Source organism: Fringilla coelebs (genome assembly GCF_963513975.1).
Source record: "Fringilla coelebs genome assembly, chromosome: 5".
NCBI lineage: Eukaryota > Metazoa > Chordata > Aves > Passeriformes > Fringillidae > Fringilla > Fringilla coelebs.
In genome coordinates, this window is record NC_140033.1 from 8,315,905 (window position 1) to 8,598,053 (window position 282,149).

A 282,149-nucleotide genomic window follows, 5' to 3' on the forward strand; every position below is an offset into this window, starting at 1 on the left:
TTCCGGCTAAAGTAAGATATCATCATTTCATGAAAATCTAAACTTTTCAGCTGACAAAAGACAGAAAGACACAAAAGAGATATATTTTGATTGACAGTGCTGAAAAACATAATGTTGAATTGTACTAAATACCTGACAAACACTAGCTTTTTAAATTCTTTTCTTTTGAAAGGAGCTGCTTTTGTTTGCTTTAGCAGATGATCAATGTTCTAACTGCCTGGGAAAAAAAGTAATTTGGACTTTTTCTATACTTTGTATACTGTTTCCCTAAACCAAGGAAAAATCTCTTCTGCCGTGGCTCAGGTTACAATAGCAGGAGTGTAATCTCTTGATATACATTTCTTAGCATATGTTCATGTTGAATTCAACCCACACTGATGTAGTTTCACTTAGAGTCAGTAGCTGGTGAAAAGGATAAACCTACTGGAGAGCACTGCAGGTGTCCAAAAAGGCAAATATGGTTCCCTTAGGGAACTGAGCAGCAGTTTGAGAATTGCTGTGCCTGCTGGTGTAAATATGGAAACCATCAGAGAGTTAGGGATACATCAAAGGTCTGACAAAACTTTATTTGACTAAAGAGAAGTATAATCAAACCCTGACAATCTGCACTTATGTGGTTGTTGTTGGCCATTTAATGACATGTTAACAAAGCACAGCTGACTAAAACGTCACTAATTGGTCTAACATATATAGCCTGCTTCTCATACAGTATAATATAACATCTAAGGGTACATGTGTTTCATATCTATCTTCAGTAGCTGTGTGTGAAGGTTGCAGCACTGTAAAGCCCTAAGGTTTGTGAAGGTGTCACATAAGTGAACAAAGTATACACAAGATACAGGCCTTGTTATGCGAAATTTTCAAATAGAAATTACTTTTTACTCATTACACATACTCAAAATCGGTTGAAAAAGTTTCAGGTTTGACCCCTGTGATGTACACTGCCACAATTTGGCCATACAGGCTAGCTAGCCCTACAGGGGATTACAAGTAGAAGATAAAGTCTTTGGAAATTGGGAAAATGAGACAATAGTAGGCTCCAGAAAACAGAGACAAAAATGACTAAAAGGATTGTGCTATCCAATACAAAATACACTTGAGATTGCTCAAGCCTTTTCAAGATCAGATTTGCAGCCCTGTGGCTCAGGGAAGATCCAGCCAAATGCAGATTCTTCCCTGAGACTCCAGACTGCACTATGTGTTGAGCCAATCACAGCATTTTACAGGTAAGAAAATGAAGCTCAAAGTAATTCCCTGTCTTTCTGGTGCCGAGTCTGTCACACAGGAAAGATGGTAGGGCAGTGCTCTCATCTTCAGTTAGGTCTTTTTGTTTAAGCCCCCTAAGATATTGGAAACTACTCTCTTAATGAAACTCCACCACTGAGGGGAAAATCAACATGATTGTAGTAGTTGTTGGGGATTTGTGTTCGTCTCGACATCTGCTGCCTTAGAATAAATAAATTTGATAATTTATCAAATAGGACAGCCATGCCAAATCTGATCAAACATAACAAACCCAGTAAGTGTCTGACATCCTTTGCACCATTTTGCCAAATGGGTGAAATAATAGCCACATGTCCTATGAAAGGAATAGCTTTTTATTTTTAAGTTGGTTTTTTTTTCCCTTAAGGATGAAAAGCAATGGGGACACTCCTAAAAAGACTGAGTTTCTTGTCTTGCTTGTCCTTGCCACATATTTGTTAGAACAAACCTCCCCCCTTGGCTCCCTTCCCGTAAACTGGGTGGAGCAGGTGGGAGTGAAGGCGTGTTTGACATTTAATGTCACTGAGCAGGGCCCGTGGAGGAGCCTTCCACTAACTAGGGGAGAAAATGTGTTTTTTGGAGTTAGCTCACCCACTGTTACCATATGTAGAAGGGAAATGATGGGGTGCTGACTAACACTGTAGGGAAGCTTGGAAAATCCTCTGAAAACTGAAATAGGAGACTATCTTAGGCATTTCCTTCACCTCTGTCTTTTAGGTGCTTTCTCTTCCCATCTGCTCAGCCTACAATTGCTTCTGTGTTCTTTCTGCCTTCTACATTGCTTATTTTGGGCTTCTGCTGGAAACTGCCTTGAAACTAGAAAGGTGTTTGTTTTAAACTAGACAAAACATTGGAAATATAGGACTCTAGAGTGACAGGAAAAGACATAACTATTTCGATTCAGAGTTTTCCTATTTCCACTCTTTTCTTCCTTCCATTCTTTTCCATAAGTAAAAAATGCATTAAGAAACATTTAGAAATATTTTTTAGAAGTGTACAGTTTCATCCCTTTCTTCTCATAGAAACCAAAGAGAAATCACCACTGACATTAATGGAACAAATATAAAAATACTTATCTTATGCAAGGACGTTTTAAATTTCCACTTTTTGGCACAGAGAGAGAAAGAAAATAGAAATGGCCACAAACACATTATTTTTATTATGATTATAGTTGTAAGTTATAAATTATAATTGCTAGGCATACTTCTTCATTTCTATACTTCTAGTTGTCTTTTAGATAACCTGCCAGTGTGTTACCAGGACAACCCCTGAGGGAACAGATCTTCTGCAAAAGCAATGAAATTGAGAGATTATGTCTCACAGAAAGGGAGGAATGACAAAAGACAGAAGCCTTTCATAAAAAATCACAATAAAATGGACATTAGCATCCCCTTGGCCAGTTCTATGTCCCTTAACCTTATTTTTCCCCAACATGCTTTCTTCCCCTCCTCCCATGGCTACTTTGTAATAGCAGAACAACAACTCCTTTCTTCTTCAGGGTAAAAATGTCATTTATACTGTGTGAAGGAAACTGCTTCTCCTCACAGCTGATATTTCAGTGACTTTTTTAAATCTGTAAAGTATTGGTACCTAACGTTTACAGCGATGGTGTGCCATGGGCAATTTTATAACTCATTTACTATCCCTCTGAGTTAAATATATGAAGCTTTAAGATGTGTAATGAACAACATCCAAGATGCCAGTTTGTTTCAAATAACTGCATTTATTCTAATTGCATGCTGAACTACAAAGAAGAGTTTAGCAGTGCTCCCCACACTGTTGGCCAGGAAGTCTGTGAGGACCTCAGCACTCATCCTCTACAAAAGCAACATCTCCCTGTTCTGAGGCCATTTCACTTAGGTTGGATGGAGAGGATTTGTTCATTTCTTAAAGAGAACGATGCCAAAGCCCCCAGAGCTGGGTCCAGAGGCAGATTCAGCAGATCTGTGTTAGCTCAGCATTGCTGATTCCAGCCCTGCTTGGCTAGGATGGTAGAGTATCAGTGCTGCTGTCCCAGGCTGGTCTACACAGAGCCATACCATAGGCTGCAGAAGAATAGACTTTCTTGGGAGGATGTCCAGCATGCATCTCTTAATTCTTGGCAGATTTTGCCACTTTGGTCCAACCACAAACATCTAGGAATCATTATTTAAAAGCTCAATGAGATCTCATTACTTGCCTTTTGCTCTACTGTTTTGAACATAATGTTGGGATGTATTATTAATTAGCTGATCACATGGAAATAAGTACTTAGTTTATGCTCCTGGAATGTGCAGGGAAATTATCTTAACTGTTTGTCTAAGATTTGATTTCTTGTTTGTTTGCACAGCTTCTAGCACAACATTGTAACTACAACATTGATTGTGAAAGTAAATCTAACAGAAGACAAAAGCTGTGAATCCTTGGAAATAGAAGAACATATTAAATAATAGATCATTTTTTAGGTGAAAGTATTCACTTTATAAAGGTGAATTATTTTCTTCTTTATTTTTCACCTTTTGGAAAACTGCTTTGTCCATAAGCACACTGTGTCTTTCTCAAACATCTGGCAAATGCGTTTTAGGGATGGCCTAAAATTGTAGAACAGAGAAAATACAAATAGCATAATTATGGCTTTATTTTGGTCAGCTCATGAAATTGAAGGATTAGCTGTATGGGCCAGCTGTTAGTCAGGGAAGTGGCTCGAGGTCAGAAGGTTATTCTCTTGACTCCAGAGAACATCCCTGCACTAAAGAGAAGAAAGCTTCAGACAGTAGCAAATTGATGCTTTAGCTTAATCTCTTAAGAAATGAGATTTTATGGTATCACTTATGTATACCTACACATTTTGTCTTATCCTCTTCCTCACAATACCTTTTGAATCCACTTGTCATATCCAGTGCATTTTAACAGAGATCTGAAGTTCTCAGAGATCTGAAGTTCTCAAAGATATTTTGCCCCTTCATATGTTGAAGCAGCTGACTGAAGGGGGAGACAGCATTTCTTGTTTTCCCCTGAGTGAAAGACTTTATCGGGGGCTTAGATTCACCAGATAGGGTGAGACATAATGAAGATGCCTATTAAAGGGAGAATTTCTCTCAAAGCTCACCCTAGAGACCCCAGCTGTGAAGGATCCATCAATAAGAAAACAGGTTTATTTAGTTATAAATTTTACTGTAGAGGAGATGCAGTAGTACAGATAAGGAGTTTATGTGAAATATGCAGTGCTGTGTATACAGAGGTGGATGTCATTTGCTGTGATCTGGCTCATCCTGTCCTTTGAGCTGACAGAGGCAGCCCCAGAGCAAAAGTGTGCTAACCACCTTAATGAAGAGATTTCTTGGAGCTGATGTCTGCCTCCCAGCAAGGTCTTTATTATCTCAAACACACACAGAATAATATCCTCACGTTTGATCTACATGGGAAGAGAAGGTGAATGCTCAGAAAACAATTCCAACAGACACTGTGATCAAAGCCCTCCCCATTTCAGTTCAGTGCAGTGCTTTAGCCACAACTGCTTGGTGGCTTACACTGAGCAGAGGTTTTATCCTGCACTAGGAAAAGGCTGATGTTTAAATCGAGAGTGATGTGAAAATGGGCGTTTGGGTTTTTTTCCTCTGTTGAAAATTCTGGTGTCCAACAGGGGGAGAGTTTTAACTGAAGGTCTGCTTGGTGTCCCTTTTTACTTCTCTCTCTTCTGAAGTGTCCCCATAATGATCTCTTGTTTGTTACTTTGCTCACTCACCTTTCCCTTCCCCTGCTTTCTCCAATGCTCTGATCTTCTTGGAACTAACTTTCCTCAGAGGCAACTGCATTGAGCAGCTAACTTAGCTTATCTCCTCTTTTCTGTTTCTTCTGGAGACATTCCCATTTACCATCATGTTCTGCTTCTTCTGTCTGTGGCAGTGGCCTCTTGGGACATTCTCCTCAGGCAAGCCCTTTACATCTATTCCATACTGCTTTTGCAGGGATGGGTCTGCTCCAGGATCTGCAGGGACACATGGACAGGGCAAGACAGACTCAGCTGAGAACTGCATGGCTTCACATAGTCTGGTGATATGTGTGCTGGGAGCAGGGAGTGAGATCAGGAGGAGGCAGGAAAGTCCTCTTCCCTCTGGGAAGTGAGCTGAAGGAGCAGCAAGAGCCACCAGATTTGGCTTGAAACTAGAACTGAGAGTCCTGGATCACTTCCTGCCTCCCCAGCAGCCAAAATTTTACTCTGATCAATTTTCTCTATAAGAACACGTTTCTACCTGTCCCCCAAACACAGCTTTGATATGTAGTGCACACAAATTGTGTAATAGCATAAAACAATTTAAAAATATAATTTAACTAGAGCTGTCAAATTCAGAAACTTTGATCTTTGAACAAGGCATTCAAAGTCAGATGCCAGAAGTTAAGTGCCTAAAATAAATATGTGGCTAGCTCATTAGAAGTGCAGAGGACCTTTCACTGATGTTGAAATCTGAAAATTAAACACAAAACCCAACCAGAACCAATGCTTGTCACTCTGCCAGAAAAAGAAAATCAAAACAACCAATAACCCACCACCTAATTTAAACAGATCATCAGACTAAAACCTTAAAAAATATATTTACATTTATCACTGCAATCAGAAATAAGGAAGGTCATTAAAGTAGTAAAACAGCAAACTCAAGAAGTAGTGTGTAGGTTCACAGAAAAATGGCATTCATTTACACCAGGTGATCTTGTTATCCATGATTGTGAAGGAGATAACAGATTTTAAACTTTACCTTACTTACCAGGCATGCAGAAAAGTCCAGGTGTTAATGGAAGAAAATGTGGAAGTTTGTGAATTCTTTCATCTGCTTTCCAGACCCTTGAGGCAGTTTTTACTTAAAAAAACCCTCTCTAAATCCTCCTTTAGCTCAGGAAGGGGGGTTGCTTGAGACTGTCCCTGAGGGGCTGGTTCCATACTTATCTGAATGACAGATTCCTGGACAATGGGATACATGAATATCCACACTCTATTCAAGAGAATAAAAAGGTAGGAGAGCTGACTGAATCGAGCAGTGCCTTTTCCAGAGGATTATCTCAAAGTTTGCTATCAAAACTTTCTTTTCTTTTGAGGGTTTATTGATTGTTTTGCTGTTGCTTCTTTATTCATGGGATTAAGAAGATTGTCTGTCAATGTCCAAAAAGAATAGATTTGCAGAAACCTACCAAACCTAAAGGTGCCACACATCAGGAGAGGCTGAGTATCCTAAGCCCAGTCTGATATGTTTGGATCAGGATTCTTCAACTGAATTGAATAGGATTCCTGAAAGACAAATGTCTGTCCCTGTGTTTTCAAGGGGCACACAGAGAAAATAAAAATTCTTGACATGGCTTTCAAAAGACTAAAAGAACAGAAATAGAAGTAGGAAATCATGTCCTTGTGGGGTGAAATACACCTCACTGCATGTCAGCTAAGGGCTAGGCATCGAGTTTAAGCCAGCCATGCCAGTACTCTGTAGTTTATGAAGAGGCAGGCACCTACAAAGGATAATTCATCTTCTTGAAGGACAGATGTGTATGAAGGATGAGGAGGAAGTCTGTCTTTAATCAGAGACTACTGGGGGAGCCCAGATGATGAGCTGAGGCCAGATGCCTAACCTTTAGACAGCTGATGATAAAGGAGATGAATCTGTGACTTTATCAGAAGATGAGAGGTGATAGTACTGCTGCGTGACCTGACAAACAAACTGGTTTCTGAAGAATATGTGCTATCAATTTCTTTAAAATCAAGCTGTATTCTCTCCTGATAAGAAAAGCACATCAATATTTGATACCTAATTCACTGGACAGCCTTTGCATGAGTTTCTCCATTAGTTTTGGACAACTGCTTTTCTGACAGCAGAACTGGAACGTATCTAGCCAAAATTCCTTACAAAGAATGAGAGAAGAGAGGATGATGAAAAGAGAAAAGCTTGCAGTTAAAGTACATTACACTCAATAACTGCTGCTTTAAGGATGAGGGTGTTAAGCTGCTGCTCTGATGTGTCAACTTTTTAAAGTATAGCAGGAATGGAAATTAAAGAATCATAGGATATGCTGAGTTGGAAGGGACCCATCAGGATCATTGAGTCCAACTCCTGGCCCTGCATGGGACATCCCAGGAATCCCACAGTGTGCCTGAGAAAGTTGTCCAAACTCTTCTTGGATTCTGTCAGGCTGGTGCTGTGACCACTTCCCTGGGGGGCCTGTTTCAGTGCCCAACCACCCTCTGGGTGAAGAACCTTTACCTGATATCCAGCCTAAATCTCCCCTGATGCAGCTTCAGTCCATTCCCTCAGGTCCTGTCACTGGTGATGATAGTGAAGAGAATGAGGTTTAGCAGCACTCCATGCAGTCATGGGAATGGATAATTGGGATCAAGGCTCTTGTTGACCTCAGAACAGTATTAATGGCACTGAACAACATACCAGGCACTAGGGGGCTTTCTTCCATAACCCTCATACTGTTTCAAAGCTAGATCTAAGAAATGTAGAATCATAAACCAGTGACTTGGAGTGGAAGGGACCATAAAAACCATCTAACGCTGTAGGCAGGGACACATTTCACTATTTCACATGTTGGCCAAAACCCCACTTCCAGGGATGAGGCCATGACAGCTTCTTTGGACAACCTGTTCTAGTGCCTCATCACTCCCACAATAAAAAATTTCCATCCAATATTTAATCTAAACCTACACTCTTTCAGTTAGGAGCTGTTCCCCTTGTTTTGTCACTACAGACCCTTGCAAATAGTCTCTCCCCATCTTTCTTGCAGGCTGCCTTCAGGTACTAGAAGGCTGCAATTAGGTCACCTTCTCTTTACCAGGCTGAACAATCCCAATTGTTTTAGCTTTTCCTCATAGGAGATGTACTCCATCCCTCTACTCATCTTGGTGTCTCCCTCTGGGTTTGAGGTCAATGTTGTTCCTGTATTGGGCATTCCAGAGCTGGATGCTTAAGAAGAATGACACAGGCACCTTGAACTTCTTGTTCATGGAGTCTAAAGATTCTAATATGCAGGCCAGTCACACCCTAAACCACCCAAACTTTACACCTCAGTGCTTTTTCCCTATACAGAACATCATCTTGCAGCTGTGCAAGACTCAGCTGAAAGGCTTATTTCTCAAAAAGGATTTAACACACAGAGGCAAACCTCATTCCATCACCCAGGACAGCTGTGTTTGCCCTGATAACAGTGACACCTCCAGTTAGCTTGCATTAACAGAGAACCTCTGAGTCCTGAGCCATTCACATGAGGTATCCCAGATGTGTTTGCAACACTTTGGCAGCCACAGGGCTCCCTGACAATGACAGTACTGCTAGATAGCGTAAAAATACAGGAGCAAGTAGACCAGGTACTGTTCTTCACTTTACTCTCATCAAATCATTCTTGACCCCCTTCAGTTTGGCACATATTAGGGTTGTGGAGCCTTTCAGACTTTTCTCCTCAGAATTATTCCCTTCCCATCAGCTTTTTCAAATTTGTCTTTCACTTTCATGTTCAAAGCTAACTGGTTTGCTGGATAGGCAAACTTGCAGCCATGTTCAGTTTCCTGAGCTGGCATGGCAGACCCTTGTTCTCAGGAGAAGGTCCTGAGCTTTGGACCAGCAAGAAGCAGAAGGTGACTGCTTGCAGCCTTCAGTCAAGTATCAGATTTCTCTGGACAGAACTCTACGCTCCTGTTTCTATCAGATAGTTGTAAATGATCCACCTGCCACACAACGGCCTTTAATGCACTTCTTTCTCCCCAAATTTTCTATTGGAAAGCTGCTTTCTGCTGTACTAAGACATTTCTGAGTTCTGTTTCAGGGGATAGGGAACCACTTTGGCATTTAACTTGCAGACAATGAAGCCTTTCACAGGACCTACCTCTTTCCCTATAAATCTTGTCAGTAAAGGAGAGGAACTCACTTGTCAGTATCTAAGCCATCTACAGCTACTTATGGGTAAATCCGGGCAGGTGTGGTGCAGTTTTGGGTTTCCTCCTGTAGGCCTGCAGCCATGTTATTCTTTGCAGGAGACAGAAAGAAAATTTATAGCTATGTAATTATTGAATAAGCAGCAATGACTCGTGGGGAAGCCTGTATGTAAAGGAATCCCTGCAGAACGAGATTATTTCCTCTTGTTTTTATGCTAGTCTCCTGAATTGATAATCAAAGCAATTATATCTACAGAAACATCCCAGTTATTAATTTACTTGGGAGTGTTTTCATTTTCCTACCTTCAGAGGAGAACATCAAAACTGTATTAAATCTGTTGATTCTCATTCGTCTGCTTGACAAAGTAAATTCAGTTTCTACAGAATATTTCCCACCAAACTTAATTAGCCCCCTTGTAAATAACTAAAACAGCAACAATCAGTTGTCATAACTAACATATTTTACTCTCTTCTTTCTCCACCTGGGGCAGCAAAAGCTGTTTGGTTCAAAGAACCAGGGCTGACTTCATGAGGCAATAAATCTATTTATAACACTTTAATACATGATCAAAAATTCTGCAATTATATGAAGTAAAGCACTGATATAGTCTGTGTTTTGGGTTTATTCACTGTGCTGGTCACTTTGCTAATTTAAGCTTGTTCCAAAAAGTGTGACTGGCTAACTTCATTGCAGGAGTTCAGCTGTTAGCTCTACTCCTGCTGCTGGCATCCAAATGGAATCAGCTGCTACATGACTGTATGTGCCTACCTGGCCTTATTCATCCTGAAAATGCTTGTGCCACCTACCTGCACTGCACTGAAGGAGTCAGCCAGAGCCAGGACTTCACTGCGGCAGCTCTCTGCACAGAGGGGCAGTGAGTGTAGTCAAATACTTCTAATGGACCCTTTTGGCCTTTTCTTATAGATGCAGAACCCACAAAGGGAAAATGTTTGTTGGTTTGGGGTTTTTTCATGAATGTGTACTTCAGGAAATGTCTCTCAGAATATTTTTTTTTAACATTCTGTAACTTGGAAAAAAAAGGCTTTTGGAATAAATAACTTCTGGAATAGAATTTCAGCTAGTAAAACAGATGGTGAAAAATTAGCATTGTAATCACATTACACATTTCTGATATTTTCAGAACGCTTCCACTTTCACAATTTGCATTTGTTTACTGGTATTAAAACTTGGAGATTTGCTCTTTTCATCCTGATCTGTGAAAAGGGCTCCTTGATTTGTTTGCTTATCTTTTTTCAAAAGTCTAAATCTTGCGGTTTGAGAAAAACAGCTTCTCCCTCACCACCATAACACTCCCCATCGACTTTAAAAGCCTGTCAAACATCTTTCTGTAGATCTGATTTATTGAAGCCATGCCAAAGGTGGACGGCACAACTCTGTGCTTACTTGACCAATTCAAAGGGGGTGTTTATGGGCAGACACTGTGGCCTAGAGGACGTTATCTCTTTCCCACCCCCTGCCAGGATGGAATCTGACACTTCTCACTTCGTTGATGTTTTCTTCTCCCTTGCCCCTGGCTGTGGCTAAGTGAATGTTTATGGCAGATACTTTAAATCATTATCACCTCGCGGGCCTTTGAGCACAGCTACATAATCTGCTGCTGCATCAAGGAAACTCTTCTTTCAGTACAAAACAAGGCCAAATGTTTATCTGGTGAGATGATAGTCAAAGTGTCTCCTCTAATATTTAAAAACAAACAGCAATGTCCCTGCTCTGTCGCAATGAGCATCTGGTGGCTGAAGCCGAGCAGGATTTCTGACACTCTGCAGTGTGTGACAAAGGACTCCTTGGATGTTTGTTTTAAAACCATTAATAAATACTCAGGAAGCTTGGGGGATGGTAGAATATATGAATAAGCTCCCCAAAATCCGGTTTGTTTATGGCACTGCCTTAGCACTCAGAAGCCTGGTTTGCAGTGTGGTGACGCCGACACACCAAGGAGAGATTTGCTGTGTCCAGCAGTGACTGCAGCCGACAGCTGGGCAGGGCAGAAGGAGGTGCAGGGAGCACCAGGAAGGCCATGACCTCTCAGCCCGACTTGGGAAACCTAAGCTTGTTGTTGCTCCCCGGGGGAAGATAGGAGTTCGAGGGCTGTGATTAGTGATTATCAGCCAACCATATCCTGGGCTGCACTAAACGATGCCGTTCTCCCCCTCTGCTCTGTTCCTGTGAGATCTCACCTGCAACACCGTGTCCAGCGCTCGGGCCCCTACACAAGATGGGAATGGAACCGCTGGAGTGAGTCCAAGGGAGGTCACAAAGATGCTCTGGGGGCTGGAACGCCTCTCCTGGGAAAACAGGCTGAGAGAGCTGGGCTTGTTCAGCCTGGAGAAGGGAAGGAGCTTATAGCACTTTGCAGTGCCTAAAAGGGTTACAAGAGAGCTGGAAAAAGACTTTTTACAAGGGCACGTGGTGATAGGACAAAGGGTAATGACTTTAAACTGAAAGAGGGTAGGTTTAGATAGACATAATGCAGAAATTCATCACTGTAAGGGTGCTAAGACACTGGCACAGGTTGCTCAAAGTGACTGCCTCATCTCTGGAAGTGTTGAAAGCCATGCTGGATGGGGCTTTGAGCACCCTGGTCTAGTGGAAGGTGTTCCTGCCTGTGGCAGAGGGGTCAGAATGGCATGGTCTGTTAGATCCCTTCCAACCCAAATGATTCTGTGAGTGGTTTTATTAAAACAGCCTCTCCCTGAATCTCAGTGACCACAGTTTTGACCCTCCCAGCTCCCTGAGAAATAGTGTTTTTTCACAAACATACCCTGGTTCTTGCCTCCTTGATTGTGCCTTTCATCCTCTTAGTTCTCCACATCAAGGCAGCAACATTCAGTTTTTCAAGGGGTTGAGAGACCTTCAGCAGGCTCAGTCAACTCCCACAGCAAACCTCACAGCTCACTAAGGGTTTCTAGTAGTTTTCAAGTAGTTTGTTGGCAGAGGGGAGTTCAAAGGAAGCAATGGAACGATCCCTGTCAGTTGGCTGGTAATAATTACATAGCTCCTCTTACACACTGAGGCCAGGGGTATTTTCTGGGAAGCTTCTATTTGAAAAGGACTTTGAAAACAAAAGTCTCACCTATTGAAAGGGCTCAAGTGAGTGTTGAATATTTTCTGAATGGAAATTGGCTCAAAGTTCCAAGTCATAGGAATCTTAGATCACTTGCTACTAAGTGAATGAGAAAAACACTGTCAAATATTACTGTATAAAACCCTAAAATGAGAGTTTACTTTAGAATGCATGTGGAATTTTGTATTGGAATTGAAGTTCAATGATTTACTTAGTAAGGAGCTGGTGTTAGAGTAGGAGTTGATGTATAGGCTTAAATTCTGGTTGAAATGAAGTTCCTCAGGGCTTTGGCACAGACCAGAGCTTTTTGGAGCCTTTTTTAAAGGAAGTGGATGGAGAGAGAGGGGAGGAGTGGATGGGAGAGGGGACAGTGATTAGGAAAGAAATAAGCAGGTTTCATGAATATTCCAATTCTTCAAAGGGAAGCTTGCTGTCCAAAAACATTTAACATCAACAGAAATGTAATGGGTTTACATTTTTGGTTAACCATACAACACAGCTGTTACCTCACTTCATTGTTCAATATATTGCAGGTTTAGTGCATGAAATCACTCTGACATCCAAACTAATCCAAAACATGGTAGCAGAAATAAACAAAACTAAATGAAGAAGTCCTGGTTGTGGCTTTGAAAGATTTCTACTGTTGCACTGCACTGAAAATGTCCAGAGTTGTCAGCACAGCCAAGGCTGACTCTCAGCATGGGTGCCTAGGAAATGCTTTAAACAGCCCAAGGAGCTGCACTTACAGCTTGAGCCAGAGACACAGTAGTTGTTTTGTCCTTTCTATTTTATTACCCCTTTCACAGTAATTGCCTGACAAAGGCAGTAGTGGGGAGCAGCATACGAGCATTTTTGTTGACTTTGCCCCAGTGAGCATGAATTAAAGAAAAATCTCCCTGTGCATAGGAGCAGTTAAAATGTAGCACTGTTTCCTAGCTTGGAATATCAAGGACCAGACATGGACTATAATGACCTAATGAGATTTACATTTTCAACATTGAAAGAGAGCTTGAGTCTGGTCCTTTCCTTACTCTTTTGGCTTTGCATTTAATAACCATATTGAATATGTTACCTCTGCACTCATGTTTTCAGCAAAGTATTCCTGCTGTTGTAGTTACATCTCCAAAGATAACCCAGCAAGCTAAGCCTGAAAGGACATTTATTCACCCAGATCCAAAACTTTGTGAATTGGACCTCAGCAATCACATTTTCTCTCTTTCAGCTGACTGATTTATTCCTGGATAGATTTCATTCTCCTTGCTGTGCCTAAACTTCCTAAGCATTACTCTGCATTTTTATTTTTCATGCTTTAAAAATAAACTATTCTTTGCCTTATTGGAGTCTCTAACACAGCCTCACGCCAGTTTTCTTCTTCTTCCCTATTTTGACCTGTATTTTTTCCTTCTGTCTAGCCTTATCATTATTGATCCATTTTTGCTTTCTTCCACTGCCTCAAAATCTTATATAATCCATTTCTTTTTGTCTTGCTTTGCATACCTCTCTCTTTAATGACCTCAGGATATGAATGATTCCCTTAAAGTGGATCTCTCATGCTCTTCTACCTCAGCAATTCCAGACTGGATAGTCAGTATGGAGTTATTTGTCTAATATCCCCCTTTTGAAGTTCTAATGCCGGTTTGAACTTCAATGTGTCTAAGGATAGAAGTACTAATTCCTCCTTGTATCTCTTCTGCTCGCTTTTCTCCACAGTTGCTGGAAGTTTCACCTCTCCATGTTCACATTCTTGAAGTAATTTGAGTTTGTCTTCTCCTTCTCTCCCATGCTTTCAGTTTTCCAGTAATTTTTATCATCTTCTTGTCCAATATTGTCAAGCTTCTCTCTCTTCAAACTTTTGTTGTTCTGCTGTTCATCAGCCACCCACCTGTGATATTTCTTGCTTCAATTAAGGTAGGCTTCAGCTTTTCAGTTTTTTTATGGAGGTGTAGATACTGTGTTTGTCCATACCTTGCTCACAATGTCTCCTGGGGATCAAACCATTTTTTCACAATTAGTGTGTCAGTCACTGTCAGGTTCTTGTCCAATTTATTTTTTAATTCCATTGCCTGAAAAAAGAGGTTTAAAGAATGGCCTGATAGTAATTTTTTAAAGCTTTTCTTACCCCCATGCTTTTCCCTCTGGGTGTTAAAACTATATGAAAAAGGCTGATTCCACACTGAGGAGAGGTGATGTTACAACATGTTCTTTGATGTATAAGCCAGTGTTATGTGGGACTTGAAACATCCTGAATCAAATATTAAATCCCTGAAACAGAGTAAGAGATTTAGAACATTGTTTTTTACCACCAGCTCCAGTTGGAGAATTTTATTCCATAAATTCTTCAGTCTATGATTCCTTAATGTTGATATTTCCTGTGAAACCTGGTTTACTCTTCAAAATACTGCAGTGCTCAAATGGCAAGAAATTAGGATCTGGAAATCCAAACTATTAGATTAGAGAGTTATTTCTTTTCCTCAGTTCAATACTCCTCAGAGACAATTTTCTCTGTAAACTGTATTTTAGATTACCCTGACCATTGAATTAGAGGGAGGCACTTGCTCTAGAATTAATTAACACAAAAGGATTATGATTTTAACAACTTTTTTTTTCTAAATTTGGCCATATTTTTTAAGCCACCAGAGCACACTGTATATAGTGATTCATTTTTGAAACTCACACAGCTAATTCCATCTATTGAGACCAAGAAACAACCTGACTTTGGTGGCACTTTTTTTTGTAGCAACATAGCTTGATTTGTGTAAATCTAAAAGAACCAGAGGAAAAATATTGAATGGCATTATTGGCATTTTTATCCTGCTGTTGAAGATCTAGAAGAGATTTGTTTGTATGTTTGGTTTGGTTCACTTCCCTACTTAAGTAACATTATTTAACTGTAATAAGAGGGAAAGTGGGAGGAGGACAAATAAAGGAAAAAAAGAAATCCACATTTGTAGATTATGAACACAAAGATATTATGAATATAAATTCTGTTTCCAGCATGACAAAAACTATGAAACCCATTAAATAAGAAGAAGGATTTACAAAAATGTATTCTCATTGGAACTTGGACTCTATATGGTCAATAGTTGAGAACTTTAATTGCTTTAAGGAAGGAGTTCTGCTGTACTCAAACTCTTATTTGAAATATGAATTGTGAGCAGAAGGAAAGGGTTATCCTTTCAATTCTACCTTCTAGCTTGATGAGTATTTCTTTTCCACTGACTGTAGTCACAGCTACTTGTTAAAATAATACACAGTGCAATATAAAGGAACATCATCTCTGGGGATGCATCTCTAGGGAACACCGTTCATACTGTCTGAGATCATAACCCAAAATGAGCTGTTGATCTCATCAGTCCTCATTTGTTTGCAGTATAAAACCACCACATGGTTTGGCACAAAAAGAATTCCCCATGCAGGGAGGGCTGTGGCTTTTGAAGGGTGTAGCAGGTTTAGTATATAATTGAACACAAGGAATACACAAATGGCAGTGTTTAATCACTTAACTAATTTGCACTGAAAGAAATATGTTATTTGTGTTTTCTAATATCAGATACCTTCCTGACTTGATTATTTTTTCCTTCTCTTTAAATTCTGTGATCCTTTCCTACCAGTATTGTGAAAACAGTCTAGTCAGAGTATCTATGAGTTCATTGTCTAGATGCTTGCATCATTTAGTAATAAACACAGCTGACACTGTTTTAGCTGATCAGGTCAAATTAAACCTTCCTTTCTCAGCAAACAAATCTGACCTGAAAGACAATAACACCTTGGTCTATAGCGTGGCCTCTCATTATTTTCTGAAATTAATGTTAAATGAATAGGATGTTGAAAAAGGTTGTTTTGGCTTTTGTGCACATGAAATTTGATTCTGCCTGAACTGTTGCATGCTCATTAACTGTTCACTGTTGGAAGTCAACACACAATTACATCTTCTATGTCAGTGTTCAAATTTTGAGGAGGAAGTATTCAATTAGCATTGTCAAATGAAAATGTAGACGTTTGCTATAGAGAAGGAACCTTTTGTTGATTTAGAGTCAAGCTGTGTCAAAGGCACAGCAGGAAATTGCCATTAGCCAATCTGGACTTTCTCAACATGCAGCTCTACATCCCACAATCATCAGCTTCTGAAGGAGAGCAATTTAGGTAGCAAGTCAATCACATCTGTAACTTTGGCCAACCCATCTATGGCATGCATCCACAGATGGGATGAAGATTGCTTACACATTCCAGCTCCTGGACATACTGCTTGACTCTTTTCTTTATCAGATGTGCCAAACACCAATGGGAGGCTGTTGTTATTTTGGAGGCAAGAGATAACTGGCTTATCTTTAAAGTTAAACCAGCTGTTTCATTTTATACAGCCTATACTGCAAATATTCAAGGTTGCATTTGGTAATTGATATTTATTGCCATGTTCATGAGATGAAATTGTTGAAAATTTGGATTCATATTCAAATGGAAGACTGAGTCATATGGAATGTTTTTAAGCAAATTTAGATGTGCTGAGTATGAGTCTACAATTCATTTCCAAAACCAGTCAGTAATGGAGCCATATGTCATGTTTACCCCATCATTCCACCTCACAACTGAGGCTCTGTGCTGTGGTTGCATGCAACGATTGTGAAGTCATAAGCTCTGACTGACATTGTGCAGCCGCTGTACCATGGGGGATGAATGGACTTCCAAATGCCCTGCTCACTCAGCTGTGTGGCAATTTAGTTCACAAAACCTTTCTGAAAGAAAAACCGTACAGAACATAATGGAATGAAAATTTTAGAAGATGGTTACGAGGATAGATTGTGCCTTTGTTTATTAGAAACTGCAGTTATTTTAGTTTTAACTAAAAAATGATTAGCCTCAACATTGAAAGGTGCAATAAAGATTTATTTGGTTTCTCTCGGAGATTCAGGTTAGTTGCAAACTCAAGGATAAGAATTAAACAAATTAATTAGTAAAACACAGGATGATATAAAGTATCTTCCTATTCTAACTTTTTCTTTCATTTTCCTTTGTATGTATGTGGAATGATTCAGCTCAGATATAATTTCTATAACTTTTAAATTTAATTGAATTATTAGAGAAAATAGTACAAATAGTAAATACTTTATTTAAAAACATACCTTATCTGGAGAGGGAACTTTGCTGAAGATGAGTAGTTAAACAATAAATATCATGAAGTAAATGTTAACTTAAAACTGCACCCACTGTGTATTTATTGCCTAAAGAAGGCATATCAAGAGATAAAGCTAAATATTCCTTTAGGCTGTAGATAGAGAGTGCCATAAAAGATTGAGTATCCTCCTTGCAATCAAATGCCTTAGAGGGATTCAGCAAGGCTGCCAAATAAATTCCCTGATCTTTGCCTGACTTGCTATTTTTTTTTCTCATGAATTTGCCTTTACATTGCTTTGAATAACTGCTGAATCCAAAGCCAGGCTTATTTTTGGCAAGAAATTCCAGAAATTCTGAAAGGACTAATATATAGGGTGATAGAATCATAACTCAGCTGACAGATGGAACCAATTCTGATACACTGGTCTGTACTTGTCCGTTACAAAATCATCCCTGGCTCAAAAAAGTAATTCAAATCATGGAGTACTTTTCAATTGGCACATAAGACCATGTGTTCTTACCTTGAATAGCCATGAAAATTGAGTTTAAATGTTTGGAAGTCGCTGTTGAGTTATAAGTTAGGTTCAGCCTACTCCTGGTGATGCAGTTGCAAATCCATGATGACAGAATAACTGATGGTATGTCACACCACTGATGAGATAATGTCATTACTGATCAACATTTTAATAACACAGCAAACACCATGATTACTCCTCTACTGGTGACCTAATCTCCCACTTCTGAAAGAGTAATAAATATCTTGCCTTAGAGGATAAAACACAAAAATAAACCATTTTAAAGGAAGTTGAAGCCATAATTTCCAAGTTTTATGTTATGCAACTTTTTTTTATGGTATGAACAGTCATCAATTTTCCTAATTGGTAGAAATAAAACTATGTTTGCAGTACAGCAGAAAACTGGTTATTTGATTTTTATAACCTTAAAAGAAGATTTTACTTGATATTAAGTGATCAGAATCCTAATAGAGATGTATTAGTGTACTTTAAAAGACCCAAAATCAAAAAGTCTGTTCTGTGGGAAAATCCAGTATTTCAGGAGAAATCCTATTCTAAATCTCAACAAAACCCAAAAAGTCTGAAGTTTCTTCTGGAAAACAAAATTACTAAAAATTTTACCAAAGATTCTGGCATTGGAGGTTTAGCTGCTATCCTGACTCTGGAAGCCCCTGATGGTGCTGAAGGACTAAGCACTGGTAGCATGGGGAAGAAAGATTTCCCTGCATCTGGATAAGAAGCCCAGAAGATTTAAGACAGCCAGAGGGCTCCCCCACAATCACAGATCTGTGACAGACCTAGAACGTTTTCCACCTATCTGCACAGCAGGATAGGTGCAGAATATAAGGTCTTGTGAACCTGAGAAATGCCAGAGCAAGTAGTCTTAGGACCAGAAAAATATTCTACTGGTAAATTATCAGGCAAGTAGGAGACACATGTGATCAGGTTTTAGGTCATCTATTTTCCTCATCCAAGTCCCCTGTTGACCAAAGGGAAAAATAGATAGAGATAGATACATAGATTCATATTACATAAATGAAGATTCATAGAAATCTGTATGATCTCCTGAAAAGAAAAAGTCTCTGCAGGAATCCAAATGGAAAAGTTGTACTGCAAGTTCTCTTTTTCAGACCTTTTCTCTTCTTTTGTTTCCTTGATTCCTCCTAGCTGAGAACAAACCTTTAGAACTGAATTTATGAATTTTTAATTTTTCTCTCTGCTGATGAAAATAAATAACATTTGTTGACTTTAGTATCACATGGAAAGTATACAAAAGCAGACAGGACAAAAATAATTCAAAGGCTTCTTACTTGCTCAGGTGCTATTTAGTAGAGCTTGAGAATTAAAATGTGGCAGTGCTTTTCATGCTGATTTTTACAATGTGTTTGTGCAAAGGATGAGAAATGTTTTTCTAGCTATTTGCAGTAATGAGCTGGAGATTTCTACAACTGATAAAAGTTCACCTCTCTATCATGTGAGTAAGTAGTGCCATATTTTATTTTTTTCAATTTATTAAAAATATAATTTTATACTAATGTGCATTTAATTACTGTTTTTTTCTTTTCATCAGGGACAAGTATCCAAAGAGTACAATTATCACTACAACTGACTGAATGCTTTATCTGTATTGTTTGTGGATTAGGAAACTGAATTAACTTTTGGCTCTTTCTGATCCAGTTGGGATTTTCTTCTCCTGGAGAAAAGGAAACATTTTTTTCCTGCAAAACCCTGAACAAACAAAAATATTTTTCAGGTCACTTTAGAGCTTTGTCCAATTATTAAAATATGAAGAGATATTTATTAGAATATGGAGAAAATAAAATTTTTAGAACATGAAGAAAAGGTAATACATATAGGATAAGGAGCCAAAGTTAGAATGCCAGAGGAAAAGCTTTGGTAGAGATGGTAACAGATCTGTCATTCTTGGCTCAGCTGGCTGATTTCATTACTGAGAAATTAACGCCCTCCTGAAGTTTAGCCTGAAAATACATGTAAAAAAGAAAACCTAAATATACTGTGGTCTCACTGTGACTTTTGGCATTATGAATTCTATTACTGAATTACTTTTTAAAAAGAATTTATTTTATTTTTTATTAGGTCTTCACAATTTCAGACCATGTGACATTCCACTGAAACCAATGGAAAATATGTCACCAGCTGACTCTTTGTCTTTGTTATGCCCCAGTTAAAAATGCCTTTCTCTTCACTGACACAATGTCATGAGGCATGAAATGAGTTTCCTTCCCCAGATTCTCGGTGCAATCCACAAGAATGTAATTAGATTTTGGTCATGTAAGCTCAAAGATGAAAAATTCTGTGTTCAGAGGTTCATTGTTTTTAAGAGAGGTACAAGTCATGAAGTGTGTCCTTCAGCAGTTTAAAATTGTCAGGAAAATAGTAAAGAATACAAGTCAAACCTTCTAGTTGTACAAATGTCTCCATTTGTCCCATTATTAACCTGTTTGTATGATTCTGCTTGTAGGCTTGTTAAAATTGATTAAGGTGAAAACTGCTTCCAAAAGCTGCCTGAATCCAATCACTCCAAAATTGCTTAAGAAGAATTATCAGTCAGGAATAACACTTGTAATTTTTTTACTGGCATTATGCAAGATGGGTGCAAGATATTTTTGGGGGTGGGTCAGGAAGGGTGGAGTGACAGGGTGGGAATAAATAAGAAAGAATGAACTCTTCATGGAGCTTCCCTGTAAGGTTAAAATATAGAATATTTGTTATACTAGGCTATTAGCAAAGTTCACTGCATATTTTTACTGATCCCTTAGGAAGAGCTTATTACTATCACTCTTTAATAGAGATCCCAGTGATAGATGAAAAAAGTGATGGATAAAAAGATAAAATTTCTTTGCTTTTATGTGAACTTAGTGTTTTGTCACACTGGTTGTTGGAAATTATGGTTTAGATAATACAGGTTATAGTTCTGGTTCAGATTTTTGTAAGCAAGTAAACATGAGATTTGATGCATCAAAACCACTTCAGCTTAGATTCACAAAGGGCTGGGTGTGACCTTATAATGAAGAATAATTTCAACAGGATTCCGTTTCATAACTTATGTTACCCTCTCTTCCCTCCAAGGCTGAGTCCTTCCAACCTCTCATTGAGTCAGTGGATTTGCAGGTGCAGTAAAATTCTTAGGACTCAGACCATATTTAGTCTTATTTCAAATTAGGGGGCAGTAATTGTGGACCTGAAAAATCTTTTTGTACTAGTAAGATTCCATGACATTTCATATTTCCATAATAAACCTGAAGACAGCAGCAAGATTTCCTGCTGCTTCTGCTCATCCTCTCTGGTAGCAGCTGTACAGAACACAACACAGTTTTAAATTCTAACTCAGTTAGTGCTTTGCTGAAGAAAGCAGGAAGAAAGAGAAAGGACTTGGCTTCGCACTTGGGGCAAATGTGAATTTTCTTGTGGATTTCAGTGTCCAACCTGTAAGGGATTTTCTTCAGTAAATCCAAAGGACAGTTGCCTACAGAAACCCTGATCTGACTCAAGAGCTCTTCTGACACCACTGCCACATGCTGACAGTTCTCTGGCTGTGATTCATTTTACTCAAAGCTGCTTTCTCCAAATGCACATCTGACACCAGGCCTCGCTCCATTCAACCTTTGCTAAATCCATTAAAACTGTTAAATTCTGCTCACCGAAAGGCACTCTGGGAAGGACTCAGCTGTGGCTCGCGTGAGGGACGGTTGAGAGTCAGTTAATGTCGGTTTAGTGCCAGTTGGTAGAGAGGCAGTGATTGGTTGGGGAGATGTGAGGGCCATATGAACAGAGAGCTGATTGGATACAGTTGAACGTCGGTTTAGTGACGGTTGGAAGCAAGGCTGTGATTGGTTGGGGAGATGTGAGGGCCGTATAAACAGAGAGCTGACTGGATGCAGTTAGTACCAACTGGACTTGCTCAGTTGCCTCCTTAGTGCTGCCTCCTGTTTTCAAGACCTGAAAGAACAGCTCAGCAACATAAAAAACACCCAGATCATTTGCCTATGTGTGCTCTTACTGAACATTGCTTTCAATTTCAATCCTACTGCACACTACCAACCAGTAAAAATCAGCACTTGAGTTACAAAGTAGTGTTTTAGTGGCAACACTGAACAGCTGTATGTTCCAGCCTTCCCCTCCCTCAGCATGTCCCTCACACACACAGCATGCTTGCACTTGCTTCAAAACTCACAGCCAGCCCAGCAGTTTAACCACCTGCAATAATTCTGTCCCTGGGTGCAGCAGGAAGCCATGGGGGCCATGCTTCTCCCTGACTCCAAGCACTCCAGAGCCCACACAAGCTGTGTGGCCAGGCTCAATGGCACACGGGGATCGAGGCCTTTCCACTGAGAGCACGTGTCCTTGTGGAACGGGCTGATGAGCACTGGAGCTGGGGCAAGGCAGCGGGGAGGTCTCTGCACCTGGGGGCAGAGCAGAGGGGAACAAAGCGGGTGTGTGTGTTTGGGGGGAGTGGAGCAGGGAGGGTTTTCTCCTCCTTCCTCAAGCAGGGCCAAAGGGGCTGTGGTGGGCACAGTGCCTGCCCAGCAAAGGAGACAAAAGGCAGGGACCTCTGTGAGCACCGTTCTCTATCAGGGGAGCAGTGAGTTCTTTTGTTGGCAGTGATCTTCCTTTGGGAGGTTCCTGCCTGCTCTCCCCGCAGGAGAGCAGGCTTCCCTCTCTGACATGGGCAACAGCAGCTTTCTTTTCCATGCCTTGAAGGAGGGGGAACTTTTATAATGACAATGGGAAGACTGATTAATTAATATTTTAGCTGTTTCAACCATCATGACTTCTGGTTGAATTCAAGAGGCAAAATTATTAGCCCTGCTCTAAAGTGCTACAGAAGTGGAATATCAAGAAGTAACTGCTGAACATGATCACCATTTCAGTCACTTGGTCATTTTTTCAGGTAGCTGCACTGGATGAACAGTCTGTAAGAAATGCTGGGTTTAATAAAAAGGTGGATGCATTTCCAGCAACTTGACAAACTTTTCTCCTTTTATTATTTCTTCTCACATATATATGTAGATATTACTGAAGGGCAGCTATGTGGAAGTAGCTCAATTTTTTAGGACTGAATTGTTCCCCAGGAGCGTATAAAAGTGACTGTGTAAAGAAAACTTTTCCAAAGATTCTACAAAATTCAAGACTATTATGCTGTAATATTTCAGGCACTTCAGGACATTTTCAATTCAAGCTTGAGGCATTTCTATGGGCATGCTTGAGAGACAGCATAATTAATATATCCAACACCTCTGTTTGCAAAACGTTTTTATTTCAGATAGGGGTAGAGGAAGGACATCCTCTAAGATACAGAGGGTTAAATACAAAAAATGACACATTTCAGGCAATTTCAGAAACTTATTTGATTAATATTTCAAACATAGATATTAAAATATTATTGAACAGCAGACAAGGCACTACAGAAGGGTAGTTCAATTCAGTAAACTAATAGTACTGGGTAACTTTGCAAAACCGTCAACACTAAAGGGCCTCTAGAATGAATGCTAATAAATAAGTCTAATTAAAGCTACAGCTACAAGTACAACTAAATATATACCTACAGTTGCAACTAAAGCTACATCTACATCTAAATCTAAACCTACTAAACTACATTATTAGACTAAACTACAAATACCTTACTACATTGAACCCCAAAAAACTAGGTTGCTGTCTTCGAGGTTTCCAAGCAACCTGCCTTGGGTCCACTGTGTACCATTGAGATATGCAGGTGGAGCCAATTTCTGCCTCACAGACTCGGTCAGCAGCACCGTTGGAACTCAGAGGTGGAGGGTGAGGCCACTCCGAGATGTTTCTGCACAACGAATCCATCTGCTGTAGCATCTTCCTTCTGCAGGAGCAGGAAAGCAGCTTCAGGATTGCCAGTGACAATTGTGCCAGCTATGCAGATTTCAGGTGGCTGCCCTCGGGTGTGACCCCCCCAGCACAGCTCCGTGCAGGGAACTCCTCTCAGTGGCTGGAGAGCAGCACCCAGAGGCGAAATCGCAGCTGGCCATACGCTTGCATGGCCTCTCTGTGGGCAGCTGGATCTCGTGCTAGGTGCTCAAAGAGGTTGGGTGGCTCAACCCCTCGCACTGCTGGCGGCAAGCTGATCTCTGCAGGGAGCCTCTCATTGCCTAGCACAAAGTGCTCCAGGAGTTTCAGCTGCAGGCAGCGGTCCAGGTACGCCATGACGTCCCAGAGCCGCCGTGCAAATGCGCTCCTGTGCCACCGGGACAGCGGTGCTGTGGTCAGCACGTGCATGAGCACAGTCTTCCAGGTAGCGCTGGAAAATCCTGTGCCCCTCAGGATGCAGGTGAAGAGCTGCAGGCATTTCAGGTGCAAGCTCTCACACGGCAGCTGCCCGGCGATGTGCCGGAAGAATTTCGCCTCAGCCACGGCGTAGGTCTCGGGCCACGCTGTTCTCACGACGATGCTGGCCCTGGGGAGCTGGCTGCTCCCAGAGACACTGGAGCCGCCTATCTGGGCCTCTGTGGGCTGGCTGACCACAAAGATGTCAGAGTCCCCTTGGCGCACCCCAAACAGCATCTCCACCGTCACGCTCTGCCTGCCTTTGCTCAGCTGCAATCGGCAGGACCGGCTGCAGGGCTGAAGCACCAAGTGCCATGAGTGCCGCTGAGGCACTTGCAGCCATGAGCTTCTGACCAACTGGCAGAACCAGTGGGAGGTTTTTTCCACGTCCAGGTAGGAGCTGGTGCAGAGTGTCTCTAGGAGGCTGCGCTTCGGCTTCTGCCGCAGCTCCTTCCGCGAGTGGTGCAGGAAGCACAGCGGCTTCTCTCCCAGCTGCTCCTTCTCGCACGTGCACACCAGCTCCACACGGACGCTGAAGGTCCTTGCTGCCACCTGCCCTCCACTGTTCAGCTCGAGGTGGAAGGCGTGCCCTGGTGGGGGATTCAGTGGCACCAGCACACGGAACACCCCATCCCAGTCACGGGGACTCCAACCCTCAAAGGCACTGCCCACCCCGATGGCTTCTTCAGGCACTGGGTGGAAGCTATTGCTCACGCTGTCCACAAAGACACGCATGAAGCTCTCCATCAGCTCAGCTATCACTGAGCAACCTCTCTCCAGGTGCTCCACAGGCCACTCTATGCGGTCCACTAAAAGGATCCCTTCCTCATTCCCAACATCTTTGGTCTTTTCTTTGTCCTCCATTGCACCACTGCCGCTTTCTTCCTCCCCACCATCACGCTCTTCTTTATCAGTGGCAGCCTCGCTACCTTGCTTGTCTTCTTTTCTAGTCTCCTTCTTCTTTGCCTCTACATTCACATCACCATCTTCTCCTGTAACTTCCTTATTTTCTATCTCAGTTGCGGCAAAACCACTGTGGCCTGCTTCATTCCTACGATCACTGCAATCTTCCTGCCCAGTGCAATCCCTGCTTCTCTGTTTGTTGGCATCACTGCTTTCCTGCACCTCCACATCCGTGTCTTCTTCCTCTCTATCTCTGTTGACTTCACCCTCCATTACATAATCGTTGCTGGCCTCACGGCTCCCTCTCCTGCAGCTAAGCCACAGGCTCAAGAGGAGCACGACACCAGCAAGGACCCAAAATGGCCACTGCTGCAGGGCACCGAAGAGCATGGCTACCCAGCCCTTGTCCTGCTCATCCAGCTCCTGCAGCAGCCGAGCCATCTCGTGGTCCAGCATCTCCTGACGCTCCTTCATTCGCCGGTGCGTGGCCTCATCCAGCCCATCCCCAGCCGGCTGGAGGTACTGGATCAGGCTTTGCACGAGCACGAAGAGCAATGCTAGTAAAGCCATGGTCTGCACGAGGACACACAGAAGGGCTTCAGTGGGGCCGCAATGGAGACCCACAGTGGGCGGCAGAGGCCGCAGGTATGTGGCGGCAGGAAGGAGAGGGCCCCCGGCAGCTGGCCGGCGGCGAGGCCTGCACCGCTGCCCCGCGAGCACCGCGCCCTCAGCCAGGCGCTGCCGCGGGGGCCGGGCCCTCCGTGCGGGCGCAGAACGCACAGCCCGGTACCGGAGCTCCTGCCCCTGCCCTCCTCCAGCCCCTGCCCTCCTCCAGCCCTGTCTCCTCACTGCTGTGCCCTCACCGCTTGCCCAGGCTCTACTGGGGCAGCGGCACCCGCGGTGGCCTTTCATAGCTGCCCCCATTGTGACGCGGCCCCTGTGATGTCACAGAACCCAGAGCGCATCACAGGCCAGCCCCGCCCGCCCTCCCCAGCCCGCTCTGGGAACTCATCGTGGCCCTGGGCACCCAAAGCCCCAACACACACCAAGCCAGACCCATCCCTCGGGAACCTGGGTCCTGGGAACCTGGGAAGCTCTGGGCTTCCTTTAACGAAGCAGGCAGAAATGCTCTCAGTCAAAACTCTTGTCAAATATAAATTATGATGACATGACCCATGGATTTTTTTAGTATTTAGCTGTAAATTTTAATTATTATTTAAAGGGGAACTTTTGTGCTAATAATATTGATATTTTTTATTGTGATTGTGCATCTTCTCTCCCTTGCTCCTTTCCAGGCTGCAGTGTGCTCTTAGAAATACTTGTTAGGCCTCGGCCTTGACACACCACCTGGGATGAGCTCTTACTCTTTTGTGCAATCTCAAGCACAGCTATTTGTGACAATTACTTTGGGTGCAACATGTCATGTGAGCTAATATTTAATTACTGATTTAGTGAGAAATAAAGAAATCCACACTGCTTGAATGATTCACAGGAAGTTGTAACATCATCCAGTCTTATGGCCTACACTTACTTTACACAAGCACTGTCCTGCCTCACAGATCCTTTGTGAAAACGGAGATGTGTCAGGTGGTCTCTTCTGAATAAGGAACACTTCCAAAGATATGTTTATTGAGTGGCAAAAGATCACAGACAACCAACTTATGGTTTGCACAGTAGTGTAAAAATCCTCTGGGCCATACAAACTTCTTACCCCAGAGATGGCTCATCAATAGTGTGGCTGAAGATTGGGCAAGCCACTGTAATCAAAAAATACAAGGTTTAAAATGGAGAAAGAAAAGTCCTTGAAACACAGAACTTTGGAAGCTTAGCTCATTCCACTCTAATGTGTTCTCCCCCAACAACACATAAAGATGTGCCATCCTGACACTTGCTGCACCTGGCTACCCTAGCATGACAGCCCTTCTGAGGGAAACTCTTTTTCGTATGGGACGTAGACATGTCTGCATTTGGATGCCATCCTGGGTACAAACCTCCTCCCTCACTTCTTTCTCGTTGTAGATCCTTGCTATTGCATATGATGGAGCTGTTTTTTGGGAAGAGTTTATCTGATGCTGATCACAGCACAGCAGGAGATTTTTGCTCCCTTGGGCTTCTCAAATTCTTTTTGGATGATCTCTTTATCAGCTGAGGGATGACGGAGCACAGAATGTCTGAATAATTGCCTTTCTCTTCTCCGCCCATGACACAAGAGCTGGCTTCATTCAGAAAACACAGTTTTCTGAACCATCCTATATAATAACAAACATTGCCTTCTGAATTCTGCCATCTAAATGAGGTTGCTATTGAACAGCTTCATGTCCCAAGTGTTACCTGCCAGGGAGGGAAGAAGAGGAAGACAGGATCACAGCAGCCACAGGCATCATTCACAGGCATCACCAGGAAGAAACAGGAGAGAGCCATGAATTTCACAGGCTACTGTGTTTCAGTCACCATATTACCCTGCTCCTTTTAAATCTCTTCTGATGACAAGCTTCCAGTCTCATCACAGTGCTCACCTGAGGCACATGAGTAACTAAGATGAAGAATAGGGGGGAAAATTTCTTCTGGCCTTCAGTCACTTGAGCATCCAGCAGACCAGAGAAAACCTCTGCCCTACTCTAAGGGAGGTGGTTTAGGCTCACCTACAGCTAAAGCTATTCTGAAAGTCCACTTTATTAGACCCAGAGAGATAAAGAGCCTATGAATTTGCTGACCCTGGGAAAAAGGCAGCTTTAAATGAACTCTTCTACTCCTACTCTCTCTCCTTAGAACTTCAGGTTGAGATGCTTAGGACCAACTAAAGAAAAAATAATTTCATTCATGCCCTGGTCAACCATTTCTCAGTCTCTTGTCCCTCCCAATGCACCAGCCAGTCAAACTCAGAAAAAAACAAGATACCCATGGTAAACTTCCATTGGAAATACTGGCAAAATCCTCTTGGACTGCATTATTTGAAGGACCTGAGGTCAACTCACTGACTGTGATTGACTTTTACTGCTCCGCTCAGCCTACCACCTCAGCTCAGCAACCTCCCTGCTACCTGCAGCTGCATAAACCCATGACCTGCAATGAGAAAGGCATGAGTCTTAAGAAAGAAACAGACTTGGGGAATGAAGTGTGGAAATTAGCCCACACTCTGAGGAACAGGCAACACTAACAAACACTGTCAATAGCTTGTGTATAGAAGCTGCGTACCTTCAAAACCACCCCAGGGGTTTGGGACTTGTGCTGACTTGCACAAAGGAACCCACTCCACCCTGCAGCAGTGGGCTCCTTCTTTCCAGCCTGGATGGAGACATGCCCTGCATTTTGCAAGCATGTCCAGGTGTTCAGAATAGAACATGCTGATCATATTTAGCACCTTAAGGCATACAGCTCTTCCTTTCTCAAAGTATGCTTTGTGAAATTATAGGTAGTGCTATCCCTACCTTTTCAAACAAATTACCCTCATTATATTGCACTTGCCTTCAAAATACTGCTACTCCTTTGTTTCAGACTTTGCTTCCCTCAGAAGGATGCACAAATAGTTGAAGTAGTTGCAAGCACCCACACCTGCAATTTTCAACTAACTGCATCTCAGAAAGGGTTCTGACAACAAGACATTCTCTGACATGAACACGGCATGCTGAGGCAAGACAGATGACTTTGCTACATCTTCTAGCCCAGATCTCTGAGGCCAGAGTCCCAGTCCTTGAGATAAAATGAAAAAAAAATCAGGAAATGTATTTTTGCCAAATGAAAATGAATTAAATCTATTGTGGGCTCTCATTCCATTTAAGAGCAGAGTTGCATATACCTGAAAAACAGGTTTGGAAAGGAAAGGAAAGGCTCCCAGACACCACTTTATAAGGATGATAACAGGCACCACTGTTTTGGAGGTGCAGAGAACAGCCTAGTTAAGAAGGGTTTTCTTTCATTGTAGTCACACACCAGCTCCTTACTTGCTTTCTTCTGTCATATTCATTATGAATTTTTCCTTCTAGGAAAATGTAAATCATTGTTTTCTATTCATGTTTCTCATGAATTTGCAGTTACTTTGTAACCATTGTTACTCTAAAATTAGATTCCTTAACCATTGAAAAGATGAAGAACAGCATGGTCTTGGCTGCAGAGAGTGATGTCAAAAATAAAAAAGCATGGATTGTTTTTTACTATTCACATCTATTACTATTTTGACAAATAAATTTTATTGTGGTTTGACTTGATATTTGATCTGAATTGATATTGATTGATTTGAGTTGATATTACCTATAGATTTCATAGGTCAGCATATTAATTTTTTTTCTTTGGTTCTGCCAAGAAACCCACTCATTCTAATTCTTAATGACAACACCTTTAATCTTTTTTTATGTCTTGTAAGTTACAAGCAGAAAACAAATTGTCAGTGAAAAATGTTACTCACCTTACTATTCTCTATTTTCCCCCTTCCTCTCTTCCTCAGCACAACTGAAACAGTTTATTTAGTTCAGTAGTCCTGGAATCAGAGGTAAAAATTGTCTTAACAATTCTGATAGCCATCAGTTGTTCAGCAGATATTACAAGACTGTTTTATCTCCTAATTAAACAGGAAAGCACAAATTGCACTTGTGAATTTCTATTTTAGTTGTACATACACCTTTTGCTTCTAGAGAAGCAAGATGATGGTAAAAAAGATCTTCCATGGCAACCACTATGCAGTTTCCTGACCAACAGGTTTTGAAGTCTCTGATCTTGAAATCTGACTTCATTAAGGGTAAATACAAACAGCTACAGAGCTGCAGTGAGGCCAGTGAAGGTCTCCTTGAGTCTGTGCATTGTGATAGATGATGGTAATGGGAGAGCTAAAATAAAATGCTTGTAAATCCACAATATAAAATCAACGTATTAAAAGGAAAGCTCTGAAAGATTTAAGAGTCCATAGGAACAAAACCTGATGGCAAATTTGTTTCATCACTCTCAAAACCTATAGTAAAATTTAAAAAATTGTTCTCATGAGGTACTATGAAGGTGAAGGTTTAAATGTGTGAAGAGAAAGGAGGAAGTGTTAGGGATGGTATGAGTTTGCTGGATTAAGTGATTTGGCTCCTAATAAGCTGTGTTGGGTGATGAGGAAGGGACAAGGAAAAATGGGGAATTCCATTCTAGCCAATGAAATATTAAGGAGAAGCATTGCATGAAGAGTTCATTCTCTTGCAGCTTGATTCCTCCCTGCTGAATGTAAGGGCAATAAATACTCTGTAGTTTTCAGGAGAGAATGCACTAAAAATTTTTGTTCCAGGAACTGTTCCATTCTTTTATCAGTGATGATGTGTGCTGCATGTTAACAGTTGCCAGAAAGGGTAAAGTGATAAGAAAAGGTTAAATTTACCAATGAAAAAATTGCACGGTTAAGGCTTAAAGAAATTCAACTCTGAGACATTATTTTGAGCTAACGCCAGCATGTTTCCTTCTTCATAGTCTGAGAAGAGCCACCTTGTTGCTGTGATCACATAATTTCAGCTTTTGGTATAGAAACCTGCTCCTTTAGAAAGGATCTAAAAGAGCCTCTACTAAACCTGAATATGGTCAGCTTTTGCTCTGCTATTTCTGAACAGCTTGTTCTTATGAGGAAAGGTTTTTCTCTGAAAGGAGATCTACGGAACTTCTAGGCCATAATGGAGATGGGAATGAAACAAGACTGAAGTACAGTAGGGAAAAATAATTTATTTGCTGTATTCTTTATGCTCAGATCTTTCTGAACAAATATCTGTGTGTGCAGAAGCAGCCAAATCAACCCTTTGGTCTTGACTTCTTCCTTCCTCCTGACTTGGATAAAATGTACAACAATGAGCATGAGGGAGGCCAGGAAATAGCAGATATAATAGTGAGTTGCTGTCATGCTTCCTACCCCTTTCAAAAGTGTGGCAGAATAGTATCTGAGATACTATTATGAGACTGTTGGCTTGAGATCTACAACTTCGCTATCTTGCCCCTGTGACACTCACAGTTCTGAAGGATGAGTATCTGCATTGTCACAATGGCCCTTTCTCGGTGATTTTTCCTGCAGGGGAGTGTGACTCAGGCAGCCTAAACATTTTTCTCTGCATTTGCACCCATGAAACACAATGACAATCAAGCAGATGCAGCCTTTATGAGATTTGACCTGTGATTCATAAGATGTGATTCTCACTTTCCAGTCTGCCCCTCTTCCTGAAGGCTTCCTGCTCAGATTTGATTGATCACTGAATGCATTTTCCAGATATGCTTTTTTGGTTTTATTTCCCCTCTCCCTTCTCCTTCCTCATTTCTGAAATGAAGCAATGAAGGGGAAGAAATGAACTGTAAAAGAAGCACAAAAGCAGAGATTTGCTGAATGACTACAGCAAACTCAAGGCGCCTTCAGGTAAGAATGGAGTAATTGGACAACAAAATATCATATGATTTCAGGACATGATGTGACAAGCATTCATATGACCTTGAATTATGCACGTTCAAATACTTCTCTGTCTTCAACCACCATTTTCTGGGACCTCTTCCTGTATCATTTAGCTCAAAATGAAAGATGCTTTGTTCCTTTAGGCATACAGGGGTTTCTCAGATATCCTTTCAGCCTGTGTTTAGAAGGAGGGGAGGACACACATTTGCAGCCTGTCCTGGCAAGTGTGGCAGGTCTGTGACTGCCCTCATAGCTGCTCAGTTTCCTCTTCCTCTCATGTGGTTTTCATATCTCTGCATCCACTCTAGCTTTCCTCAGCTCACCAGTCTTCCTGAACACGTCCCATTGGCTCCTTGACTTCCAGTGCATTCCAGGAAATGGGTTTGGTTTTAGAGTTGCTGTAAGTGAGTTTTTATCTTCTTGCAAAAGTTTAGGCTAGCATAGTACTTCTCTGAAAATTCAGACAAGTGAGGGGATTGGGAATAAGGCCTAAAGAATACAAGACCAATGTGGTGCCTGAGATCTTTCCTGTATGTTGTATATTTCTTAACCAGGAGGCATAGAACCTCTTCCTTTTCCTCTTTCTGAGTCCTCTATTTAAGCTGAAACAAATCTCTCTGCAACACAGAGTTGCACACAGTGTGAGAGTCTCAAAACTCTTTGACTAATGAAGATGCAGGGGATGGGAATTCCTTTCTAATCACAACGTGAAATCCACAACAGCTTTAAAAAAAACATTCTTAGAGCTAGGCTGATTAGTACTGCTCTATTGTTCAGAAATGTCTGAGAAGCAGACTGTATCTAGATTATTTTAAAATGTGTTACTCTTTCTAACTGTATGGAATATCCAAAATGTGTTTTATATATGTGTAATTACAAATAACACCAAATATGAGATGCATCATTTGGGTGTCTCTATGCTGGGTTGGTCACATAGGACATTAATTTTCTTAATGTTTCTTTTTTGCTGAAGATTTTATTTTACATACTGTGATAGATGAGTAATGTGATGGTTGACTCTCACAATTAAAAGGCAAATATCATGTATATATGTTAAGAGAAGTTTTATAGACTTACAGTTATGTTTTACCCTGGTTGCTTTGTGGTCAGGAGGTGGCCTGGGTTTTGGGAGGGTTGGCTTGTTGCTATGGCAACACCTGCTCTCCAATCAAGATTTAAGGATGCAAACTCCACCACTGGACAGCAAAGAAAGAGTTGATGGACAGAACTTTGGGAGGGGCTAAAGGATTAGAGGGTGGAACATCCATTGTGTGGATGAGCACATGGTGGGAAAGATTCTCCGCTTCTGGAGCCATGTTTTCTCTATTCAGTCTTCTCTTGTATTTTTGATTAGGTCTTAATAAACCTTCCTAAATTTTTGGAAGTGAGTATCATTTCTCACATTACCTTTATAGAGCCTGAGAGTATTAGATATAATATTTATTCTTTTAAAAGTTAGATTTACAGAAATCCCTTGACATGCATACATCACGTCACATAAATCAATTTTGAATACACATCTTAAGACAAGTTTTGTCCAGATGTAGCTAATGTGGTGTAATTATGAAAATTCTTCTGTGTCTTCAGGAAGGAAAACCCCCCACCATTTATTCAAAGCTATGGAATTCTGTTCCTTTTTCTGAGCAGCATATGTCATTAGTAAGCTTAAAATATGCGTTGGAAGTGCCTACCTTAGGGCTATGTTGCTGTGTCCCTCTCCTGTCCCTGAACATTGAAAGTGAGCTGGAGTCCTTTTAAGGTTTATACAGAGGCAAAGTACAGTTGTAAAGACTTTAAAACAGTGAAATTTGCTGCCACTTGAGCAAGCTTCATCTCTTCTTTCAGTGGAAGAGAGAAGAAAGGTGAGTGCTGTCTTGATTAGAAGAACATGAAGAGGGAAGATCTGTGGAAAGTCAGTAGTGACTGTTGTCTCCTTTCCTGTCATTTAAATGCCTTTAAAAGAGGTTTGTTTTATCCAATGGAACACAGAGTGTTACAGTCCTGCTGAAAAACAGAGAAGACATCCAAGGAACAGCGCTCCTGCACCAACAGCCATGTATTGTGTCAACCTTTGACACAGGGAGGCTCCTCTCCCATCCTGAGAAGGGGGAAAAAGCACAACCTAGAATTTTTCATCACACAGAAAGAACAAGGTCTTTTCTTCCTTTGGGTATCTCTCCAAAAGTCTTCTGTTGTATCACCACTTCCTATTGCAGAATCATCATAGTGGGCTTGAGTTCAGTATGGAATTCAGTCTGCCTCACGTGCCAGCCATTGTACTAGCCTTTTTCTTTTCATTTTACTTATTTGTTTCATACTCATCTTTCTGTGGCTTTGACTCTGACATAAATATTTATAGGCTTTTGGATTTCTTTTCGCTGTAAGCGATTGTTTTTAATCAGTATAAGCTCCTGGGAAGTCACTGGTCCAGAAACCAAAATGTACTTTTTCCTATGTATGATAGCAGAAGAGGAACATAGGAATCTGTTCCCACTTCTCAACTAGGAGTCATTTCCTTTGCTCTCTGTACTAATGCTTCTCAGACTGAGGCCAAGAAAGCTGTGTAGATTTTATATCTGCACTTTTGACCCCCATAAGATAAGTGAATATGGACAAAGATGTTCTATGTTTTATCCTAGTGAACAAGGAATAAGAGAGGAAACTGGTGACAATTTTCAGAGTAGCTACACTTTAAAATCACAGAATCATTGAATGGTTGGGGCTGAAAGAGACATTTCAGATCATCTAGTTTCAATCCTCCTACGACACAAGGACACTTCCCTCTGGATCAGGTTGCTCAAAACCCCATCCAACCTAGCCTTGAACACTTCAGGGATGGGGCATTCACAGCTTCTCTGGGCAACCTGTGCCACTGCCAAACCACGCTCACAGAAAATACTTCCTTCTTTATATCTAAGTCTACCCTCTTTCAGTTTAAAGCCATCCTTCCCCTTGTCCTATCTCTACATGTCCTTGGAAAAAGTTCCTCTCCAGCTTTCTTGTAGACCCCCTTGATGCCCTGGAAGGCCACTAAAAGACCACTTTGAAGCCTTCTTTTCCCCAGTGTGAGCAATCCCCTCAGCCTTTCCTCACAGGAGAGGTGTTCCACCAGTCATCTTCATGTCTTCATGGCCTCTGGACTTCAGCTGAGGTTTTGTCCTGCCACTAAAAGACCACTTTGAAGCCTTCTTTTCTCCCAGGGTGAGCAATCCCCTCAGCCTTTCCTCATAGGAATGGTGTTCCACAAATCGTCTTTGTGGCCTCTGGACTCCAACAGAGGTTTTGCCCATCCTCTGCAGAACCCTGTCACTTTCATGCTGCTGGTTCACTGCTGAGCAGGAGAATGTAGCCTCTATATGCCATCAATTATCTTTTAAACCAAATGTTTCCAAGTCCCAGGTGCCACCTCGATGCTCTATACCCACACTGTGATTTAGCCCCAGGTGTGGCTGTCCCATCACTGATCTGCTGGTAGCAGCATTTTGTTATTACTTTGTCCATAGTACTGACCACAGACATTTGCAGACAGGGGTGTAAATATTGGATTCTCATTTTCACCCCAGAGTATCCTAGTGGAAGGTGGGAGGAGGGTATGTTATGGACAGTTGTTGCTCTTGGAAAAGAGGTGATAGTGTGGGAATGGAAAACCAGAGGTCATACACATGCTGCTGAGGCCTGTCACAGGGCCAGTACTCTGGGCTTTTCTGAAAAGGTCTTGTGGACAGTCTAGCACAGCAAATTAAACCTGGGATCCTTTCCCTAAAACTTTTCATCCATCAGATACATCAATTTCCAACACATTCTTCATTACCCTGTAATATTCCAAGAGAGATAGGATTCATATTGATCACAGCTGTTTCTTCAAGCTTCCAGAAGCCAAACATTCATCTCCAAAACAACACATCTGCCATGACATTATCATGGGATTTTCAGGGTATTTGTATTGATCTGACTGAGGATGAGAAGCCCTTTGCAGTGTTGTCTTCCTTCATGAAGGCCCTAAGTGTCAAGTGATGTTCTTGCAGCTTGGGTACAGAATAGCCACTGTGATGGCAGATCTTGAAAATCTCAGAGATCTAATCTAAAAGGCAGATTTGAATTTTGTCAAATGTATGAGTATCCCCACTGCACTGATTGAACCATTTAGGCTTTTGGAGAAATATCCCTTTGACAAGAGTGCACATTCTGTGTTGTCTAAAGCATTCCAGTGTGCATGGGTAAGGAGCTGTTTAAAGTCATCATTACTCATGTTTCTTGCTGCAGCTACCTCCATAGGTCATTTAATCTGTTAATTTAGAAAAGGAAAATAATGCTTCACGCACTGGTTTGTGGTGCTTTCTCCTCATCTCTCTGAGAAGTGTGATAATTTTGCTGTAAATAATGTGAATGGTACAGTACAGTAAGTGTTAATTTGTAAAACTGTGTAGCTCCACCTGACCTAGATCTCCAGAATCCCTCCCCATACATGTGCAAGTGCTCGTCATGCTAATGAGGAAAGCATGCTCCTTGGAGAGGAAATACACACATCATGCTTCACATCTTAAAGTACTCAAGATGTTTTTTTGACATGCCAGAGATAAGTAGCACGAGGCACAAATACATCCAATACTTGATGAGGTACCATACTACTTGATGAGATACCAAAATATACACAAATCCATTATCACTCAGCTGTCTTCCACTACACATGCTGAGACTATCAATAATCACACTTGGTTTGGATTTCTGCATAATATCCTGAGTTGAATTAAAATGCAAGTATAACCTGGCACTAAGACTTTTTTCCTGCATTACAGGAAAAGCAGAGTTAATTCAAAAATTTGTTGGATTCACCGAGGATTTTGAAGCGTGTATCTGCAAATACTTGCTGCAACTGGATTTTTTTTTAAGTTTTACACCTTTTTTTTTCTCAAATTTTCCAGCTTTAACTTAGGAAAGTACAGAGTAAGAAGGTAATAGTTTTCTTATATTTATGAAAGAATTGAAAAAAACTCCAGCATAAATTGAATATTACTTTTTTTTTTTCTTAAGGGGTCTGGGCTTGGTTAACTGCCTTTGAAAAACAAACCAACAGAAGCTTGATTCGACTCAAAGGTCATGCTAGATCAAGAATAATAGTTAAATAATTAAAATAAATGCAACCAGCCAAAAATCTTATAAGCCTTTTAATGAAGTCATAGAATTCAAAAGAAAATAAATTATTGACTGGCAGAGTGAGCGCTTGGAAACTTGCAGCTGGCAAAGAAAAGAAGCAAATGTGTTTTTTGCAGTATTTTAAATTCATGGATTACTCCAGTAGTTTAGAAATAGGGCCTGTAATAGGACCTGTAATCCTTAGCCAGTGCCTTGCTGGTTATGTTTTCCACATTGCCAGTGAATCAGAAAGCAAACACCTCAACAGCACTGCAAATTATTTTTGCAAGGTCTGACTCCTCATCTACCTGGGTGTAGAAAACTCTTATTCATGCCAGTGAACACAGATGTAAGAAGAATGCTGTATTTTACCTAATTTCTGTATTGAGTAAAACAGAACAAAATTTGGTGTTAAGTGGTATGAAATAATCACCATGAGAAAACATCTCCATCTGAATGTATATACTACATTCAAAAACTACTCATAATTACCAGGAAATTGACAGTATTTGGAAGACAAATGAATAATATTGCAAAACCCTTTCATGGGCTGAGAGCAAAAATAATAAACTGACCTAAGTACTATCCTGCTTTGGGTTGTAGGCATGACCACAGAGAATAAAAGTATGAAATAACACAGTCCATCCCAAGTCCTCCTTGACACGTCAGCAGGACTCAGGATCAGATCGTTACATGCCCCCTTGCACAAGTGTATTGCAATCCTGTTTTATTGTGTGAGCCTCTCTATCCTGCAGTACAGCTGCATCCAGCAGAGCACAGGATGGAGTTCCATGAGTGAGACTGCTGAGATTCCTTTCCATTTCTTACCCTTCAGTATAAAACTATGCCTCATTTAGTCCACACTATCTGAAGTTTCCACAGAGGAATCTTGTTTGTTCTTGTCCCTCTGATTCCTACTGTAACAGTATTTGTGCACATCTTCAACAAGGACAAGGTCCTCCTTAGCTCCCAGTTTGGGGCAAAAAAGGGAGAGAAAGAAGAGATTAAATCACTTTCTTTGTATGATAGAAGGAACAAACACCAAGGGCTCAAAAAATACCCAGCTCTCTCAGGTTGCATTCTAGTGCCCTAATTTGGTTAATCTCTCCTGCTCTTGGTGGTTTAAACCCCTGTTCCTGGTGTCTCTGCAATGAATGTAAGAGTACCAAGACTAGCAAACGTCCTTGCAGGACAGTGCTAAGTTTGGCACTCCCTGCTCGGCAAGGAGCTGCCTGTGAGCGCTGTGGAACTCAGTGGGTTCGTGTAGCAAAAACCCAACAGCAGGGCTAGAATCACTTGGGGATTCAATGGCACTGGGACAGACTCAGAGCAGTTATTTTGAATTGTGAAGTGGTAGAGGAAAGAAGAAATTCCACTTTGTAGCTCTATTTTCTGGGCAAATATTGAGCAGTAGTCTGGAGAAAGGACAGCAGTGAAATGATAGAACTGATTCTACGGTTCAGCAGTGAGACAGTGACAAATAGGTGAAAGTGTCTTGTGGTGCCAGGTACTGCCTTTCACAGCCAAAGAACTCTGCTTCCACTAGCCAGTCCTACATGAAGGGAAGCAGATATTTGGAAAAAGGAGGTTTGCCACTTCTGCTATTTGCTGATTTCTGGCACTGGGATAGAGCAGCTGTCCCAGCCTTTTCCCCTAATGCTGCTCCATCCTCACAGTGCTCTGATTGCTCCATTTCCAGTACAACTTTGATTCACAGGGGAGAATGGGGAGGCCTTTTCTTCTTCCAGGCAATGCAAATTTTCTACAGAGAAATATGTTAACTTTCCTGCAGCATTGTTATGAAGAATTTCTCTGCAATATCTGACATCCCCCAGTATTGCTACCATTTAGCCTTGACAGGCTTGAGAAGTGGGCTGATGTGAAATATGTGAAGTTTGCACTTGTTTGCCAGTAAGTCTCTGACCTGCCTATTACATTTCAAGTGTCTGCCATCCAAATCCTTCAGTCATGATGTGTCTGAGACTCAGTGGTAGCCTTCCTAATAATATAAAATGCCATCCCTTATTTTTGAAGACTGGTTTTTGTAGGGAAAAAAAATAATTTTGGGCTACTACTTGGACTGAGAAGAAACAAGCTATTCCAGATGGAAAAATTAAAACAGAGAGGCAAATGGAACTGAAAGAGGTCTCAGAGAAATCTTTGTGTAGCTTTAGGGATAGGGATTGCATTAAACTCTGGCTGTAACAAACATGCATTTCATTGCAGCTTTAACTCCAGCTGGGAGCCAGCTATGCATGTTGTAAAGTAACACAGGGTGAAAGGACAGTTGTATGGTAAAAAAAAGCATCAGGATGGACTAGGCACTGAAAGAAGGTGTTTGGTCTGTTTGTCTCTCCCTTTGAACATCTACTTCTAAAATTACTGTAGTACTTGCATCACCTCCAAACTTCTTGGAGGTGATGGATTGATAAGCTGATTTCATAGAGGGCTATTTTAGGTGGAATAAAAGGTGCTGAAACATTATTTAAGACACTGAAAAGAGTATTCCCTGTCTGCCTTTAGCATAATTCCTCATCATTTAGCTAAAAATGTTTCAGATGGTGACAAGTTTTAGCGAGTTTAATTGGAATAATCAAAAGTGTTTAAATGTACTGTTTTGACCGTGGATAGGCTTTTGAGTTTGATTTTTTAATGGTTATTAATTTATTTGATTTGCTTTACAGATATCCAAATTAAAAAAAAAAAAAATCTAAATATAACTTACGAAAGTCTTCCTGGGTTATTTGCATAACCCAGAGAAGACTGTCATCCTCCAAAGAGTCATTCTGAATCTTGAAATTAAATTTTCCTTTGAAACTGGCTTTCAAAAGAGTATTTGCTGACTATTCAGTGACTGCAGGATAATTAAATACTGGATGCAGCTCACCAGGTTTCAGTGCCTGATAGGTACATCTTCACCTGAGCTAGGAATTTAGGCTCACTGGGGAGCAATACTTCAGAGTATAAAACACATATCTCTCACAAAAGATGCATATTTGTCCAGGCAGCCATAAATAAAATTTATAGAGTGGCTACTAAGTAAATGTTTCCATTGAAGAAGTCTCAAGTTATATTCCTAATGCTTAAATACCTCTTTATTCTCTGTCTTCTACCTGTCCTTCTTTGAACAGACGTCCTGATTATCCTTGGCATTTAAATGATAATACCTTGATTTTCCACACAGCTTGAAATAAAGATTTATTATCCCCAAAACATAAGTATATGATTTGGTCTGTCTCTTACTCTGAAGTGACAAAACTTTTGTTGAACCAACTTCTCAGGTTCAGGATTTAATTTTTAGGAAGGAATGCCAAGCCCCCAAAAAGACCAGAACTTGGGGAAATCTGCCAAATTTAGAAGAGGAACACAAGGCTTGGCTCTTTTCATGCCAGATGCAAAGCTTATCCTCCACATTGTTGGCAGTTCTACTCTAGGCCTCTCTCTTTCCTCTATCTCCCACACTCCGTCTCTCCCTTCCCCCACCTCTGAAAAAATTTTTCCAGGTTTGGTTTCCCTTCCTTTGCCTTCAGAAAAGAAACACTGTTTACAATCTAAAATATGGGAAAAACCAGAAGATTTTTATTCTTCAGGTCAGTCTGCTTATAAGTACCCTTAGCATCAGCAGAGCAATAGAATAGTTTTGTTTAAGTGGCCAGAAGCCTCTGTTTAAGAAAGGAAAAATATGCACTGCGGCAAGCATTAAATGAAAAAACCCCAAACCCCCAGAAATACTTATGAAATGGAAATAAAGCTAGTGTTTCAAAACAACTTCAAAAAAAAAAAGTTTCATTTCATTTTCTGGCTTCATTCAGTTTTCTGTTTCTATGTGTTCCAGTTGTTTTTTTTTTAAAGAGATGTATTATTGAATTCTTTTTGCTGAAGATACTGCTTTGTGGTAAACAGAATTTGATCTCTCTTTTTCCAATCCTTTTGTCAGGCTAAAGAAAATGATTCTAATGCTTTCTGATTTTTGTTTAATAAGAAGTTCACTCATGTCTTCCAATTTTCTTTCTTTCAAAACATCAAATAATGAAAATTTCCTCCTCTGAATGTTGTTTTCATCTTCATTTTACTCCTTTTAAATATTACTCTCTCTGCTCTCATTAAAAGATTAGCACTATCTTGCCTTATGAACTGGGAGACTATCACAGGAAAAATGGCTCCTACACAGATGACTTTGCTGATCTAGGGTTATAAAAGTTTTTTTTGTGAGGCTAGCTGATAACAGAAAATGGACTCCAGTCCTGTTGTGAACATCCTGAAGTGGAAAAGCCCATCTTCATTTATCATGAAGGTTTTCTCCTTGTGCTTGGCCATTCTTCATCTTTAGTCTTGCTGCTCACTGCCTGTTCCATGGCCTTCTTATCACCTTTTCTCCTTCAGATTTCTTGATCTCCAGAAGGAAAGTCCTTCCAGAGCCTGCGTTAGAGTTAGGCAACTTAAATCAGTTGCTTGCTCACTGCAGGCCACTGCTATCCTCACAGGCACCTCAATACTAATGGTGGTACAGATTGCAAAACTGCTGCACTTAGAATCATAAGCCCAGAATTGTTAAGGTTGGAAAGGTTCTCTATGATCAAGTACAGCCCTTAACCCAGCCCCACCCTCTTCACCACTAAACAGTGTCCCCAAGTGCCACATCCACGTGCTTTATTTTAACATTTTCAGGGATGGCACTTCCACCACTGTCCTGGCAGCATATTCCAACACCTGATCACCCTCTCAGTGAGGATTTTTTTCCTAATATATAATCTAAAACCTTCCTGTGTGCCAGGCTCTCAAACCAGAGGAAAGTCCAGGCAATTTTCAGACAAATGACCTCTGCTCTGTTCCTTGCACTAGAGTGATAGATATGTTGTGTCATTGTCTGCACAACACACAGCATCTAGTTCAGGATGTTTCTGCTCTTTCTTATTCTCTTATGGGTGTTGATTGTGTGCCCAGTCTTGTATAATGCTTAAGAACATATTGTTCTCTTGCAGAAGGTCATTGCATACATATTGGATATACAATGCAATTCTAGACCTCAAAAGAGCTCTTTCAAAGTGATTTTCTTTCACTTGCTAGTAAAAAAGGTCAAAAAACCACTGCATTTTTCACTCTGAAGCAAATCAAAAGCAGAGTTGGATGCTCAGGAATTTGTTCTGCCAGAGATGATGTTATGCTTAGAGCACAGAGGTCATTAAATATACCAGTGTGCTCTTACAAGAATAAGGCACAAAGGCTTCAGCATTAGTGGCAGATACTAAGGGTGAGGCATACTTGAATCCCAACCCTGCCATGACTTTTTAGGCCCATCTAATAAATATCCAGGAACCTCAAGTTTTTTAATTAATTTCTCAATTCCTAACTATTGTCAACTACATTTTAGAAATTAATTTAAATGCCTTCTTTGTGAAACACTCTTTGTGAATAAGGGTAAGTGAAGATGGTGAAGAGCCTTGAGGGGAAGCCATACAAGGAGGTAATTTGGCTTGTTCAGCCTGGAGGATACTGAGGGGAGACCTCATGATGGTCTGTAACTTCTCATGAGGGGGAGCAGAGGGGCAGGCACTCACCTCTTTTCTCTGGTGACCACTGACAGGATCTGAGGGAATGGATGGAAGTTGTGTCATGGAGGTTTAGATTGGATATTAGGAAAAGGTTCTTCACCCAGAGGGTGGTTGGGCACTGGAACAGGCTCCCCAGGGCAGTGGTCACAGCACCAAGCCTGGCAGAGTTCAGGAAGTGTTTGGACAATGCTGTCAGGCACAGGTTGTGATTGGTGTGCAGGACCAAGAGTTGGACTTGATGATCCTTTTTGGGTCCTTTCTAACTTAGGATATTCTATGACTTCATGGTTCCTCAGGAATGTCTGCTTTCTCCATGACCTTTCAAGTGACTTTGCAGTGGCCTTCATATCCTGACACTGGCTTAATGAAGTCTTTTCTCACTATCCAACTGAATTTTTAAATCAGTCTACATTTTCCAATTGCAATTGTACTTCCACTTCAGCGTTTGAATCCAGCTCCAAGGCTTCCCTGACAAATAAATCCCAGAGTGGTTTAGCATCTGTACAAATGACATATTGCAGACACAGTACACTGAAGTATGTAGTAAAAATTCAGATTTTATATGGCAGTCTAAGATATTTGAGTGAAAGCACAAACTGTGCTATCCAAGAGCAGATGTTAATTAATAAGTCTTGTATCATAAGTGTTCTTTGCTCTTTATTGTGCTGTTTCAGGAGTGTGTTTCCAGACTACCTCAGTTATCTCCAAGACAGTTTGGATCTTCTATCATCTCATCGGTCTAAGAGGACAATCAAATTCTTACCTTTTGGAGAAGATATTTTGTCTGAGCAGTTCCATGTGTGCTGAAGCTTATCCATCTGGCATCTGTGAAGGGAGCTCAATGTGATAAATATTACTACAAATTAGCATAGTTTGAAACCTTGGCTCCAAAAGGATTTAATTAACTTTATTTACGGAATGGTCTTAGGATGTATTTTAAGACTACTCCCTGCAGAGAGATGAAGGTAAACACAGACTTTGACACTGCATGCTTGTGTTTGTATGTGGATGTCTGCTCTGAAAGTCTCTCATCCAAAATACAGGTTTTGTTTTCCTGTTCCAAATGGAATGTCCAACAACTTAGTCATTGGCAGTAAAACTTTTGGGTGCCTGAACTCTTCAAAATGAAATGTCAATAGCTGTTTTTTTAAACATATGACTCAGGGTAAAAGTGCTATTGCCAAGGTTTATCAGTCATTAAACTTTCACTCAGTGCAGATACAATCTGTGTGCCTGGGAGTTGAAACAAGAAAAAACACGCATTCCAAGGCATAAACAAAGATCTCATATGATTATAGTGCTGACCTATCTTTGGTTTAAATACCTTCCAGAACAGCTGTGGATCACTAGGCACATACTTATGGACAGGTATTTCATTGGTGGATTGATGGATGTTCTGCTTTTGGCAGCAGCAAATATGAGGTGCGGGATGAACAGCAGTAGAGGAGCAGCCAGTTTTGTGAGGAAGTGTGAAAGTAGCAGCAGAAGATTAGGAAGGGCAACTGGAACCACTTCTAGATGGCTAGACAGATGGAAATGAATTCAGAAACTTTGGAAAATAAATTAAATTACAACTCAACTATGTGCAAAAATTAAGAGACTGATAAGAAAAGACATTAGGAAAACCTTAAAAATAAATAAAACATGATTCAGCAACTGCTCAGCTTCGCTGTGCTAAATGAAATAAAACTCCAGATGGACCAACATCAAGATTTGTAAATGTGGTGAGGATACTTTAGATTGATACCTTGTAAGTGGCATTGTACACTAATAGACTGATCCACCTACAAAATATCACACATTCATAGTAATGATTTCTGAAAGACAGAAAGAATATTACTTCACAGAATGAGGCTGGGTCAGGTCCTCAGCTGATGCCAATTGCCATAGTTACTTTTATATCAGTGGAGTTATGCCAGTTAATTCTGAACTAAATCTTCAGCTGAAGATTTTACTTGTAAAAGTTTCAAATGTTTCATTTAATACCTTCTGTGCTGGAGAAATTCTCTCTTCCACATTTCCTCTGTACTTCTGACTTTTTTTAAAATTACTCAGCCTCTTTTTTTAGCGATTAAGGCCTTTTTCTGAATTAATTAAATTAGAACAAATATTTTCCAGGAAGACATACTAGGAATGTATCACTTGAATTCATTTGCAAGGCAGAGCAATCCTAGTGAAAATGATGTTTCAGCTATTCATTTTTGGAATCTAGAGTTACATTGGTATTTGTCTTTTATTTGTTGGAATTTGGAATTGACTTTCAACATAATTTTGTTTTTTAAAGGACTCTTAACTCAGTACATGTGTGATTTGGTGTCAATGTAATATTCTTATATATATGTATAAATATATATAAATATGTATATATATGCTCAGTTTTCTTTTAGGTTTATGTAGACAAAAGAGGTTATAGATAATTTTAATATATAGCATATAAGATAGATATATAAGATACAGATATATATGAGATAGAATACATCAGGAGATTAGGAATGATAGGGCAACCCCCAAAATATTGCCCAAGGTCTTAAGAAACATGCAGTTCCTAATTCTGAGATTTTCTGTATTATCTTTGAAAACTGCTCACTCTCTTTGTGTCAATTCCCCTTTATTTGTGGTTTAAGCCCAGCTGCCACCAAGTCCCACACAGCCACTCACTTCTTCCCCCCACCCCAACAGCATCAGAGAGAGAACTGGAAGGGTATAAAAGCCAGAAAACTCATGTGTTGAGATACAGGAGCTTAAATAAAGGACACAAAAGCTGCACATGCAAGAAAAGCAAGGAATTAAGTCCCCTCTTCCCATGGGCAGGCAGGTGTTCAGCCACCACCAGGGAGAGCAGGGCCCCATCCCACATAATGGTGAGGTGAGCTGGGAAGGCAAACACCATCACTGCAAATGTGTCCTTCCATTCTTCCTTCTTCCCCTCGCCTTATATGCTGCCCACCCTGTCCTATGGTCTGGAACATCCCTCTGGTCAGTGTGGGTCACCTGTCCCAGCTGGGTCTCCTCCCAGCCTCCCACACTGCCCCAGCCCCTTGCCAGTGTGGCTTACAAAAAGCAGAAAAGGCCTTGGCTCTAAGTCTGCTCAGCAATAACAGAAACATCTCTGTGTCATCAACCCTGTGTCCAAAGCAATCTGAAAATCTGAAACACAGCCCTGTACCAGCCACAGTGAAGAAAATTAACTCAACCCTAGCCAAAACTTGCACAAACTTCTGTTTAATGAGACATATTTTCTTTCCTTATCAATAGATAGCGAGGATAAAACTGCTGGTTCCTCATGTGCTGCCTTGACATGGTCGGGTGGAATCAGATTCATCCCAGCCAACCTTGTCTTCAGTTCTCAAATCTTAAGTCTACCTTCATCAAAAAAGGAGGAAACCTACTTTCAGAACATGCTTGCTCTTAACCATCTTATATTCCTCTCATATGCCAAGGTGAATCCATCCCTGAAATGGATTTGTTCTCTTCAGGTTGGAAGTAGCATAGATTTCTAATCTTGAAATTGCTGAAATTAGAGAAATTAATCTCACATTATTAATTGATGATTAATTACATGCACAGCCAAATAAACTGGCTTGAGAAGACTGAATTTTACAAATTGTGATATACCTAAACCTACTCACAAAATCACTGATGTTCATTGCTGCCTGGGGACTTCCCAACAATTCATAGCAGAAGTATCTGAAGGAGGAATTTTAGAGGGGAACAGATGATTGCAATATATTCAGGTCAGTCTTTAGGGAATATTTTGCAAAAGATCAATCATCAACTATTTCTTTATTATAACCTCCCAGATATTAGACAAGCCATGTGTCAGTGCTTCTGAATTTGAAAGGGGGGAAAATATTCATAGCTGGAATCAAATCTATGTATGTGTTGATAGGCATCAAGCAGATATAAAATTAAATTTAGCCTGGTTTATGCTGCTTACAGAGCCCTTAGAGATCTATGTAAAGGCTTAAATGATGTGTCACCCTTAAGATCTATAAAACTGCCTGTTCCATGGGCAACCCATTAAAGTGAACTCCTGTGCCTAGAGGGGTTCAGGATTCTTTTTTACTTTTTCAATGCTTTGGGTTCTGGGCAGGCCATAAACTCAAGACCTGTGCCTGGAAGGCAGAAGTGCTCTGTTTGACCTGGGATTGCTCTGTTTATGCCAAAGCAGAGGAACAACATACAAATAAGTTTGTCTTCTGTCAGTAGGACACATTTGCTTGACCACAACTTCCTTTACTATTTGTCGAGTTTATAATTTATATATATTTATTTTTATATAGTTTATGTATAAACCAAGATTACCTTTAGCAAACACCACAGCTGAACTGACTTTCCTGCTCCACACTGAAAATTAGACTCCTCTTTGGAGCTCTGTTTGTGTCACCCATGTTTTCTTCTTCAGTTTTCCCCTGCCTTCAGAGATATTTGGTCTCTGACACAGTTCTTCATTCAAGGCAATGGTCACTGACTGTGTCCTAAAATTGGAGAGGAAGTCATGTTAAGAATTTTGAAAATATGAGTATAAAATACACTTTATGAATAGTATAATGAATATTTTAAATTTCTTTTCTTTATACCATATGCCACAATCCTTAGTGAATTGTTAGGTTTTATTAACTTTCCATGGAATCTCTTAGGTGTTTTCACTAGCCAAATTCAGATTAAGTATCTGAAAAAAAATATATTAAATTTAATACACTGCAATATTTTAGAACATAACCTCTCTCTACACACACAAACTACATTATCACAGCTGTGTAATGCCCTTTTGACTGAAACTGACAACCTGTGCATTAACTTTACTCTTGCATACAGCTTCCACTTGGTTCTAACTCATTGCTGACTAATCAGCTCTCTGGCAGGGTCTAGTGCATAAAAAGCACCACAGCCACTTAAAGCTACTTTTGTTCTCCCATCACTGGTGTGAGGAGGTATAAAATACACAATTCAAGTCATTGTGCTTTATACCACTTCATAACCAGCCCTCATCTAGTTTTCCTTTCACTAATGGCAGTGAAAGGATTCTGACTAACTTGGGAAAAGTATGGCTTTAAATAATTATGGTTTCCTGAACACAGCTCAGATGGTAGATACACTCAGCCTTTGTATTTCCTGGGATATTGGTCTAACCAACAACAAAAAAAAAAGCACAAAAACTTCATTCACATATCTTTTTTTAGTAGTAGAAACGGACATTATGTAACTTTAGAAATTCGATAAAGACACAGCTTCAGAGATGGGTGAGTTAATGGAAGCATTCTGGTTTCCTCAAAAGAATGATGGCTCTTTGTAGCAACCATGGCTGAAGAGTCCCCCAGGGCTTGAAGTCCTCTTCTGTACTCCTGAAAGGATAATATTTAGAACAGAGACAATCAGCTACTCATCCCCTGCCCTGATTTATGCTGTACACTTTGGATAACACTCATGCAGTAGCAGAAATTGCCAAAGCTTTGCCTATCTTTTAAGCCCTGGGCAAGGATGGAAGGGGAATAAGAAGCTTGAATGAAACACTAAATATAATACACTCTGCTGCTGTGCATCGAGGTTATAGACACATTAATATGCTTCTCTGGAAATACAGTTGACCTCTAGGTGGAATAAGAGCTTTTTACCTACAGAATCTGTTCTATGTGGCTACTACAGGTGATTTACAGTGTGACATGAGGCTTTAAGGAAATGCCCAGGAATACACAGCTGGAAGAGGTGAGAATGGCAGAAGACAAGGAAGACTGGATGTATCACAGGTGAATAAGGAAATACTCAGCTTAAAAGAAATCTGTGAGGTTAGGACATGTGTTCACTAAGACACATATCTGGTAATGGTGACAAGGAGAGAATTTTTGCTTGATGGCATAGATCTCACTGGGATAAGAATGATGACTGGTAGGTGAGGTAACTCATTCACATAATGTTTAATAGTTTTGGCATAACTCAAAGAAAATATATTCCTCTTCTCTAGGCTTTTAGTAATTTATTAGGCTCTGGCCACCCAGTTTCACCACCAGACAAGTTCCCTGTAGGCAGCAGCGGGGGGTACTGGAGGGATTATTCTTTAGGCAGCAATAACACAAATTTTTTTCCAGATAGGTCAGTGATTCTCAAACTAATTTTCCTTTGCTTCTCAATGGGGGGGGCTTGGGATAGGACACAGCCATAATTATTTGGCTTTGTGGCTCCCAGGAACTATAGCCTCTGTTTTCTGCTTCTGCGTGTGCGGTCCATCTGTGCCCCTAATCAAAATTACTTCTAAGACAGATAGAAACTTTGTGACTCTTAACTGCCGCTGCGTCTTGTGGGAATCTGCCTGGCAATGTGCCTGATCTTCTTTTCCATTATCTTTGTCTCTAGTTTGAGAACTCTGATCCTAAGACAGGTTTTACTTATTCATATATGTATTTATATGTGTTTTTTAAAATTTAAATTTAAATTAATTGGTTTCCTGAAGCTTTCAACTTCCTTGAGGAGTTTGGAGTTGATCTGGTGAATCATTTAAACCTTTTTGCTTTGCTAGTGTCTTCTTTATTTCTCCCCTCTCCTTTTGTATTTTAAATTCTCATCTTCATGATATTACATTGACAGCTTGGGAGGGTGGGGGAGGAAAGGAATAACCCCTTTTTATTTTCTTATTCCCCTCTACTACTCTTGTTTTAACACTGAGAGAAACCATTGCAATGTTGTCATACTTTTCCACTGGCACAGATTCAATGTTCTGAAAAGCAACCTCATGCTCTGAATAGCATCTCTATTTGCCAGGAAATCACTTATTTACTCACGAATGGCTACACCCCTGGCTGAAACTGTCAGGTGTTCTAAACATATATGGAACTTCTTTGGGATATGGAGGCTTTGGCTTAGCTGGCATCTTAACTAAGGGGCAGTACATACAATCAAAGTGGAAAGGATCTTCCTGAATTAAATAGAAATCTTTACAAAAAAGTTTAAAACAAGAGGCTAAGGAAAAAGGGGAGAAACTCACCAAAGATAATTTCATCTTTACTCTGTCTTGAAAAACAATTCTCAGTAAGTTAAACCAGGCAGTTACAGGGAGCCCTGCCTATGACTGTTTTGGACTTAGTTATTTTCTTAATGAATCCTCCACTTAATCAGGTGTTACTTGTTCCACATAGTTAACAGTGTGGTGGGTTAATGTCATCCTAGGCAGATCTGGTACAGAGAGAAATTAAGTCCATCACCAAATGATCACATTTTAAGCATTTTTAGTAAGTGATCAAGTATTGTCAAGAAGTAGAAGCAACTAAAAAATGCTTCAGGATAAATATAGTAAAAAGCAAAAGGAAATGAATATGAATCTTTATTTATGACATGTGCAAGTGCTTTCAAGAACTTCTCTGACATCCTCCCTGACAAAAGTAATGCTCTTGTAGACATTGGCTTGCCTACTGCAGTGCCTGGCCAGAAAGCCTTCATATACAGAGAAGGGTGATAAGCAGGAATTCTGTAGAAGAGAAAATTCTCTGGAATTAATTACCTGATTGGCTGCAATAATTGGTATGGACCAAGCAGGCTGGTACAGGGTGAAGCTGGTTTTCTGTTGTCTTTGCCCTGGCAGAGATTAGAATTAACTGAAACAGAAGGTAATATTTGAATGCTCATGTCCATATTCTGAAATGAAGATAATATCACCTGGCTTCTTAAATTTCTTGATTCCAGCTGATTTTTTCTTTTTAAGGTAGAATGACCATCTTATGAAAAGGATATTCAATTAAAATTCATATGCTGAACAAACACATTCCCTGAAATTTAAGTACTAGCAAGTGCATTACAACTGAAGACCTGAGATAATTAAATAGTAATAGTAACAAAATAGCATATTGGTATTTTTAAATCTATTTATACTCTTAAAATTGTGAAAAATAAATTAATCTTTCATCCATTTAATGTGATCAGGCAAAGAAGAAATGCTCTGCTAGGCAAATGCCACAAAATCATATATCTTTAAATAACATAAAATTTATATGCTGACCTTTCAAGAAGAAACCACTGGAAGATATTGGAAATTATAAACTTCATTATGAATGCTGTAATACTGAGACACATTCATGTGCTTTGCTATAAAAGTACTCTTTTTGGATGACAATTTTAACCAGCCATAAAAATTACTAAGCCCAACTCCACCTTCTGTGTCTAACACTGCACAATTGTACTGTCAGTCATTACACACAATAGTAAAATTTTGATATTTTCAATGTGACTGAAAGTTCTTATATGACTAAATTAAGGTCATTAAAATACTGCCAACTTGAAATCTTCATGGACAAAAGGAGGAAATATCTAATACAGATGCACTTAACCCACTTTAACCCTCATTTTGCTTGTGAGAATAAATCTTTGGGCTTTATCACTGTAAAGAATAAATTTCTGTGTGTGTCATTGCTTTGAATAGGTTGGGTAAAAAAACCCACTCAAACCAATCCAGCACTCCCAACACTGACCATGCTTTAATCCCACTCACAAGCACAGGCAAGAGAGGGCCTTAAATTTTCAGAGCATGTCCCAGTGGAAACATTAAAGATCTTGCTAGTGAAAATGGGCTATCTAATACCACAATAAATATAAATCTGCCTGGAAAGATCATGATTATCCTGGAAGTCTAACAAATTGAGACACTTGCTTTTGGTTAGGAGAAAGCTTTCAGGTTCCTCAAGTGTTATCTGCCCAACATTCATTTCATCTCATGCAATACTTCTAGATTTATGTTAAACTGAGGTGTTCAAGCCTTTCTATATTTTATAATTTTTTTTTAGTTGAACAAAATTTTTTAGAGTTCCTGTGGGTGAGGGTGGATTAATTAAAATGCAAGCTTTGGTGGGATATGTAATTAGTAAGGATGTTTGATCAAAAAGAAGGAAATAAAAATAATAGTTAAACTGTTACAAGTCCTTCAGTATTATATTGCTGTTTTCAGGTCTAGAAAAATGACAATGAACCATGCTTAATATGGTTTCAAATTTGGCCAGTGTCTAACATGATGTATTACTTCAAATAAATGTTTTGAGTTAATCATATCTACAAGGAAGGCATTTGTAAAAGTCTTATGTTCATATAAATATACATCTCAGACCTTATAATTTCACTGTGCACAAACAAATAAATGATTGTTTCAGAGTAAAATATGGGAATTTTTATCCAAACCATTATTTTTTTTCCTATTAGAATAGACAATAAATTCTGAAATAATTTTCCATTTGTCAGAAGAAAATGGACTTGTAGGAAAGAAATGGTTTATTTCTTTGATGAAATAAAAGAAGACTGTATTTATTAGATGTTATTTGGGGATTTAAAACAATGGATCTGCTGAGGAAATCCAGGAAATACTGTTCTGGTTGTAAAACTACCAAATTTGTAATATTTGGCTGATCATTCTGAGACTTTTTGTTCAAACTCTGGATCTTACACTGGATTGATACACCAGTTACATTCATTAGTATTATCAATACAGTTCTTGGTAACTTCTAATGCTTTGATCTCTTCTGGATACAGCTTAAAGGCATAGTTTAATTTGTGTTGCCTTTATATGTGTTAAGGATTCAAATTATTCATGCAGAGTGTAAGTAAGTGCATGCTATAACTGACAAAATCTCAACATCAAAACCTTGTGGCTGGTCACCTGAGACTCTCTTTGCACACAGCAGAGCTAGTTAGCAGAGATATATTTCATCACATCTTGAAATAAATGTCAAAAATAGGTCAAGTGTATCACACCCTGGAAGTCCTTAATTCTGTCTATTGACATTTGCAAACTCAGCTCTTGATGTCTGCTGCAGAAATCCGAGCACAAGTGTTTATACTTTCATTGTCAGATATGATTAGGGACTTGAAAATAGCACAGAAGTGATTGGAGAAACATTCCTGAGGCCTCTACTCCAAATCTGTCCAGCTATTGAAGAGATGTATTTATTCCACAAAGAGAATTAAAAAAAAAAAAATATCAGTTTGGAGCTATGATAATTTTATTTTCTCTGACTTTGGCATTCCAGTGGCACTCACAGGGACACAGGTTTATGTGTACTGAATGCAAAACTCATGAGAAGGCAATGCAGCCTGGCATGACAGCTAATGAGCACCAAGTTCACATTTTGTCAGTAGCACAGGCTGGACTCAGCAATGAAAGAAATGTTACATGATAACAAGTATTCTGCCTGACATGAAAAGTCATGAAAGAAAGAAAGCAATAGAAGGGCTCAAAAAGGATAGAACTCCTTAAAATACTGAAAAAAAAAAACCAACCCTGATATTTAGAGCAGTTAAGCTGAAGACAAAGAGTTTTGATCAGGGAGGGTAAAGAAACTAATTGTTGCAGCAGAGTACACAATAGGATGAGAGAAGATAAAATCACAAGCAAAAGAGGGCCAAGTGGTTCTTTCTGTGTCTTTTGGAGTTGCTGATAGTTGATAGTTCTTGGATTCAAACCAAAAGTCTTGCTGTATTTGATACAAAGATAACCCCAATAGCTTGGAGGGAGTTTCATGAGTGTATCTTACTTCATGAAAACAGTATGTATTTTTAACTGATGACAAGTTCATTTCTGTAGAGTAGGAAAGAAAGGTGTGGAAAAAATGACTGATTTCCAAATATGATAAGAAAATAAGGTAGTGTTTCGTTTAGAAGGTGTGTCTGACAGCAGACTTTAATTTATATGCCCAAAAGCCTTGAAAAATCTGGGGTGGGGGAAATAAACCTCAACAAAAATAGAACAATCATAATTCTGAGGTATAATTTACCTGCATTAAGAAGGCAATACATATCATGCCTTGTTTTGAGCAAAGTCTCTGGATGTATAGAGATTAGATCCAGCAGCAATTAAACCATTGCCTCTGGAAAACTGCACATTTTCAGGTGTGTAACACAGTGTAAGGGGAAAATTGGATTTTTCCAACTACATGAGAAAGAAAAAGAAAGAAAAGAAAGAAAAGGAAAGAAAGAAAGAAAGAAAGAAAGAAAGAAAGAAAGAAAGAAAGAAAGAAAGAAAGAAAAGAAAGAAAGAAAGAAAGAAAGAAAGAAAGAAAGAAAGAAAGAAAGAAAGAAAGAAAGAAAGAAAGAAAGAAAGAAAGAAAGAAAGAAAGAAAGAAAGAAAGAAAGAGAGAGAAAGGAAGGAAGGAAGGAAGGAAGGAAGGAAGGAAGGAAGGAAGGAAGGAAGAAAGAAAGAAAGAAAGAAAGAAAGAAAGAAAGAAAGAAAGAAAGAGAAAGAAAGAAAGAAATAGAAGTACATGTATGTTGTTTATCCACTATTCAGAATCATAATATCAGTATGAAGAATACAAGACTGAATTATCATAGTTTAATTTATTACTGTCTGTCACTGTGTTTTGGGAATAATGGATATTTTTAGCCCACCACCAGTTGGGAGTTTATAAATTATTTGTGAGGTTTTTAAAACTGATTTGTGTCACCTCACATCTGAAACAGGATGAGCTCAAATATGTAAACATATGCACTTAAATATGAATGTGCAATAATATTGCTAAATCCTAATTAGGTTGTGTACTCAAGTCACTGAGCCATTGGATCTACACTCAGTCACTCAGGAGCATGCAGTACTCCTTTCGTGTCTGTGGAAAAAAATAACCTTGATTTCACCCAGAAACAAATCTGTAAACCATCTAGGACAACTTTCCCATTCCAAATCAACATGATTTTTGAAGATGACAACAAAGAAAATCTGCAGTCATTAAGGGCAGACAGGCCAGTTTCTGAGAAGTTATATTTTACTGCAGGAATGGATTTAATCAGGTCAAAATCACAGACTTCCAAAGTATCACATGGATCAGAAATTTACACTGTTCATTTCTGGGGTTTTTTGGTTGGTTTTGGGGTTTTTTCCTCCTTATTTACAAAATCTGATGTACAGGGATACAGGTCTCAAAGTTTCATTAAAACTAATTCTGGTGCACCTCTCTTCAAGAAAGATTGTCCCTGAAGAGAACAAAACCATAAAAGATCATGGAAAACTGATTAAATGCAGACTGTTCTGGAAAACGGAGGTTCAGGGTCCCTGGACTCCTCACTGTAATCCTAAAGGTTTAGCCCAGCTGAAGCCCTGGGACTTCAGTGAATCAGGAATTGCAGTCTACCAGATGAATCACTCTTCCAAGGGAGACATGGAAGCTGTGGCTTAACTGTTTTTTTACAGGGAAGGAGAGCTTAGGGAAAAATCCACTTAACCCTTTCTTGGAGTTAGCAGAATGGTCATTGAAATGGAAATGCTTCAAAACAACCTGAGTTCAATAAACCACTCCTGAATTAAAGCTGTTAATTAAATTTTCCAACAAGTTTTAAAGAAAAACATGAAATATTTCCGTTTCTGGGTCTTTCAAATCATAGTCACTGAAAGGAAAACACATTTATAAATTTCTTTCCAATGTAAATTAACCAGGTTTTGTGTACACACAAGGGTCCATTTAAAAAGAGAAATGAGAAGGAGTTTTGACTGCTCAACGGCCAACAGACTTATCTGCTCCCAGCAGAGTCTCCTTGGTGTTGAAACACTGCTCTTATGTCTAAATGGAAAGCAAAAAGTGATCTGTTTAAAGAAAATTCTGGTGTTGGTGTTGGGTTCTCATGAAAGGTGGGACTTTTTAAGGAAACATGCTAACTTCCTATATGCAATTACCAGCATGCTATGTTTTTTCCTTTAAATCTACAGTTAAACCTCAGCCTGCTTGGCTGCCTGTAGAAGAAGCACTAAAAGATGCAATCTGTTCCTTACAGTAACCTGCAGCAAATATTTCATAATTGAGAGCTGTGGAGGCGTTGAATCCATACCTGAAACATTAATATCCTTAAAGCACATAAACAACTTCAGTGTCAGACTCTTTTCCCATGAAGTTTCATTATGCTATTAAAATTCACACCTGAGGCTGCAGGGTAGGATTGTTAACAGCTGACTTGGAATGAAATATACACTAGATAGGGTTTATTGTATTAAACTGACTTGTCAGTAGTTTCACTTTGTATTCTTTCCATAGAGCTTGATGTATGAAATGGACATCTTAAATTAACACCGTAAATGAAACTTGATACTTTGTGTTTTAAACATAGATCTGTGTACAAATAATTGATGGTGTGGCTATATTTTTCGTGATGCAATGACATTTTGCATAGTTACCAGCCACTAATGAGGTTTTAAGAAACTGCATTTTTAAAAGTCAGGCTATGTGTGCTTATGGAACATATCTGGCAGCCTCAGAGAAAGCCTGTCACACTAAACAAGTTATTTTTCTGTGAGTTATCTGATAAGTGGCCTGTATCCGTGCAGAGCTCTAATGTAAATCTTTAAAAAATGTAAGAAAGCCTCAATATGATCACAATATGGTCCTGGGTGTTTTGTAAAGCCAACAACTCTTCCAGCCAACTTAATATTCCAGCCCTGGGAGGGACTCCTCCCTGTGTTTTGGGACCTCTACAAGTTGTTTCTGAATTCCAATATAATTACTAGCTTTATACCAGAAATCCCATGGAAGAGGCCTGATTGGAATGTATGCATTTTCAAAAACTGTATGATGCTTTAAAGGCTTCTTTTTGTAGCTCTGTTTAATGGAACTGACTCCAACCTCAGCCTTACAAGAACAGAAATAGTTTCCTTTCCAACATGTCAAAATATGGTCACTTGCTCAGTTTGAGAAAGGCTGTATTCATATTCCTTTCCATGCTGCTTCTCATGTCACATCCACAGGGCTATCCTTTTAACTTTCAAAGCATTCCTTAAAATTGTTCCCTGGGCTGCTTACAAATAAGCAAGCCAACATCAAGATAAGACCTTTTACCACTATTAGTGATCACCAGATAGACCAATATGATTTAATTTCCTTAAAAGCCCTTGGCTGCCTCAGCACAACAGTTTCACCTCCACATTTATTTTTCAGCCTTTGGTCATATGGGTTCAAGGTCCAGTAGGCCTCCTCCCTTCATTCAGTGTAGATGCTGTGGCATTTTATAAAAACAGACTTGGCGTGGCATTTAGATCAAGATTGACAGATTTACAAGAAAGACATTTTCATGTGCTGTATTTAATATCCTTTCTTATTTATTAACAATATGGTCAGCAGCATCAATAGAATTTGAGGCTGTATAATTAACTTTTAAAGAGACAAGATAAATTCAGATTTAGGCACCTAAAGCAATTTGGGATGCTTGGGAGTATCAAGTATAGAGACAGAGCTGACGGATCTGACACGCTGTCAGTGACCTTCTGAAGCAGCACTTCAGGTCATTCCAAATTACACTGGAGGTCTAAATTGCATCCTTAGTCTGAATTCCACATTTTGCATATAGAAGGTAACCTGGATTATGTAAATTTATTCTGACAGTAAGGAGAGCCAAAATATCTGTGTTAAAACAAAAAAAAAAGGGAAATTTGTATGAGTGTTGAGCTACCTGGAGCCCATTGAATATTATCTCTGTTCAGATGTATATCCAAAATTCTTCTTTTCTGTAGACATCTTCCTGGGGTTGTGCATTTGTTCATTTGGTCTTCCCCAGTCTGGCAAACCCTCTGTTTCTAAACCCATGCAATTCCTGTGATTAATGCCTGATGCCAAGACCAAGGGAAAGACACTTCTCAGAACTATTTCCCTCTAAAGCACTCAGTCTATGGTGTAGATAAAAAGAACCAGCTGGACAAATTGCTTCTATCTTTCCTTCCAGAAGAGAACACTTTCTGAAAGTCTAGCAAAGAAGACTTATTCTAATCTAGCTTGTGGTTAAACTGGTTCTGATCTAGTAATTGCTCTTTTAAAATATACTTTCTACAGGACTGTAGCCTAAATTTAGCATAGTGAATGTTTTTGTTCAAAGGCCACGCTAGTCAACAATTTCCAGTGCTGGAAAATATTATAAAAATTACTGGGAACAGCAGGCTGTCTGTTTTTTCCAAAAGCATTAGAAATTACCAGCTCTGAAATGAGACCCAGGCTCCCGGCTAGCCTGGAAATGGAATAAGAACCACCTATTTCTCCAGTACAGTTCTTGAATTAATTCTGGCTTCTGGTTGGAAACATAATTTTCGTTTCATTTTTACGTTCTTGAAAGTTTTTTTGATTAAAACTGGGTGGTGACATGACAGGAGAAAGCCAACTTGGTGCTGCTTGTTTCTTGAGAGCAAGAAAACCAGTTCCCTGATGGAGATCTCATGGAAAAGTTCTGTAAGTCTGAGGGGAGGGATGGGCTGAAGGAGAGAGGGAGATGGGAGAACAGGAAGAGATAAAGGGAGATTAGCAAAAGAGAAAGCTGAAAACAGAAAGTTGCGAAGTAGAAAATGAAAATTTTTCGGGTTGCTTCTTCCAGGATTTTGTTCTGAAAAGGAGGACTTGCGCCTGCTATGAAAGGAGAGGTTTGGGAAAGCAAGTAGAGGCAGAAATGGTTTCTGGCCTAACCTTTCACAACAGCTTGGCTGAGCTGAAGACAATTTTACGGTGGAGATGAAACAAGTTTGGAGACAGGCTTGAGCATGGAATAGAGGTGAACTCCAAAAGCCCCAGGTTTTTAAAGAAAAACAAGAGGTTGTGTAAGGCTTTAAAGAGCATCTGAATCAGAGACCTTGGCTATGCTGTTATGACTTGTGGATATTCAAAGTGCCTTTGCTGTGAGCTGATAATCAACGTTTTCCAAAAATGAAGGTGAAGATCTTTCAGTGAAAGATTATCAGGTTCATCTCTGTACAAATAGCAACTGTTATCTATCTCAGAGGTTTTAAGTAAATGTTACTATTTGCATAATTGCAGACAAACATATTTAATGAGTAGGAAACTTTGACATGTTCTGAAAAAGCTTCTTAAAAGAAAAGCAGCCCCAAACTTAAAACAAACAGCAGAAAAACCAATTAAAATCCTACAAGGGAAGCATTTAATTTTAGTTTATTCCATCCTTGATTAGTTTAAAGGAAAATATTTTATTGTAGAAACATGGTTTAAGAATAAATCTCTGTTCAAGTCAGCACTGGAGTAGTTACTTACTTTCCATTGGCACCTGTGGGACCGAAGCACATGATTCATATTAGACAGATGCTTAAGTGCTTCCCTGAATAGGACTGTGACACAGTGACCCAGCCCCAAAAGTGCATTAATGCATTATATGCAGTCTCTATAATATGCCAGTAAACCAGAAATAAAATGGCTGCTTGTGCCAAAAACATCTCATGATATGTAGCTTACAGAATGGTACATTGTAGGTTTACTACTGTAATTCATTTTTATCACTGCAGTTCAGCTGATTTCCTGACAGAATAGGTAAACAGGACAGAAGAATCAGCACTCCATGATTTCTCTGTACCTAGAGATTTATTCTCAAATAAGCTTAGGGACGTTCCTTCTGCATTCTGATAGACAGCAAGCAGATTGAAGAAAGGCCATGCTATTCCTGGGGCTCTCAAACAGTAGAGAAATAAAAGGATTCCTAAGACATGGATTGTAACTTTGTCAGCACTCAGCAGAAAATCCTCAGATGTAAGTGAAAAGCAGAAACACAGTGGAAGAATAAATTCATCAAACAACTCCCCAGTTCACTAATTTAGAAATACCCTCCCATATGACAGCTAGGATAATACACATTTTAATAGTGTTTCCTTATTTTTATAAATTTATTTTGTAGATATTCCCAGTTCTGTAATTAAGTATCCTACTCTTTTGCTTAGCTGGAATACAATTTGTCTTCCTATGAAATCCAGAGTTCAAAGTGATTAGATAAATCTGGGGGAGTACATAACACATGTTCAAGCAAAAAACCCAAATAAATCAGTGTTGCAAATAAGTTCATTGCAGGGTCTGTATTTTCAGAGGAATTAGGAGATTGAAAGCAATGGTATGCTGTTGATAAATTCCAATGCTTGGATCAAGGTCTGAAGGAAACAGGAATTGCTCCTAGTTGATAACAGGCAATTCATGACTCAAAATTACACCCTCCCAGGGAAGTAAAGCCTGAACTGCTCATTGCATTGAAAAGTGCTGCAGCTGGAGAACTGGGATGGAAAAAACCCAGACAATTGGAACTGGGGAAGTGACAATATGTAGGTGAAGACATCAGGAGATGAATTCAACAAGGTGAAGTCCACCTGTCATACAAGGGCTCTTGGTGCCTGAGTCCCAAGAATGGCAACATGTGCACTGAGGAACAAAAATGCCCCAACTGGGAATTTCAAAAGTTTAGTGTTGAAGGGGATTTAAACAACAAGATTTAAATTACTGTGTTTAAATTGATTACCATAGTTCCTGAATTGAACCTGAATTTTGGTACTATTGAATTGTATTACCATAATTTCTGAATTGAACCTGAATTTTGGTACAATGACTGAATTGTATTCTAACTGATGAAAAATATACATGACTGTTTCCCATGCTGCTGCCAAATAGTCACTGTTCACATTGCATTAATACTTGCTACTTTTTCTAAACAGACTACAACATGCATTTGGTCTGAACTGATTTTTTTTTCATTTTTTCATGGAAAATGATTCTATTTTATATATTGCTAAGATAAGCCTGCAGGCAAACTTTCTAAATCCTCTTATCTTCATTGAAATTGCCCCAAAGAAATGGAGGAAGTGAGCTTGATTCCCACCTCACTCAATCCAGCCCTAGAGACTTGGTTTGGTGGTGGTTACCTTCTCTCAGAGGACTTGCACAGAAAACAACTGCTTTGAATTCCTGATACAGATCTGAAATCATCACCCACCTCTCTCTTTTTTATCTTCAAAAGAATAAACAGAATTGCACACAACCATTTAAATGAGCTTAAAGTGCAATGTGTTAAAATATTTCCCACTAAAGTCTTATTGAGGAAAACCAGTTCTGTCATTCAAGCATGTCCAAATCCACAGTAAGCATTCATGTTCTGTTTTCACGAAAAAGTCTTGGTAGGAAATATTAAAAGAGAATACAAGAATTCTCTAAAAAAAAATCTTACAAGATCTCTAGTTTGATTGCAGCTGTATTTGAGTGCCTAAAGCACTGTGTTGCTTTGTGAATCAAAGGTTATTTTTATTTTTAGATATTCTTTCAGCCACTGATGGAATTTTTAAACAACAGGAACATTTTAATCCTTTGTTATCTTGTATAAATTGTTTAAAAAGCTCCTATTTATATTGAGGGCACACAGACCAAAATTTCACATATTGCAGGAGAAGTAGGTTGTGAATGTCCATGATGTCTAATTTTAAATGTAATTTAAGGGTTTCTAGTATAATGTGGGATTGAAGATGCTTTGCATAAAGAAAAAGGCAAATCACACCCATTGTCTCAGTGCATTTACTTGCAAATGCAGATGTGCCCAGAAAGGTCTCCAGACACAGTAATGCATCCTAAACACATTACCTGTGTCTGAAAGTAGGAGAAAATGAAGGAAGTTTGCTCCTTTCTTACTTCATTTGGTCTTGCTTTGTCTTCCTTCATAAGCCAAACTAAATATCAAGTGTATAAAAACCACTTGGACGTGGAAAAAACAACAAAATACCACAATGCATTTCTGACTAGGGTGCTTCTCCCAGAGCAGAACTCTTTTGGAATATGGTGTTGGCACTCGGAGCCTGTATCCAGGCAGGGACTGTGAGCTGGGTGATAAGGCACTTCCTCCAACCCAGATTTTTTCTCTTTCAATCTCCCAGATGTTATTTGTCCATTTCCCTGCATCATTGTGAGCCTTAATCACTTAGGACAATGCTCATAGAATCATCAGTGGAGAAAGGTTAAGGGTCTTAATGTGCCCCAAGCACTATGAAAGCCTCAGAGAAGAGGTTCAGTGACTGAACAATATTATCTTAAAGCATGAAGATGCTTTTTTTTCTCCTTAATATACACAACTAGATGTGCTTTTACTGAAATGAGCAGAAATGACTATAAAGGTCACTGATAATACTCTGTATTTATAGAGCCATTTAGAAATATTCCTATCTCTTCCCATCATTGTGGAGGAGTTTTACAATCCTTTCCCTTCATCAGGCTGGCCAATGACACAATTTCTTCTACAAAGTTTTTGGAACATGGGTAGAACTTGGAACAATAGTCAGGAATTTGGATGTACATGTTTAGGCTGTTACAAATTCTTCAGAATTACTAAAACCTTTATCTACTCAGGGACTTTAGTGGGACTTTCACAGTTCCATATGTATAAATTATCTGATTTATATATAAATTAACTGATTTAGATAAAAGATCTCTGAGATTGAGCCGCTTCAAGAATTTACTGTCCTCTGTCTAATTATCAAAGCAATCCTCACCTACCAAGCTTATATTTCAGGTTCTAGGTTTAGCAGCATTGGCATCTCACACTCTCTTTGTGTCCCTGTTTTAAAGCAGTGAAAATCAGATGCCCCACCACTGTTTTAGCAGATATTTTAATGGGTCATGGAACTTTTTTTCTGTGAAGTGCCAGTTTTGATACAACAACACACTCCCTAAATTAAATAGTTCCAGTAAAAGGATCAGTGCAGCCAGCTTGGCTTCAAATTGATGTAAGTTGGCCTAGCACAGGGAGTAAATCCTCAGGAGGATGGTGTTAAGATACCAGAGATACTCTGCCATTGACATCCCAAGTGCTTCCAGAAAGCAGTCATACATTTCTGTTTCACCATGGGCACATCTGAGGTGGAGAAGGGCTCAAGTCTGAGTCATGTGGTTGTGCAGGCCTGTGAAGCTTTTGTATCCATTGTGTATAAAAGGGATATTTCAGGCTCTGGGATGTCCATTTGGCACTTCTTCAAGAATGTGAAAAGCAGGCTTAAATGAAAAATTCAAAGTTCTGTAATAGCTGATTCTTCCACATATTAAGAGACAAAAAACTTCTTTACTGAAAGCAAAAAGTTTTGTCCAATAAAATAATTCTAAAATAAACAAAAGCTCTTCTTTTTTTTTCCCCCCACATGATGTGATCAAGTACATTTGTCATGGGTAATTTGTAAAGTGCATTCTTTTAACTCTGTGTTGGTCACAAGATTTGTACATTGCAAAGGCCCAATAAAAGCTCAGGAAAAGCTTGGAAAACAGATCCTTGCTCATTGTAACTAAAGCATGGAACAGACTGATATCTGAGCAGTGAGCTAACAAATGACCCATTACAGAGGTTATTTAAATGTTTGGAATAAAAATGGTAATGCCTCTTTAGGTCCTTCCAATGGCAACACAGGAGTTTGAATTCTCTGTTTAAAAACAAAATGCTACAATTTAATGAGAAGAGCCTGAACTATTAAACCCTACAAAGGTCACATTAATTGAAATCTATGTGTAAGCCATTTAACTGGAACTTGGTTTTTTTTAATCTGGAAGTTGATTTTTCCTCTTTTGTGGTTAGAATCTATCATTATCTAAATGTTTACACAGTAACATTGATACAGTTTCTCATTTTTGAGTGAATGTGTAACCTACTTTTTGTGTATCATGATGGCTATCACATTTCTGTATTTTTGTTTACCTTTAGCTCAGTATTTTTAAATATTAAACACTGGTAACATAGTCACTAGCAGTAGAAATTTCCTCCATGCACAATCCTGAGGGTCTGGATCTGCACCACAAATCCACCCACAGTAACATCAGTACTTTAATCTTCTATGCCTTATTTTTTTTTTTTAACAGTGTTTTTGGGGCATATCAAGCGTGAAGGGCTTTCTTTAGAGCTGAGACCCTGAATTCCAGGCTAGAGGTGAGAAGGTTTCCCTTGTTCACCTCACATACACAGTGGGATTTTACAGGTACTGTAGTCCTGACTCTCTGTGCAGTGACGGCCCAGAAGATGACTCAAGTCACCCATTATAATATCATCCATTGAGTACAGTCTGTTACACATAAAGGGGGTTGAATAATGCTGCAAGTGTCTTTAAAACATAAAATAAAGCATTTTTAATGATGGTTCTCTGAGTGTGGAGGCTCTGGAAAGCTTCAATTAATTTACTTTATGAAATATTTTCTGTTGACAGAGAAATGTGTAGGGCTAATGAATATTGACACCTGAAAGTCTTGGAGATCTAAGTATTGGAAACCTATAATCTTACTGTACATCCCTAGAGTCACCCAATGCCTTTTATCAGTCACTGGATAAGCAGTTCCACTGTCTAGGACTTGTTTTCCTTGAATAAAGATTGTTTCATATGGTTCTCAGAAATCTAGCACAGCAAGCCAAGCTAATAGCTTTGTGCTTCATTTGCCTGAAACAATTATTTTGGTCTTTTCACTTGGAGAATTTTTTTTTCACTCAGTGGTGATGATTAGAGTTTGGCTGACTTTTTTTCTGTCTGGTCACTCTAAAGTTTTGTTATCTGGTACATGGATAAAACTCCATACAAACCAATCTAAGGTAAACAAAACAAAACTTTAGAAAAGTGGGAACAAACAAATGGGAATTGGAGAAGTGTTCCATGGGATGTACAGCATCTGCAGGCTTGCAATGCTGAACATTTCAGATAAAGAGCTGAGAACTTCAGCCAGTTTATTTTCCTCTCATCTATAATTTGTGTTCATTTTCGTATCATGGATATTTAACCTATCTGCTGCAAAAACACATAGAAAATTATTTCTATAAAGCTGAAATTGTTGTGGTAAACGCCACTTTTACTGCAAGTAGAAAAAGTCAGAGCAGTTTTACAGTACCATAACTAGAAAGAGTTCTTCAGCAGAAAACTTTGCTTTGTAACTAGAATGTATAAGGGAATAAGTGATGGAGTTTCAGCAAAGCAAAGAATATTCATAGCAAACATCTGGCTGTACAGTAGGTTTATAGCTAATATAGAATAATTTAAACTTAAGTCACATTCCCTCTTGTAATTAGATAAAGTGATTCCAGACCATTCTGGCTTGTAGCCATTAAGACTACTAAATCCTGAGCAAAGGTTCATGTTTGTAGCTCTCTCTGTCCACTGATGGTGAACCTTTCAGGGAAAGTATTAAACCAGTATTCTTCATCACTTCAGAGACAAGCAGCACAGTATTCTCTTTCATTCCTTTCCAGTTCTCATTCTTCTCTTAGGCTAAATTCATAGCCCTGTGTATGAGGTCCACCACCTATCAATGATCACAATGTTTGCCCTTTCTTATGGGCAATCTGTCAGCTGTCATCTGCCACATTTTACCATCATTCATTTTTAATTAGGATGTTGAATGAATATCTTGATATTATCCTTTTACTTTACCACCTTAAAAATCATCGTATTACTTATATCCAGCTGAAAAACTAGAGAAAAAAATATATACCAGAACAAGAAGAAATTATTTTGAAAAATTACTTTGAATTTAAAAATTGGGAGGAAACAAAGACTGTTAATAGCTAGGCAGTTAGCAATTTGTAGGTCTTAGGTCTAAATCTGGACTCCTAAATTTAGGAGACTATGATGTAAATACCTTCAGGTGAGTGAGAGACTGAACTCTCTCATAAAGTCATTGGAGACGTAGCAGAGGATTTAGTTTGGTTTGATGCTCCTTGTGGCAGCTGCTTGGCCTCCCCCTGCCAACTAAGAAGGATGTGGCTCCCCTTTAAATCTTTTGTTGCATCTCCCAGTCCTGTGAAAATCTCAGACTCCCTACAGCATTTGAACTGGTGTCAGACAACTACATTTAGATAAATTAATTGAATACAGTAAAAGCTAGAGATTCCAGCTGGCCAAAAACCAGGTTGCCTAGTCTAATCTAATCTAATCTAATCTAATCTAATCTAATCCCATTTGAAATATTTCATAGACTCTCAGCCAGGCTCCAGTTGTCAGTGTCATACATCTCCCATTGTTCTGTGTCATCTGTGTGATAAGCAGCATGTTGTGTGTGCCAGGAGATGCACATTCATCATGCCCATGAGTCGTGCCATGGATGTCTGCTCTCAGAGGAAGATTGACTTTTCCACGTGCTGTCAATGGTATTCCATCAAAACCTCTGCTGATAATGATGAGATCTTAGACACCTACTGACTGTATAAAAGTGTGCAAATATGTCCCTGAATTTAGACGCATTCCATACAACCAAAATCTGCGCTACATTAAATTTTATTTATGCCACTCTTTTGATAGTTCTGAACAGCCCTGCAGAGGGGCAGGTTTTCAGGAGAACAGCTGGGAGTGTGTCCATGTGAGTCAGCAGAGGACAGTGGGAGCTGGTAGCACTCCACACTCACACCCTGGAGAGCAGCTGACCTGTGGTTTGGCCTTGTGCTCCACAGTCAAAAAACACCTCTGAAGGTGCTCAGTGCAGAAGTGCTGTATTTTGCTGCCTAAAGACTTGCTAGACAGCAGTTCCAAATGGAATGCTGTCCATGATGGGAGTCTGGACTTAGTCTGATGGAAGTAATAGCAGGTGTGGAGAGATCCCTTTGGAAACAGAACGGGCCAGCACGATTTTTGTGTTAATGCAACATGTGTTCTTAGTTTCATTTGCATGAAACCTTTTCTGTCCATGTGCTTTTATGCAACTGAAGAGAAAAGCTAACATATAAAAGAACACAATGCAACTTTTGGAAACCAGAGTGTGTTTTTGGGAGACAACTGTTCACATCGAGGCCCAGTTGGATTTTTTAATATGAAGGCAATTCAGTAAGACCAATGAACAGTCTTGTTTTTGTAACTGAACAAGATTTATCCCTTGCTGTCTCAATTTTACAGCTGCATGGGGTGCTTATAAGGGTCAGGATTCTGTTTTGTTTTTTTTTACCCTATTCCCCAAAATCTCAGCATTCAATCAGCAAGGTCACAGAATCCTTTGGGGGAAAATTACAAAAATTAGCCAAGAATTTGTTCTTGTTCCTCTATTTTTTTTTATATTTAGGAGCAGCTACAAGCTTTCTTTGAGCAGCATGAGCACAGTGCTTTTATTTTGTGACACTGAGAGGTTTTTGGAAATGCTTGATGTGATTTGAGTTTACTCTGTGCCTTTCTGTCTGCCTTGAAAGAGTGCTTGATATTTCCAATGTGTGTACTCCTGGTGTTTGAAAACTGAATGGCAATAAACACAAACAAGCAAAAAAATAACCCAAAAAACCCACAAGCCAACAGTAGAACACATTCAGAGAGAAGGAAAACAAAGCATGGAGGAACTTTGTTGGAATATAATGGCGAAGATGGGAACTGCATTTACAGCTCTGAGGAGAAACCTTGAATCTTGTTCAATTTGGATTTTTCTTGGGAATGTTTGGGAACATTTCTGTTTGAGTTAGCTTGTTGTAACCTGGAAGAAATCACAGCTTTAATAATGTTCATCTGTGAAAATCTGAACAAACTAATTATGTTTAGGCATGCCTGGGCTGAGGTGTTACCCTAATTTAAGGCAACATTTTGTGGCTTAGCAGTGCAATAGTCACAAACCATAAGGAAACACAGAAGAGACTATTAAGTCTCCTCCCTCCAGGAAGAGCTGTGTGTGGTCCTTCATCCTACAAGTACCCTCAGTAAAATGCAGAAATCACTGGAAAATAAAGATGATTAGTGGAGCAAGAGAACTCAGCACAGTGAATGGCAGCTCACATTTCTGGGTCAGCTGGATCTTAGATGTGTCCTTACTAAATTTCATGACTTGTCAAAGCCTTGGAAATTGTAAATTGTGAATGGAGCATTAATATAGAGTGTCTGGGAAGCAGCCAGTTGCCCATGCAGTTGCTTCCGAAGAAATTAAAGAAGACTTAAAATGTTTTCGGAAGTACTTTGGGCAAAGAATAACTTCTGATTGCATATGATGCTGATTTTTATTGCTGTGCCTTTCTAAGTCCACATTCAAAAATGGTGTATTTGTCTCCTTGATTGCAGGAACACCTAGACAGTTCACTATAATTTTACCAAGATACTCAGAGGGAGATAATTTGGTTTTAGTAGCGGTCCCAGAAACCTAACCTGGCCTATAAAACTGTCTAGCTGAAGGATTACACATATATAACTTTATTTACTCTTTTCAACTCTACCTGGCAGACATTTCACAACTGTACACCGTGTTTCAGTGGAAAGTAATCATTGTACTGCCAATGGCTTAGAAGAGGGTCTCCATCCTCAGCTGTAAATTCACCAATCTTCAGTGAGCCACACTGATTAATCCCAGATGAGTACGTGATTCTCCAAAGCCGTGGTCGCAGCGTTGCAGATCTGGGATGGAAAACTTGGGGTCACATTTCTGTTTAGAGTGGCACATTCACATCTCTGGCTGTCTTGTGCTTTGCATACCTTAAAATCAACAACTGACTGACCTAACCTGGAAGGAATAAAGCAAAACAAAACAAATACCCCCACAAAACACTCTTGTGAAATGAGGACGATTAGAAACTTGCCAGTATGGCCTTTATATCTGTCATATCTTGCTGACTGTTTTGCATTCCTATGCTATTGCAGCAATTTCTAAGTATGAAACTTCCTTTTCAGTGGTGTGTGTAGTGGGAAGTTATAAATTAGACCTATAGACAAATACAAATCTGAGGCAGAATGTTAGTGTGGGTTATTCACAGCAAAAGAAGGAGCTGTCTGTATCAGAGCTGTCAGTGACTCTGCTATCCCACCCAAAATGCTAGATAATGATTGTAGGAAAGAAATCTGTGCTGGCAACCAGCAGAAGTAGCATTAATAGGTCTTTTTTACTTCCATATTTTAAAAAAGTCTTTCAACACAAGCATGGTTTAGTGGGTATCTGGGGACTTACCTGAATGTGTGCATTTCACTCACATTGTGGTAAAAACATGTACATCTAAGCATGATCTTTTTTCAGCTTGTAGAAGGAAAGAAAGTGGCTTAGGAAGCAAAATTCTGCTTTAAGGAGTTAAACCTCTGATCAAATACTTTGTTCCCACTCTGTGTGACACTTTAAGCTGCCTTTTCAGTTTTCCTCTCATTTGAAAATTCTCTTGCTGGTGGGGAGATGGTGCTCTGGTGATTAAACACAGATTTTAGTGGCTTGCTTTATTAACAATGTCTCTGTTTCTGCCAAATGTTGTTGTTGCTTCAGGATTCTCTGGTGTGTACCAAGAGCTGGCACATCTTCCTGCATTTGTTCTGGCACTTTTCAGTCCCCACAGTGCAGCAGCACAGGCACTAGAGGAGTAATCCAGCAAAACGCCCCAGGGACAGAAATGCCAACCAAGCAAAGCCTGACTTGAGTAATACAGCCAGCATACTTGAACTGTCCTGGAAAATAGGAGCTGGAGCAATAGGATTGAATTTTACAAAAGATGCTATTAAAAAAAAAAAAAAAGAAGAAGAAGAAGAAGGAAAAAAAAGGTTTGAAATGAGCTCTGCTTTAAAGCCAATGTGAGCCTGAGCAGGGAGCAGGGCAGGAATCAAACTGGTCCACATTCTCCCTGAGAGCATGAAAATGATTGATGGCATCTTTCTCACAGGCATTGATTGCTTTCTGCTGGGTTCTGCTTAGTAGAGATGAGAGCTGCCTGCCATCCATTCCCACCCACCTGGTGATGGGGGAGGCAGATTTTGACCTTCCTTCACCACAAGCCTGAACACCTTCCAGAAGTGCAGGTGTCCCCACGAGGGGCACTGACCTGTGTCCTTCTGCAGGGGAGCAGGAGGGGTCTGTGCCCATCACAGGTGGGGCAGGAGCACACAGAGGCTCGGGGATACAACCTCAGGTGTGAAGCTGGAAATGGAACAGCTTCACAACCAAGAACCCAAATCTGCCCAAAACACTCCAGAACATCAGTGTGGGGAGACTCATGGAGCACCAGGCTGTGATTTGAAGCTTCTGTGGTTTTCCACATGGAACCTGAGGTCTGTGCTGGGATCTGCAGGGTAATGGGGAGATCTCCAGCCTGCAAGGTGCCTCAATCCAGAGATGTCCCTGTCAGAGAACACACACCTGGGTGCACTGAAAGCAGCTCTGTTAAGCCAGCTTGGCCTCATTCTCCTGGAGAGACCAAAAATGTTCCAGTTCTGCTCTCACCCTAATCCTGGGCTTGCAGAGAAATTGCAATGGGGTCAATTTTCCCTACCTGCAGTATGGCAATTATGGTTCTTGTTTAAAGTGCTCTGTGATCTGCAGCTAACTGTGAACTATTGATTTCTCTGTTCCCTGCTCAAAAGAGCTCTTGCTTCCATTTAAGAACAAAACTTTTTTTTTCTTAGAACAGTAATTTTTTTCTCTATCTCCAATAAAATTAATTTTAAAATATTATTATGTTAATTTTAATTTATTCAAACACGTGAATCATCTTATTAAAATTTTTACAACACTTTTCCAAAAGCTTTTAAGAGAAATATAAATTATCTGAAGAGTCACTTTTTAACACAGTATTTCTATAAAATGTAATTTATTTCTTTAGATAAGACAGGTAATATTTTCTTTCTGACATCCCACTGACATTTTGACACTCTTCTGCTTCCCTCTGTTCTTGGATAACAGAAAACAACACTTAAGAAATTACAGGGGATTTATTTACAGTGAGACATTCATCAGTGAGGTGGCAATAGCCACTCTGGTACTCATTGCAATCACATGAGTTTAAATAAATTCCCAAACAGCTGTGATGCCTCCTCTCTCCAGCTGTGCTGCCCATGACTATTTTAAAGGTCATTTACAATACTCACGTAACAGCAGACTTAAAATCACCATGCAATATAAAGTTCCCTGACTAAACCAGCAATTTTCCATTACAATTTAAAATTGTTATTAATGGCAGGGATTTGCATATTTTAAAATATCATTTTATGCTTAATTTGTCTTCTAATGACTCCGAACATGCAGTGCTTCAGTAATGACCCTTTGGACTGTGTTCTGCTTTCTTTCTGAATTAATCCTGACAGCTTTCTCACTGTAAGAAATCACTGATTTCATAGTAGTGTTGCACAGGTTTCAATCATAGCCTTGAATCTGCATTTAGTTGTCATGACTGCAGCTGAACTCCTCAAATGTTTAAGCCCTCCTGCTACCTCAACACCTTTTCAGAAAAGCCACCTCCCAGTGCCCACCAGGAATCAGCCATCAAAGCAAAGGCAGTTACCATGGTCTGGGGAATCACTGGAGCATCAATCAGGAAGCCTTTTTTCTCCTTTATTTACTTGTTACCTAGGAAGAAACCCCACTGTTTTTATGTTATTGATTCTTCCTTGATTGCTATCTCGATAAGTAGATTAAACATTAGCAGTCTGTAGGGTCAGGCCACTCCTGCTGCTCATAATTTCCAGTTCTATTACAAAGATACTGTCAGTTTGTCTCAAACTCCCTAGCACATGTGTTTCACTTTAAAACTGAAATCATCTCACACAGATGCAAATCGCCTTGTTGCCTCCCCAGGGATTGTGTGAATTGGCATCCCCCCTCCTAACCTCTCCAGCTTGTGTGTTCCCTGAGAGCAGCCACTTAAATTCCACCTTACACCTGCAATATTGTTCCCTTTAGCAATAACTGCTCTCACTCCACAGGGATATGTCAGAATAGAGCTGGTGGAAGCCAAAGGACTCTTCGAAAAAAGACTTATTATATCTGGAATTGAATAATAAAGGCTTCTCTGCAAGACTGCAGATTACCAAAAGTCCACTTAAACCAAAATCTCTTTAGCATTCAAATAATCATTTAGACAGGAACTCAGCCACCTAAAGAAACTCCTTTCCACTTCATCATCATTCTGGGAATAAAGCCCTGAGACTTTTCCAGCAGTCTACTGGTATAAGACTGGTGTAAGAGGAAAATCAGACTCAGAATTTTCAGTTTTTTCCAGCTATTAAGTGCCTTTCAGTGATTTCCTTTTTTGCCATTAATACTGAAGAATGTCACTTCCTCAACCTTTTTAATTCCCCCCTTTTCCATTTGGGTGATGAAAATAGAAGGTAAGACTCATGGCAGCATTACAGCAATGAAATCATATTTTCACTGCCTTCAGTTTCCCCTTCCTGAGCACCATCCTTCCTACCGAGTTTGTGTATATCTATTTTTTCTGAACATGGAACCTTTTTTTTTTTTTCCTATTTTTAAACAATAAATATTAAACCAGGTCTTTACTTTCAAAAGTACTCACTGAATAGATCTCTTACTCATTAAAGCTCTTTAGCAGTTTAACTGACTGCCAGTAAATTAAGGAAGGATGATTCAGGATTGGGTCAGACCTAAACTTACTACAGTTTAGTTGACTTATAGCCTGTTATTTTAAAGATTTTTTTTAAAATTGCATTTTTACATCATATCTTTGCTGTTGATGATATGCTGCTGGAGTAGCACAGGTTTTTGACTTCTGCTTCATTGACACACAAGAACCATTTTCCACCTCCTCAGGCCAATTATCTCATGCACTTTCCATTTCAAAACCTACCAAGTGAATTCATTTGCAAGGAAATAATCCTACATTAAAGGACGTCCCAGGAGTAAAGGCTACTTACTCTGTGTAAAGCAATGAAAAAATCACAGTCCTTAAATTATAATGTTGGCATTTCAGCTCTTTAGTTTCAGACTCCCAAGAGCTGTTCCCACCTTTTGAGGTGGAAATAGTAATTTCTATTAAGATGTGACAGCATCTTTCCATAGACAGTGTATCTCAGGGAAGTTTTGAGAAATTTGTGCCAAACCTCTTATTTGGTTCAGCTGGTATTGGGAGACTCTGATGGTCAGCTCTCATGGTTGCTTCTAATCCTCTGTGGTAGAGAGTTATATTATATATTTATTTCTTAATGCAAACCCACCTGATGGGTTTTGCAGTGTACACTACCCAGAGTTCTCGTGCCAATTTAAAATTCCCTGCTGCCATGTGAACAGAATAAACTGTAGCAATGGCATGCAGACAAATGCGTCCCTTTGTTTATGGCAATCGCATAAATCTGTGAGGATCGATACTGGTGCAAAGGTCTCTGATGATCCTGAAAGAGAGAATTTGGGCAGGATATCAATCTCTTATGATCCCCAAATAATGCCATGAGATCTTTAACTTCCACTTGAACAAGCACTAAAGGCAGAGAGATGGAAACTTGGATTAACTTCTTAGCCAAGTGACACCTCTCGCAATGTTTTTGACCCTTACTTTAAAGCTGTCACCGGTTGCCTTGATTTATGGAAACACTATCCTTTTAAATCCTCCTCCCTCTTATCTCTGCAGGCAGTTTCCTGATTTGCTTTTCTTTCTCTTAGATCATCCATATTATTCCTTGACAGAGGCTGTGTGGACAGCCACACTTTCGATGGTACTCGGAAAGAAAAATGATTCTCTGTTTTCCCGCTGAACAGAAAATATTACAGATGGTTTTAGTAGTTTCAATCAGAAGACTCCAAGACTTTTTGTTTCAGGTTACAGAAAGAAAAATAATAATTTTTTAAAAAATGCAGGAAAATATCACTGCAAAGTCGTTTTCATCTTACTCTAATTTCACAAGCTAAGTTTCCCAGGAAAATCTGAAGTGCACTATAGTAACAGGATACCTTTTCCATCATTCCAGAGAGCTTTCGTCAGTAATAAAGAACCTGTTGGGCTAACTCTGATTCACCAACAAAAATAAAAGCTGGCCCCAGCCCCAGAGATTCTGCCTATACACCAGTGCTGTACAGAGCAGGTCACAGCATGAGCACACAATATCTCTGCTATTGAACAGCTGCCATGATCCCTGTTTTGCCTTGTGCCTTTTAGTGCTATCCAGACAATACCTGGGTGCAGTTCAAGAGACTGCACATGCCTCTTTCCCATGGGCAGTTTAGCTTTTTTGGAGAGAAGCAAGAGCCAGTGTCTGAAGTCAGTCCACACCATATCATCAGTGAGGGGCACAGAATGGTCTTTGTCCATTTTTACAACTCAGTCACAGGAGAGAGTCTGCAGCTGAAACAAGGACAGTGGCAGCACAAGAAGACAGTAGAGTATCTGCCCAGGGAAAGGAAATTTTGTGAGGCATCACCTGGAGAAACATTGTCTGTGCTGGCATAGTCTCAAGTGTATTTAAAAGGAGCTTTTCTAGAATCTGTCAGTCAAGGTGAAATAAATAATGAAGTCTGGTTTAAATGCTAAGAATAGATAATAGAGTAGGATTGTAGGTTTTGCTTTTTAGGCAGAAAAGCACATTAGTTTAAAAAATTAAATGAAACCACCATTGGCCACACTGTTATTATCCCCTGCCCATACTGGTGGCTTTCACAATTTCCTTTGGAGAGAGGACAATCAAGCTAATTCTGCTCCCATCCAAAAAAGAGAGTGATGAGGTAGGACATGGATGAAGCAGAGCACATTTCTCCTGCTCCAGTGGTGGCTGATCTGCCTTGTGGAAGCCTGACCTTTCCCAGAGACTCATTCAAACACACCCCATAAAATGTTCAATACTCTCTAATATCTTCATTTTTCTGTCATGGGTTAGGAAAATAAAAAAAAAAAGCCTAAAATTTTGCAAAGATGACTACTGTTAAGTTAGTTACCATATCACAGCCCTAAAGTTGAGATTGATATGTCCTTTGGTATGTGAGAAACTGTAGAAATAGACTTATAAGAGTGTGAAAATATGGACAAGCAAGTTGTACTTGGTGTCCTTCTGAAAAGGCATCCACAAAGGGAATAAAACCAGAAAAAAAGAGTACAAAATAGTAAGTCAAATATGTCACTTGAATTTAGACAAGCAAGCTCAACAGAGTAATAACTTGAATGTCAAAACCATGAAAGAGAAGGATCAGATCTCCTCAATGTGAAAATAAATGTGAAATAAATCTACCTCCAGCAAAGTCACTTTCCTTGTGATATTAGTATTGCAATGTTCTTCTGCAAAGAGATCAAAAGAGATCAAAAGTGTCCCACCTTAATTAATTTATATGCAAAACAAACTGGGAACGTTTGTTGGGATCTCCCAGTCCCAGATCAAAAATTTCTAAGTGAACTCATACAGTTTTTCATATTTTTCTTTCTCTTTTTATTTCTCTTTTTCCTTCTTTTTTTTTAACATGGACCTAGATTATGTTTTTTTTTTTTTTTTTTTTTAAGTTACTCTGGTGAAGAAGTGAGCTGTAACGTGAATGCCAGAACTGTCTGCAGCACCACCTCCTGCTGCTCCAAACCAGCAATGTGGGTAAGATCACAAACAAACAGCACAATCCCAGTAGGCTCCAAATATCCTGAACTTCCACTCCATAAAGTTGGGCCTTAAAACAATACAATATGGCTTCCCCTAGAGATACTGTTTTCTGAGAAAAAAGAGTACACTGGATCTTTAATTTTTTTTTTTTTTTTTGCTTGTCTTGAGACTTTTGTAATGAGCAGGGAAAGTACAGCATGATTTCATTATGTCTTGACTATATACATTGTGAATATTGACATTTTTGTCAATTAAAATGCAAACATAGCTTGAAGATTCCACACAGCTTAATGCATGATCAGCACAGTTACTCAGATTGTGGGTATTTTAAGAACATGCCCAGATTGCATCTATCAGAAGCAGATAATATTATTCAATGTAATTATTGTGGCTTTCTTATGTGACTTAAAATGTGCAAAGTTGAAGTTCTCTTTTTCCCAAAGTCAATTACCACAAAGCTATGGGAGAAAAGCATTTTTTTCCACATGAAACCCAAGTTCTTAAGCTCTGTTCACACAGCTGGGCATGCAGAATCAGCAAAGCTCTTAAAAATTCCCCAGGGAATTAATGTGACTTAATGGCAGTGTAACAATGGGATAGGACTTGTCACAGTCTTCCCAGTGACTTCCAAATAAAATAAAATGAAAAAATAAATAAAATAAAAAACAAGCATTCAACCTTCTCTGACAGAGATAGTTGCAATGGTATTAACCAGCAAATTTGTTCAGACTGAGACTGTGACCCTCACTGTGTTTATTGCAATGAGACAACTGCCACAGTCACTGGAAGAGGAGTATGTGAAAATTTTTCATTGTTTCTGCACCAGTTTGTTCTGCTACAGTAGCAGAGGCAATTTAAAGGCCAATTCGTGGGAATTGCTGCAGCATATATGTTAAATGTGAACATTATGTTAATATCACAGGCCAGTCTGATTTAGCAGCTCTTTAAGGCGTAGTACAAGATGGTCCCTTGTCTCCTTTGAACTGAAGATATATCTTCTCTTACTGTGGGGATGGTTTTTAACTGATCACTGAGAGACATTTTGAGCATTTTACATAATTTTACAGTCCTTATAATCTTGATTCTTTTTTAATAGAGAAAAATTGGCTGCCCTTCTCATGTGAATCATTCTGGTGTTTGGAAAGGGAAAACAGCCAGTAAATGTTACATAAAAACAGGAGGGGAGTTGAGTTACAGACATAACCCCAAAGCATCCAAACCAGTAAAACATATCACGTGTTATTCTTGAACAGTGCAGCCCTTTCAGAGGTCCTGGATTGCTTCTCCAAGGTCCTGTTTAATCCATGATTGATAAGAAAATGACACCCCCTGTCCTGAAGGTGACCTGACTGGCATCAGTGGAGGAGTCTCCTTTCCTCCCACCAAGCCTGAGCAGTGAGAGGTCATCCTGTGCCTGGTGTCTCTTTCCTGCTGTCAGAGCATCAGCTTTGGGTTCCTGCTGCCTGTACCTCCAGTCCTGAGTGACACAGCCCAGGGTGTCATCTGTGCCACCCTTGTGTGCTGATGGACACAGCGAGTCTTTGTCTTCTCCCTCTTCCAGACTCTTCTGCAGTTGTCTCAAGCATGAGGCCCACAAAAGGGTTGATAGTAATTACTAAGTTTAGCAATTTGCAGGATTGTGAGGAGGCTGTGAAAAGAGTAGACCTGAAAACTTGTTTATTTTAGTTCCACAACTGAATAAAAAGGAGAGAGGGAGGAAAAGAAGGTAGTGTTTGACAACGTGCAAATCCGTTTGGGTCAGAAAATGTTAAAAATTGAAAACCTGTTCCTTTGTCCTGGAACCCAACCTAAAAGAGAGTCCTGAAAAAAGCTGCTCCTGGAAAACAGCCTCATGCCATTCTGGCTCAATATCCTGTCAAAGCTATCAAACCCTGGGCAGGATTCAAGGTATTTAGGACTTTACAGGATTTTAGAGTGAGGTGCAATGAAGTTGACTCTGCTGAGGACATTTGAACCTCCTTTGTCCCACCTAGAAGAATGCCACAAGTGCAGCATTATGGTTCAGCCCTTTCTCTTTCCATAGATTAAGATTCAAAAAATTGGAGCTATCACTTCCCAAGTGAACACCACAAAAAAAAAGTGTGTGGTATAACCAGTGCTGATATTTTTATATGGAATGATGCATATTTAAATCAAAGTTCTCAAAGGAGAGACTGGAGGAACCTCCAACGTTTCTGACGTAAGATTGTCACACTCACTTGAAATCCTGCTTTGTTTTATTGAACAATGATTCAGAGTGATGAGAGGATTGCTGTGAGAGGAGAGAGATTTAAATTACTTTTTGTTGTTAGAAACAAAATTGATCCCGCGTCTTCCAGATTCTGCATGAATTCTATTATTACTAAGTAAAAATGAAGACATTGTTTCTGTTTTTCTTTAAGGCAGGCTTAAGAAACTAGCCCTGTTCCTTCCAAATCATAAGATTTCCTGGGCTCAGAACTCAAGAGTGCTACTATTTCTACTATTTCACAAAAAAAAAAAAAAAAAAAAGGAAAAAAAAAAAGAAAAAAAAATCAAAATTACCCAGCTTTCAGAGTAAATCTTATTCTTAGATTTAATCTAACCTAACCTAATCCAAGCTTCTCAATTTTCTTGGGTTCACCACACACTTCAGGGTCTCATTACTATGTTCACACATCAGTACTTTGTCATTTATTTATTCTGAAAATTGTCTTCATCTTCTAATTCTGATTGTATCCATTGATGTATGGGCTTCCTGATACAGTGAGACAATAATTCCTGATGGACGGCACACAAGGGTTTCTAGGGAATACAAGAAGGGAGAAATCTGAGGAAGCCAAATCAGAGAGTGGCAAAGTATATATAGGGTAGAAGATATTGTTTTTACTGCCTGGTGACATCACAGTCAGACTGTGTTCTGCACTGCATCTGCTGTGATGTACTTTATCTGAAGAAATACAACTCCCATGGCACAGTGTTTCCCAAAGCCAAAATTGAATATACATGTAGAATTCACTTAGAGAGAAGCTGAACAAAACAAATGACCTACAATAAGTAGGTGTTCCTGGATTAAATACTTGAACTGCTCATTTTGGAGATCACTTCTCAAACTGACATAGATTCAGGTCATGTTTTCCAAAGAGTACCAGTCTTGACCTCTGTTGGCTGGGCCATAAAATTGTTGTGGGAGGCTATTGTGGAGCACGTTCCTTAGGTGAGTGTGTTTCAGTTTAGGTCATTGGACTCAGATAAAACCTCTCCTTTGGCAGTTTGTAAAGGTTTGGGCTCTTCAGAAAGTTCCTGCAAACCCAAAAAAAGACAAAAAAAAAAAAACCCAACCACAAACCCCACTCCCCCCAAACCAAAAACAAAAACAACAAAAAAACCCAAAACAACAACAACAAAAAACCACAAACAAACAAACAAAAAGCAAAAAAACCCACAAAAAACCCACCCCAACCTGGGGAAAGGCATTGGCCATGGATTAAGAATCTCTTTTCCAATAATTTCTTTTAGGAGGGGTAGAAAGGAAGGCTGGAGGCAGAGAGAGAGGGAAGCTTACTTGGGAGGAAGGGAGGCAACAGAGATAAATGATGATTTATGAATAATAATTTCTTTTGTTGTCATGACATTTTATTGCATCTGGCACCAAATGGCTTTGTCGTTATAGGAATTTATGTTCATGCATCATTCAAATGGAAAAAAAGGAATTAACAATTTGTTTCTAAAATAAAAAGAACATGCAGGAGCATCTGCAAGGAAAATGACCTCTTTCATTTAGCCCAGCTTTAATAATGTGTAAAAGCAGAAATTTACTGTCCAGCTGGTTTGGTCAAATTCTGTTTGGTTCCCCTTGGGCCTTATAGTTAGTCAAGCAGAGGAAGAATCTGCTAGCCATGTTCAAAACTGAAGAAACATGGATAAGGTTTTAAAAGGTTGTTGTGCTTTAAAAGGTGTTGATGCTGTGTCACTCAGGTTTTTGGTTCTGATTCTTTAATTAATTACAACAATTATCCACCCCTATCAGAATTCAGCCAAGGACTCCCTGAGACCTGAACCCTGGGCAGGCTGTGTTAGGTTAGATACACTGACTTGAAGAGCTCATCAGGTGAAACCAGTGTCTGTGGAGCCTGGGGGGAGACAACAGGACACCCCACCTCTGTCTGAACTGCATGTTGTGTTCACCTCCTTCCTGCCTCATCTCAGAGCTGCACCTATCCAGTGCCTCCACATATTTCCTCTGAAGCTCGTAGGTTGCTTTCAAAGCTGAGTGACAGCAACATTGGCACTCAAGGGAGCTGGAGCTGGGCTTAGCTAGACCAGAGTTCAGTGTCTGTGGGTGTTCTCCCAGCTGGACACTTGTGTGCCCATGGCAACTGGCTTCTTGTGATGTCCACTTTGTGGTGTTGTTCTTGGATGGCTGGAATAGAGACTGCTTTAACAGCTATTTGCTTCACTTGGCTGAGGATGGAATGGTTCCAGTTGTGTAAATAGCTCCTGGTGCTCTTCCAGCTTTTCTCCTCACTGCCCCATGGAGATGCATTTGCTTAAGCAGGGCATAGTAGGAGAAGAAGCTCTGCTGGATTCCTCCTCCCAAACCTTCCAGCACATCTCAGGCCTGACCTACAGCATCCCTGTCAGTACAGCCTGGGGCCTCTCCTTGAGCAAAAATAACCAGGTTTACCACATTAAGTCATGGTTTTGTCTTAACAGCAAATTAAGAGGGATAATTTAACCCATGTGACTCTTGGTAGGACTTGGGCCTCCAGAGACAGCCAGTGAATATCCCAATCAACTGCACATTTGTCGACCCTTATATGAATCCCCTGAGATAACAGTTGCACAAAAAGGAATATTATCTAATTAACACATGCAGTTGGAATTTGATCTTTCATTTTCCTTTGGAATGACCCAGCTGAAACTGCACTCACATCACTACAGGATTTATGAGCGTTACACAAAGAGCTTTTTCCCATGCACATGGTGAGTGTGAGTTTCATCCATCAATGCAAGCTTGCAGAAGCCCTGTGAATGAAGGGTTAGATGTGACTTTGAAATCCTATCTCAAGTGGATAATGGAAAAATGGAAAGTGCACAGAATATAATATACAATGTGTGGATATGAAATTTTTTTCCCAGGTATAGTTGTAATCTGTAGTTTATGAATGTTAAATTAAGGCTGGAAGATATAACAACTTGTATAACATAGTTTTCATTTGTTTGCTTGTTAACTAAACAGCATGGGAATTAAAAATCATCTTCTGATATTCTGTGTTGTAGGAATAACATCTGAAAGTTACTGCTGATTTTAGAGGCTTGCTTGCCTTCAAACACCCACAGCTGCAGAGAAGAAGAGTGAAAATTAGTACTTCTAATCCCCTGGCTCCTAGCGGGGAGGCCACATGCCTGGATGCCCTGGGAAAAATGATGGAGAAGGGAAGATGTCTGAATTCTGGTCTGATATAAGTTCCTGAAGTTACATTTGTTCCTGGAGTTATGTTCTTTATGTCTGCTGAAGGTATGACACACTGTTAAAAGTGTATTTAACAAAAAAATTGAAAGCATTCACTGCTGACTCACAATTGCTCTCCTTCTCCACAGGTACTGGAGTTGGTACAGAGTGTTGAACAATGCAACCAGACAAAAAGTCCATCAACCTTTCCTATCCAGGGACTAGTGTCTGAAACACTTGGGGAAAAAAAAAATCACACAGAGAAACAGTAAAAAAACAAAGTGGCTTTTGTCCTTTCACGGCCTTTTAGCTTTGCCAGGGTCTCATTCAGACCTTTGAAAGAAGTGGAAAATACTCAAAGCTTTAGAGTAGAGACCATCTTTCCTTTTTCTTTCTTTCTCAGCATTAACTTTCTTCTCAAGCCCTTCAGCATCCTTAAACTTTCTTCCTCCAGGAAGCAACATTGGGAACAGAGAAAGTCCAGACAGAAAACGTGTATTCCAGGGGCCATAGAGACAGGATAGGCTGTAGAAGAATAACAAATAGAAGACCATTCATGAAGAGCTGGGCTTTGGCATCCTCTGGCACATCCATAGAGGTGGAAATCATGCCAGTTCCTGGGTTCTGTTCAAAACAGGGTAAAAGAAAGGTCAGCAATATCCCCACTATCTTTAGAAGAGCTATCCTGGTGCAGAGGAAACTGCTAAAACCAAGATCACAAGAGAAGGAGGTTTTCAGTCCAGCTTGTGTCATATTAATGGAGACATAATTTTAAGGAGTGGTGAGCACTGACCTGGAAAATCAGTTTCTAACTGAGATATCTAAGAGGTAGAACCAAAAATGTTCAGTTAGTTTTTGCAGCTGAGCCTACAGAATGCAAATTCAATTGGTCAGAGAATTCCTAATGGTTTAAAAATATCTTGTCTTGTAGGCTAGATACTGATCAGGACACTTTACTTGAATAATTTCTGAAAAATAAAACCCTATAAAACATAATATATTTGCTGGTAAAGAGATATTAATTGCATTTGTACCTCGTTCTGTCCAGCTGGATTAAGTTCTTGCTGAGCACATCAGACAGCTTTTATTTGCTTCTTGTCATGCTAAGAAAGAAGGCATTTAATACTAGAAAATAGTTTTGAAATTATATAAATCCTTGCAGCCACAAAAGGACCCACTCAGACTGAAAATCCTTGCTTTTTAAAACAAACTCGCTCTGTTAACATATCTTCAGCCCAAATATTCAAAGTAATGTTTAACCCTTGTTGTCTTTTCTCCCCTCTCACATGATGCCCTTGTTCACTAATTGCAGTATACTTGATTTAGATCACAGCTCTTCCCTTTTTGCTCAATGCAATGTACATGAAAGCATGGTAAAGTCTCATTAAAGCAAATAAATGTAAACTTCAGGTGACTCTCTGAGTAACTTTGTATGGCAAGAGAACTGATGCATGTCTTTCACTGCAGTGTGATGAGTGATAATAAAAATCCCTGGAAAGTTAAATGGACAAGGCTGGGTCAGATATACCCTCAAAAATACCATCATTATGTAATCCTGAGAAGCTCAACAGGACACTTTGGATGCCAAAAATTTAATCATTTAAAATTGGGAGCAGAGCCTAGATTTAGCCAAGTCCAGGCTTTAGAATTTACACAGTACATGGCTTATGACAAGGTATTCGAAATACGGATTTTTATCTGTTCATATTTGCCATATACAGATGTAGACTTTACATTTTATTTTCATAATTAAGTTTTCATAATGAAAATATTTCAGGATCATATGAGTCACCTGGTTCAAATATCCTGTTAAAGAAATGTAACTCCTCAATTTAGAAAATATGTAATATTTTCGTGTCTAAAAAGCTCATTAGTGCTAGAAATTTTTTTAGACTATCCACAAATTGAATTACAGACTATATTTTGAAGAAAAAAAAATAATGAAATGTGATGGAAAAGGATTGGTTTAACTCATAAATACCAAATGAAAATAACAAGAGAGTGCTGCACCTGGAAACCACGTGTGTTAGAAAAGGATGCTCATTCCAACACTGGCCTCTGGTTTAGCCCTCTCTGCTCAGTTCTGCTCATCCTTGAGGTGTAACAGCTGTAAGCTCCATTGTTAACTCTAAATTCAGACATTACCAGCATTTATATCATCTGTGGGCAAATTCTATTACCAAATGAGTTGGTTGCTCCACTCTTAGAAAAATAATTGATTATCTGAGTCCTTGCATGAAGTGATTTCCCATTCTCTGTTAGCAGAGGTCCATGACAGCAGATTTCAAGTTGATTATCAGCCATCCACCAGTTTTTCTCCTTGAAGTCACAAGTTAGTTTTTCTGGCTGATACTAATCTGGGACATACCTTTTAAGTAGGAGCCAAGATAACAAAACAAATTTCATTTTTGAATATGAATTTAATGAACTATTTGAAAGAACCTCACTAAAACAAAGAAAGGAAAAATATCATAGGCACCTATATGCAAACTGAAAATTAACTACCCTGCCATCTTCTTGTTGGATTGGCCTAAATATTCCTGTATCACCAATTGCTTTTAACATGAATATTTGGATTCCATTTGAGTGGTGTTGCAATGTCACCTGCATAATTCTTTTTTCAGACAGTTTTCATTTAATGTGTGCTTTGCTCAGTCAAGGCCTAGAAACAAAGAATTCTTTAAAAACAAACAGGAACAAATTCCAAGGTTGAGAAGATATCCCTCAGGAGTTTCAAAGGAACATATATTGAGTAATATTATCAGGAATTCTGCAGGCAACATTAATTGTCACCATTCCCAAACACTTGAAAAATCAGTCATTGGCTTATATGAGACTCAAAATCTATAATATTTTTAAGCATGGTTTTCAGCTATCTTCTATTTTCTTTTTATTGCTGAAGTTGCTATGGTTTGAATTTCCAAGCTTTTCTCTGCCTCATCCTGTAGGGCTGATGTTTTATCTATGTTTAATGGAAACTGATCTTTTATGAGCATATAGCTTGGAGGTGAATTTTCAGAAATCTGTCACCTATTTCAAGTCCTAAAATAGTATGGTGAGTCTGGGAGTTACAGGGGCAGGTAAGAAACCACCTTATGGCATTTTGATTTGGAGATCCCTTGAGAGGTTCCCTTCCCAAAAGGCCCAAATGTGTTACTGTAAAAGCTAAGGTTTGTTCCATAAAAATCCTGCTCCAAAGAGAGAGCCATACCAGTTTGTCAGGGCCCAAGAATTCCTCTCTTGGGATCTTTTCATCACACCTGTGCAATTCTTCACTGTGGTGCAGGGAAGCTGATGGACAGCTCCACTGGCTGTCTCTCTGTGAGAGAAGAAATAAACCCCAGAATGTCTGAAATAAACCCCAGAGCACAGAACTGCAAGAGTGATGTTTACAAAGCTCATTATCTATGCAATGCATTGCATGTCTTTTGTTGGACTGTAAGAATTGGGAATCTAGAGTAACTGCATGATGCCTTCCTTACAGCAGTCTGTTTGCATTTATCCTCTCAACAGTTTCCAGGGAATTGGTGTTAGACTTTCCTGCGAGCTGGGAGACAGGACACACAGATAGATTACCTTGGACAAGTCTTCAAAAGAGTTGAACCTGGGCCATCCCCAGACCACACACTTCTCCCTAACCCAGACAGGTGGAATTCACTCTTTGCTTCCCTCCCACAAAAATAGATCTCCCTATGATTACACTTGGAGTTCCAACTGCACTGGTACTTCCTTCCCAAGGAAGACAGTGGGGTTGTAGCAGATTAATCTGCCTTTTATTTCCACCAGGCAAGTAGCTTGACTTTTTAACTGACCCGCTGTGATTTCTGAGCTGAGGAAAAACACAAAAGGTTTTTATTAAAACCAAAATACTTAGCTTTTTTTGAAACACCCTGCTTGGTATTTGCTTTCTACACACTAAACCTGTTTTTCTTTAATCCCTCCATAATGTTTTGATGAAACAGATCCTCAAGCTTTGCTATTCAGCCTTCAAAATTGGGCCTTCAAAAACAGATTTTTGATAATAGGAGTTTCTAGAACACATTTGACTATTAGTGTATTTAAGGGGGTGTGAGGAGCTGAGGGTCCTGACTGCTTTTTCTAAACCACATGGGGTTCTTTTGGCATTAGTGATGAAGCTGTTCCATGGCAGACAAACGAGGCTTATGGACAAAGCTACTTGATTTAAAAGTTCATGCACAGGTTAGGGAAACACCGGTGGTACGAGCAGGTTTTCTGCTCTCCTCTTTTCAACCCTTAAACACCTCTTTTCCCAGCAACAGCTAACTCCAGCTAAGGGGCTTATAGATGCCTGAAGAAAGCAAAATGTCTGTGCTTCTGCCTCTGCAGCAAGCCCTCATTTACTGCTTAATTCTTTTTACAGGCAGCAGGTATTAAAGGAGCTCCTTGCAGCTGCTGTTCTGGGAAGCACTGGCAGGGCTGTAATCCCCAGGCTGAACTGCTCCCAGGTATTTACTGACTCTGCCCAGCTGAGGAGCCTCCAAGTCACTGGAGCCAGACTAACTCTGGGCTCCTGGTGTTACAGCCAAATGTAAAAACAAATCAAAATATACATCCAGGATCTGAGTCTTAGGCTAAGGGGGAAAAACCCAGATCAAAAACCTCTACAGTAGGCACCCAGGAAGGTTCTGTTCAGCTCGAGTCCTTTTCAAAACATGCTTGTTTTCTTTAAATTTAATTCATCTTTTGAAATGTAGAATATAATTTCAAATTGGGATTAGAAACATATTTGCTTATGACTCAAATAGATAAATCTGTGTGGTTTTTTTTTCCCTCCAGTTTTTTGTCTAAATACAAACTACTTTTCAGCTTCTTTTTCCTAATTTGGTAACTCTGAAGTTTGGGGTTTTTAAAATTTTATTTATTTTTAAGCAATTTTAGAAATAAAGTATTTACTGAAAAGCATCACCCAGCACTGGAAAATCACTTTGGAAGGAAATATAATGAAAAATATTCTCAAAGAAAACACTGAAAATGAACCAACAAACATCCTACTGCAAGATGAACAGGAATATGATAAAAAATATGGACTTCATTAGACAGATAAATTCCTCATAACAGCCTAATCTAATAATCAGGCTGACTAAGGGCTTTGTGTCCTTTAGTGAAAAGAAGGTTGTAAAGAAATCCTGAAGTCCTGGTTCACTGAGTTCTCTCAGACACTTAAATTCTATATTACAGCCTCTGCTTTATTTTATTGTCATTATTATTATTTTTAATGCTAGGCTGCTTTAACTTCCTTATCCAGGGACGAGAGTTTTATGGATTGAGCAGAAAGTGCCCCAGCAGCTGAAGTTAAATTATTCACTTCTTATATTATAGAAAGAACAGGTCATTTGGAATGGAAAGCTTTTACAGTCTTTGTAACTGAGATGGGCAAGGTGGCTCTCAACACTTTCCATCCACAGGATAACTAAGATACTTGAATTTGTCTGTCTGGCTTGGGAATGAATAGAAGCAGTTCTAATAGGGGCATAAAGATGGTTGAGCTTTAGGCAATTCTGGAATGCAGTGCTACCACATTAATTTACTCAATTTTATGGAGTCAGATCATAACAGAGCATGATGCTGTATACAGAAAACACCCAGACACAGTGAGGTTGGGAAGCAGCTTGTACAGAAAACCTACCAGTGAAAGCTGTCCAAACACTACCATTATTTGTTCAGCCTCCTCTGCTTGTTCTTCAGCACAATGTGGTATCTTGAAGAAACCTCAATGGTCAGGCTTTCTGTGCTCTTGGGAGTGCTCTCACCTGGCCATGGCTCTGCAGAGGCAGCAAGGCTAAACCACAGGACAGCTCTGCCACAGGCAGTCCCAGTAAAGAACAAACCACAATTGTGTCTATGTCAGGGGGGCTGGAGCTAGATGAGCTTTAGGAAAAACCTTCCATCCCAAACCTGTCTAAGATTCTATTATTCTATAAATAGTACTTAGAAGTATTCAAATTACTTCCATAATATAGTGCTGCTTGGCATTTTCCCAGTTTAATCCCTCTTTCCAGTGTGTGAGTGTCAGAATGCATGCTCTGCACCAGATGAAGTCTGGCCATGACCTTGCACCCAGGCACTTTTCCCCATTCTCTGTGGATCCCCTGTGCCTTCACACAGCTCTGCAGCACCAGCAGCTCACAGTCATGCTGTGAGTTCCTACTCTGCAGTCTGCTTCTCTTCCTTGTGGCTTTCAAACCCTCATCACCCAACCCCTCCAGCAGAAAGTTTTATTACTGCCTAAATCAGTCCTCTCACATTTCATGGCATGGAATTTTCTCCCATTTCTGTCTCTCTAACAAAAGGCTTTCCAATTCTTTCTTTATGGCATCCCCATCTTTCACTACAGTGACGATGACTTCAAATGCTGTGTTGTCATGTTTTATTAGCTCACTTCTGGGTTTCTGTGCCAAAGTCATAATGAAAACATTACATTAAATTAGTCCAGGTCTGATCCTTGAGAAATCCCACTGCAATGTCCATGTGATCCAAGGCTTCTTGTTTAGGTACAGCTTGTCATTTTCCATCTAAACAATCCTTTAGCCAAGTTCCAGTCCTTGTATTAGTTGTCTCCAGCCCAAGAAATTTCCTGTGACCCAGTCCCAAATATTTTACTGAAGTCCAGATATTTACTGCATTTTTCCTCACGAGAAGTTGATGTGTTTTATCAAAGGGAGATTGAGTATCTTTAATAGAAACATGTGGGACAATCTGTGGTTTTATCATATTTTCATTTGACTTTTTTTTCTTTAATTTTTTTTTTTTTAATTTATTACTCCTTTTCTTCAAAATTTTCTTCAAGCCTTAAGTAATGCCAATAAAAGTATAATGGCCTTTTCTTCTCTTTCCCTTTTTAAATTTTTTTTAACAGCAGAGAATGACAGTATTCCCAGATAACTAGTTTGTTTTAAAAAGGAATAAATGCAACAAAATCTTTATGTGAAACCTTGGTGGAAAACAAACTCTTTCTGTGACTCAGATTCCATTAGCCTTGGTGTATATTTGTTACAGGGCATTCCTGAATTTCCAATCCCCATCTGGTATAAGTAAGACTAAAATGATATTATAAATTGACAAAAACCAAAAGACTATAATTAGTGAATTGGAAGATGAAGGATTCTTGTCATAAGAAACTGGAAATTCTGTCAGCTACATCACAAAGGAGGTTTTCAGATCACTGGCAGCAGTGATGCAAAAGATGGCATAAATTAGATGTGGGCATTGGTGAAAATGCAAGATGAGCAAGTTACATTGATTTGTGATATTTGAATTTTTGTTTACACTGACAGACCTCTGGTGATTTAACTGTGGAATTACTTCTGACCATCACCTCTGATGGATGCCCTAACCAAGACAGGCTGTACTCCTCTAATCAGATACTTCACCCTGCTTACAAATACATTGCTGAAAATGATACTTGTTCACATGCTTTTGGTATCAATGTAGAGACATTTTTTCCCCCTCAAAATATCCTAAGTTATTTTCTTAGAAAATTTCTGATTCGGTTCTTTGAGCCCACTCAAAACTTTGAGGAAGATAAAACAACAGACCAGGGAGTCACTTTCCAAGCCATCACAATAGTAACTTTGATTTATTCAGTTTGTTTTTCTCCTGATGGTGGCTCATCTCCTGATCTGCTCTAGGGGAGCAGAGCACATGTCCTCTTGCACTGGGGAATCAGGAGCTGCCACACACTCCTGGCCATTTTAACTCCTGCTAAGTTGTTTGGATCCCAGAGCCAGATGAGATGAATATCATCTTTCATTTCTGATTCTAAACATTACTGTTCATATGGAATGAGATTTGTTACAGAAGTCCATTTTAGTGGAAGACAGAAAGGATTGAAGGACATCACCCACCTTCCCTGACCTTGAAATGTGTGTTATGCCAGGTGTGAGGTCACCTGGGTGGAATACATAGATACTTGGTTTCATAGGAGCCATATACAAGAATTAAAAATGGAACAAAGCCAGTGCTGCAGTGAAAATGAAATAATTACATTAATCTGCTTTAGGGCAACTGGTGTTGGATTAGGGCTAATCAATTGGCCACGCAGAATACATAACAGCCACCATAATAGGACATCCCACAGAGGAAGCAGATGGGTTTTTGAAGAGTAACAAAGAGACTTAGACACCAGATAGATTGACTTTCTTTATCTCCTCACACTTTTTATAAGCACAGAGCAACTCTCTTGGCTGGCATACACTCACTTGGGTCAGCTGAGCTGAGTGGAACTAAAGAGATTTACAAGAGCTTACAGTCAATTCCTTACACCTCTTTTTCCCCTCACTCTGCTTGCACAACTTGCCTTTACTTGCAATTTCAATCTTTTTGGGCAGCCTTTACAACTTATAAGAGGAAATTCTATGCGGAAGTAATTTATTAAAAATAAATCATGCCACTATAAAAGTTTTATTTGTTGAACATTTCCTATGTCCCCTGCCCCTACACTTGGTGATCTGTGAATTTCTTCACATGTGGCTGTGTTGGGGAGGGGGCATTATTACTTTTCTATTTTCTCTTCACATCAAAATGTGTCATTTATTAAACATTTTCTCTGGATGCTTGCACATATGAATAGTTCTGCTCACTCTGTTATTATGTGGAAGCAAGAAATGTTGCAGAGAACCAGTCCTCTGTGAATAGTCAAAAATGCTTAAAAGTACATTATAGCCCCTAGACATTAGACTCAAACTTCTGAATGAGCCAGCTTGAAATCTAATGTGAGCTCCCATATTTCTGCATCTAACTTTGATATTTTTAGCTGATGTTCCTACAGTGATGGTTTGCACATTCAAATACTTTTCATAGCCCATGAAATTGTTTTGGTTTTTTATTGCTTTTTATCAAATCAAGCAGAGAGAAAGAAAAAGGATTTTAATCTTTTTTTATTTAATCTTTCCCAGAAGTCCTTTACTATTTCTTTGTATTCCAGTCCATTACTAGGAATAGTGAGAAAAGGTTAAAACAATTGAATGTGACTAAAGTCTTCATGGTAATGTAGATATTGGTATTTATAAAGCTGTCAAAAAAGTACTGACGTGCAAAATTTCAGTATTAATATAATAGCTTAAATAATTTTGTTATTTTTATAACAAAGTTTTTGTAATTTTTATAACTCAAGCACATTCTGGATATACATATCTACCAAACAAAAGGGAATCTCTAATATGCATTATGAGCAACAATATATAGTTGTATACATTTTCAGAAGAGGAAGGCATCTGATCCTCAAGTATTTAAGGCTAGTAAGAAAACTATTGGACAGTGAAGGGTTACTTCTGATGAGGACTGAATTCTTTGAACATAAAAGCTGCCATGGGCTTGTACAAAGTGGTTTGTTTTAATTGTTCTTAGCAAGTATGTCCTGGATTGCTAAACATGATTTTAATTTATAATGGTATTAACACAGCAGTTTGTTGCATTGTCACTTTTGGGAAGCATGAAATGAGACATGAGAGTTACCGGATTTGTTTGTGGGCACATGGGAAAGTTTCATCACTAAAATCATTCTCTTGGGACTAAACAGTTCATACTTGGATTTTTTAAATAAAACAGGACAGACACTAAACATTTCAGTAAAATTCTGTTTTGTATTGGAGCTTCTGTTGGAAGAAGAGCCTAGGGAGAGTGAATTTGAATTTAAGTTTTATGTTTGTTGTTTGTGTTGCTACAGAACATCCCAAGTGGGCATTGGGATCCCACTGACAAACCCATATCCTCATGGCAATCACAGAACATCCCAGGTGTGCATTGGGATCCCACTGACAAACCCATATCCTCACAGCAATCATTCTGCCTGCAAAGTACTTCTCCTTATTTCCCCACCTGTGGGAATAGACTGAAGAATAGGTCAGGGAGTTGCTCTAACTGCATCAGCAGTGTTGTGTGAAAGCACAAACCCACCTGCAGCCTTTCCTGCAGCAGAGGGATGCTCATCTCAGGTGGGTCTGACCCTGAGCTCCTGTGGCACTGTGGGGATGATGACAGTGTCCTCACCCTGGCCCTGGGTGTGGAACTGCTCCAGGATCACCTGGGCTGCCTTTCCCACCACCTTTGGGTGCATCTCATGCCACCAGTGGCTGTGGGAAGGGAGCAAAGCTTAAGGAAAGGCTGAGGGAGCTGGGCTTGTTCAGCCATCAGAAGAGATGACTGAGACACGACCTCATCAATGTCTGTAACTGAAGGGATGAAGAGGATGAAGTCAGCCTCTCCTCAGTGGTTCCAAACAACAGGACAAGATGCACCAGACAGAAACTGGAACATACAGAGTTCCACCTGAACATGACAAAGAACTTCTTTACTGTGATAGAGACTTCCTAATGCAAACCTGATTTTTATGATTTTTTTTTTCCCATTTATTTAATTTTTAATTCCTGTAGGCTTTTGACATCCACCACAGCACGCCACAGTCTACACCATGGTTCAACTCAGCACTGTGTGAGCAGATGTTTTCCTGTGACCTAACACTGTGTAATTTTTTTGACACTTAACTGTTTCTTGCATCAGAGGAAAAAGCAAACAGCTGTTTCCAATATAACCAGATCAGGAGTAGCAGAGATAAACTGCATGAAGTACAGATGTGATAAAGAACCTAAAGGACCACTACTATCACAAAAGTAGCCAACAAAGAACACGGGCTACCTCAACACTTTCCTTTGTATCAGCAACCTCTCCCAGAAATATTCTCTGTTCAAACTTTTCAGGATCCTTTATTCAAGACCTCCTCTTCAAATTGCTCTGTGAGAACTTTTACTTGTCAGGAAAAGTCTGTTGTTTAGCATCACCACTCTGAAATTGCATCAGAGTGGCCAAAAGAGCTGGAATATTGGATCTTCTGCACACTGAGAGGTTCTGTAAAACACATGGGATGATTCTGAAGTGTGTGGCAGAGAAAAGGCAGGTGGGTGTTTTGGCAGTGCCACCTGGATGGTGTCAGGGATAGGGCTTGGGTAGGGCTCACAGAGCCCCATGCCAGCTGGGTCAGCATGGCAGAGCACTCATTTCTGTGGATGTGCTCTCAGAATTGTTTCCAGATTGTCCAGCCTGGCAGAGTGATGCTGAGTAGCGTTCAGCCACAGCAAACATCTCCCTGCAATTTTCATTCCTGAGAGTTTCCTGTGCCTGACAACAGCCCTGCTGCTCCTCAGGTGGATGTGATGTGTCTCACAGGTTTCCTGTGGCAAATCTGCACATATGCTGCAGTATGCAAACAGCAGCACTGGCTTTCCCTGGAAATGTTCAATATGCATCTGTTAATAGCATCAGATTTTCTTCACACATTTTACAATCTGTTTATTATACACTCTTCAGGCTACTTTGGCAACAGTGGTGTTCTTGCTAGCAAAACACCCTGCCATTGTGAAACATGTAGAGATGCCAGTTTGCCATGAGAAAGGTTAAAAAATGTTTTAGTTTGGCATTCTAGCCAAGAGCTAAACTATTCTCTAAGCTGCTTGTTTCCCATTCCATGTTCTTTTTGAGTGCTGAGGAATCCACTGGTTTTTTCACTACGGCAGAAGCTCTCTCCTTCTGTAGCAGACAATTCAGTGGCAATTCTGTGTGATAAATAGAGAATATGACCACTTATGTGGTCTTATGTGCTGTCTGAACTGTTGGGATGCTTGTTTCATATCCTTACTTCATGTTCTGTACTTAAGGGTTTAGGATAATCAGGTAGTTATGTTTACAAGCTGGAAAACTTTGGATAAAATCTGGACAAAGCTAATTGTTTTGTCTTTCAGAATGAGATTCAGCTCATAGACTAAACCTAAATTTGGACATCTCTATGCATATCCCTACTTGGGAATTTATGTGCTGAGGTTGCCATTGTAGTGGCAGCATATGCAGATATGTATTAGAGCACCTCAGATAACACTTAAATTCCTACATTCAAGCTACTGTTTGAGTCCAGAGTACAAAAAAAAAAATCCTAGAAGAGAGGCCTATATTTAACTTTATGAAACTAATAAGCATGAAACTTGTCAGTTCAAATGAGGAAGATAAATGGTGTAAGATGTAAGGTTAGTAGGAAGCATGAAAAGCCCCCAGTTATAGCTTGTTTGCAGGATAGCAACAGAGTTTAAAGGAACATTCTAGGAAATAAGCATTGTTTCCCATTATTTTGACAGTTCCTTTAGCATCTGAAAATGCAAGTCTGCCAGCACAGTGGTGCACTGGGACATAGCAACTCTTGGAGCATTTTAAGAACATTAAATTAAAAAACATTAGGTTGAATAAGTAAAAACATGCCCTCCACCCTGTTTGAATGGTTTATTTTCTAGCACTGACAGACAACACTATTTATAGACTTGAAACTTCTTGAGTGGAAAAAGTGAACAAAGGTATGTTCCTTTCATAAGATGGTCCAGTTCCCTTTGCACATCAGAGTGTGTTCTCTGTCTGTGTGTGACACTGGAAAGGCAGTGGGTTTGGACACACATAATCCTCTCCATGAAGACTTTCAGGCTGTAGCAATCATCCTCACTGAATTAGATAACCCTCCCATGCTGCAGCATGACTTCTGCATTTCACAGCTTTATCTGCATTCTTCCTTTATCTGATGGAAGCAGAATTTTTTTACATAACAAAGCTGTTAATTAGTTCTTGAAAAGATTGATAGGGACTGATTTTGTAATAATTAGAGCTAATGCCATTACTCCTGAGGCTAAAGCTGTGCTGGAACAGAGATTGACAAGCTTTGTAGTTAAACAGAGATTCAAAGGCACTCCATAAACAAACCTGTTTTATGAAGGTTTAATAGACATATGCATGCAAAAGCTGTGTATACCAAGTGTGTTTTGCAAGAACTCATTATGTGAAGGAAAAACAAATTTTCAGATGATGTAATGGAATATAATACAGCAAAGTAGTTGTATTTCTTACAGGCATCTGAATTTCTAGACTAGAGTCTCTCTACATTTGCATGTCCAGTGCTAGAAATAAAGCAATTTAGCTTTTCTGTGGAACTCCTAAAATAAACACACTTCCAAGGTTAAAACTCTGCCTTCAAACCCCTAGGTAAAACTGTCATTTGCTTCACTGGGTTATTTGGATGATGAGCACATAACAGGAGGTATCAATAGGTAAGTCAGAAAGAGGAGTAGCTACCCATACCCTTTAAAACACAAAAATGGTTGTTTAGAACAAATTACTTTTGTCAAGAGTAAATGCAAGGCAGGCTTTTATTTAGCACTTTCTGAACCACTGCCTCTTCACTGGAGACAACAGGGACCTCAGAATCATGGAAGGGTTTGGGTTGGAACTGACCTTAAAGATCCTCTCATTCCAACCCCCTGCCATGGGCAGGGACACCTTTCACTAGACCAGGTTGCTCAAACCCTCATCCAACCTGGCCTCAGACACTTCCAGGATGGTGCATCCACAACTTCTCTGGGCAACCTGTCACCACCCTCTCAGGAGATCATTTAATATCTAGTCTATACCTACCTTCTTTCATCTTAAAGGCATTTCCCTTTATCCTGTCACCACAGACCTGCACTAAACTCTTCCTCCAGCCTCTTCTTCTCCAGATTCCTTCACAGCAGAGGTGCTCTCTCCTGACCATTTCCATGGCTCTGCTCTGGACCCACCCAACAGGACCAGGACTCTGTTGTACTGAGAGCCCCAGAGCTGGAAGCAGCACTCCAGGTGGGGTCTCACAAGAGCACCCTAAGAGAATTGTGAGTTAAATACAGAGAAATCATGACCTCAGTACACACTGGCTAGATTAAATTTGTATGACTTAAAAATAGATATGGAGAGTAATGACCATTGTCTGAGTTTTAATCTGACAAAAATGCATTCTTAAAATTTTATACCAGAAGAATATATGTAGGTAATCTGGGCCAAACTTCAGTGACTTAAGAGAAATAAGCATCACTGAAAGGTTTTACTGGTATGACACTTTAATTTATTTCTTTACTATGAGGGAAGGATATTTTTTTTAATATTGAAAAGTATCTGTGTCTTAAACCCATCTGCAAAGTGCACATTCTGCACATTCTAGATCCATTTGTAAACCTGCCTTACCTGAAAAAAAAATCTAGTGTTTTTTAAGTTCCTTTCTGATGATCTCTGCTTACTTGCTCACAGTCCCTGATATATCATCTACTTGAACATGGCTGAAAGAATGCTTTATGTCTGTAACATGTAATAAATACCATAAAACCAAATTTTTTTTTTTTGTGATACATACCTGCTACTCATACAGTTACTTAAAAACTGCAGAAAACCCCCAAAAGAGAGTAGTATGAGAAAAGGAGAACAGGGAGTGACTGCTGGCAAGTTGTCATGATACATGAGCTTTGTGGTACATGGGCATCTAATACTCTGCAGGATGAGTGTTCCAGCAACCAAAGGGTATGTTAATTATATTAACATATAATAAACAATGGAACTCATGAAATGTTGTGGACAATCAGATCAAAAGGCACAAGTGAACAATTCATGAAAGGAAGGGACTGTGGGAGATTTCCTCACATGAAGACACCACCTCAAATTTGAGTAAGCCATTTTAGCTTCAAATTAAGACTTTGGCAGGGTTTGTTTAAGTGTATTCCTGCATAAAAATCCCACTTGCCTGCACTTCTTTTGCTGTGATCACCCCTGTTGGAGACCAGACACTGATACAGAAGGGCTTGGGCTGTTCCAGGACTGTTTGTGCTGAGATCCTGTGAAGCAGGTTTTTTTTTTTTTTTTTTTTATTTGGAGGTGGTGTTCAATGTCTTAAACCAGAAGGTGCCTTCCTGTTCAGATACGGTAAGAAGGATGAAACTTAAGCAGGGAAAAATTCAAAAGCAGACTTCAAACCCTGACTCCCTGGTAGTTTGCATGGTGGTTTAAGCCAGCCTGTGAGTTCAGCAGGACCAAGCCTGGCTGTGGGTCCTTGGGGCAGACTGCACAGATGGGCACTGGGCACTGGTGCCAGTGCAGGAAGCTGGTCATTTAGGAAAGCTTCCTCCTCTTCTTCCCAAACTTGCTGGCATGTGCCAAATGGGCCTTCTGAAGTCCCATTTTTGCATCCCTGGAACAACTGGCTTGCCCTGACCACTGAACTGGAATAGCTTATGGATCCAGTGCTCCAGCATGAGCCAGCTCAAATCTGGGGTTTGAATCTTGGGGCTGTAACAGTGATTTCAGCTTGGAAGGCAAGAACAAAAGAAAGTGTCTTGAGATTGTGGAGCTATGGAGTACCCACGTGTAACATTTCTGAAGTTAAGCACATTTGTAAAGCTAGAAACTGATCTCTTGCTCAAAACATTGCATTCCTGTACAAGCAGTATTCCATTCTCCTTAAGCTTGAGTGCAGCTGCCCCAGGCTTGACCTAATCCAGCTCTCTGGAAAGTTTTCCCTGTGATAAATATGACTTAATTTCAGATGTTAATAATTTCTGTGCTATTTTTTACAAGTCTTATTTCTAACCACATATATGAACCATTCAGGCTTCAAGACTTTATACCAAAATTCTAAGATCAGGTCATTTCATCATTAAATGAATATAAGGAAGCACAGATTGAAAAACTGTGCCAGGAAAGTGCCTATGCTCCATGAAACAGGAAGAGTTTGCCTTAAATTGGTATTCACAGCTACAAAGAGATGGCAGGGATCTGCACTAGGGAACCCAAGCCACTGACATTCATCAAAATGCCACCAAACCCTGTAGGTAATTTAAGTGCCTAGATTAACAGATTAAGGTGTCAGAGACAAAATTGCAGCATCATGCTGCTCTTTCTGTTATTAATGGACAGAAAATAACTCCAGGCTGAGTCCAAGTGGCTGCATCAGGCTTCTGCTCTGCAATGCCATGCAGAGGAGATTCCTTTTTCTCAGCAGGGAATAAAAAGATGGACTTTAGTCTCCCACATGTTATCCTTTGTGATTATTCCACATAACTCCCCATGTGACATCTGAACTGAGAAACTCCAGAGAAGAAGGTTCCTGAACTGAATGTAAATCTTAGCCTGTCCTAACTCCACGTGAGGGTGGGATTTAAGCACCCCCCAGACATCTCCCAAATCTTGTTTACTGGGGAAAGATAACTGAGGGCCAGGCTGACTGTCATCTGTGGTGAACTGTTCAGGGTCTTTGTTTGAAACACTGCAGCGTCTCCTGTGCAGCAGGGTCAGCATGGGAGCAGTCCAAGAATTTGCAATTCTGCGTCAGGAAATGTCTCTTTTGAGGATGTCCAGGAGCAAGGTGCTGAACTCAGGCCTGCACCCTCCAGCATGACTTCATCCTCTTGCTTTGCCTGCCTCACCTGCATGGTCTGACCCAACAGACTTGCCTACAGCTTGTCTAACTCCATAACAGATCAAGAAGTGCAGTACTGCTGCCTGCCCACACACTCCATGTTTTCCAGGTTGCAGATTCCCTTCTTCTGAGATTAAAACTGATTTTGTATGAAATACAGCACTGTTCATTTGAGGAGCAAGTGGAATGTAATTTTCTGTACAACCTGTTCGTGTTTTTGTTGTAATTATCTATAAGGTTAATTAAATCATGGGGAGATGAACGTTAGAGGCTTTTCTTAAAGAAAATCTGTTATCTTTCTAAATCAAGTGGAAAGATTTCTTTTCAAAACTTCCTGCCAATTGGAAACATGGAAAAAGTTTTTCTAAAACTATTTGCAACAAAACCTAGCATCTTTTTAATAATTTTTTTCCCAGAACAGAGAAAGTCTCCTGAAATCCTGAAGCTACACTAAGAAATTAGAAGAAGCAAAACTAGCAGCCAACCCTCTCCTTTCCTTCACACTTTCTGGATGCCAGAGCTATTCCCACTACCCTCAAGCCTCTCCCAAACACTTTCTCATAGAAATACTCCAATCTTAACCTGTTACTCCATCCAGAGACAACTCAGCTCCTGCTGTTACCAAGTGCAAACCTGATGAGAAAAGAACTGAGCAACACCACAAACACTGCTTTTTCTGAAAATGAAAACATCTTACTTACCTATTCAACAAACAGAACAAACAAAATCAATCCAAGAAATCATTTTGCAAAGCATTGCACAGGGCAATTCATTCTCCTCCTTGACAGAAGAAAATGATGGAGATGATTTGCATATGAGAGCTGTTCATCATGTGTAGAAATGTTTATAAAAATGTTGTCAGCACCTTTTCATCTGAAAAGGCTGTTTTAGCAACAGTGATATATTTAAATACAATATTATGTTGCTTCCAGCAGGAGATTCTTTGATCTAAAGAAATGAACATTTCATTTATCAATGCATTAAAAAATGTCCTCTGTAAGCTGCTATGATTTTTCATCTTGCATGTTAGTTTTGGCACAGCATTTCACAGAATTTTGTAGCTAGCACATATGTAATCACATAAAAAGTAATAATAAAAATGCAAGGAATCTGGAAGCTGAATTCAGGGCTGCTCAAAGTTTTGTTCAGATCCAGCAACACCCTTTAACACATTTAGTGCACAGTCACCCTCATAACTGTACCTATATGCAGGTAGATATATAGCTATCCTTGTAATGACAGCCAAGCCTCCTACCATGGATTTTTCACCTTTCAGTTATTGCCTGAACCTTAAAAACTTCAATTGAATTCACTTATATCAGGTTTGAGTCATAAAAACAAACTTCCTGAAGAAGTTTGTTCCACAGGGCATCAACTCCTGTAATTATAGTGATTTAAACTCTATCTTTTATAGTTTTGTATATACAAAACTTCCTGCCTGATTTGCTCAGTTTCCCAAAGGCTGAAGAGCTTGCTTTGTCTTTTATCCCACAATTTTCCTATGGTTTATTTTAATTTAGTTTATATACTCAACAACTCATGCCCTAGAGTACAATCCCTTCACAGATTCCTTTTCTTATGGAGGAATTACATGTTTTTTATGTGCATACAGTTAAGATACTCAAAAATCATTTTTCTTACAGGCTTACATTGAGAAATAGTAGTCTTTTTCTCTTTCAAGGTAAAAAATAAACTTATCTTTTATTAGCAGTGAGCCAAGAACTTGTCCTGTTCTCATTGTGCTCACACATAATGAATATTTTCAATAATAATCTTAATGAACAAGTCAGGGAATTAGTTGGCTGCATAAGTGATTACGATCAGGTCACTTAAAGGGTAAGACAATCTTAAAATTAGTGAGGCACTGGGGAGGGCTATTTAGAACATTTCAAAATGAATATGTTGAGATATTCAAGAAACCTTTTTAACTCCATCTCTTGCTATAAAGAAAAGATCTCCCACTGGCTGAAAAATGACAAACCATCCATATATAATTTAATTTGTTTTGTATAATTTTACCCATTATTTTATTTGGAATGAAAGACACAAGTTTGCAAGGCTTCTCAGCAAGTCTCTACTTGAATTTCTGCGTTTTGGTAGTGCACAGCAGGATAAATATATGCAGTGTTTCTTTCTCCCTTGAAGTAATGGAGGCAGACAGTGGAATGGAAACATATCTATGAAAAGTGCTTGGTGCAATTCCTTTAGTCAGGCAGGTCAGCAGCTGATCATACCTGGTTGTGATGACCAAGACATGCAGGGTGTGTTTTATGTGTCCTTCCTTCTCACAGCTGCTTATCCAGTCAGGGCTATCAACCAGGACAGTGGTTTAAGTGTCATAAAATATTTTATAAAACTTCTATATGTTACATATAATTTCATTCTCATTAATGATGTCTTTCTATGTGACAATGTACAGCAGAAATATTGAGTCTTACACTCATGTGAGTGTTTGATAGTAGAAAAATAACATGACAAAAGGCAAAACTGAGATGATGGTGTGGGCTTGTCTGACAAACAGAAAAAAAAGCTAAGATGGGAACAAACTGGTATGGAACAAAAAAACATGCCTGTGAACACTTCAGAAATGCTTTTATAGGGAGAAGTAATATGTTGTAAATACTGCTGATATTACACAATTGACTGTCTCTGCTCATAGCTTCGTGAGGGTCCGTGTAGAATTCCAATTCAATAATGAGGATGAAAAGCCAAAGGCAAAAAAATCATCCTGGGGAAATTAATGTGTGTCAAGGTAAAAATGCTTTTGAAGTTCATGTTTTAATTTATTCTGAAAACAGACCCCAAATGAACCCCAGCCAAAACCCCTCTAACTGCAAAATGCTGAGACTTTTAAAGGATTTTTCTGTTTTCACTTGACATGTCAAGTGGGGTCTGCCCACACCTAGCACAAATTAACCACTCTGTATTGAAACCAACTTTCTGAGGTTATGGCTGCTATACATAGAAGACCAACATGTTTAATATACTTCAGCTCTAACCCACTCCTCCAATGGAACATGAGTACTTTATAATTTTATTTTAATAAATTATTTCACCACTTGTTCCTGTTTGAGAAAACAGGCTGCATTACTTGGCCTAAGTGGTGGGACATTGTGCAATTCACAACAGAGCTCATATTTTCAGTCCATATTTGCAGTGTTTCAGCACAGCTTCACCGAGGTCAGTGCTGCTGCATCAGCCAAGGATCTGCTATTGAACTGAGATGAAAATTTAGTGTGTAACACACAGAGACAGGAAAAAAAGCCCAATTCATAAAGAAAAAGCAGGAAGGAAGGCTTGAGTCCTTAGTCAAAAAACCTCCCATAACAAAAAAGTTTTACAGTTGTTGCTAATTTCAATGGCTCACAATTCACTCTTCACTAAGCCACACCAGTATTTGTTTTGGAGTATTTTGCTGTACCAGATATAGAAAATAACACAGCTTAAAAGTCATGGATAGGGCAAAGTGACATATTGAAACACAGACATAGAGAAATCAGTAGAAACTACCTGGGATATCAAAAATACAACAAAAAACCCCTCTCTGAGAAGTCTATTGTTCATGTCAGCAGAAGGACTTGAGATGAAAAAAGAGAGACAAATTACAAATATTTGCCTTTTTTTAAATAAAAAAGTATATTTGCTTTAATCAAATATGAGAATCTGAAGCACCTACTTAAAATCCCTCTTTCTGGTTCCAGAAATGAAAAAAGAGCACAATCATTCAAAGCAAAATGAAGTATTTTCCTTTCCTCATCCTTGCTCCTGCAAATGCCACTTTGTTTCGAGTATCGTAGGAAGGTGCAGGTACCTCTAAAGGACACATGCAAAATAATCTGCTAGAAGGGAAGATCTGCTTAGAAAAATAGATGCCTTTTTTGAATGTTGCTCTCCTTGAAAAATGGTAGAACTGAACCTTAAGTCTACTTTCACACATTATCTTTCAATATATTTATATAATGTTTTTATATATACACACACACACCTCTCATATACATCATGTTATGAAAAATGTAAGTGCCATTGTGGGATATCAGTTAAGAAAAAGAGGGGAGGTTTTTGTACTACAGTTTCCTTCACAAATTGGTGAGTTTATGTCTGCCAGAAGATTATCTGTTCTTTGGAGAACATATGTAATATGACAGTTGTAAATTCTATCACATTTTTCTTCTTGAGTGTTCATGGACAGGATGCTGCACTTTAAAGGAATTCTGTGAGACTAAAAATTTGAGGTCAGTGGGTCTGGATGTCTGTAACTGAGTAGATATTCCATATTTAATTAAGTGGCTGATCCTGAGAAAATAATCTGCTGTTTCTCCTAACCTGAAGATGTGACTACTCAAAACTTTAAGAGTCATTCCCCACAGTTGAGATTAGCAGTTGAAGAACCCATCCTGTGACTCATGGGATCTGAGATCCACAAGTCAAACCTCCCTTGTTTTGCAGGGGAGTAGTGAAATTTGGCTGGCTCTGGGAATTCTCCCTGGTGGTTTCTGTCTTGCCTTAATTGCTTGGCAGACTTGTAACCTGCCCATGTTCCCCCTGGACTGCACAGGAATAACAGTGACATTCTGGGGCTATGGTGTTGCCTGCTTAAAAAATGTAAAATCTTGAGGCTTTTGGTGAGTGATGGCCAGGTAGAGGTTTTGACACAGACAAATTTTTGCAGCAGTCTTGAGAGGGGCTGATGGTGATTGCAGGCAGAAATGCCCACCTTCATCTCTGTCCAGCTGCTCCTTCTTCTGCTAGTCCTTCTAAATGTGGCTGAGGTGGTTGTGCATCCCCAGCTTACCTCCTTTTCACACAGTTTGTTATCCCACATGTCCTCCTTCCTCACCTTCACTGCTATTTGTCACTTTTCCCATTGCAGTCCCTGCTGCAGCATAGATCTTTCAGAAATGGAGTTAAGGAAAAAAAAAACCCATGTCCCAGATTGAAAAGCTACAGATTGCTACAGATTGCATCTCTGTAATTGTTCTGGTTTTCTGGTGGTTTTTCCTGTGGATTAGGATGAAAATCTGGATATCCTGATTGTCTCCAGATGAAAGTAAAACATAAAATTCTGTTCCCAGAGTGATTTTCCTTTGTTATTTTTGTGTATGTTTGGTTTTGCATTGAAATATTACTATAATAACTTCTGCTGCTACTTTTCTTTTTGTGTGTAGGGTTTGCAAAACCTCTCATTGTTCTATCCCAGAAATAAGTCTGACGTGCATGAGCTGCTTCTCTTGATGCACAGGACTTGATTCTGATGGCCACATATGAAAGGAGCAGAACTAATGGGCATTGTCCACTACAAAAATACCATTATGATTCATGGTTTGCATTTTGCCTCGTCAGTGGTGTGGTATCACAAAACAAGGCTTAGATATTTTTCACTGAATTCCAAGCCAACAGTTTTGGACTATGAAGGATGTGTGCTTGCACAGGCATCCAAAGATATGCCATAAAGCCATGAGCACAGAACACATTTCTGCCACAAGCACCACAAAAACCGGGACTGAGTTGCTTCAGATCACTCCAAAAACCACCTAGATCCTTGCCAAGTCTGTTTGCCTTTATAGTTTAATTCTAGAGTCAATAAACACAAAGGAAAGGCCATCAAATGAACAGTATGCATGTAATTTACAATTAGAGCATGCAACTGGTATATCATAAAAATATGGATACAGTTATGTCTCTGGGCTGGATGGAAAGAACCACAAGTTTTGACAACTTGCACCTGCAATATAAATTTGCTGGGTTTTTAGAAAAGTAAAATACTGCATTACATGTACACAAAGTACATATTCCTTAGCTATGGTCCTCTTTTGAAACTGAGATCCCGAACAATGTTGCCAAAAGAAACAGCTTTTGTGCTTTCAGACAGCCAACATCTTATAAAACCAGGCAGATGAATGATGTTATGTGTAAGGGATGAATAAAAATATCAAAGACTGAAGTTCCAAACAGGCTTTGCTGGCCAAGAAAATGGTATTAAAATTCATTCCATAGAAAATAAAAGCAAACAACATCGTGACCAACCTGGGCACTTAGTTCTGGTCCAGAAGCTAAAGGCTTGTGAATATTCCTGAGGCAGATTGATCCCTCTTTTTGCAGTGAAACTTCCTAAGGTTTTAGAAAACTACTCTGGGCTTGTTCATTGATAATAGAGGTGTGAGCCTATGGCTTCTGAAAGTTTTTTGGTAAGTGGGTATCCTTATTGCTCTTTGATGTTGACAGTATTCAGAGTCATGCTCTTGTATTCTGGCTTTTGCATTTGGGATGAACCTTTTGCCATCAATGTCAGAATTTCATTCTGGATTTCATTCTGGCTGAAACCAGAAGAAGGATTTTGATAAGTGAGACTGACAGCCTTCACAATTTAAATGAGAGAATTGCATTAACCCCCCCCACCCAACTTATGCTTGAGTTATTACCACCAAATAATGAAACAGCATGAATGTAACTCCTCAGTGATCTCCTAAGTTATATATTATGTACAGTTTAAATAAAAAAATACCCTGATATATGTTAATGAAAGAATTGAACACAACATTAATCAACAAAGGTGCACACTGCTTTTTCATTTTCTCATGCCAGTAAAAGATGCAGGTGAATATTTCCTCTCAGTTCTTCAAAGCAATTGCCAGTTCAATCCGCGTTCAGTTATTTATATAAAAAATGAATATTGGTAAAACATGAATATGGTACCATAGCTAAACACTTCAGAAAGAGTTAGATCTGTTTATCAGATATTATACAAATGCACATTTGTAAAAAAAAAACCAAAACAAAACATTATTTTCCTAGGCTACCACAGATTTTAATCAGAAACTATCAACTGACCATCAAAGGTGATAAGAAGAATGGCACTATACAGACAAGCATCCCCTGTGGGTCAGTTATGGGTGAGAGTCACCTCACCTGACTTGACACATCTGCAGATTAAAGTTCAGACAATGAACTAGTCACCATGCTCTGCCTTTGGGGGCCTTCCCCAAAGGGGAAGTCATCTGACCTTTCTAGAGCAGATCCATGTATTCTTTGGAGGTGCCTGTTTCCCTTCTTGGACTAATTGGGAGTCTCAGGTGACTGGATCATAATTAATGTCTTACTTTTGGCTTGTACTTGCATGGTTGATCTTTCTGCATGACCAAGGCATATCCCAAAGAGAGGAACAGAAGGGGTCACAAGCTGAAAAGTAGGAAGTGAGGAAACAAAAGTGTTCTTTTACCAGTATTTTTTAAAAAGCCTTATTTAATGAGAATATTCCTACTTTATTTTATTTGTGGTCTTCTCTAGAAGATGGCTGCTGTAATGCAGAGGGATTCTGGCAGCAATCCTCAGTGTTACAAGATACATCTTGGAAGAGGTCTTGGATCAGGCTCTGTCCCTTGGTCACATAAGTTACAGCTCAGTTATATATTTGAGCTTTTTATGGCCTTGCAGATGCTTCTATTGTGACCAGTCACTTCATTTGTCTCCCTCATTCTATTTTATTGGTGTTTTATTATTTTCTATTGAAATAAATTTTTAATCATGGGGTGTTTTTTAATTTCTCAACCAAGAGCTTCACAAATAGAACAGTGTGACTCTTTGGTCCCTTATGACATCCAAAGATGGAATAGATGTAAGTACTCCCATGTAATTACTCCCAGGTAAACTCTAAAGTTATCAGGTATTTTTAGCCTGTTTAGACATAACCCAGAAATCCCTAACATACATCTGGATATGCTCTGCTTTTCAGTTTTGCCAACAATACATTTATGTCTGGTAAATAGTCTATTGGGTCTCATGTATTCAGAGACCTTCAAGTACCAAAATAATTTGCTGTTGAACCTTTGCCTTCCAAAAATCAGGATGATGAAACATACTGCTACAATGGGATTTGCTCTAGCACTACCTAAAATCACTTATCTTGATAATAATCATGGTTTTTAGCTATGGGAATGGCTTCTCCAGAGATTTATCTTCTTTCTAGTTACTTGGCTATTTCTCTTCCTCCCAGTTACTCAGCTCAGGACTGGCACTTTTTCTTATGTATCTGTTCTAGCTCAACCTGAGGCTGAAGGTTGAACTTGGGGATCGTTCACTGAAATTCCTGAGTCAAGTCAGAGATAAGTGATCAAATCACAGTTTTGGCCTTAAAGTACTTCTCTACATAAATGAAGTCTTCTCATCTAACTGACATTAATGTGTAGCTGCCAAGTAGCTGAGACTGAAATCACTAATAAATAAATGAATTTCCTTTTTTTTTTCTACTTACAATAAAATTATTTAACTAGGAAAAAATTAAGCTGATAATATTTTTCTGTGCTGAACAAAACTATTGAAAAGTACCCAATTTGTAGAAATTGCAGTCTTCCTTTTTAATCTAAAGCTGTAGTTTATTTAAGTTTGTCAGTGACCTGAAAGCACCTGGAGCTCAGCACTGACTTGGTAGATGCAGCATCTTTTCACATGTAAACACTCTTGGTGTAAATGTCTGTTTCCAAAAGCATTTTGTGAGTGCAGTAACTGCAGTGCAGCTTCTTTTCTATGGCCTCAGGTTCTGCTCTCACTGCAATCAATGTCCCAAGTCTTCATTTTCCAAAAGAAGAAAATTTGAAAGAGATAATGTTAAAATCCAGCAAACCAAACCAATTCCACATTGCAGTTCATGCAGTTTGCTAAGACAGAAGTTATCTCTCCAAACCAAAGTATCAAATGCTGGCTCTTCAATGCACTGGGAAACTTCCCATTTCGGGTCAAGTTACAGTCTTCTCAGCTGATAGAACCACAGAATATATCAGCATTTTATATAGATGCACATGGTTTCAATGATGCTAAACTTTTTAGATATTTTTTGGTTGTTGTTGTTATTTTATTTTTTTAAGCCCTAGCCCTGAAGACTGAATGGCAGCCAGGCATAGCCGCATCTAGAAATGCTGCTGATGTAAACTGAATAAAATCTAGTATAAAGCTGAATCCATGATTTATCCTGAAAGTAGAAATATACAAAATCAATTAACAATCTGTTAGTTTAGTTTGAATAAAATAACTTTCCGTCAGACTCTGACGGCAATTTCGTTCAACGAGGAGCACCAACATGTGGCAGCTCTGTTTCCAGGTTGTAATGCTGAGATGAATAGCACCTTTCATAACAGAGTCCTCAATAACCTCTGGACTTGATCCTGAAAACACTTTGTATGTAATTATGTTGGCTTCAGCTGCACTACTTCGGGGTGGGTTTCACTCATTTCACATTAGACATTTAGAAGCAGACATGGAGGCTCCCTCTGCAGTCAAGGGAGAGATATGGAAAACACTGAGGGACAGGTTGTGCTCCTTGTCTGGTATTTTTTTTAAATGATGGGGTAGCTCATCACAGAGGGAGACTGGCACCAACCTCTGTTGACTGCATAAGGAGCGGCTACAATTCAAAATCTCATTTTTATGCAATAAGCTTATCTGAAAACTTGAGTGCATTTGTTTTTGGTGAGGAACTCTGGGGTCCTTACAGCAGTCAGCTGAGCTACATATGGAGACACAGTGCAATATTTATCACTGCATTTAGTGCAAAGCACGTGTTGGCAATAACTGATGTCTCCTGTGGCAGGAAAGTGGCACCCTGCAGATGCTGCAGGACAATCAGACCTGGATGCTGTTGTGATGCAAATGGCAGTAGGGTGCAAGAAGAAACCAGTTCATCACATGGACCAGAACCACAGATGATGGGGTGATGCCTCATGTACTATAAATCTACATCTGGCCATGTGGGAAGAATGACTGCTGCTCCTGTAAAAAGTTCGACTGAATTGTACATAAATTAATAATAAAAGAAGAAAAAAATAGTAGTGGTGTTTTCCCAACAGCTCCCCACAAAATACTTTTCTAATTCAAAATGTAGCTTGCTGTGGATGGCTGAGATACTCAAAATACGATGATGCAGGGATTTTGCTGAGCTTTTGGGATTTGGCTTCCATTCACTGGGATTCAGATGTCTCACTAACCTCTTTTGGCTAGGCTAGGTTTCTTATAAAGAGAAATACAAACTTAAACCTTTGAAGTTCTCTTCTAGAGCTCTCAAAATCCACAATTTCTATAAATATATGCCTGCCTACATTAGAGGGGGTGATCTTAAAGTTAAGAGCTCCTTTCCTTCAAACCTGTTGAAGATATTTAATGAAAGGATTTAAACAAAATAGCAACATAGAACAGAGGAAGCATGTCAACAAACCTGCTATACCAACTTACTGTTTTCATCCTTCTGAAAGTGCTGAAAATTCCCATCTTCCAGACAAATTCCATATTGACTTGGCCAGTAGCATACTGTCCTCAGCTACTGACAGCAATCTGTTCTCACTGAGGAGGCTATAACAAATTTAATGTTTAAGAGTTTAAGGGAGGTGATCTTATAATACAATCAAAATAGTTATTTATTGAGGACAGCGAACATGAGCCCACATAATGTATGCTGTAAATCACTAAGGCATGTGGTTCCATTTAACACTATTTTGCTTGAAAAGTGATCACTCAGAGGTAAGGTTTGCCCTAAGTTGGGTAGGAAACAAAAATATTCAAGAATAAGTAATAAATAGGGTGTGTTTTGGACAAAGCTATCTTTTAGAGCCATTTAGAGGAAAGAACATTTCTATCTATAGAACCATTGCTTGGATATTTGTCTTCTGTTAACCACAAGTACATATTTTCACTGGAAAAATGCGACTTTCAGGCATTCACAAAGATTTGTTCCTGCTAAGGATAAACAGAACTAGATATCCTGTGTTCTGAGATAAGAAAATACATGGTACTATTTCATGTAATAGCACTCATGTTTTATTAAAATGAGGGTTTTTAAATTCCTATTTCTACAGCCACCACTGAGGGGAAGTGGAGTTCTCTGGACAGAGCTCAGAGCTGATTTTATTCTTACCCTCCCCTGCTTGGTGCTGAAGCCCATAAATCAGTACAGCAGTCATTGCCATTTAGGGAAACCAGGATAATGCCTTAAACCAACTAGTTCAACAGCTGATTTCAGTTGAAGTAGAAATATAGAAGTTTAATTTATACAAAGCAGGAAATGAGCTTAGTTAATTTTTTTTCATAGAACTATGGGCTCTCAGAAGCTGATTTACTTTTGTATCCTAGGCATAAGTGGAAATGCAACAAACTTTTTTCTTGACATACTATTTGTGATCTGTAGACAAAATTTTTATTCTTCTCACCATATTTGGACCAGATCCCACATGCACTACATGCCTGTCAAGGTCCTGGCCAGGACAGGGTTAATTTTTGCAGCAGCCAGGAAGGACATGGCCAGGACCCCGGGATTATTGATACCACCTCACAGCCATGCTCAGGGATAGGGTTGGGTGTTTTCCAGTTTGTTATTTTTTTTTCCAGAGTCATAAAATCAGCATTACTGTGCAGGTGTTGCATTATGATTACCAACACTGCAGTAAAGCAGATTCTTCTCTTCCCAAAGTGGTGGAACAGGAAGAGAGCAGAGTCCTTTGCCTTTCTTTGGAGACACCCAAGGGTCAGCCTAGCTGCATCAGCACAGGGAAATGGACAAACTCTGGCTATTCCCGTGGAGAAAGAGTGCAGAAAAAGAGCCTTTATGTCCTGATGGACTGCAAGGTGGAAATTCAATCCTTTACTAGCACTATTCTTTTTCTTACTCATCCTCTTTAAAACACTTGCCTTCTAGTAACTCTCTGATATGTGTGCATGTATATATATATGTATATATATATATAGTCTTCTCTATACAGTCTGTTAATCAATGTAGGTGCCTTTACTGGAAGTAGAAATACGACTTATTGTCTGTAAAAAATATTGATCCAGATTCTTGGACAGCATTTGATTTGAATTTGACTTTACTGCAAGTATGGAACTCAGTCTGCCAACTTGCTTGCAGAGTAATTGTAGGAATTTAGTGACCCAAGCCTCCCCAGGGAAGCAAATTTGGTGGCTGAGTCACAAACAGGCACTTGAGGCTGACTGGATGAGGTGATTTCTGTATTTCTGTGCCCAGCTGATTGCTCCCTCTTCATCCTTACAAGGGCTGCCCCACTTCTGGATCCTTCACTGCTCATCTGGCTTTCCAGCAGATGAAGGTAAATCAGTTCTGATCTTTAGTGGCTTTATCCACCATGTCTAACATTTTCTTGTTTTGCTGGAAGCAAATGCAGGGAGGGATGGCTGGAACAAACAGTGTAAATCCACACCTTATTCCTTGGGCTTGTGAAAAGAGGGAGGTTCCTTGGAAGATTTTCAGAGTTGGACATGAATGATAGGACCTTCTCATGAAGGACCTCAGAGTCACCAAATGCAGAGTAGTTCCACTTGAAGTGATTCACTAGGCACAACTGAGCCCAACATTTGGAAAATAATTCCTCTCCTTAAGAGACTTAAGCAACACCACTGCATTGCATCATGCTGCAGGCATTTCTGTCACTGCTTACAGAAGGAATAATAGTACTCAGCCTAAGGATAAACACTTACAGTGTGGCAGCAAGCTGCTGTCTCGTGTTTCTCCCACAGTCTTTACTAAAGGACTGTCTATTTTACCATGACAATTAATTTCACATGAAAATAGTTTTGCCTGAAATATGCCAGTTTGGCATTACAGTGTCTGGACATTATTCAGATTAATGATCAGGCACAAAATTAAGCAAATGGGAAGTAACAAAAATATCTGACCTCTCTTCCTCATTTTACTTATTTATGAAAGATCTGCTTGGTCATTTACTTAATTCATGCTTGGAATATTGCCTGATGAGAAAACAAAAATGCAGGTATCTGACATTCAACTTCTGCTCTTCCATGAGCCACTCAGCTTTACAGGTAAATTGAACAGTTGCTGTGGGCACCGTGTGGAATTTGGCCTTAGGGAAGCCCCAAACTAGCTACTAAAGGGAAAAAAAAAAAAAAAAAAAAGAAGAAAGAGAAAACCCCCTCACTTTTGAAATTCGAGTTTAAAGGAGATGTTGCTTCTTCCATCCAATAGTCAGTGTCCTTTCTGAACAAAAAATAATGGCATCATCCTCACCATCATTATAATCATCACATCTTCAAAACATGGGAAGGAACCTTTCTCTTCTTATGGAAACTTTGGACCATTTCTGTAAATTTGGCAGAAATTCCTATTTCAGGGGGCATTTCCAACACCCTGTCAAGAGCAAATGCAGTCCTGACTAAAAAGGTCACTCAGAGAGGCAGCATTAACACAGATGCTGAAAAAGGTAAAATTCCTTCCGAGTATCCCAGTAAAGCTGTACTTATCTGCTCTGGGAATTTCTGAACAGTGGTTTAAAACACAATGCCAAGGAATGCACGGAGTGATCATTTACAGTGATGCTGTGCAGATGGTGAATGCCTGCTCAGCCTGTGTCCATGGCATGACCTCGTGTAACCTCGTCTCAGAGGCACACAAAAGCGCGCTCGTTCCCTGCTGTCTGCAGAGAAATGTTATTTTATCGGCTTTCCTTTAGGCAATAGCCACAAGAGGGCAGATTTTTTCCTGCTTTCCTCCACTTCAGGAAGAGCTTCTATTTCACAAATTCGGTTTTATAACTCTTGAAAGACAAATTTTCTCCTATTTATTCCACATCAGCCCCCCCCCCCCCAGATGCTAAAATAAAACTATTTCCAAAACATTTATTTTTCCCCCTACATTTCACAGAGTCTGTAGACTTGTTCCACCAATGAGAAAAGGAAACATTCATGCTGATTTCTTTTCCACAGGAGTCGGAAACATCTCCAGAACATGAAAAAAGACAGAATTTTGCAGCATATTTTCTTTTTATCAGGACCCATGTTCTCAGAGTACCTCAAACCCCTATTCTATAGTTCTAACAAATGTTTGAAAAACACCAAAAAACCCACAAGGATTTTTCTTCCACCAACTTGCTCCTCTTTTTCTATTTCTTGAGCTTCTACTGTTGCAGAAGGGGGTTATCAGCAGAGTGCCTGTGATCTTCAGTGAGTGGGAACAAGGCAAAGTGCAAGAATTATTCTGCAGAAATTCAAAATACAAACGGGGCTCAAATCTGCATCACACTCATCCCAATTATATTTGCATTAAGCAGTGCCATGTGGGGATTAAAGCAATGCAAGGTTTTACCAGTGATGATAGGAATGTGGAAATTCAGTATAAAATCTCCTTTCTTTTTTTTTTTTTTGAAGGCCTTTAACAGCAGAAGTCAACAGTCAACCTATCTCCAAATTCCTCCCTTTGTCTTTTGGGAATATAAAACTCATTTGGTTAAGTACAGTCTGTATTTGCATGTGCAGAATTTATAAAAACCATGTCAGCTTGGTACTGTTGTAACAAACCGTTTAAAAAGCGTTGGTGAAAAAAGGTGTAAAGTTGACTTTTGGTGAACCTAAAAACCTCTCTCTTATTTAGCTCCTGTCCTGTACACCCAGACCACCCATCTGACTTGTGTGTGAATGGTAGGTGAGGATGAAGTTCTGCTGAGGTGAGTTACATGGTGGAAACTCCAATTTCTCTGGGCTTTCCTGGTTCTGCTGTTATTTCATGGGAGCAACAGTCGGGGTCTGTTCCACAACCGAGCCGCCAGCTGAAGCCTTTCAATCTGAGCCCTTCACTGAGGGAAACACAGCTCTTGAAAGAAGCCCAGTGTGTCTTGTCTGGAAGGGTCTGATACTGCCTGTGCCATGTGTGCAGTGGCTCTCAGCCTGCGGGCAGGAAGGCTCTTCCTCGGGCAGCCACAGAGGGAAATATGTTGGAGAGAATGGTTTGGTGTGGGAGTGGGCTGGTCCAGGAGAGAAATTCTCTTAGGAAGTGGTCTGCAGCATGCGAAAGCTGGAGAACCACCAATGTAGCACATTCCAGGGGCAAAACAAATAAATGCGAATGCAGATGTGTCCCTGGCAGCTACAGTTCTGCTCACAGGCAAACTCCTAAATGCGCACCAGCCCTGAGCTCCGGGCCACTTATCGTGAGTGTGGGGAGTTGGCTTTGTTTACTCATCAGTCTCCAAGCCAGTTCCGTCCCAGAGGGAATGTGTCATGGGCACACCGTGAGCGGACCTGAGGCTGCCCTAGCCACGTGGATGAGGAGCAGCAGCCGCTCACGGCGACCCCAGAGACAGCTCGGGATGCTCCTGCGCGACCTCGCAGGTGTGTGACCCGGCCCTGCCGGAGCGGGCTGTGGCCAAGGGAAGGCACAGGGGCTCGGGGGGACACACGGCTGCCGCGGGCGGCGTTGGGGGGCGCACCCCGACCCTGCTCGGGAGCCGCCGTCCGGCGGGCCGGGAGCGGGACCTGCGGCGAGCAGGGGGTGTGTGCCTGCGGCGGCTGACAGACACCCGGACACACAGGCGCACTCTCAGGCGGCAGCCCATTTGCTGGAGGGGTGTGCATGTGCGTGCGAGGGAGTGGAAAGGGGTGGCGGGATGGAGGGAGGGCGGCCGAGGGAAAGTCTGACACTCGGCGCAGAAGGAGCGAGACCCTCCGCTGCCGCCGCCGCCGCCGCCGCCGGGGAGGAGCCGCCGCTCTCGCAACGCCTCCGACACCCGGCCCCGGCCCCGGCCCCGCCGCGCTCCGGCCGCTCTCCGGCCCCGGCAGGTACCGGCCGGCCCCGCGGCTCCGCGGCCGCTGGGGCACTTTCTGCGCCGCGGGGAAGGGTGGAGGGCGGTGTGGGAAGGTGCGTGCGGTGCCCTCTGCCTGTCCCGGACGCTCCGCTCCGCTCTGCCCCGGGCGGCGCCGGGGCTGCCCCGGCAGGAGCGGAGCGGTGCCGGCACCTGGCGGCCCCCGGGCCACCTGCCTCGCTGTCAGCGGGGAGATGGGGCTGGCTTAGGAAAGGGCTAGGCTCTGCCGGGGTGGGCTTGGGGGTGAAGGGAGAGAAGGAAATAGTTTTGGGGAGCGGGGCGGTGAGGCTGTGAGATGGGAGAGGAGTTCGTGCGCTCAGCCCGGCACCCCTGCTCCTGCTCCTGCTCCGCAGAGGTGGCTCCGGCTCTGGGAAGGCAGCAGGGCATGTTCAGCCCATGCTCCTCAGCAAAACTGTTGCTTGCTGGAGCGGGGGGGCAGAATTTCTTCCTTTCCACACAGTCCTCCAGCATCGCCGTGAGCGCTGCTGCCGAGCGCGCCCATCCCTGGGAGCGCAGAGCACCTGGCTGGCCGGGATGCAGCCGAAAGGAGATCATTCGCCTGCTCACAGGGAACACCTCCGCTTCACTTTGTGTAGGAACTCCCAGGGTGGGAAAGCTCCTTGTTTTGCAGCGAATATTGCAAAATGAAAGCTGTTGCTTGTCGAAGGGAAACATTCCTGAGCGCGTTAGGTAATCGGTGACTGTGCTGCAGAAGCACAGAGCAGCCACCTATGTTTCCTCAAAAAGAGCTTCACTTTGATTTGGACTGGGGCAACTTGCCCAAGAATAATAGAGATAAATGGGACCAGAAGCTGAGAAAGCAGCAGTTCTCACTGTGTCTGTGTCTCTGGCAGAGGCCAGGAAGATGCAGGCAAGCTCTTGAAGAATTGTACCATGTCACTTTCTCTCTTTTATTTGCAAATGTGGGGACAAGTAAAGAGACTTGATTTTGGTGTTTTGGAGGTGTTTAATGCTAATGGCATTAAACCACCTCTATACAATTTTTCAAGTCCTCATTAGTATAACTGATGTGATTTTTCATCTTTGCCTTTTAATTAGTTTATTTAGGTTATTATGGGCTTGATCCAGAAAAGCACATCATCTCCTGCAAAGTGTAAGGGCCAAAGTCTTCTGTGAAAGTTGGGTTCCTAAATAGTCTTTTAAAGAGAAATTGGGGTATTTTAATCCAGAATTGTAAACCTATTGTCAAACAGAGATACCCTAATTCTGCAGGTGCCACACCTCTTTTTCTTAAGATTTCCAAGACAAGCCTTGCTCTGAGATGTCTCATAAATTGAAGCATTTTCGCCTTGATCAGGCTGAGCAGCTTGGCTTCACTTTTAGTTGAACTTTATTTTGGCTTGGACATCCAGACTAGCCTGAGATCCAGGAACTAAATTTGCTTTCCCGCTGCTTAGGACTGGGTTGATCCAGCAGGGATTCTCAGGGTGTGGGCAGCAGAACAGGCTCCCATTAGGTGCAGTGCTGAAGCATTGAGAGTTGTTCTCTCGACCAGGCAGAAGTGCTGTGATTCAAAGTCTCCTACAGTCAGTGTGTGGGCTCTGCCCGTGGAGTGCTTTAACCAGAAATGGAAATAGCAGCTTCACCAGTCTCTGCTGTGACTGAAAATACAAGAATGACTTCTATTACAAAAGCTGGTAGGTGCTTTCAGGACAGTAATCCCAAGAAGGGACAAGTGCCACTCAGTAGTACTGAGTAAGGTGACTGATAGGAGAAAGATATAATTTCAAGTTGTATTCCTGCCCTCAGCTTTGTCTTGGTGAGTAGCTACAGTCAGATCCTCAGAAGACTGATACCTCTTTTTGACCCCACTCCCAAGTGCTGGTCTCTGTCTTCTTCTTTCCCAGCTGCAGGCTGTGCCATCAGCCAACCTGCCAAAACACTGTAATTGCTCTGATCTTACTCTGCTTCCCAATGCTTTGGGGTTTCTCTTTGTTTTCTGACAGGTGATGTTTTCACTGCAGATACCACTGTGTTCATTTCGCAAATTGTGCTGCAGCCTGGACATTCTACTGGGATTTTGCAATTGAATTAAATGAAACAAGGCCCGGGGGGGGAAAAAGTTTTAATTAAGCTAGAGTGTTAAATGGAAATAGATGCTGTTCATTGGGAAAGAGCCCTTTAAATTGTTTGAGGATGCTGCATCTTAATTACTCAGAGATTAAATAATGATAATTAAGCAGCTAACCATGTAAACAGCAAGATATTGAAAAGCAAAGCAGAGGATGAAATGCTCCCAGCAGCACCTGTCCTTATTTTGATCCTAGCTCAGCCTCTTTTCCATGTCACAAAACAAGCAGAGGAGTGAATGTCCCACACAGTCAGGATCTTTACAGTTTAACTGGCAGAAAGCCATAAACATTGGAGTCACCCTGTGAGCCTGCTGTTAGCTCAGGGTGGCCAAAATAATGATGTCTTTCTGAATTCTTTTTCAGTTCCTGTTTTGCTTTACTCTCATTCTTTTTGCTGTTAAAAATCCAGCAGCTGTAATCTCAGATGTTGCTTCACTGTGTGCCACTGACGTCCCGGTCACCTGTGGATCCAGAGAGCCTGATTCATCAGCTGGGAATCAGCTGAATTCCCAGCACATGCCAGGATTTCTTTGGCTGAAACCCCTGGAGCTGGAATTGGCCAGTGAGCCACCTCTGTGCTCTCTGAGGTTTCCTCCATGAGGGAATCCTTTGGGGCTGGTTAAGCAGGCTTTCCCACCGCTCTCTTGGCAAGGCAGCCTGCGGGATTGCCGGAGCTGTGCTTGGCCCTTTGTCTCTTTAACCCCTGGAGAGAGCCAGAGGTGTGTGCTGAACGTCAGTGAATCAGATAGACGCAGGGAGCGTGCCCTGTGTTTGTTTTCCTTGCTTTCTGGATTCTCTCCAGCTGCAAACAAGCAGCAGAGAGGCTCACAGTGAAGCCATGTGCATGAGATGTGAAGTGTAGTGGCTGTGTTTAGGTGTGAAGGAAATTTTGCTCCGTGGGTGTGCTATTTTAAACTTTTTTATAGTCCTGCACCTCTGTCACACTTCTCAACAGTTTCCCCCTGCCCCCCAACATTTCTGTCTGGGTTTTATATATTTTATAAACTTAGCAATGGCAGTGAGTCATTATTTAAATAATCCCTGTATAAATCTTTAGCCCTTTTATCTTATTCTTTCTATCCCTGTATATTCAGAAAGGCCCCTCTCTGATATTGTTGGTCTTTTTCCACGTTCTGGAGACATGCTGCAAGAACATGCACGTGTTATCTGACAGTGGGTGATAGAAAAAAAGCAAAAAAGCAAAAAGCAAAAAAAAAAGCACAGCCCTTCTATTCCGCTCTCCCCAGCTTAGATGGATCCAACGTCACATGGAGGGGATCCAGGATGAGTCAGGAAACAGCGCTGTGGTCCAAAATTCCACTTTGCATTACAGCTGGGAGGCAGCGTTTAGCATCATGTGGATTTATTTTCTTTTGACGGGAACTGCAAAATAACTTATGGAAGTCACATAACCTAATGGGCAGAAGAGATAACAGTAAGCCAAGAAGAACCTGGATTCCCATCTGGGTTGAATCATTGACTCAATTGACTATCAGTGTCATGGGTGTGGTAGTGTAAGCCTGGGACATTATATTGGCCTTAACTAAGTCATTGCACTTCCCCACAACGTAACTGGAAAATGTGATTAATGTTCAGAGCTCTGTTGGTACCTGAGAGTTTCCCTAACAGTTTCCCCGGTCAGGCTCAGCACAGAACATTGTAGACATTTATTTTCAAACTTAATTTTTCAGGACAAATCCTAAATGGCTCAGAACATATGTGACTAAAGACAAATTCATGCTTTAGAGCTTATATGTGCATGGAGACCTGTAATTCTGCGCTGCATGAATTTCACACTGTGTCTATTACTCAGCTTTCAGTAACACTTATCCTTTTTTGTACATCTTTGCATATTTTTCTTCCTGTGCTACTATAAACAGAAGAGTTGTGTGAGCTTTGTCTTATAATGTGGTCAGTTTAAAAGCAAAATAAATAACCATAATTAAACTGTTTCCAATTTAGTTGGTCAGAGAATCAAGAGACTTGCAGGAAGCAGACATCACGCAGCAGAAGAGAGGCTGAAACCTCTGTAACATCTAAACATACTCCAGTGACGTGCTGGGTTGTTGCTGCTTTTTCTTACTTTTTTTCTCCAAGGGGGTGGGCAGAAGTTGCCAATTTTCCTGGAACATCCTCTTCCAAAATTCCTGAAGACGCTGCAGTACCAAGTCTGATCTCATCTTGTGTCAGCATAACTCATGCCTAAATGCACTGGGAACAGAAAGCCCAGGATTAACTAAAATTATACAAATCTAACTAAGGCTGTCATAAAATGAAAGACTTGGGCCTGTTCTCAGTCTGTCTGTACTTAGTGACTTCAAGAGACTTAAGCACATGTGTAAAGATAGGCTGCTGTGTAAAATGCTCTCTTGAAAGAGTTACTTTCTCAAATTCTAAGCCTAGAGTGAGACTGAGCCTTTTAAAAATTAAGTGCAGCCTTGAGGGCTGGTGTGGTCAAATAGTCCAGCTTAATCTTGGCTAGAATTTTAAGATTTTGAACAGCTAGATCTAATGGTATGTGCCTACCTAGCCTGTTGTATTCCCCTGGAATTTATCAATGACACACTCCATATAATTGTGGTTACTTTTTGTAAGTCTAATATCCTTTTTTGGTTTTGCAAGGGGCAGACTGCAAAGAGAGAGTATGTAAAAAATTCTCTCTGAAACAAAAGCAAAAAGTTGATTTTTTCCCCTACCATGATGAAGAATTAAAACAATGTCTGTTGCTCTCATGCTTAATGTCAGAATTTCTGCTAAAAAATAGAAAGAAGAAATAAGATGAATTTTTCATATGGAACTTATTCCCTGTAATTTTATAATGCATATATGTGAGGTTTTATGAAGGCTTATACTAAAAGGCTTTAGAACAGTGTAATAAAGGAAAAATGCTCATAACATCCTTGGGTATCCAGAGAGCTCCACTTTGAGAAAGGGCAATAAAATAAAGGGCAATGACAAGTAGTAATAGGCTGTTGCAAGTGCAGTTCCTTTTCTCCAAGATTTACAGTAAGAACCAGCTCTAACTGTGAAGTTTTCTGCCCTATCATAATCTGTAGCTTTGCAGAATGTGGCATTCTCATATCCATTCTCTCACTTTGTGAAGGAAAGGTTCCACCTGCCTATAAATTACCTTTAAAGAAATCCTTTACTTAATTTCATGTGTTACTTCCTTTTTTTGAGCAGGTGCTTGAAAACCTTTATTAAGAACATAAATAAATCTTCAAAGCTGGTACTATACTGTGTCCTAGTAATAGAGAGATCATTTGTTATATTTCTCTGAAGATCCATCATTTATTCAATAGAAATCAGAGAAGACACAGGAACAAATTTAGCACTTGTGTTTATTTAGTCATTGGTTACAAGCAGTGGGCCTTTTCTCATTCAGAGGAGCTTTTATTGATTTATTAGCTATGTTTCAATTGCATTGGGAGGGGTCTGTGAGACATCATAGAACCATAAAATGGTTTGGGTTGGAAGGGACCTTGAAGATCATCAATTTCCAAGCCCCCTTCCATGGGACTCCTTTGGGATCCACAGCAATGAGCTCTCACAGCAGACTGGTATGAGTAGGGTCAGTCTTTTACTTCTACCAATATTTAAAATAAAAACTAAATTGTAAAAGGGTATTTCAGTGCTGAGGTGGCCTGGCAGGGGAGTTTCCCAGGTGTGGCTCAGAGCAGTGGCTCTGAGCCTGTTCCTGAGCTCCTCTGCCTGTTTGTGAGCACCACAGGCGCTGAGCAGTCCCAGCTCTGTTGTGTGTGCACCCTGTGGTGCTGTGGGCAGGGGTGGCTACCTGTAAAGGCTGGAAACAGCAAAAGAGTTTTATCCTGATCCTTAAGGGTGAACTTGGCTGACTGAAGAGTCAGTTAATATCATAAATCTCTGTTATTAATCTGATTTTTTCTTAAAACTATTTTAATAGGCAAGGATGCTTTACATAACTGCAGTCTGAATCATTGTGGTCAGTTGATCTGATGTTTTGTACAATCTCTAATCTTGTCAGAAGTGAGGTTTTCTCAAACCTCATGAAATCCAAGGTGTTTATTTTAAGACTCAATTTATTATTTTGCAAATTGAACTCAAAGCTTTGAAGGCTTTAAGGAAGAGCTGAGTTGATGTGATTTTTGGAATGTCACCCCCACCTAACTGAGGAAAGAAAAGTAAGAGAATTGGTGCATCTAAGGAAGTTACTAACATTGTTCAGACCCAAAGGTGTTTTAGGTGCTCTTTCTAGAAAAAAATGGTGTATTTAGCTGTGCTCCTCTGTGCTGTCTGTCTTTTTAAGATGAATGTCCTGGGTAATACTGTTTGCAGTGTACAGGTTTGTTTGGAGTTACAATTCGGTGTTTAGAGTCCTCTAGTGACATCTACAAAAAGCAGATTTATTTCATCTCATAAAGCTGCCTCAGCTTGAAAAAAATGTAAAAAAGAAATATCTTCCCCAGTATAGCATCCCAACTACCTGTGCAACTTCCAGTGAAGTTAAGGGAGTTTTCACATGGAAAGATTTTCCATCCTTAGATAAAATGATTATAAGCTGCCTAGGCTGAAGATTGATTAAACTCACATGATAAAATTTTTGTGAAGGGGGAAATGGGCTGATTTTCTTTAGGTATCTGTCTACAAATTCATATGTCTGTGATTTGGTTTTTAGGTTGGTGAGGTTTTTTTTTTATTTTATTATTTCCCTGAGGAGTTTTACACGTCTAAGTACAGATAAATTGCTGTGCTGTCCTCTGGAGACTGAAGCTCCTGTGTCCTTTGCTTCCTGTGACTTTGCTACAGCTCATTACTTTCCTAAATGGCAACACGAGCACCATTATGGAACTCGTAACACAGACAGTTATCTCCTCAATGGTACTTAAAATCAAATCCTTCCTACTTGGTGAAAGATGAGTTACTGTGCTTTGGCTCCCTAAGTGATGCAATGATGGAAGGATTGGTTTTTTCCTCTATTTGTTGCTGTTGTATATTGACATGTAAGGATGAAGAATGAGTACTGAGGCACAATACACTACTGAAAGCTCCAGTGCCAATTTCTCTGGTTTTTCACAGCCTGACAGAAAAGCAGAAGGTGTGTGCAGCAAACAGTGCAGGGATTTAGTCCCAATCCAAACATCTGCTTTCAAAGCAAGACAAAAAAGCAGAATGCAGTTGTTGTCTTCCATTTAAAAGCCAAGGTGAGATTCTGTGTGGTTTATCCTTTTTTTTTCTGCTGTGCAGTCTCTGTGGTACTGCCAGCATGTCCTGTGGCACGAGGGCTTGGCTTTCCTAAGGGGAATTGACCATCCTTACCTTTTAGTGGCAGCAGTTCTCCAGGTGGTTTCAAGTCACAGGACAATCTGCTCCCTCTTCCAAACTCCCCTCTGAAATTTAATCTCCTTCCTACAGTTAAACTCTCTCTTGTGCTTTTGTAAAAGCTTCAGGCATCATTTTCCTGTATCCTGTCAATTCCCAGAAATGGCCCTGACATGATGAAAATCTCTCACTCCCCAGGGGTACTCTGCTCTAGCAGTCTGACATGTGGGGTGTTAAACTGTTAAAGGGAGAGAATTCAGACAGATTTCGGGTCTTGTGCCAGGTTTTCACGACAATGGTAGAAATTCCTTTGTGATAACATTGATATCACAGGCACAGCTGCTCTGCAGTTGGTCAGTGATGAAATATAGATAGCCATTTTCTTAGTGAAGACAGGCTTTACTTCTATTTTTATCCTAGGTTACCACCATTATTTATGGGTAATAAAATCTGTTCTAGTAAATGGTGTTAAAAAAAAAAAAAGAAAAGTACTTTCCATCCTTTCTGTGCTTTCCTTCCTTCCTTTCCCTACAAACAAGGTAAATGCCACTGAACTGGTGTGAGAAAAGCATTTTGGAATGTGTGTGGATTTGTTGTGGCTTATTTTCCATCCAGGAATTCAGCATGACACAATGGAAAGTGGGATTCGACATCTCCAAGATAAACTATTAGACAGTCTATAAAGTGCTGCACTCATCTTTAATAAGATAAATAGTGTGTAAGGCCAGAATAACTGGGACACAGTGGCTTTGATAACAAGCAGCATTGTTATCTTCAGTGCAAGCATCAGCAGAGATTACAGTGGTCTGTTGTGCTGGCCCTGGGGGAATCTCACAAGGCCTTGCAGTAGGCAGTGTACAATTTGTTTTCATTCTTTTCTCAGCAAAATACTGGTTTGATGCTTGGAAAGCATGACCCTGTTTAAATTGTGCTGATTCTCTTCATTCTGGTTGGAGGCACACAGGAGGAGAGGTGTGAGCCCAAGCAGTTAGAGAAGTTGAAAAGGTGCTGATGGAGGATGGATAAATTAGTGATTGACAGTGAGCAGACAATTTGTTCTGAAGAGCCACCAAGACTCTGTGGGCCTTGAGCTCAGGATTCAGGCTCCTCAGTTGGTGTTTCCAGTATTCTCTCCTAGAAGATCAGTAGCTTTTGTCCAACTTGTTTTACTAGATCTCCCTGATGGGATCTGGACTTAGCTGCCCTTACACTACCCTGTGGAAATGGCAGGTTATATTATGGCTTAGCCTGTGTGTGCCACTGCTCAGAGGGAAAACCCAGCTATGCTTGGAGGCTGCAGCAATTGCTCAGAGCTCTTTTTGGACATCTCAAATCAAAGATGTGACCTCAGTCCCACGGGTGACTCTTCATGTGTAGCAGTCATTTCCGCCTCCTGCTTTTCTGTTAGGCTGGGAGAAAGTTCCAAAATAGGCATTTGAGTTTTTGGCAGTGTTTGCTGCCTAAGCACTTACCCTTCATTCCCCTTCAGAGGTATGGTGCTGCATGGGATTCTCTGGTGTGTGCAGAACTCTGAAGTAATTTGTTCTTCTGGGGGTTTTGAAGACAGGTTGGAAACCCTGACACAGAACAAACATGTTTCCTGGTTTTGAAGCTGGCTGGTTGGGCAGAACTTTCTCATACTGGTGTGGGAGATTTCACTTTTATTGTTTCAGAAGATGGACAAGGCAGTCCTGTGCAAAGGATGTTGCAGAATCTTATTTTCTTGATATCCCCAGAAAGTGAATCTTATTTGGACAGTAAGAGCTAGTCCACAAACAAGCTACTTGATTCAATCTAGGGGTAACTGTGTAAGGCTTTGGGGGTCTAGTTAATACAGCAGATGATCAAATATCCCTCTAAATACCAGAAGTCTGAAAAACTTTTTTAATTATTTCAGTAGCTTTCTTGAAAGATGTGTGGTACTTTACCTGTGTGTTTCCCACAAGCTGCCCATACTCTGTGCTCAAGGTTTCTAAAAACAGAACGTTGTTAGACTTTGATAAGTCAAGGTTTATACAGGATTGTTTTGATTAGTTAGGGATCAAAGCAGCTATCCTAGAAGGGCACTTCTATAATACCAGAAACTGTGGTTTTTGTCTTGTTTGCTTGAATAGTATGGGGCTGACACCTCTGTCTGCAAAAACTGGCGTTTCTGTTTCACTTTAATGAGATAATTGCCAAAAAAATCTTTTCAGATGAAAGGAACTGAGTCTCTTTCATAAATTGACCCATATTGCAACCAAGGTGCAAGTTCTAGGCAAGTCAGAGGACATGCTCAGCATCCAGCAGTTCTCCCCAAGATTATTCTAGGAAGCACATATCACCCAGGGCTGGAGCCTGCTCTGGACTGATAAAGGTTGTCTACATGTGGGAGTCAGCTTCTGTTCAACTGGAATAACAGTGTGCACAGTGGTATCTTCCTCACACTGGCTCTGTCTGCCCCAAGGCTGTTGTTCAAATTAAGTAAGTTGCTTCCAAATTAAGTAAGTTGCTTCCTTCTAATGCACACTTCTGTGTGATGTGATTGCAGAGCAGCCAGTGTGCTGCTAATTCACATCTTACTGTGTCTGGACTCTCGTGTTGACGTGCCTCAAGTGTTTAAATTTTAAGGTCTTGGTCAATTACTTCTCTAAGTGCAAGAGACGTGGTGTCAGTGCACTGTGCTGTGATGCAGAGTGCTCAGAAGATGCATACCAGAGCAGAACTCTGAAGTGAATGCTATTTTTTCACTGATTTTAGTGCAAGATCCAACTCTGTGCTGGTGTTCCTGTGTTTAGTTGTATCACAGTAACACCTAAAAAATCCTGGAATTTTGGCCTCCCTGTGCTCTTACTGCTAAGTTAAGATCTAAGGATAGCTTAGAGAGATCAATAAAAGTGAGAAGGGAGGCTTGGAGTCAGGTTTGATTTATGAGGAAGAATAAAAGGCTTTGAGTGTGCATAGCTTGTTAGAGTTTGACAAAGAAGAAGACATGACTGTAAATACTTCAAAAGTTTTATTCAAAAAACAGCAGAGGATTTGCTTGATGTTAAGGACATTCCAAAGGTTAGGACAGCAGCTCAGGAGACCTGGGGTTAATTCCATGACATGTGTCCTTAAGGCAAGTCAATTCTGCTTACATCCCAGCAAATTCCTAAGGGCACCCAACTGCCTCTGCTTTGTCTACATCACTGAGTATTTGTCAGCTGATTGAAAAACACCTAATTTGGACAATTAACTTGGTAAATACCTTTGCAGGGCTAGAACTTGGCCTCTACCTGCCTCAGCTGTATGTGTAAAAGAGTCAAAGTTACCATTTATCATAGAAAAAGTGTGAGAATTACAGGTTTGGAAATTATGGATGTTCAGATCTTGTAACAATGCAAGTACAGTGAGTGGAAAAGCTAATTAAGATGGGATTTATTTCACTTGTCTGAAGTGTGAGATGGTCACCTAATCTCCCTCTGTTTTCTGTACAGGATGAGGTGCTCCCAGGGGTAAAGCAGTATCTGAGCCAGGGGATGAATTAACTTGGCAGTGCCTGTCTCTACCCTCCCTGGAGGGAGCCAAGACAATGCCTGAATTTTAGATGGCTGGAATTGCGCAAGATGAATGTTATCTTAAGAATATAAGGATCAAATAAAATCAACTCAGCTTGATTTTAAGGGGGAAAAAATGTCTTTACTGAATGTGTTTGCTGAAATGTTCTTTGAAAACAATTATATGAACCACCTCAAAGAACTTGTATTTTCTTCCTTTTATTTCTTGTAAAACATTCAGGAAATGCATTTATTAATATCTAACTCCATGATAGAGCTCCCATTTCTCTTATTTCCTTGAAGCAGTCCTTACACACACTAGCAACATCTCAAGAAATGATGGTTTGCTATGCATTAGTAAAAATGTTGTATTATGTACAGCCTACATGTCCTGTGTTACCTAACACTACACTTGGAAATCCAGACATTAATAACTAAATGGGAGCTGAGCTCTTTTGGCAACCTACTTCTGATGGCTCTTGCTTTCATACAACAGCCTAAGTGGTTGGAGATAACTGTGTTAGCTCTAGGTGCTTGCTGTCTCCTTGAAAAGGACTGATCCTCAGAAGAAATGTTGTTATGGACATTGTGAATTTAAAGCAAAAAAAATGTGGGAAAAATAAATTTATTCAGAGAAGAGTTACAAAAGTTTTGAGAGCTCCTATGGGCGCCACTGGAGGTACATGTGTAGAGCAGCTGTTGGATGCCAGGGATCCGAGGGAAAGTTAGGCAATACAGATTCATGAGGAAGGCCAGGATGACCTCCCTGAGGTCTCTGCTGACCCATGCAGTGGCACAAGCTGTCACTTGAAAGAAAGAGCAGCTTAATTAGTCTGTCCTGTTGTTGGTGGCACTCGATGTCAGAGTCCTTCCCCCTTGTACGATCGCATTCATTCTTACCCTGCAGTGACTTTGTGAGTAGTTTGCTCTCTTTGATTTGCACTCCTGAAAGAAGAGGGCTGCTGTCAGGCTTTGTCCCTCTTGTTTTGATACCTCCCACCTCCAGCCTCTCCAGAGTCACCTTCACAGAGCTGGATTCTGACTTCCCCCCAGCTGCTGGTCACTTCCCTGCTTGCCTGGCTCTGCAGGGCACGGGAGAGTCCCTTTGCTCTTCAGCCCTTGTCCTCTGGCTCATCTAGTGATGAAGAGACAGGGATGAGTGAGCCATCAGTCACTTCAGGGACAGGGACCTGGTGTCAGAGAGCCTGTGGATTTCCAGTGTGGTCCTGGACTAGACTTACACTTGGGAATGTCTAAATGTGCTCAGTTCGGAAGTGTTTGCAGGAATTTATGTTTATTGTTTTTACTTGACCTTGCAGACCCAACACTATTGCTTTGGAAATCAGAGCTGAACAGTCCTAAGAACTTAGAGGGACGTGCAGGGTTTGCACAGAGGACCTAAACACAATGGGGATTTAATCTGTGTGTAAAGCAGCCGTGACTCTGAGCAGGAGGTGAAATAAGTCCCCCCTAATTTAAGAAATGCATTTGGGCTACAAGGCTATGAGCTTAGAAACCCATCTTCAACTAAAGTGAGACTGAGTGAGTTAGGTGGGAGGTGCACCCATTGCTGGTTCCCCAGACAGCCTGGGCTGGAATTAAGACTGGTGTTCCTGGACACTGTAAGGACTCAGGCAATGTGTAAGGGAATAAAGACACAGGTTATGTGAACTGCCCTGGGATCAGCTGCCTTCTGGGCTCCCTTGACACCCCACAGCCATAATCCTCCTGTGGGTCACTCCAAACCTGTGATTTCACACCCCCCCCTTTGTGCCCTAATTTGGTGGGCAGTGAAAGATGTTTTCAAGTGCCCAGACCTTTAGACATGCAGAGGATGAGTCTGTATAGGAGAGTTTGTCCACGGGTCACAGCAGGCTGTAAAACACGAGTCCAAGCACAGAGAGAAAAGAAACAGCAGTGATAGGAGCTGTACATTGCCTGTATATTGCCAAGCAGCTGTTGTGCTCTGCCTGCCACTCTTGCTAACAACTGTCTCACTTTTTCCTCCCTCTGACTGGTTTCCCCATCTGGTCTCATTCAGGATGTATTTAGACTACAGGCTGCAAGGAGGAGAGGCCCTTGCATCCTACTTGATAGTATGTGCAGCATTATGGGGTCCTGCCCTGGCTGGGGCCTCCAGGCACTGTCCCAGTGTAAATAATACATAAAAATAGATCAGCAGTGTCACATCGATCAAGAAAACCATACAGAGACTTAGCAGTGATTTAGTATTGAATTGCTCTACTGTCTGCCATGGCATTCCTGCACTAACTTGCTGGAGTTTTCTGAATTAAATGACAGACCATACAAAGCCTTGTATCTATGGGCAGTGTGCAGGGAGCTGGGGGAAGCTGTAATTGCTAAGATGAGGAAGTGGGCCAAAGATGATCTACAAGTATGTGGAAGAACACATCTTTTGTGATGTTCAGTATTTTATCATTTTTATTTTGGAGGCTTTCCAAGATTTAGTAGCAAAAGAGCAACCAAAAATTTGGTTGAAGCAATCAGAGCAAATTTCAGCTGCAGCAGTAACTGCAATAGCCCGAGCCTTTGTAGAAATTTCTTCTCTTGTGACACAGCAACTGCTCATGTTGCACCAGGTGAGATTACATTAGGGAAAACAACTAAGTGATGCAGGAAGCTTTTGAGGTGATCAAATGCAGTACACAACAAAAATAGGTATTATCATGTGCTAAATTTAATCTGCACTCAGAGCTAGACTATTTGCTGTGTATAAAGAGCATGAGTTGAAACTGATGAACAAAATTAACAGTTGTTTTAGTGACCAAAGGTGTACCTCAGAAATGAGGAAGAACTATTTTTGTTCAGCTTGGAGTCATGAAGGTGCGGTGATTTGCTCTTGCACAGTTAGAGGTAATTAACAGTTCCTTGCAGTCAGTTTGATGGGATGGCAGAGGGGGTTTGGAAGGAGGAAATGGACAAGTCCATGGCCACTGAGGATATGTTTCTTGTGAGAGCAAAGCACTGGACCTGTAGCACCAATTCTCAGATGCTTTTCAAGAGCAATTGAAAGCATTTTCAAACTGTTATCCACTTAAATTTGAAAGATCATTTTGTGTAAGTCCTTTCCTATTTAAAGCATCCCTGGAGGTGCAAGTGCCAAGAACTGTGCAAGTGAGACTCCTAATTCTTTTTGTATCAGACAAACTGGTGGCTCCTGGTTTCAGTTTCTGCATACGAAATAAAGTCCTTCTGTTCTGCAGAAATCTTTATAAATCTGTGTAGGGAGTCTTTGGTTTCCACAGATCCAAATAAACCCATGAAAACGTTTCTGCCGTTGCTTTTAGGAAGAGTTAGGCAAACAGCAAGCAGGAAGAAGAGAGGTAAGAAATTGTGTCGTTTCCATTCATATCATTCACACTCACACATTGGGAAAAGAATTCCCAGCTCATGAGTGGGCTCAGAATTAGAAGAGAAATATCCCCAAAGTTTCTGGAGTAGGAAAAAGAAAAAAACTGCAGAAGCTCCCCTCTAAAAATTGCTAAAAAAAACCCAACAGCTGATTGGCAGAAGGGCTGTTCTTTGACATAAAATACTTCCTGAAATTCTTTCTTCCAAGATCCATACTGATTCTTTTTTTGTTTTAGTTTTTCTTTCACATGAATTAATTAAAAAAAAAATAGGCATTTCATCTGAATATGACAAGAGATTCTGGCAATAATTTTGCTAGTTTCTCAACTGATCAATTATTAATCCCTTCTTCTGAGCATGTGCTGGAAGAGAACAGGAGACTCATGACACACCTTTCTTTGTAACCCTGCCATCTTAAAAGGTTATTTCCCATTTCCACTCTCATTTCATCCTAAGCCTTCTGTGCTCAGTCCTGCAGATCCATTTCCAGCAGGCACAGCAGCACTGCATGCCAGGTGTTTATAAAGCCAGTGCTGACTGCAGCTGAGACAGTGTCCCTGAATGTGTCCTCTGGCAAGGGGAAGAGGTGGTGACATGTGGCATGAGGGCTGTGACAAGCGCTGGAGATCAGTAGTGTCCCCCTGTCACAGTCCTGTCTGCATGGCTTTTATCCCCTCTCTTTTGAGGTTGGTATCTCATGGGGGGTGAACTAAGCCCAGCTGTGAGGAAGTCAGTGAACTTCTGCTCTAAAACCAGCAGCACCGTGTAGGACAACACTTGTGTGCACTGTAGTGGATATCAGCTCTCTGCTGGTTCTTTCCAGTTTTGTCAAAGCTTTTCTGAAAATGGCTTCAGTGATTATAAAAAAACAGCTGACATTTTGGCCTAGCACTGCCTTTAAAAAAACTCAAAAAACAGTTACATTTCCAAAGAGATCACCTGTAATTTATCTGTCCACATGCTAATAAAACCTAGAACCCTCTTCCTTTTTTTATTTCTACCTGATGGCTGTGTTAGCCTCATTCTGATGTGTATTCACACTGTTGGAGTATTTTGCAAGGTTTTGCCACGTCTTGTATTTTCCACAGGAATTACACAATGAAAGGCAGTATTTTTTAGGTGCCAAAACTTGATGGGATGTTTTTCTGGCTGTGTCACTGGATGATGGCTTCAGTGGCACATTTCCCTGGTGAGTGTAGGGACTCTGAAGGCAGTCACAGGGGAGACAGATGACTTACATCTGTATTTTCAAGTTAAACAAGGTCAGAAGACTGTGCTGGCCTGCACTGGCCCGTGGTGTTTGTTAGTGTGTTCACTGGACTGGTTTTTGCTCTTGTCAGCTAGCGCATTTCCAAACTGCCTGACTGTAAGCTGGGGGGGATGCAGGGCTCCCAGGAGACAATATGGATGAGACCACTTGGTTTTGAAGGGAATGAGTGCTTAGCTGTATAGACAGAAGCTGTGCCAGGCTGCTTTGTCTCAGAGTCTGCAAATAGTGTCTGGCCCATTTTATTTATTGCTCCAAACTTAGACTTGGGGTCTGGAAGCTCAAGTCTGAGCAGCTCTAGGGGTGACTGTACCCTATTCCTGTAATTGGACAGACTTTTCCTCCACCCATCTTTTGTTTGTTTCATCTTCCTAGATGTAAGCTCATCAGGGAAGGTATTGATACTTGCTCTTAATTTGAAGAGTATTTAGTGCCATGTGGTCCTGACCTGCACAGATTTCAGTTCAAATAAAGGCAGTTGAATCTGCTCTTGCCTGTTTGCTTTCAGCTTGGAAAGTTTTCCCTGGCTATAATGTACTGCTAAAGAAGGAACAAAGGATAGCCTCTTAAGAACTGTAAAACCTGCCTCACTTTAGTCCTGGCTATTTAATTTTGTAGGCTTATGTCAGACCCTTAAGGTTAGAAATGTTTCTTTTCTTGTCTTGGCTTGAACAGCAAATGGAATGTTTCAAAGGAAAAAAAAAAAAAAAGAGTCCATACGAGGCAGGCCAGAGTGATGCAGCCTTGCCTGTTTTTCTTGATCTGAAACACTGTATTAGCTGGAGCACAAAATGGTCTGGCTACCTCAGTTTCCATCCCATTTTTGGATGGAAAGTTGCTCACCAAACAAGAGCAGAAGCAGTCATTTACTTCTGAAAGGGAAGGTTTTTGCTCATTTTCTTTGCAGCATAACATTTTCTTGGTTGGACTTTTCTTCATCTCTTCCTTCTCCATGAACGCCCCCAAAGCAGAAGAGTAAATAATTTTGGCTTACAATGAACAAGTCTCTGAGATGATAATGAGAAGTGGTGAATAAACTTTCCCTGTCTTACACGGGGCAGACTTGAACTCTGCTTAGGGGCCACATGCAGCAAGGTCAGGAGTGTGATGAAGTAGAAGTTTGGTAGGGGAATCTGCTGGAAAGATAGAATAACCCACTGAGTGATAAGTGCTGACAGACTGGCACCCTGGTGTTTGAAGTGCTTTTCCTTGCAGGAGAAGTATGTCTCTGATCCTGTTGTGTTATGGCCAGGCTCAGTCTGTTTTGAAAGCCTATCCTTTCTTCACATGGAGACTCAGAAAGATTCAGGCTGAATGTGTTTAACAGAACCCTGAATTTTGGGCCATGGTTAAAGCCTAGTTTTATAAATTCGATATGGTTTTCCCAAAAGGTATTTATAACAATAATCATAAGCATATGTAAGTACATTTACATTATTATTATATGTTCACAATAATGTTTTTCTAATACTTCACCATTAAGTAACTGTGTTTAGCGTACTAGTTCACAGAGAATAAAAGTATTAAGTTATGATTTCAAAGGAATGATAAAACAATAACACTGGGGAAGTTCAGTCATCTTAACAAATTGGGAGCATTATTCAATCTGTCCAGGCAGGCTCTTGCATGGTTCCTGTTCTTCTCTGTTTCTTTCCTGTGGGTTTAGCTTGAGATTGCTCCCAGTATGGCCACACAGGGAGACAAACTGAAATATGTGAGTGAGACCCAGGGTGGGAGGCAGAAGATTAAGTGAAGTGTTCTGGGACCTTCCAGGAGAAAGCTGCTCTGCTCTTTACCCAAACCTCAGTGACAGAAGTAGTATCACAAGGTAGTCGGGTGGTTTGACTAATATGAGCTTTAAAAAAAAAAGTAGTGATATGTTTTCAGTTCCTTGAATCAGTTTATTTCAGTTACATTTGCAAATGTATGTATATAAAAAGAACAGAATTACAAATTTTGTAAATGAAAAAGGTTGAAAGAAAGAAAAAGTGAGATTTTCCTTTTTTTTACTTTCAGTTTTTAATCTAGGAGTGGGGCACGTTCCCCATTCAATTTCCTGTATATCCAAGACATCAATATTCTCCCACTTTCCCAGAAGACTTCTGGTACCTAACATGGCAGCTCTGCTGTCTAGTCTGATTCTTGGACCATTTAGAACACTTGGATGCTTTGGAAGACAAGAGCAGGCAGGAGTGGAACCCTCAATAGTATACAGGACTAATCAAGCCTCTTTTAACTACTTGAGCAGAGAGGGAATATCTATTAGATAATTGAATACAACTGTTAATATTTTCAACAGTAATAATTATAAATCACTAGACATGTAGATCTATTAATGATCTGTGATTTGCAGCCATTCTCCCCTCCACTGGAAACAATGAGATATAATTTACAAGTGCTTTTATTATCAGCGTCCCAGAAGATCGCTGTCTGCACTTCCATCCCTTCACACTCTCTAGTGTGTATGCACTAGGCTGCACTTTTGGATCATGCAGTTGTGCAAATCAGAAAGGGTGTGTTCCTCAGGACTCCTCAGTTATTCCTGCAGAGGGTGGACACTGATGGAGAAAGACACCAAGGAAGAAGAAATATTGTCTTGTTATTTTTAGATGAGCTGAGCTAAACATTGCCTTTATTTTTTCTCTGCCTCTCAGTTTTACTGTAAGAGGCAGGATCACTTTGTTTTCCATTACATTCATTCCAGCTGTAATTTTTGCAGCTTGTCAGTTCTTGGCCATGTGATCTTCTCAATTCATTTATGATGCAATCCCTGTTGTGCAAACTGACATTTTTGTTCATTTCCTCTCAAGTGGGAATACCACTACAGGAAGGACATGATCACCTAGCATCACTGACATACTTTTCTGATGTACTAGCAGGAGGATAAAAACCTATTACACAATTATTGGAGGGATTCTTTACCTCCTACAGCAGAGGACCGTGCTCAGATAAGTCAGGGGTATTTGTCATTGTTCAGCAAAGGGCATTATGTAGTAATGAAGTAACTACATGTAGATTTGGAACTGGAGAAACAAAAGAAATTGTTCTAGTAATGTTTTTATTGACTTTGGAAGCATTTATTTAGTCTGGCTAGTAAAATACATAGACAAATGTCAGCATGGACCTACATTTTTCCCGCTGTATAGAATCTGAACCTTAAATAGAGCAATGAGAAGGTCCTGCACAGCTCAGTTGATAGTTTCACTTTGCAGTGGTTACTGTTCCCCTCTGTTGGTTAGGTGTGTAGCTTCAAGTCATCAGGCTGCCACCTTCTGTTTCTCAGGTACCTGAATTCAATGGAGGCGAGTCTGTGCCTTTGTGATACTATCAAATATTTTTACACTAAAGTGGCTAAAGACAAACTCTACTTTGATTCAAATTATCTGAATGAATGTGCTCTCTAATTGTTCTGTCAAAAGAATTTACAACTGGAGCTCAGACAAGAAATGGAGTGTTTGTGTACTAGTGACCACAAATGTCACCAGTATTAAAGGGTCATGATGGTCATGATCCTTTTCTACCTCTTTTAGTGCAGCTTCAGTGAAATCAGTGGACATGCACCAACACAGACCTTATTAATTCCTCTCTGCATTACTTTGATACAGCTCCATAGTACAGACTTCGTTATGAATATTTATTGTAAATCACATCTACTTTCATTAAAAATGCGAGGGTATTCACAAAGTTAATTCCTGGGAAAAGAAGAAGGAAAATGAGGGTGAGTAATTAGATAACTGCTGTTCACAACTGTAAGCTTTTCTAAAGTATTAAACATCATTGATGAGGCAAAATAATTGAATTTTCATTTTATCATGTTTGGAAATTGCATAATCTCAAGAGGCTTGAAAGCCTTCAAAGATACTGAACATGGGCAATATTATTACCACAGGTAATAGTATTCATACAAGTTTATATATATGATCTAAGTAGACATCTCTCTCTTGAAGAAGATAAATTATCATTTTTAATGTCATGTGTGGGTCTTCAGAATTTATTTATCTAAATTAGATTCAGTACAAAGCTTTCATGTTTACTTCTGCAACTCATTTGCTCATGAGAATCAATTTACCTGATGGACACCTCTGCTGTGATGCCACAGCTCTGTAGAGCCTTTCTAGAGATCCAGTTCATCTTTGTGAAAACAGTGAGGCTGTCAGCGTGCAGTTGTTTAAAATAAGCTCCACACTTCACCAGTGTGGTGGGTTAGATCATAGTTTACAGATGTACACAGGATTTTAGAAGGAATTCATAGGGATTCCTATGGGGCTTGACCTTGGTGACAGTGTTATTGACATAACTCATTTTCTTCTCTGTTGCACAACGGAAATATAAAATGCAGCCTTACTAAAGAGTCTTTAATGAGGCTAAATAGCCATTGTTGAGTTGTACAACTGTTATTACTACTTTCAATTTTTTAAAAAATTTAAATGTCATTTATTAACAAAATTCTTATTATAGTAATTTTCTGTGCAAAGAAATGAAACAACTACCAGCATGTGCAATTAAGAAATATTTCTAACGGGAGATTATGGAATAAATTTCCTACTTTTGCTTGATGAGGAGTGTGAAAAGGGGAAAAGTAATGTGGGGGAAATTCTGTTTTTCGTTCAGACACTTCTGCTTTCACAATTGATACAAAAATTATAAAAAGCTCTATACAAACTGGAAACTACAATGTGGTTTTGCATTGTGACTCTTTATATTTTCTCAGTATTACGCAGCACAAATTTAGGCATCATTTAAATAACAGATTGCTAGTTAGTGACACTGCTTTTGTTTTTCTATTCTTATAATTCTGAAGAATCACTGGCTATTATGGACATTATTTTGCAACAAACTTTTCAGGTCTCTAATTGATCACTTTTTTGCTGACTTCTTTTACACCAAAAAAAAGAGACATGGTCTTGCATTTAAAAAAAAAAAAAAGAAAAAAAAATACATAGCAGATTCTGTTGGCTTATTGTATTGAATGTGTTCCCAGAGATATGTCCAAGATTCTATGTTGTTGTTCAGTGATAGTTTATAATTAAACTTCTCGTTCCCTGGAGGGCCCTAGTTTTTGGCTTCTGAAGAGTGAAAATGCAACGTGATAGATGTGTGACTTTTTTTCACTTCAGATGAATGGAACAAATGTCCAGATTTGCCTAAATTACTGCCCACGTGTAGTCTTTAAAAATTAAAAAAACTCAAAACAAAACAAAAAACCTGGCAGCTTGTTTATTTGAAGGAATTCTGCCAGTATTTGAAAGCAACATAAATGCAAGAACAAATGGTTCTTTAATTATTTTAAAGCACTAGTGTTGTATTTATTGGCCTATTGTTTGTGCTAAATTCAGCTGTTTTCATGATGTTTAGTCTTCTTAATACAAAACATAAATATGCAGTTAATATCCTGAGGATTTTTAAAATAGATGTTGCCTTGTCAGATGTCTTTCAGAACTGCTTTGTATTGACAGTTGTGTCAGACTGTTTTTTGTTTGGGTATTGTTCCTTAGTCAGTTCACACAGGGTAATCACCTCAGCTATTTCCAACTCTAATAACCTATTTTACCAAGCCCAAAGTGTTCCTCCCTTCCCCTCCTTTTGCAGGTGCTTCTTGCAGGGATGCTCTGCCAAGTCCAGCCCAGCAGGGCAGAACAGGGCTGTCAGGTGGGGAAATCAAGATCCTCGGCTTGGCTGATGGGGTCACTTCTTTTTGGAGACACTTTAGCTCAGTACCTCAGTCATGCATGAGCTCCCAGCCTTGGCTGGGGCTGATGGAACGTCTGTCAGAAAGGCAGCACTGCCTTTTGGTCCCCCTCAGAAAGCTCTGCTTTTATTTTGAATGCTCTAATTTGTGGAATTAGTGCTAAAGCATTTTATAGGCAACATCCTGCCTGGAGCCACATGTTGGACAAGGCTGAGCTACAAGATACACTCTGGGTCAGGGTTAGTCTGACACAAAGGAAAGAAGAGAAGGGTTGTTGCAGAGTTTCGAAATCTTCTGTCCTCCAGCTTGGAAATGAGGCTGGGCCAGCTCCCAGTGAATGTACCCATCAGTTCATTATTGCTCCTAGAATAGGCTCCTCGAGTTCAGTTGACTTTTTTGGTTCTTCTTTTGCTTTTTGGTTTTTTTTTTCCCCCTCTGTCTTTGGGTACAGCAGGGAGTCATGACTTGCTACCTCACTTTCTAAATTCAACATCACTTTAGAATTAGATGCTTAACGTGAGCACAGAGGTTTTGGCTCTCCTGTCACCGAGTTTGAAAGTGTCCTTGGATAAGGCAGTCTGCCAGCTGCAGGTATGCCTATTCCCATTCAACTGTAGCTGTTTAGATAATGAATGATTTCAGTGTAATCTAAGTGTTCCACCAGTTTTGAGGAAGACCCATCCCAGTCTCTGTGGTATCCCCATCTTAGTCTTGCATCTTAGTCAGACACAGCTAACACAGACACAGTGATGGTTTGGGGCATCTCTTGCAGGAACATTTGCTCAGGAGCCATCACCCTTCCTTGGTGTCAGCTGCCCTTCATGTCCCTGTTCTCACCCCAGCCTTGCAGGGGCTCCCTGCAGCTTCCAGAGCAGCCCCTGTCCTTGCTGCCTGCCTCTCGCTGTCGGGGTGCTCCTGACGGATGACACATTTTTTCCTAGCCTGCTTTCTGGGATTTCTGGCCCTGCCTCCCGGCCCAGAGTTTGGCAGTTGCCCTTGCACAGCGTGCTGAACTCTCCATGACCAGCTCGAGGGGTTTCTCAGCTGAGGCACAAGAGTCTGCCTCCAATTAGCTGGGGAGCACAGCTCCAGACACATGTGCTGGGTTCAGCAAATGCTGTTTCTTTGCTGGGTGATGATGTTTTTCTAAGCTTATGCTTTATTCATAGCATGAGTGACATTTCTGCAAGAGGTGGTGATGTGTGTTTGGGTCTTAGTTCTGTTCTGGTCTTGGAAATACACTTCAAACAGCTATAGCAGTGCACATTAGATAACCTATGTATGAGTAAAATTACAGTGATAACCAGGGGCTTAGGAATTAAATTAAATTATTATAGGCACTAGGTTTTAAAAACAACAGGGGTTTACTGTGATGAAAGGAATAATTTTGATTTAAAGATGGAATAGATCTTGTTTTTAAATATATTTATATGTTAACAGATTGGTGATTGTCATTGTTGGATTACTCATGGGATTAAAATGCACACCCTTTAAAATGAAAGGTAGAAATACAGCTTTTTAAACATTTCATTTCAAGATCATTAGGTACATTATTGCCTCAGCTGCAAGACAGTTTCATATCTGCTCTGATCCTCTTTGATCTCTAACAGATAGGAAAAAACCTTCAGTAGTCTCACTTCATAATGTTTCTTTTTCAATATTCCCATGTCTTGGACTAAATTGCTTCTATTGAAGATCTGCAATGGCCCAAATGACCATATTTGAGCTCTGAATTTGTTGTATCTCTCTTCCTGTTTTTTCTTTTGGCCTGTTTTCAGATTAATAATGTGAGACTAGATAAGCTTCATGGAAAAAAAAAAAGTTTATTTCATCATGTTAACCCAATAATACTATCAGGCAGCATCAAACAAAAAAGCTGTGTGTTTCTCCAGAGCCCTGAGACGAATACCTCTTTTGAAACCTGGAGATTTATATTCCTGTGGGAATGTAAGTGATATGAAGGGCAGCAGATTTTGAGTGCAGCTGTAGTTATCATTAACAGAGGTAAGTATTTGAAGGAATTTTGATATTTCAGCCATGGTTTATTATCAAGGGTCTCTTGTGTGAAATATGGCAACCAGAACATAGATGACCATTGATTGCTACTTTTGGCTTCATTAAAAAAAAAAAAAAAAAAGAAAAGAAAAGGAAGAAAACTTCTTAAATGCATTATGTTTTTAATATTTAGGAAATAAGTAACCTGGAAATTCGTATTCAGTTGCTGTGAATGACAAGAGTTTCTTGTGGAACAAAGCACAGCTATGTATACTGTGTATGTATCTGAGTGTACATGGGTTACTTTTCTATGAATCATGCATCTTTTATATCTTTAGATTGTTATGAATAGAAGAACATTAAAACCACTTTAAAATTCCTTTATATTGACAGCTAGAGGATCAAATATATAGAAAGAAATATAGAAGTGTGGATACTTCTGAGATTCTAGAGTTCTCCTATTACCAAGCAGTAGAGTTTATAATCTCTGTATTTTAACTTTCCTTGTCCAGTAAAATGGACTAGAAAAATAAGATTTTTATGTAGTGTCTAGAAGTGTAGAAAATTAATAGTTTGAAGTACTGCCTTCAGCTTTCACAAATTTTGTGGAGAAGTGAAGACTAAGTACATTAAAGGAGGTGTTCAATAGCAGTGTGTGATTGACCAAAGCAGTTCCATTAGATTTTCTTCTTCCTCTTTTTTTAAAAATAATTTAAGCTGTGCTTTTGCCAAATACCAGTCTCAGAACTTTGCACCCTACACTCTGACAAGAGGCAGCAGTATAAAAGCGGTGGGAAGAGAGGCTTTAGCAATATATTTTCTCCTTTTGCTGTTCTCCCAAGGCAAAACTTGGAGTCTCTCTGAAGCCATTTGCCAGCATTTACTATTAATCTCCAGCCTATATATACATATTAAAATTCTTTTTGAATTGTATTCAGTGGGTCATGTAAATAAGTTTGCTGTCCAACCATTATTCATGTAAGACACAAAGCAACCAAATTGCATTGTGGTTTTCCTATTGCAAAATCTCTTCCTTTTTTTTTTTTTTTTTAATTTACTAATATTTTGTTTTTCTGAAGGCAGAGTGGATGCAGACGATGTACCTGCCAAAGTCAGAGAGTCTGCAGACAGTGGTTCCAGTTTTTAAGTTTCCAGGGCTTTGTGTATTCAGATTCAGGCATTCAAATTTGAATATGCAGATGTCTTACAGCCATTTAATCTTGCAAAGACAAAGGTTTTATTGGCATGGAAGAAAATACAGAAATGCACTCTATAAGGTCATGAAAGAATGTGAATGTATTACAGCAGCCTAACAAGTTATCCTACATCAGCTGAGGCATTGTAATTGTCTGTCTATGCACTTGAGCTTGCCCAGAGTGAGGTAAACATCAATGTGCTCCAGGGATTACTCATTAAATGAAGCATTATGGTTTAGTACTGAGAAATCTCTGCAGTCCTTCCATTATTTTCTACTTAAATGACAAATTTCTTCTGCATAAAAGTCTTAATTATGTGATTTGCTGTGTGTGTATGTTGGATGTTTTTCAATTGCTCATGCAGACTGTAGACAAACACATAATGTGCACACACACAACATTTTCCCTGCTATAATTTGGTATTTCTGGCACTTTGCAATAGTAGGGTCAAAGCCAAACTGTAGCTGCCTCTGGAAAATCTTAAAAGTAGCTGTAATTGAAAAAGGCGATGTAACTTTTCTGTTTTAAAACCTAGTGAGGACTTTTTTTCAGAAAGTATAATGCTTTTCATCATTGCTTCAACATTAGTTTTTGATAAAGTCATGAAACTTTTGAACGTGTGTATTTTTAGAAACAATGCTGAAACTCACTAGGCAGTAACAGAAATGCCTTTACATTATTGTGATCCACTGCAGACATAACTTAACTTGAAATTTGACTTTTGATAGATGTAGTAAAAAGAATGAAATTATTCTGAATTCTAAGTACGTAAATATAACTAATTTTATCCTCCAGAGTAATTACAGTTTGTAATATTGAATTGAAAAGTTTGTTGTAGTTGTAAAATGAAAAGGAAATTTTTTGATAGGGCTTACTGTTGTAGTTCTGTGAGTTGTAACCTTTTTGGATATTTCCTACCCCTCATGATTCACTTTGTTGCTAATGAAGTTATGTTCTGACAGGCCTTTAAATTAATGCCTATGCCTGTATGAAGCACAAGTATGGAGTACATAAAGTACAGTTGTTTTAAGTATTTATATTTGTCTACTGATGCACTAGAATCTAACAAACTCAAAGGAGGAATCCCTTTCATGAGCTGTAAATCTCAAAAGTTCTGACCTGTTGACTTCATGAGAGTAAAAATTCTCCAGTGGGAGTAAGATGTTCATCATGTCTTAGCATAAAGTCCAGGAGTCAGGGGAACGCCTGGCTGGAATAAACAAGCAGCTCATCCAGTCTGCCATTCTGGCACCAAGGGTGGGTAAGACCAAATGTTTCAGAGGAAGGCATAAATCTTCACAATTTTACTGTTCTGTATTGCAAGATGGTGTTTCTTACATCATTCACACCTTAAAACATGAAGATTAATAGAGCTTATAACTCTATTTCCTCATAGTCAGTTTATAGCATAAATCTTAAAGCACATTTCTTAAATGATTCAGTAATTTTGAAAGCAGAAGATTTTAAAGATACATTATCAACTGGTGCAGAAGTAAAACCCTTCACCTCCATGCTGCCTTTATTAGAGTAAAAGTTGTGAATATGAGAAAACTTGGCTGTTTCAGTTAACTAAAAGTGAATTTTACTGCCATGTGAGAGAGGCAACGTGCTTTGTCAAGGAGAGATGTGACAGATCTCCCCAGCTGCTGGGTGCTGGGATGCCTTTTCCATCCTACCTGCTTGCAGGTATTCACCAGTTCATGTGTAGGAACCCTTCTGCTACCAGCATTGAGCCACTGATGGCTGTGAAACTGAAGGGTTTGTCTTTCACTGATCTCAGCTCTGGTTTTGCCCCACCCATGTATTTGCCAGCCTTAGCAAATACCTACTCTGTTGAACTGAACTTTGTTCAAAGCTGGTCCTGGATTCTCACCAATGATTTAGTTGTGAAATATTATATCTCATCTTGTGCAGTGACCACAGAAAGATATTTTTCTTTGGCAGTGAACACTTGTTAGAGCTGATGACTGCTATCACCTTCTTAACTTTCTCTTGACCAATTTTCACTTAATTTCCCACTCAATTCGTGAGACAATGATACAAAATAAAATAAAGAGGTAACATGTGTAATGCAGCTAATGTTGAGACTGTTGTATGATCATCACAACTAAATCAAAATTTTCTTTTTTTTTATTGCCCAGTGGGATCTACTTTCTTGCTAATATGAAGGTGGTGTATGAGGAGAAATAAATACATTATCACATTGCACTGTTGGTATTGGAAGTGGTTCTTCACACATTGGATAGCAGACATATAAACTTGTTTGCCAGATGGTGTTGCACATGCAAGAATTTTACAGGGGCTCAGAGGGATACTGGACAAGTACTTGAAAGTGATATCTACTTGGGGGTTGCAAAATAGACAGGCCACAATAGGCTTAGAAAATCTCCAGAGCTGAAAATAGATGGCAAGGAGGGGGAGCACTAAGGGTGGGGAAATATCGAGTATAAATGTTCTATAATTATTCTTCTTGCTGTTGAAAAGAGACTACTAGACTGGATGAGCCTTCAGTCTTGCCATTACAAACATTTTTATATTCTAATTTAAGTAACAAGTTGTTGTGTGAGAGGATTTTTCTGGAACAGGAAATGAATGTTGAAGGTGGAGAAAACCCAAAACTGCTTAAATGTAGAAAATCAGTAGTATGTTTCATGATCTATATTGCCAAGGAAAGAAAATTGAGACGACTTTAATGCTGAAAGAAGATCAAATGTGACTACTTTCTCAGTTACTGACTTCATAGGTTTGCAGTCTTGCCTATTTAGCTTTTATATTTCACCTGACATGACCGTGAGGAATGGATCTTCATTGTTTTGTAGTGATTTCTACTGGTACTAGCAATTTCTACTGGTTCCAAGTACATATAGAAAGCATTTTCTGGTCTAGCTGCGTATCTCCTACATCCTGCATGCTTCTTTCTGCAGCAGAACTTAAGTTCCATAACTTGCACTACAGCACACATATTCTGTTAATAAAGGAAAAAAAACAGCTGTAGCACTGTGTCTGCTGAAGATATTCTTCTTTTTCAGAAAGTGGATCCTTATGTGGAACAATTAAAAGAGGCATGGTCAAGTTACAGTTCATGGGTCAGTTTAGTGACTCATGATAGTGAAATTTATTATGCATGTAAGGCATTTATTTTAATCTTGTTTTTTCATTTGTCTCATCCTTCGTTGGGGTTGGCCTTGCATGCTGAATTCTTATCTTTTTATTGTTTTGTGGTTTTTAATATTTACACAAGCACTTCTGAAAAACAAGAGTGTGACTGAGGTGCCTCTAAAGAAAAAGAGATGCCAGGGCTTGAGTGGACTTTTTAAATTCACTCACTCTGCATGTCCTGACTACCAGAGCTGGGTTATAACTTGTAAAACTCACTAGAAACAGCTGACTTTCCTATCATCCATAAAATTTAGATTTGCATCTGGCAGACTTTTTGTTGCCAAAAAAGTTTAGGGAAGAAGTTACAGTTGTCATTGTTAGTATTGTTTATTAGGATTAATGATTATGGTGGAAATTATAGTTGTCCTTACTTCCAAAATTTCTCTGCTTGATATTAAGAAGACCAAAACTCTGCTGCAGTGGTTTCTTTTGCATATTTTAATGTTTTGATAGATAATATCAGCTACACACTTTTATCAGCTGCCTGAAGTTACTGCTTGCTGATCATATGCATGACTACAAACCATGAGCTTATAGATACTCTGAAACCATTCAAGAATAAGTTCTGTGAGAAGGCATTTTTCCAGAAAGTCCATTAGTAAGAAAAACTGCTTTTTGCATCCTCTCAGTGTATTAGTGGCATGAGACAATAGCAACTTAACAATCATTTTCATGGAATAAATTATTAGTCATCTTTGTTCTTTTGAGGAGATATTTTCAGTGGTTGTTTTTTTTTTTTTTTTTTGGCATTAATGGCACTTCTGTCACCATCTGTCTTAGTCAATTACACATCTCCAGAATAACACCACTCGCAGTTTGCATGTATGTCTCTGTGTTTTTCTTGGGGTCCAGAGAAATGTGACTATTCTGCGTTTCCTAGAAAGGGAGTTGTGAGTCCTCAGCCTGCACTGCACATTACACAGAGAGAATCTGTAATGAGCTCTTTCTGTGCCTCAGGAGGAGCACAAAGCAGCTGGAGTGGGACTAAGGGTCCAGACAGCTGAGCTCAGTGGGGATGGAGGATGGTCAGCACTACAGAGAAAATGTTCGATAGCTTGTCAATTCATGACCCTGAGGTCTGAGAGGCTTCCATTCCCTCAGACAAATGCTGATCCCCATTAATATGAATGGTTGAACTTCATTTGACATCAGTCAGTCCAGGGTCTGAGTGCAAGTACATTATTCCCCGTGCCATTAATGCAAGTCACATCCCCCAGCTAGGCAGACAAGGGAAATAGAATTTTCAGTAGTCATTGTTGTTTTGCTTTGCAGTGGTGTGTGGAGGTGGTCAATTCCTCATGCTTGATTATCTTCAAGATATTTGTTGCATTTTATAAAGTTCATCTGCAAACTGTGCTTGCTTCTTAAAAGTGGTATGCTGTATCATGTAGCCCATTTGACTGGGTAGAAAGAAGCATGTCATGTTTAAGATAGTGACAGTGATAATTAGCTGTTAGTATCTAATTCCACTTCTTTTTTCACTCCAGTTCCTCCCAGAATATCTAGTGAGTACATTTAGCATCAGCTTCCCCGGCAGAAATAGGAGGGACACATTTCCTTTGCAATGACTCAATGATGTATGTACTAGTTACTGTATATTTCAAGTTGAATGTATGAAAGGTATTATATAAATTTTGAAAACTACCTTAGTAGTTTTTTATTCTTGCCTAGGCACAGGAATTTTGATTTTGTATTGTGATTTAAATAGACAATAACTAAAAATCAAGCCTTTAGTTGCTTAATTGCTTAATTGGTTGTCATATATCTCATTTTAGAGGTGGTTACCATTTAGTTTGCTAAAGGACCCAAAGACTCAGATTCCTTTTTAACAGCCAATATCTAGTTTTTCCTGATGGTTTATTCATAGCAGTTTGGTTTTTGCAATTCCTTGTGAGGAAATTGCCCTTCACAAGATCTGTCTATGTAAGGTTGTTGTATAATGCATGCTCATTTGCTTAGTTATATTTGTAAGCTCCAGCTGTGCCCATCACTTGCTAAATCTGTCATTGAAGGATTTTGTTTTAAATTCTGCCTGGCTTTGTTTTCAGATGTCTCTGAATTCCTTCCTGTGTTGAGTCACAGCTGTGAAAAGAGAAATCTCCCTCTTTAATTCAAGGGGTCAGTGGTTTAAAAGCACTAAAGCCTGGTGAGGAATGGCTTAAGGAGCGTAGTTAATCATGGTGATCCCAAGGCTTCATAAACTTACACAAGGCTCATCTGACAGGAAGAGTCCTGGATATCTTCAAGCCCTGGTTTCTTTGAGGAGTAGCTATTTTACCAGGGAGGGGAATCCTCTATGGAACAAGCACCTGTGGTGGGACTTTGCCACCTGCTCAGCTATGGCTATAGAAACACAACTTAATCTTCTCCACCACATTTCTTTTTCTAGCTAAGCCATCGTGGAGCCCAATTCCTTTCTAGTAATTTTTTCCCCCCCTACAACTTTGAGAAATATTTAATGTGGAACCACTTCTTGGTTCCAGTGGGAGATAATAGACGGGCAGGAAGGAGTTGCTGGTCTGGATAGAAAAGAAAGATCATCCTGGAAAGTGCAGATGGTCTTGTGTGCTGGGTGGAAAGAAGTCATTGGCGTGGTTTGGGTGTCAGTAGTTCATCCAGTGGCACTTTTCACACATCTTCTTCAAACTCCAGTGGGGCAATCCTGGAATAAATCCTCTTCTTGTCTCACCACTGCAGCCAAAGCCTTTATTTCACATACCGTGTTAATAATTTTGACGCTCAGTTCTGTGCTTAGTTTTCAAACCAGGACCTTGTGGGTGAACTGTAGCTGGAAGCTGTGAGATACTGAATTAAGTGATACAGCTAATGCAGTGCCTGCACCTATGCTGTGTGTGCTCCACTTGCCCTATGCCCATATTGCTATTCTTGATATAAGGGTTTATTATCTGCCTATGAATCAGTTCTTGAATTGCTTCAGCCTTTGGACAGTCTCATAAAAGTGACCTGTTTTCAGTCAGATTTTAATAGTAAAGTAGTTACTTCATAAGCAGCTCGGGTAGACATTGCCCTTATCAGAAGAGTCTTTGGGAAGATGATAAGATCACTAGAGAGTAGAAAAAGTCATTTGATGGCTTTCAGACATCCAAGTTTTAGTGGAAGGGTGTTGGACGTTAAGCAAGATCTTCAGTGTGTGATTCAGTTCAGTTATTCATTTGTCCATTAACTGCTAAAGAAAGTAGTAGAAAAATTAGGGTTGAAGGAGACCTGAGGGAGTCACATGGTTTAGTTTGTATTTCAAAAGACGGATAACTTCAGTTTTGGATTAGATTGCTTAGAGCTATGTCCAGTCAAGCTTCAAATGTCTGCAAAGATGGAGAATCCACCTTCTCTGAGTTCCTGTTCCAGTGTTGACAGTCCTTTTAGGGAATGAAACCTCAGAACTTCCTCAAGATGAGATTGCCTCATCATCTTAGGGGACAAATGACTACTGGGGAAAAGGAAATGAGAAACGGTGTTTTACAGCCTACCTTTTTAATACTGGTCTTCTGGTTATGGAAATGAAATGGTTAACCATCTAAAAATCTTTCCTTTTTTCAGTGAAATACTGATTCATCCTTGCACACTGTGTCCTCACTCTGTCCTCACCAGACAAATGAAAGTTATTGTGATTTTAAACTAAAGTGGAAGGAAGTATTTCTGTGTTGAATGGATTAGGTGATGCCTGAATTCTTGGTTTCTTTTTCAGTATGGCTGTTTCAGATTCTAGGAACTGTCATGATAACACCCTTCACAAAGCAGCTTAAAAATAGACCAGCAAAACAACTATTGCACCAAATATAAATTGATTTCTGCTGTGACACAAACAGTGTTTTTTGAGGGTGTGAATAGATAGCAGCATGTTGTAACCTTTGAAAATGGTAAAATTGATGATCAGAGGACACAGGACTGTTAAAGCTTTGATAACCTGCTGTCTGAACCCACACTGGCAGTGAGTTTTTCCTTACACAGCTCTGTGAAGTTCTTTATAGAAAATGAAACTGTGATTGCTTGCAATTTTCTGTAGTTTGCAGAGGCACTTAAATTTAACAAATAAAACACCGGAAGAAGTGATATGAGCCATGGAAGTCACTGCAGAAGTTACAAGTCTGTTGTCCCTGTGGAGAAGGTTGGCTGTGTGACTAGGGGGATGTGGGTACTGGTCCTGACTGCTCCGGTGACCTTATCCAAGGGATGTGATCTCCTTTGGTAGCATTAAAAAAAAATCCAGTTAACTCCTAATGACAAGGATAGAGAGTAGAAAACAGAGACGTTAAAGCTTTTAAACTGCTTGGATGCTGTGATGATGGGGACTTGAGGGAAACCCATCAAGAGGAACAGGTCCCCATGGAGGCAGTGACTTGTGCAAGTTCACAAGGGGGATTTTTTATAGAGGCTGTGCTGATTCTCTGTCACATAGAGTCCAAATTTAAATGAAATCAAATGTTTAAAAAAAACAGGAAGAAAGCAAATATGTTCAGCCTAACAATAAAATAACTGGGTTATTGGCCCAACAGAGATTACTGCTCTGCAGTGTACACATTCATATGTGTATCACTTTACACTTTGGCTGTACAAAATGTTGATCCAAAATTAGTTGGACAATGCATTAAAAAGAGCCCTTCTCCAATAGACTGCGAGCATATAGTCATGAATTATTAAATCAGTTTGTTGGAAGTGGAAATTAAAATCCTTCCGGCATGTCTTTCCCTGTAGTGCAGTTTATACATTAAATTCTGCAGACTGTGCTGTACAGAGTTCACTGACAGTGCATCAAATAATGAGGCCATACGTTGATGAAAGGAATTTTACGGAAATATGCCATTGGATATACTGCAAACAGATTTGATCAAAGCCCAGCTGCTTATGAAGTACACATTTTTTAACCATTGCTAAACTGTATTAGCCTGAATTCTTTTGAAAGTTATGATTTGACTTTTACACAGCTGGCAGTAAGCTAAATAGTACTGACAGTTAAGGAAATATCCTATCAGGATTTGTAAAATAGAAAGAATAAAAAAAATGTTTAATTATATTAAGATGCCAGCTACAAGATGCAGTTGCCTCTACTTAACATTTGTAGCATTCTGTTTTTATCTGAGAGTCTCACAGACTTTAGATACAGCTGTGAGTGCCTGCGAGCATTTACACAAAATTACAAACTGTTTGGCAATACATTAATGCTTACATCAGATAATATAGCTGCAAATTTTAGTACAATAAAGCATTGGCTGTGAAATGAAATTTACATTTTAAATATTTATGTAAATGTAAATCTTTGTTCCTTTATTTCTTTCTGCTTTGGGGAGGGTTTGTTTTGGGGTTGTTTTGGTTGAGTTTTTGATTTAGTAGTGTCTGCTGGGCTGTGATTGTGTGTGTGATCTGCAGGTTGTGTTCCTGCACACAGAGTTCACTGTCTGGTGGTACCTCAGATGTAGGGATGGCTGAAATGTGTAACATATTGATGTATGGTGTGCAGTTAATGGAGCCATACAGCGCTGGGAGCTGGCTGAGGTCTGGATTGCTTGGATCAAGGACACAAGAGCCCCACCTACTCCCATCTGTAGATGTATCCATGCAGACATCTGGCTGTTCCCTTCCAGAGTGTACACTGTTATCCACCTTGCTGCTGTATCATGCAGAGCCCTAAGTCTGGATTTGATACATCACAGATTTCACCAGAGTGCTACACTACCTTCCCATCAAGCTGGATTTTTCACAAATGTACAAAAGTCATGGTAGGGCGAGTTCAAGTAACTAATCTGTAGAATACCCCATTGCTACTAGTTACTGGTAATGCCCAAAAAAATCAGCCAGTTCAGACTTCTGGTCCCTGCTGGAGGACTGGTGCTTCACTCCTGCATATGTTGGAAGGTCTCCTATGAAAGGAAATAACAGAGAATGATTTTTCCATAGCAAAACACTGGCAGGAATTCCTGGAGGTGAAAATGAGACTGTAATCCTTCCTTTGCGTTGGCCAATGTAGGTTTATGTTTCTTCCAGCAGAAGAATGGTGGTTGCAGGGTCAGTGGTTTAGGTGGCTTGACAGTGCTGCCTGGGGTTAATTCAGGCTGCAGCAGGACAAATGCAATCTGCTAGAGTTCAAATGCTCAGGCAGGTCTCCCCAAAATGAGCATTTATTTTCTCTGATGGTCATCATGACATTTTTCTGGCTTTCCATTGTTTTCTCAAGAGCAGGCCAAGGCTGTTCCATAGGCAAAGCTTCCTGCAAGTGTTGTCTCCCTGTCTCCTTCACTCAGAGCTGAGCCAAACCACCCCAAGTGCGGCAGGTGGTGACAGACATTTCAGAGGAAAATTCTCTGTCTCTCTTTGAAAACCTTCAGACGTCACAGTGCTTGGCAGAAAGTGGTTTTCCATCTAGTCTACCTTTTCATTAATGTCTCTAGGAATTTTCATGCTACTGCCTTTTTCTTTTCTTGGATACCAGAGTTACAAAACTCATCTTAGAATCGCTTTTCATAGCGTTAGTGGTTTTTTTGGTCTGCTGGGGAAACATGCTGTACTTAAAATAATGTAACAGTGAGGTTTGGCTTAGGGCTCCTTTTGATTCTTATGTGTTGCTAAATCGTGCCTTACACTGCTTTCTTCTTTGGCTTGTGTTTGGGTTTTGCTGTTTAGTTTTTTTTTTCCTTTTTTTTTTTTTTTGGATGATCAGACTTGTAGGGCATTCTCATGTCTTTCTAAATAAAGAGCCTATGGCAAGCTGTTATTATGGACGTAATACCTGAAGTCATAGTTCCTTCCCCAAACAAAACAAGAGGAAACAAGAGGAAAAAGAACCCATAAGAAATGCATATGCATCTAACTTTAGAATGAAAGGCATGTTGATATTTCTGTGTGAAGATCCCAGCTTCACATCTGACTGGTGGGACATTTTATTTATGTGCCTACCTCATTTTAGAATTATCATTTTCAGATGACAAATTGCTTTCCATCCCATCCTTTTTCTTGAACAATAGATACTGTGTTTGAGAAACAGAATACAGAAGGTAAAAAGCTACGAGTCTGGTTTTTTTTAGAGGTTTTTTTTGGGTGGGTTTTTTGTTTGTTTGGTTGTTTTTTTTTTTTTTGAGGAGACACAATATACAAATAATTAGGGTCAGAGAATAGCATTTAATCTATCATCAGTCTTGGATTTATGTGTTACATGTCTGAAAGATATAATGCCGCAGATAAAATTTCTCAGAATCACTCTTTGTCCGTGTGCAGGGCTGTTTATCTGCCACCTTCTGAAAAAATTACTTCTGTGTCTGTGAAATCTTTCGGTGTAATCCTGACCTCACTGACGACCTGAAAAATATCCTGGTGTCTTTTGAGGATGAAGTGCTCATTTCCTATGTGTATAATTTTAGGTGCCCAGCAGTAAATTTCATGGTCAGATGAGCTCTTCAGAGCAATGTGAGACAGACCATTCCGCAAAGTTTCTACCATTTCTACCAGTGCTTAGCTCCAAACAGACTATGTGCCTGTTAGAAATGCTTCCACCAGTAGATTCCCTTCAGAAAAATGCTGAAAAGTATGAAAAAGTAGACAAAATAAGGGAATTCCTTGCTTCTTCTCTCTTTTCACTTCCTTAGTCACCATTTTTACTTGAGCTCAAGCTCATCTCAACAAAAAATCCAGTGTAATCCTCAAATGTATTTTCTGCTCTATTGAAGAGCTTTATTTATTATCAGATGGTTCTCTACAATAAGATTTTTTTGCTGACTTTGTTCCCTCAATTACATCCTCATTGTCTCTCAGACCCTTCATTTTTCTTTGCTCTATTTGGTTCTTCTCAAGTGGGAATCACAGCAGTGATTTTTCTTGCCAAGTTATTGGTGTTGAATGGATGGTGTGTAAATCCTGTGAGGAGCTCAGTAAAAGTTGAAGCCTTTATAGTTTTGCAAAGCTCATTTTAAGCTGGGTTATGCTTCTCAGTAGTCTGCTAATTGTTTGGGTATTTAACAATAGCAAAGATTGCTCTATGGCAAAACCTCATCTAAACCAGGTATGCTAAGCCAAGTGATTTTTACAACACAAAATGAAAAAAAATCACAGGCTCACATAATGTTTTTTGATTGTACCATTGTCTTTTTAGTCATTAATTTCTCCTGGTGTTGGGAAGTGATGTAATGCTGATCTGGGGTTTGTGTAAAAAGCAGTATTTTTCTGAATCCTGAAAGAGAACATTTTCTGGACTATACACAGCACAAAACCTACTTAATAAATATGAGAATAGTGATGAATAATACTGTTTAGCAGTTTTTGGATGGAGTTAGCTTTAACTGAGATTTCACAATGAAGAGAAAAGCATCTTCTGCCAAATAATAAACAGACCATCTAAGGGGTACAAGAACATAGTTTCATTGTGCTCTGGATAAATGTCATCTTTGTTATTGCAGAACTAAGTTAAGAATGTTAAGTCAGTCTAAAGATGTAATTTTATTTTTAGTCTATTTGATTTTCTAAGTTACTAATCTGAGCCATGTATACTTACAGTTTTCCCTCTTATTAACAAGGACAGTTCAATATCCACTTCATGATTATAGTACAATTTTGAACCACACAGCAGACAACCATAGTAATTTTTATTTTGGAATTTGTATGATCATTTCAAGGTGAGATATCTACATAATGCATTGGACACGCATATCTGCATACTGGTAGTTTAAATAACGTGCTTCAAATTTGTGTGCATATAGATTTTTTACTTATAATAGTAGAAAATAATCTATTGAAGTAAATATTTATCTCTTAATAAAGAGATTATAAAGAGATAATATACCTTTCAATAAATATGAATCATAGTGGAGTAATTTTTATTACTAATGAGCTACAAAAATAAACTTAATTATTATTATTATTAAGTTTATTCTTGTAGCTGATTAGTTTTAAATATTTTAAAGCAATATGTTTTTCTGAAAGGCCACTCATGCTATTTTGTTGATGTCTGGAAGGGACATCTTTTGTCTCTTCTGACTCCATAGACCAAAATAAAATAAAACCCCAAGATGTCAAACAAGTATAGATGAGGAGAAGAAAGAAAAACTCTTGCATCAGTGATAGAAAATTACATAGTGAAGCTGCATGGCCTAGGCAACTTACTCATTAGATTTATAATGAATTTATAAGCTCATAGTGACTAGGTTGCTCTAGATTTTCAGTTGTCATGATTTGCAACATTGGTATTAGATTCACTAAAACCTAGCCATAACTCTTTATTGGAATATAAAATTCTGAATTTTAAAATGGCCCTGGAAAACTAGTGCTGGAAACAGGTTTTAAATTATCCTCCAATCCCATAAAGGCTTTTCTAACAGAAATAACTGAGATTTTCATGAATACACTTTAAAAAGTGTGTGTTTGCAGATGGGTCACAGTCATTTCAGCTCTGGACTTCATGACGCCAGGAGAAGTGGGAAACTACACAGTATTTGTGAATGCAAGATTTTGCATTTAGATAGGTTTGAACTGAACGATCTGAAAAAGCTCCCATAAGCACAGAGCTCCTTACTGTCTGTGTGTTTGAGAAGGCTGAAGAGCTCTGTTTATTGCCACAAAGGGCCTGGAATAAATTATGTTGAGCAAATTGGCTCCAGGTTTTCTTGTTTCAGACAGTAGCTTCGGAGCAATCTGTTTTATGGGCTCCAGTAGATGTGACCGATTGCGGGGAGGTGACACCTCGTTTTGGGACGTGGCATGGCACATGTGCCAGTCAGGTCTGGCCCCTCTCTCTGGCAGGATGGCAGCACACTTGCAGCTCCACTTTCTGTCTTCTGGCACTTTAACCCACATCCCAATTTATGGGCCCCGCTGGGAGGTCCGAGCAGGATGGAGCCAGGCTGCTCAGCCCCTCTCAGCCTTGTGCCTCCCGCCCCTGCGTGGGGCAAAGAAAAGCTCCTTTATTCTGCTGGAAATGCCCCCATTTCAGCGAGGTGTATGCATGGCTTCCTTCCCTGCTAGGTCTTGCAGGTGATAATTAACACAGTGCAGTGCTATTTCCTAGCTGAAGCCAAGGTGGGGAAGCAGCTTTAGCCTCAGCATTTTTCTTTTCAGACTCTTTTTCCTCATTTATTTTGGATCTGTTCATGGTGAGGAAGTTTTAGAAGGTGTTGGTCCTTAGCTGAAGTATCAAAGAACTAAACAAACCAGTAATTTTTTCCTTCTCTGACCAAATTTGTCTTACTTTTGAGGGAAGGAAGGAATAGGGGAGTCAAATTTGCTTTTAGGTTTTATATTTTATTTCTGCTCATTCGACTGTTTTCTTCTGACCAGTGTGACTGTGGGTCTTTTCAGCACAGGACACTGATTGACATTGCATGTTTTACAGAGAGGAAGGATATTTCCTGAAGATTAATGGCAAGTTAGTTGGCCTGAAGTTCATTAACCTGAGCTAGACTGTTGGAAGGACTCTGTGTGGAAGCTGGAATTGTATTAGAGATCATCATAAACTAAAAATATATGTGACAATCTGGCCAGATTGCAATGAATCTAAAGACAGGACAGGGTTGGCTCAAGCTCACAGACCAGCTGCCTCCAGTGTAAACTAACCGCCTTGTGAAAGCAAATGGTTTTTCACTGACATTATTGAAATAAAAAGGAAAAGGGAAAAAAAAAAAACCAACCAAAAAACCCCAAAGGTTCCCATTAGCAAAAAATGCCTAAATGAAAAAGTGAGGTTGTGAGCTATGGCCAAAGGCCCGAGTTTGGTGCTGATTCTCAATCAATTCAGCAAATGACAGTGCATTGACACAACTGGCTTTTTAGTCAAATTTAGTCTTGATTCTTCACAGTAATTTGCCTCAAGAAAATTAGCCCCAAATCCTTTGGTGAATTCCCTGTTGGCTGAGGCCCAGACCTTCAGGCCATGACTTCTCAACATACTTGCAGTGAGACTGGCTCCCACTTAATTGCTTCTTTTTGAAGTATGGTTTGTCACTATCATCCTACTGAAGATGAACAGGACTGGTGTCTCATCTTCATGTATTCTTCCCCTTCCTCCCCTCCCCTTCTTTTCCCCTTCTTCCCCCTAAATAGATTTCTTAAAGGCAGTTTAACCCTACGATAGTCTAATCCACATCAGTCCTTCGTGGTCCACCCTCAAATGGACATGTTGGCACAGAAGTAAAGGCCTTCTCTTCGGATCTCATACTGTAATAAAGGGAAGGGAGAGATGAAACAGGCATTTCATGTTTGTCTGTTTTCTCTCCAAGTCATCCCATGAACATGCACTCCCTTGGCCAAGACCAGTGCATTCAGACACAATGTGAGTGTTGAAGAGGGGACTGAGAAGAAAGAAGCTCAGTGTTCTGCAATAGGAGCTACGCTTTGGGCATTTTACAAATTATTTCTCTTTTCCTATTTCACCATCGTGCTCTTGCACACTTCCTTGTCTTTTACTATTGACAGAAAGTCTGGAGGCTCAGAAAGCCCAAGTTTCATCTGAGAGAGATTTCCTCTGTCAGAGAGAACTGTTTCCATCCTTTCATGCCAGGAAGGATGAACTGCCTGCATCAGGAGGTGCTGAATTGGTTCTGGGTGCTGGTGTAGCTCAGAGTTGCCTGACCCAGTGCTGCAGGAGCTTGAATGCCAGACCAGGGGCTGCAAGCTGTGCTGCATCTCTCATGGGCTTGTAAGGAACCTCTCCTTTGATGTCTGTGCAAGTGCTGGCTGATGTGGGCACTAGGATTGCTCTTTTAATCAGGCAGTTCCAGTACCTTTCAGAAAAGAATTTTCATGGCAAGTCATGAGCCATTAATCTCTTGACTAACCATAACATTTCTTTACTCCTTGGTTTTACAGCATTACTCACACACTGATATTTGTCATTTCACCAGCTGTCTCCCTTGACCTCTAGCGTCATGCACTTGCAGAAGGAAGGATCTGGTCTTACAAGTATTTTCATACTCTGATGTCTGTGATTTATTAACCATCAAGTTTTGCCTTCAGAACTCAAGATGCCATTTAAAATAATTTCATGGGCAAGAGTGGAGTTATTGGGCAAAAGGGATCCTTGATAGCTGTGTACAAAGGACACCAGGATTGCTGTTGCTGTTTTCTTTTCAACTACTGTGCTGTGTGACCTTGAGGAAATAGGTTCACTGCAGCTTTATGGTTCTGTTTTTGCATAGGGAAAATAAGGACAGTGATAATTGCTTTCATTTGTAAAACACTTCAAGATTTATAGAATATGAATGGCACTTATTAAGTGAAAAGTGCTGCAAAGCTGGCTTAGTTGCACACTGTGCTAACAAAATCTCATATCAGCCTATTGACCCCAGCCTGAAACATTCATTAAAGTTTATAGGACATTTTGGTGGATGAGTTGCAGTTATTCTGCTGGAAATATCATACTGAAAGCACTTTTAAATACATCATCTGCATTAACTCTTTTTTTTTCTATTAAAACTAAACACAACGGCTTGTTCCATCCAGTTTTCTTAGTTTATTTATGAAAGTTTTGATGAGTATGTACTCATTGTTAACTCTGCTTGTACCCCCATGGCATCTGAGACATTACAGTTCATTCTAGGCATAGCATAAACATAAAATAGCTGTTGTACTGAGATAAAAAGAGTTATAAAACATTCAGATATCCAGTGGACTGGTATGAACCAACAAGTTGCGTGGTCACTTTTGAATGGCAAATTTTCTTTTTGTGGATACTGCATTAATTTATTTTGTGCTTGAACTTTAGCTGTGCTAGACACTGGTGTTTGAGAAGTTTGCATATTTTTCATTGTCAAAATGTGTAAATTTAGCATTAAAGAAACAAAACATTTTTACTTGCACTGGAGAAAAAAATACTTTTGTAGCTAAGAAATTAAATCACCTACTCTTTAAAGATAGGTCTGGCTTGCTTACAGAATTACTATTTATGCAGTAATGCACGTCTACAGATGTTTTCCTTTTTTTCTTCCAGATAAAACTTGGGTTGTTTGAAAAGTGGGGAGATACTTCACCATAGTGCAAAAGAAGATACAGAAGAAGAGAGCAGAATGAGAGCTTTGCAAGTGCCACATGCCTGCAGCCTGCTGTCTTTAGTGATGCTGTTCCTTCCAGTCACTGGAACGTCAAAACAAAATATCCCAAGACTGAAGCTTTCCTATAAAGGTAAACTTCTCAGTATTTTTTTCTGATTCTGCTGCTTTTGTTTTGATGTGATGTTGCCAGCACTTCATTTGTATTACTTACCAGGAAAGCAAAACACAGTCCCAGAAATACATAATAGAAGCCTTAAGGATGGATAAATTCTGCTTAGGGTATCAAATTCTGGGGGGTTTTGTCATGTAGGGGCACATGTTCCTGAAATATAATTGTCTTTTTAAACTATTATTTCTGTTTGCTCCAAGAGGATATTAACAGACTACATAAATTAGAGGGGAATGGTATTTGAAACACTCCGAGGCCCATTGGAGACATTTCCATGTGGCTGGTGGGTATATGTGAGACATGGAGGACATTGACACCTTCCTAGAGCATCAGAGAAAGTCAAGAGAGCTGCTTCAAGCGTTTCAAGGGAGCTGACATTTATTTATTGTAATTCTTTTTCTATCACTATGTTGGTATGTTAAACTCTGCATATGTGGTTTTCTTTGTCCTTGCCTCTTTGGATCACAAAAGCATGATTCTCTATGGAATTTCTTAGTCTTGTGTGTAGTTCTTGTTGAGAATGGTACCATCAGAGGAGTTCCAACACAGACATATTTATATATTAATGGACAATTTTTAAAAGAAGGTGGATTTCTCGTTCCTTTGAATACAGAGTGCACCTCCATAGGTACAGAGATGTGTCTTTAGCTAAAACAAATGGTTTCCAGTTAGTTATGTTTCAACTATGTCAGCACCCAGCCCTTATGGGAGCTATTTCTGCTCTGTTTTTCAAACTTATGTCTTCCTGTGCCTCGCAGAATTGCACTCAGGATGGTGTGATAGGGCAGGCTGTAAAGCCTTCATCAGGGCTTATGATATGTGTTTATCATGAGTTTAACACCCAGAGGAATTTATTGAGTAAGCAGAATGACATGCTATTTATTTACAAGCTTCTCTATTGCTAGATTTGCATGCCACTGTGCATGCTATTCCACTGTGTATAGATGTGTTTGGATGTGTTTGTGTGAGAGAGACGGAGGAAGCGAGATCAAGGGATCTTGACAACATTTTTATCAATTCAGGAAACAGTTTCACCCACTGAAGCAAATGAATACAGAAACTGAAAGACATGACATGAGTTATGAAAGTTAGCAGTAAAACCCTCCTAACATACAGCCAGCCTTCTCACAGCTAGGCCTTTTGAGATAATTCCCAAAAGCAGCATATACCATATGGCAGTGGCATTTATTGTGGATTTGACACTCACGATTAGTGAATTCCTCTCAACTTCAAAAGCAGATAGCCTTTGGCAAAATCTTGATGGATGCATTTGGCAGGTAAAGAGGGGGAGAAAGAAAAATTATTGAGGTCAACACAGGGAAAAAAGAAATGGCTGAAATCTTAGTTTAAAATAGTGGCAGAGACCTGCTGGGAGTGGTTGGGAAAATGCCTGAGCTCGTTTAAAAAGACAATGAGCAGATGATTGATATTTAGGCCCTGACCCAGACTTTTATTAGCAACTTTATAAACCTTTCAGTTTGGCTTGAGGGATACCGTTTCCTGTCCAAACTTATCCACCTATATCCCTGTAGGGGGGGAAAATCAACAACAGATACAGATGCAAAATAGCACATAAATCTTAATTTGGAGGGCTGTGATGGAACTGAAAAGCCAGAAGAAAGAGAATTATTAGAATTTATTGTGCCTTGTCTTACTTTTTTTATGGGAGGGTGGAAGGTGTGTATTTTTCCACATGGAACAAGAAAATATTCACTGCTGTTTTTTCACACTGATGCATTGTAAATGATAACAGTATGACTTATCATAATTAAACCATATTTTTGTTGTTGATAGCAGGATGTCAGATGTACTGAATATTTAATAAAGTTGTCAGAATTAAGTCTGCCTTCCTTCCCCCCAGTGTTTCAGACAAAATAATTCCATGGTTTCTGTGAGTAAGATGTAGGAGAAATGAACTGTCTTGCCAGTTCTCATAAAATTGTTAGTCATGTCATTGACAAGTTCTGGCATCTCTGTTCTTTGGAATTAAGACTTGAAATATCATGAGGAGGAGAATACAGGGTTCTTTCCCTTCTTTGTGGAAAACAGATGAAAAATGGCCACACCACAGAGTTCCAAAAACCTGCTCACATGCATGTCTTTGAAGGGAAGGTTTCATTCCCTTCAAGGTGCAGTGTGTTTATGGCATAGGTCCATCTTCCCAGAAGAGCTGAACATGTGCTGGGGTAGGAGAGCTGAAAGTAAGCAAGATTTTGTTCTGCAGTTACTGAATCACCCAGCTTCATCATTCAGTGGTGGATGGGGAAGAGGGAGGGGGTGGGGTAGTTAAAGATGTGTCTATAACTGCAGGAGTGCTTCAAGAAACCATAGCATGTCACAGCTCCTTTGTGTTCAGACAGCAATTAAAATTTTAGACCTTCTCTTAATGGCAGTTACAGGTTTTCATCTTCTGTGGGTTTTCATCTTAAGAAGTGGGAATCTGTGCTGGAAATGCTAAGATGCGAGTGATGTGGGGATCAATGCAATATCATATGATGGATTTCCTTTTTTTGTGTGCCCCAGTCTAAAAATGTGTTCTAAAAAATCATGCACGTATAAAACTAAAACTACACACAATTCAACTGAAATATGTTGTAATACAGAATCAAACTCATATATTCTCCACCTGTGTTAATATAATACACTATGATCTTTAATCACATATCTCATCCTTTATTCCCACATTTTCCCTGATGCATTAGTTGAAAAATTATCTTCTTCACTTAGACTTAACTGCTAGGTATTGGTTCATGTCATTACTATCCTAGAAATTGTCACTGCTCTTGTAATGTTTTTAGGATGCTCTCACTGCATAGACCTTACTTAATCTATGCATCTTAGATACTTCTACAAGTTTGAGGTGCTTTTATTATTATGTTATAGATTTAATATATGGAAGAGGTAACAAACTGTCTTCTAATAGAAGATTTCCATCTTTAGAAAACAAGGGGATGATTTTTGAGTAATATTCCTTATTTAATACTCTCGGTCTAGCACTGCTTTCAGTCTAAGAGAAACATTGTGTATTTATCACTCATTTTCATGCAGCTGGAGATAACCAGTGACCTTCATCCAAACTGTAGAACTCCTCAAGCACAGAAGTGACGTTCAACTTCCCTAAGCAGCACATCCTCGTTTTCTGCTGCCTCATTTAACATCCTCATTTCAACCTCTAGAGCAGATGCAGAAGGTTTTCATATACCAGTCTCATTCATTAATGTCATTTTCAGGGCAGCATCGCTTACTAAAGAATGGAAGGGTCTGTGTCCTAATTCATATATTTTTAATTCATACAGTGTAGACAGTCTTGTTTCTGCCTATCTTCTGAGTAATAATATTTTTTAATTAATTGAGAGGTACTTGCATACATATTTTCTGAGTCTTTCTCTAGGTTCTACTTTATAAGGAAGAGTAGAGCACAGCCAAACCAGAGGAAAAGAAAACAAAAATTAAACATTTTTCAGTTTGTGGCTATCCTAAAATTTCCTGGCAGAAATGCAGATTCCTAATTGCAAATTTAGCCCTATTGATTTGATTTACTTTGCTGCTTTTCATGGACACCTTAGTTAGTGTAGTCTTTGTTTTCAGTGAATGCATTTATTTTACAAAAGTGTGCACCCTGGTTTATTGGCTGAGGGGGATGCCCTGGCCCAGATGTTGCCACCAGTGACATCCACAAATGTATATCATTCCTGTGTGGGAATGTAGCCATGCCCCAGAGCAAGCCTTGCTTGCTGTGAATGGTGGTGACGTCAGAGGACCAGGAATCCTCCATTGTGACACAATACATAGGGAAAAGCACGCCTGAAAGTAACCTTTGGCTTTTAAAACAGGATTTACTTAGTGCTGTTAAAAACAACTGTGGTAGTAATTTAATTCTAATAAGCAAGGGCATTTTTCTCAGCTGATTTGTTTTTCTCCACATTGAATGAATTAAGATGCAGTCGCACTCCCACTGAAGTCATGGCTAGTGTTTGGCCACTGAAGTAAATTGAAGCAAGATCAAATTCACACTCCTCACTTTTTTCATCTTACGTAAGTAAACTAAAGACAGGCAGTTCTTTCTCCTCTGCTGAAGATGACAGTGCTAAATCATCAGCTCCACATGGAAATTAGCCACGTTTAAGGATTGTTTAGTTTCATGCAGTGTTTTGCACGCAAGATTTTCTTCCCCCTAAGAGTGATCTATTCTTTAAACATGGTGAAAAAGCAAACAGAGAACATTTTGGTGCCAGGAATTCTTTTGAAAATTTGTCTGGATGAGTACACTTGCTTAATGTTCTAAAATGGTCCTTTGAACATGCTGCTTTACAATGTCAGGCATTCTGTTCTCTATATTGTTTTTGCTTTAAACCTGTTTCATTTTATAACTGATGAGATGCTTGACTGTTGCATTAGAGCAGTTAGTTTGCTATGTTTCAGTACAGCTGGCTTATTTCCATGTCATGCATCATTTAATTATCCATATAAAACATAGTTGAAACTGTACAGCTCCTTGAGCCTCACTTAAGCTGTCTGTGACACTGCAGTAATCCCAGTGCCCTGATGGGGTGTTGCACAACTATGACTGGTTGGAATGTGGTAAACTTGTGATATGTAAGAGAGCCTAGAAATGAGTTTGCATTTTGCAGCTGTGCTTGCTCTGCTGGAAGAAGTAAAACCAGAGGAAACCCTGCTCCTGTGTAGTATCAGCAGCTGTAAATTTGAATGCTTATGAAAATTGAGGAAAATGTGCTGAGTGAAGAAGTGGTGTTTTCCTCTTGTTTGTTATTTAATTAATTTTTGATGGTTTGTTATTTCTCAGAAAAATCTATCTCAGATTCCTTTGTGGAAAAACATGAAGTGTTTATGTGAGAGTGAAGACCGTACTACTGCAAGATTGTATAGTTACGCAAAATTACTTTGCCTGTTTTGTCTCAAAAATGCTTTCTGGAGGCAGTGATCATTGAGACTTAAAATATACCCCTAGCTTGACGATGGATGGGCACTGCTGTCCATGAAAGGAAAGTCTCTCGTATGTGCAGTAAACTAAATATAAATCTGAAGACATTTAGTAATAGGAAAGCAAGTAAATTTCTTATAGACATTTTTTTCTTTTTTTAAGTTAGTGAACATGAAGGTCGGATCCAACTATATGTTGTATTTTCTGTCATATAATTATCACATATATATATAATGTCCTGGAGAGCAGGTTCCAGTCACTGACACCAACAGTTTACATAGCAGCTGAACTAAGAATAACCTTGGAGAACTGACCCATATCAACCTCTTAAGTGTAAACTGTAGCTCACAACAGTTTTTATGTTTTCATAGTCACAGAAGGGCCTCAATTGGATAAAAGAAGAATTGTGTTCAAAAAATACAGAACTATTCTGCTGATGGTTCACTTTATTAAATCTTGAAAAAAGAGAGGGAACAAAACTGAAAGAGTGATACTTGGCGAATAATTTTGCTCTCTTGTAAAAAGAAGGAAGGGACAACATCAAAACCAGTTTTCCTGGAAGAACGGGGGAAGGAAGATACATGATAGGTGTCATCAGCTCGGAAGAAGGTTCAAAACTCTTTTTTTGACTGCTTTTGCTAATGACATCTGTTAAGCAAATCCAATTCAGAGCAGTTTCAGCAATCCTATCATTGTTCTCATTCTGCGCACTAACGGGAGGGCGTGATCAGCTGGACATCAGTCAGTCTAGGAGTGGACGGTTCAGGTTCTTGAGTCACATCCTGTTTCCCTTTCTTCCCTCCCCATTTCTGCAGTTCCATTTATGGGTGAGTTCCCAAAAGACGGGGTGAGGAGTATAATCTCTCACAGACCTTTGGAGATAAATACACAAAGAGATAGCAGAAAAAGACAGAAGTTTCTGTATCATTCAGAGAGATTGGCTAACTTTGTTTGAGGGAGACAGTTTTAAAGATGATGGGAATGACAGGTATATCATTGAACAAATTTGAAAAAACAGGCATTCAACTTTCTGAAAATACTGGTTATACCAGAATTTTGCACAGTGTTGAATAACAGAGTTTGAATGATAATAGGTTATTGAAGGCACCAAAATGTTGTAATAAAGTTACTTGGCCTTTTTAGGATGGTATTAAATCTTCCTATGCATCATCCAGGGAACCTGGATTTCTTTCAGGAAGATTTCCCACTAAATCTGTAACAGAGAATTAGCCTACATGACATCCTGCACCAAAAGTAAAAAGTAAAAATAATACTAATAAAAAATTTCCCCACCTGTATTAAATACAAGGCTACACTTGTATACCGAGAGCATCCATGGGTCACGTGACCAAGATTTATATTTGACAAGAGTTGTGTGTGAGGCTCCTTATGGCTGCTTTGTCAAGGGAAGCTCTGGGCTTCCCAGGTTCCCGAGGGATGGGTCTGGCTTGGTGTGTGTTGGGGCTTTGGGTGCCCAGGGCCACGATGAGTTCCCAGAGCGGGCTGGGGAGGGCGGGCGGGGCTGGCCTGAGATGCGCTCTGGGTTCTGTGACAGCACAGGGGCCGTGTCACAATGGGGACAGCTATAAAAGGCCACCGCGGGTGCCGCTGCCCCAGTAGAGCCTGGGCAAGCGGTGAGGGCACAGCAGTGAGGAGACAGGGCTGGAGGAGGGCAGGGGCTGGAGGAGGGCAGGGGCAGGAGCTCCGGTACCGGGCTGTGCGTTCTGCGCCCGCACGGAGGGCCCGGCCTGCGTGGCAGCGCCTGGCTGAGGGCGCGGTGCTCGCCGGGCAGCGGTGCAGGCCTCGCCGCCTGCCAGCTGCCGGGGGCCCTCTCCTTCCTGCCGCCACACACCTGCGGCCTCTGCCGCCCACTGTGGGTCTCCATTGCGGCCCCACTGAAGCCCTTCTGTGTGTCCTCCTGCAGACCATGGCTTTACTAGCATTGCTCTTCGTGCTCCTGCAAAGCCTGATCCAGTACCCCCAGCCGGCTGGGGATGGGCTGGATGAGGCCACGCACCGGCGAATGAAGGAGCGTCAGGAGATGCTGGACCACAAGATGGCTCGGCTGCTGCAGGAGCTGGAGGAGCAGGATGAGGGCTGGGAAGCCATGTTCTTCGGTGCCCTGCAGCAGTGGCCATTTTGGGTCCTTGCTGGAGTCGTGCTCCTCTTGAACCTGTGGCTTAGCTGCAGGAGAGGGAGCCGTGAGGCCAGCAACGATTATGTAATGGAGGGTGAAGTCAACAGAGATGGAGAGGAAGAAGACACGGATGTGGAGGTGCAGGAAAGCAGTGATGCCAACAAACAGAGAAGCAGGGATTGCACTGGGCAGGAAGATTGCAGTGATCGTAGGAACGAAGCAGGCCACAGTAGTTTTGCCGCAACGGAGAAAGAAAATAAGGAAGTTACAGGAGAAGATGGTGATGTGAATGTAGAGGCAAAGAAGAAGGAGACTAGAAAAGAAGACAAGAAAGGTAGCGAGGCTGCCAGTGAAAAAGAAGAGCGTGATGGTGGCAAGGAAGAAAGCAGCAATGGTGGAATGGAGGATAGTGAAAAGACCGGAGATGCTGGGAATGAGGAAGGGATCCTTTTAGTGGACCTCATAGAGTGGCCTGTGGAGGACCTGGAGAGAGGTTGCTCAGTGATAGCTGAGCTGATGGAGAGCTTCACGCATGTCTTTGTGGACAGCGTGAGCCATAGCTTCCACCCAGTGCCTGAAGAAGCCATCGGGGTGGGCTGTGCCTTTGAGGGTTGGAGTCCCCGTGAGTGGGATGGGGTGTACCACGTGCTGGTGCCACTGAATCCCCCACCAGGGCACGCCTTCCACCTCGAGCTGAACAGTGGAGGGCAGGTGGCAGCAAGGACCTTCAGCGTCCGTGTGGAGCTGGTGTGCACGTGCGAGAAGGAGCAGCTGGGAGAGAAGCCGCTGTGCTTCCTGCACCACTCGCAGAAGGAGCTGCGGCAGAAGCCGAAGCGCAGCCTCCTAGAGACACTCTGCACCAGCTCCTACCTGGACGTGGAAAAAACCTCCCACTGGTTCTGCCAGTTGGTGAGAAGCTCATGGCTGCAAGTGCCTCAGTGGCACTCATGGCACTTGGTGCTTCAGCCCTGCAGCCGGTCCTGCCGATTGCAGCTGAGCAAAGGCAGGCAGAGCATGACGGTGGAGATGCTGTTTGGGGTGCGCCAAGGGGACTCTGACATCTTTGTGGTCAGCCAGCCCACAGAGGCCCAGATAGGCGGCTCCAGTGTCTCTGGGAGCAGCCAGCTCCCCAGGGCCAGCATCGTCGTGAGAACAGCGTGGCCCGAGACCTACGCTGTGGCTGAGGCGAAATTCTTCCGGCACATCGCCGGGCAGCTGCCGTGTGAGAGCTTGCACCTGAAATGCCTGCAGCTCTTCACCTGCATCCTGAGGGGCACAGGATTTTCCAGCGCTACCTGGAAGACTGTGCTCATGCACGTGCTGACCACAGCACCGCTGTCCCGGTGGCACAGGAGCGCATTTGCACGGCGGCTCTGGGACATCATGGCGTACCTGGACCGCTGCCTGCAGCTGAAACGCCTGGAGCACTTTGTGCTAGGCAGTGAGAGGCTCCCTGCAGAGATCAGCTTGCCACCAGCAGTGCGAGGGGTTGAGCCACCCAACCTCTTCGAGCACCTGGCCCGAGATCTGGCTGCCCACAGAGAGGCCATGCAAGCGTATGGCCAGCTGCGATTTCGCCTCTGGGTGCTGCTCTCCAGCCACTGAGAGGAGTTCCCTGCACAGAGCTGTGCTGGGGGGGGTCACACCCGAGGGCAGCCACCTGAAATCTGCATAGCTGGCACAATTGCCACTGGGAATCCTGAGGCTGCTTTCCTGCTCCTGCGGAAGGAAGGTGCTACAGCAGATGGATTTGTTATGCAGAAACATCTCTGAGTGGCCTCACCCTCCACCTCTGAGTTCCAACGGTGCTGCTGACCGAGTCTGGGAGGCAGAAATTGGCTCCACCTGCATATCTCAATGGTATACAGTGGACCTAAGGCAGGTTGCTTGGAAGGCCTTGAGGACAGCAACCAAGCATTTTATGGGCTTAATGTAGTTAATTAGGTGTATCTGTAGCTTTACTTGTAACTATAGCTTTATTGTAGTTTTTTCTGAAGTAGTAGCTGTAGCAGTAGTTGTTTCCATAGTTGTATCTGTAGGTATAGCTTTAGTTGTAGTTGTTTCCATAGTTGTATCTGTAGGTATAGCTTTAGTTGTAGTTGTAGCTGTAGCTATAGCTTTAGTGGTAGTTTTTTCTGTAGTTGTAGCTTTAGTTGTTTCTTTAGTTGTAGTTGTAGCTATAGCAGTAGATTAGTTAGAGTTGTAGCTGTAGCTTGAATTAGATTTGTTTATTAGCATTTCTTTCAAAAGGCCATTTAGTGTTGTCAATTTTACAAAGTTACCCTTAGTTTAGGATTTGAAAACCCCATCTATAGTGACATGTCTTCTGCTTTTCAATAATATTTGCATATCCATGTTTGAAAAGTTAATAAAATGAGATAAGTTTCTCAAATTGCCTGAAATGTGTCATTCTTTGTATTTAACCCCCTGTATCTTAGAGGATGTCCTTCTCTACCTATAACTGAACTAAAGACTTTTTGCAAACAGCGATGTTGGATCTATTAAGTATGTTGTCTCTTGTGCATTCCCATAGAAATGTTTAGAGTGAAAATGCCCTGAAATGCCTGAAAGTTTGCAGCTGAGTACTCCTGAATTTTTTAGGAATTTTTGGAAAAGTTTTCTTTATGCAGTCATTTTGTGTACGCTCCTGGTCGACAATTCAGTCCTGAAATATGAAGACAGAGAAGTCCCTAACTGCAAAACATGTGGTTTAATCCATCTTTATTTGTCTTCTCAGAACCAAGGTTTTGACACAAATTTGTGACAGCAGAAAGTTCTTGTTTTCTCTATTTTTGGTTATCTGTTTCCTTTGCAGCAGGCCTCCTGGTCTACTAATAGAATCTTTTCCACCAGGCCTATATATTACCTTGTGTAGCAATGAGAGCCACTTTGCATGCATGGCTTTGTCTATGGTGAGATGCAGCAAAACAAAATATTATTTACTTGTAGTGCATAGTAGAGATTTTTAGTGCTTTGGAAGTATTTATTCTCTTTGCCTTTGTACCAATACATCTGGGGTCAACTGGTCAGTTTTAAACTTAGAATACCTTAGGAATCCGATCATTTACTTCAGTCATGCTATATATACTTTATCTCAAAACTTTGGTTGAGAATTTCTACAACTCCCACGTAAATCTTCATGTGTACTCTGCAGCATGAGAAAAACCTTGCTCCTGCCTAAAGGAAAGTGGGGCAACCTCTGTTTTGTGCTGTATATGAAAATTATACAGCCTTTAATTTCAGAGGCCTTCAGAGGTATCATTAGGTCTAACTCTTTTGAAGGAGGTTGAGATGTTCCCTTTTTGCTAATTTTGGTGTGGCTTGTCATTAAAAAAAATGTTTAACTGGTGACAAAGGGAATTCTGAGTCTCAACCAAGTTGGTTCCACATTACTGCATTCTTACACCGTGCTAGAGTTGAGGAATGGTAGCATCGTCACCACAGGTGTGGCTTCATGCTAAGAAGCCTAAATATGTTTTCTAAATGCAAATACTTGTTATCAGAACAGAATGACATTTTTACTTTTGAAGCCTTTTTGCTGTGGCTCTGCTGCTGGTGATTTTTTAAGAGATTTTTTTTTAAGTAAGCAATGATCGTGCTGTTGTAAGCCAAGTCCAGTGAGATACTGTGGTAAATGATTAAAACGCAGTCTCTATTCCAGTTTGTACCACTCAGCAGTGAAATATTAAAGGGAGATAGCTGTATGCTTTCTAAATCACCAAGCTGGAAAAAACTATTTAATTTTGAGGAAAACAGCAAATAGAGACTATAAAACTGAGTGCTGAGTGTGTACTCATGAAAAACCATCCCTGTAACAAAATTTTTTACTGTGCCCTGTGATAATGCTGTTTCTGTGCTAGCCAGGCTGCAGAGATGCAGTGATTCAAATTGACAGCTTGCTCTAAGCTTCAAAATCATTGGGAAATGTGCTTTTCACAGTAAATTTTTCCAGTGTAATTTCCTTGGTGATAGTAAATATGTCTCACTGTGAAGGGAAATTTCAACGCATAAGATTGGATTGTGTTGTTTTATGGAGTGAGAACAGTGATTAATTTGGCTGCAATTTAATCAACTCTCTTTTAATGTTTACTTGTGAAGTTTTATTAGGTTATGTTACAGTTATAATCTTATCAATGGTCATGCTCAGAGTCTTACTTCCAAGCTGTTCTCAATAGTAAATGACTGGCCAAACCTGATTCTTCATTGCTTTGCAGCTTGTGTTGTCATCTGCATGAGTAAGAAAGGAGTGTGCAGTGTTGTCATTTCAATCTGGAATGTACTACGGATGTTTTCCTTATGAAGTAGTGAAATAAATGATTGTACAAGGCATCAGAGAGGGCTCACTCCCACTTGGGCATTTCAGTCATGAGGCAGCAATTCCCCTCACTGTTGTAGCTCTTCTAGGTGGGGTTTTTAATGAGATATTCTAGGACTGTTAAACAACAGATTAGAAACATCCGTTTGGAATGGTTTCTTCAGAGATCATTCCATTCAAATAAAACAGAAATGGGAAGTAGAGAGGAGTCTCAGTCATCGTCCTTCATGTATGTGGAGAATCAAATCCACATATTTTTGCAGTTGAAACTTTTGCAAAGGCCCATGCTTATATTTGCACAAGCATATAATTTATCATTCCTTAGATCAAATTCCTGTGGCTGCAGATGGGAAGGAATTTTCCCTCCTATTCTGTATGTTAGTTACTTGTGTCCTGCAGGTGAGGGTTGAGGTTTTTGTAGTACCATGTTAACTGTAAGCTGTTCCTAAGTGATCTTGCTGGCAGTTAATAAACAGATCTTTTAAAGTGTTACTAGTTTAGAAAACAAACCCTGACACCTTTGTCTTCCCAGAAAATATGAAGAAAGGACAGTACTGATGTATAGCAGTGTTGTGCCCAGCATTGGAAATAATTTTTCAATGTGAAGCAAGATTTTTTTTCCCAAGAACTGCCAAATAAATCTCACCTAGGGGAATAGGAGTGGTATACACAATTTGTTTTCAGATTGTACCTTAACAACACTCTGTACTGAGCCAGACAAACACACACAAATTTAAGTAGAAGTGACTGAGCCAAAAAATAATTTTCTTAATTATATTCTAGTTTGTCAGATTAGTAATTATAAAATATTTTTCCTCCCAGGGTGCTATTTATTAGCCAGCACCAGAACTTAATATTCTTTTTGCCTATCATATGGTTTGTGAGAGACTTTGGAGAAAAATATTTGGGTGTGGTTTATTCCCCTTTATTTTATTCAGGACTTTTTCTCCAAAACACTGGCCATAATTTTCATGATGATCAGGATGTGCAAATGACTTTTGCAGTAAGTCTGGCTTTTCTAGCAGGAATGCTTCATTGTCCATCCAGTGCCAGGAAGGTGGAAATACCCTTAATTTTGTGTTCAGTTAAATACAGGATTTGCCTTTCTGTCTGATGATTTCCAAATAGTTTAGCTTGGAGTGTTTGCTTGTGGAAGAACTGATTCACATGTTTATTTTCTTTTCCCCAAAGTAATGACTACCCAACAAGACTTAACTATCCTTGTGCTCTTTTCTATATGTTGTTTGTGTCCCTCATCCAGAATTAAGTCCACAGAGTATTCATTAGGCAGAATGTTACAGAATTTTTGTTTTCCAGCCCTTTAGCTTTTTTGCAGCTTTATAGATTCTTTCATTAGCTTCACGGAGCATTTTTTTTTTCTTAACTACGTTTTTAAAGAGATTTGAAGCTACTGTTAATTCACAGTAGAACTTTAGTGTCAAATTTTTGATTTTAATAGGGATCTTAGAGGTGTTGCTACTGGATATTCCCCTTACAATACCATCCTCACTGAATTGGAATAAATTATCTTTGAAGATCCCTTGATTGGCTGGAGAAGGAGGCCTGTGTAAGCGATGTGAAGTTCAACAAGGCCAAGTACAAGATCCTGCACTTGGGTCAGGGCAGTCCTTGATATCAACACAGATTGAATGATGGATAAATTGTATGATGAATAGGTTGAGTGCAGCCCTGCAGAGCAGGACTTGGGGATACTGGTAAATTAAAAAAAAATGGATTTGAGCCAACATTGTGTGCTCACAGCCTGCAAAGCCACCTGAACCCTGGGCTGTATCACAAGAAGTGTGTTCAGCAGGTAGAGGGAGGGGATTCTGCCTCTGCAGTCTGCTCTGGTGAGACCCCACCTGCAGTCCTACATTCAATTCTGGGGCACCCATTTCAAGAAAGACATGAACCTTGGAATGAATCTTGAGAAGAGCCCTGGTAATGGTCAGAGAGCTGTAACATCTTTCACATAAGGACAGGCTGAGAGGTTTGGGGCTGTTCCACCAGGAGACAAGATGGCTCTGAGGAGACCTTATTGTAGCTTTTCAATATATAAAGGGGGCTTGTAAAAAAGATGAGCACGGACCTTTCACCAAAGCCTTTAGTGACAGGACAAGGGGCAGTACTTTTAAACTGGAAGAGAGTAGATAGAAACTGGATATAATAAAGACATTTTCTATTATGAAAGTGGTGAGTAACTGGCACAGGTTGCCCAGAGAAGCTGTGGATGCCACATCACTGGAAGTCTTCATGGCCGTGTTAGGTGGGGCTTTCACCAAGCTGATCTAGTAAAAGATGTTCCTCCTCATACTGAGGGAGTTGAACTGGATAATATTCAAATGTCCCTACACACTATTTCCTGCTCCTAATTATCCTTGACTGGCACTGACCTTCTTTGCTGCTTTATATTTGGAGGACCAAATATGGTGAGGTATTGATCCTTGAGCATGTGTATCCATGAGTATGTTAATATAAACATAATTAGTTTTCTTAGAATGAAGGAAAGATACAGCACACATTTTGCAAAGATCTGTCTTTCGTGGTTTCTAATTTATGTTGAATTTCTGATTCTTCTGTGTCATCCAGATAATTTATTAAGAAAATTTTACATAGGAAAATACTTTGTGAAAGTAAATACTACCCAATTTGGAAGTAAAAACCCCCCAGAGAACCCCAAAGTTAACAGGAACTGTATTATGACTCTGGAAAGACATGCTCCAAGATTGCACTTATCTCACTGGCATACTCCATGCTGGTTGCATATATTTATAAAAGACACTGATGAGTCATATATAAACATTTTGATTATAAAGATTTTCTTCGTTTTCCCACAGACTTGCTGCTTTCAAACAGCTGCATCCCATTCCTGGGCTCAACAGAGGGGCTTGATTTTCGAACCCTGCTGCTAGATGAGGAGAGGGGCCGGCTGCTAGTCGGGACAAAGGACCACATCTTCCTGCTGAACTTGGTTGATGTAAACAAAAATGTAAAAAAGGTCAGTGAGCTTTCTATGGAGTTTACCTCCTAAGTTAAATTTTGTTAAATTCCTTTTTTGTTTGTTTTGTTTTGTGTTTTTATTTATTTATTTCTTCACTGGGTAACTGCAGCTTCGTTGTGCAATGCAATTTACCAAGATTTGATAATCTCACCTCCCGCAGTTATACAGAGTATCTTTAATCAATTGAATTTCGCATGCTATATGATCTCCTGTGTGACTGATGACCTGCAAGAGATTAGCTATGTGGAAGAGCTCTGCAGTGCATGAAAATAGCATCAAAATATCAACAAACAGGAAAAATGTATCTCAGAGTGTTCACTTCTCAACTCCTCTGGTCATGGTTACCCTCCTCATTTAAAAGCATTTGGAGGGAAATAACTGAAGACAGCTCTTTCATTGCTTCCTGGCATCACTGGGATTGCTTTACTGTAATACTGAACAGAGCAGAGGCAATTTGGATGGTTTAAATTATAGTAAAATGTAAGTGGCAATTTTAGCATTTTTGTTAATATCTAGAATTGCTAGTGATAGGAAAAGCTTCCACTGGGATCTGCTGTAGTCCCTTGCCCGGGCCCAGTGACAATGTGTTAAATTGAGATAATAAGATGACAATTTAGCCTTCAATATTTCAATCACACATGGTGAGCTGGAGCTTTTGTAAGAGCACTTGACTGCTACGAGTGAAAACCAGATGCTTGCACAGGAACACATGAAAACTGGTTTCCTGCTTCTTCCAGATATGAAGAAAATTTGAATTCTCAGCTGTGTTTGGTATTTTCTTTAGGCACCAGAGGGGAGTTTTAAATTACTGCGTTCTGCTGCCAACTCTGAAGAGGTAACTGACCCTGAATTAATGTGATTGCAGGCAGGGGCTGAACAGGTGGAACAAGAGACTATTTTGCCCACGTCTTTGAGAGCAACACTTGCTGTCATTGTATAGGAGAGATGCAGTACCAGGCAGAATATGTTGTTCCTTATCTTGACTTCAGCAATGCTGCACATGCCAGTTTTTGTAAAACTCAGATTCTGAGTATTTCAGGAAATTTCTTCTTGGGATGCTTTATCAAGCAGTTAACTTGCTTCTGTCATCTCAGTAACTGACTCAAAATCCACCACCCCCTCAGGATATTGCATTAATAACAGCACTGCTAATTATAATTGCAAATTTTCAGACTACAAATTGATTTTTGGTGTAGGCTTTATGTAGAAAACAAGTTTTGTTTGTGTGAAAAGCAGACTTCTCTTTCTGTGGGATGCTGCTTGCCTCCTGAGAGATGCTGAGAGCTGTCACCTCCCATTATGTTCAGTGGGGCTTTATGAGCCCAGACCTTACTGGAGGTGGCAGCACCCTGCGTGAGCCGCCCCTCAGTCCAAGCTGGTGACATTTGGCCTTTGGCCAAGCCCCCACTGATCATTATGGACCTTGTGCTTTCCAAGAAGAGCAGAACACCGAGCCAGTAGACCTAACCTGTAGTCAGACAGTGGTATAGATGTTACAGAGAAAAGACTATATTGGAAGGAAAATCTGCATTTCCTAAGAGAATAGAGAATGTATGCTTAGATATCTGTGGTAACCTGAAAGGAGGTAATGAAATTCCTATCCACTTGCATATCTAGAATAAATATGTGTGCAGCTTCAAATACTTCTACTTCTTTTAGTAGTAAACTAATAACAGTTTAACTATTCAGATAATACTTAACTTCTCAGAAAAAAAAAAAACAACATATGAGGCAAAATATATCTAAGTGGGAAGAACTGACTTGAGAAGACTTGCAGAGCATCCTGGTGTGTTGATTTCCAAGGCCTCCATGGACATTCAACAATTTTATAAATGTATCTTCTTGCATAAATGCCCAGGTAGCACATGGCAATATCACACAAGTGTTTCTCTTTAATTCCACTGCTCTTGGCTGGTTGAATCTTGTCAGTGGAGAGAAGGGATGAGATGAAGGAAGTAGTGTGAGGAGCAGTGTATAAATCTCAGTGCTGAGGAGGATGCTGGAGGATACAGTAGCAGGGAAGTGTCAGAAAGTAGCATTTGCCGGTGCTGTGTTTAGACTGACCGTAGTTTGGGTTGGCGCCGCGCCAGGCGGCTCGCTTCCAGGCTTTCCCAGCATGAGGAAACCACACATGTTGGGACTACAAGGGTCTGAAGTGTGTCCTTTGTACTCCTCTGGAGTACGAGTCGTCTGGAAAAAATAATCTGCTTATACACAGCCACTAAAATGAGTAGAAATTGATTAGAATAATAAGTTTCTGCCTGTAAATGATGTGTTTATTAATGACTTTGAGGAAGGAGTGTTAAAAGCAAGCTGAAGAGGGAAGAGAGGTATAACAACTTTAAGACTAGAATGCAAGATTGTTCATAGTTTAGGGTTTCATTTCCTTAAAACAAAGCTGAACATTAACTTTTGAATGCTCTGTGCTGGGTAGATTCATCTTATTTTAATAAAGCTCTTAATTTCAGATATTTGTTTTGTTAGGAGCTACTGATACCTCCAAAAGCCAAGTCAGAATCCCCAACAATTTATTCTCATATGTGGATATAATTACTTGGCAAGATTATATTTTAGAGTCTGAAGCTCTGTATTAAGACATTTCTGGAATAGTATTCAAAGAAGCATCCAAATCATTGTATCCTGCTCCCTTCTCTAATGTATACATATATATAATTTAATAACTTCCTTTTTAAAACCTATTTATTTACCTAAATTAGTTAATTTGACTCACATATATTAAGTTATGGCTTTATTTCCTGGTGTATTTTTCCATATGAAGTAAATCAGTAGTTCTGCTGGAGTCCCAATTCCTTAAATCATTGTAGTTGTTATTCAATTTATTGTGTAATAGGTTGAAAACTTCCTTAGCTGGCAGCTTAAAAAAAAGTCTGTCCGGTTTCCAGTGCTTGCAAACCTCATTACAAAACAACAGTAAGTACCACAGTGTAATAAGCAAGTCTTCCAGAATGACAGGCAAATGCAGAAAGCTAAAGTGATTATAGTCAATAAATATATAAAGTTTAGCAATGGATAATCATGTTTCTGTAGCAGGGATATATTTTTTCTGAAGTTATCCTGTACAGAAGCCTTTAGCTTCTGTTGGTGGAGCAGCATTATCAAGTGCCATAGTCTTTTTTTTTAAAGATCCTCACATGCCTGACAAATTCTGCAAGCTGTTTGCAAACTGGAAGAATTGTGATTTCTTCCTATGAGTAAAATAAAGATGATCAGTGAAAGAAAGCAGTTCTACTGAAGGCCTCTGTGCCATTACCACCAGAAGTGCTGTGTAAAACAAAAGGATGTTTAATAGCATGAGAGGCTGGAAAGCTGGAGAAGAAATTCTGTAGGAACACCAGGCTCTGGGATCCTGCTGGAAACATTACTTCAGTACATTGAATTTTCTCATGAGTTTGCTTAAAGCCTTTTCTATTTTACTCCTTAAACTAAATAAATAGGAAATACAGAATGTTGTCAGCTGGGTAAACAGTGGGTAAATAGCTGCAAAGCACTGGTGCCCCTTTCTGTGGCTGTGCTAACAGTGCACACAGGGTTACATGTCAGCGCGATTATCACGGTGTGATCCACAGCGCGACCCGCCCAGCTCCGCAGGAATAGGAATGCTATCAAGGCCTGACAAGCTTTTGAAAAGCTGCCAACCTGCAGGAGCTGTCAGTGCTAGAAGACACAGCCCCATGTGGGCCAAATAGATAAACATGTCAGATCCCCCCTAGCAGCTTTGGAACAAGTTGTTTTCATCTGTCCCAGTGTGCACTGGCTCTGGGTCACAAATTATCATCGCTTGGAGCATCCTTGGTTTGTAGTTGCTACTGTTTTTCTGGCATGTGCAGCTGTCTTGTGACATCCTTGAATGCCCTCTTGTATTGACTATTTTCTGTATTTTACAGGAAAAAATATACATATCCACAAATATATATTTATCTGCTGGGTAAATGCTTATGAAATAGCTGCAAGTAATTTTTTTCTATAACTCCAGTGCTTGCCAGCACTTCAAGTGGGCTTGTATTTCAGCACTATTTGCAGTGTGACCCACCCATCTCTGCAGGAAGGGGAACATGTATGCAAATACATATGCATATTTATGTAAAACAGCACCCTTGAGATACAGGAGTAGAATTTTACATTCATTGCTCTGAGAAACTTTCTGTCAGTCTATATAAGCGTGGTCTCAATTAGGAATGAACCCAGTGGGAATTCAGCCAGTACTGAAAGAAGGCTTTGCTTCTTGCCATCAGGCCTGAGCCTCAGGAATACAGAGTCTGAGGTGTTTATTGCAGCCTTGAAACACAGTAATTCCAAGCTGGTCCTTCTTAAAAAGTATCTGCTGCTTATTCTATAGCTCAAAGGAAGTTAGCTTCCTGCCTGTCAGCAAAACTGCAGACAGTCTGAGAGTGAAGCTTTCTTGACCTGTCAGAAGAAAAAGTTTTCCAGGAAATATTATCGAAGGCCAGAGAGCCATGTGGAAGCCACTGGAGATATCTAAATTTAGGAGAGTGGGGCATCAGGATAATCTGGGATAAACCCAGTGAAACTTCAGGTTAGGGACTTCCAGAGGCAGAGGTGATGCCTTTGTGCTTGCGAGCCCTTGGAGGGGTCTTACCTCGGAGCTATTTATTCTACAAAGTTGTTTGACAGACTTAAATTTAGGCACCTGTGTAGACAAAGTGAAAGCTTTTGAAAAGTGTTTACAGACACAAAAGCACAGATGGAGTGAAACGTGAAGAAAGCAGTATGAATCCAGAAGGACAGCAGTCCTAGGTGGAAGAGAGTGTCTCTGTTATTTCCTTTTGCATTGTTGCCATAAATTATGTTTTCATAAACATCCGCTGTCATTTTCGTGTTTTACCCATGTGTTTAGCTATAAAGAATGACCAGTATCCTGCTTTCTGAAAACATTTGGTTATATTGGTCATTGGCTTTTTCAAAGGTAGGATTTGTTTTTAGTCTGAAGTGATAAACATGTCAGGAGCAATGTCATTTACCCTAAAAATCCTGGTGTATGGTTTCCTTTTAGAAGAAACAGACAGTAGTCATAAGTATTCTGTGGTTACACTGTGGAAAATTAAGTGTAGAAGCACTGAAGCCTTTTAAGATTTCATCCAGTGTAAATTAAATTAACATCTGGTATATTTTCTTTAAGCTTTCACATGTGCTCATAACGTACACATGAAAATGCACTTTTCAGAATACCCTTGAGGATGGAAGTATTGGCTGCTACTTAAGTTGTGTTGGAGATCAGTTTAAGAGGAGAACTGGGGCATGTGGAGATGTTGCTTTCTCCCAGGGAGATGCAATATTAAAGCCCATTTGGTTCTAATGTGAGGTTTCACTCTAACAGCCACCTGCCAAATTAAGAATCTTACAAATGTGTCTTCCAAATACACAACTTTTATTTTCCTCTGACTTCCAGTGCATTTTACTCAGTTTGACAGCACCATGAAAATAAAGAATGCTGTGCACTGACACTGGCATTCCTGCTGTGTTGTAAATCACTTCGAAACAAGCCTCATGTTCTCCCTTTCCGCCTTCCTGTTACATCAGATTATATCTATCAGAGATTCAATTTTCTGTTACTATGAAATAATTGGAGATGGACATTCTGGTCAGTTTATTTCCTGGATGTGTGTTGCAGGCATGGGAAATAGTACCACAGGTGAAGGTCTGTGGCAGATGTAACAATATTAAGGATACATTCTTGGCTTTTAAGGATCTCTTAAGTATTTCTGGGAGTTAAACCCTGTGAAACTGCTATAAAGAAAGCTGGGTGAAAAAACTTGTAAGAACAGCCCGGTTAGTTTTCAAATAGAGGGAGAAATTTAGATGAGGAACTTAGATGTTTCAGCTTCTGTTGTTTGCTGATGACTTCAAAATGTTGAATTCCAGAGTACAGCAATTACAGTGGGAGTCAGTACCAAGACCTGCTTGGGGTGACCTTCCTGTTAGGATTTGTGTGTGAGAACAATCTGCCCAGTTCGCCAAGCTGTGGATTTCCATACTGCCCACATTAATGCAGCAGAGGTGACATGTTTAGAGAACAACTAATATACAAATATGGTGTGCTAAAATCAGATAATTTTCTCATTAATTAGTGCAGTTGGTAAGAGCATGGTGCTAATAATGTCACAGTCACGGGGTCAGTCCCTGTACAGGCCATTCATTTAAGAGTTGAACTCAATGATGCCTGTAGGTCCCTTCCAACTCAGAACATTCTGTGATTCTGTGATAATTGTAACACTCTATGTTTTCCACAAAATAATACAGAGAATGCATTAAATTCTTCCAGTGTTTTCTGGGAAATTCAGTAAATTTTTAGTGCTTGGAGTAATTTTCAGTGAAGTGACCTGGGGTCAGTATACAGCAGTGACAAATGTCCTAGTTCTCAGGATGCAATCCATGAACACCCACTCTTATTGCATTGGGGAATGACATTTGTGATATTGTCTTCTGCAGAGGGTGACATTCTTATTGGATCACTGTCTTATGTTTTCTCAGTGCTCCTTGATCTCACTGTTTTTCTTTGCTTCTGCTTTTTTGAGCTATGAATTACAAAGTTCTTCAGAAAATCAAGAAAATAAATTTAAAAAAAGAAAGTCACATTATTGTCATTTTACTGGTGGGAAAATTGAGACCTGACTGTCACATATAGTAAGGCAATAACAAAACTAGGATTAGACTGTCTCCTGGTTTACTTCAGTCTGTTTGGCTCATGTTGCCTTCTTTACTGTACTCATGTTATGGTCCCATTGAGCTAAGTCATGAATCCTTTTTTTTTTTCACACAGGGGGGCAGTTTTTCATGGAGAAGAGTTTCTCAGGGGGAGTATATTGCTTATGCCAACGTGACAAAGGGTTTACAACTCAATCTGGCTTTGTTCTTTGGAAACTGCAGCTGGGACTGTCAAAATGGGGAATTTATCCATACCAATGAGCCTAAGCTTCTGAGTTATAGTGTACATGCTTCACAAAGCCTTAATAAGACATTTTGATGCCTAGAAAGCTGTGATTTTATTGCATACCTTCCCTCAAGCATCAGTGTGATGAATATCTAGTACTTAGAATGAAACAAGGGAAGAAAACTGGGCTTCTGCTGCTACATCAAGCAGCCGTTTAAAATCTGCATTTTCATCTAAATGCTTTTATCACTTTTTATTCCTTTAAAATAGGAAGGGAGCAATCCCTTTCATCCAAAGTCCCAGATTCAGTGTGTGGGTGTTTTAAGACGTGCCAATCAGCTGATGTCCTTCACTCCTGGTAGGGACACACCCTACTGGAGCTCCATGCACCACTAGCAGAGCACTTTGGGGTGTGTGGTACCAGGGGCTGCACTGATAGAGAAGTGCTGCAGCACGTGCACAGCATCAGGCACGGGAGAGGTTCCAGTGAAAGCTCCAGGGCTGCTGAAAGCCAACAGCCTCAATGGGACACTCAAGTGCTTGCTGCTGGCATAAGCGTGGCTATCTTGGGGACCTGAAACTGGCAGGAGTCATGTTGGTCAATTGGTCTCACTCCCTGCTATCAGCACCACCTACCTCATGGAGCAGTTATTCCTTTCATAACCCAGCTGTTGTAAGTGGCCCTTTGGGATACTTCTTGCAACTTCTTTAGGAATGTTGTTGCTGTGGAACAGATCCTTGTTACTTCGATGTTTCAGGTTTAATTTTTTTTTTAAAATTCACAATCTGATATAAATATATTTATTTATGAGCAGTTTATACCCATTTCCTCTAGCTGTTTATAATTCTGGTCTTCAGAGCCCTTTGATTCTTTCTGCATAATTTAACTCCATTTGTGTTAGTGGTGCCTCTCAACTTTCTGTCAGTGGCATGGGTAGTGGGAGAATTTTGGGTTTTTACCAAGGCTGCTGAGGGCTACATGAATGAGGATGGGCTCTGTTCCTTGAGGGACTTCATAAGTAACTTTCTACCTCGAGTTCTTTACTTATCAGACCTTTTTTATTTCTTGTACTAGTGCCTGTTTTTTGCAGCTGAGCTAATCAGTTTCCATAAGACAATTTAGTAAATACTAAAGTGGAACCATGAGGTAGAGCATCTATAGCACCTTAATGTACTTCACCTGGTTTACTAGAGTGCAGTATTAGACTGAACCAATATCTCTTTACCAAGGTATATTTTCTTCTCTACCACACTCCATTTTCATTGGAAACGTGTGTTATTTCTTCCCTAACTAAAAACTTGCTTTGAAACCTTAAAAACAGATGAAGTATGGCCAATGGGTTTTTTATTTGTTTAGGTAGCTTAAGATCTTCCTCTTTTGTATTGTGACAATATATAGCATTTTCCACTCATTTTATGAAGTCCTGCATCATCCTAGATTTAGAAGCCTAATTAGAAAGGATTCTTGAAAAATCTGAAATTTCACACAACATTTTTTTCTGTCATCAGACTTTAATGTTTTATTTTTGAGAATCCCTTTTCCTAAGGTTTATAGTCAGAAGTGTTAGCTTAGGAGCAAAATCTGATAGAGAAAGATAGATACTGAAAAATGAGTAAAATGCCAGTATTATTAATGCATGACAGATAGCAGCTGAAATAAAGCTTTTTGGAATGAAAAGGGTGGATCCATATATATATATATTTTAAAAATATATATATATGCACACACACATAGGTATATACATACATGTGTATATATTTTTATATATATATATAGCATCCACATACCAATTTTTACATATCTATATATATAAATAATACACATTAAAAAAAAATTTTTGCTTTCCTTTTCCTTTTCATTCCTTTCTTATAGTAAAAATGAGTATTTAGTGGACATGAGAATGTTACTTTTAGAAATCTGCTGCTCCTGATTTGGAAAAGACCTTTGTGGTTTTAAATGTTTTGTTTTAATAAAAAATCAATTTCCAGCTACCCTTTAAAGTGATACCTTATCTGTCCTACGCTTATGTACTGCTTAATTTCATACTCCTGGGAGGTATTCTTTCTCTCTGATAGAAAAGAGCTTATTAAATTTCATTTATTAGGAGAATTTAATTTCTTTCCTGTTGCTAAATTTAAGAAAATATTTGAAGAATGATTTAAAAGTAATGGTAAGGTTGTTTTTTGTTTTAATTGGGCAATAGAAGATAAAAGCTGGAAATCATGACAGTAGCCAACCTTTGGAATTTTGATATGGCTATTTTAAAAGGAAAATAAACTGAAGATTAAGAAAAGAATCCTATTTAAGTATATAGTTCACATATTCCAACTGGTTGCGTTCTTGCCTTAAATTCAATAACTCCACTAAGCTATTCTAAGATTTCTCCACACACTTCAAATACAGATGCAACTATAAAATATATTAAAGACATAATTTATACTGTTTGTAACACAAAATGATTATAACTTAAATCAATGTTGTTGTCACCTTTAATATATAGTGCCTGGTTATCTGTTTTTTTTGTTCCTATTCCTTGAAGTTTGTGCTTGTTGAGGAATTTGGGAAAAAAAAGAATTTGTTAATAAGCTGTTAGCATTGTGAATAAAGCATGTAAATAGGAAAAAAAAAAACAAAACAATTTCAAAGCTTCATTTAAAAGCTCAATGATTTTGAATCTAACAGGGCATACAGGAGCATGCAGTCTTACTTTTTTGGGAAATTGTAAAACTAAATAACTCATTGGAATAAAATATAATAGTAAAACTTAATTTCACCCCCTACAGAAAAGTCAATACAGATGTGTAACATTATTTGTGTCAGTGTTTGAGAGAACCAGACCTCTGGTACTGTTACACAGCATGTCCTGTAATAAAAAATGAGACTTATGCTTTCTTGCTCAGCACATCAACTCATAATTTATTATGCAATTTTCTCGATCTATTGCGATTTAGAACTGACAGTTTCTGGGAACCTCTCATTTCTCATATGTAAAGCAAATAAATATCACTTTTACTACTCCATATATAATTGCAAATTGATTTTCAAGTTGGATCACTTAGCTTCACTTTTCATTGTCTAATGTGGCCTTATATAATGCTAAATACTGAGGCTGTTGAGTAACTAGAGAGTAAAACAATTGATTTTTTAATATAATTGTCTGTGGTCAATTACCATAGAAGTGGGGGTGTGTGGATTTCAGCCTTGTAGGACAAACACTAATTCCCATGAAGGAATCTGTAGAAGAATTGGGGTAAGTCAAGTCCATTAACACTTCTGATGCCTTGAAGCAGATGTCTCTGTTTTAACTCCTCCAGTTCTATGGCAAGGAGAGCTGGGCATTTTCAAAAGCCTACAAAGAGATGTCTTGTCTTTCTAATTGGATAATTAAACCTTGGCCAAACATCCCCCAAGCCCCTTGGCCTCTAGGCTTCCCTATAAATGATTCAAGGATCTTGGGCAGAACTGGGCATAAAGTTTATGCACAAGAGAGCTGACAGCTCAGACAAATCTCCTTGGCTAGATGTGTTTGGAGATCCATGGTCTTACATTCCTCTATCTGTTCCTTCTTATCAGCTTTTCTTCACTGGTAGCTTTTTATCAGCTTTTCTTCTTAAACTTAACCTGTGTTGCTATCGAGACTCATCCCACTCTGCTCAGGCACAGACCAGACTGGACCTGCCTTCAGCCCTTCCTGATATTCCCAGTCCTTTCCTGGCACTGTGCACTGTGCCACTCACACGCCCTGGCACAGTTGATTTCAGATTGCATTTTCATACCTGGATGCTATGACCACATCATTCTGAGCAAATGCTCTGGCAAAGCAAAGTTGTGTTCCTATGCTGCAATGCTATTACACTGTCTTATCTCTGACTCCTTGTAAATATTGCTGTAGAGGGTTAAGGTTTAAGTAACTTAAACTACATTATCTCTACTAAGAGGTTTTTATCAGAAAGGTAACTAAATTCACGTGAGAGGAAATTAATTGCCTTGCAGAAATCCAATGCATCCATTTTCACTGAGAACGAAAGAGGGAGAAGTAAAATCAAGAGTGTTTCCAGACTGAGAGAAACAGTGACTGTGGGTTTTGAGAAGTGATAAAGGTACTTGACACAGGACACTGGCTGTTTGCTTTCCTTACCCTTGTGGGACCCTGTGTATGTCAAGCCACTTCCTACAAGGTGCCGACAGCAGGGTGAAAGGGAATATGACAGCAGTCAACTCCTGTTGTATGCCATTGGGTTGTGCATCCTTCCTTGATGGTGTTTTTATTTCTGATGCATATTACAATAATTCTTCATTCTTATAAATTTGCTATTTAAGATTTTGTAAAGAGTGAGTACTCTAAAGCATTTGTGACTACTAATGACCTGCTGACTGGTGCCTGGACTTGAGGCAGTGTACTGATCAATATTTGCTTAAAAATTAGTGTGATTTGTGTTTTTTTTTTATTGTTAGTCATGAGAAATAACGATAGTTTCATCTTGTCATAATTAGAAGTACAAAATACCCATTTTTATCAGTTCGGTTGTAGAAGAATTTGTATTTAGCTTCTATTTAAATTTAATAAAATCGAACACTAAATCATATTCAGTCTTGACTGCTAAATTGAAGTCAATGAAACAGAACCTGTAGTGTTGTTCATTGATATTTCTTCACTAACATAATTTGGATTACAGTAACTGATAGTATTTTGCCATCGGGATTCATCTACATCAAAGCCCATTTTATAGAATTCCTCAGGGCAGATTAAAAAAGAAAGAGAAACTGTATCAATATTTAATGTCACTTATCCAAGGTCCACAATTCTACTCTAAACTTGTTTCATTTTCTCAGTAAACTCAGTTAATGTTGATGGGTGACATTTTTAAACCATGCACTGTTGATTTCTGTCAAATGCACTTTTTGTTCTACAAATTTCCCTTGAGCTATCCTTAGTTTTTTGAACTTAATTCTTTTCATCTGAAAATTGGCAGATAGAGCTACATATTTTTTTATAACAGTTATGCCAAATCTACTGGCCTAAATTCTTCACAAATGTAATTTGCCTGGCTTTGCAATCAGCTTAGTTTCCAGATGATTTGACTCATCATAACTTTGAGGGAAACACATAATGGTGACAAGGTGCCCTGGCCAGATTAACAGAATGCTTTTTAAAAGTACATGTAGCCAATGAAGAAATAAACAAAGATCAGGGGGTTGATTTAAAACCTCTTAACTTTTTGTAATGGAATCTTGCATTTGAAGTCGTGTTTTTTCAATTTACAGGCAAGGTCTTTCAACATGCATAAATCTGTTTTAACTGTTAATTCATGTAATAATTATTCTATCAGTCATAGGACAGGTTATAATCTTCATAATCTTTGTTTTATTTTAACTATGTTACAGATTTACTGGCCTGCAGCAAAAGAGAAGGTAGAATTATGCAAATTAGCTGGGAAAGATGCCCAGGTAAGTATGAGGTATATTTTTTATTATTGTTGAGATTTATGAATATCTGTGTGTTTGTTACTAAATGAACAAAATGCATTAGTAAGCTCTTGTTACTCTTCTTCTGAATTAACGTCCCAAGTATTTTTTCTTAATTAAATAATATTACATTTCTATTGTTTTTAAAATATTAATACTTTAAAAAATCCAATATTGCAGGCAGCAGTCATGCTAAATTTTTCTTTGGTGTAATAAATGCAGCTGAGAGATGAATGGACTTACCTCAGAAATGTATACCAGGCAATGCTTCTATAAAATCTTCTATTTTTGCATTAAATTGCTTCTTTTTTTCTTGGGAGTGTCCTGAATGTAACTTCATTTTAATTCTTTAAAGAAACAGAGAAGTAGAGCTGTGTACAAATCAACTTCACTTAGAGACAGCTTCAGTTAGGGTTAAAAGAGAATCTCATACTCAATGGCTTTTTCCTGGAACCACACATTTCTTTAGGAAGTATATTTAAGGTACATGCATGTATACAATACAACTTTTATTATATGTTTTGCTTAGCACAGATTACATCATGTGTCTAGAGCCCAGCCCCATAAATGTAAATATTTCCTGGCTGTAAAATAAAATTTCCTCATTTTGTCTCAAAAAACTCTCCTAATTTCTCTTCAGCACATTGGTTACCAAGGTAGATTCCAGCTCAAAACACTTTCAGCTCTCTGCTTGAAGGATTTCAAGTTCTTATTCTAACTTGTTGCTACCATTATACTTATAGCAGTCAAAACCTAAACACCTTTGCTGAGCGCTAGGAATATTCTTATAGTGGTGTATATGGAAGATTTGTGCTGTTCTATTTCTATACTAAGAGAAGAAGGAAAGGGTCCTGGGAGGGAAATATTTATTTTGGACTCTCACTTAGGTGTAGAGTGATGTCTAGAAAGTATGAACAGATCTTGTGTATTCCCTTTGAAGTACTTGTTTTGTGTTTCTGTATTAATTTAATTTTGGGGAAAGATAGAGCAGCCCATGTACCATCCTTGGAGCACGTAGCATCTGCCTCTGCTTCCCAGCAAGGACCAAGCCCAGCTAGAGCCAGGACAGCCCACTGGACTCAGAAATGACCAAATAAAAGTCACCAGTAAGATGTGCTTGGTGCAGAGACAAAGCATACCCTTGGAAGTGTGTTGAAGCCTTTCAGGCCGTCTCAGTTTCTTTAATAATGCAATATTTGCTGTTAATGCACCCTGAGCTGGGAAGCAAAGGCAGGAGGACTGGTAGCCACACAAACCCAGTGGCTCTATGACCTCTGCCCAGTTGTTGGCAGGTGTTGTTTGCTACAGCACAGGCTGAACAGATACCCTCCAAACCATGCTGTGAGCACACAGCTTCTTGTGGCTGTAAGCCTTACAGCAGAATTAGGTTTGCAAGTCTGATTGATGAACTGCCTGGTAGATAGCCACTGTCAAATTGTAGTTGTCACAGCTTTGAACTACTTTGTAAACAGTCTCTGCTACAGTAGTTTCAAGTATAACAGTGCTATGGCTGTAACTTAGTAGAATGTATAACGTGAAACAGAAGAATAAATAGTAACCTTTATCTTTCTTTTCCCAACAGACAGAATGTGCCAATTTTATCCGCGTTCTTCAGCCGTACAACCGGACCCATGTTTATGTCTGTGGCACAGGAGCATTTCACCCTCTCTGTGGATACATTGAACTTGGAACTCACAAAGAGGTAATTTAACTTTCTCACTAGTGTGACATGTCAAGGAACAGCCCTCATCTTGTTTAGCATTCATCATAGATTGGAAAATACCATGTGAGTGTGTAAAAAATGACCTGACAGCAGCTTGCATAAATAACAGGGTAAATGGTGGATTCTGCGGGTCAGACGGGAACTCTCGTTCTCACATTTGGTATGTGCATATCACTTTTGAACAAAGCACTTTCCTCAGGCTTAATACACAAAGTTCTTTGGAATGACACTTCCATGTGATTAACTAAGTGAAGAGAACATCTAACCCAGATGTCTTCCTTTCTAGTAAGTCATTTCTGCACATACTTTCCTTATGCACATACATTCAGAGTTCAAGACGAAACTTGTAGTTCTATCTTTTAATGTACATATTCCCTTGGCCCACAGAGGGATTCCTATGCCTTGTGCACGAGAGGAATGAACACTTTGAAAAGGATCTCTGAGCCTGAGTGCAGGGACAGTGTCTCAGGACTTTGCAATGTGTTGCAGTCTGGTCACTGAGGAGGTGTTAGTTGTCGTCCATCACTAGTGGCATATTCCTGAGCTGAAGTTTAGCAGCTGACTGGTTTTCATTTGCTGGTGACAAAGAAATCTCTATCCTAAGTGGTAAATGTTTGAGACCTAACCCCCAAAACAGAGGAATTTTGGTGTTGTGTCAAGCAGCCACTTAGTACGCAAGTCTCTTTTTAACTCCTATATGTATCACACCTTGGCTATATTTATCCCACTGGCACTGTTCTCAGACAGTGTTGAGATGTGACCTGTCTGGCTTATTGCCTGTGGTGCAGGCTTCCTATGCTGCTATAGAAATAGCTTTCTCTTTTCTTCAAGGCTGGGTAAAATTCTGTAATATAAGAAATGACATCTAAAGTTACTAAATGGATTAACCTGACAAAGAATAAGAATCACAGAACGGTTTGGGTGGAAAGGGCTCTAAAAGAGCACCCAATTCCAATGCCCCTGCCATGGGTAGGGACACTTTCCCCCAGACCAGGTTGCTCAAAGCCCAATCCAGCCTGTCCTTGAACAATTCCAGGGATGGAGCATCCATAACTTCTTTGGGTAACTTGTGCTGGTGCCTCATCACCCTCACAGAGAATAATTTCTTTCCAATATCTAATCTAAACCTACCCTATTTCATTTAAAGTTGTTCTACCTTGTTCTATCACTTATACATGGAATCAAGGGAAGATCCTCATGGAAGGACAAAAGGGATCAATGCTTGCCCAGACTGAGATCTGTCATTGTGTACCCCACAATCTGTGGGTTGGATGACCAACCCAAAGGGGCTGCCTGTGCAACAGAAGACTGAAGCTGTGAGAAATCTACACAGTAGTGTTCTTTGCCTAATAAACCATTAATGCTCCTGGTGTTGTCTGGTATATGGTGTATAATTTGGCTTACAATAAAATAATTCTGTAGACTTCTTTGCTTTGCTACTTTCAATATTCCAGTTGAAGCAACTGAAATTTTAGATCCCTTGTGTCATGCTGATTTCTTAGCTGAATGATCAAATACACAGCTGAATAGACCAGAACAGCTCTCAGCAAGGGTATAAATAAAGCTCTGGTTTACCTCTGGGTCATTAGCAAGATTCCTTATTCACTCTATCATTGCCCTACTTCATTTCATCTACTTCATTTGTGAAGGTTGTTTTCACCAGACCTTATGAAGTTATGGATTTGGTCTGACTGTTCAGTCCGGCAGCCAGTCTAGACAAGGGGTCTGTCTCAGCTAGACATGACCAATTACCTTGTGAGAGGAAATGGAAGAAGAATCTTGGTATTGTATTTCCTAATCCCCTCACTGTCCCCCAGTCCTGCCTCTCCCACATTCCTCCTGGTTGCTCAGCTGCAGGGGTAGGTTGGACAGTGTTCAGCACTGCTCCTGCCTCTTCTGACAGAGCAGCTCTTCTACAGCCTCCTACCGACTTATCAGCCTTGAATGGCATCAGGCATATTTTCCCTTTCCTTCTTGGAGGCCCAAACACTCTTCAGCCATCATCCTTCCACCGCCTCTCCAGATAAATGTGACAAGGCAGGAGGGTGCTGAGGATAGGCACAGTGATAGGAATTTGACAGGCAGTTGAAAATGTCTCCTTGTAGGAACTGAAGCCCAGAAATCCATTCACTTAGAATTTTTTCTTATTTCTGTCCCTCACCTTTTAAAAAAAAAATTTAAAAAATTAAATCTCTGGGTTATAATAACAGATAATGAGTGTCTGGTAATTAACAACCTCTCCAGGAAGATGTGGGATGCTTGGGAGAGCCAGGCCCTGAGATAGCCTCATGGAGGCTGAGAAGCCAGGCAGTGCTCTGCTGACCTTTGAAAGCTGCTGGTGGATCTGCACAGTGCTCTCCTGGCCAGTGCCAGTGCTGTGAAAACACAGAGCAAAACACTGTGGATCAGGTGACTCGAAACCACAGCAGCCACTGCTTTTGAAGCAGTACAAATCCCCAACGGGATCACACAATTAAAGGGGATTAAAGTCCTCGTCTTGTTATTGCTCGAGTCGCTGCCAAAACTTCTCTTGGCTGGTGAAGAAGAGGCTTGGCCTGGTTGATGCTGTTAGCCACAGCTCTCCAAGGGATGCTCTTTTCTTTGAAAGCTTTGCCTGAAGTGAAAGCAGGAGGTTAATTCTGTGTGAATGCCTGGTAGTGTCCATTAGTTTGTCTGGGTGAAGTCTGAAATATTTGATGTTGATCTGTAACTCCCTTGGTCCCCTGAGTACTGCTGGGCTTGCAGACAGCCTCTTCCCATGTGATAAGGCAAGGGTTCTCTGAGCTGCTCAGGCTTCCACATCCTAGAACAAAGAACAATGGGACACCAGCATTGTCAGGAAAAAAATGCCTAATTTTTAGTTTAGTTTAGTTTTATCCTTGCTGTGCTCACTTCAGCAGCCTGAGAATTTGGTTTGCCTGATATTCCACAGGTTTGGGAAGGTAACGAGTTTTTTGATGATTAAATTCCACTTCCTACGAGCTAGGATTGCTGGAAGAAATTGAATTTATGTTCCCAGATTGGAATTGATTTTTCTTTTCTCTTAAGGAGCTTAATTATTCAATATCCTGGGCTTTTGTCTTCTGAGCCTAGAGAGTTTAGGAGGCACCTCAATAACATAGAAAGGTTTGGTCATTTATAATCTGATGTGCATTAAGGATGAATTGAATTAATGTGTTGTGAAGTCTAATCCTATGTGGCCATCTTTGGACATGCTTGCTTGACATTTCTACTCTCCTGGCCTCTTGCAAGGCAGAGATATGGAATAATTAAAATAATTAAAATCACTTAACCTATTTTTTAATTGTTGAAATCATGAAGATGTTTTGATTTTTTTTTTAAACTAGCTTCTAAATTTTTGCTCTATAATGCATTGATTAGATTTGAGCTCTTGGGATTTTAAATATCACTGTAGATAGAAAAGCATGTTAAAGGAAAACATGTTAAAAGCACTTCTGTGGGAAATCTCCCCTCTCTTAAAGGCAGCACAATTCTGAAGAGTCCCTATACCTGCAGAGAATTCACTTTACTCCTCTGAGCTATCAATTTGCCTTCAGCAGGACTCACTATGGATTTCAGGTTAACTGTGCTTTCAGAAAACCATTCAAAGGGGCAAGTAAAAGAACCCCTGCTGGCAAATTAAAACTATAATAAAGCTTCAAATGGATGCCTACAGGAATTGAGTTGTTGATTGCCCACTGAAAACATTGGCAATAATTTTTAAATAACTTCTTTCCTTTATCTTCCTCTACGCTCTTGTTCTGTGGCCCAGGAATTAATCATACTGTATTTGGAAACTACAAGGAAGAAACTATTCTGATATCTCTTGTATCTTTAGCCTTGTTAAAAATAATAAGAGAGAGCATATGCTGCTTTCATTTTAAAAGGGTCTGAACTGTGTCTGTTGTGAACATTATTCAGCAGTCCCTGGAGAAATTTCAGAGTCAGCCAGAATCCCTTCAGGGTCTCCTGTTGCAACACAGTCTATCAGCACTTTCCCAAATAGAAGCCAGTGCCTTTTTAGTACAATCCAGCTTTTAATTGGAGTAGAAATGAACAATACATCTCTTCTTTTCTGAAAATAATTGGGTTTTTTCTTTAAGATTTGTGTTTCACTATAGAGTGACCAGGACAGAGTAAAACACTGAGTGAAAAAATCCAGATATGAAACAGACACAGACTGTAAACATCAATGCTGAGATGACAGCTGCATGGTCTAACCCACCTTCACTTTGTACACTAGCAGACAGAACAGACTGTCCAAGTGAGTTTTTCTCTGTAGCCACACCAAAATAATGAATTTGTGTTTATTCTCAGGAGATGGTGTTCCGTTTGGATACCCAGAACCTGGAGTCTGGCAGGTTGAAGTGCCCCTTCGATCCCCAGCAGCCTTTTGCTTCAGTGATGGCAGGTAAGGAGCCACCAGAGCCAGGTGCTGCCCTCGGACCTGCCACGGCTCTGTGCGAGCCCAGGGGCTCAGCAGATGCCACTGCTGGAATTACTCTGGCACTGGTCATGTTTCCAGTGCTGGTTTGTGCCCTCAGAGCTGGGGAAGCCTTCAGGCTGCAGCCACCAGAGAGCTGGAAGGGCAGCAGTACAAACAGAGGCATTAGAATGGCAGTGAAGCCTCTCAGCCGGGCAGGAAGGCGGTTTCACCCTCACCCAGTCATTGCTCCTTTAAGAGGACAACAAAAAAACCCACATGGACAGAGAGTGTCTGAACCCTTGTGGGCCTCTTTCTGCAATTATCAATATGTTCTGCCCTTTGAAGTCTGCTGACATGCACTATTTCCATAAATACGTTTCTGAGGTTTCTATTTACTCGAGTAGCCACTTCTGAAGCCGGGAGCCGAGCAGCAGATAGTGCGCTCTGCCTGCTGCGTGCATCGCAGCACTGTGTGGTCTGACATTTGGGGCCAAGGAATGTCAGCTTGACCTCTGGATTTCAAATCACTATAAGAGCTACTTTTGTCATGGTTTGGTTCATAGCTTTGGACAATTTTCATTTAACTTGTCCGTCGAGCACATGAATACAAGATAAGAGTGAAGCACCATGACGTTTTCATTTACAGCCAAAGAGCAGTGGTGACAGTGCTTTGAAGTATCAGTCACCCTGTGTTATAAAAGGAATATGACTAATGTTCAGTCTTTATTCTCAGATAATAAGATAGATGATTTGTGATTCTGACCCTACAGATGGGGCAGGACTTCCTTTATTAAAAACAATAGATTAAAGCCTGTGCTTATTCTTCTCAGAGACCCCTAGTACTCTTTAATGAGCGTGAAGTCTATTTTTAAAATGGGGTCCCAGAAACTTAAACTCTTTTTTTTTACTTTTTTTTTTAATGCAAGCAGTAGAACTCTGTGATTTATTACAACATTGCCTAATTTCAGTAGCACTCTAGTGCTTTGACTGTTCTATTAAATCTTGTGAAATGAAGAAGCTGCTGTCTTTTAGCTAGCTAAGACATGAACTTTGCTGCATAACAATTTTTGAGTGAGATAAAATTAATGGTCAGGGTATTCTAGTACCCCTTTTTGACTGTTGCTGGTGTCAAGTGCTTCACAATAATGTGCAAGGAGCACTGTAAGGAGTTACAGGCCTGACCAGGGAATGTGTTTTTGGTCTATCTTTGGATGCTAACCTTATTCCCAAATGAACTAAGAGAGCAGTATGGTTCATGGGTAAGATGCTGCTCTGAAGCTCAGGTGAGATCATTTCCCATCTCTGCCATTAATGAGCAGAGTAACCTTGGCATGTCAGTTCTCTCTATCTAGTTTTATTTATCTGCCAAATGGCAGTAAAGATTACTTATATCCTTCAGAGACCACTTTTTATTCAGTTACGCATTTATGAGCTAAGTAATATCTAACTATATTTTCATTCATATATGTAAGTTAATGGAACTGAGTAATTTTCATTCTTTGTAGAAATAAGTAATCTGAGTACTACATGACATATCACTTCAAGTAGACCCATAGATAAATTTGAAAAACTAGTTTTTTTGACTGAAAAATCACCTGTTCATCATCCATCCTCATGAATTACCACTCACCAAAACTGTTCAGGTCGCTACAGAAACTTGGAATGAGAGATACCAAATGATGAGAGAAGTGCTGAAAATGCCTTGTCAGCAGAGCCTAAGCAAGGATGGAGAATTTCTGTTGGCCCTTCAGATGTGTCGATCACCAGTGCCTGTCACTTGGCAAACACCAATTACCCTGCCCATCCCTCATTATGACAAATACCTTTCAGAATGCACTATTCTTTCTTTACAAAGGCAACATGCTGTCTGAAAGATGTGCTTTCCACAACTGCCATGGAAATAATACAGAAGTAACAATAATAATGAGGTAAAAAGAAAGATGATAGATCTTTTTTGGACAAATAAAGTGCTTGTGGATCATGGGTTGTGGGTGGGTTGGTTTGTTGATTTTTTTTCCCTCCTTGATCCTATTTTTTTAAGTGCATTTACATCTTTCACAAATGAAAGCACAAACATCAGAGTTGAATGGTATTTATTCTGCATTCACACTCAACAAAGGCTTCTCTCTACAAGATCTTGTGAAATGTTTCAACCCAGGAGTATCAAAAAACCTGGATAAGAACCTTTTGGAAGGGGATTTTTATGTATCATATGGCTTTTTATAAAATTATAATTTATGAACATGAAATTTTTTGTTTTTATCAACTTCAGGGATTTATTTCTGTAAGTCATTAAACAAAATAAAAAACCCTCTGCAAAAAATAAAGCTTGTTATTTTACAGAAAAAAGAGTATTTTAAAATGCACTGTGTGGTAAAAAACAAAAAAAGGTTTACAGTGATACTGTTTCTTTGCTTCTTTTTGAAAAGTACTGAGATATGAAGGGAAACACAAAATATTGTGCATTTCTCAGCACTTTCACTGCCCACAAAAGGGGCAGAAGAGCAAATAGTGATTGCAGTTTCAGCAATCTCAGGGCAGTGTGTTACAGATGTAGCGTCCTTGTGAGGCAGATTCTGGCTGCCTTATTCAAGCAAAATGTGTCATTTATTTCAGGGAGACCCCTCTGTGTTAAAATGATGATGATTTGTGTCTGTGGCCATATTGCTGCCATTTACACAAATTCCTTGAATTTGTGCCTGAGTTCCTCTTTGTGAATTAACTGTTGGAGGGAGATCCTTGCTCCAGGAATGGGCCAGGCTGCAGCATTCCAGTGGGGAGGCATCCATCCTGTTCTTCTGGCTCAGGAGCAGCAAAGCCATTGGGGCTGTGGCAGTCCTGGGACACAGGAGTAGCTGGAATGGACAGGTGGCCATGCCCTCACCATGGCTCCCAGGTGCATGGGGCAGGGTGTTCAGGTTAAATAGACTTTTATATCCTTAAGAGGTCAGTATCCATTAAAGCCTGTGAAATTTACTTTCCTGAGTGCCTAAAAGATCTGAAAATTAGGCGTTGACTATGTTACTTCTCAGCCATATAATTACAAATATCACTCTCATTTAAATGTAAATAAATTCACAGAACCAAAAGCCCTATTAAAATATGACCCAAAATATTTTAAAGCATTAAATTAGTTTATAGACCAATTAAACACAGGTGTTGTTCACCCACTGAAATGTAAATTGTCGTAATTTTTTTTTATGCCACAGCTGTAGGAACCCTATTTCTTTTCCATTTGCAGATGAGTATCTTTATGCTGGAACAGCTTCTGATTTCCTTGGCAAAGACACTGCTCTGACACGCTCTCTGGGCCCTTCTCATGACCACCATTACATCAGAACTGACATTTCTGAACATTACTGGCTTACTGGTAAGATCCCAAACATATGCTGTTGTCATTTGCATTGTCCCTGCCTCTGAAGTTAATAGCTCCTTCCTTATATAAATATATGTCCAGTAACTATAAATATAGATATTGTATCATGGAGGCTTTGGATTACGTAGGCTTTTTTTAAAGCGCTCAGTGGAACAGAAATGCACTTGAGAAAAGTCACAGAGGTGAAAATGCTAATTAAGGGAAGAGTGGGAGCATAAGACTTAATCATAGTTTCCGTCTTTGATGTGTATATCTGTGTATAATCCTACAATTGAAATAATATCATGACTGAAATGCTTCTATATCCAGTCTTGTCAGAATAATTTTTTAAACTGTATCTTCCAATCACTTGTTAGAAGCTGTTCTGTATAGTGTGTTGAAACGACAGACTAGAAATCCCACGTTTTTTGGTAGGAGGTCTTTTTTTTTTTCTTTTCCTTTTTCAGGGGGAAAAATACCCTTTGTTGCTGTGAGGATCATTTTAAAACCACTAAGGGCACACTAAAATAGCTTCCCAAGCAAAACAGTGCTTTTTCTTGCCCGTTAAAAAACATTGTGAGCTAGTAAACCCTCTAAAAAACTGGCTGCATTTGCACCCAGCCAGTCTCAAACCACACACAGAGGAACATGGAAAACTTCACTCACAAGCTAACCCTGCTCAATTAAAGCATCCCCCTTTTAGCTGTCAACTGTCTTTAAAGATGTGGCAACACTGGCCCTGGCTCAGGATGCCTGTGTGACTATTATGGGTGCATTGTAAGGCCAGGGCCGGCTGACCACAGGGTTAAGTTGTCTTCCCAGCAGACAACTTCTAAAAAGGATAATTTTGCCTCTTAACTCCTTGAGACCTCAACAAGAGGAAATGTTCTTTTTTTTCTTAATAATTTTTCCCTTTAGCTTCTCTTCCTTCTTCTGTATTGTTGCCTTAAACTTCTATCTAGATGCAACTCCATAACCCCAGGATTTCTGCTGCGAGACAAGGAGAAAAAGAAAAAGCCACTTACAAGTCATGTTTACCTTTCCAAATAGGAGATTGAAGAATCTCACTCTGCTGACCTATCCCAGTTTCATTTCCTGTGCTGAAAATCTTTCTTATCCCACCTCTCCTTCTCATCTGTCATTTCCACACACCTCTTGTGCAGTGCAGAGCAGAAATGGACTCTGATGTGGACCATGATGGGTCCTTCCAGCAATCAGCTCTCTAATTCTAATTAGCCATGCAACTGCATATCCAGTTTTATCACTGATGGCCTGCAGATGCTCAGCATGGAAAGGTGGCTGGGTAGCTGCTTTCCTAAGGGATGCAGTAATAAGGTAAAAACAAAGGTTTACTGTAGTTTGGCCCTGAGGAGCATCTGGTGCAATCGTTAGTATAGATCCACATTGATGAGCATTACAGGGTTCAGTTGCCAGTCCAAAAGAACTTGTAGCTTAAAAATACATTTCCAAACATTCCTTTCTCTTATTAGTGTTTCTTCATGAGCAGTTTGAGGCAAGGGAACAGCACAAGAAAACAGAATAAACTGTAGGTTTGAGAAATGTTTAAATGTTTTAGGGGGGGTGTCTGCCTTTCCTCTCTCATTTAGATTGATTCACAATTTATTCTGTTTTCACTTAAAGCATCTGTATTTGTGAAACTTTTCTAAGGAGAACAGTATATTAATATGTCTGGGTCTGAAAAACAGCTTTAGCGTGCTAGACTGTGAGGTGAAAATTGCCCCACACTATATAAACACTGAAGACCCTATATATTCTTCAGGTTTACCTTGTTTCCAGCCATATAAAACCCTACAGCCACAATTCTGTCTAAGACTTCACAAACACAATCCATTCAGTGTTATACTAAGAGGCATAGACATAAACTAGGTGCTTTTAATATTTTGAAACAGTCCTTTTAAGGTTGGAGAAAATTTTAAGTTCAACTTGAAATGACGGCATCATTTCTGCAATAAGCCATGGCGTGGCCAATATATTTCTCGTTTATTGTGTAATGTTACCAATTACATACTTTTGTGCTTTCAGCCAATATTGGTATAAAGAAAATATTTACTTGGTTTCAGATTTAAAACTCCCATCTCATGTAAATCCCCTCTTCCCTAATTCTATTGCCCATTTACCGAGCATGTGTTAAACCTCCAGTAAAAGTTGTACATACTTGGATAATTGTACAATTGGAAATGAATTATTGCCTTGCATGACTCATGTTTTACTTAGGATAAGCCTAAAATGTACAGCTTGTTTTCTTCCAGAGGGCCAAGGAAGTTTTGCTATAATGCACCTTAATATTTTTAAAGTTTAGTCTTATTCCATTTCTGGAAACAAAATTATCCTTCCCTGAGGGAAGGGAGGTAAAGACAAAGCATGAGGGAAAAATGCGTGGGATACCTTCCAGTTCCTTGCAGGGCATCTCTATCTTGGCTAATTAAGACATGTCCTAATCTCAGTGACTGAATAGCAGCTCCACAGAGGGGGAAGGAGGAAGGCAGCTAATCTTTCCCATGACTCAGGCTCACACGTGCTCATCCTCCCGCAAGGGTGGCACTGGAGCAGAGGGGAGCCGGGCTGGGCTATCAGGCGTTCCCACAGCCGCTCCCTGGAGCTGTCTCACCCGGGATGAGGCACGTGGGGCTGGTGGCCCCTCTCCGGATGGCAAAGCCACCCACTGGAACCGAGTCTGTCCTGTGCCAGCCCCGTGGGCAGAGAGCACCCCACGAGCCCTGCACACAGGCATCCATGGAACAGCTGCACATTCCTCCCTCCTTCCTAGGAAGGGAAGGCCATAGCTGGAACGAGGGCTTCCGTGAACTGCATTAATCTCTTTTTTTTTTCCCTTTTCACTTTTTTCATAGCAATTTAGTCGTCTTTTCCAGGGCAAAGTCTTGGAGGCAATGAGTTCTTTATATCCTGCGAACTTTGGATGGGATTCAGCTCCCTTAGCTCTAAAAGGGAAAAGCTAGCATCCTGTCTGAGCTCAGTCCTTTCGCTTGCCTCTGTAATTTACTGAGAGGTGACACTTCCAGAGGGTGACTCACCCCGCCTATTGTAGGAATCTGTCTTAAAATAGGATTATTCATTGTCACTTTGTCCCTCCCTGAGAGAACCTGGCTGAGAATGGGTTTGGAGCTTGACTTCTAGGTGGTTATGGTAAAAGAGGTAATTACTGTCCTTTAAATTCTGTCATGCCATGTATTTCCGGCAGCCCAACTACACAGAGGTGCTGCTTCCCACTGTTTCGGGTTGTTTTTTTCATTTCTTTGTGTCCTGGGACAGCCACTGCTTTGTGGTTCTCTTTTTCTGAGCCTAAGTTCTCCATAGGTTGCGCTGCCAAAAATCACTGCTGGTTTCAGAAGGGGGTGATGGCCAGCAGGTAACCAACAGCCACCCCAGCAGTGAAGAACCAGCTGTGTCAGCTTTTCCTATCAGACCACAGGGGAGAAAGCACAAGCAGCACATGTACCATCTATTGCCAGAGCTCATGAAGCCATTAATCCCCAGTTTGGTTATGTACAATCTGGCCATGAACTTAACATGGGGGAAGATCTTCTGCTGAAGCAAATAGTGAGGGGGCGTAGCTCTGTCTATGGAAAAACAAACAGTAGTTTAAAATCATCATAATTCATTTTTTCTCCCATGAAAAGAATCCAAAAGCCTAATTATTTTAAATGCACTTTTATATGTTGGATAGGATAGATGGGTTAGAAAAGATGAGACAAAGATCTCAATTACAGAACATTATGTGCTTTTGAGATCATAATCTATTCCATTTAATTATTTTCACTTCATCTTTATATCTTTTGCAATGTATTTCTGTTCAAATTTAAGTTTAAACTTCAGTGTTTTCAGTTGTGATTCAAAATTGTTAAATATTGGTGTTCCTTTACTTCGTCAGAGATTCTTCTAAATCTGTTCCGGGAATTGGTATTGAGACATTTATTTTTGCATTTGGCTTGCCAAGGAAAGCAATGAAGTTTAATCTTCAACCCCCCCATACATTCAGTGTTTTGTTCTGTGAATGTGGATTAGGAAAAAAAAAAGGATGTGACTTTCAAAAACATGGAATAGAAGAATTTCACAGGTTTCCTCTTAAATGGCTATTTTGCTAACCACATATTTAAGAAACCCTGCTAGAAGCATATTTATGTATTTATTCATGCCTAGAGATCTAATCTTCAAAGTCGCCTTACAGGCCCTGAGGGGTAATGGAATATTTTCCTCAAGCTCATTTTGAAATCCTAACTTAAATTTATAGATCTTGATGCCTGCATGATTTCAGTTTTTCTGCTGACACCATTCTCTAGTGTCAGAAAGGTTTAAAATGGAAGCAGCACTGTGACTATTTTCACCCATAAATTTACTCTTCTGTCACAAAGGTGCACACTGAGTGCTTAAACACATCCCATTTTGTCTCAGGCCCTTTGTCTCAGACTGCAAACTTTTGAATCAAGGACTCTCTTTTTCTTCTATATGTACTGTGGAGTTCATGGTGAAAATTCCTCAAGGCTAATATAAAATAACAACCATTATGAAAAGGACAAAGGCATGGAGATATATTGAAAGCTGATAATAGTATTCCCCCATATAAACAGTGTGCTCTGTTTGCTCTGCATTCTTACACCACCCTCCTTATTGCTTTCTACTGCAGCCTGCCTGATACTGGGGGACAAAGACTGTGTATTTTATTGCTGAAAGAATGTATTTTAGAGTCAAGGGTCTCTTTGCACTGTATTTGTATAGCCATTTCTGTTTAAAGAAAAATATCATTGATCCAAGTGCCCTCAGAAGAGCTCCTCTATTGCAGCACACTGGGGAATGTCTTGAAAATCACTGCCCCAAGTAGTTGTTCACTGGTGCTAGGCAGGGTTGTTGGCTGCCCTGCTGCAGTCATGGACCCTGGAATTGCTTCAATTTCTGATTTTTAGTGCAAAATTACAAGGGAAACAAACAAACAAGAAACCCCAACACCAAAAACAAAAGCCCTCAAGTAGTGAGCAGGTAGAGCAGGATTGGAGCCATGGATGAGGGGCTTGGGAGCAGCGAGGAGCACCTTGGCCCAGGCAGCACGCCTGCAAAATGCCGGCAGACACCCACGCTGACCTTGGAGGAGACCAGGAACAATGCAATGGCCCAGCATGCCACAACAGGGCATTTTTTTGCAAAAAGCAGATTTAAATAACCCAAACAAACCATTCCTTTGATATAGCCAATCTGTTTTCAAGCACGGGGAGCTGCGTCCTTAAGAGTGACCAACCAGTTTTGGAGTTTGCTGTGCTAACTGGGGAATCCCAGCGTGTCACTGGGTTGGATTTGTGTTGGAACCCTGGTTACTGACAATTTTAGACTTTTCTATGTAGACAAACACTGTCCCCCAAGAGAACAATACATTTGACCTCAGGCTGTAAATTAAATTTCCAAAATGAGATGATAAAACTAAGATTATTAGTGTATAGTTTGAATAGAAGTGTGTAATATCACATAGTAAAAAACATAGAATTTAAAGCTTTAGAAATAGTAATATGTATAAAACAAGATAGAAGTTTTAAAACAGAAGCTAGTCCTTCTTCTTGACCTTCTTCTTCCTGGGTTTGGGTGATATTGTATAATTCAATAAAAAAGTCCACATTGCAAACTACAAGTAGTTCGTTATTGAGCTAAAAGTAAAAATAATTTAAGCATTATTCCTTAATTAAAGAGTTTATCCTTAAAAAGCCTCATAGAGAGGGAGATATGGCTCCATTTTTTAGCTTGTTTAAATGAAGTACCACAGAACTCACAGTTTGTGAGACTATAATATAAGGAAGAACTAATTAACATCTAAATCCAAATGAAAAATACCATCTCTCACATTTAATCCCAACCCTGACCAAAAAAAAAGTTAAAAACTCCACAGATTTGGTAGATATAGTCATTAAGGCTGCTGTATCACAGATATGTGGGAAACATTCCTTTGCATGCTATCTCTAGTAAACAGTAGTATATTTCTGTATTGATAACTGCTGCCATGAGTAATTAAATTAATTTGAATTCTACCAGGTGATTTCAGAAAATCTACTTAGCTTCATTTTGGTGGCGGAAGCAGTAAGGTAGATTTGTGTAGGCAATACTTGGTACTGAGAGTTACTCTGTTTCCAAACAGAGAATGATAATCAGTGTTGCATAGTTTTGCAAGTTCTAGTAAGATCTACACACAAAAACATTAGCCTGAGAGTAAATACTTCAGACTCCATGGTGATTTTCACTTTGAGTTAGTAAGAAAGTTGCTGCTATATATTTATATAATATTTTTATTTCAGTAAAAGAGGTAACATAAATGCAGAGTTTAACAGCAAGTACTAAGGCTTTTCTTCAGATTTTTAACCCCCTTTTTTTTTTACTTTCCAGGAGCAAAATTCATTGGAACTTTTCCTATCCCCGATACCTATAACCCAGATGATGATAAAATCTACTTCTTTTTTCGAGAAATATCACAAGATAGTGGCACATCTGACAAGACAATCCTTTCCAGAGTTGGGAGAGTTTGTAAGGTGAGGACTCTTATCTTTTTGATAAAAATTAAGCAAGTGTGGTTTATTTCTGTGACAAACATGTTTTCCCCTTTGTTACCAAATGAGCCACGGTAGTAATTTTTCTGAACATTGATTACTAATGCCATCAGAAATTTTCTTGCCGAAAAATAGACTTGATATTGATAGTACACCTCTTTTAAAAAGGTAATTGGTTTATAAATTATAATCCTGTGTCCAAACAGTAAAGTGTTGGCCTTCAGTGCAGCAATGTTGTGTTTTGTTTCATGAGCTTCCAGCGAGGGTGGATGAGTCAAAGTGTACACAGTGGCAAGGCAATTGGGGTTTTGTGGAAGGTGCCCATTGGTGCATGGATGTACAAACCCATTCCTTACCTGGCTCTGTACACCATTCCTGGGCATTGCTGAGGGCTGGGGTCAGTCATTTGTTTCTGCACATTCCTGATAACCTGCTGGGGTGAGGGGAGGCTGAGGAAATGCGCAGTTTCTGAGATACACCCACATCTGCCTGGATGTTTCCTCCCTTTGGAGGAAGAGCAATCCTTTACCCATTGACCAGGAGGAATGAAACCCTGGGTCTCCTGCAATGTAAAAAGCTAATTTGGCTCATGCCCTGACCTCCTTTGAATGATTTCTCCTTCACTTTCTCCTTCATTCTGCTTGGGTTTGCCCTTTATGAAAGACTTGTGCCTCGGTGGTATATGGAGACTTAGGCTTTCATGAGCTTCAGTCTTTTTGGGGAAGCATGTCTGTCATGGGTAGAATCCTCCTCAAAACATGAGAAGAAAAACATCATTCCTGCACATGGAGACAGCAGTCAGTGCAGTTTGCTGTTTAGCAGCCCGATGGTTTTACTGAGGTCTCTACCCACAGTGGCAGAAGGGTTTGTAGATTTCTGTGTCAAATGCACGCTCTATCCAGTCCCTTGTCCCCTAGGACATTCTGTCCTTCTATTCTGTAGTAACAGAAGCAGTTAGTAGAAGTGCTCCCATCCTGTCTTTGGGTCTTCAGGAATCACTGGTAAAAATCAGGAAAATGGAACTTTAAAGTTGCCTTCATATTAGTGAAACAGTAAACATAACCTTACAGCAAATGTTTATCTCGTGATAAATTAGATATTGGCAACACCACAGAAGTCACACAAGTAGATACATTTCTATGATTTCGTTCAGAAGTTTGAACTGACTTGCAATTTCTGAGCAGTGTGACTCTGCTGACAGTTTCTTGAGAAACTTGAAAATTAGTACATGGACAAAAGTGTTTGTGATTTGCAGTAAGACGTGTGTGGGAGAAGAGCACTCATTCAGCTATGAACACACACTGGAAAAAAACAAAGAGTGGACAAGTGTATGGATGTGTAGATCTACAGCTGCTCTGCAGTCCAGCAAACTCCTAGCTCCAACTGAGATTTCAGTGGCCACAGCCATTTCACACTTCTGTCCTTGACCTAAAGTGTTAAGATAACAAAACATTCATTCATAAATCAGTTCTCTAGCAGATTTTTAGCCAGACGAAAGAATGGATAATCTTTAGTTGGGTATTTCGCAGCAGAGTGATTAATGACAGAATGGAAATGCAAACATTTATGATTTGCTGCTAGACATGGCATTTGCTGATTATGAGAGAGCACTTAATGCATTAGGAGAAATTGATAGACAGCATTTTCAAGCCAAGGCACATGAGAGCGTATAGTAAACTAAGATATATTGGCTAGAGAAAACCAGCATCCTTTACCTAGAGAAAAAGGGAGATAAGCTATCATAATAAAAGCAAATGTATTGTAAGGAAATCCTAATGACTGTGTATAATCATACCTCAAATGAGAATGTATTTGTAGAGTCATCATGTTAACGGGAAAAATGTCATGAATTTTATTTTTAGTAGTCAAACCAAAACAGTGAAAACTGATAAGCAAGGTGATTATTATTAATGGTTCTACACTGTCTTCTTTATTTATTGAGCACGGGTTGCAGAATTCATTTGATAATCCAGACTCCTGCTTTTTTTATATTTGTCTTAATTACCAACAAATTAAAAAATATATTTCTAATTACTATAATATAACAGAATTATTATGGGTATTTGATATAAATTAAATATACAAATAGATTTGTCTGTTCATGGACTGAGATATTTTGGATGTGTGCTGTGGTATGGAACATCTGCTGTGCTTAATTGTCTCTGACATGGGAACAATGCCTTTGATTGCAACAATTGATAACAACAATTTCTAATTGCACTGTCTCATTAATGTGATCTGTACTGCACAAAGTGAAGCCTTTGCCTTTTTTCCCTGCTAAGCAAAGAATAACAGTATGTGGGAGGAGCTCAGCAGCTTCTGAAGTAGCTTGCTTGGTGTAAACACAGTTTTTTTCTGTTGGAACTTGATTGCTCTCTACCTTGCCATGCCTTAGGGCTTCTGTCCATTAATGCCAGAAACACATGCTGAAATTAGAACAGGCTTTGTTTTTAGTAAGAAGCTTAGTCAATGCAGCCTATTCTTTGGCCATTTTCCAAGGGTTCAACAATCTGGTCTCAGTGATCCCCTCCCTTAGGGAAAATCTCTGGAAAGCATTCCCTTTTCCCAGCTACTTTGAGACCCAGAAGACTGCAGTGCTCTTGCTGGCAGCTCTTTGCCCAGAGTCCAGCAGCTGTCACTTGTCCCTTGTCCAGCAGAGCATCTGCACCCCGTGCCCTGCAGCCTGTGCGGCAAGAGCGGAGCCGCTGCAGCCCTGCACAGCCTCACTCGGCTTTACATCATCTCTGCTGTGTCACTGGCCTGGGGAGGAGCTGCTTTCAACAGTCACTTTCAGAGCCAGTTGTGTCATTTGTCATGGCAAATGGCATTTCCTGGTTTTGGTTTGAGCAAGGCAGAAGAAGTATCATTGCTCTGTCTGCAGTACCTGATCCTATTCCTGGTGTGTTCATACTTAAGTAAATTGCAATGTTTGAGGTTATTGGTTTTCTTTTCATGTAAGGCCATAACCAAAAATAAAAATTACTATTTTAGCCAGCAAAATTTATTTATTTTTAAAAATGCATGCAGTTAGGCATATGTATATTAGTTGATCACACAAACCTTGACTTCTTAGGAGCATGGATCCACTTATTCCTATTTCTAGAAACACAGGCATGAGCTTTTACAGCTACACTGTCTTCAAGCCCACAATGCTGAACCACTTTGCATCAGATGAAGACAGGACACAGTCATTGCACATTGAGGAAGATTTTGAAAAGAAAATACAATTTCAGCAACCATGCACTGTGCCCTATGTAGTTCAGTAGCAAGTCAGCTTCATTTTTGTACATATTCACCCCTCAGTGATGGCAGACTTGTAATTTTATTTATTGACAACCTCATATATGTACAAGTATAGCCCTAAAAAAGGCAGTTTTTCCTCTTATTTTCCCCACTCAAATAAAGGGAGAAATAAAAATCTAACATACAGGAGTCACAGAAAAGGTTTGAAGAGGGAGGAAAGTTGTTGGAGCTTTTGTTTGTTTGTTATCTATATAGAAACATCTTTTCATAGTTACAACCTCATCCTATTGGAATGAAGTGGAAATTAGCCAAAAGCAGTAGTCTCTCTGCTGCAGTATGAAAATCCTGTTTATTATTACAGCGGTTTGCATTTGCTGTGTTACAAGCTTCTCTTTAATAGTTTTGGTGATGTATTGCAAAAGTTAAAGCTTGCAGTCTCAGAGGCTGGTTTCCGAGACCTCAACTGCCAAGAAATCAGACTTCAGCCCCTGATGTTTTCCCATATTTCCCAAAGTGTTTGGTATCCAGAAGCAGCCTTTGTTCTAGTGGGAACAAGTGAGCTCTTTGTCTTTTTTTTTTTTCTTTTTTTCCCCCTTTTTTCTTTTTTTTAATACCGTTCCACCCCTATATATACCAAGCTGTACCTGGGGAAAAGAATACTGCAATTAGGCACAGCCCTCTTGGTTAAACTGTACTTTCTAAGCACACTGGAATGTAATCATTTTAAGAGCTCTTGAGTTGAGAGCCCCGGACACACCCTGCATTCCACCTTTGGGTAATGTAATTTATTTCCAAAGCCATGAACATCAGCAGAGTTCAAGGCTGTGACCTTGCCTTCTGTCTGGTGCTTAGAGCAATTTGTATTCCCAGAATGGCAGGAGGGAGCTATTCCTCTGCAGCTCCAAGTCCAGAGTTTCCACGGGCTTTGCCACAGGGCTGCTGGTGTGTGAATGCTTTTCTTGTCCTGGATATAGTCTAGCCATGCCTTTACTGTGGCTAGGGATAACTGGCCCATGATCATTATTGGTATTTCTGTGTTGTGTAGATAACTGATCTCTCCCCAAAGCCCTTGGAGCTGTCCTGGCAGTGTGCTGCTTTCCCGTTCAGCTGCACTAGCCAGGTCCCGGAAGCCAAATAGCCATGTTCACATGTTCTCAGCAGGGCTAATTAATCTGGGCTCAGAGCCATGCTCGTGCAGCCATCCTGCTTCCAGTTCTGGAGGCAACTCATTCCAGACGAGATTTAACTTCCTGTGTGTTACATGCTTACATACCTCCTTTGTCACCGTAATATTGCCTACCCACAAGTCCAGCCATGGGAAATATTTTTATTTTTCTTGATTTCTCAATAATAATGCATAAGAACTCTCTGAAAAAGTCATCCCTTGAACAACCTTGGCCCTCATTTGCCCACTAAGTGTCTTTGCCATCATGAGTCCTTTGGCAGCCAACTCGTCTAGGACTTCCAAATTTGATATTTGCACATTATGTGTCATTTGAAAGTTTTCAAATTATGTAGAAAAGCAGATGCTCATCGTGATGATTTCATTTTTAAGGGCTGATGTGTTGGAGATTGTCCAGTTCCATAGAGTATCTGCTTCTAACTGTGATGGATTAAGAGATATAACATCAGCTCTTTTGGTCCAACTTTCCTTATTGGCAAGGGTTATATAAGTATAGGAAGTTTCGTAAATTTCTGTCTCTCATGGGTGTGTTTCAATAATTGGTGTTTTGAAAGTGGAAATCATTATTTAGAGATGATGCAAAAATATGTAAGATATGCTTATATGTAAAGAGGTGTGACTAAATTTTACTGAACCTCAGAGAAAGTGAGAAAGAAGTTGCAGTGTCAAGATAGATCTTTAAAAACTGGACTATGGAAATGCAGCTGCACAACCTCTGAAGCAAACTTTGGAAGTCATCCTAGTTGCCAGAGAGACATTGCATAAGACACTGCCAGTACACCTTGACTCAGAAGTGGAAGCCTCTAAAAGTTCCTATGGCTATTCCAAAGTCCCTGACTTGTGAGTGCTTTGGCCCAGATATTCAAATATCTGTAAGAGTACAAATAATAACTTTCTGATTTTGAAGTTTTCTTCACATGATTGAATTATCTTCCTTTTTTTTTTTCCTGTCAGTACATTTACTATAAAAATGTACCATGGTTTGCAGTTTTGCTATTGTTGATTGAGTACAGTGTTGTAAATGCAGATATTTCAGGATTCCAGATTCTAAAGGATTCTCTAAGATGATGACCTACCTTTATTCTTTGGTCTCATGCCCTTCCCACCTCTCAACCTGTGGTTATCAATGCTGTGATCACAGTATCTCATGCTAGTGACTTCAGGCACTTGTATATATCCAAGTGGGGAAACTAATTATCAGGCATGCCCTTCCTTCATTAAAGGCAGATAACTAGTTCCTGGAAGAAGACTCCTTTCATCTTCAACCCAAATCACTCTCTGAAGGACATATTTTCCACTGACTATAAGGGAGCTCTGCCCTACTGAATCCCTGGAACCTGAAATGCAAGACATTCTGATGTAAGAATGTGAAATTCTGAATGGCAAATTCAAGCTTATTTCTTCATAAAGAATCCAGTTTATCCCAATGCTGGGTCTCATACTCCTCCAGTTTCACAGTGCTGTCAATCTGTTAAAACCATATCAATTCTGATTTCCTGTTTGACATTAATTGCATGATCCATCTAATTACTTGACTTGCCCTCATAATCAAGAATGCTGCCTTTCATAAGCTGAAGATTTTGTTCTCTGTGTTTTTATATATTTCTTATGTATATATATATCATTTATATTATGCATATATGAAAATGTAGATGAAAGACAGGTAAAGGCAAGTCAAACACCCTGGAATAAACCATGTACAACCTATACTCAAAATTTTAAGTAGATTTTCCTGAGAATCCCGTAGCATATTTTATTTCTTTAGTCATAAGGCTTTGCTAACTCCAGATTCCAACTGAAGTTAGACTGAACAGCCTAGTGGTGGATATAGTAGAGTACATTTAATTTGTGGCAGCATTTGGACAGTCTAGTGGAATATTCTTAATACTAGCATGCCTGCTGGAGATAATCTGAGCAGGATCGCTGCATGGCCTTAAGGTAAAATGGTGCTTAGTTTTACTCTTTTATTTGTCCCAAGCCATCCTTGTCTTTACCTGAGCCTGTTAGTTTCTAGATTTCGGGGATTTTTTCATGGTATGTTTAGTAACAGTCCAGAATTTTTCTTTGCTGTGTATTTAGATTTTCCAGTCTAAATCCCATCCAAAGATAATTTGGTAGAAACTTCTGGGTGTGATGTTTAAATATTTTCCAAAATAAAAATCAACATTTTCCATGGTGAACCAAACAGCTATGCATGCTCAGTGCACTTTCTCAATGAAATGAAAACAAGCCTGGTTGAGGAGCAGGAACTAAACAGAGTCCCCACCTCCTTGTCAGATGGGAACTGCAGACAGGGAGGAGAAGTAGCTTCCCCAAATTTACTTGATGTTAACATAGGAGAGCAGTCAAAATTCTGAAGTCTCATGTGCCTCCTTTCTCTTGCTTATATTGCCAGTGTGCTTTTATTCTCTCTCAAGTCTTCATCTGTAGCTTGATATTTTCACCCATAGCCTGATGAAATCTTGGGAGGAATCTTCTTCTACATTTGTATGGTTTCAACAAGAAATTTTCCACCTGAATTCCTGAAGGAGCAATTTTACTTTCCTGTCTTAGGTTGGTACCTAACAAAGTTGAGTGGGGACAGAATATGTAAAGTAAAACAAAACAATTATAGAAAGAATTGAACCTAAAGACAGAAGTTGAAAGGAGATTGTTGGCTGTTTCTCCATTTATAAAGTCAGCTACAAGGTTGGAGGGTTTTTCCTCCATAAGATAAGGCTTTGCTTCAGGGGATGCCATTTGTTTCTGGTAGCTTTGTCACATAGCTAAGCTTCAATAAGAGAAAGGCTCCAGGGTCTTTTGCAGTTTCAGCACTTTTCCTTTCTGTTCTCCAACATTTCCTTTTATTCAGGCCAGGAATTCTCTTTGGGTAGTCCTTTTGCACATCTTGCCACTGGCTGTAATTAATAACCTGCTTCTAGAAATTCCACTCATTGTCTTTTTTCTTTTTTCTTCTTTCTTTTTTTTTTTTCTTCCTTTTAGAGGCTGTTTGGGATAATTACTGTCTTTAAAGTTTTATGAATCACAGTGTTTGACATCTTTGATGTAGACTGATTCTTCAGATAACTGCACTTTTTGTTCTAATGTTCAATTTGTCACTGTTACTTACAAGCAAATAAGAGATTTAAATCCCCAAAGATGCAGATGTTCTTTAGTTTCGTTGCCATCTGTTTTCCTGCCTACTGGATTCCAAGACTAACATTTGTTCATTTTAATGAAGCTGTATTTATATAGTATACCAGATACAACAGAATAGGAAATAGATATGACAGAAAGTCTTTAATATAAGTTGATTTTTAAATCACTTGATCATAGAGCAGTATCTTTTCTGATGGCTTTTATATTCTCATGTGAACTTATTTTTAGCTAGATGATTTGAAAAAACTTAATCTGCAATTAAGTTCTTTTGCTTAATTGCACATGAATTGCAGATCAGAAAACTGAAATTTCCATGGAAGACTCCCAAGAGAGGTGTATGACATGACCTTAAATTACTTCACAAAATTTACACTGTGCCGTTTAAACAGCAGTCTTCCTGAATGTCCGAAAGCCATACAATTACCTATGTACATGGAAGTGGGACATCTGATATTTGAATTCTCAATGTAATTTGGTAGAAACCTGATTTCTCACTCCAACAAATTGTTTTCTGCAACCAGCTCAATGAAAAGAGATGAAATTTTACGGTTTCTGTTAATAAGAGTCTACCTGATTTATTAAACTCCTATTGGATTACTTCCCCATTTACCTAAGTAATTTGTAGTTATAATTTTTTGTGATATTTTGGGGTAGTATTTCCCCAACAGGTAACAGGTTGAACAGCCCCCCCTTCTAGTTGGCAATTATCTAGATTTCTAACTCAGACAGGCACAAGTAACCAAGATTTTACCGGCACTTCTTTCTGTTAAAAAGAAGGTATTTCAGGCAGAAGTGTTGGTATTTGTTACAGCTTGTGAGATTACAAAGCCGTAAGTGCTAATTAAAGCTTTATTTATATTCAAAATGAAATATGCAGTCCCTAAGTGCCTTCATCTGTCCAGTAACAAAGTTTATAGTAAACACAGTTAATCTGGTGTGCTTAGAAGTGATATTTTGGGAGATAAGATTTCAGATACTCAAGGCTGGTTGGCTGTTAAAAGATTAGCCGTAGTTTTGGAATGAAAGGCTTGTTCATGCTGCCTTCCCCTTCTCTCAGCACTTAAATTTATCTTGTCTCCTTGTCCAATCTCCCTGAAATATTTAGAGTTCTTTGTATTCAGACCATATCTCTTGTCAAAAATCATTTCAGTACATCCAGTAAATTACTTAAGCAGGCTTGAGGCAAGCCTTTGCTTGGTATAAATCAGCTGAATGGACTTCTTAGGAGTCTGTGACTTTGTGTTTAATCCTTACTTCTGTTCACCTGTGCAATAACTGGACTTTGCTTTAATGATTTTAACTCTTCCATGCATTCTTCTAATCCACAAACTACCCAGCCTGTACATCCTACTGTGCTTATGTTCTGCTCTGCAGCCAGCTCACAGCATTTGAGCACATCAGTGATTCATTCCACACTGCTACTACTGAATAATCTCTGTAGCAGCCCAGTCCCCAAAATAACTTGGGCCAGTGTGTTCTTTGTGCAGCCTCTCAGAGACCAATAATCAGGAATGATGAGGGTCCAAGGAATCTCCACCAGAGTGGGCAGATACAGTGCAAAGTGAGTGAGTACCCATCAACATGGTCTGAAGGAAAGGAGAACAACTGCATGTTCTCCAGCACCTGAAGCCTCAAGATGGGTCAAAGACTGACCTAATGTGCACCAAAAAATTCTATGAGTAAGGAAGGGGTGCCCTTTCTTAAAAAAATAGAAATTTACCGAGCTTAGTATGATAAATTCTACTTGAGACTCGAGGGGCAAAGACATACCTAGACTACTTATAGTTTCTGAACCTCCTTAGTCTGAACTAATTCTCTATGTAGATAAAATCATGGCCTTTCTCAGTCAATCTCAATGAATCCTGGGCACGCTGTAGGAAAGGAAAGACACTGTATTAAACAGAGATGACATATAGAATTGAGGAGTACTGTATGTCTACTGATCCAAAAATTCCCCCAAAACCACAAGCAAAAATATCTTCATAGTAAAATGTGCTTTTTATTTTGCTCAGCCGTGGCAGTAGGAAGAAGCATGTTGAAGGATATGTCAGCATATTATATGTGCAACTGTCTAAATCAGTGAAAGGTCTTTTCAGTCTCTCTGCACTATAAATTTGTCACTCTCTGGCTTCAGAAGGACTTGGTAGCTCTTGGAATGCTGACTGGTCACTGAATCCCCTTTGCTCCACTCTAAAGTGTACAGTGTTACTTTGGCAGCTTTTGGATATGTAAAGCACACCAAGTAAATGTCTGTTCTAATGCCTCTTAAATTCAAATAACATGGTTAACATCATGTCCTGGCTTGAGAGCAAGCAAATATAGATACATCTTAAATCCATATATTTTATACTTTAATGCACATAGCACTTGCTAAGATTGCTTCCTTTGAGCACAGTGTTTGGTTCACACTGCTCTTTAACAACTCAATGGAACTGCTGATATATTTGAAATAAGCATTTGTGAAAATGCTGTGGTGGATCACAAGTTAAGGCTGGTTAAACACAAGTACATATCTTCCCATCTCTTGCAGAAGCTGAATGCTGCAGTGACAGGAGTAAGAACTAGACAAGGGTCCTTCTTCTCTTCCAGCCCCATCACTTGCTCCACACTTTCTTCCTATTTTCAGATTTTAGTCAGGTAGTTAGAGACATCTCACCTCCTGTGATGCTGCACAGCATTCCTCAGAAATCAAAGTGGTATCCCTGCAATGTGAGATTTGCTTAGCTAATCTGAATTGCTAGAGGAAGGAAAAGTTTAACACTCCTTGCGTTTTAACATTCTTTGTTGCATCTTTGTAGTTGTTTGGTTTCAACTGCACCACAAAGTCTGTTTGCTCTGCCTTTGAACAGAACACACACATGCAGGGATTTTGGTTTTTTTTTTGCTATTTGCTTCAGGCTGCTAATTTTGACACCTTTGTAATAAATCTGTTGGGGAGATGCAAAGCTTCAGGCTTGGCAGAACCTCAGGAAATCAAGAGAAGAGGCAGCAATTCTTGTAAGAGCAGAAGTTCCAAAGGCCATATATTAACAGGAATCATTTCCAGCTGAGCTAATCTATTTGAAAGTAGCAGGTACATGAAAAGGAAAAGCAGTTAAAGTGCATTACCAGAGAAGTGTTGCTCCTTGTGAAGTGATTTCAGCACTCAAAGCCATCTTTCTGAATGCCTGTATGATACAGCCCTGAAGGGCCAAATACAATCTGTGGTGATGACATGTAATTCCCACCACCCAGTGTTTCCTACTTTGCCTTCAGATTGCAAAGTGAATTAACAAAAAAGTGATTCTCCTAATGAATCTGCAGTGGCTGAATATTTATGGCTAAATTTGTGGTCCTTAAACTTGCAGCACAGATCCCCTAAGCTTCAGAGTTTATAACTGAGGGGAGGAGGCACCTTCCTGGGATCATTCAGAACCTACTGCTGGTGATGACATTTCTTTTAAGTGTTTCAATTCTTGGTTCCTGCTGGTATATCATTGCCCTTACCATTTTTAGGATAAAGAGTTCTGGGGGCCAAATAGCCTTGCAGAGCCTAAATAGTTCTGGTGTTTGGAAGCAGCAGGATCTTTCATGTAGTCCATGGAAGAAGTACATGAGCAAACTCCTAGTTTGGCTTCTTAAAATTTAAATCTTCTAAAATCTATTATTCATACACCTGTGCTGATCCAAGTCAGTAGAAGGTCACTTACCCTTCAGAAAGATCATTCCAATTTCAAGTGACCCTTTATAGGTTTTTTCTTTCTCCAGTGGTTAAAGGAAATTTGGGCAAGCATGCTTACGTTTTGGAAACCCATAGTAAAATAAATGAAAAAAACCCTGTTGCAGGAGGATAGACTGATATTTCTGTAACAATGATTATTAGAATAATATGACTGGTTTTGCTTACAATGCATTTTTCTCTGTACTGTGTACACAATAAAAATACAGTGCAGTATTTGCATTGTAATCTCCTGATGAATATAGTTTTCCTTTTTTTTTTGCAAAATCTATCCAAAATGTTCTGTTCTATTATTTGATTTGTAAAGAATTTTGAAGAACAACTGATTAGAAAAATTAGCCTCACAGAGAGCAATGTCATGTGATATGGATATTCCAGTTAAAAAGCTGATGAAGGAACTTCGCAATCAGTTTTGGGTATAATTAGAAAATTTGAATTGTCCTCTCTCTGAGCTGATGAGTAACAACAGAAACTACTTAGAAAAAGGCTCTCCTACACTCTTTTAGGAAAAAGAAAATGAAAAAAAAAATTGTATGTTGTGGTTAAAGTCAACTGTGGAATCAGACAGAAGATGCACAGTCCATACTGTGCTGTCGTGTGTTCAAGCCCTTACTTTTTTAATATTCAGGAATTTAATTTTATTTTTGTTAGAATGATATGGGAGGCCAAAGAAGCCTAATAAACAAGTGGACAACTTTTCTGAAAGCCAGGCTTGTGTGTTCCATTCCTGGTCCTGAAGGGACAGACACACATTTCGATGAGCTGCGTAAGTTGATTTATCTTTAATGGTTTATTTTGATGTTAGTAATACCTGCTTTTGTTGGAATTTTCCCCCCTCTGGTTTATAGAAGCACTATGTCTTGTGTTGATTTTACTCCTCTTCCAAACCATGCTAGTAATACATCAGAAGTCCTTGATTATAACCGATCAGAAGTCCTTGATTATAACTGATATTGATCTGATCACAATTACAGTGTTTTTCCCCTTCCCTCCAAAAGCTGGAAGGTAAAAATCTGATTTGGTGTAAAACCCAAACTTATCTGCAAATGAACACATTTCAGAATATTGCTACAAATTCACATGACAGAAATCAAAATTCCAACAAAAATCATTTGGTTATGTTTTTACAAATCTGATTGTATTTTTATGGATTTCCTAGTTACAGATGGTTAATGTAGAAACAGTCAATGGATGTTTAACTAAAAAAATTAAAATCCCCAAATATGTTTTTCTCATTGCAGAAGATATATTCTTACTTTCTACAAGAGATGAGAGGAACCCACTTGTGTATGGAGTCTTCACTACAACAAGGTATGTGTTGGGATCATTTTTGCCTCTGGAAACAAATGATGAAGATCTTACTCAGGACTTTTATACTTTTGTGTATACTCAGGTCTTCTAGACTAGATCCTGATTCCTGAGAGCAGTTAGGAACTGCTGGAATTAGGTGTCCAATGTCAAGGCTGTAGTCACTGAGGACAAGTTTTTTCAGAACTGGAAAGAATAAATTATGTCCCTAAACCTTTGGGTGCCTAACTTTTAAGAGTGATTCTAAAAGGTAATGTAAATGTAACAATCAAAAGCAAACTAGATTATTTCAATCTCATCCAGTTGAATTTGTGAATTTCTATATTTATTGAGCAACCAATTGTTACAATTTTAGGCAAATTATTGTTTTGAAGTCTCATTTCTGTAAGCAGCCCTTTGGCATCTGCTATTTCTTAGTATCAAAATTACTCTATAAACTGATAGTTAAGTGATTTTATAGTTCAGAGCTAATGAAAGGGTAACCCAGCTTTATCTTAGGGGGATGCACTAATTAATTTATGACCTTTAAGATCAATAGTGAAGTGCTCTCTATAAAAAGTCAGAAAGAAAAGTAATAATTCTTTCTTTTGTCTCCAGAACCTTTGAATTAAGCATAAATGATTACTGGCCAAATGCTGACAAGTATGAGTACAATGAGGCATTGCCAAGACACTCCTTAAATCAGAAGCAGTTACCACAGTAGTTCTCTAGAATATATAACCACAGAAAATACTTCAAATTGAAGTAAATATTGCACAAGAAATGAAATGGTTTGTGGAGCAACTAAAGTACATGCTACTCAGCAACCTGGCAGGGTGTTCTTTGGAAAACTGAAATGTTTTAGATTTTTTTAGACAAATACATTTTAAAAGGGGAAAATATATGAAAATTCAATCTCCAATGCAACTTTTAATTCTCAGGGACCTCACCTATATCACTAATATATGGGCTTCCAGATGTGAACACAATGTAAATCAATGTCCTTCACTGGATGAAATTCTAATCAAAATAGCTAGTAAAAATAAAGGTAGTAAAAATAAAGTTAGTAAATGATAGCTGGAGACTGTCAGCCACTAGAAAAAATGACATTTTCTTGAGTAGTCCCAAAGGCCAAATGAGGTTTCAACCAAGCAAAGTTAAAACTGTAAAATGATGCCTTAAGTTCTAGCTTTCATATTTTCTAGATTCTGTGCTGCTTTAATGTATAACTCTGAACTTCATATAAAGTGTTAGCAAGTTGTCTTCACAGTTTAGTTATACAAAAAAATAATTTTCCAGCCTGAGAACCAAGGACAGTGTTGCAGCTTCAGGCCCAAAAAGTATAAAGAGCAGGGAATTGAGGAGAGCAATCTGTGAGAATGGGACTTCATAAGCTGAAGCTGTAACTGGACAATTAACCCCAATATGTAAATGGACCAAAACTTTGAAAAGTGTGAAAACTCATGACTGGTCCATCTTGGGTAGATCCCCAGCCGGGCTCTTACACTGCCCAAGGTATATCCTTTAAAGGCCTTTTAATAAATACCTACTTCATTCCTTTAACACTGTCTAGCCTCTGTTCCAGGTAGCCTCTCTAGGCATCAACAACAGTGACATTAAATATCTGTAGTTAGCAGACCTGTGCTCGTTGATGTTCAGCAGCACATCAGCCGCCAGGTGTGAGATTGATCCCAGCCCCATCGGGGGCTCCCTGGCTGGGGCACCGGCGGTGTTTGCAGCCTGCCCATGTTTGCCTCTTCCCCTTCAGCCTTCCCATGTTTGCCTCTTCCCTTGCAGCCTGCCCACGTTTGCCCCTTCCCTTGCAGCCTTCCCATGTTTGTTTGTCCCTTCCCTTGCAGCCTGCCCATGTTTGCCCCTTCCCTTGCAGCCTCCCACGTTTGTCCCTTCCCTTGCAGCTCGGTGTTCAAGGGCTCTGCAGTGTGTGTGTACAGCATGGCCGAGATCAGGGCGGTGTTCAACGGCCCCTACGCCCACAAGGAGAGCGCGGATCACCGCTGGGTGCAGTACGAGGGCCGCATCCCCTACCCCAGGCCTGGCACGGTGAGTCTCTCCTTAATTACACACCTCTGGTTCTGCTCAAAAGCAATCGTGCTTCACACCCCTCCCCAGGCTGGTAATTTATATTTTCCGCTCAGGATGTTTCAAATTATCCTCTCAACTTTTCCCCTTCTGTTGATAGCTCAGACTTCTACCTACACTGTAAGTATATAAATATACATTTTTCCATGTCTCTGAGATAACATTGTGTCCAGACTATTTCCTGATTGTCTCTCATATTGTGGTCTCCCACTGGACAGCTATATTTCTTTCTACCTCTAAGGCATCAATGCTTTATAAAAAGCCAAAGGCATTTCTTTATATAGTTATCACAGGTTTTTTGTTTGTATTTCTATTATCTTCATGTCTGTTAAAATCATTGAGATGGTGTCTCTGATTCTGTTGTGCGTATTTGTGCATGTGTTGTGAAGTAAAATAAGGAGCTAACTGCGGGACATGTTATGTGATAAAAAGTAAGTGACAGGAAGAAAAGAGAAATTTGGTATCTGGAAATACTTTTAACCCCAGTCTCTTAGACTTCAGCTGTAACAGGCAAAAATGAGGAAGAAAACTGAAAAACTCATTAAAGTTTTCTTTTCCCACTTCTGTCACAGTATTAAATTTCGAAAAGCACGGGCCAACGTTGCAGATGAAGAAGAAATGGTATTTTCAAAAAGCACCTCAACTTTAAAAACATCATCATAAGTTTAGGCACTCTTTGTACATAAAATTGTAAAAGAGCAGCAATTTTATCTGGAATAGCTCTTAATCCTCTTGGTCAGGTATTCAGTGAACTAGTGTTAGGCAGCCAGCCTTGAGCTGTCAGTGTTGGACGTGGCCTAGAAGCCATGTGGCCATTCCTGCACTATTTCTCTGACCTCAGCACTGATGTAACCTTTGCCTCCAGCCATATGATCTAGGTAATTTAGTGCATCTTTTCACATATTTCCTTGTGTCTCTGTGTTTCCTTCTTCATCCTTCCTCTGGGCTGAGCTGTGTGGTCCAAGCTGATGCTGTTTGTTGCACGTGGTGGTCCCAGCACTCAGCAGGTCAGGCCCCAGGTGCTGATTTCCTTCTTCCAGCTGAGGATGAACCTCAGAGCAGCTTTCTCTCCAAAGACCAGGACAGCTCATAATTTGGCCTGCCCATGATCTGTCCTGATGGAGCAAATCTCAACTTATTTGGACAACTTAGGCATTGCCATCTTACGCATCTTTCTGTCATGTGAAATACACAGTGCCCCCAAAAAGAAGATTAAATTTAATTTTTTTGTGTGTGTGCAACTTCCATGGCTGGTTAAGAAGATCAGATGAATTTAATTTTAGCTATGAAAATGGTGCCAAGGAGAACAATAGCTGGTCCCATGGCATCTAAAGAGATTAAAATAACTCTCTTGAGAAACTCAGAGTGCCCCATAAGGATGAACACTTTGCACAGATAGACGGGTCATAAGCTCATTGCATTTTTGAGTGTATTAGCCATCACATGGTTGAGCTGGTATTCTCAAGGAAGGAAACATGCCATGCTGAAACATGTCAGTGCTGATCTTTATCGCTGATTTGAATATCCATGGTTGCAAGTTTTGTAAAAGTTGGAAAGTTTAAGGATAAATATTTTCTGTAAGCCAGCCCTTAGCTCTGCAACTGCTTCTGTTAAGCACCTGATAACAGCTGTGAGAAAACAGTATCTTAAAGGTCCTCCAAACCTTCATAGTCAGTGAATTTCTGTAGGAGTTTGTCTGACCAAGGACTGAGAAAGGAAGTGGATTTACTGAGGAAGCTGTCTGAAGAAAGATATCTATCATATTTACTACATAAATTAGGTAAACATAATGCTGCATAACTTTTTCTCTGTTCCCTTAGTGAGCTGGATTGCAAAATACTTCAGGCTCAGTAGTTTGATGTAGGGTATCCAAATAAGTAGATTCATGCCATGCTCTTGGCTTGTGATGGGCTATGCCAAACTTGGATATGAATGGATTTAGGGTGGGACAAGCAGTACTGTGTTAAAAGGCAAGGAAAAGAAGCAACATGATCCTTGAAGACCACTGCAGTGTGAATGCTGAAATGCTCTTCCTTAAAGATTAATTTTGTCATTTTTTGTCAGCTGTGAGGTGGTTCAGGAATGCCCAGAACAAAGCCAGAGGGATAATCTACCCTATTTTAAGTTGCTAGGAACATTTTTGAAATTTTAATTCCTCGTAAGTGTTGCCTACAGTTGGCATAGCTAACACTGCTCTGATTCTATATTTCCTATACTAAGTTACTGGCAAAGTCTAAAAATGGCTATTCTAGGAAATGCATTTCTTTTGGTGGCTGGCTTTGAGAAATGCATTGACTTCCTTTCTGCATTTATACAGAAGCAGGAGACTGCATACCCTAATTTAACTTTCTGCTCTGGTGCCTTTATCTCCTAAGTAAATAAAGCTGCTCACTATAGAGACTGTGACTACTTTGATTTTGAAATTTTGACAAAATGCTTCCTGTGGCAATTTGTGTGTGAGATAAACTCCCAACATGACCATGATATCATGCCTTGGCAATGCTGAGTGGGTTCAGCCAGCAGCAGCCCCTCTCTGCACATGTCCCCGAGCTGTGGCAGGCTCTGCCTGCCCTCTGCTGTCATCAAAACACCCCTGGACACGGTGGCAGGGGACCTCTGGCACACTCCACACCACTGACACTGCAGAACATACAGCTCTTTAACTTCTCTCAGTGGTATAAAAGTGCAAGTGGCAATAATGGGAATTAAACTGAGGCAGGGCTTCAAGTCTGTTTCTATTCAGAAGGTGAAAATAAAAAGAGACAGAAAGAAAAGCATGAAGCAGGCAGCCCCGACACAAAGGGTGAGTTGAAAACCAAGGGAGCTTTTGCTCTGTCTGCTTTAGCTGTTTAAAAAATTGGACTTGCATATCTGCAGCTGTCCTCAGATAACAAATCCAGTTTTATTCCAGTCTTTTAGGGTTTCTCTCAGGAAATTATCCATTAATAAAGAAGCCATGGAGAACTTCCTTTAAAATGCGTTCTGTATTCTGAAGCAGAGTTTTCATAATGCCCCAGCCCCAGAAATCACAGACTGCATTTGAACAAGATTTTTAGTGAATTAGGAGGAAGAAAACTTTTCTAGTTTATTTTTTGAGCTATAGCAATTGCAGTATCACAGCAACTCACAGTGCCCATTTGGAAGTCTTGATGGGGTACACAGGAGTCATACTCATTTCATTGATGGTGAGTAAATATTGTTAAGGTCAGATTTTTAGAGAAATGTCAGTATTTAAAGGTGCAGATGAACACTCAGTCTGATCTACTGCAGAATGCAGGGCTGTTAAATGCTAGCCAGGGCAACAGCAAGCGTTTTGATGGGTCTAGATATCTTACTGATCTGATTTGTCAAAAGATCAAAACAAACATCTGAATGAGCAAAGTAAGAACCTGGCAGTCTGAGTCACTTAGCTACAAGAAGAAGCAGCCCAAGACATTGCTCTTGTCCATTTAAAGAGTTCAATGTCTCACCTGTTTCTACTCCACATCTGAATGTGGTCCCGGCCTCTTGAATTCTTTGTGTTTTCTTTTTATTAAATGAGTTCCCTTACAACCCCTCAGATTTTCCTGTAATCATGGAATCTTAGAATTATAGAACCCACTGAGTTGGAAGAAACCCATTTGGATCATGGAGTTCAGCTCCTGGCCCTGTGCAGGACACCTAAGAGTCACAGGATGTACATGAGAACATTGTCCAAATGCTTCAGAGCTCTGTCAGACTGGTTCTGTGACCACTTCTCTGGGGAGCCTGTTCCAGTGCTCAACCACCCTCTGGGTGAAGAACTTTTCCTGATACCCAACCTAAGCCTCCCCTGGCTCAGTTTCATCCTTCTTCATCTTCTTTTCTCTCAGTTGCTTTCTCTCTCTTTCTTCAGTGAAACCCCTTCCTTTATTTCTTCTGGTCTTCCAGTGTGCATGCTGATCAAGATGTGGCGTCCACTGCGACTTGGCTGTGCCACAGAGAAATACTGCCTGCCAAAAACCTCCCTTGTCCTCCCTTCTGGTTAGTTTTGCTGCTTTAATAAGCTTGTTCATAAAACATTGAAGATTGCGCAGGTTTCCCTTGTTATTTTTAGACTTATCTTCCCCTTTCACCTATTTTTTATGGGACAGACGGCATTCTTCGCTTCTCCAATTCCTCTCTCCTTTGATCTCCCTACTGTAAAATGGGGCAGCTTAATTAAGTGAAATGTTTCACTTTATGGTTTTATTTTCCTCAGAAAGCCTCCTACACCTCCTGTTACTTACCAGCCTGTTTTCCACAACATGAATCACCGTCCAGCTTGTAACAGCCTTTTGCAATGTTGCAAAACTTGTCACCTTTCCTCATGTTAGAGGTCAGCAGAGAATTGCAAAGTGCCACCTGCAAAGTCAAGTTCACTCATCCAGCTGGTCTCAGCTCAGCTAGCCTCAGATTAATGCTCAATTTTCTCAGCTTTTTCGATCAAGAGCACAGGTGTGTTAAATGGAAAAGCAATACAAAGTGCTCAAGAAAAAACACAAGAACAAATCTTGCACAAGCAATGGGATACAGCCATTAAAAAATAATAGGGGACTTAAAATTTCTGTTTGCTTTGTTTGTGCTTTTTGTTGCAAGGGAAGAGTGTGTTTGATTCCATTTAAAATTGGCACTGTTTGTTTTTCTCCTGCAAACCAGATTTGTTCCCCTCAGCCCAGCCTTTCTCCAGGCTCACTGAGTAGCTTCAAGGTTAAAAGTGAGTCTCCCCACTGAGTGTTCAGTCCTCCTGGCACTCATCTTGTAGAGGGCATTCAGGGTTTTTGTAGACATTATAGACAAATACACAATGGATTGTGCAGCTCTGATCAGTCTACAGAAAAGAAGCCACATTTTATTTAGGCCTCTCAGGAACCCAAGTTCCATCTTCAGTGCATTGGCTGTGTTGGAGGTCCCCATTTAACACAGAAGTGAGAGGATGAAGGTAGTTCCTCTATTTTATCTGCTGTTTGCTTGATAAATCAGTGGTAAGAAAATTTATTTAGAGCCTGGAAGACTTATTAGTTACTAGTTTTGGCTAAGATGAGAGGTAATTAATCTGTGAAAAGTAAAACACCTTCAACACGAAGGAGCAAGGAGTTCCCAGGACAAGGGACATCTCCTCAAGGAGGGAAGCCCAGACTAAGACATCTAATTCCTTGCTATGGGAGAGTTTAAGAAATACTTCACTTTTAATGTTTCATACTGGATATTTCCAGTACTCACAAGAGTGACTTGCTGGTATGGTTCTCAGTTGTCCTTGTGAAATCCATAAAAATTCCCAGCCTGGACATTATAAAAGCAAGCAGATGCCTACTTCACTCAATATAATCAATCTACCCTGTAGCTGCTTGAGTCTCAGGGTTAAGTGGGTCTCAGGATACGTGTGACAAGACACTTTAAAACCGGGATTTTCAACACACTTGTAATAGAAACCCTTTTGAAGTTCCCAGGGAACAACATTCTTTTTTTAGTCTGTCAGTAGACACCAGCACTGCTGAACTACAGAGCATCATTAATGAAAAGGGTATGTGTGCATATACCTTATAGCTAGATTCCCAAATCATTGCCACCATATTAATAGGTGTTAGATCCAGCAGCTCTTACTGAGTTCACTAGATGGTGTGAAGCACTATCCAGCTTGGCAAATTGGAGGTTTATTTAGGAGCCCAGCTTCTGGCACCAGCTTTTGATAAACTTGGCCACATTTCCCACATAATGTTAACACAGTCACACTGTATGTCTCAGCATTGTGTGAGATCCACACATCCAGTGCTCTGCTAAGCTGCAAATTTAATAAGACAAGTGAAAAAAGGAGAAAAGCTTACATATGTGTGGTGGTGTTAATTTAGTGTGTATTTGCTTTTATTTAAGAAAGATTAGCCTTAACTTACCACTGTGTGACCACATTCAGATACAAATAACAGGTGAGGGAAGAGAAGGCATCTTTGTAGATCACGTGGGATCAGGACTTAGTCCAGAGTGATTACTGTCAAAACTGAGCTCACACAGAAGGCATTTCAATAAATTTAGGTAACTACTGATTTTTCAAAAGATTTGTGCCCATGGAGTTTATATAGCAGTTGAATGCCCTTAGCACTCTGTTTCTGTTGGGTTTGGGGGTTTTTGTTTGTTTGTTTGTTTTGGGTGGTTGTCTTGTTTTGTTTTATCCTTCATTTCTGACAGATCTATTTTTATCAAGTTATTATTTATGGCAGCAAAGGCCTAAGCAACCTCTGAAGAATAGATTATATGGTGAACAAGCTTCTTGCAAGATTTTTATCTAGTGGTTGGAACTTAACTGATATCATAATCACTGATGAATTTTGTTTGATATCAGCTATCTAGAAGAGCATCAAATTCTTTATCAGAAAGATAGCCTTCTGTGAGAAAAGAAGCTGCTCTTCTGTGCAGTTTACATGCAGCCAAGATTAAAATCTAGATCAGGTGAGATGATTCCCACCCTATAGCAAAAGCTGAAGGTGCTGAGAGAGTAGTGATAGTGTTATGAGAACTTTTGTGGAGCCAGATTCTCTTGTAGTCCACATGAAACAGCTCTGCCAACCTACTCCTGTGACATTTGATATAAAAGCCAATACCTTATTGTTCCCAGTGGGAGAAGTCACATATCTGAGACAGCATCTGGTGCTGATGATGTGAATAAATGAACTATGAACTGGGCAGAGAACCCAGTACTGCTGTCATGAGACCTGCAACAGGATGTGAACTCAAATTTTCAGACATGGAAGGTTGTTTCACTCACCCACTTGACCATCCTACATCCTACTGATTGCTAGAAAAGGAAGCACAAGCCTACAGGAATTGTTCTGCAATGATGGGTGGACACAGCTTTTAAAAACTGACTGAGAGCTTTGCCAAAGGGTGGTTAAAATGACTTTCTAATTCCCCTTCCATCCATCATGCCACAGTGAGTGATGCCTCTGGAAATAACTCCCTTGGCCAAACATAACACACAGTCACACCTGGCCCAGCTGTTCTTGGTGGTCATGCTGTCTTAGGATAGGGTCCAAAGCCCTGAAATAATTGGAAAAGACCCTGTTGATTGAAGCAGATTTCTGGATCAAACCCTTAGTCCTTATTTTTACTTAATTAACTATGCAAGCTGGCAGAAGATTTCCCTGTATGGTGCATGGTAGGGCTTGGGCCTTTGGGATTATTGCAGCAGCTCTATAGTTCCAATTGTCAGAAATTTTATCCCAGTGGTTTTTAGTTAGTGGTGTCACTGCTCTCATCTTCCTCCGATGATAAATTTTTGGCAAAAATCTAGGAGATCTTTAAGACTGAAGGGGCTACTCCCATTCTCCACGTAGAAATGGACTTCTGGAATTGAGTTGTTAAGAGGTGAGCAGTCAGCACATTTCCAGTAGATGCAGATGGTCACTCTGAGTAAGGAGTGAGAGCATGAACCACAGAAATGGGACATATGGGGAAAATCAACCTGTAGTCCACCATGAGGGGAAGAGAGTTATTGCATGGTTGGGAAGTTGAAGAGGTGACTTTGTTTCTCATCCTTTACAACAAATTATTGCAAAACTCTGATTCTTAGAAAATTAAAGTTATCGCATGTTTCTCTCTATCCCAAAAAACTTTTTTTCCAAACCTCTAAAGGTAAACATCATTTTTTAATTCCAAAGTCTACTTTCTGTCTCAAAGTCGTATTTCTTTGTGAAATTATTTTACTGATATTGCTCTCTTCAAAAGCCAAGCGGAATACAGCCCACCGAAAGGATGTAGCCTTGGAAAAACTTTGTAAAAGCACAGCAGAAAACAGAATGTGGGAGATGATACCCAGCAAGCCAGAAGGTGAAGTTCTAACAGGACTGCTGGCACAAACACCCTAGGGATATCTCCCTGCAATATGTATTTCCAGTGGAACTGTTTTTTTCAACACGACTTTTCCTTTTCTTCTTTTTTACTTTTATTCAACTGTATCTTCAAGGAATGTTTTTTGGGTGGTTATCACATGACAATGCAACCCATTTTTTTCTTTTTCTTGTCTGTTCTTTCACAGCCATAAATGGAATTATAGAATGAAACAAAAATGACTGTGCGATGGAATTTTTTTTAATTCAAATTGGCACAGGTTTACTGTCCATGGGGAAATTGTCAGAAGCTATTAGGTGATCCAGGGGCTTAAGATGTTTTTCAATGAACTATTTCAGATCCATTATGAAGATGGGGATGCAGAGGCTTAACTCCCACAGTCTGAAACAACACTAAGCAAGTGGACACTTGCACAAAGCCTGTTATCTCTCTAGATAGCCACAATGTTCAGTTCAAGCAAGGAATGGAAATAGGCTGCAGACCCTTAAATCACTGGGGCTACAGCTCTGTTAACTAAAACCAGAGGTCAGGTTCAAGTGCAGACCCCTAGTTAGTCTTTTGTTTAATGTTAAGACAGGCTTTGCTGTAGTTTAGGCATGCTCCAAGTGTCACCTTCCCCCTGGCAGTGCTGTGGCAGTGTTTGGGGTCTAAGAAATTTCAGATGTGGCCATAGATGTGGATGTGTAACATCAGCTGGTCTGTGCTTTGCTGGCCTGTTTTGTTTCTGAATGTACAGGTAGTCTCAAATACTTTTGTGAAGCTTTTCCCTCAGTCAGAAATTTAGTTGCTAGTCTATCTTACATGGTGGAAGAAATCCTAACTGGCACCATAGATTCAACACATGTCAAACTGGGTAGTTGGGAATGTGAAATAAAATCTTCTCTGTCAAAAATTGCTATGAAGGAGAACTGTATAGTCACTTCACCACAAATCTTAACTTTTGATAAAATACAGAGGTATTACTGGACCACATTTCTTTCTTCATAGGCTGTGTTAGAGCTCCACCTGGCAGTAAATATAGGGATTGCTTCATTAAAAACTATTAAAAAAGAAGCAATGAATAGTTCATATGTGAAAGGTTGTCACCAACTGGCATAATGTGTCCAGTTCATCTTATCCAGAATTTTCATTCCCCAGTAACACATCTAGATGCCTCCAGATTCAAAACAGACATTTTCTCAGGCTTGGATTCAAGACTGATTATAAAAGAAGGGACAGAAAAGAAATGTAAACAGTTGTGGTAAGAAAGCAGAGACAGGTGATGAGAGATCATGGGTCACCAAAATGAACCACCTTGCACATAGGTACTTGGGCTTACCCCGAAAGGCACAGAAGGGAAAAACCTGATGAAGGTTGAAGAAGTATGTTTGTGGGTGGTCTTCAGGCAAGGTGTGTTGGAACCCACTTTCTGTGAGCTAAAGAAACAAGTGGAGTGACCAGTTTGTCAGTAGGGGTCTAATAGAGGTGGGAGTGAACCCCAGCATGGAGAACTGTCTGAAGGAGCAGAAGAGGATGAGGCTGTGCTGTTAAAAGCTAGAGAAAAAGATGCTGCAGCAGCTGAGCCGTGGGCCTGGTCAAGAGTGTCAGCTCAGTGATTAAGGAAGTAAATTTTGAGAAATAATGAGCCACAGGGGTTGTCTGGCATCCTGAGAATACACCTTTTTCAGAAGAAAATATGTGTGATGTGTATGAAGTACAGTTCATTGAAAATGAACTGAATTCTGGCCATATACAGGGAAAAGTTACGGTCTCTGATTTCAGGCCAAAGGCAGAAATTCAGGCAGCAACTGAGGCAGCTTTGGAAAGAGGAACAGAAACACTAAAAGCAGGAAAACCTTGAGATGCTGCACTTCAAGTACATGCGCTCCTCCCACAGCAGCCACGGGAGGGCAGCCCAGGCTTGCTGTTGGCAGCCCCTGCTCTGGTACCGGCTCTGCTCCGGGAAGCCTGCAGCAAATTTAACTGCGCTGCTAGCTGTGCCCAGGAGTGAATCCTGCAGAGCGTGCCAGGTCTTCTTTCCTCCCCTTGTCTGTGTAAAATACCAAATGTGGTGTTATGGCTGTGAGTGTCGCAGGGAGCAAGGAGGTAAAATTCTCTGCACCCATACTCAGCCCATCATGAGAATTTTTCTGGTTTTAAAGCAATTCTTTCAAAAAATGAGGCGTTGGTGACCAAGTGCTGCTTTGGGATGAGAAGAACCACTGAAAAATATGATTATTACCGGCTTTGCAAATGTTACTGCGGAAAACTTGATTTCTACTTGTACTTCTTTCCTAAAATTCCTCTCATCTCCTTGTTCTCTGTCCTTCAGTGTCCCAGCAAAACCTACGACCCGCTGATAAAGTCAACCAGGGACTTCCCTGACGAAGTCATCAGCTTCATCCGGCGGCACCCGCTGATGCACAAGTCGGTTTACCCGGTGACGGGAGCGCCGGTGTTCACGCGCATCAACGTGGACTATCGCCTCACCCAGATCGTGGTGGACCACGTCATGGCAGAGGATGGGCAGTATGATGTCATTTTCCTAGGGACAGGTATGGTAGACAGCTTCCAGTGTCATTCTGCACAAACCTCGTCCTTTTAGAGCACCTTTAGTTCAGTAGGTCCTGAATAAACCTGAATAAATCTCTAGATTAACATCTTCTTCCTATGCATATGGCTTCAGGAAGCATGTAGGTGCTCCTGGTTCTGATCCAGCTCTCCTTGAAAGTGCTTAAATTAAATAATTTTGTCAGTTCAGGATATCACTACTGCTGGGATTTAAATGCCTCCTGCTGCCTAGGTGATAAACCATTTAGGAGTCAGAGTACCTGAACTTGCTTACCCTCCAAGTACTACCTGTCTTTACATTGCATGGTAGTCTCACATCCTGCTGAAAGCACATCAATAAAACTATTAAAAAAAAAAATTACCTTGATAGCATCAAGGAGTGTTTCCTATTATCAGTAGTGACATAGTGCTTCAGCATTTTATCTCACCTGATGCTGAACAATTAAGGATTTCAAATTGAGCCTAAGGCAACAGTTCCACTCAACTAATTCTAAAGATAAAAATTATCAACATGAAAGCTCCAAATGTGACAACCAGGATTGAACAAAGAGAGGTTAAGCTATTCTGTCAGGGAAAAAACTGCTTTGCTGTTTTTCTATGGATAATCATTTATCTGTTTACATTTTTATAATAGATAAATGCCTTAAGGAAAAGGCCTAGTTTTCCCATAGTAATTAAATTTAGAATCACTAGATGAATCACCCTACAGCAAGGTATGCCAAGGAATATGAATATACCTATTCATAACATTTCTGAAGTAATAATCTACCACATTACTCCACTGGGATTTTTTCTTATTTCATAATTTAACATTGTCTCACATTCTGTATAGGTCTTAGCAAGCACTTTCCACAGGTAGATCTGAGTGCTTTAGTGAGGAGGTCATTGCCATTATCCCCAACTCAGAGAAGGTGAAACTGAGGTACATGGAGGTGCAAGGTTTATCTAAGTGCAGTGGATGAGCTACTGCCATGAGCAGCAGGGAAATTAAGGTTTCAGGTTGAATCCCACCCAGTGCTATTGGATTACCCAGCATTTTATCTGGCTTGTGAGCAAATTTTGTCATATAGTACAATTTGATAGGTGTGGGTGTTCTGAGGTAACTTGAGGAAAGGAGTGAATTGTCAGAGAGCATCATCTCTTGTAACATGGGTTGTCTCAGCCTTGAAGAGTTTTCTACCTGTGTTACCCCACACAGGAGTCTAGAGATAGCCTCTCTCTCAGAACTTTTATGTCTTTTCAGCAAAATTGGTTTCACAACCCTTGTCTTCTAAAAACAGACAATGTCACAGACCCTCTGTGATCCCAAGTTAGTACAGTGGTGTCAGAGAAAAAAGCACAGTTTCATTAAAGAAAGCCATTAAAGTGCTCCTTTCTCCCCTGCTGGCTGAGAAGGCTGGGGATGAGCTTTAGGCATGATGATGGAAAATCCTTGTTGCTTTCTGAGAGCAGTATTAATATAGTCAACAAAGTAAAAAGAGCTCCTTCCCACACTGTGTCACGCCTAGGATTTGGGAGTGCTCACTGCAACTTACTTTCCTTCTGATATGAGTGAGAAGAAAGAATTTGAAATATAGTTGTCTGAGAAGATGACTTCACTTGTAAAAGTGTACAAAATATTCTTTTAGTGGCTGTAGAAGCTGCTTTCACATGTTTGTTGTCCTCCATTTTGAAGTTTTTTGTAGAAATAAAATTATATTGAGAGACCAGCAATTGAATACTCCAAGGTTAACTGTTCCTACCTGGCACTAAGACAAACACTTCAAGTGTAGTCAGCTTTAGAGATGTCAAGGCCAGCAAGTACCATGCAGTCACTAGATGGCACTCCACAATATGCAGACATTTGTTTTTCTGCAATGCCTTCTTTAAAACTGAGGTTTCATTTCTGTAAGTGCGTGGTTTTGTTCTGTTTTATCCTCTAAACTCATTGTAAGGAAAGAAATTACCTCAAAGATAAAATTTCAGTTATATACAGAGACTGAATAGGGATATAACAAATAACCCTGGAGATGTTGAGCAGCAGAAGATCAGTAGCTTATTAAATGTTTGAATGTACACAGCCAACTTGTACATGTGTGACTTTGGCAATTATGTCAAACAAACTCTGGAAAAAAACCTCTAATTCATAAGGCAAACTTTAATAATTTGGCTTTGATTGGTAATATGAACTTCAGTAGTTTGGGAAAAGAAGAATGAAAATCTCATTCTTTGCCTTATAATGTATTATTTTTCATTATTTCACTGCTATGTGTAGAGCTTAGGACTAAGCTGCCCTGCGTCATTCCCACATCCCAGCACCCGACCCACTTCCCCTGAGCAATTTCTGAGCTCTTTTAAGGCCCTTCAAGGTTCAGTAATGTGTAATGGTCTGACATGAACAGCTATTTTTTTTCACCAAGCAAAAATCCAGGTTAAAGTGATGAATAGATTTAACTTTAAAACTCCAGATGACTCCAAAGAAGTAGTGAATAAATGAAGATTCTGATACTGAATGAAGTTGGGTTTTTAAAAAAAAATACTTAACTGAAAAAATAAATTTAAAAAGTGCATTGCTTAACTCATTGCATTAAAATGAAGTTTACTTCTGATTGAGGAGCTATACTGGAAACAAATGAATTCTATAAAAAAGAGGAAATAATTTTCTGCCAATTTAGTCCCCTGAGCCAGTTCTCTTTGGGGTCAGATGGGCCCCAGTTCTGGCTCAGGGAAATGTGCAGAAACTTGTAGCTGGCAGCATGGACATGCTTGTCTGTGTGTGTTTGTGTAGCAGGAGAGCTGGACCATCCCTGCCAGGAGCAGCCTGTGACTGTGTTGGCTCAGCCATACAGTGAAACCATAAATGCACTGTATGGAGAGAGCTCTGCAGGCTGCAGTGGATGCAGAGGGGATAGATGTGGTTGGAAAGCAGCATCCCTCGTGGATTAGCTTTATCTACAGGGCAGGAAATGGAGTGGCCCACACCTCTTGAAACATACCTGAGGGTTTTACATGAGGCACATTTGTTTCAGATGTAGGCACCGTCCTGAAGGTTGTGAGTATCACAAAGGAGAAGTGGACCAAGGAGGAGGTGGTCCTGGAAGAGCTGCAGATATTCAAGGTAAGCATTAATAGCCACAACATCAATTAAATATTATTCAGGGGACTCCATGGCCCAAACTGGCTTTGTCTGTCTGGTTGTTTGTTTAGTGGAACTCGTTCAAGTTTCCAGAGGGACACTACGTAAATTTTTAAATGCCTTGGTGTTCTTTGGGCAAGTCAATTGAAAAATGTCCAAAACCAAACAGACCGTGATTTTTTAAACCCATAGAAAGCATCATTTAGCCTGCTTTGTTCTAGTTTGAAATCTTATTATGAGCCCACATTTTTTATTATTTATACCTATTAAAATAGTAGTATTGTATTTTTAATGTAAAATTTTCTATGGCCCAATTGGCATTGACAGTATTCTAGGTACAATCATAATTTTTAAAAGACAAGCACACAAAATTCCATGGGTGCAGAGAAGTCCTTTAAAATAGCAACAATGGGAATTGAAAACATAAGGAAAATAAAAAAGAAGTTAGTTTTGATTATCGTTGTACCTTTATTTATTGGTGAAAGCTGACTCAGTATTTTTGACCATTTTGATTTGGTTATTCTGTAACTGGAACCCTGCTAACACCAATGACTTCTTCATAAATACAGCTTGTGAAAAGCCCAAGATTCTTTTTGTTGCACAGGCACAATTTCTGACTAACTTTAGTGCTGGTAAAGGAGCTGACATCAACATACTTTTGCATCAGGAAAATGGAAACGTTTGTCTTCCCTACTGATTTTATTTTTCCATTTATTAGTTTCTTCTTAGTTCTTTGCATTCTCACTTTGCTTTCTTCTCATGCTGCATAGCTCTTCTTCAGTTTTCACTTCCCTTTTCCATCAAAGTTCGTCTGCATCCACAGCATTTTGATTAATTTCTCACACATCCTCTCTGCTATGTGCTGTCCAGCCCAAATTGTTGTCCATACTGAATAAATTAATTTGGGACTTTTCCAAGTGTAAGCACAGGATCATTAAAAATTATTTCAAAGAGTTCATTTCTTCATATTCCTTTTGATATGTCGTGTATGATGAAGCTCTGATTTAAAGGATCTCTATGTCTTCTTCCCACTGTCTTGGACACCAATTATAAATATCACTCAGAAAATACCAAGATTACTCAGTTGCCTGCCAAATAATGAGCAGTTCCAGTATGTACACCAATTTGTTGCATTCTTAAAACATAACGTCAAGGGAAAATGTGCCATATCATATTTAAAACAAAAAGGAGGTCATTTTTTTCTACTCAGTCGACATTCCTTCACATTTTTATTGGTAATGTTTATAAATGCTACCTCTGTGTTTTTGAATCCAGAAAATTGAAGGGGGTAATGGCTGAAAAAATGTGCTTTATTTCCTCAAACTGCATTAATATTAAACAATAGGCTTAGATTAATCTTCTGTTGGTTGATAGCTAATACCCTGAGCTTTGTGCTGTTCTTACATCAGTTGCAGGCAAAAATTTCACTGTCTCTCATAGCCATGAAATATATCCTGGTGCAGAGATCTGCCTATGTATCCCTTAAATGGCAACTAAGCCTTTCAAATAGTGCTTAATATGAACTAAAGTTGATGTAAAGGCTCATTGCCCAGGATGGGGTAGATAGCAAACTCTGAGAAGCTAATTCCCTCCTTCCAGCTGGGAAAATTTATGGGAGTTCTTTTTGGCAGCATGAATTTCTTGATTTTCTGTTGTTTGGGGTTTTTTTTCCATATTTTCTTAAAACCATGCAAACGAACCTGTAATTTTATTTGCTTATTGTGCGTTAAGTTTTGTTCTCTTTTTCCCTAAGAGCAGGGAATTTGTAAACTAACACACCTTGCTGTTTTATTTTTCAGCATCCTTCATTTATCTCAACCATGGAGATTTCTCAAAAACAGGTAATCATAATCTTGTTTAACTACTGGAGGATATGGGTACACTGAACACCTATTTTCAGGTGTCGCCTGTTGCTTAGGAGCCAAGCTTCCCATGGATGGCTCTTAAAATTTAACTGGAAGGAAGGAGAAATGTTTGAAATTGTTTCCCTGCCTAATTCCCATTTGCTTACAAACAGCAATTTGTGTACCCAGGCTGGTAATTATTCAGGGAAACAAACCTTTAGTCATATGGTAGTGGGATTTGTAAGTGAAGCCAAGGCACATTCTTTTTCCAGCCTCCAGAAATACTTGTCTCTTTACAATCTAGCAATAAATTATTATTACTATTTTTGTTTTTATTTTTATTAGTAGTCAGGAGAGATTAGGGCCTCACTGTGCTAAAATTTGTATGCACACAACCAGTCCCCCTCCTCTAAAATTGCAGCCTGAATCTGGGTGGTCCAACCCTGGCAGCGCAGGGGCCGGTCCCAGTGTGGTATCTCCTGATGGGAAAGGGTTTTATGGCAGCTCCAAGCTCTGGGATGGCTCCTTGCATGTTCAAGAGGCAGTGTGACACCAGAGCCACCCCTCCCTGACCTACAGAAGTGGCCAGAGCAGCTCTGGCACGACGCGGCTCACTCACACGGGAGGAGGTATTTTGGCTTTCAGGCACGCACAGCACAGCTGGGTCCCATCTCCCATGCAAAAAGGTGGCAGGCCAGATGGAAGTGCTGCATGAGCCAGCTCCAGCCTGGACCACCCTTGGCTCCTCAGGCGACCCACTGGCACGCTGGGGAGAGGGCAGTAACATTATCCCTGTCCTACCTCAGGATCAGAAGCAGAACATGAAGTTTATTCACACGGGGTCACCCCTAGTTCCCAGGCTGTTAACATCATGACTATCCAGCCCTCGTTTTTAAATGTGTTATTAAGCCATTCTTTCCGTGGTTTGGTTCTGATCTTTTACTACAGCACACATCTAAAGGTGTGAGGGTGTTGAGTGCTGGTGTCTTTCCAGAACTGCAGCCCCCTTTCCTCTCTGCTGTGTTGCTGGGATGGATGGGCACTGGCCAATTCACACTGAGCCCTGAGAAACATTTCACACTAAAGGAGGAATTTTCCCCTTGTTTTACAAAATCTGGGCTAAGGTTAAAAGTCTGCAACTGTGGCACTGAAGAAGGGAACTTTTTACACTGGCTACTTGGAGAACACTTCTAATTAATTCGCTTTGCCTGATTTGCAGCAACAATTGTACATTGGTTCCAGGGATGGATTGGTTCAGCTCTCTCTGCACAGATGTCACACGTATGGGAAGGCTTGTGCAGACTGCTGTCTTGCCAGAGACCCATACTGTGCCTGGGATGGAAACTCTTGTTCCAGATATGCCCCCACTTCTAAAAGGTAAGAAAAAACCACGATGTGCTGTAAAAGATCTTGCTGCTTGCAAGAATTTTAGCTGTTCCAATTCATAACTTGTTGCCTTTTTACTTAGCATATCATTTGCCTTAAAATGTGATCATACTCTGGCCATGTTTCACATTTCTGCTCGAAGAGCTGTGAAGACAACATAGCTTTGTTTAAGTGTGTGTGACAGTAACTTGGCTATGGCAGCTAAGATCATAAATCCATCACTTTCCTTTTTTATGCTGAATTCTTTAAGTCACAAGATGCTCAGATGGAGGTCCAGGTTGTGGCTAACTCTGCCCGAGAGGCAAGAGCCTCTCTTAAGCTTCTGACTTTTTCAGAGGAGTTAGAAATCAGAGTTTAACATAGCATCCCAGAGTGGTCAATAATAAAATATATTTAATTCCCTGACCTAACCAACAATTGTATTTGTGGTCCAGCCATGAGAGGGAGACAGAGATTTAAGTACCGTGATTTGACCACGTTGGCAGCAGCCTTTCCACAGTGAAAGAAGCTTCATCTGAATTTTCTGTACCCACCAGCTAGGACAACACCTTGGATCTGGATGGAGGGAGAGCACACTGCAGGGTCTAGCAGTGCAGTGCCTAAGCTGCTGGATATGTCTCCTGAAGTTTTTGGCTGATTTAGCTGCAACCAGAGTTCTTCACAGCCTCTTTATTCTGCTTTGGACAAAGTCCTCCTGACAGTAATTCTTGCAGTAATTCTTGCAGTGGGGTTGCAGTTAGAGCTCAGGCTCTCAGACCCCTTTCTACCTTAGGGGTCACAGGGCTGGGTCCTGAGCCATTGAAGTTAATGACTCATAAGTTACCATGTCATGGTGTCAAGAAACTTTATGGGTTCTCCCTCATAGCCAAAGCAAACTAAATTCAGAGAAGCATAAAAGAAAGGAGAAAAGCAAGTGTTCAGGCTCACTGCAAAGTTAGTGACACATGAGGCTTGCTGAAGTCTGGGGTGGGCTGGGACACGGAGATCGATGGTCCATGCTTTTTAACAGATGTGCAGTTTGGAGGGAAGGCCAAAAGTCTGTGTCTCGAAAACAAAGGATGGGTGACTGGCCCTGGGAATCCTGCAGTAGATCAGTTACTTGAATGTTTTCCTTCTGTGCTGAAGGCTGTGCTTCCAGAATGTCTACAGCTTTTGCTCGGTGAACAGATCAGCCTTAGCAACCTGCTCTCCTTCTGAGGCCATGCTCTGCACATGGGAGGTCCCACTGCTGTGGCTTGTGAGAAAGGGACCAGTTCTTTCCTGGATCTCAAATTCTTCTACTGAAAAACTGAAAAAGTTTCCATTTTTTTCCATAGCTCTTGTGAAATAAAGTCATACACAGAGAAAGAGTTTACTTATTTTTTAGTGCTATTACACTGAAATGACAGTAAATCATGGTGAGTTCATGTAGCACATCCAGAGACTGGTGGGCAAGTTAGTAGGTCATCTCAGACGATTGCCTTATGTTTTTGTCTGTCTGCTAAGATAACAAGATTTGTCAATTGTTTTTTAACAAACTAAAATACATGCTCTTCTCTCTTCATTTTAATAATTGCTTTATTAGTCAGTACTACCTTGGGCTAATACTGAGCTTAATTTTGAATATCACCTGTTGAACTTCAGATCTTTTTCATGACCTACAATATGAAATGTTTTAGGTATTTGCAACACAGTCCACCCCACCATTAGCCCTGTGCTCCTAAAGCAAGTTTAGACACTCTTTCTGTCACTGCTTTACACACTCTTTATTTTAGGCAGATATTTTTCTCTTGTTTTTTCTCTTTTCCCTCACAGTGGTTTTCCCAAATCACAGGCTCTTCTCTTGATGTCAGTTATACAAATCTCTCTAGGCCACATGCTGCTTTGAGGGTGAAACTGGTTTTAGTTAAGACTGTAATTGTCAGCAGTAGGATGGGAGCAATGCAAGTCCACATCTGCTGAGCTCCTCTGTATTTTGTTGTTGCATTCCAGCAATTATGTCTGAAGTGTTACAAGTTTGCATGCTCTTCCCATAGGCGAGCCAGGAGGCAGGATGTCAAGTATGGAGACCCAGTTGCACAGTGCTGGGACGTGGAAGACAGTGAGTATTTTTCACCTTTCTTGCTCTTTTGTTGCTTAGGCAGCAGATTTTGCTGTGACAGTCTCTGTCTCCAAAACCTTGCTGAGCTCCACAGAACAGTTGCCTTTGCCACACTTCATGTCCATTAGCCCTGACACAGTTAAATTTTCAGAGCTGGAGCTAGTAAGGGACAGCCAGCGTGGGATGTCACCCTTGCATCCCTTTTGGGCAGCCCTCCCCAGCACTCACACCAGGCAGGGAGGTATGGCCCTGACACCAGATCATCACACACATGCCTGAAGGTAGCTAATGGAGTGTGCATGATGTTCCATCCAGAAACAGGGCAGCAAATCCCACAAGGAAGCTTGCAGGGTTGGGTGGGGAACATGCCATCTCTCCTCTGCCACTTGACACTGGCCCAAAGGCTGAGCTGCTGCTGCCAAACCAGCCCCTTCCCCTTCCCACAGCTACTTAAATACTCCTGTTATTAACAAGAACCTACCCCCTTCCCCCTGCCTGCTTCCCCCTCCCTTTCCCACACCCTCTTTTCAGATGCCAAAGGGTCTGGCTGCTCCTCTGGCATCTGCAGCCCTTCTCTCTCAGCGAGCACTGTCAGTGTGAAACCCTGCGGTTACACAGCAATCTCTGTGGCAGCATAAAATAAATGAAGAGCATTCAGACCCAAGCTTGGCTTTGTCTGGGGTTCTTCTAGCTGCTTATTAAAGTGAACAATCCAGACAAAACAGTATTGATTGTATCACCACGTTGAACACTGGCTTTGGGACAAGCCATCCCTTCCCATTGATCTCCGGTTATTCTGTGCCGCTGCGGTGCTGGGTCCCTGCTGCAGACCTCAGTGGGAGGCAGTGCAGAAATCAGAGCTGCTTGCCATGGGATCAAAGCCTGAAGTCTGTTGCACAGCCTAGAGGGCTCTGACTGTACATGTGTGCTTGCAGACATAGTTAAAAAGTCAGGGTAGGATCTCATTTCCATCAAAGTCAACGACAAAACTCCTGTTCATCCCAAGGGCCGGAATTTTCTTGCTTGCTGCTTGCCACAACTCTCTGAACACTGATATCTGAGCCTGCAAAGCTCAAGGTTATAGAAACCCTAGCAGAAAGGCTGACGGTGTCACATTTTCCTGGAATGATAAAGAGATACTGGAAGAGCTAGCTTTATTAGACAAATCTACAGTCTTGTAGCACAGAAATTGGTATTAATTCTTTGCCCTGACATGGTGCCACCAAATAGCAATTTTATCCACCTAGGAGTGACTCCTGTGTGCCATAAACCCATGAAGATGACCTTTGTCACTCCAGGCTCTTGGCTTATTTAGGCCATTTTGTGATAATCAGTAATATTATGGTCCCCAAACTTATTTAAATCCACTGCTCCATTGTGTGAGATTCTCCCCCAGAGACTTTGTTGGCTGAATGAAGTTGTTTGGCTCTACCTAAATCTTAGTGGCACAGGGAAATGATGCAGAGAGCTTGAATTTCTATAGATCTCATAAAGGTACTTGTTATATTGAAAGCATGATCCAAAATTGTTTTAATTCTGACGTGGAGCTAACTTTTGATTCGGAGAGACCACTGTTTTCACTTTCCTTTCTGTTATTCACAGAGCATAAGAAACAGTTTTAGTCTCTTGCTTAGGTAGATAAGACACAGATAAGACAGACTAGAAAAAAAAATGAAGATGCAGAGATTAGAATATTACTTGCTCAGATTTACAGAAGACCAAGAAAGGATTTCAGATCTCCTCATTGCTCCTTCAGTGTTTGTTCTGAAACATACTACAGAGCATTTCAAATTACACTGAAGGGAAGCAAACTTCAGTTTACTTTAGCTCTGTGACTCCTTTGGGTGAACAAACCAGACCATACAATCTAACTTAACAGGTTTAGCTCAGGTTTAGTAGTTGCATTACTTAAAGGAAAAATACAGGTCAGCTTTTAAATTCCTCATAGGTGAAAGCCCCAAGTTTAAAATGGAGCAAGCTCATGATAGAGATTTTATTGACCTCCTTAAAAACCAGTTGCACTGAAGGAAGGTTAGCAGCCGCCTCTAAATCCTCATAGTTATAGTTTAAGCTAAAAGTTAAGTTTCCTTTTGCGTTTTTATAATTCACTCACTCTTCTAGCATCTGTTCTGAATCAGGCTGTTTTCCCATTGCTTTAAAAAGCAGGTCAGGGTTAATCTCCTGTACCATGTTTGCTTTCCAGGCATTAGTCATGAAACTGCTGATGAAAAGGTGATTTTTGGCATTGAATTTAATTCCACTTTTCTGGAATGTACTCCTAAGTCCCAGCAAGCCTCTATTAGGTGGTATGTTCAACGCTCTGGAGAAGAGCATCGAGAAGAGGTAAGTTATAATCATCAAGGCAGGTTTCCTCCATAGAGAATTCAGCTGAGCATTTAGAGGCAGGAGTTACTGGGGCTAGTGGATGTTTTACTTTTCCCTGCCTCACCTTAGGTATCACATAGCATTCTGCTATCACCATTTGGGGCATGCAGTGGGGAAGAAAGAAGCCATTTGCACTGTATCATAGGCAGATTTTGATACTTATTTGACTTAACCTGCCCATCCTATTAAAAAAAAATAAAAAGAGAGATAATATAGATAAGTGATTAAAAAGTCAAAGCTGTTTTGTCCAATAATTAATGCATCTGCTTCTGTAGGTAAAAGTATGTTCAAAACCTTATGTTTCAAAAAAGTCTCAGCTCTATTTAGTGCCTGATTGCTTTCCCTTACCATGTTGAGAAGGTTAGCTAAGAATTGCATGTATGGTTTGCTGCTTCTCTCCATCTCTCCCGAGAGGAGGAATGGTCTGTGGTTAAAAGGCTTTTTATTTGCTTTTTTTCTTGTTAGTGGAGTCTGAGATTTTTGCTTAAATGGCATTTAGAGAATTCAGGTTAAGGATTGCTCCTCGCATCTGGCAAAGAAAGCAGTGAGATTTGTGATGGCCCTTAATTCCTTTGGGATGGAGCTTTGGGGTCCTCACTGATGGAGAAGCTCTGGAGAAGCCTCCAGGTTGCAGCAAACCCCCTGCACAATTTCCTGATGATTCCTCTCTGAGCTAGTGACAAAAGAGCTCTCCAACATGACTGAAAGGTCAATGTACTGGGACTGGTTTGGACTGGGTTTGTGAGTGAGTTTCAAACCTCAGGAGTGTTCATAGCCTTTCTCTTACATGAGTGATTTTGTGTCTGAGGCCAAGTCCTGCTGTGATGGCAGCCATGGCAACAGGGAAGGAGAAGGGAAATGAACTGCCCTTTCAAAGGCTCTGGTCCCAGGTGCTAGATATGCTTTTCTGTTAGATGTTCATCCAAGACAAAAATTAGTTTAAATGACAGGAACTATCAAACATACAACTGGTGTTCCACTCTCAGTGATAATTCATCCTATGAGACTTCCTGAGTGCACAGGACGTGCTGGGGAATTGCAGGCCAGGGCAGGTGTCTGGGAGGGAATCACCTCTGGGTCAGATGTGACTCATGGTACTCACCCCTAAGTTGCAACCCCAGTTATGTCTTGGCCCAGAAGGCCAGAGTTAGGGGATACTCCTGATTTTCTACAAAAAGACAAAAACATACAAGGCTGTATATTGACTGTAACACTTTTAATTTATTCCCCTTCTCTTACACGTTTGGGATTGATAAAACTTTCTTCCTCTGCTGGGGAAAAAAAAGCATAATTAACTTTTGGACAGGTGCATTAGCACCAAAAGAGATTCTTACTTTGAAATACTACCTGTAAGAGCCATTATAGCCTTTATGTGGTAAAAACAAAAAAAAAATAAAATCCCTTCTGATTAGATGGCCAAGCACTCTTTCAGCCACAGGAGGTTGAAGTGCACACCCAGCTAGAAGTGTGTTGGCATTTAAAGACCTACAGTCATTCATTTTACTGAAATGGAGTTAACTTTACTCTCCTGTACAGGAGACTCTGTGCTCACCTTCCCTAAGGCAGCAGTTTGTAACTGCACTCACATATTTGAGCAGGGAAACAAGTAAAACACTTTCTTTATTATTACTGTATATTTAAGAATAATTCTAAAGTCAATTTAAGCAGATAGTTAACAGGTTTCTCACTTGGGGGGCAGGGGAGAGGAGGTGTTTATTCTTGTTTTTCTTTCCTTTTGTGTGGTTTCTTTTTTTTTTTTTTTTTAATGAATGAGAAGTCAAGTTTTGAGAAGACTCAATTTTTTAAAAAATAATGTATTGCAACTGTACCAGGAACTGTAAACTTGGCATAAAGGAGCCATTCCCTATGAAGAATGTAATATTTCTATATCATAAGAGATTACACTTTCAAGACTTAAAAGCCTCTTTTGAAGGGCTGCTTTTGAGTCTTTATCTGTGTCAATTTAAGGAAAAAGATATTATCAGTTGATTTTCTCATAAATCACAGGTTCAGCTAGGCCTCAGAAGGTCATGGAACCAAGCTCAAGCTGTCTTTCTGGTTTGATCACAGAACAAACTGCAGGTCAAAACAACTTTTGAGCAAATTTACAGCATGCTAGCATGTCTAGCATAGCCTTAATAAATGCTATACTCTTTTCTTGATACACATTGTATTTCCAGGAGGTTTGTTGTGGCAGTGGCTTGGCCCCTCCTGTTTGTTCTGTTCCAAATGCCCCTTACCCTGGCCTGGTGATGTCCAACACAGCAGGACTGGAGGGTGACATCCAACACATGCCAAGGATGTGCACACTGGGAGGGATTTATGGAATGTGTGCACATGTGTGGTGGCATTAGAAGCCCCAGCAAGCACACAGAATTCATCTTTGCACATTAACAGCAATGTTTACTGGGCTTGCTCTGTGTAAACAGTCTGACATCTGTTTGCATGAGAAAAGTAAATCTTTCCTAAAAGGCTGGATTAACCTCTGAGGCAAATTTAGTAGAAAATTTGAAGGAGAAATGTGCACAAATTTTCTACAATAGGAATGTTAAAAGTAGGCAAAGAGCTTTTTGTCACATGTTATGCCTTAATCCACAGCAGTGCCTCTGTGATCTAGTTTTGGTAAAACTCCGCTCTTGGGGTGGTTTTGGGGTTTTTTTGGTTGGGGTTTTGGGGGGTTTTTTGGTTGTTTGGTTTTTTTCAGTCTGAAGATAATAGCCTATAGAAATGCATATACACACGATGGTTAGAGGATCAGGTCACTTAAACACAATGTATAGATTTTAGTTCTGTTTGAAGCTTGCCAGAAAATTCTAATAATAACAATTTATAGTATTTTGACCCAGCTTAGTTTCAGGATCCTAAGAAATTGAACTCCTGAACAAACTCTGTTTGCATATATTAAACTGGTAGACATCATTTCTAGAAAAAAACCAAAAAAAAAAAGAAACTTTTTGTTTACTTTTTAAGATAACTATATTCATGTAGAAAATACATGTTTTCAAATGCAGGACATTAAATTCCTAATTTCATTTATGGATCTGTAAATTATTGACCAGGTCTGTAGAGATGCTGAACAATCATTTCTCCTATTTGATGGAATAAGGGTGAAATGGTTAAAATGTTAATCCCTTAATAATTTGCAGATCCAGAAATTGAGGTTTCCAGGTTTTCTAACTTGATTTACCAGTGAAAATGAGTTCCTCAGTATAAAAACCTGATTGGAGACCTTCCTAGAAAATCTGAAGAGCAGAGTAATTGACTTTCTTTTCAAAGTACTTCAGTTTGACAAAAATACCATATGTGACAGAAACACTGAGGTCATATTTAATGTATAGCTTGATCTTTGCTCAACCAATGCATTACCATAACTTTTCCCATTACAATTATATTTTCTGCTCTCTCTGTCTCCCTTCCTGCAGCAGATTTCTCAAATAACACTGTGCATTCTTTTGGTGCATGTCTTAGCAGTGTAACTTATTGTGATGACGATACCATGCTTTGCAAATGACTCCCCGCACCTGGAACTTAGGTTACGGACTTTTAGTTCCAGGGCTGGAGCTGTAATGTCTTAGCAAGTCTTTAAACTTGGCTTTACAAAGAGGTGGCTTTGCACTGTCCCAGACATGCACTGCAGCTTCCTGAGGGAAGGAAAAGGGCAAAATCCAGACTAGATGGGAAGCATTTGGCCCAGCAGGATGTCCCCGACATTTCACCCTTAAGGTCATGGTGCAGAATGTGACTTCCAGGCAGAGCAACCTGTGGGGAGGGACAGGATCTCCTGTGGTACAGAAGCTGTCACCAGGTCATTTTGCTGCCAGTGGGAGTACATTTCCCTGTAGTTCAGAGCTGTTTTAAGGTCAGGAGTCAAATATCTAGTGCTTTTGTGGTTAGCGTTGCTCACGCAATTGATCATGTTTGTTCCTGTGCGTGCAGCGTTAGTCAGTGGGATGACGGAGAGTGTTTCAGTGCCTGGAGTTCATAAAAAACTCTGGGGACGTCATCTGTTCGTAGTGTCTTGGACTGATGAAGCTCTCTGAAGCTTTAAACAGATACTAGTTATTTCTCAAAAAAAGTCCTGTGTTATTTTACGTATATAACAAGTGTCAGGACTGCAAAAAGCAAATGGCGTGGCTCCCTACAAAGGCATTAGTTCTGGTGCCTCGTTGCTCTGAAAAGCTTCAGCCCCTCTGCTTTAGGCTGCACTTCACCCTCAGTCCCCCAAGGCTCCCAATCTACCAAGCTGCCACCTCAGCAGCAGGGGACAGAACAAATTATATGGTGTAAAGAGACAAAATAGGTGCAGATCACTTTCAACTTTCTTCTTTCTGCTCTGCTTATACCTGGTGGTGAAAATACATCCACCAAAATGGCTGGGGATATTCCAGTTTCTCCTTCAGCAGTTCTCATCCTTTCCACATTCCTGTCCCACAGCTCAGACTGTATTTTCCTGGTGGACCAAACTTAAAGACTATCTGATATTTTGGTAGATAGAAGAGCTGGACCCACTTTTGGGCAGGACGTATTGCAAGGCACAACGTTGTGACCTAGCTCTGCCATCACAGCAAGGATATATTGTTTCATTCCACATTTTAGGCATTTTTTTCAATTTATCCAAGAGATAAGTTTCAGTATCTTTTTGCATCTGGAGGTTTTTGCATCATGATGGCAACTTTGTTTCAAACATCTGGTCTAGCAGAATCATAAAAAAAAAAGCCACAGATTCAGTGCCAGCCCTGAAATCCAAAAGTTGGGTGATGGCTGAGTCAGGCAGAGGGCACACAGCAAGGACTGAATTTCCAGTAGTACCTTCTGTCAGGGGAGTGTAATTCAGTGTTTGAATCTTTAGGTCAATTAGAAAGACGGTCAAGAGAGTTGGGAAAAAGAAAAAAAAAAGGATTAATTCTGCAGCCTAAAGACTACTTATAGTTCTCATGCTTTCATTCTTTTATTTTACTGTATCATTCATTGCCTTTTTTTTCTTCTAATACCTTAAGTGTCTTAAGTACGACTAATATTTTTGACAGTTTCATTGGGAAAGAGGAGAAGTAACTCTGTACTGAGTGACATTTCTAATTTGATTCGAATATATTGGAGAAATAATAGAAATGGAGGAGTTTAAAGTTTAGTCTCAGAGTAAGAAGTAAACTTCACCTTGAAACTAATAGGAATCATGCGTGTCCATAATGCCATTTTACCAGCAACACATTCTTCATTTTTCCTGAGGCTGTGGGTGAATTAAAAAAAAGATGTTTTAAAAAAAATTAACTGTACAGCTGTGTTGTAGCCAAATTATTATTTTCCCATACAAGAGAAACAGTAATGTGTAACAATAATGTCAGAAAAACCCTAGAGTGATCTTTATTTCCAGTCAAATGATGAGGATGAAGAAAACAATAGAAAAACAAAGATGAATGTGAATTCTCTGCAAATGTTCCTCATTTTCTTTTCTCCCTGTCTCAATTTGTTCAGGGGTTGCACTAACCCATGATTAGTCCAGCTTTACCTCTAACATTTTTTCACATGTTGATTAATGAGGAAAGGCAGGCTTTGAAGCCACTTTCTTCTCCCAGACAGGTGCAGTGTTTTAACTGTGAAAGAGCTGACATGTGAATTATTTGTAAAGAGGGAGCTATCTAAACACATCATTAGCAAAGGACAAAAAGCATTGACCTAACCTGGTGCCACAGCACTTTCAAATCCTTGATTGTTTTCCAACTTACTGATTGTTTAAAGATTTGCCATTGGCAATTATTGGCAATATTTTTTTTTCTTCATTGTTAAATTTAGGTTGTGAAAATCAAGTGTTAGATTTGTGTGGAGTTGTTTTCCCTTTGTCATACATTGCCGGAATCTATGGCATGTGCCATAATTCAGTTAATATAAGTTCTGGAAAACTTTTGTTTTATGCTTATCATGAAAGATAAAAGTATAATTTGTTGATACAGTCTCATCAAAAATCTGCTCCCACTTCACTAAGAAAAGAAAGCAATTGGTAATCAATTGCTTAATTTTTAATGATTTGTAAGTTGTTTCCTATGGAACAAAGCTGTCTTTCGTGTTAAAGTTTTATTGTATGCTCAAATTTAAGGACATGTCAGCAAGCTTTTATGAATTTAAGCCTGTGTACTTCTGAATTGCTAAATCCCATTTAGAAATATTTTGGAAGAGTTACTGATTTTGACATGGTGGGGGGTAAAACAGTGAATCCACAATTGAACAAAACAAAATTTCTTTTATCTAAGCAATCTTTTCACTTTCCTCAGAATTTAATAAAATACATTTTACATCTATAGGTCAGGAACCATAGACCACATTAAACATTCAAGTGAAAGGTTAAAGATCTACTACCAAGTAATGAAATGCCAGGTGTTTATGAAACTCCAGAGCCCTGTGGGGAGGAAAGCAGAGAGGAAAGACAGGAGGAGTTCTGAACCTATGGGTAAAACAACATAAACAGGATACCAAAAAGAGAAGTGAGGGGGGAAAGCAGTAATGAAGTGTTGCTCAATATGTGTGAAATCTGAGCCATAATTTTATCCTGCCAGAGGATAAGAAAGGAATGAACAATGAAGGCACAGAGGAGGAGGTGACAGTCACCCTAAATCAGTGTCCAAGGTTAACACAGGACACTGTGTAGGAGCGCTGCTTCATTAAAAATAGGAGTCATGATGGGCTGGGATTAGGGGACAGAACCAATTTAGACTTTTACCTTTCTCTGCAGTATCCCAAGGCAGAGCAGGGGACAGCTCCATCAGTTAACACTTTTATGACTAAAAAGTGATGGTTGTTACACAAATGGCAAATAGTTATGAGTAGCAGGGTGCTGGACTTGGGGGTCCAGTGATCTTTTCAACTCTGGATCTGCCATTATTCTGCCTTTCTTTCACTGAAAAGAGGCAAAGCCCTAGAGAGGGCACTTTGGACTGGCACCCAGCCAGCCCAAACAGCCAGCTGGAGCCCTTCCAAGTGTGGGAGGTGCACAGCTGTCAAGAGGCTCTAGACTACAATACTGGCAGAGCCACCGGCAGGCAGATGCTACTGCTGCGATTGCATCAAGCCCCAAGCTCAAAGACATCAGTCCTGTTTTCACTCAGGCAATGTGGGAAACTGGTCTTTGCACAGTGCCTTATGAAACCCAAATGTCTGGAAGTTAGCTGCTTCTTCCCAGGCCTCTCCCAAAATTTTGCAAACTTGGATCTTCATGTTGACATGAAGCCTGGGCAGAAGAAAGGGATTTCCGTGTTGTCTTGCAAAAGCCAGGCCTCCAAGCACTTCCACTGGGCCCCTGCTCCTGCTGCTCTCTGTGGAGCACAGCACCACAAGGAAACACCTGTCCTAGACATATTTCTGCCTACAGGTCCTTATTTGTGGATTCTTTTGTAAATTTGATGCTTCTTTAAAAAAGGAGCATTTACTTGGCGTGAAGTGTCACTGGCTGATCCAGTTGAGGACTAGTGCCCTGTGCCGTGGGCTCTGCAAAAGAAAAGCAGCCTTTTCTAGTTTGTCTCCCTGTTATCTTCTGTGCATGTGGCTTGGCCATAATTTATCTGGTTTAGACTCAGTGTGGTAAATTGGAAGTAGCTTGTGCTCATGTTGCACCTGTTGTCAGGGCAATCGATTTTCCAGGAATTTCCTGAAATTTGTATCATTTCACCCTCCGGGTACTGAGTAGATATGCTTATATACAGTTTACAAACAGTGAAACTAAAGCTCCCAACACCAACAACTGAGGGCAGGAGCCAAAAAATACTTGGCCAGAGAAACAGGCAACCAGAGCTACAAAATCTGACCTGCTTTTGTAGCAACTTATTTCTTGTGTCTGCTGCTCCTGTCTGTGGCAGTACACAGGCCTCTATCCATCCATACATATGACTTTCCTACATACCTGTCTAATGCATGTTACTGAAGACTGTTACAGCTGAAGCAGCAGGAAAAAAAAATCTCTGTCTCTGGTTGTATTATATTTATGTGCATTGTTTTTTCTGGTGATCTCAATATGGTCTCTAAAACTTTTTTAATGATTTCAAAGGCATTGTCAAAGAAACTTAGAAAAGGGTAAAGCTGAAAGCCCTGTAAGGTCATTTCATCCATCTCTTTAATCCAAGAGACTCTATTATGATAAAGTACTAGTGAGTTAGAATCATAACAGATGGAGAATCATATGTATGTATAAATTTTTTCCCATGGAGTAGCAGAGGGAATAATGTGCAGATTTTTTACATAAAGAAACAGTGTGTAGCTTACCCACTGTGAATAAATCTAATTTAGTCATCTTTATGCCTCCCTGATCTTCACCCTCTGAAGTTTGCTGGAGGGTCAGATGTGCACTCTGGGAAATTTTGCAGATTCTGTGTTGGTTCTTTCCTCCCCCAGCCCCCCCTTCTCAAACCCACTACCCAACTTGAGCTGAAGTTTTCCACCTTGGCAGTGATGCCACCAGCAGAGCTGAGGCTGCCTCCAGCAGCAGTTCAGGTCTGTGGGTGCCAGCTGTGCTGCAGCCTCTGTGTGGCAGCAGAACACAGCACACCTGGGAGGGAACAGCCTGGGACAAACCGGCAGCATTTTCAAAGGAAATGCTGGTGCTGGATGTCAGGAGTTAAGGCTCTGCTTTCTACTCCCACCTCTGCTACTAATCTTTATATGGTCTTTGGCAAATCACTTACCTTCTATGTTTCCCAGATGCAAAAGTACTTAGGTACCCAGTGCCCCATCCTGTTTATTGGTTTGGTTTGCGTTTAGGTTTTTTGGTTTGTTTTTTTTTTTTTTGAGGGGGGGAGCTATTGATTTAGGTTGGTTTAGAAATAATCTTCAGATTACCAGATACATAACTTACCTGACAGTGTTACTAGTCTAAGGTGCACCTTGCTTTTAACATGTGAGGCTCTGCATTTTTTAAAATATTTCTATTCGTAAATGAAATTACACCTCTATGCTGTCAGACCTCAGTTCCCACTTGCAAGCTTATTCTTTTGTTTGGAGTTTTGGTTTTTTTAAATTCTTATTTTTCTCTAAGTTATTCTTCACAGATCTTAGCAATAAAAGAGCTGTACTTTGTTGTATCCATCCAGCCTTATTGCCTGCTTTTAATCAAATCTCAGTGAATCAAAGCTAGCATCAATTTCCTTTTGTAAAACTTGGTTGAAGAAGATCAGAAACACAACATTTCACTCTAAAGATCAGTAGTAGTATTCATATTCATCATAACAGGGCCTCAGCACTGCTAGGACTCTGGTGTTTTGGGTGTATTACAGATACCTCAAAAAGAGCAGTTAAAAGAATGATGGGATTTGTGGCAGTAAATAGCTCCCCTTCCTTGGAGAATGCAGCCTCACTCACTGCACTGTGCTGCGATGAGTGTTGCTGTCTGTCCTGTCAGCTGTACAGCATGTGTCTTTTGCTACTGCATGCTGAGTGTCCGTGATCCAGATGCTGCAGTTGGGAACAGGACTCAGGCCTTGAGGGAACTGCTGGTTTCTGTCCCAGCTGCACCACAGGGATGGGACACGCCACGTGCCAGCCAGGCCGTGCCTCCACCTCAGCACAGCATTGACACCCATCTCACTTTGACTATGAGACTCACCTCCTGTGCTCTTTTCTTGTCCAACCCCACAGCTGAAGGCTGATGAGAGGATCATTAAAACGGAGCATGGGCTGCTGATCCGCAGCCTGCAGAGAAGGGACGCGGGAGCCTATTTCTGCAAAGCCCAGGAGCACACCTTTGTGCACACCATCGTGAAGCTGAACTTAAACGTCATCGAGAACGGACAGATGGAGAGCACTCAGAAGACTGAGGATGAGGAGGGCCGGGCAAGGGATTTGCTGACGGAGTCCCGGCTGAGGTACAAGGACTACATCCAGCTTGTCAGCAGCCCCAGCTTTAGCCTGGATGAGTACTGTGAACAGATGTGGCACCGGGAGAAGCGGCGGCAGCGGAACAAAGGTGGTGCCAAGTGGAAGCATGTGCAGGAGATGAAAAAAAAGCGAAACCGAAGGCACCACGAGCCAGCCAGGCCACCATCGACGTAGTTTGTAAATGCTATTTAAAGAAAGGACATTTTCCATTTAGAAAAAAAAAATACTGTGTTCTGGTTTTGTGCATCTTGCCTATGAGTTAGTACTGCTTCTTGAAATCAGAAAATTTACCATCACTGTTAATCTGTGTGAGAATGTACAGTGGGATTCAACGCCAAATGAGATGTTCCTTGCTGGAGTGCCGCAAATTAGGCGATCATTTCAAATGCATTAAAAAAAAACGTGTACACTTTTAGCTAATTTCTGGGTAGCCTTAGACTGCGTGAGCTGTGTTCTTTACTTCCTTTGTAATTTTCACATAGGGTTTAGTGTTTGTGTTCCCATATTAACATTTGCTGCCACATTCCACCCCAGAGGTGGCTACATTTCAGGGGAAGGCAGATGTACTTCCAGTTCTTTGGCATCTTTCTGAATAAGAAGCATGGTAGAAATGTGTGACAGATCTGCAAAAATACCCCTAATTTACCCACTGGGCCTGTATACAGGCACACGGGTGGGGTTTGCTAGCACAGAGAGGCACAGCAAAAAATCAAATTAAGTTTTGGCTTAGGGACAGCATTCATTCTGCCCATAAAAAAGAGAAAGCATAATCATAGTTTAAGAGAGGGGAATTATCGAGTGTTACTCGTTAGTGTTTGAGTAGCCACCAGTTTGCAGTCCATCTGCTGAAATGAAATGCTGACTCTAATTGAAATTGCCACCGAGATGCTTGGGAGTAAATTTCCTAAGTGGTCCATGGGAGGTATGTGCACAAATCCTATTAACAAATAATGGGACTCCTGCCTGCACCTCTTCTATGCCTCTAAAGGTTTGACTCTGACTGTTTCTCTGGCCCTTTGCTGGCTTTGTTTTATGCAGAGGAAAAGAAAATTAAAAGACAACAACAAGGCTAAAATGAAAGACGATGAGGGAAATATGTAGTGGCTGAGACCAGTGCTCTTGACACGGAGCTGACATTCCTCAGATGTGTGTATTCTTTGGGATTTTTTCTCAAAGGTCTTATGTATTTTTAAGTTGAAAATTTGCATTGTTGGAATTAAGACTTTTATTATAATTAAATAAGAGATGTCCACATGTAAATAAAACTTGTAAGTTAGAAATTTGCTGTATACCATAATTTCATTTGTAAAGTGTTCCTTGTTCCTTGGTTTATATTTTGGGTTTAATAATGTAAATTTTTACACATAAGCAAGAAATACTGGCCTCATCCTTGTGTGTTTTACATCAGTAGTATTCAATTGATTTTATTCCTGATATGCAGCAACAAACACAAGCTCAAAATTAGGCCTACTGTCTCCTCTGATGGCTGAGTCACAGCCCCCTTCTCCTCTGTTCCATCCAACCTCCCTCCCTTTTGCCTTTCACGCCTTTTTGAGTGTGAAATGACAAATTAGCCACTTCCTCACATGGAAGACAGCTTTGATGGATACCAAAATGACAGACTTTACTTGTTTCTCATGCATTCTACAGATCTTGAGAGCAAAGTCTGTGGGAAACGCGTGCAATTGATGTGCACCTCATTAAGGGACCAAAACTGTTGGCTCTGAAGCCCTCGCCCGTGCTGGTGTTTGTGTGCGCATTCAGTCACAGATCTAAAATTGTGAAGGTCCAATTTGCATCGTTGTTCATTTCTTCTCTGTTGAAAGTCGGATATGGCAAAGTGTTTGTCAGATTTCAGAAAGGAATCTCAGCTTACCCACGTTTCTTGTAAAACCCGAAAGCTGCGTTTGCATGTGTTGTACGAAAGCCAGCGATACCATATGTCATTAATTTTAGATGCTTTTCTAATAGAAGATGTATGAGTTAATTAGGAGATATTAGATAGCATGCGTACAATGCTTTGATAGTGTAAAGCACTGAGTGCTAAATATTATAAAATACATCTGTGGGGAGGAGGGAATTTCTCAGCACAGGTCCTTTAATCAGCAGAAAGACTGATGCTAAGATACTAACCAGTCGTACAGTACTTTGAGAACATGCAGAGAACTTTTTGGCATTTTTGCTGCAAAATAATGTAGACCAGGCATTTCACAAGAGGCTCATCAATTTGGGTACCTTGATTTTAGGGCCAATTAAGACTACTTAGGGAAGGTATGGGGGTATTAAACTACTACATATAAAGCACAGGGATACTTTATATTCTTGGCTGGAAGATTATGCTGTCACCATACAGAACCTGCCTAGTTATTCCTTATTAGATTTTTATCAGTCCACAAAGTCCCATTTCTCTGGCTTGGGCATTAAGGAAATGAGTGGAACCACACCAAGGCTGTGGAATGGCAGGTGGGCTGCATTCACTGGCAAAGGATCCACTCTTCTCATCAGTGGTGACATGGTACTTCAGTTGGCAACTCTCATCACATGTTTGCCTACTTCATAAAAAAGCAAAGCAGAGTCTTTTTTCATACTTTTTCTCCTCCATGAAAACTAAATAATCTGTTTTATGTTTGGATATGATTGGGGGTTTGTATTCTACAAATGAAACCCCCCCAAACTGACTTTAGTAGTAATATGGTGTAAGGGTGTCAGTACTGGGAACTTTAGATTTAAATGGTTGAATTAAAATGTTATTGCTCTTAAAAACTACTTTCATTTATTTTATTTCAAATGTTCTTGCAATGCGATTCTTCTTAAAGAAATGACCTCATCAGTCTGGGGTACAGTGGTAGCATAAAACCCCAAGTGAGATATAAGATCTCTTCCATCATGGGAAATAAATTCAATATCCTCCAAACCAATGTGTTGCACTGGGTTCATGCCACCCCAGGGAACATATTTAATAATCCCACATAGATAAAAGTCTGTGGTTTGATACACTGGGTAAGATGAATGCTGTGGCTGGCAGGGGTAGCACACCTCATACAGTGCAGGTAATACCCATGCAAGGAATCCAGAGGACCTTGGAGACCAAGGAATGAGAGGGATAGATTGAGAATCACTACTGGAACTAAGGCCTGGCTTTGTTAGGTGGGACTGGGCAATGCAAACCCAGGAACTGGAACAGGAGGAGCCAAGGGTCTTTTCCACAACCTGCAGTCCCAGAGGGAGGTTCAGAAGATGAGCTAGACCAGAAACTGTAACAGAGGAGTAGCCCCCACTTTTCAAAGGGGTTTAATCTTTAGTGTAATTTAGAGGCTCATCTTGAAGTCTGCTTGAATTTCAGTTTGATGATTTGAGGGTCAGCTGGGCTGCTGTGAGCTGTACACGAGCCACAACGGGCCCGTAGTTAAAATGAAACTGAGCCCTGCCTCTTTCAAGAGTGCCATAAAAATTTAAATTGAATGAATTTTTGGTACAGAGTGGAAAAAAAAAGTTGCCTCTGCATTAATAACTGTAGCTTTTAAACAGGTCCCTTAGTGCATTGTTTTGAATGTCATGAGGTTGAACAAGGCCAAGTGCCAGGCCCTGCAGTGCTGCAGGCCGGGCTAGAGGAGGTGGGAAGTGTCCCAATGGAAAAGGACCTGGCAGTGCTGGCCCACTGTGGCTGAGCAGGAGCCAGCGTGTCCCCAGGTGTCCATGGACCCAATGGCACCTGGCCTGTGTCAGGAACAGTGTGGCCAGCAGGACCAGGGAAGAGATTTTCCCCCTGTTCTTGGCACTGGTGCGGCCGCACCTCGAGTGGTGCATCCACTTCTGCCCCCCAGTTTGAAAAGGACAAGGAGCTGCTGGTGTGTGTCCAGCAAAGGGCAAAAAGGACTGGAGAACCTCTTCTGGGGAATGACTGAGGGAGCTGGGAGTGTTTGGGCTTGAGGGGACTCAAATGGGACCTCGCCACTCTCCACAGCTCCTGGAAGGAGGGAGCAGTGAGGTGTGGGCCGGCCGTCTCTGCTGTGCCTGCAGCGAGGGGATGGGAGGAAATGGCCTTAAGCTGGGGCAGGAACGATTCAAATTAGATATTAGAAAAAATGCTTGTGCTGCCTGGGTGGTCAGGCATCAGAATGGGCTTCCCAGAGAGGTGGTGGAGTCACCATCCCTGGGGGTGTTTAAGAGGCACCTGGATCTGGCTCTGGGGGATGTGGTTTAGTGGTTCAAGGGTTACAGGGCAGTGCTGGGCTTACAGCTGGACTAAATGGTCTAAAAGGGCTCTTCCAATTTTATGGTTCTATGATTCTCATCTTTGCTTCTATATGATCTATTTATTTGAACATGCATTCAACAGGGATTACAGTTATTAATACATTATCTTTTTCTTCAACAAAACCTTTCTATTGACCGTACCTCAGCAACAGGTCAGTGCTCCACTGAACCAAAGGGGTTTCAAGCAGACTCTTAGAATAACCAATACAATGTGAGCTGTAGTTATAAAAATGCTGAAAACTGATACAAGCTTTAAAGCCCAACAGGGCTCTAAACTTTGCAGCAATCTTGCAGTCAGTTAAAATAAAACAGAAAATGGGATTAGCAGAAAAAGGAATAAAGTATTAACACTTACTCTGATAAACTGGTTCTGTTACTGGAAACCATTCCAACAACAGGTGTGAATGTGTGTTCATGCCATAAGAAAATACTTTCCCCTCTAAGCAGTTAAGCTGCTTGAGGTATCTAAGAACCTGAGTACTTTCCAGTTCATATGTAGATTTTGTCCCCAGTGCTTATGTCACCCATTATGGAGTAATAAGGCTAAATGGAACAGATTCCCCCTGGTTAATGTGCTTTTGAGATCAGAAGATTCCTGCATTCAAATGGTATGAACCTCTTATTCGAAATATTATGGGTATTGATCTTCATTTAACATTTCAGATAATGAATAATTATTTGTTATTATTACTCATTGATCATGTAATCAGCCTGTGTCCCATAATAATGTCTCAATATTTAATAACAGCTAATGGAAATTGAGTTGTCTGACATTTTTTCATCCAAGCTTATATGTACAGGAGTGCATATACAAATATCTTTTCTATTTATTTTGTAACAAAGGTTAATTTGCAAGAAGCAAATGTGATTTCAAGAGTCAAGGTTCATTTCAGTCTGCATTGACAGCGGAGATTAAAATTTTTCTGGAACTGAACTGAAGCCTAAGTACACTATAATCTATTTATAGTCTGATAGTCAAATCCCAAATCTGTGTGCTGCTCTGTGGAGTATATTGGCCTGGTTCTTTTTGCACACAGTTATGGATGAGACATGGAGGTCTAAGGAATTACATCTATATGAACGGAAAATTAAGCCCACATGTCTCTCTAATATATTCTGTTACATTTTATAAACTTTAAATGGTCTCTCTTGTAATATTTCACCGTAGTGTTGCTAATGTTACCCTGAACTAGGCTGCTGTCACTAGCTGAAGTGTGACATTCTTCAGAGTTGTAATCCAGATTTCAAGGTTGGTAAAGTAAGTTCATTTCAGCAGAAAAAAATGAAGTCATGTGAAAAAAAGTTTTATTATTAATTCTACAAAGCAGATTTATAATATTTTATTTCCACATAACAAAATAGTGGTTATACTAGATTCTGTGGGAAACACCAGTATTTGTTTTCTGTGCAGGTAAGGATACATAACAAATTGTAATCTTGAGGGTCTCACTTGCCAATGTGTGTCTGAAACAGCTGGTGTGACAGCTGTGGCAAGACTCATTTTTTACTTGCTTGATCTTTTCCCAGTAAGCCCATTGTCTCCTGCCTTTCAGACTCTGCTCTAGCAGATAACCCCACTTTTACATGGAGTAGGACTTTGGAATCAGGTATTTTGTGACCTATACACACACCCCTACACAGTCAGGGTATCACAGGCTGCCTTCAGGTGAAAACTTCCCTTAGAATTAACTCCAGCATTCAGTTGCAGATGCAAACCAGACACTGTGAGGTAAATTGGAGACCAGATGGAGTTTTCATTCACAAAGAAAATTTTTGGGACTGGTGCTGAGAGGTCTCCTTTCTCTTTTTTCTCATGTGGTTGCTGGGTAAAATTTAAAATTAAAGTATTTTGTGCTTAAAAGCATAAGATTTTCCACATGATGTAAAAAACGAACAAACAAACATTTCCACATTTCCATTTGATTGGTTTTTATTTTAATATGGACTTCTGGTCCAAAGTCAGTGCATTAGTCCAGAGAGCACAAGCCAAGAAAATAACGTGTCCAGACAGTTTGCTATGACATCTGTAAGGACCCCAGACACATCTCAGTTTTAGTCGTATTTCACATTCTTCTCCTTTCCCTCTATGGTATAGAAGTGGATTTGGCTGGATTTTCAGAATTTTTTCGGGGGGGGGTTTGGAATGGTTTTTGTAAATTTAATTTTTTTAGGAGGGCCTTATTTGGTGGTCTGAGTTTTTCAGACTTTTTGAGGTTTTTTGGTTGATTGGATAGTTGGTTTTTGTTTGCTTTGTTTTGTGTGTCTTTGGTTTGCTTTTTGTGTTCTACTCTTCTGTTCTTTCACAGTATTTCTCCTACTAAAAGGGACCACACCCAAGCCCAGATGCTTTCTGGTGGTGCAATATATGACAGAGCAATAAGAGGAACAGAAGGCTTGGCAGGTATTTTGGTATGGAGACAGCACAGTCTGTTTGCAAGACACAAAATCTAAAGGCTTAAATGACAATGCTGAGAGTTCAGAGACCATAGTGTATTTCCCTGGCCTAAGTTGAAAATTCAGTTAGATTTATAGAAAGTATATTTTTTACTTTATGATTTTTTTTCTTAAAATAAGTTTTAAGTCTTCACTTTCCAACCTCTATTTGGAAAAAAAAAAAATCCCCAGAAGTCCAAAGAGAAATCACTACCTTCAGACACTTCATGTAACTTCCTCCCAGGATGCCTTTTGTTGAAATTAATTGTAATAATCACATATTAAGACTGCCTGTGTGCTTGTGAATGTGTTTTGGCTGTAAAAACTGGATCCAGAGCATATGAGTCTATGAAAATACAAATGAAAAAAATACCATTTCCAAATATTTACATTATTTTTCCATTTTGATGATGATGCATCTCCATCCCATCTTCCCCAGTGACTGTCTCAGAATGTCGCTTGGCTGGGAAGAAAGGAAGAGATTGCAAAAGCATATTATCTCCAAATTATAAATTCCAAAATAAAAAGTCACATTAAATGGACTGGCTGCGAGGATTATGGTGAATACCTCACTTTTGACCAAGAAAGACTATTTTTTCTCTTAAAGTGGAATTTATCACTCTGCCCAGCACAGGAATTGTATGCCATTTGGCCTCTTTTTTGATTTGTAAGGCATCTCAGGTTGATTATGAGAGTTGGGGTGATTTTCACTCTATAATACAACTATTTATGCAGCAGTAAGACTGAAGTATCTATTTGTACATGTTGCAGCTCATTGAGTTGCTATTATTACAGAAGTAGAGCTTAAATAATCAACGCTCTTGCTTGGCCTACTGGCTTATTACATTTTCAATTTTATATGCAAAGGTAAGGGAAAGGAATGTATATTTCATTAGTACTATAAGAAACAGAAAAATCTGAGGTTTTGCCTCTTTTTAAAATCCAAGTAAATCTACAGGATAAAACAAAAAATTTCAGAGAAACAAAGTCCACAGCATGCTACAGAAATAGCAAGGGTGCTTAGCCAAGGTTCAGTAATATGAAGTATCTTTCTTAGAAGTCTTTCCTAAGTGGGGATTGACTGAGATACACCACTCCACTGGGAATGTGCTTAAGGCCAACAGAGTGAGTTAGAGAAGCTGTGGGCTGCACAGTGGTTGATGCAGAGCAATACACAAGAGGTAGCTCTGTGCTTATTAATTTAAATTCAATAATAGCTTTTTAATGCCTGCATTTCTAGATGATTAGCAACAACCATTTTCCCATTTTCCTGAAAGTCTACGCTGACATTGTGCTTTAAAGTTACCCTCAAGCCAAATGGATCACCCATTCATCTTGGGCTGTCTCTGGAGTACCTTTGGCTCTAGAGTGTGATTGTCTCCCTCAAAGTGTTTTCAGGACAGGGGTAACTGGGGAGAAGGAAGTTTTGTTCATTTTTTTAGTCAGGCATTGCTGCATCTGTCCACAGTTACAGGGCGAAAGTAATTTTTTGAGAAAAAAAATATCTCTAGGCAGGAAAATAAATAGGCTGGCTGGTCCACCTCCTGTTCTAGCCTTCAGCACAGCACCCTGGGTTTCAGGGGATTTATGGAAGGTTACAGAGGCTAATTTGTTAACAGACGGTCAGCGTGTTACTTCCAAGGACAGCCGCATCGCTGCTCTCAAGGATGCCTGTTTCCCACTCCCATGCTGTGTCCATTAGACCACTGTGCTCCTGACCCTTTGCTGGGAAAGGTCTCAGGGTACTGCTGGCCTGAAAGCTGATGCCAAGTCCCAACTGCGGCAGTAGCGTTCTGCTCACCTAAATTCCACCTGCAGCTGCAATTGGATACGGCATTCTTCATTTCCGAGCCTGAACTCTCGTTTCTGCCTTGCCCTGCGCTGCTGAACAGCTGCTGGGCTCCCCCACTCCCTCCCCGCAGGTGGCTGCAGTTGATAATGTCTCATGTAGGATCAATCTTGGTCCCATTGAAGTAAGTGGGAATTCTGCCAGCGTGTCCCAGATCTGGCTCTGCATCCAGCTGGTGAAGCACTTGCAGCTCCTGCAGGAGAAGAGGTGCTCCGCACAGCCTGGCTGATTAGCCGCGTTCATTAGCAGAGGCGGGTGTCAGAGGGAGAGAAGGAACGAGAGAAACCCTTCAGCTTCCTTCTGACACCACAGGCTCTGTCAGAGCTTAAATGCAGCACTAGCTTGTGTGCACTCAAGGAAACAAAAGCTAATTAAGCTGAAATCTGTCATTTTCTCTGAAAGAGTTTAGCAGGGTCAGACTTCAAGACAATTAGTGATGAGTCTCAGGAAGATGCACACAAGCTCTTTTGTAGCTGCTCAGAAACATTTTCAGCACTGATTGGCTTCCTGAGCTCCCCCTGCTCCACTTTTTTTTCCACCTGTGATGCCTCTTTTCAGGTCCTTGGAATACAGGAGGGCTGTTAGCTGAGGAAATCTGTGCTTAAAGTAAGAGCCATGAGGTAAAATCCAGCCCTTCATGATTCAAATGGCGGGAAGTGTTCTGGGACGTGCTCACACACAAAGTCCATGTGCACTGTGAAAACAAGCTAGCAGGCTGTTCATAATCATTTCTATTTCTGCAGTGTAAAACATAGTCCAGGGGATACTTAGGGGTTCATATATTTTACACCACTGCGTCCATGTAGTTAGTGTGCAGAGTAACAAGGGATAGAGTTGCAGAATGAGAGAATCTGCAGTTCCCAAGCACATTTCTGCAGGAATGCTCATCAAATACTGAACAAAAATGCACACCAGCTTAGACAGGACAATTTATGAATTGCTAATACACATTATCTCCCTCCCTGGTTTTGCTTTAAATTCTTTATAACAATTTGTAACTGAATATATAAACGGAAAAAGTTACCAAGCAGTTTTAAGAGCTGCTAGATGAAACTGAAGTGTTGTTAGGACAGGAAGTGACAAATCTTGACTCTTTGGCCAAAGTTTGATTCTTTCCCTTGCAATAAAAGTGTTAATGGCTATCCTTCTTAACATCTTCCAGTGTTGCAATTACATGTCTTTACAATTACATCTTCCAGTGTTAGGTGCATTTCCACATGAAGGAAGGAGCAAGCTGCTTCTTCTCTGCTTCTCTGATGGGTAGGTGGGGTTCTTAACTTGCTCCCAAGAAAACTTGGCTGTTGTTTTTTTCCTTCATGAAGAAAACAACCTTAAACACTCAGTGTTTGGACTGTATCTACTAACATTTACTAGACTTGATTGTCTCTGTGGATGGATCAATGGCAGGGATTTCAAGTTGAGCACAGGTGTTGGCATGTGCAGCCCTGAAACTGTTGTTTTACCTTTGGAAGTTGACAGCTTGGGCACATAGTACATGTTTTAAAACTCTCACATGAGAGCTATTGTCATTAAGGTTTATTAGTTAAGGAAACACAATGTTTTGTTATTCAATCTAAGTAATATACATTTTGGGTGATGCTTCCATACAGGGAAGATGGGAAGCAGAATGAAATTGTTGCTGTCCTTTAAGGAAAAGCCCTCAGATTTCAACAGCTAAGGTAAACAGCTCCATTTCCCAAAGCACAGCTGTGGACCAAAAATTTTTGAAGAAAAGTTTTCCAAATTAGTAATAGGAAAGTTGAGGGAAACATAGATAATTCTCCTTTAATGAAGAGAAGACTAGAAATTCCCTGTTTCTTAATGTGATACAAGTCAGATATTTGCTGCCAGGTCAGCAAATGATAATCATATTCTCAAGGAATGTACTTCTAGTGAAGTATGTTGCATGAAACAGGGTGTGCTGGTTTAATCTGGGGCATATTGCACCTTTCACTTCATACTATTTTTTGTAAAAAGAAACAGTAGGAGGGCAAGAACAGACAACAATCAACCTGCATCTGCATATTGTTTTCTTTGTATCTTTCCCTTCCACCTGGTAAGTATTTTTACTTCTTGTTATATTTTTCTCTTACTTGTTCCTGAGGAGATGTCATATTCTCACATGGAGTGTGTTTCAATGGGCATTCCTGATCATAGGACTTAAAAGGTGCTGAAGAGGGTAACAATGTTTTCACCTCGTACTGTATATACTCCATTTTGTAGTGGTGCCTTTATCTCAAGAGCTCATAATTCACTTGTTGCATGCTTCATCTTCCCTCCTTTTCCATGTCACTAACACAGCCTCTTTGACAAGGTCCTCTTTGACAAATGAAAATGCTCTGGAGTATGAGCAGTAGGAAGCACATGTTATTTTATGCACCAATGCAACTCCATTCTGTTCCTATTAAAAGAATTTTTTCATCATGAGTCTTGTCCTTTTTCTCCACACACAACACTAAAACTTCTGGGTCTTATTTTCTAGCTTTTGCTGTTTGTGATATACATTCTGCTTTTGTTTAGACTGGAAGGAGACCTTTTTTATTCATAACAGAATGTAGGATTACATTAATGCATAGAAGTTTTTTGAAAGAGGAAAAACAATACTAAAAAACTGCCAAAATTTCAGGCATAATATGAGAAACTTGTTTTATGCAATGTGCAACCAGTTGGGTAAATGAAGCAACAGGAGCTCAAAGACCAGGAAGGTGTGTGTGGAAAGCAGCTGCATGTCTCATACGATGTTGCATTGTCCTACACCATGGTTTTACAAAGATGAATCTTTTCGTTGGCATAATACATTGAATCACAAAGCTGAACTTTGTCTGAGGCACACAGATAAACAATTACAATAGCAGGAGCAGTTTTAGGAACATAGTGACAGCAATATATGTGTTAGGAAAGTTGAGAAGATTTAAGATTTAGTGTTCTGGACAGTGATTTGATATGTGATACTTGCAGGAGAGAGAAATGCAAAATGTGGACCTTTGATCATAGCTTTTGGGGAACAATGAGAGATAATGTGTGATGCACTTTTAATGACAGATCTTCAAATATATTAGGACAAGTTAAGTCCTAAACTAGCTGAGTGACTAGGACTGTTGTGAGGAGTGTCATAAGCATTAGTGTTTCAAGGGTGGCAGAATGGATAATAATTTTACACTGTAAGGAAAATTACAGATTTTTTTTTCCTTTCTCTTGATAAAGAACTAATGGAAATGATAATATGTTTTCTGGTTTGTATTATTTGGGGGGAAATACATCTGTGAATGTGCCAAGTGTCTGCTCAAAATAAAAAATAAGATATACAGATGTTGAGTATTTGGCCTATGTCTTTGTAGATATTGTTGCAGAAGCACATTATTTAAAAGAAAAAATAAAAATCTTTCAAAGCCTTTTCTGAAATGCTGTTTTATAGACCATACACAAGGATCTTATTTTATTACAAAAGATATTCTATCAAAGGCTATTGGCAAAAGCCATCATTATCTGGCTCTGTCATTTGTAGCTTTACTTCCTATTGAAATATGGGATCCATCTGCTCACTGATCACAGGATAACAGCCATCATTCCCACTTGCTTATCATAAATGATAGATCTGAAAGTACCAGAAATGTGATGGAGTACAATCCCAACCCCTGGTCAGTTTCCTAAATCATTCATAGTTTTCTTAATTTAGGCCAGGCTGATATGCTTCCAGCATATTGACTGAATTCCAGCTTCACTAAATTCAGTTTGATCCACTTGAAATTTCCAAGGCATGCCTAAAATTCCCATCCTGCTTTATTTTTTTTATAACAGCCTATTTGCATTGATGCTCCATTCTGGTGCTGTGTTGGTACATGTGAATCTGGCTCATGTTTTAGTTTACTGCTGTGCTGTAAAGACTGCTTTGTTTAATCTTAAAATGAGTGTGTCACAGAGTTTGAAGAATCATAGCTATGAAATCTGGCACACTAAGCACTGAATCCATCACTAAACAGCTACATGGGAGTTGGTCACAGACTAAAAGAATTTGAATGTCACTGTAAAGTGTAAGTTATTTGTCTGTTGCCAGATTGATCTGTTCTCAAATTCCAAGATGCCTATATATAGCATTCTCTAAATAAGAAAACTTTATTTAGAGCTTGGCTTGAGAATGTGGAGTCAGCACCAAAAATTTGGTCTTTTGCACTCTGATTGGTATGAGCGATATAGAGGCAGAATTCAAACTGCAGGAAAGAAAGTTTCCCAATCTCTGGTGTGATTCATAGGTTATCTGAAGCTTCATCCTATAAATGGATCTCCTTCAATAGCCATTAACTCTTTGTCCCTCTCCACAACCACTTGTCCAACCTTTTAAATATCCTAAACTCCCAGAATTTAAAACAGTGTTTTGGAGCTTTGTAGAATCTCTTGGATATACCTGTCACCAGCTTTGCTTCCGATAACTACTATCAATATAGATTTATCTGCTCTGCTTAGCCAAAATTGTTATTCAAAGTTTTCACTCAAAAACCTTCTCCTGATGAACCCACCCCTGAGGTGCCAGTGAACATTATTTGTGCATGAGTGACACAGAAATCTGCTGAGAATGGCCAAGTGCTGCTGCCTGTGGCTCTCTGTTAACTGCACACAACCAGTGCTCTCTCAAACCCCATACCAAAATTGACTAAATCACCTGTTGAGGACAAATGACTAAAGAAATGTCCTTTTATTATTCAAAACCCCTCCCAAAATTAATTGCTCAAAGTGATTTAAGAGAGCTTGCAAGATATAATACACCTGGAGCCCTTATCAGCTAAGGGAACATTCTTCTTCCACCTTAAGGCAGTATGTGTCAGCAAAGTACAGAATTATTTGTGCTACTGAGAGATTGCTGCTTGATGCATTCATTTAACACATAACCCAGCACATGGGCATGGTCATAAATTTATTTTGCTTGAAAATGGAAAAAAGCCCCAGAGCTGCACATCTATTCCATGTGACTTGACCAAAGACACACTTGGACTGCATAACTTTAGCATCACATTTTGCTGTCTGACCTGTGCTAATAGGACTCTATTAAGTCAGTTGTCTCCTTGAAATCTTTTGACCTCTCCATGATTAGTTACGAGATGATGTAAGTGGTGCTGAAGAAATGGGTTATAAGTCACAATCTGACATAATTCCTCACTAGGATGCTTCTGCATCAGAAAATAGTTCTAATGAGGCAGCTTCTCTTCTATAGCAGCATCTGAAAAGGCTTGGGCACATTTCAGCTGAACTTGAACCTAGAGTTAGCATTGTTACCTCACAAACTGCAGATACATCTTTTAGTTTAAAAGCTTCAAATTGAACCATATAGCCAGAAAATTTTTTAAAAATAATTTCCTGCCAATTACTTAAAAATATATGCTAACAATTTAAATTTGAGACTCCTCCTATGGAATTTTTAAATGTGGTGTGTTTCATTATGTCATTGTTTTAAATGTCAAGAAGTCTAAAAATCAAACAGCTTCTGTGTTTCCTGAGATGAGCTGGGGAGGAAAATTACAAAAACTAACTCTCATTTGCTGATCAAAATGTAGCTTGCTCTGAAGCACTTTTTCAAGTGTTTATTTTTAACTAAAAGCAGTGATTTAGTATTGAACACAGAATATTTCTATTTGCTTTGGAGTGCAAGAATAAGAATCCAGTAGAATGATTTGTTGATTTACATTAAGACATTGCCACAAACTGTGAATTCAATGCTTCCAGGGAGTCTGACTTCAAAGAAAAGATTTTGAGAACCATGGCATTAAAAAATTGCTAGCATGATCATGGGGATTTGACAGAAATACTTTCCTTTTTCTTACTTCCAGCTAGGAAAACATGGTTAAGCATCATTCCAACTCTTTGTGGAAACAGATGGTTTGTGATAGCGAAAGACTATTTCAGACTGAAATATGCTCACTTTTTTTCCTTATCATTCTTATCATTTTTGCCAACTGTCCTTCATTATAGTAATTTGTGTGCATATTTTCTATGGAGTCTTCTTTCAAAAACATAACCCAGACCTTTAACATTTTCTGTGCTTCTGTGCTGAATCAAATCAAACCTGGGTCAGCAAAGGAAAGATGCTTGTATTTTCTGCATGTGCATTTTGCCACCCTGTTCATATCATTTTAAAAATCCAGTTAAATCCACACAGGCTGGTTTCATTTGTGCATTTAACCTCTGCAAAGGTAAGACCAATAAAGATTATATCCAACTGTCACTGTGTTAGATCAAAATCTCACGCTAAACATATGGTACAGAAAGGTTTGGGTATATAACCCTTGAATCTGGATTTGTGGCATAGAATTTCTGCTCTTACTTGGTAAAAGATGTGACTGTCAACAGTGCAATTTTCTCAGCTTATGTAGCTGTGAGTCTGGCATGGTGATATATCAGTACATATTATAAATAGAAAAAGACCAGGCTTTAGTGTGTAGCCTTTCCAAATGCCCACCAGTAACAGTGAATAATTTAGTAATTAGACATGTCTTTATCCAATACAGAGCAATTTCACTAATTCCTACTATCCTTGCAGGATAAATGGTGGCTAACAGAAGAAGCCTTTTTGTTGTTTGTTTGTTTTCTATAGGATACAATGGAATTGTAAAGTGCATTTCTAATGGGTTCCTTTCACTAAACCCCTCAACTTCTGGAGATGAAGAACAATGTCAGGATGAGCAGCTAATCAATTTAGTATGGCAATTCCTGTGAGAATAAAAATCTCCTTTAACTTAGTTACAAAAGTAATTTTAAAAATAAATCTTAAAAGGACACTTTAAAATTTATTTAAATTTCCTTCTTTCTACTGCCTTCTTTACCAAAATCCAGAACTGTGGCTAAAATGACAATGAAAAAGAAAAAAACTAAGAAACAGAACAGGTAAAAGCATGGAATCAGTAGAAAGACAAAAATATTTTTTGCTTAAGGTTTTTTTCCCCCCTATACTGGATCTTACCCTGGATTTCTTCTCTCTAGCAAGTTTCTTGAGCAGGGAGGAATTAGAAAGCAGAGAAAGTAGTAGAACTCAGTAAGGTACTCAGAAATACAGCATTTTAGAGGAACAAATGGAAAATTCTAATTTCCAAAAGGAATAAAACTTCACATTCATTATATTTATGTGTCATAATGAATAGCAAAATCTTCCCATTACTGTTATATGTATGGCTTTTCAGGCTGATTTTTATAACAAGGGAAAGCTTCTTAGTTGAGGATAGTTAACTTCACTCCAAGATTTTTTTACAGATCACAGGCAGGGTTTTTTTTCATAATTCATGTTATTAATGTAGCTTCCATCTTCCACTGTGAACTTATACTAAGCTGAGTAACTATTTAGATAACCCTCAAAGGCAATATTTTCCTGCAGACATTTGACTATTGTGGAATGAATCATTAAAGCAATTTACTTTAGCAAAAAGAAAAAAATAAAGACTATTTCTGAAAGAGAAGAAATTTTCATTCCCATGCTGTTTCAGAATTTATTTGCCTATTATGATTCCATAATAACTTAACTGGTCTCATTCCATTCCTGATTCATCCAATAACTTGTTTGAAAGTTGGAAAGCTAATTGCAAAAGTGATTATTTATAATTTCTGAGTGCTTTATTCAGGGGGCCCATTAAAAGCATAAACACTGGGGACAGAGAAAGGTTACAACTGTTTTAATGAAAAGAAACATATGAAAGTTTTATACAAATATCACTCCTAGACTTTTCCAGGTTTTAAATAAAAACTTCTAATGAAAATCATGTTTTTCTTCAGAGTATATCCAGTATGTTCTATTCTAACCAAACCTGATTATTTTACTCCCAATATAGCTACTCCCCTTTACTTGACAGTGTTGTTGTCAAGGTTTTCTTGTGGTATTCCCAAAATCAAATGTTTTTTTAGAGTAATGATGTTTAGTGAAGAAGTGAGAATTTCAGCTTCTACTTATGAAAAAATGAGAAGGGTCCCAAAACACACTACTTAATCTTCAAGTGATTTTTGTTTGGTTTGTGGTTTGGCCTTCTGTTTTTAAAGAATCATACCACTAGTAAATCAATGTGGTGACTGTCTGAGATCAGAATATTTTACATTTGCACTGTTACCAATCTGCTTTTAGATGAATATGGCACCTCTGAGGGCCAGCAGGACAAGTGACATTCTACACCATCTGCTGTTCCCTTACACAGACTGGATCATCCAGAAGTATTTTATTTATCACAGCCACGATTCACTTGTGAAATGATGAACTGTTTAAAAATGATGGGTTTTACTTTCATATGTTTCACTTTTTTCATGGTGTTTAAAAAACCAAACCAAAACAACCCTTAGGTTCTCATGCCAATTGTTCACAAAGAGATAGGCAACACTTTTGTTTAGTTTTTGTTAAAATATGATATTTTGTTCAGACAGAAAAGCCTTGCTATTCAGTTTCAAACTATTTCAGTCTTAGTTTCCCAAAAGATGGTTTTGGATGGAAAGAGAAAAGAAAGCAGAAGTCTGTTAAACCCTCCTTTCCTTCTGCATGTTGGTCTTATGTGTTAATGCACAATGACACTGAGGAGGGATGAGACCTCAGTTTAATCCATCATCAGCTGACAGATTTTGCATGTGTGCAGAGCCAAAAAGACGATTTGGAAATCTGAATATTTCATATCCTATGCCCTATGTGCACATTCAGTTCAGACTAACATTTGAAATCATCCTCTGGGACAAGGTCATAAAGATTTAATTTCCAAAGTGTTGCTTTCATACAACTTGGAGTTTTGCAGCTTGTGTGAAGCATTGTTTCCCTTTCTAATACAGAATAAACTGTTGTGAACAGTATCATGAGTGGCAATTCCAATCTCCCATATGGACCCAACCCTGAATATTACCTCCCCCTCCTGGAATCAATTTTATTTTGGAGTATTCAGTGATTTTAAGGTATTTTTATAGTGAATTAATGTTTTCCTAATAGATGCAAACATGCTAGTGCAGTTTATTACATCTTTTCTTCAATTTAACTAGCACTCTAATTTTTATATCCCTTGCTGTTCTAACTCATGGCATTTCTTTCTTCTTTCTTTTGCTTCCCAGCCTTTGGACAATACCTGAGACATTGTATGAGCCAGTAATTATTTTATTTTGCTGTGTCAATAGACAGAAGTGGGGGGCATGTGCAGACTGTGAGGGAATAGAAACTTCTGCTGATGGACTTGGGAGGATAAGGATGTTGCCTGAGGACAAAGACAAGGACATGTGTGAAACTGTGAGGCAGCCCATCCTTTCAGTATATCTAAGTGTTTTATGCTACATCCCTCAGGCCACATCTGAGAAAAAGTCAAGGCTATGGCACGTAATGCCAGTATGATGTGAACAGGAATCCACATCTGGAATGTAGATGGCCTCCTGCAGAGTTAGGTAGCAGACATCTGTATCAGGATACATCCTGGAGCAAAACCAGACCCTTACACAGGGAATAGTGCAATGTCTTGACCTTGGAAACATTCATTATGGTTGGAGAGGGATTTTTTTTTTAGACAGCGTGTTCTTACCAACCCTAATTTTTGAGTTGATGGGTAGGCCAGGGGATAGATTGTGTTTGATGTGGGGAAGAGGAAGCCATGGCAAAACTCTCCAGTGAGCTCCTCCTGGGAGACCAGAAATGAATTGCATGTGAGCCATGTTAGTTACTCAATGAATAATTGGAAGGGCTTCAGATACAACAGTGATGAGAGCACTGTAAGAACCCATGGAGAGCGCAATCATGAAGGTAACAAAAGATGGGGGGTGTTCAGCTTCAGAGCAGCATGCCAAGAACATGATATAAGATGTTAAACTGGCTAAAATATCAACAGATCAAACTGAGCGAGGCTGAGACATAATGTCATCCTTCAAACTGCAGATTTGGGACTGAATTTACACTTAACAGTTTGAGATTCTTTCCACTGAAGTCTGTGGCAAGCTGCCAGCTGACCTCAGTGGGAACAGACTTAGGCCAGAAGCTACTGTGCAAGCAGAATTCACAAATGAATCAATGCATTAGAAATAAAAGCCATGGTTTGCACGCCAGAGAAAAGGGAGAAGGGCAGGGAGAAACCCACGGATGTCTAAAGGATAAAGGACAACATACAATCCAGGATGGAGAGGCAGTGGCAGCAGGTGATTGCAGAAGAAAAGGTAATAAAAATGGGCTAGAGAAAGAGACTGAAAACAGCATCAACATCTACTTGTAAGAGAAGGTTCAGGTTCTGCAGCCAGTCAAGGGGCACAGCAAAAGTGTTCTGGCTCCTGACAGAAGGTGGTGCTGGAGCTGCCCTTCAGAGGAGAGATTCAATGGAATACTGAAACCAGTTCCACTCATTTCTGTCAGTGCAGGCATGGTTGGGAATTAAAAATACGCTGATTTGGTAGGGAGCTCTTTACTGGGCATGTGGTAACCACATTAATCAGAGGAAAATTCTGAATGAAAGACCTCCCTACCTGAAAGGAAGGACAGAGCAATGCAGGTTTGAAAGTAACAATAATACTGAAGGAAACACTGGTGTAAAACCAAAGGAATAAATCTGTTTTTTTCAAGAAGAAGTGCTAATGTAAAATAGAGCTGCTGCATGATGTCAGCTAATGCTGTGACCTGCACTTGGGGGAAATCAGCAATGATAGAAACAACCTCAATGCTCTGACCATAGAGCAAATGACATGTAATGTGATTTGATTGAACAGTTTAAATTGAAATGTCACATTACCAACAACCTATGCTTCTCTGAGTGAATGCATTAGGAAATTGTCACAATGGATCTGCCTTGGAACACGGCACAACAAATGGAAATCACCACAAATGGAAATCACCAAGGACACTGCCATTGTTGTCACTAATTCCAGGCATTAGCTTCTTGACTTTGATGTGTGTTTGAGCTCTTCAGCCTATTAGCTTCCATTTCCTACAAGTGCCCAAGCATTCCGAAGAGCAGCTTTCCATGGAAATCTCCCTGGTATGTGCAGTCACTGGAGCATGGATCCCCCATCACTGGAGCATGTAATGGGGGTGCTGGAGCTGGTGGTGATCCACACTGTCCCTGCTGGGACACCAGGGTGGCACAAGGTCACCAGCTCTGGCAGCAGGACTGTGACAGCTCTATTTACTCCACTGGGGGGCCAGAGTCTTTGGTCTGGGTCTCCTCTTTCATCAGAAGTGGGCTAGCACAGAATTTTGCCTACATAGAAACCACATGTTCCCAGTGAGCTGTATTTTTATTAGCAACCAAAATTACTAGTTGTTTGTGTTATTACTTTTGAACTTTGCTTTAGAAGCAAGTTTGTCAGCATTTTTGGTTCAGAAGATTGAAAAAATATGGTGACTTCAAAATAAAAGCAATTATTTCATAAAGAATGCTTAATTTCTAAGGTATATGCTTACCTAAGGTAAGCACATGCTCATTAACCTAAGGTAGGATGTATACATTGACCTCACTTTTGTTAACATATTTATCTGAAATCAAATGTGTCAGTGAGACTTGACAAATGAAAATGACAAATGAACTTGACTTGAAAAATAAAAGCTTTTCTTTGAAACCAATGTTTTTAATGCTTAATTTTCAGTGCTAGTTCTTTTTTCATTACTTAGGACAGCACAAATCTGTAATACGCTTTAATTAGAAAATATTTTCAATTTTTTTTTTTCTATCTGAATCCAGGTGTGACAAGCAATAGCAGAATTCTCATTAACAGAGTTTTTTCTGTGGAGGTGAGGTGATCTCTACAGGCTTCGGATTTCTGACTACTTCCATGGATTGAATGGTCTCTTTTGCCCTTGATCAGTTTTTGTGGGCAAATAGGGGGAAAAAACCAACGAAAAAAGCAAAAAGCATTATTGGCTCTTCTACATTGTGGATGAGCTGATATCAGTTGAAACTGAAGCACATTTCTATAGTTATTGGAATAGTAAATCTGTCTGTATGAATATGAATAGAGAAGCATGATGGACATCTATAAGAACAGCAAATATCAAGATGAAGGATCAGAGGCTTAACCAATTGCTCCCTGATGTCAAACTGAGAACCAGCAGAAATAATCATTTTGGCATCAGACAGGAAAAGCCAAAGGTCAGGATTTAATGCCATCACAGAAGGATTCTTCAAATAAGCCAACCAGGTGCTTACTAAAGCATGATTATTTGTTGTGTTTAGGGATTCAGAGAAAAGCATGTTGTGAATGGGAATGCAAGGTCTCTGTGTAAAAACAGGGGGAACTCTCTTATCTGGAAAATCTTTCCCACAGTAAGCTTTTACTTGAACAATTCCACAGAAAGTAGGTGAGTAGGCTTCTCCTCTTTCCTGCTTTTCTTCTCCTCAGCTAATAATATCTGCATTTAAAGGAGTTTCCTTTTTACACTGAAATAAAACCAGTGTCCTACTTCTCTGAAATCTGGATGTGTTGTTGAACAGGAAGCACAAAAGTGCTCAAGTTCCAGCTTGTCAGATCAGAAACAGCGTCTTAGTTTTGTTCCAGCACAGAGCATCAAATGTGACTCCAATTGCCATGGATGTTCTGCTGTGGAACACCAGCAAAACTCTTGGCTGCGCTGATATCTTCCAACACAGGAAGGTGTCTGTTTGTGCAGTCCTGCTTCTTATCAGTCAACACATCAGTGCCAAATTGAATGGAATCTTGGATGAAGTTCTTGGATGTACAGGTCTATGCTTTGGATGCTGATTTCCACAGAACCTCAGAATCTCAGTTGTTAACTCATGGACAAATAGTCACCTTTGTAAAGTCCTCTAAGTATCCATATTCTATTGATAGTTGAAATGTGAGCTTGCAGCATCTGCTTAATTCAAAAAACTGCTATCACACATTCCTCAGCAGCTCCTAATGTATTTATCTCTCAGAACTACTGGGAGAAATGGAACAGAAGGCAAGAAATGAACAGTTCATGCAGTACAATTTACCTGTGTCTGACATCAGTCCTCCTTCTGGCTTTTGAATAAAAATAAAGCAGTCCTAGAGCCATGCCATTGCTTGAGGGTTAGGGGTAATGAGAAAGCAGATCTAGCTCAGGTTAAAAATGGTTGGAGTATTAAGCATCAAATCTGATACTGAAACACTGTTGTTCAATGATGAAACTTTGAATTTGAATTACTTGTGCAGTTATACCTCATTCCACAGGGTGCTGAGGAGGGAGCTGTGGGATTGGAGTAACCTCAGACTGCTTCTGCAGGACAGGATAAACTTTTGAGGTCAGAGTAAAAAACTTTGCTCAAGCTGTTGATTGTGTCTTGATTCCCTTCCCCAGCCTTACAACTCAAATTAATGTGTATATGTATATGCAAACTGTAAAATCAGCTGGAGGTTTCAGAGGCAGAATGTTTTGCCAAGTCTTGGGGAAGGCCTCAAGTTCAGTGTTCTTCAAACTCTAATGCCATCAGAAGCAATAAAACAAATTCCCTGTGCATGTAATAGGAGCGAAATACATGCTCAGGATATTCAACATGGAGTGCATTGAAGACCAAGAGATTAAGGCAGAAAATGAGACTATAGACACAGCAATTGGAAAGATAAATAGTGAGACTGCTACAGGTAGCATTGACCATGCCATCAACCTTGTCCTCAAACTTTGTATGAATTGATCTATAAACTTTTAGATCCTTGAGAAGATCTCCTTTCTGATTTCTTAGATGCCCATGTGATGTCCATGTGGAGCCCATCCTTAAGTATATACAAGCTTTCCATTTCTATCTTTTTAAAAAATTTGTTCTCTTATTTTTGCTTCATCATTCTCCCCTGCCCCCCACCCCCATCTCCCCCCTTAGAGTATATTTAGCACATGCTGCAAACCAAGGGATGAATCTCCAGAAGGACTTGAACACCTGCTGCTTCTGTTGACACTGGCTGGAGGGTTTAAATGTTCTGCTAATAAAGTTCCTAATGGTTTCTAAAATTATCAAATAAAGTAGCAGTTTCCCATTTGAAGTAAACAAGGAAGTTTCCTGATTCCTTTCCATGGCTCACTGTGTTGGCTGCTTAAGACACCCAAGCTGGAGCTGCTGGATTCCGTGGCATGAAATGAGTCATTGGGGTGAGGAATACAATAGCAGAGGAACTGTTTTAACAGAATAGATCAAAAATCCATCTTATCCAGCATCTTGTCTCAATTCAGAATACTTCAGAAGAAGGTGTTAAACCCACTTAGTGCATGTGATATTATACCACAGGGGATATTTCTTCCCTACCCCATCTGGTGATCAATTTATACCCTGAGGCTTGTGGATTGAATTCAGGTTGGAACTATTCAATACTTTCATTTTCAAGATCGAGAAAGTGTGCATTTCTAAATGCTGCTACATCTGACTGCCAGATACAGTAGGTCTGTATTTTCAAGCAAATATCCTGTAGCATTTTGCTTAAAAAAAACACAAAACAAACAAACAAAAAAAAACAAACCAAAAACCAGAAAACCAAAAAGTAATTAAAATCAAAATACAAGCAGTGATGAAAAGTGAACATACCACCAAAAAATTCAGCCTCAAAGCAGAAATAAGATCATGGACGAAAATAATCTAATAACTTTTTAATCAAGAATTTTACTAGTTTCTTCAATTATATTTGGGAAAAAAACCCAAAAAACCTGCAACTACTGTACAATATGCTTTGGTTTGAGTAATTTCAGGATTAACTTCCAATAATTTCAAGCTGAAGTTCTGAATCATGTTCTTTTCACTAATGTTGTGATGCTGTGAAATTACACGTTTCCACTACTTGAAAGAAGAATAAAGGTTAAATGTCAATGAAGTTGTTCTACTTACTGGGTGGAATCAGGACGTTAAACATTTTTTTTTCTCTCCTTATGATTCTAGGGCCAAAAATTCAGCAAACTGCTGTAGTTGAGGGTGCAACCTGCTCTTAGCTCTTCCTTCCTTTGTTCTTTGTTGCTGAGAGTTTCAGAGGAGTGGGAGGATGATTGTGATTTAGTTCCATGCAATTGTATATGTGGTTCCCAGGTCCCAACATCACTTTTAATGCTCATTAGTTTATCCAGAAGGATGTGTTCCCAAACTGCACTTTACTCTTCATTTTTACAAGTTACTGAGAATACTTCTCTAAAGAGTGGGCTCTAAACCAGCGTCCCAACCCACAGGAAATTCTGACATTTTGACATTTGTTTTCCTTTTGAATTGTTACATCAATATATCAAACAGTTTGGAGCTTTATGTCAAACAAACTGCTGAAATATTTCTGTTCTGACCTTATTAAAATGTTTTAAGGTAGATTGTATTTTTAAATGTTATTTAGCCAGATAAAGCAAGCGTTCTGATGTGTTCCTCAAAAAAAATTGTTGATATAAATGTCATGTTCCTATGAAATTTTCAAGCTCATTTAATCAATGTTTTTGCCGAAAAACTGTTCCTTCAAAAAAATAATAATGCCTACCTCTTCTGTAGCTGATCACTGTAGCGTTGGACTCTCAATCTATGGTGAAAAAGAGTAAATTTATATTCCTATTGTCACGGATATTCTTATTAAGATACAGATCACTTGAAACTTGACTAATCAATCTAAAATCTGAATAGTCACTTTAAGTAATATAGTCAGGACTTGATTGTTCTTGCTTAACTGTTTCATAAAGTGGCAATGTTGCTGATATCCAGTGTGGTTTGCAACTAAAAAGCATTCTGCATTTATCTGAATTGTTGAAATGTTAGTCCAAATTCCACTGAAAAAGAAACTATGCCAAAACATAAAGCCTTTCAGCTAGTTGCAGAAGGTGTTTTTTAATGATTTTTCTGCAAGTGACATGTGAAAATTTACTTATTTTTAAGGCTTCTATTCTGTGTGGTGTAATGCATTTGTCTCATCCCATTACAACCTCCATGGCATCACTAGAAATCATGAAAGTATGAAAAGATGAGCTCTGTTCTCAAGCCCTACAGTTAGGTTTTAATCAACATGTAAAAAGTATATGTGGTCCCAGTACAATGAAAAGAAGAATGATACAAATGGGAGAACTTTGCCCTCCAGAACTAAGTACCATGAAGGTGAGTGTTAAAGGAGGCAGGATATTCAGGAGCAGTCAGCACAGGGCTAACACAACTTCTGCCAAAAGCAGAATCAAGCAGGTTTGACCATGATCTCCTGTGTCCTGTCCAAATAGCAAAGTGTCAAAACCGAAAAACATGATCTGCGTGTCTCCATATTTCCCCCAGTAAAGTTTACCTTTACATTCTAGCAGTAATTTAGAACAAGCCTTCTAAAATTGCAGTGCAATTTCTTGAAGGGGAATAAGTTACAGATGATGTGTTACATGCTGGAGCATTCCCACGTGGGGTTAAATGATACCCTCCGTGGCACCCACTTGTGCCACGAGCAGTTGGTGTTATCTCAAAAACGCAGACTGCTTGCCAGCAGGCGTTCCTGGTCATCCAAGTCTGAGCAAAATTGAACATCACAGAGAGGGCACATGCTTTGATTTATGTCTGAGATACTCTAATACTCCATTACTCACCCACTTTAATAGCAAAACACTGCATGAGCACATGTGTTGGAGGACGGAACTCATTCACTGCACAGTCCAAAGGGGAAGCATCAGGTTTTCTGGGCTGATATTTAGTACTTGAACAATGTAAAATGGCTGATATTTAGTACCTGGACAATGTAAAATCTTGTGTCAAAGCCAAGGAGCTGGAATGATTGTCAACTGGTGTCATTTTGCTCCGGCTTTCAGGCCATTTCTGTAATCAGATACATTTTGTGCAGGATACACTTGATACTGCAGACATGTCACCTCTGTTAAGTTAAATACAATCCAGGAGATAAGGCAGAGAGCCTAGGAGTTTTGACCAGCCTTGAAATCAAATGTTTAGCTAAAAGTCTTCCTATTTTTTTTTTTTTAATTTGAAAAGGTTGAAAGTCAAACAGCTGACACATTCCTGGGGACTGCTGAGTCAGTTGGAATGTTACTGAATTATGTTCTCGAGTCTAGTGAATTAGAAAATGTGGATTAATGGCACCCTAAGATCTTCAAAGACTGTTTTACAGCTAATAGTTTATAGCTGCATCTGCTGATTCAGCTTAAAGAAAGTTTCCTTGTTTGATTCTCAGAGTAAGATATTTAAAGATGCATTTTAAATTAATTCAATTAAGAGTCTATTGCTTCCCTGTGACTATAAATTAGCAAGGTAGAACCTTTAAATTATGAAGCTAAAGAGAGATCAGATCTAACCCCTTTGCTGTCCTAGCATCTAAAGTTGTTAAGTTTTTACTAGTCTGAAGTTGGGTGCTCAAATCTGCAACTTAAATATTTTTAATAATATTCGGTCCATAGAATACCTTTATATGATATATCTATACTCTACCATAGAGCACATTAAAAAAATTAAAAAGAAGTAAGCTCAATCATTTCTGGAGAAGATATTTAAGTCTTAACATGAGTTATTGACTCTTATAAAATCCATAAAAGACTGCTGTATTCATTTGCTTTCTGAAAATTCTCTGGACACAGCAAAGCTTTAGGTATATATAGCTTCAAACTGAACTAGCAGTATTTCAGCAGCTAGAAAAAATCATGGAACAGAGGCAGAGAAAACTGAGATTAAATTTACCATAAATCCAATTGTGAATCAAAGACAAAAGCAGAGCTAATAAAGTGTTGGAGACAAAATCCATGAAATAGAGTTTACACCACTTCAAAATCTGACCCTTCATCTACTTCATTAAATAGTGCACAGTTTGTACCATTGGTTCCACATTACAATCCCATTTTCCTTCCTATCTAATTTGCTATTATGATTAATTCCTAGTACTTCTGTTATTAACTATTTATTAAACATAAATAGATCTTAAGTGAACTCCAGGAAGGGACTGCTGAAACGCTCTTTTAGTGTAATGAAGTGGTATTTTCTTGATTGCATGCTTTCCAGAGTTATTTCACTTTATCAAATAGTTTGAATGTGTCTTTCTATCTATCTATCTATCTATCTATCTATCTATCTATCTATCTATCTATCTATCTATCTCTCTACTCTGAATGAGGATTCATTACATGATGCTTAGTCTTTTCTTTTCTGAAATAAATAAGAAAGAAAGAAGAGGAAGGAAAAGAGAGAAAGCACAACATTATAGTGGTCATTCAGGCTTCCTACTAGATCACTTCGAAGTAAATATACAAACTAAGTCTTCTTTGTGCTTTAAATACCCATGAAAAATCATAACTGCCACAATAGTCATAAAATTCTTTTGTCAATACACGGGAAGTGTGGGGAAAGACAATGGAAAAGGTGAGAGAGAACTGCAGAGAAAGACTGAGACACAGTTCTTACTTTTTAATAAGTCTCAGAAATCACTTAATATCCTTTAAACAATGGTCACACCTTGGACTCCCGTCGAGCCCCCTCCCCACTGATATTGCCAGTGCAACACCTCTTACCCCTTTATTAACCCCACATTTTATGATCTGTTAGTCAGGGAGGCACAATTGCTTCACAGGCCATAACCACACCACCTGCCCAAGCATCTGAAAACCAAGATATGTGAGTGCAGAGCAGGACATGTGCTGCCTGCACGGGGATCCCAGCCTGCAGGAGCAGCCAGCGGAGCAGGAACAGCCCCAGCTGCTCAAGTGGGGCACACTTGTGGTCGGCTGGCACAGGGCTTGGCAGAAGAGTGAGCAACTCCCAACAGTTCCAACAGTGGCCAATTATCTAAAGGGAATAGGGGTGTGAATTTGTTATGTGGTCATGTAATGGAAGAGCTTCTCATGATACAAATGTGCAAGCCACAGGGTCAGGGTTGTGAATACTAAGCCCAAATCCCTGTTTCATGGAGCAGTGCTGTAGCTTTTGGCTCAGTAAAAATGAACTGCAAAAGTTCAAATGAGTTCTCTTATTTAAAGTTCAGGTGAGATGGCTTTGATATCCTGAATATTCTAGCCACCAACCAGTTCTGTAAAGGAATATGTTCTAGGTTTGAATTCATCCGTGCCACCTCTCCTTTCTCAGATACTTCAGATGCTATTGCTGAGATGTTGAATGAATATTCTTGATAGAAGACAAGTTATAAGGAATAGCTTCTTGGCAGCCATACATTGGAAAGAACCTAGCTGCTTTTTTTTTCTTCTTTTTCATTAGTACAAGTGTCCTCTGAAATAGCATCATGGTTCTCTTACCCAATACAGTTTTAATTAATGTTGTGAATGTGAGGCACACTTCTGTCCATAGTCCTATTTTTATACACAAGTTTTATGAAGGGACAGAGAATGGGGGCAGAAAAGCTGAACAAGCTCCACCATTGGTGTTTGTCTTGTGCAAAAATGCACCAGCCATGGTTTGTGGTGGTCTAACTGGTGACACAAGCCTGTGTTAATGTTTGAAGCAGGAGAAAGCAGGACTCTGCTCTGCATATCCCTGAGAAATCAGTCTGAGAGCAGGGATTGGTGCTTCCTGCTGGCAGTGCAGCCTGCCCCAGGAACAACAGCCTGGAGACAGAGGAGTGACCTTGCCTCACCCTTCATCTGGAACGAGAGGCAGCCTGGCACCGACCTTGCAATCTGAGAGCTTGTTTGCTCCGTGCAACTGCTCCAGCAATTCTGCTCCTCTGCTGCCGTGTGCTTCCTGCTTCCAGCATGGATTCTTCCTTACCTGTTCTGCACAGAATGCCCAATGCCAAATTGCATGATACAGAAATTTCAAAGTCATTATTTCCTGTGAATGAAACCAGGATGATTTTTAATAGAATCACAGTTGAGTTGATGTCATTTCCTGGTTTAGAAATTACAAACATGTGAAGAAGACAAAGGTATTCCAGAAGTAATGTTTTGAATGGTTTTCAGTGGAAAACTACTGCCCTGTAACCAACAAACAGATCATTTAGTTTCTGTCTTTTTGAGAATCCCTTACCTGACTTCAATTACTAAAACACTCTGAAGGAAATCCTCGTCTTTCCTAAAGCTGTTAGCAGCCCTCCCCTGGATTCCTGCAGGGCCAGGATTCCACCCTCTTCCTCACATTCTTACTTTGGCCTCCAAGCTTTGTAGCTGAGAAATTCATAACTGAATTGCTCATCTCAGCCCAGAGGGCACGGCTGCTGACCCCACTTTTACACAGCTGGTGTGGAATACAAGGACATTTCCGGAAATTTCATCTGCCAGGAGGTGCTTTCTGCCACACTATCTATCACCTTAACAACTGCAGGGGAGTGAGTACATAATGTGCTTGACATTAGCACCTGTTTTTATAACACTCCAGTTAAATACCAGAGGCCAAGACTACTGGGTTTTATTCAAAACACTGCTTTACCCTCAAACCAGACTGTTTCCTGGATGCTGGAGAAGGAAATGACTCTCAAAGAGAGTCAGCCTCCTTAATCTACTGGTGTGATTGCTTGTGAAAAACTACTGATTGCACATCCAAGTTGAAATTAGTCCTGTTTAAATGTCACTGATTGGAATACAAGATTCTGTAAACCTAGATGAAGGAAAGATTGACAAAATATTCTAATCAGGAAAGAAGAGCATTACATTAACTTAATATTCTAATGTACTTTATGAATTATACAAAGGATAATTAACTCAACTCTAAACCAAATCAGTAGTGACAGACAGTGGGTTTTTTTAGTTCTTACTTTAGTGTCTACTTAGAAGTCTGTGTGGCAGTGGTAAAACCCTTGTTCAGTTCTTCATGTTAAGATATCCAGACCAGCTAATTGCTTAACTAAAAAACAAATAAACTACCCTATTTCCACCAAGCAGTGGAGGCAGCATCCTCATCTCAGAGCAAACAAGGACAGGCTGTCTGCTGTCTTCACCTATAACCAGAAAGAGGAGTTATCATCCTGTGTTTCTATTGTTCACTTAGAAATTGCCCTGCAAAGTCCACCATGTCCAACACAAGCACATGTTTTTCTTGTTTTAATTTATATTTAATGTTCTGGTAACTTATATTTATATTTAATGTTCTGGTAACTTCACCACAATCCCAGGGAGATTTTTACAGTGACAAATAACCTTAGAGTTTGTGCTGTATCCTAGTGTCTAGTCTTTGTGTTATGGCATTCATGTTCTTGCCTTATAAATAGAATGCCTTAATTTAAAGCTCTGATTGCATTGATAATTATGGATCATAGTAACACATAGGTTTTTCAGTTATTAAGTCAGATAGGCCTTGCATTACTAATGCTGCTTCAGTATCAAATTGCAATGGAAGAACCTTCATCACTCCATAACTGTCCTGTAAGCAAAAGTTTGATACATCTATGCTAGTGAAGTTTTTTATGTGTTATGTCCTTCCCACCATTAAATAACAGAAATATAACAAAGTCGGCTTACTGCCCATAGTTTCATTTCTTTTTTTAAATGTTAGCCTTACACTGTCTTTTGTATATCTAACATTTATGCATTATAGAGCAGAAAAAGATTAGATAGAAATCTAATTTGTTCCTTACTAAAACATGTGACATGAGTGATAGGGCATTAACCCCAGGATTCCTATGAATAGTCAAACTGCCCCTTGTCCCCACTGACAAATGTCTCTGAATTCACAGCCATTGATGGTTGTCTATTTGTCTACATAGGCTGTCATGCTTGAGTTTTTAAATTGCCTTTCCTTTTTTTTCAAGTCAAATGCAATACTAGGAAGCTACCACCTCTGTACAGGTGAAAAGAAACATGCAATTTTGGTGTCACAGATTAATAAAACTGATATAAGATGACCCTCTTCTTTGTCTGGCCAGGTTCACCCAGTCTTGTGATGAAAATATCACAGAGAATTAAACTGTCAAGGAGTTCAGCAGAAAGGATATGATTTGTTGCCTCTTCATTACTTCACATAATTCTTATGATGACTATTGGCTTAAATAGAGGTGTTTGTGGTTATCAATCACCTTGGAAAATACACCTCCAGGCCAGTTTTCACTGGTTTCTTGATGGGGTGAGCACATCTGCCTGCAGCCACCAGTTAGCAAGCACATGTAATTCAGAAGAAACAGTTGCTATTGTCTATGTTGGAGCATTAAAATTACAAACATTTGCACTGTTGGAAAGGTTTATGGGCAGAGGAGAGAGGTTCAGCAAATTATTTCCCAGAGAAAACACTTTAATTATATTTTTAATAATTCTGAGTTTTTTCCCCTAAGGTATATAGTTCATTATTTTGTGTGTCAGACACCTGTAATCCATCCCATAAGTTTTACAGTACCTTAGATATGAAACAGTATTGGAGAGAAGAGCAAGCTGCTGCATGAGACAGGGAAACTTGACTTCTGCTTCTGAAGTAGGACTACCTGTAAGTCAGGGAGCAGGGACCAAAGTTCAGGTCTCCACTTTGCCCAATGACTGTCCAGTCACTCTTGTTCACTGGATCATGAGTCTTTTTCTAAGAAGTAGAACAAAGCCAATTTTTTCACCTGAAACACAGTTTCACTGTTCTTATCTGGGTGGGTGAGAGGTGTGGATTTGAAATTAATAATTTTTGAGAGAAGATGAGCTTTGAGCACAGGTTTTCTGATTCCCCCCTGAATTATCTGGACAAGAAAATGATGTATAGAAGAGATTGCATCGTGCTTTGAGAAACTGACAACTTGGGTGTCCAGCCCCAGGAGACAAATCCAAACTCTGAACTCTGAACATTATAATGAACTTCACCATGAACACAGCCTCCTTAGGAGGCTCTGGTGATCTCTTTCTAAATATCTCTTGCTGTCTGTTTTGGTTGGTGATCTCAGGTGGCTTTTGCACTTACCTTGAGGAGCACTGTACCCAGAACTCAAATACCTAAATAAGTTTTGCCACAGACTGCATCATGGGCACACACTTGGAAGTTAAGTATGATACCAAAAAATGCAGTGATCTGACACATGTAGGATTGCTAAATTCCTTTGCAGATTCAGATTTTAACCTAATTTCTCAATTTTAACATTGATTTCTGAAAACTGGTCACCTAGAGCTCTTCAGATGATCAGTGGAGACAGACAGGCAACTCCAGGGGACAGTGACCTCTTCCCATGATAACTGTACTATGTCAGAGTCACTTCCTTAAGGAAATTCTTCCTGTTTAAAGCAGGTTTCTTTCTGTTTATATCATTTTGATTGTTTCCATTATTGTTATTTTTGTTAGTATTTTTTATATTTTTTTAAGATTACCACTGAAAGGAAAAATCTATTTCTGTTGACTAGAACAGCATAAGGGATCAGACTAAATATCTAATTTTTGGAAGGTGGGACCAGTTAACTGAATCCTTCATGACTTACTTTCCCATCTGTAAAATCAGCACTGTTCTCTGCCTCTCCAGGAGGCTGTAAAGCTAAATAAGTAGAAGATTGAGAAATGTTTGAAAATTAAACTTGTGTATGATCTATGAACCCAGAAGTCAGGGGGAATTTTGCTACTTACTTCATTTGTGCCAGGATTTAGCCTGAATAATTTAACTTTTATTTGGAGGAAGCTTTTATTGCTTTTGTTTTTATTTTAATTTTTTATATTGTAGTATACATGCAGCAGGCTAAAACCTCAGTATTTGATGGCTTTCAGAAAAGCAATCTTTCTTATTATGAACTGCTTACTGAAAATAATAGTAGAACTCTGAATAACAAAGAAGGCTTAAATAACCCCTTGACCACATAGCCTGTATTATATTTTATAACATTTTTAAGTATGATCACTTTTGCAGATGCTGGCTGTGTGGTTCTCACATGGGGACTCCAGCTATCTGGAGATGTATGGATGTATACAGCATATTGTTTCCCTGAGTGTCAGCTACTGCGCCACCTTCTCCACACAACCGGAGAAAAAATGTTTCCCCACTATACAGGAGTGTGAAAAACTCACAGAAGAGTTTTGGTCTTGATAATCTCAAAACAATAACAGCCTTAAAACCATTCTTGTATTTCCTTAAGCAGTAAACATGCAGAGCAGACATGGTTGTGTTCTGCCTAATATCATCAGATGCTGGAGCAATTCCAGTTCCAGCACTGTGCTGTGTGCTCTGATACATCCCAGCTCCATGGGAGAACACACATTTTTCTCCCCAGCTCCATGGGAGAACACACATTTTTGTCCCCTACCTTGTGCCCAGGCAGAGCAATGGGCCAGCAAAGTCCTTGTTGCATGCTAAAAAGTTGTTTGGCCAATGGCATATGTACCCAGACTTTTGTGTCAGAGGTTGTTTTCTTTGTAATAAAAGTCAAGTTTTTGCAGACTGGCCAAATTGGGTGCTGTTGACTGATGACAACAGATGACTTCTCAAGAAGTTTCCTGTCAGCCTTTCTCTGAAGTTTCTGGAGAACTTGAAAAAAAATGAGTATTTAAAAAACCAGGGCACATGAAAAAGCCTCCATACGTCGATTTAGGTATACATTCAGTCTGTAAAGCCAGACTCTGCTGAGCTGCAGGAATACCCTATCCAGCAGCTCTTTCTATGGCTATGGCAGTGTTTGCTCTCTGCACTTGAAGGATGACATCTTACCAAGAATGTGTGTGGCACACCCAAAGTCTTGCAAGGAACTTAGAGGTAGTCTAAGTATTAATTATGCATTTTACCTGGCAATTTAAACTGTCTGGTGGAATAATATGAGTACCTTATGAAATGATAAAAAAAGCAAAATGTTCCTTTTACCTTGAAACATTTCCCAAAAGACCTTGTGAGATAATAAGATTTCGCTTTCACAAAGAGGAAAGGAAAATAAATGTTTATATTTCTCCAAATATAGAGAAATTACTTGACTCCCTACAAAACTCAGCAGTACTCAAGGAATTTAAAAGGCAAACTCTTCTCCTTCTGTAGTTCTGGAAAAAATATCATTCCCAGCTGACTGCAGTTTGTCCGCTCTGACCTCCAAGCTTTTGAATGTTGTGTGTTTTGTAGCCCTCACCATCCACAAGGGGAAGCCTGGCAGAGGGAGAAGTGTGGGTTGCTAAGGGAGTTCTATAGCAAAAAAAAGACCACATGCTATCTGTGAGTGAGAGGGTAACCCCTAAATCACACACTGGAATGGGACCAAATTTCAGCTACTTATGGGTCAGTAGAGCAGAATAACACTGGCAGCTTTAGAGAAATCTCTGGTGCTAGAGTGGATGGGAAGTGGAAATGGCACTAATTTAAGGACTGAAAAGCTTTTATCTTTAACCTCTTGTTTACTGTTGCAGTAAGTCCAAATCTTACCCAAGCTGAAAGATGACCTTGATGTAAAACATATGTAGTTATTGGAGGATGATGGTCAGTATCAGCATGATAGAAACCCCTATACATGACTCAGTGAAGTATTAAACCTGCCTGAGCTGTTCAAGCTGAGCCCATTTGCCTGGAGTACCCAGAAGTTCCTTGTTCAGCAATAAATTAAGTAAATATTTCTGTAATTGCCTATGCCTGTCATGTGAAAGCCTCTAATCCCCTGTACCCCTCTTTTGCAGAACATTCTCCTTTCTCCAGACATACGAAATGTCTGCAATGTAGAACTGGAGAACATCCCCAGAGTTATGTGTGAGCCTTAGATACATCTCCACTCTGATTTATACAGTGCAGGATTATATTCTGAAGTGCCTATGGCTTGTGATGTTTTGTAAACTGAAAAATTCTTTTTTAATGTGGTAAGGCTAACAGTTGAATTTTTATGCTGACATCTGTCAGTGACATGAGTCTAGACTGTCTGGTAGCCATCCATTATGGATACATGTTGGTAATAATAAAAAATGATCTGTGTGCTTGTCTGAGAAATGAATGCACATATGGAGTCTGTGGGCTTCAACTTTGGTCTTATGTATTCTGAAAAGAAAGAAAAATTCAAATATTCATGAAGATTGTCTAAGCTTACCAATGTTGCTGTGGGAGAGCATCTTTTTTGTTAAGATAAAAAAAAAAAACCAACCTGAAACAGAAATATTGGATGTGAAAAACTATTTAAAATGACATTTTATTTCTTTCATGTCATATTCCTAGGGACTTGTTTATACTAAGGCAGCTCCCTTTTTTCGGTAACCCTGTAATGATTTTGGATTTTCAACCAGGTTTAAATAGTAGCCACTATTCTCTTCTAGTAATTGAAAAGAAATGGAGTCACAATACCTAGATCAGGGTAAACGAATTGTGCAATAACCCAACAAAGAGGAGTATGATCCTCTTTTATTTAGTGGAAAACTGATTTAAAAGTTGTCTGTTTCACATCAAAATGTCATCCACCAAACTGATTCATTCCACTTTCTAAATTAAACAGCAGCTAAGGGGTTTGGGATTTTTTTTTGTTTTTTTCTTGGTTTTTTTTTTTTGCTTTTTACAATGTCCTAGCTACTCACATAGAATGCTTTACAATGGTGATCAAATCTGATGCCCAGAAAAAGCTGTGGGAATTGAGGCCCATGAAATCTTGTTTCAACTGCTTTTATATTTGCTGTCGGGGATGGATATCATTCTCAAAAGGAGAAGGGCGTTCCTTTGGCTCCTGGTGCATTGCTGATCCCTCCCTTGTGTGCTTGCCTCAGGAGAAGCAGGAATAATTGTACAGCTTAGCTCTCAACCAGTGATCAGTAAAACCATTTATTGGCCATCCCTCTATAGTCAGTAACAGAGCAGTTTGGGAGCCTGTTAAAGTAGGACTTCCCCAAACTGGGAAAAAAGGGGCAGTTATCTGCCCCTAGACACTTATTATAGTGCTTTTTAATAATTAAATAGGTCGTTGGAGCTTTCAATCACTATCCTCTAGCACTTTGCTTGGACTCCAGATGGTGGAAGTAAAGGTAATAATTCAAAAGTTTCAAGGAATGAAGGAATTTGGCTGGTAACAGATCTATCTGCTAGGGACAGCTCAGGTGTTCACCAGCAACTTACAGCCAGCACTTGAAATTAGGGAAGAGAGCAAATACCTAAAAGCAGGAGATGCAAGAGCTCTTTGCATTATTTAGGGCTTGTGACTTGTGCTGAGTACTTGTTTCTCTAAAAGTAGGGCACTGAGACCATGAGGTCTGTTACTGGAGCATAGTATTCCTTCTTGTGATAAAGAGTCTGACTCATACGGTTGAATTTTTGATTGCTTACAATAAAAAAGAAATTATCCTCTGATAAGTTCTCTGATCATTCTATTTCAAAGCCCTCTATTCCATAAAGAGGATTAGAAATGTTTTTATGTTCAATTAAATATTTTAGTGTGCTTATTTTTGCTTACAGGGATGCTCCTCTTCTACACTGGCTGCATGTAACTTTTGCTTAGTTTCCTGTTTTTGAGCTGACATGGGATACCTTTTGTAATTCTCACCAAAAAGCTGTAAAACTGATTTAAAAGAAACTTTCTAAAAGTATAATATGGAAATGTAGTGCAAAAACTGTGATTACACAACCTGAGTCTATCACACACACTCTGCTGGCAGAAACTCCAAAGGAAGGTTTTGTTGTAGAAATGCAATAGTTAAGCCACCTATGAGGATATGGGCTTTTCTAGCAAGCTCACTGAGAGCTGTGTCTTGGAACTTGGGAATGTTTACATTTAAAGAAAGCTCTGTGGTCACTGTCAACAAAACTTAGAGCAATAGTCACTGTGTGAACCAGCACAAAGGAAGCAGGCAGATAACCCTGGAACACGCTGCCTGGCCCAGATGGGTGGTCTTGTGGATTGTCACTTGGTTTGCCCTTTCTGTTTACATCACTTGGTTATTTTTTCCATTAGAGAAGACCTTTAGATGCGGGGCTGATGGGTGTGTTTTTCTTCGTTTGGTGCACATTCATCATGTTCTAAATATTGATTCTGCAGCTAGGGTCCCATGTCACTGAAATGCTGGTTACTCACAGGATCGATAAAGGATATTTTTGTTACTAGGCTGAGAGGATTTGGATGTCTTTGACAAGCCTTTAATTTTCACTGCTGTGGCCATCACTGTGTGAGACAAACTTTCATGTGAAGGACCTTGTTTTTAAGATACTGGCACACTCAGAGTGAATGTGTTGTGCCCAGAGCTGAGGGAGAAACACCTTTTTTGCCCCTCAATCTGAAATAGCTTTCATCTGTTTCATGCTACTGCAGATTTCATGGAGGCTTTGGGGAACAAAAGGACTACAGCTCCCATCCTACAATAGACAGCAACCCAGGACAGCACACACACACACACACATTCACTCATCTAACATTACATTTAGGAAAGCTTGCTTCCAGCTTGGACCTCCAAAATGTTTCCACTGGGAGACAAAAGATACTCCATCTGTGTAGCATGAGAATTTGCAACCAGTATCTAAAAAGATTTGCAACCAGTGCCTAAAGAGATAAAATACAAGCTGAAGGTCTGAATGGATGTTGGATATACTTACAGAATAAACACTGATCCATATGTCTGCAAAAAGCAGCAAAACTTCACTGTACTGGAGGAGAAATCAGGCAAGGGAAATACAACAAATCTGTGTCAGTTCTCTAGTGGATGTTGCCTGGTAAACTATACTTCATTTAAAATGAGGATACCAGTGCAGATAAATGCAAAGATAAAGTTTTACCTCGAAAAGAATTTTCACACCAAGAAGCTGAGAGATTTGGTCTTGTTAAACTGCAGAATAAATAACAAAGAAACATACCTTTTAGGTACTTTAAGGTTCAGCTTTTACTATTTTCAGCTGAAATATCTGGCTATTGTTTGAGCACAGACTCATTGTGAGTAGCAGGGCAAGGAGAGGAGCAGTTGGCATTGCTGGACTTGCTGAGGGCAAAGATGTCCCTTACCAGAGAGCAGGGAGGGAACAGAAATTTTCTAACTGGTCTTAACAGTTAACATTTACTTTTGTGTGTGAAAAGTCAATTCCTTTTATAAAAAGTTTGTGAACTTTACAGCCAGTGATCAGCACTTTTTTCCTCAAATCCAGTGGCAAAATTTCTCATTAAATGAAAAGTCGTTTCACATTGAAATCTTTTCCTGTTGAAAATACCGCATTTGATAAAAATTGGTCTTTATTGGTATGTGTAAATAAATATATATATAAAGAAACTTTGGATTTTTAAAAAAAAATTTAAATCAGTTTTCTGAAAGGAAAAATCCCCATGAGGGAATGTGATATCGAATAAGGGGCTACAACCAAGGTTTAGAAAAAGCCAGAAAGAAAGGATGTAGAGAAGCTTTTTGTTAGAGTTCAAGTACTGGACTGGAGCCTCAGTTTGGGTGTTTTGTCTGAGTCAGTTCACTTGTCACTAACTCATTTCCGTATAGTGAACAAATGAATACATTTGCTTTTGAGTCCTGGTATGGTCAATATGTGATCATTCTTGTTGATAAATGGACTCTTAAAACTGAAGTGAAGAAGTTATAAGTAAGAGCTGAGTGTTTAAGAATTCAAATAAATAATTTGTCAGGAAACTGTAACCATCTGTCTGGTCCTTGCACTGTTAGGCTTTTCCTTCTTTTTTCCCAGGCCACTAGAGAGGATGGCCAAACTGCCTAAAACAAATAAAGAACATACCTTTTAGGCTTTTGATCAAAACAAGTGAGAAGATGATCAGTCTCATAAAGGGAAAAAAATTAGGATCATGAAAGGATTACTGATATTGTCAAAATGAATCACACATTTACACTATAAAATGGAGGCCAAAAGCACATTCCTGAGTTATTCTATGTCAACAGCCATTTTAGCTGGCATGAAACTTATTCTCTATTTCTATTTCACAATCTGTTTGAAAGAACTAAGGCCAAGATGGAAATGATAGGTGTTTGATATGAAACAGCTATTTGAAAATACTGGTATCTTGTTAAAAATATCCTGACTTTCCAAGGTGTAAAGTTGCATGAGAAACCACTCAAGCTCTGGCTCCTTTAGAATTTAGATGCTGTGTGCTGCTGGGAAACAACACGTACCCCTGAGAGATTGAGGCTGATTCTTTACCTTCACAGAGTCATAAAATCATTAAGCTTGAAAAGCAACTCTAAGAACATTGAGCACAACCATTAACTGAGCACTGCCAGGTCTACCACTGAATCCTCTCTCCAAGTACCACATGGTTTTTAAACACTTCCAGGGAGGGTGATTCCATCACTCCCTGGCCAGTCTCTTCCAATGACTGATCACCTTTGCTGTGAAGAAATTTTTCCTAATATCCACTCTAAACCTCCTGTACTGCTACCTGAGGCAATTTCCTCTTGTCCTATCAGGTTTTAATTGATATCCCTTTTGTTAACTCACAGAAATGATAAAAACCATCCATGATGTAAACAGGCAGTGTAGACCAGATCAGCTTTCTTGGTGTTAAATACCAGAAGCAGCATTATTACCAAAACAAACAGGGCACAGTATTCTCTATAGGTCTGTCTCTCTCAAAGTGGACTTTGCTGCCCAGAGTAGGATCAGTCTCATCTACTACAGACACCCACAGCCCCTCCTCAGGGACTCCTCTTGGGTCAAGGTCATGTGAGAGGAGAGATGTGCTCTTTTTGGGACTAATTCATCTCCTTCCTTGTAAACATCTATTTTCAGAAGGAATCAGGGAATTCTGTGCTAGGGGGATGCACTGGGATTTCTTAAGCCTTGCACTGAATACACTGCATGATGATTCAGTGAACAGGGAATTCCTCTTCTTGCCTGAAGGCCATTCACACATCTAAGGAAAAGGCTGCTAATTACAGTGAGTCACTGTTACAATTAGAAGTTTCTTGAATTAAAATGGTTGTTGATTCAATATTTTTCTGCTTTCGCGGTTTCTTCTTTTTTTTTAATCAGATCCACAGAATTACCTATATGCTGGATGTTTTCCCAGCAATGTATGCTGGCTGGCAAATTAAGAAAAAATCAGAGTTGCCAGAGACAAGACAGTAATTATAGACTTTGTGTGGTCTCCTCTGCTTGGCACATAGTGAGACTCCCAAAAGACATGAAGCTGCTATTTGTAATAGTGCAGACCTCTAGTACTCTACAATCTCCCCCATCCTCAGTGAAAGCATGAAATGTTCTTAGATTCTCAGCATTTTAAAATCTTTTTAGGAATAATACAACTTTTGCAGTCATTTTTCAAGGTATACATAAATGTGTTGCCTGATTTTTGAGTGTTTGATGTTTGGTTCTGATCAAGAAGGAGGGAAAATTCTCTCTCCTTTTTCTCAACTTCCTTCTCAGTGAAAAGTGGGTGAATTGCATACTTCTGTTTTAGGAGCAGACAAATCGACTAACCAACAATTATAATGAGAAATGAAATAAAATCACAAGAACTAGAAAGACTGTTTTCTACAATGCAACAAATTTGTAGTAAGAAACAAAAAAAATACTTTTGTTTTCTGAAATCTTTGCTTTGCTGTGAGCACCTTAAGTATGCTAATGTAAATTATGTACAGAACTTCCTTGTGATCCATCTGTTAGATTACTTTCAGCACAGTCTTAATGTTCATTAGGAAGCCATAAATAGAAAGAATAGTGCAGAGCCAGCTATTTAGCTTAGAACATTTTCAGTAAAATATTTATTCTAATTGTCTCCCCGAGCTTGTAGAAATGAGATAGGTGTTTGAAGATACAGGTATAATGTACTGTGGAGCTTCTGCCAGTTAGACCATTAAGATCTTCAAAAGCATACTCCAGGATAATGCATGGCTCAAGGACAAGTTTAACTAAAACAGAGAAAGTTTTTAAGTTGGTGTCTTGACTGCCCATGATTTTACTTAGAAGTATTTCAAAGAGGAGGCAAGAGGCTTGCTTTATCCTCTCTTGAGCTTCAGGGCATCACATCAGAGAAAATCACCCCATACCTATTTAATTTGCATTTTAACTCTGAGATCATTGTATATAGACACCTTTTGATCCTATAAATAATGACTTCACTTTCAAATGTGCCATTTCCAAACATTGACACAACCATTATTTTTCCTGATCTGCTATTGTGATGAAATATTGTCCAGTGCTGGCCTAAGTCCCATGGATAGGAAAATATTATAAATTTCTAGGCTGGCTAAAAAAATAAATGTAGGACAAGAGAGAAATAGTTTGTGGAAATCTATGTGGAATGAGTCCAAGTTCTTATACCAGGCAATACTTAAACAGCTTAAAATATGGCAAAATATGAGATACAGGAGATTTTACTATACAGTATCCATCAGGTACTTGTCTTATATAGCAGGTTGTGTAACTCCATTGAAAGTACCCTGATTGTCCCATGGAAAGCATATTTCAGAATATTTATGGTTTTTAAGGAAAAAAATTATTTAGGTAGCAAACAGATGTATTGACTGAGATAAAAATTCTTGACTCTGCCTCAAGCTTTAAAGGCAATGTAGGGAAAATTCAGAAAATAATGTTACTGCTCTTGGGGTTTTTTTTCTCTTGAGATCCTTGACCTGCTCATGGCTGTGGCTGCATAAACACCTCAGTGCTGCACTTAGCAACAGGTGTGGGAGTGCTGGTGCCCGTGAGATCTAGCCAAGTCCTCCTGTTCTCACCAGGGTAGAAAATGAATACAGTGTCATGGAGGTGAGTAATGGCTGCAGTGGTGCAGTCTCCAGATTTAATTTTTCAACATTTAAATAAAATGTTCTGTCCTTTCATTTTCCTATCTATATTTGTTTTGACTTTTCTAGTAAGACAGATTAGATGTTCTCATTGCTTTGCAAAGGCCTTTTGGTACTTTTCTTACTTAAGTATTGCTGCTAAAATTCTACGCATTACTAAAATTTGGTGTAAAATCAGTTCAGGGACAAACTAAATATAGGAGATTTTCTTCATATGATAACTATTGAAAAGCAGTGCAAAAGATGTCTGCTGAACTACTCAAAAAACCCTCTGCAAGCCACGGTTACATAGACAGCTATGTGCTACTAAATTCTGAGCTGTGCATCCTTTTCTCTATTAGTTTGTTATCAATGTCTAAACAATGTAGTTTTGTTTGAGCACAGCAAGATCCCAATGCATTGACATGGAGAAACATCATCATTTCTGTTTCCTTTTAGCATGTTAGTGATGCCTGCCTGACAAACAGACATGAGCAGAAATTGCAACAAACTTGAACAGGTTTTTCTGTCATGTAGTACCTGAGGTGCTGCATCACCAACATTTCTCCA

General features: G+C 39.8%; 3 protein-coding genes across 4 annotated transcripts; 2 read left to right on the top strand and 1 right to left on the bottom strand.

Moving 5' to 3' along the window:
- Positions 1-23,843: 23,843 nt before the first annotated feature.
- LOC311153491 (inositol 1,4,5-trisphosphate receptor-interacting protein-like 1) lies at positions 23,844-25,658 on the bottom strand (the record flags this gene model as incomplete). The annotated part of the gene is made up of 2 exons (XM_084205421.1): positions 23,844-25,087; positions 25,241-25,658. The coding sequence occupies 2 exons, from the start codon at positions 25,656-25,658 to the stop codon at positions 23,844-23,846; spliced, it is 1,662 nt and encodes a 553-aa protein (XP_084061547.1).
- Positions 25,659-111,081: 85,423 nt separating this feature from the next.
- SEMA3D (semaphorin 3D) lies at positions 111,082-243,386 on the top strand. Of its 2 annotated transcripts, none has more exons than XM_084206847.1 (18): positions 111,082-111,152; positions 151,889-152,079; positions 166,350-166,510; positions 178,810-178,872; positions 180,473-180,592; positions 184,931-185,024; positions 188,281-188,409; positions 194,794-194,936; positions 206,888-207,002; positions 207,478-207,547; positions 209,440-209,584; positions 219,774-219,996; positions 223,021-223,109; positions 224,927-224,968; positions 226,191-226,348; positions 228,373-228,437; positions 230,641-230,780; positions 240,438-243,386. In XM_084206847.1, exons 2-18 carry the CDS (start codon positions 151,965-151,967, stop codon positions 240,849-240,851), a joined length of 2,286 nt encoding a protein of 761 aa, XP_084062973.1. In that variant the 5' UTR covers positions 111,082-111,152; positions 151,889-151,964; the 3' UTR covers positions 240,852-243,386. The 2 variants fall into 2 exon arrangements, with proteins under 2 accessions (XP_084062973.1, XP_084062972.1); XM_084206846.1 differs by lacking the exon at positions 111,082-111,152 and adding an exon at positions 111,229-111,356.
- Positions 158,988-160,802, top strand: LOC311153981 (inositol 1,4,5-trisphosphate receptor-interacting protein-like 1; the record flags this gene model as incomplete). Its single annotated transcript, XM_084206114.1, has 2 exons — positions 158,988-159,385; positions 159,548-160,802. 2 exons carry the CDS (start codon positions 158,988-158,990, stop codon positions 160,800-160,802), a joined length of 1,653 nt encoding a protein of 550 aa, XP_084062240.1.
- Positions 243,387-282,149: the final 38,763 nt, after the last annotated feature.

Bases quoted from the DNA above. Each gene is read 5' to 3' on its own strand.
- SEMA3D (XM_084206847.1), top strand. From the start codon at position 151,965: ATGAGAGCTTTGCAAGTGCCACATGCCTGCAGCCTGCTGTCTTTAGTG. The intron at 207,003-207,477 runs GTAAGTTGATTT...TTCTCATTGCAG, and splicing joins CACACATTTCGATGAGCTGC to AAGATATATTCTTACTTTCT. The intron at 219,997-223,020 runs GTATGGTAGACA...CATTTGTTTCAG, and splicing joins TGTCATTTTCCTAGGGACAG to ATGTAGGCACCGTCCTGAAG.